Source organism: Thermobia domestica, chromosome 7 (assembly GCF_964235325.1).
Source record: "Thermobia domestica chromosome 7, izTheDome1.hap1.1, whole genome shotgun sequence".
Lineage (NCBI taxonomy): Eukaryota > Metazoa > Arthropoda > Insecta > Zygentoma > Lepismatidae > Thermobia > Thermobia domestica.
Window position 1 is genome coordinate 182,038,032 of NC_137460.1, and position 288,358 is coordinate 182,326,389.

The 288,358-nt window shown below is 36.2% G+C and overlaps 3 protein-coding genes and 1 pseudogene across 9 annotated transcripts; 3 read left to right on the forward strand and 1 right to left on the reverse strand.

The window, feature by feature from the left end:
• Nucleotides 1-65,908: 65,908 nt before the first annotated feature.
• LOC145690600 (uncharacterized) lies at nucleotides 65,909-224,716 on the reverse strand. Of its 7 annotated transcripts, XR_014132249.1 has the most exons (6): nucleotides 224,506-224,716; nucleotides 177,481-177,659; nucleotides 159,923-160,953; nucleotides 124,089-132,979; nucleotides 111,158-111,249; nucleotides 65,909-66,521 (listed from the first exon to the last, which is right to left on the reverse strand). XR_014132249.1 is itself a non-coding variant. In XM_081765651.1 (5 exons), exons 3-4 carry the CDS (start codon nucleotides 160,771-160,773, stop codon nucleotides 124,120-124,122), a joined length of 9,711 nt encoding a protein of 3,236 aa, XP_081621777.1. In that variant the 5' UTR covers nucleotides 160,774-160,953; nucleotides 177,481-177,659; nucleotides 224,506-224,716; the 3' UTR covers nucleotides 65,909-66,521; nucleotides 124,089-124,119. The 7 variants fall into 7 exon arrangements, 5 of the variants coding, with proteins under 5 accessions (XP_081621777.1, XP_081621780.1, XP_081621779.1 ...); XR_014132248.1 differs by lacking the exon at nucleotides 111,158-111,249 and having other exon boundaries at nucleotides 123,363-132,979; XM_081765651.1 differs by lacking the exon at nucleotides 111,158-111,249.
• On the forward strand, nucleotides 82,937-91,685 carry LOC145689433 (KRAB domain-containing protein 2 pseudogene; annotated as a pseudogene).
• On the forward strand, nucleotides 101,662-102,585 carry LOC145689435 (general transcription factor II-I repeat domain-containing protein 2A-like). The gene has a single exon (XM_081763591.1). It carries the CDS (start codon nucleotides 101,662-101,664, stop codon nucleotides 102,583-102,585), a length of 924 nt encoding a protein of 307 aa, XP_081619717.1.
• On the forward strand, nucleotides 102,739-103,173 carry LOC145689436 (general transcription factor II-I repeat domain-containing protein 2-like). Its single transcript, XM_081763592.1, has one exon. It carries the CDS (start codon nucleotides 102,739-102,741, stop codon nucleotides 103,171-103,173), a length of 435 nt encoding a protein of 144 aa, XP_081619718.1.
• Nucleotides 224,717-288,358: the final 63,642 nt, after the last annotated feature.

Genomic DNA, 288,358 nt, shown 5'->3' on the forward strand with positions numbered 1-288,358 from the left:
AGTGGATAGAGTGACGGACTAGTAATTCTTATACTGTTTTGACACCAGATCGAATCCCATCCGGTCCTGTTCAATTTTTTTCTTTACAAAACATTGTAGAAAGTGTATAATTTTTATGTTAATAAAACTGAAACAATACAATTAGGAAATAACTTTTTGTTTCCTCTGATGACGTATTTATTTAGAATTAGTGTACTATTAGTAATACCGATTGCTTTCAGTTTATGGTGTTGTATAGCTTCCTTTATCATCCTCTTTTCTTGAAAAAAATTGTCTCCAATAAAGTATGAAAAATATATAGTCAGAAACAGACATCTTAGTATCAAACGTGATTTATCGTGATGAAATAAACAAGTTTCCCGTTATTAAAAAAGAAAACTATAGAAAATCATTGAATTTGGTCTTAAGGTTTTTATTATGCTATATATATTCTTTATAAGACTATACTTTATAAGGCAAGATGAGCGATCATACCCTCAAATTTAGCTAGTGAGTGAAAGATGTTTTCGGCACAAATATTTTACAGGTTTAGGTGCATGAAACACCAATACGCCATGGTGTTGACCTTCGTTTATTTCACATTATTATCCGACATATCATAGCAGGTAAAAAGCAGCATCAATCGGCAAGAAGAACTGCAAGTTGTGGTCTTAGTCTGTTTTTGATGCTCCGGACTCGATCGCCTAGCACGCTCGTCTATACCTTGACTCATACGTCTATCATTCAGTACAGGCACATATCCAGCTTTTCTTTTCGGAAGGGACCCGACACGAATCCTCGTAAGCACGTAATTCTAATGTTTCAAAAATATCAATAATAATAATAATAATAATAATAATAATAATAATAATAATAATAATAATAATAATAATAATAATAATAATAATAATAATAATGCAACAGTTCTGTATTTCTCTTAAGCGTTTCTTACTTGTCATTTATGAACCGATCAAACTAATTCTAACTCACACGAAATCAAAAAATATTTTCTAGAGACATGTAAGGAAAACTATCTGCTACTTATATCACATAACAAAAATAGCAAATGGCAATGAGTGTATCGTTCTAATACAGTAATGTTATAAACAGACCGGAAACGAAATTGTAATCCCATTTAAAAGTGTTCTTTAATTCCACCTGGTATCAATGGCATTACGGTATATTCTTACAAGTAACACTTCCTAAGTGTAACACTCCGATTTTGATAAAATTTGACAGGCAGATACTACACATAAAATAAACGAATACATGTTTTCTATTTTCAGCGGAAAAACTGTTTTACGGGGGCAAAAGCACTCACCCAAAATTTTGAAAGTTGACGCCCGAAAGACAAAAACAAGTGGACCAAAGTGTACGAAATTGTGCACAGATATGGCAGACGTAAAATGAAGGAATACGTGTTCTGTATTTTCCTGGAAAAAACGGTTAGGTGGGACGCAGACCCCTCCAAACCTTTGATCATGAAATATCAAAAGTGCTAGTAACAATATGTCTGATGTGTGTAAAGGACGAAGAATTCCGATGACACTTTGTGTATGGACAATACGCAAAAACTAAACGAATGCCTGTTTTAGGGGACAAAATCCCTCATCCAAAATGATGAAAGTTGACGCCCGAAAGGCAAGAAGAATTGAACCGAAATGAATGAAATTGTGCACAGATATTGTAGACGAAAGATGAGGGAATATGGGTTCCGTATTTTCCTGAAAAAAAGAAAAACGTTTCGGTGGGACACAGACCCCTCCAAAACTTTGATCGTGAAATATCAAAACTGCTAATAACAGTATGTCAGAAGTGCTTAAAGGACATGAAGAATTGGAACGACACATTGTGTACGGACAATACGCAAACAAAATAATAAATAAATAAATAAAAAAAATACGGGTTTATTTTCTGCGAAAAATTGGTTTTAGGGGGCAGAATTCCCCATCCAAAATTTTGAAATCGTGCACAGATATTCTAGACGTAAATTGAGGTAATTGTGTTTCGTATTTTCCTGGAAAAAAGCGATTGAGTGGGGCACGGACCTTCTAAGCAAAAGTGCAAATAAGTATGTATACGTCAGAAGTTCCTAAAGAGTATGGAGAATTGCAACGAAACTTCGTATAGGGACAATTTGCAAAACAATAAATGAAATGCATTTTAATTTGTATGAAAAAACAGTGTTGGGGCCTAGAGCCCCTCCAAAAAAAAGTTAATATTACCGTAAAAGTGCAGGAAGGAGTGGACCGAAGCAAATGAAATTGTGTGTAGATATTGTATAGACTGTATGTAAAATAAGGACTTTCGTGTTTTAAAGATGTCCCTATCAATTTTGGCACATCAACAGCAATCAGGAAATTAATCGGCACGTGTTTTTGTTTATGCGGAAAAACATCGTAAGGGTTAAAGTTGCCTCGTGAAATACTACAAAATACGCTATACTGTTTGTGCTTGTTGTTGATCTGCCAAATTTGAAGAAATCTGATGGAGACACTTGTGAAACACGAGAGGCTTTATTTTTCATATCCAATATCTACAGACAATTTCATTCGCTTCGGTCCAATCCTTCCGACACTCAACGCCTCGGTCCACTCAAAAGGTTCTTTTTCTCTTTTCAGGAAAATAGGAAGCACGTATTTCCTCATCTTACCTCTACAACATTTGTGAACAATTTCATTCAGTTCGGTACATTTTTTCTTGCCTTTCTTGCGTCAAACTTCAAAATTCATGGGGGGGGGGACCTTTTGTCCTCTAAAACAGTTTTTTCGCAGGAAATAAAAAAGCCGAATTTGTTTATTTTTTGCTTATTGTCCTAACACAAAGTTTTGTTCTAGTTCTTCATGTAAATTTAGGCACTTCTGACATACTGTTATCAGCACTTTTGATATTTCATGATCAAAGGTTTGGAGCATCGGCGCAAATCTGTCTTCAACATTGGGGGGGACGGGTAAGACCGCTCCCATATATATATATATATATATATATATATATATATATATATATATATATATATATATATATATATATATATATATGTGTGTGTGTGTGTGAGTAGTAGGGGTCGACGTATGGCTCGCCGAGTCAGCAAAAATTTCTCGATTCTGATTGGCTGAGAGAGGTCACGTGACGTTAGGCCCCGCCCACGCGGGAAATTCAAATTTTCAGGTCACGTGGTATGATGACCCGCGGGGAAATCCCTCATTCTCTTTTATGACCGGGATTTTTGAAATTTGTTCCCTTTTACGGGTAAGATGTGTGATTCTGATTGGTTGATAGCTGTCACGTGATTTTAGACCCTGCGATATTTGAAATTCGTTCCCTTTTACGGGTAAGATGAGTGTTTATGATTGGCTGATAGAAGTCACGTGATCTTAGGCCCTGGGATTTTTAAAATTCGTTCCCTTTTATGGGTAAGATGAGTGGTTTGGTACCTTGAATTTGATTGGTTGATAGCGGTCACATGATCTTGGACCCTGGGTTTTGAAATTTGGGTATCCTCTTTGATGAGTGCTTTGGTACCTCGATTCTGATTGGCCGACAGAGGTTACATGATCTTAGACCCGCCACACGGTGAACAGGTCACATGGTATGACGTCATGTTTTACCCTTGCGGGGAAATCCATCACTAATTCGTTTCCTTTTACGGGTAAGATAAGTGCTTTGGTACCTTGATTCTGATTGGATGATAGAGATCACGTGATTTTAGGTCCTAGGATTTTTGAAATTAGGGTGTCCTTTCTGATGTATACTTTGGTACCTCGATTCTGATTGGCCGACAGAGGTCACATGATTTTAGACCCGCCACACAGTGAACAGGTTACATGGGAAAACCCCTTACTTATTTGTTTTATTTTATGTGTAAGATGCGTGTTTTGGTACCTCAATTTTGATTGGTGGATAGAAGTCACATGATCTTACCCCCCCCCACCCAGTTCATGAGGGAAATACAGAGCGATATGACAGCGATCCATCCTAGACCGGGATTTTTTTTTTTAATGGTTATGCGTAAAGTTCCCATGAAGGGTTCAACCTCCTCCTTAAATAACCCTTTTTTGGTATCATGATATTGTACTGAAGTTTACATTAAATATTATCGTTCTCTTTGACAGATAAGATGATTCTTACCTTGATGGAGATTCTGTCCTTGAATTAGTAGTCTATGTCTCTGGAAGTAACAATGGTGAAAGAGAGGTGTCGCTTGTAGATTTCTTATAACACATTGTTGTGAGTTTAAGCGATTTTTTAAACGCTCAGTAAGCGCTTCATTAATGGAAACAGTGTTGCCAGATTTGTCTTACCTAAACTGCTCCGATTCTTTTCGAAACGGTTCCGCAGAGTACAAGAAATTTTAAACTAAAAAATTTTTCGAACTAAAAAAATTTCAAAACTAAAAAAATTTTAAACAAAAATTTTCAAACAAAAAAAATTTTCGAACTAAAAAATTTGAAACAAAAATTTCAAAAAAATTCGAACTAAAAATTTTAAACTAAAAACTTTCGAACTAAATTTTCAAATCAAAAAATTTTCGAACAAAAAATTTTCGAACCCCAAAAAAAAATTAAATTTTTTTCGAAAAATATTTTAAACTAAAAACTTTCGAACTAAATTTTCAAATCAAAATTTTTCGAACTAAAAATTTTAAAAAAATTTCGAACCAATTTTAAAAACAAGTTTCGAACTAAAGATGTAAACCACATTTGAAAATTTTCAAATTAAAAATTTTTCGAACTAAATTAAAAATCAAATTTTGGACACTAAAAATTCTTTAATTATTTTTCGAACAAAATCGTGTAAACCAAATCTTGAATATATTTTTCACCTTAAATTTTCAAGATTACCATGATTTGAAAACAAGTGTTCAGGGTTTCAAGAAATAATAAAACATATTTTTTTCAACTTGTTGTATTTTAACGAAAGGTATGTGCTCTTCTCATACAATTTTATTAACATAATAAATACAGGATCTAGTTTAATGAATATGTTGGACGTGTCATCATCTTCGAATGTTGTAGACGTATCCTGTAAAGAAAAAGAAGAAACGACGGATTACTTTAAGAATTTCTTTTTTTTCTGAAACAATAAAAATGAGTCAATATTGATAAGAGAGAAATAAAACTTACTCGTAAATGATGGATCTGTTTAGGCTCATCTTCCTCCTCGGGTACAGGATCACTGCATTTTTTTCACCGATGGATGTTTATGAACTCTTCTGGGTACTGCATTTTTCTTGGTGTTGCTCCTTTATGGTCAAGGTTCCTCCTTCGGTACGAGATGACTGCATTTCTTCCACTGATGGTGTTGGTGGTGGTTTATAAACTCTTGTGGGTACTTCATTTTCTTCTTGGTGTTGCTGCTTTGTGGTTAAGGAAGGGAAAGAAGAAAAGGAAAAGGAAAAAAGAAATGGCGGCCTTATTGGGTATTTACAGTTTTTTCTTCTTCATCTTCTTTTTCCAGTTCCATCTTCTGTTTTTTAACGTACCCGTACGGAACCGTATCGTAGGAATTGAATTCTTTAAATCGACGTTTTGTGTACTGGATACTGTACATTTTTTCTTCTTTGCGTGTGACGATGGTATGGTCTTTGGTCCTGCATATCTTATGGGGGATAGTGATGGTGACTTGTCCACGGCATTGATTTGTAATCATTTCTTTTAGCGTGTTGAAATTTAATTGTTGTCCTGCATTGTAATTTAATGTAAATCCTCTAATTTTGCATATGTAACTGGTGACGTTGGTATCTGGATTGTATATTTCTAGGCTGTAATTTTTTGGTCCTCCACTGACAAATGTCTTGATGTATGCTCGTGGTCCGTAAGATTCCATCTCATTCGATAAGCATCCCAAGTACGTAGAAGGTTCAATGGTTGGCTCCCCGGGCTTCTCTGTAAATATTACAGAATCCGTGTCGAAATATAAAACACGTTCCTGCAACATTTCCAGGTACTTGTACAGTTCCAGACGTGCCTGACATGTTGTAAATGCACCTAACACGACATTGGTGTTTCGGTTTTGAACAGGCACATGTTCATTGTACTCCCAGAACGCATACAACATCGTATCATTGATGGGTACAATTTGATGGAGTTTAATGTCGGGGGAAGTGAGTTTTTCATAAAATTCTTCCGGCCGATCAATAATTGTGGTCTGGCTAAAGTTTGATCTTTGGCAAAGCTTTCCCCATAATGAGTTCACACAAAGCTTAGATAAACTTCTTCGTGCAGGATTATTTTCAATTTTGGACGGATCCAATGCAATACCTTCACGCTCCAGGACGGTTTGTATGAATTTTGATTTGTCTTCTTCGCTGACACAGGAACTGGGCCAGCCAGACGCTTCCATTTTTGATTTCAAAAATGTATTGATATATTCCGTGAACAAGCCACCTGTTTTCGTGATGGGATCATATTGTTCAATGTCATAATCCCAAATTTCAAAAATTTCCACTGGTTGATATCCTAATTCTACTGCTTTCTGGATTTCATATGATACCCATGTTCCAGTGAGGCATCGCTCCTGGTCATTGTGTGTACACGTTGCTGTAGGGTCTGGGTTCATTTCTTCGGCACACGCAGCACACAGTGGAAAGAGTAGTTTCTTGTTACATCGGTAAGGCAGGAGACCATGATAAAGATGGCGACTTGGTAATATCGACATTTTGATTAGACCATTGACTTTATTTATTGATGGTATGTTTTCATCACCCTGTAGATAAATTCGTGGATGGCCTACAGGGTATTTAGCACACTTATTTACATAAGGATAAAGCGAGACAATATCGAAATATTTTATTACTTCCCCCGCTTTTTCATCGACTTGGTGGTACAATTTCACGCAATTGGTCCTTCCTCCAAAAAAGCTATCTCTTGGATTTAATGGTCTGCGGTTCATGTACGGGTGATTCTTCAGATACGTCGCCATTGCAGGATTTTGTTTTAAGAACTGATTAAATTCGCACTCCCACATTTCATGTACAATGTAGCCCAATTCACGCAGTCTTGCATTTTTTCTTTGCGTTCGTTCATAACGGAATTCCATGGTGTCTTCTGGATTGCTGTAGATGGGCTGATTACGGCCTGTAGTAAAACATACTTTACACCCGTGGTAAAAGCAGCCGGCATGCTCGTAGACGTGCTCCTCTAACGTCTCAGGATCTTGGTAGTAACCATCAACATGGAATCCCGCAATAAACACTTCTTTTTGTCGGGCCGCATGTAAGATTTGTTTTTCTTCGGTTTTTTCAATGTAGGCCAGCCATTGCATTGCAGCGATCGATTGGGTACTTCTCCATTGATAGCCATGTGCGGGTAGAATTCCAATGGTGTTGGGTTTAAGGAAATTCCGGCGAAATACTAAATTGGAAGCACTGGCAATCGTGATCGTCTCCAAGAAGGGATTCACTTTGGTTTCTGTTTCAAATGACGTCATAAACGAAACGCATGCTTGTCGCAGTACATTGACATCTTGAATACAATACTTGAGAATTTCTTTCTGGAAATCAAACGTGTCATTACGATGATCGTTGTACCACTGCATGAACTTGTTTCTGTCTTCGACGGCCATTTCATCTGCACCATAATACTTTGTTTCTGGAAGTGGTCCAATATACGATTGATTCTCCTTGGTGTTGAAGAAATGCGGGAAGTAGCCTTTGGTTGCGGGTAAATTGAACGCTTTTGACAATTTACTTAATGCCATAGGTAGGAAGTTCAACGAGTCAATGAACGTCAGATTATTCAACGTTAAACTCAGTATCTTGGTCCCATTTAATATGACGTCAGGTCTCCATTGGCATTGTTCTACCATAGCCTTTAAAATAAAATGTCCATCGTATCCCTTAGCGTTGTGTGCGACACAGAAAATCCTATTTATATTGGGACGACGTTCCCGCAAGTACTGGAGAAAATTATAAACTGGATCCTCTCCTTGGAAAATATGCTGGCGCTGACCACACGTACTGCAAGACTGCTGGATATTATTGTTTTCAACACATGCATAACATACTTGTTGTGCAACCAATAAATTTGGAATGTGTACATACGTATTATCGCCAATATTCGTGTCCTGCATAGATTCTATATCGTAGAATATCAACAAGGCTTTCTTTGCGTGCATGAGTGAAGGAACACCAGGTTTCAAGCATTGGCGATCAGGAAGCATAAAACATTGATGGGATCCTGGAACAATCTTCTTACAAACATTGCAAAAGATCTCATTGCAATCATGAATGCGTTCTCCACTTCGTACAAAGGAATATACTCTGTAACATCTAGTACATTGCTGCACCATTTTGCATACAGGTTCCCCTTGATGATATACAATATTACGATGATTGTTAAAACATTCTTCGCCGTAAAATTGACGATTGCAGTCGTTGCACAGCACTAGCGTTTGATTCTTGTCGCATAGAGGTCTCTGTAGACATTTGGAGCATGTTACAGGACAATTTTTCACATGTCTGTTACGTTCACTGTATTTTTTATGGCACGCTTCACAGTAGAAATTGGTTGCAAAACAAGCAGTTAAAGATTGGATGATATCAAAATGTCCAGCCAAACAAATCAAATTTATGGGAGTGCGATTTTCGTCGTTGGGCCCCTCGTACATGATGTCATGACCTGTGAAACTGGTATACACTGTAATTTTATATTCTTTGAGGTATGCCTGGAATTGTCGAATTTCATTTACACTGGCACCATGATCCAAATTCACTCCTGCATTTGCACATAACGCATCCACTTCATCGTCCACAACACATTTTCTCTGATTTTTATACTGCTTATGTCGTTTCACATCTACATTCTTGTATTTTTTCAGGCCAATAGCAATAACAAGGGCGTACGCCAAGCACCTTGAATCTTGATTTCTTACACGTACAATCCCTCGCTTGCAACGTAACAATTCTTCGTTTTGAAGTACTCCTTGCCGCAAACCGCCATAGCCACGTGGAATATCCACACGATGAAAATGAACCGTGAATGGTTCGTGCAGGAGAAATGCATTGTTACTTTGTAACACTCTTTCAAAGGAGGCCCACATCGTTTCCAGTGTCAAGTTTCGTGCTTGGCGAAAACTCACCCAAAACGGTTTATTCGTGTTACGTGGCGATATTACTGATAAACCAACCATCGCCTCATCGTCGACATTGGCTAACAAATGGTCCAGCATTGCTTGGAAACTGTTATGTACATACTGTATGATATCGGTTCCTACGGGCGGTGCGTTGAATTGAACTTCGAGCATTCTGCCCTCAATGTTAAATCGTCTATAATGACGAGTGATTTCATTGCGAACAGTAAAACCCGATTCGGCCATGGTTAAAAATGAAAACAAACAAACAGGTACGGTAAAACAAATATGTAATGGAAAAAAGGAATTGAGCAGCGTGAATTTACTACAAAAGAAAAGAAGAAAGAAAAATCTTAATCACCTGATAAACAGGAAATCATAACGTTTATGATAAATTCTTAACTAAACAATTCATGTAAAGGTCCTGAGTTTGATTCCTGGCGGTGACGTTCAGAATCTCATTATGAAAGCACATGTACTAGAAATCAAAGTTTTTTTTAAAAAATAATTATGTTACTGAAATGAGTGTTTTATTGCTGTCAAACTCGAGAGCATTACATCAGCATTTAACTGACCTACCATTCTATAGTGATAAAAAGAATGCATGAATGAATGTTTCATCAGTACTGAGATGTGATAAAGTACGCGTAAGCATTTTTTCTACTCACAACGACCTTTAAATGATGCGTTTGCAAGTTGAAGAGACTCATCAAACATTAACGATACACATACGTAATTGTCGAAACAAAATCTGTATAGCGTATTTTTTTATTATTATTGTGACTAAGCGGTTAGCGTACATGGTTCGGACGTGGAAGGTCCTGGTTCAAGCCTCGGTGGGTTTGCTTTCCACGTCGGGGCATGTCAAGCCTTTTCTGTAATTTAATATTCTCACGCGTTATCATATATTCTTTTCAAAACTAAGCTAAATGGTTGACGTACATCTCATAATACATAAACGTACATAAATCGTCTATAATGACGAGTGATTTCATTACGAACAGTAAAACCCGATTCGGCCATGATTAAAAAATGAAAACAACAAACAGGTACGGTAAAACAAATATGTAATGGGAAAAAAGGAATTGAGCAGCGTGAATTTGAGTTGATTTTTTGATTTTTAGTTTAGCGTCCCTTTCAGCAGCGAGGTTATATGAGACGTGGACCTACTGATTAACGTGGAATCCGAACCACATGAGCTCCCCGCCGGGAATCGAACCCGGGTCTCCCACGCCAAAGGTACGTATGCTAACCGCTTAGCCCGGGAAATCATAACATTCATGATAAATTCTTAACTAAGCAATTCATGTAAAGGTCCTGAGTTTGATTCCCCTGGCGGTGACGTTCAGAATCTCCTTATGAAAGCACATGTACTAGAAATCAAAGTTTTTTAAAAAATAATTATGTTACTGAAATGTGTATTTTATTGCTGTCAAACTCGGAGACCATTACATCAGCATGTAACTGACCTACCATTCTATAGTGATAAAAAGAATGCATGAATGAATGAATGTTTCAACAGTACTGAGATGTGACAAAGTACGCGTAAGCATTTTTTTTTTCTACTCACAACGACCTTTAAATGATGCGTTTGCAAGTTGAAGAGATTCACCAACCATTAACGTAACACATACGTAATTGTCAAAACAAAATCTGTATAGCGTAAATCTTTTAACCAAATATTCATGCACTCTTTTTTATTTAAGCGGTTAGCGTACATGCTTCTAACGTTTAAGTCCCTGGTTCAATCCTCGGTGGGTTTGCTTTCCCACATCGGATCGCTGTCAAGTCTTTTTTGAAATTTAATATTCTCATGCGTTATCATACATTCTTTTCAAAACTAAGCTAAATGGTTGACGTACACGCCTCTGGCCTTGGTTCAATCCCAGGTGATTGCTCGAATATCACGTTAAGCTGAAGGGGCCGCTAATGCTTTCAAAGGGTATCGAACCATATTATTCTCAGGCATAGTTTCTGAAATTTTGTAATGTATTCTTTTCAAAACTAAGCGCACACATTTTTCTGGCCATGGCTCAATTCCCGACGGGTGCTCGCTGAAGGGACGCTAAACCATATCGTTTATCGTGCTTACTTCTAATGTGTGGGGGTTCCTGATTCGTACTTCCACTTTCCCATTCCACTAATTTCTTCATAGTCTAAATATTTCGTACTAAAAGTAAAACACTGTATTCGTGATCCACCCCCACAAATATAAAATAAAAATGATTTTCGAATCTTGTGTGAAAAATAAAATCTCACTGAACTTACCTCAAATTCAATGAACAAAAAGTCGGTGTAGTAAAGCTTCTTAAATAAAGACACTTTTCAAGAACAGACCTTCTCACACGATAGTTGAGAGCGATGTAGGATTTGAAAAATGAAATTTAGATTTTTATTTAGGTCGCTGTGAAAACGATGTCATCATCAACCAATCAGAAACGAGGAAATTTATAAAATGACATCACAACGAACCAATCAAAACGCTCGCTGCTTTTGTCATGAATCACGAACCAAAACGATGTGTAACAATCGATCGTGACGTCATTCACGTTTCTCAATAGTTACAACATCTAGTATCGCAATTCCGATGCCAATTCCCTTCTGCCAGGATCATGTCACTACTTGTCGTAACTGTGACGACATTTCATTTTCCTCATATTCCATACGAGAATGTCAATGTTTGCTTTTTTTCCATGAATCATGCTGACACGTTCGTAGTAAAACAAAAAGTAATGCGATCCGCTGACGTTTGCATTTTTTCAATCATATGTGCTTCTATGTCGTCACACAAAGAAGTCTATCAGCATTTTATTTTAATCCGCGTTACACTGTCAGATTTATTTTCTTAAAGTGTATGTGTATCCTTTTCAAGGACCATGGTTCGAAACCCACCAAGCATAATTAAATCCGAATTCATTCATAGCTAAGCGGTTAGGATACACATCTTTGGTTTGAAAGACCTGAGTTCGATTCCTGGAGAAACATTTCTTAGGATTTTTCTAAACTTGGTTTCAATTTCTAGTTCGAAAATTTTAAAAGTTTAGTTCGATAAAAAGTTTGATTTGAGAAGCGTTACACTGTCAGATTTATTTTCTTAAAGTATATGTGTATCCTTTTCAAGGACCATGGTTCGAAACCCACCAAGCATGATTAAATCCGAATTCATTCATAGCTAAGCGGTTAGGATACACATCTTTGGTTTGAAAGACCTGAGTTCGATTCCTGGAGAAACATTTCTTAGGATTTTTCTAAAACTTGGTTTCAATTTCTAGTTCGAAAATTTTAAAAGTTTAGTTCGATAAAAAGTTTGATTTGAGAAGCGTTACACTGTCAGATTTATTTTCTTAAAGTATATGTGTATCCTTTTCAAGGACCATGGTTCGAAACCCACCAAGATCGATTAAAACCGAATTCATTTAAGCGGTTAGCATACACATCTTTGGTTTGAAAGACCTGAGTTCGATTCCTGGAGAAACATTTCTTAGGATTTTTCTAAAACTTGGTTTCAATTTCTAGTTCGAAAATTTTAAAAGTTTAGTTCGATAAAAAGTTTGATTTGAGAAGCGTTACACTGTCAGATTTATTTTCTTAAAGTATATGTGTATCCTTTTCAAGGACCATGGTTCGAAACCCACCAAGATCGATTAAAACCGAATTCATTTAAGCGGTTAGCATACACATCTTTGGTTTGAAAGACCTGAGTTCGATTCCTGGAGAAACATTTCTTAGGATTTTTCTAAAACTTGGTTTAAATTTCTAGTTCGAAAATTTTAAAAGTTTAGTTCGATAAAAAGTTTGATTTGAAAATTTTTAGATGTGATTTACATCTTTAGTTCGAAACTTGTTTTTAAAATTGGTTCGAAATTTTTTTAAAATTTTTAGTTCGAAAAATTTTGATTTGAAAATTTAGTTCGAAAGTTTTTAGTTTAAAATATTTTTCGAAAAAAATTTAATTTTTTTTTTTTGGGTTCGAAAATTTTTTGTTCGAAAATTTTTTGATTTGAAAATTTAGTTCGAAAGTTTTTAGTTTAAATTTTTTAGTTCGAATTTTTTTGAAATTTTTGTTTCAAATTTTTTAGTTCGAAAATTTTTTTTGTTTGAAAATTTTTGTTTAAAATTTTTTTAGTTTTGAAATTTTTTTAGTTCGAAAAATTTTTTAGTTTAAAATTTCTTGTACTCTGCGGAACCGTTTCGAAAAGAATCGGAGCAGTTTAGGTAAGACAAATCTGGCAACACTGTTTCCATTAATGAAGCGCTTACTGAGCGTTTAAAAAATCGCTTAAACTCACAACAATGTGTTATAAGAAATCTACAAGCGACACCTCTCTTTCACCATTGTTACTTCCAGAGACATAGACTACTAATTCAAGGACAGAATCTCCATCAAGGTAAGAATCATCTTATCTGTCAAAGAGAACGATAATATTTAATGTAAACTTCAGTACAATATCATGATACCAAAAAAGGGTTATTTAAGGAGGAGGTTGAACCCTTCATGGGAACTTTACGCATAACCATTAAAAAAAAAAATCCCGGTCTAGGATGGATCGCTGTCATATCGCTCTGTATTTCCCTCATGAACTGGGTGGGGGGGTAAGATCATGTGACTTCTATCCACCAATCAAAATTGAGGTACCAAAACACGCATCTTACACATAAAATAAAACAAATAAGTAAGGGGTTTTCCCATGTAACCTGTTCACTGTGTGGCGGGTCTAAAATCATGTGACCTCTGTCGGCCAATCAGAATCGAGGTACCAAAGTATACATCAGAAAGGACACCCTAATTTCAAAAATCCTAGGACCTAAAATCACGTGATCTCTATCATCCAATCAGAATCAAGGTACCAAAGCACTTATCTTACCCGTAAAAGGAAACGAATTAGTGATGGATTTCCCCGCAAGGGTAAAACATGACGTCATACCATGTGACCTGTTCACCGTGTGGCGGGTCTAAGATCATGTAACCTCTGTCGGCCAATCAGAATCGAGGTACCAAAGCACTCATCAAAGAGGATACCCAAATTTCAAAACCCAGGGTCCAAGATCATGTGACCGCTATCAACCAATCAAATTCAAGGTACCAAACCACTCATCTTACCCATAAAAGGGAACGAATTTTAAAAATCCCAGGGCCTAAGATCACGTGACTTCTATCAGCCAATCATAAACACTCATCTTACCCGTAAAAGGGAACGAATTTCAAATATCGCAGGGTCTAAAATCACGTGACAGCTATCAACCAATCAGAATCACACATCTTACCCGTAAAAGGGAACAAATTTCAAAAATCCCGGTCATAAAAGAGAATGAGGGATTTCCCCGCGGGTCATCATACCACGTGACCTGAAAATTTGAATTTCCCGCGTGGGCGGGGCCTAACGTCACGTGACCTCTCTCAGCCAATCAGAATCGAGAAATTTTTGCTGACTCGGCGAGCCATACGTCGACCCCTACTACTGTGTGTGTGTAAGCGATGTTCAAAATATGTATGAAGTTGAAAAATAATGCTGTGAAGAATCAGGGGACAGAATTGTCTTCAATGGCGTATTTAGGAGGCTATCGGGCTCAAGCTTCCCCTGAAATAAATTTATTAGTTTTTCGCATTCCACGTACAACAATAATCCTTCTAACCATTTCTAAGAATGTCATTGACTTTCCATTTTCTTATGCTATTTGTTCAGAAATAATACTGTATTTGTCAAATTTCATTCCATGTAAGAATTGCGTCTTTATGTTCTTTCTTTCGTCCTTTCTACTTTTCTGTTTCTTTTTCTTGACGTTACTTTCTTTCATTTTGTCTATCATACTTTATCGACCATTGTCTGTTCTGATTCAAGTCGGCCGTCATCAGTAACACCAAAACTAAGAGGAGTTGATAAGCGAAACTGGTGTTCCACACCAACTTGCGCGGATATCGATCTTGCATCGTTTGGCCTAATCCACGTTTCGCCTAACCAATTATCTGACACTTTTATGACAGATAAAAGATAAGCTTTAAGTCCGCCATTTTAGGCGAAATAAAGATACTCGTTTGGCCTAATCCTTGTTTTGCCTAAAATGGTGGACTATAAAAAAATCGTGGAGATAAAACTGGAGGGAAATTTTTCGAGAAAAAAATCCCTTCTATGTGAAGAACTGAGAAATACAAATGAGTTTTCCCATAACTAATTTGTAATAGGACTATTTGCTTTCGGAAAAATGTTTCGACAATTGTACAGTTACTTTTCCGTTCCATTTTGAGAATATTAATGCCCCTACAGGGTGTATAGTGACTATATTTGAGATCGAAAGATCAAAATCGAAAGAAAACGATACTCCAAGCAGCGATGATCATAATTTTGTTATCAGACAACACTAAAATTGTCTAGAAAACGTACAAGACACATTAAAAACTGGAAACGAAATGTAGCCAAAAAGACAAGGTGAGTGGACTATCTATGGTTAAAAGTCGTTTGTTTTGTATTTCAGGGTAACTCTTTACTTTGAACAGAACATTGTTGGATTAGGTTCTTCTCTAAACAATCTCTTCAGCTTCAGCAGTACCTCTTTCTTAAAATGTCGTGTCAATTATCATTCAAAATGATATCATGCTTCTAGTGCAACATGTTAAAATAAATTTGCCACTTATTTACCATTTCTGATTCTCTTTCTGTCACTGTTTTGCTCAAACTCAACATTTGCACATTTTGTTTTGCTATATTTTAAATTCATATATTGGGATAATTAACAAATTAATATTCACCCTATGTTAGTCTATAAAAGGTTACAAACTCTTCTAAAATATAGTCATTCAGTTTAGAAATGTATATGGATAGGTATAATTAACTCCATTTGTAGTTACGAAGGGTTTGACGATTGAAAGCAGCTCAAAGTTCAAGTTTTACAAAGAGGTTTTTGAGAAATAGAAAACCGAGAAAATGGTGATGCACCAGAGGACGACGACGATATGGATTTCCATTTAGTAGATGATGATGGAGAGGAGGTTACATAACTCAATTTTTTGCACATTTGGATCCATTGTTTTCAATTTAGAACAAAATTAATGTAGCATTTATGTATCCATATTCATTTGTGCCAATCTTGTGCAATGTATAGATAATAATACACCCTTCTCCAAATATTTTAGTAGGCATAATACTGATTTCTGACTCTGACTCCCTTTCTTTTTGATAGGTTTTGTATCTTGAGCCTCAACAAAAATGGCCGCTCGTCCAGATGTAAAAGCTGTTATTTCCATTTACATACGCAAAACCTGTTAAATCCACACTATTTTCTTCAATAACGCAATTCACAGACTAATGTGATTATACAGCTTTCGACAGACCAGCACTCACAATATTCTTAATTTTTTAATGTTCTCTAGTTTCTAATGTTATTTTACAATTATAACGTGTTTAAAACACGATTTGTCACAAATTTTAAAATGTGAATTTAACGGGTTTTGCTATTCGCCTACTCATATACATTCGTATATATCCATGGTCCTAGTAAATACATAAAGGAGTTTTGGTAATTCTAACTCCTCGAAAATGGTTAATATAATATTAATCTATATATTTTTCAATTCTTAATTCTTTATATACTAGGGAATTTTCTCTTATATAATTTCCCTCTAGTTGAATTTCCACGTTTTTTTTAATTGTCCGCCATTTTAGGTGTAACGAGGATTAGGCCAAACGAGGATCCTTTTTTCGCCTAAAATGGCGGACACAAATCTTATCATTTATCTGTCATAAAAATGTCAGATAATTGGTTAGGCGAAACGAGGATTAGGCCAAACGTGGCGACACGGCGGATATCAACATGACAGGACTTTAGTTATTATAACAAAGGAAAATTATATCGTTTAGTTATTTTTAAAAGAAGGAAATGTTTGAATTTAAAAAAAAATCAAAACGGGGGAATAATTAGCCGGGAAATTTTGAAGGTCAAGAGGATGCTTCCTTTTTCTTGTATGAGTAGAATAAAGGGTTAGATTCACTCTTAAATTTTTGTATCATATCACATAGGATTTATCGGTCTGCAATTCTTGCCATTATAACTTCAATTTATGCATAAATTAAAATATATTTAATTCTCAAACTCAGGTGGGCAATTGCCCACTTCCTTCCTTGTGTTGGGCATAGCCCCTCGAAACAAAATCCTAAATACGTAATTGGTTGTCTTCAACATTGGGATGTGGGCACATTTGAGGCTTATTCTAGAGAAGGGAGATGAAACTCATATTACGGTTGTAACCATACGGTTCAGCTCAGTCAATTTTAAGAAGAAAATTTTAACTTTTTAAATGAACCTCGCATAAAAGTGCTCTCAAGAATTTTTCTCTCAGCCAACAAACGAATGTACATATATGTATGTGCGTCTCGACTGCGACGGAGATCGTAGACTTCCTCTCTCCTTCCCATATAAGGAGCTAAAATCCAGCACAATGGACAAACGTCGTCTCTAAAAATTCCAATGCATGGATTGTCATAGTTATTTTTAGCTTCTGACATCACCTAACTACGAAGCAAAGCGCACTATTGCCTAGCAACAAGACGAGACGAAAAGAAAGAGAAGTTAGTGTTACTGAGACACCCGAAGAAGCCACCACGAATGGATTAGCTGGTGCAAAAATACAGCAATAATGAAAAGTCTGACATTAGTGAAATTAGCATGAGAAACTAGAACGAATCATCGAAATGAACGAGCAACGTAAATAATATCTTTAACAAGTGTGAATAAAGTTGTTTTGACGGCATGGAGCTGGAGAACGGCATATCATTCAATTCACCGCAAGAAAGATGAGAGGAGAGCAACCCGCAACCTACAGGACATCACCCCTGAATATCCAATACAGTCCCCCTTCCAGTGTCAAAGTGAGTGAACAGTGCTAGTGAAAGTGTAATAATCAGCAATGTAACGAAACATAACCAATAATTCGTGGCAACCGCGTCCTCGATAATCAACGGGCCTAAATTAAATTAAATCAATATATATATATATATATATATATATATATATATATATATATATATATATATATATATATATATATATATATATATATATATATATATATAACACAGCGATCAGTTATCCATTTGAAGTGCTATAAAAGTGATGTATTATTTGTTCATAAAGTTTTAGTGTTGTGAATTAAAAGCAAAGATAGAAATCTGAGTATCCTTTCAACATAATAATTATGGTTTAAATTTACATATGTTTATTTTAAGAAATAACCTAATTCATTTTTCCTTACAGCACGAGTGATTAGCGCCTATGCAACTTAGTAATACGTACATTAATAAATTGCATTAGCGCTAAAGAATACAATTGGAGTTGGTTTTGTGCCGGTTTCCCGTAATGTTCTGACCGAACTCTGAACCTGTTGTCCAGCGGCTATATGGTCAGTTTTAATGGTCGATCCAACCCGCTAATAGATGCTAAAGAAGACATTCGAACGGTGGAGAATCGAACCTAGACCATGGTAAAAGCGCAAGCCCACTTTGGGACCGTAGGACACGAACCACATACAGTAATAAAAGGGTTTATCTCAATAGGGAGTGAGACGTACCTGGATCGAACCCAGTATTGTTATATATGGCTTTCTCTCACGGGAACGTACCAGGACTCGAACCCTAATACTGTAATAAATGGCTTTGCCAAACAGGAAAAGACGAGAATCGAATCCTTTACTGTAATAAATGGCCAAGCCCTTCACAGGAATAGAAACCCTACTAAAACTGTAATAAATGGCGCCCGAACAGGGACGTTCGGTAAAACCGCATAAAGGCGACGTTAATTGTATTTTCTTGATCAAGGTAAATTGTAGTGCCTCATTAGTACTATTTAATTTTGTTGTTCTGGCATTAGTAAATTAATCACCATGTCCGTAAATAGAGAAATATTTCCTGTCTTGCATAAAATGCGAAAAATATGGAAAGAAACAGAGTACTTAATAGTAGAAAGTCAGTTCAGATATAGAAAAGAACCTTTTACATTGTTAAAAGTCGAAAATGCCTTAAAGGTAGAACAGGAAGTTTGTGAAATTCGTAAAAGAGCTAAACAGGAAATTGCAAAACCTCTTTTGAAAAGGAACATAGAATATAGGGCCGAAATTGAAGATAAAATTGTTGCTAAAATGTGTGAATTACGCAAATCTGATTTTTATCGAAAGGTCAAAGATGAATGTATTCTTGAGTCAGAATTTATTTCCTTGTCAGACATTAAACATAAATTGAAAGTTCACTATGAAAATTCAGACATTGTACGTACTGCAAAAGAAAGGTTAGCTGAAAGGATATACAAAAGATATTCAAAGCAACACAATGTTAGTTGTAACAAGGATTTCAGTGGAAATCAGAAAATAAATTGTAAAGTTGTACCACCAAAACGGGTTAGGTTTGCTGATCCTCTTGAAACTGTAACTTTTGCGCACCCTTTTGTACAAGTTAATGAGTTAGAAAATTTTCAAAATCACGAGAATAGTAAAAGCAAAAGAGTACCATTAGAAATAAAATATGCTAAAAATAACTTAGAATTTGTTAAACGTGAGTTTGAAGGTATTTTGTGGGACATTGCCCCCGTAGCTCAGAAAGCGTACGCACGAACAGTGAAAAATGAATGTGCTGAACGTTGTACTATTATGCCATGTGTTAGGTCTCAGTCACCTCCTATCGTTGTAAATCAAGCCAATATTGAATTTCTTGGCAATTAATTTGAACAGGTTGAAGAAATATCTGAGAGTGAACTAAAGGTAGAAAATGAAAGCATTTCTGTTGTCAGTTACGTTAACATTGAGTTAGGCCACGCCAAAGAATTTGTTTTGTCTCTCTCGAATAGCAGTCTAGAAAGAAAAGAAACAGAGAGAAAAAAGAATAACAAGTTCAACCCAGCTGCTTCTTTGCAACTCCCACCAACCATCAAGTTGGTCACGTCCAGCGTAGTTCTGTGTGTGAATCAGCGGTCAGCTGTTCCAGATGTTGTTTGTTTGTTTTGTAAAGGAACAAAAGCCATTAATGGATGCAATGCGTGCGTCACTTCAGGAAGGTTTACTAAAGTGGTAATAAATTGCGTTGAGAATAAAGGCGAAAGCGGCCCGTTCACGCAGTCTTGTAGTGTATGTCTATTAGAGGAAAATTGCCTCTATGGCACCTTGCTAACCAGTAAATTAGAATGCGTTCCATTTCACAAAACTTGTTTATTTTTTGTGTCTGTTAGGGTTGTAAAGATTTGTCAAGAGAAGAGTAGTTCTTTAAGCTGTGAGTTGAAAGTTAAAAACATACAGATAGAACAAATGAATTATGTCATCTTTTGCATAGTCACTTGCACTCAAATTGTGTACTTAGAAAATTGTACAAACGGCTTTATGCCAGGTAGGCCTAATGGTAATGACCATAACTTAGTAACGTAGGAAGAGAAATTGAAAACCTGTCAAGATTATTTTAGTAGATTACGAAATGTTGTTTGTCAAAGGGCAAGAAAATATAGTTCACAGGTTCAATATGGCAAAAAGCACCGGCAATATAAAAAGAAAGTACGTAAAGTCAGACGGAAACTAAAAAGAGTTAAACGTATGCTGTATTGTTTTTCAAAATTTTCCAAGTATGTTCGTAAATGTTCTTTGAGAAATAAACATTACAGTCGCACCAATGCTCAGACAAGTAGCTGTAAATGTCAAATTGTGTTGTCGCACCAAGGTGATCAAAATCTTAAATCCAATCACACTAGTAACTTAGCGATCCATGACGTAGTAAAGGGGTCAGGTGCTGACCACTCATCACCTGCAGATAAAATTCACGAACCTTTTCAGGAAGAATGTGGTAATCAGGTGAATGTATTTTTTACGTCTAAGCGATTTGAAAGGAAACGTAATAGCAAAATTAAATGTCAATCGCCAATTGTTGTCAGTGATGTGCTATCAGCTGATTGTGACGTAATGACAAAGGTCAAGCATACAGGTAAATGGAAAAACCTAGTGAAAAGAAAAAAGCAATCTAGTGTTCAACCTAAATATAGTGAAATTGGTGCACAGCGAAAATTATCACGAAAGAAAAGTAATTGCAATTCAAGCAGTGATAAGTTAGTTAATTTCTTGTGCTATGCAACAGTCATACATGTTGAGAAACCGATGAAAATCTTGTATTAGTATATGCATTCACATTATTTGTTTATTGGCAAATGAAACCTTTAAAAATTGTTTTTGTGTTGAAAAACCTAGGGTAGGTGTAGGATAAACGAAACTTCGTTAAGCTGGAATGCTTGTACTGTATGAAACCGACACTTGCAAAGGTTTTGATATTTCAAAAAAAAAATCTTGATATTTCAAGCATACGTAATACGAAATTACTTGTAATAGTATATTTTTTTTCGTTAATGCTTCACCACGAAATTTAATTTTTTGAATCATAGAAAATATAGTATTTCTTTTCGAAGTGCAAGAGTGAATTTGCGCAATGAAAATTTTCAAATATAGTGAAAGAAATAAATTTAAATTGTGAAGATGTAGAAAATTTATATTGAATATTTCATCACAGTGTTGCAATTTTACCAAATTAAAATGTTTTGAATCACAAATTTAAATATTTTGGTGAGAGATCATTCGGTAATGAACCTAAATAAGCACATTTTAAATTTATGAATTAAATATTTCAATTTTTAAATAACAACTATGCGTCAATTAATAGTAATGTATATTTACAATGTGTTATGCCAATTTATTTGTTTTAACCAATCAGTATGCCTCTGGGATTACTAATCAGCTGAGGATACTTGAAGTTTGGTGTGGTAAGTTGTTGTAGTATGGTCGTTATCTGTACCCACCTTCATGGGGCGTTGTTTAGTTGAAAAGAATATACAACGAGACATTTTATTATAAATGAGTACCAAGTAAGTTGTGTACATGCTAATTGTCAGCAACTATTGTTGCATTCACTTTCTATTAATCTTTTCGTTGAGTACGAAAACATTTCAAGTCTTAACTTGAAAACATGGAAGCAAAGGTCCCTCCAATGTTATGGGTTATACATATTATGTAATGCCCGGAGTAGGCAATTTTCTTATTAGTCCCCTCTATATTATTTTTGAATTTTACCCAAATATCCTATCTTTTCACTTTGCTTCGGGGATGGAAATAAATGACATTTTAATGTGGGTAGGTATCTTCGAAATTTCGGAGGGCAGACACTTTGAAAAGTGTAATGGTTTGACAAACCATCCACTGCTCAGTCCATTCTTGGTTAATTTTTAACCGGAATGTAATAATTGTAAATATCATAATATTGAGTGTTATTGTAGATTTAGGTCATAATTTTCATATCGTAACCAATATTTTGAAAATATTTACGTGTGTTCATACTTGAATTTAATTTGTGTCTTATATGTTTGTTTCATAGTAGTAATGGTAATTGAAATAATACTACTAGTAATAATAACAATAAATGAAAACAGATATACAGTTATTGTGTTAGTTTTCAAGAATATTAGAAGGTGTTTTCAATGAAAGTAAATATTGAAAATGAATGCTTTTGATGTGAGCAAGAAAATTAATTCATGTCATATTTAAAAGTACAAGGCACTACATTAGTAAACATTTTAGGTTACAATTATTACTTAATATACTTGTAATATTTTTGTGTTCAATGGTAAACAATACTAGTAATTAGTTGTTCAATTATTAAATGTGATATTTTGAAAGAGGGTAACAATAACTTTGTTTATGTCTAGTTGTGTTTGAAATTGTGGCACTTAAGTGTTTTAAAACGACAAATATTAATATAATAAAAGACATTGATAAACTTTATTTGAATTATGGCCCAACCGTAATCCGAATTCGTTTCGTATGGCCCACGTGTGCGTTACCGTATTTCCGAATGAACTTTAAAAATTTTTCGTTATATCATCTCAAGAAGACTTAACTGATGTTAACCCTTTGAAGACCAGTGGAAGAAATTTGGTGACACTAGTGAAGTGATCAGTGTTGCAGGGTTCTATTTGTTTTTCTCTCTCCCTCAAAACAAATGTCCTGCCGAGCGCCAATGTAACCATACGGTTCAGCTCAGTCAATTTTAAGAAGAAAATTTTAACTTTTTAAATGAACCTCGCATAAAAGTGCTCTCAAGAATTTTTCTCTCAGCCAACAAACGAATGTACATATATGTATGTGCGTCTCGACTGCGACGGAGATCGTAGACTTCCTCTCTCCTTCTCATATAAGGAGCTAAAATCCAGCACAATGGACAAACGTCGTCTCTAAAAATTCCAATGCATGGATTGTCATAGTTATTTTTAGCTTCTGACATCACCTAACTACGAAGCAAAGCGCACTATTGCCTAGCAACAAGACGAGACGAAAAGAAAGAGAAGTTAGTGTTACTGAGACACCCGAAGAAGCCACCACGAATGGATTAGCTGGTGCAAAAATACAGCAATAATGAAAAGTCTGACATTAGTGAAATTAGCATGAGAAACTAGAACGAATCATCGAAATGAACGAGCAACGTAAATAATATCTTTAACAAGTGTGAATAAAGTTGTTTTGACGGCATGAAGCTGGAGAACGGCATACCATTCAATTCACCGCAAGAAAGATGAGAGGAGAGCAACCCGCAACCTACAGGACATCACCCCTGAATATCCAATACAGTCCCCCTTCCAGTGTCAAAGTGAGTGAACAGTGCTAGTGAAAGTGTAATAATCAGCAATGTAACGAAACATAACCAATAATTCGTGGCGACCGCGTCAACCGCGTCCTCGATAATCAACGGGCCTAAATTAAATTAAATCAATATATGTATATATATATATATATATATATATAACACAGCGATCAGTTATCCATTTGAAGTGCTATAAAAGTGAGGTATTATTTGTTCATAAAGTTTTAGTGTTGTGAATTAAAAGCAAAGATAGAAATCTGAGTATCCTTTCAACATAATAATCATGGTTTAAATTTACATATGTTTATTTTAAGAAATAACCTAATTCATTTTTCCTTACAGCACGAGTGATTAGCGCCTATGCAACTTAGTAATACGTACTACCATGAGCAAAATAAATGACGAGTCTCTTTATTTTGAAGTTTTTTGAAAATATCTCCGTTTTCTTTATATGTTCGAAATTTCGGAAGGTTTCCCCAGCAGGACAGGTTAATAACAAACCCGTTTTTAATATTTGTGTTAGATATTAGTTTAAAATAAAGAAATTAGAAGCAAAAAACATTAAATCGACAGAAATCTCGAGAATTACCAACTCTGCTAAAGTGGGAAATTTTCAAGAACACGAGGGAATTCTGCATTTCAACACGAAGCAGCGACATCTATGTCATTGAGAGAAATGTGGATTAAATCTACAAACTAAACTTTTAACGAATATTTCTAGTATGTCTTATTATATGCATTATCTGCAAACTCAAAATATATGAATATATGCTAAGTATTAACATAAAGATAGAGCAAATAGTGGAAATTATCCATGGAAAAGGACGAATTGGTATGACGATCGTAATGAAATATCGTCTTTACCGGAACAGGCTCAGTTCACGTAAAAAAACAAATAGCTCAGTTAGTTAAAGCAATGAGTCTGTATGCTGAAGGTAGCGGGTTCGATCCCACGGAAGTGCCGTTGTCATTTTTATCTCTACACTACGGTTATTTTATTTATTTTTTTATGTGGGAAAGAATTAAATTGTAACGTATGTGTAAAACTCATGACGATACCAAAAAAAGAAAAAAATGCCGTTGTCGCACTTGCATTAGCGTCCCTAATTTTGTTTGCAAACAGTTTCGTAATTATTTCCCCTGTGCTCACTGCTCACCATATGCTGGCTGGCGCATAACGAATGTTTCCCAGTAAATGTTAATTCTAATTTGGAGAATTTTATAAAGTTTCACAATATTTCTCACTAGATACTCTTCTATCTACGTGTTTGGATATTTTGATAACAGATGTCCCTATTAAATGTTTAATTTTCCCTAGATGTTTAATTACGGAAAAGTTTTACAATGTATTTGTATTGAATTGAAATTGTTTTGAATTTACTACATAAGGTAAGTAGACCGAAGGAGGAGAACTCAAGTAATTGATATTCTACGTAAAAGCAACCTATTGTAGAATGATGATGCTTCTTACCTTCAACACATAATCTTTACGTTAGAGAGTCAGACAGAGAAAAATCCTGGTTTTTCCTCCTCTATGACCACCCATCTTAAACCTCTACATATCACTGTTCGTCTCACAAAATTTCGGTGCTCCAAAAACATTCAAATAATAATAATAATAATAATAATAATAATAATAATAATAATAATAATAATAATAATAATAATAATAATAATCCTGAATATGCCATCCTTACATAATGTAAGGATATCTTAGTTTCCTAGTTTAAATCTTAAATATCTTAGTTTAAAATGATTTCTTTAGTACTTATTTGAGCAACCATGTAGGAGGGGGTACGACTTTTTATTTTGCCCCTCTCATTTCAGTACCCTTCCAACAGAAAGTAATTTTTGATAAGCAGGACAGACAAAATGAATAAGAAAGATATTTACAGCATCCTCTCCCCTTTCATGATTGGAATATCACGTAATATTTTTTATTCTACGAAAGATGGCCCTGTGCGGTTAGGGGTAGGTAACTAAAAAAATACCTAATATATAGCGCCCCTTGATTGTAATATTACCGCTTCTTTATTTGTACGAAGGAGCCCCTACACAATCAAGGGTGACAAAAAGAATAGGAAGAGTGTCTATTGATTCCAGTGGTGGATCCAGCACGAACTCCTGGGGGAGGGGAGTTGAAGTGAAACATTCTTTTGATGATGTGAAGCTGTCACAAATTACCACTTAACTAAACTAAACAATAGTGGGGGGAACCGGAACCCAGTCAGTTTAAATTGATGTAAAAGTTTAATTTTTGGCTTCATATTAAAAGTTATGGTTTCAAATGAGAATTTCAGTCCAAGTGGTCAATCATCAAATCTCGTGGGGCTCTTCAGTGTAGGCTAATACGGCCCCCTTATGAGAAAAGGCAAAATTATTAACATGTTTATAACTTTCGAATTTTTCGTCTATTTTAAAGAAATATTTTGCTTCGTATTAAAGTGTTGGTTTGAAATGACAAATTCAGTCCGAGTGGACAATGATCAAATCTCCGGGGAGGGGGCTCTTCAGTATAGGGGGCTACGGCTCCCTTATAAGAAAAGGCAAAAATATGAAAATGCTTATAACTTCCGAATTTTCCGTCTATTTTAAAGAAATTATTGGCTTCATATTAAAGCCTTGGCTTCAAATGACAATTTCAGTCCGTGTGGACAATGATCAAATCTCGGAGGGCTCTTCGGTGTAGGGGTTTCGGCTTCTTTATGGGACAAGATTCACGTAGTTGATATTGCAAAATTGTTTTGTATATATAAGTGGAAACTTGCACCATTTGGTTAATTTTACCTCGTATGTTTTGCAGATTCATATTCCAAGCAATAGTTACTTCGCAGAGCTAAAAGAAGGCACTTACTAGTTTCATTAAAATGAATTGTCTTTTATGAGAAGTTCTCATGGAGCCGACGAACGAATAGGCACCCAAACGTTGGTTAAGTCGAACGGTTGAAACCCGTTGAGCTCGCTACAATTATTATTATTATTATTATTATTATTATTATTATTATTATTATTATTATTATTATTATTATTAATAATAATAATAATAATAATAATAATAATAATAATAATAATAATAGAGCATTCACCTTTGGTGCATGGGGTCCGTGGCTCGATTCCACTTCGCGCCAAGTGAAATTTGAGGTGGACAAATACCGTGTGCATGGGTATGTGTTTTCTTGAGATTTTCCATTTTCCTCCCACTTTCTTCATTTCACCATTTCATTCATCATCATTCTCCCTTAGCGTAGGTGCATAATCGACCATCGTTAAACTAGATATTGCAATTTCAATAATAATAATAATAAAAATTAATTCAACTGAAAGGACTGTAATTTATGTGGACAGCAATTATCATAAATATGAAACCATTATAAAAACGATGCTTTGAGTAGAAAGATAATCCTTTCCAAGTGTTAACGAATGCGCACGAGATAAGACATGTCTCGAGAAAGAGACAAGACGCGCTTTGTGACATCCAAGATAATACGAGGCAAATGTTTTGGATACGAGATAGCTTGTAAAATGTCTCGTCTTGTCTGGAATGTCTCGAAAACAAAAGTCTAAGTTTTAATATTATCTTTCAAGATCTATTCTCTCAGAAGTAGTTCTCTGCCTTAAAATTAATAACAACATTTGTGATTTAAAAAAAGATAAACAATGCCTAAAGTTAATAGTTAACTTTTCGAAAAGAAGCTTCATTAAGGGTGAACCTGAAAGATGTCCACAAACTTCGGGAGGTGATTCGTGACATCAAAAGGAGACAAATGGTCCTCTTGCAGTTTTCGAATTCAGCTTCGTTGTCGAGATACAGGGTTGCCAACTGGTCGTGTTTGAGAAACTCACTGGGAATAAATTCAAGTCCAAGAATAAACTACTACTCATATATTTTTCAGGTCAATTGACTTATACCATGTTGTAAGGTCAAATATTTATTTATGAAGTGTGTACAAAATTCGCCAGGGTCTTTTCTGAGAAAATCGTCGAGAAAAAGTCACCTCCAAGAATAAACTACCCCTTGTAAATTTTTCTAAGAGAAATATCTGATACTGCAATATAGGGTTGTTAATTAAATATTGATTAATGAAAAATAAACAAAATTGTGAAAACCATTTTTGAGAAAATAGCGTTTTTAGATTTTCGGCTGTTTGTAAACCATACTTATTTTAGGTGGTAGGAAAAAATGGAAAAGCTCCTGTAAGAATACTAAGTAAACCCTACGTTTAAAATTTGGTGTAGATAAGTTGAACGGTATGGCCTCTAGGCGAGTGCATATAAAAGCGTGCCGAACGGACGGACCGGAAGGACGGGTGTCGAAAAGTCACATTTTCGGTATGTAGACGCCATGAAACATGTAAATCCGTTGAAATCTGAATTTGATATTATTTTCATAATCACTATATTTTCTTCTCTCTTTTGTCGCTCGAAAAAGAAATGCCTAAGTTTACCACAAAAAGCTAGGGAGTTTCTCAAAAAATATTCAATTACAGGGCCACCGCACTAAACTTTTTCAATTCAATTTCTTAACTGTGTTAGGCCGCAGTTGTTACTGAAGTGTGTATTTGGATAATACGAATAAAATTATCGTATTATTCAAATACATCGAATGTCAGATTATCGAATAAAAAACTTCGATTGAAGAAAATCCACACTACAAAACTAACTCACACTTTGAGCACATTTTCATTAGACATATAATAGACCAATTAATGCAATTATTGTTTATGAAATATGAAAAAAATCAAATGAGTCACTTTGGGAAAGTCGTTCAAAAAGAACACGTGAAGAGTAATCTACCTCTTGTGAATTGTTTCGAACAATGAGTTAAGATATACTTTTGGTAATTAATGAAATATTTATTTGCGAAATTTGAACAAAATCGCCTGTCGTTCGAGAAAATTGTCGGGGAAATAACCTTGACCCCAAAAATAAACTATCCGTTGTAATTGTTTTTCATAGAAATGACTTATACTAAAATATAGGGTTATTAATGAAATACTTATTTATGAATCATCAATAAAATTGTCCGAGTAATTTTTGAGAAAATCGTGAGGGAAAAATAACTCCCCGAATAAACTATCTCTTGAGGATTCTTTCAGGGTAAGCGAGTTATTCCATATTACTAGGTTTTTAATGAAATATTTATTTCTGAGTACGAACAAAATTGCTTGACTCATTTTTGAGAAAACCGTGGAGGAAAAACACCCCCAAGAGTAAACTACCCCTCGCATATTTTTTCAGGACAAACGAGTTTTGCCATATTCTTCGGTTATTAACGAAATATTTATTTTTGAAATATGAATAAACCCTTTTGAGTCGTTTTTGAGAAAATCGCCCAGACAACACTCCACCAAGAATAAACTACCCCTCGCATTTTTTTTAGGACAAACGAGTTATGCCATATTGATAAGTTATTAATGAAATCTTTATTTATGAAATATGAACGAAAACATTTGAGTCCATTTTGAGAAAATCACTGAGAAAAAACTCACCCCCTTAGTATAAACTACCCCTTGTAGATTTTTCTCAGATAAATGCCTTATACCACAAAATAGGGTTGCTAATTAAATATTGATTTATAAAAAAAGAAAGAAAACAAGATCGTTAGAGCCAGTTATGAGAAAATATCTTTTTTCTATTTTCATCGTACAGGAAACTACCCTTGTTTTGGGAGTAGGAGGGAAATAAAAAAAACTATAGGAAATACTATGAAAATCTTAAACTAAAATTTGGTGCAGATAAGTTGAACGGTATGGCCTCTAGGCGAGTGCACAGAAAAGTGTAGCGAACGGACGGACGAACAGATAGACATGTATCGAAAAATAACTTTTTCGGTGTTAGGGGCTATAATACGTATAAATTCGTTGAAATCTCAAATTTGATTTTTTTTCGAACACCATACTTTCTTCTCTCATTTGTCACTTCAAAGTAAAAGGAACTCAGAACTACAGATAAAAGACACCTACTTTTACACATAGACATTATTTCTTGATTTAAAACTGTTTTAGTTTGTGTCATTTCACTTCCAATTGAAAGGTTTTACAATGATTAACGGCATACCAATGACGAGACGGAAGTTTTCAGGAAGTAAATGCATTCAGAAGTCTAGATTGTATTACAGCTATCAGCCTGTTTTTATTTCTGCAATTGTTAACAGCTGTAATTTCGTCCAAACGCTGCATGAAATAATTTTTGGTTGACGTCATTGTGTTACTATTTTAGTATTGTTCTCTTCAGACTTGGTTGAAGTTTTGTCTTAACGGTTATACATTTTTTTCTTATTTCATCGTTACACATAAGAATAAAATGTTGTGGTGACTGGATAGATTCGAACCTACGAACATTGAGTTTTTATTCTTCAAACAATTTACCAATGGACCAAGCTTTGTCCTCACGTTAACGTACGGTTACAGGGTTTATTACGATTTAAATAAAATGGCTGGCTGTTAGAGTTTCCTGCCCAAATATTTCGATAAAAAATTTTCATTGCTTCGTACATTGTTTAGATACACATTTTAGGAGAGTGAATTTTGGTGTATATAATAATTTCATGCCAGATAAAAGCTGGATAAGTTTTAATAACATGTTTCATATGTAGTTCTCAATAATAGACTTGTTGTTCGGGATGACGTTCCAAGGTTTAGCATTGACTAGCAGTTTTTGCTATTAATATCCCTTCTAGCAATATTGGCAGTAGACAAAAGTTAGCCCGTGTTAAAGCTTTTTGCTCCTAATTTAGTTATTTTACTTTATTATTTAACGAATATATTGAAAATTGTCAGAGACACGTATGCAGTAATTTATTTCGGGAGGGGTCCGACTTCAATATTAGGATAAATTATAATAAAATTTTAAAAGATAATCCCCAAAATTAGGCTAAATTTACAGAAAAGTTGGGGTTTCAGAGGGGGTCCGGACCCCCTAGACCCACCCATAAATGCGTTCTTGTTTGTCAGTAACATTTCCTCATTTTGAAACCCTCAAAAACTTCGGATAGACTATATAAAGGAAAACGAGTTATTTTCGATGAAATATCACTTCAAGGAGACGCGTCAGTTTTATTGCACAGTGTGGTATCCCACGTTCACAATGGCAAGAGTTTCTTTCCTCTGATTCTCTGTCATTATGCTCTATCGAAAGGTTAGGTTTGTAACATATTACTCCTACGAACAAGCATGACTGGCAGATAGGAATAGTGAACACAACTCCAGAGAAATGCATGCTGGAACTTACGTTTATAGCTACGCTTTGGTGATTTGCCCTCAAGGTCAATCGAGTGGTAATTCAGTTCCGTCTCTGTTCTTAAGCCATGTTCGTATTACTTCGAACAGTTTTGATAATGAAAAGCATGCCTCTTAATATAACAGACTTCTCTCACGTAAGAAATCGAAACTCAGTTGGTCAGAGCAACTAGTCTGTACGAATTAGGTTGTTAGTTAGTTAGGAGCCCAGTACGAGTGAGGGTTTTTATTACTATTGTTTTTATCTTTTTTATGTGAGGAAAAATCAAATTGTGACATCGCGATATCAAATGTATTTGGTTAGGTAGCTTTGTCTTAGCTAAACTTTAAACATCAGTAACCGTCGAAATTATTTCACTAACCGATCACTTACTGAACATTTCAAACACGTCAAACCAGTGGCATAACATGAAGGTTAACCTCTCCTCCGCAGTCCTTAGTTATGCGTCCGTACTTTCAAGGGCGGACTAAGGGCCGGGCGACTGCCCGGGGTGCCAGAGAAAGAGGGGCACCAAAACGAGCCTCAAAAAGTAAATTTTACAATGTGCTTTCTACTGACGTTTTTGGTTTATATTCTTGTAAAGTAGTGGCAATTATATGATCTTTTTACATTTCACTATGGAAGAAGAGAGTTTCATAGTACTAAGGGGGCTGTATCGAAAAATTGAGAGATGGCATGTAGAATAAAGAGTGCCGGGAATTAAGTATTGTTTGTTTGTTTGCTTGAGTTTAGCGTTCCACGGTTATGCCTTAATGGGCAAGGGAGATGTGGATACTAATTATAGTGGAATCCGAACCACTTTTATCGTTCAACAGTAATCCACCGGGAATTGGACCCGGTACCACAGAGGGCAGGCGTGCTAGCCACTAGACCAGAGGGAGTGGAGTTGGTATTATTTATAGCGGGCCATATTCTTTGTGAAGTTTTCCTAGGTAATGGATTTCTTTTTGAAAATGGGTTTAAAACAGGGGCGTCATTTAGGGAGGGCAGGGAGGGGCATTTGCCCCCCCTGAGTTTGAGATGTATATAGATTTTATCATTAGAATAGTAGTAAATCAGTGAAAAACGCGAAATTTTACTTATATCAAGAGGTCTTGCCCCCCCCAAAGCAAAATCTGAAATGACGCTCCTGGTTTAAACTATTAAAAACACTATGATAAAATGTAAAATATAGGCTACTACTAGGGGAAGGGCGCCAAAAAGTCACTTTGCCCGTGTGAAAATTTGGCCTGCTCCGCCCCGGCGTACTTTCTGTATATTTTTTGGCCTTGCAGCTTGTGCGGTCCCCACGCCACATTGTTGCGGGGGCGCTATTTACGCCTACCTTTCGAACGTAATTCAATAACTGTTTAAGAAATTCTACCATCAGCGTGGAAACGGGAATATATTTTTCTAATAATCCCATAGAACTTTCACTCAGAACGCCAGATGCAATTTTTCAGAGAGCTCCTTCGTGGCTAAGCGGTTAGCATACGCGTCTTTGGCGTGGGAGACCCGGGTTCGATTCCCGGCGGGAGCTCATGTGGTTCGGATTCCACGTTAATCAGTAGGTCCACGTCTCATATAGCCTCGCTGCTGAAAGGGACGCTAAACTAAAATCAACAACAACAACAACAACAGCAATTTTTCAGAGTGGGCTCTGGCTCATATTCAGGAATAATAATAATAATAATAATAACAATAATAATAATAATAATAATAATAATGATAATGATAATAATAATAATAATAATAATAATAATAATAATAATAATAATAATAATAATAATATGAATGTCTTTGGAGAGCCGAAATTATGTGACACGAATCATTATAGATAGAGCTTTAAGATGAGTGGTCATAGGGGAGGAAAAACAGGATTTTTCTCTCTCTGACTCTCTAACGTTAAGATTATGTGCTGAAGGTAAGAACCATCATCATTCTACAATAGGTTGCTTTTACATAGAATATCAATTACTTGAGTTCTCCTCCTTCGGGCAAATTTCCTTATGTAGTCAATTCAAAACAATTTCAATTTAAGACAAATATTTATAGAGAAAATTAAACATTTAATAGGGAAATCTGTTATCAAAATATCCAAACTTTTTTTTTTTTTTTTGGTATCGTCATGAGTTTTACACATATGTTACATTTTGATTCTTTCCCAAATAAAAAATAAATAAAATAACCTTAGTGATAAAAATGACAACAGTACTTCCACGGGATTCGAACCGTCTACCTTCGGTATACAAACTCGTTGCTTTATCTAACTGAGCTATTTACATTGTTACGTAAGCTGAACCTGTTCTACAGTAAAGACGATTTTTCATTACGATTGGGCTAACAATTCGTCTTTTTCCATAGGTAATTTCCACTATTTGCACTATCTATACGTTAATACTTAGCATAGATTCATATATTTGGAGTTCGCTGATAATGCATATAATAAGACATACTAGAAATATTTCGTTAAAATTTTCGTTTGTAGATCTAATTCACGCTTCTCTCAATGACATAGATGTCGCTGCTTCGTGTTGAACTGCAGAATTCCCTCGCGTTCTTGAAAATTTCCCACTTTAGCAGAGTTGGTAATTCTCGAGATTTCTGTCGATTTAATGTTTTTTGCTTCTAATTTCTTTATTTTAAGCTAATATCTAACACAAATATTAAAAACGGGTTCGTTATTAACCTGTCCTGCTGGGGAAACCTTCCGAAATTTCGAACATATAAAGAAAACGGAGATATTTTCAAAAAACTTCAAAATAAAGAGACGCGTCATTTATTTTGCTCATAGTAGTACATTAATAAATTGCATTAGCGCTAAAGAATACAATTGGAGTTGGTTTTGTGCCGGTTTCCCGTAATGTTCTGACCGAACTCTGAACCTGTTGTCCAGCGGCTATATGGTCAGTTTTAATGGTCGATCCAACCCGCTAATAGATGCTAAAGAAGACATTCGAACGGTGGAGAATCGAACCTAGACCATGGTAAAAGCGCAAGCCCACTTTGGGACCGTAGGACACGAACCACATACAGTAATAAAAGGGTTTATCTCAATAGGGAGTGAGACGTACCTGGATCGAACCCAGTATTGTTATATATGGCTTTCTCTCACGGGAACATACCAGGACTCGAACCCTAATACTGTAATAAATGGCTTTGCCAAACAGGAAAAGACGAGAATCGAATCCTTTACTGTAATAAATGGCCAAGCCCTTCACAGGGATAGAAACCCTACTAAAACTGTAATACGGTAGATGAATCTGATAAACTGTTGTAGAGTATATTATATATTAGGCGATGTAGATGAAGTAGTAGTACATATCAGTATTACAAATCACTGCCGTGAACACATTCTGAAATCTGAATACATGCATATTTATAATTTGTATGTTTCTAATTAGGCATCCACAACGATCCACGTTAACATTGTTTTATAATAATGTAAATAATGACTTCCCCAAAACTATGAAGAAAGAATATCAATTATGTATGACGCAACAATACTCTTTGAGCAAAATGATGATAATCTCAATCAAGGACGCCGATTTCTCTGTAACTTTGGGGGGGGGGACATTCATAAAAAATGTGTAAAACAATACATATAACAAGAAAAAATACATATAAAAATGCATATTCATAAAAATACAGGGAATTCACGTGAGCTTTTGGGGGGCCTCCGACTTACCAGGATCGGCCCCCTTGATCTCAATAACATTAAAGGAATCGTTACAGAAATCTAACGCATATCATATACTCTTTAGTGATCAGATGTAACCTTAAGATTCTGGAGAAAAATATTCCAGTAATTGAATTCTTTTCTTTGCTTACGAAGCATCCTCTCTCAAAAGAAAAATTGGGACCTTCGGAAATACGTAGCAACAAATCATGGTTCGAACGAGCGGAAAAGAGAAAACAAGCAAAATTACGTTGGCTACAAAATCCGAATGAAATAACCACACAAAATTTCGTAGACATCAGGCGGGAAACTTCCAAAACTTTTAGAACAAAGAAACGCAATTTTTTTGAAAGCTAAAATTTAGGAACTTGAAGATAATAGTAAAAATAAAAACATTCTGGACATGTATAAAGGGATCAACGAATTTAAGAAAGGCTATCAACCTCGTGCTTATATTAAAGAAAGCTGATGGAACAGTTCTCACTGATACAGATAGCGTTTTAAAAAGATGGAAAGATTTCTTTAACGATTTGCTTAACACGCAGCAAAAACTAATGTGCGTGTAATATACGTACACCACAGAAACGTATATTCCAGAACCCAACCAAATTGAAGTAGAAATCGCTATAAAGAAATTAAAGAAACACAAATCTCCGGGTGTAAACGAAATTCCGGTTGAGTTAATTTTAGCTGGAGGAGAAAAATTCTGGAACAAGATACACAAACTCATTCTCCTTATCTACAACAAGGAAGAATTGCCACAAGAGTGGAAAGAATCAATCATTGTTCCAATCCACAAGAAATGCGACAAAACTGACTTATCGAGGCATCTCTCTTCTGTCAACCTCCTATAAAATCCTTTCAAACATTCTATTAGCAAGATTGACCCCATACGCAGGTGAAATGATTGGAGATTATCAGTGTGGATTTAGACGAAATCGATCAACTATCGACCAAATATTTACCATTCGCCAAATACTCGAAAAGAAGTGGGAATACAATACCCCGGTACATCAACTATTTATTGATTTTAGAAAGGCTTACTACTCGGTTAGGAGAGAAACATTGTGCAACGTTCTTACAGAATTTGGAATACCGAAAAAGCTAATTAGATCTATTAAGTCATGTTTAAATGAATCCCAAAGTAAAGTCCGGGTAGGAAAATTTTTGTCCACGAGCTTTCCCGTCGAGAATGGCCTGAAACAAGGAGATGCGTTGTCGCCATTATTATTTAATTTGTGCTGGAATACGCTATAAGGAAAATCAAAGATAGCAACCAGGGCCTAAAATTGAACGGTATTCACCAGGTAATGGCATATGCTGATGTTAATTTAATACAGGATGACAGGAGAATAATAGAAAGAAATGCACAGATCTTATTAAACGCTTGCAGGGGCAAATGCAGAGAAAACTAAATATATGGAAGTGCGTCGAGACCGTAATACGATAAATTATGGATGCGTTAAAATATTAAATAATTCTTTTGATAAAGTGGGTACTTTCAAATATCTAGGATCAATATTAACAGACGAAAATCATATTCACGAAGAAATTAAATGTCGACTAAAAACAAGGAATTCGTGTTACTATTCGGTTCAAATCTCATGTCGTCGCAAATTTTGTCGAGGAATTTGAAGCCTAAAATATATAAAACGATAATCATACCTGTTGTTCTGTATGGTTGCGAAACATGGTCGCTTACTCTAAAGGAATAACATAGACTGAAAGTATTTGAGAACAAGATCGTGAGACGAATATTCGGACCCAAGAGGAACGGGAATGGAGAATGGCGGAACTTTATAACGAGGAACTACATAATTTATACGGTTTACCAAACATTGTTAGGGGCATCAAGTCTAGGAGGCTTAGATGGGCAGGTCATGTAGCCAGGATGGAAGAAAGTAGGATCGCTTTCAAAGTGTTAGCGGTAAGACCAATCGGAAAACGACCATTAGGAAGACCTAGGCGCAGATGGAAAGACAATATTAAGATGGATCTCGCAAAAATAGGAATACAAAGTAAAAACTGGAACCAGTTGGCTAAGGATAGAAGTCAGTGAAGAGCTTTTTGAACGCGGCATTGAACCTCCGGGTTCCATAGGCTATAGAGTTAGTTAGCTTACGAAGCATGAGTAGATGCCTAGGCTGATACTGCAAATAGATTAAATTCCCATTTACTAAAAAGATGGGTTCTACTGACATTGGATAGTCTATATATTCTTCGCGTGCTAGGGCCTAGGGGAGAAAAGGAGAGAAGATTTCATATCAGGTTACGTCACGCACAGTCGCACGCCTTAATTTTTATTAAAAATGAAAAAGCCAAGAGAAACAAATTTCATCTAACTTTCCTTTGTGGCAATCGGACACAAATCATCACACTTTTCTGCAAAAAGCACTTTTCAAATCGGATTATTGGGAGAGCCTCCAGTTCCAATGTTGGGGGGGGGGGGACATGTATCCCCATTCCCCGGAATTTGTGCCCGTACCTACAGCTGAGATAATTTTTCAGCAGGAGGAGAGGGGTATATCCTCCTCTGGCATTACAATCGTGCGCAACGTGGGTGCCATGGGTGCCTTGGCACCCCCATTAGACAAACATTTTTTTATGTAGAATTATTACAAACTGAGAAGAGATTACGTGTTAATTATTTCCCGTCTGCATGTGTGTCGTGCGTCGCCGATGCAGCGTCGGATGCAATGATGCTATCTTTTCTTAGGGTAAAAAGGGGGGGGAGGACGACATTCTATATGGTGGTACTTTAGATCTGGCACCCACATTCCCAATGTCCTGCGCACGCTAGTGTCTGGCATTTATTGCAATTTGTGCTCAAGTAGTGGAAGTGGAATTAATACATATTGATGAAACAACTAAACGCACTACAGCACGAAGATCAGTTTGAAATACTACAGATTACGATTCTTTTTAACAAATAGAAAAGCCAAGAGAAATCAATTTCATCTTACATTCCTTTGTGGCAATCGGACACAAATCATCAAGCTATCCCAAAAGGCACTTATTAAGTCAGATTATTGGAGGGGACTGTCCCCCCCAGGTCTAACATTGGGGGGACATGTCCCCCTCGTCCCCCGGGATTTGCGCCAGTGGTTTGGAGGGATCTGTGCCCCACCTAACCGTTTTTTCCAGGAAAATACAAAACACGTATTCCCTAATTTTATGTCCGCAATATCTGTTCACAATTTCGTTCACTTTGGTCCACTTGTTTTTGCCTTTCGAGCGTCAACTTTCAAATTTTGGGTGAGGGCTTTGGCCCCTAAAACCGTTTTTCAGCAAAAAAAAAATAATAATAAAAAAATAAAAAAGCACTTATTTGTTTATTTTATGTATAGTATCTACCTGCCAAATTTTATCAAAATCGGAGTGTTACACTTGGGAAGTGTTACTTGTTAGAATTATAACAACAACGCATTGTCCACAGTTTGGACACGGACTCAAAGTAATCTGACATAAAAAAAAAAAACCTCAAAAGGGAAAAAGTAGGATTATTAAAAAGTGCTTGAGGTTTGGTAAGGGACAGCTTCCAGGACCTCACGCTGGATACGTCACTGAGTCAATGCATTATATTTGTTTCTTGCAAAGATGATAATTAGATGCGTAATGTGTAAAATTATATCATAGTTTGACTTTTTATAGGTCTTTCCTTAACACATCCATATTATCCGGCGTTCTGCCTGCCTGTTTTATGTCGGATAAGCGAAACTCTACTGTATTTTCAGATAGCATATACATAGGAGATGCTAGCTATGCTAGAGGTCTGCACGGGCCGGAATTTTTAGAACGGACCCGGCCCGTCTCCTTCAATTTATAATCTATAGGCATTAGCGGATTAAGGGCGGAGCCAATGGAGCCCAGGGCCCCCAGCTCAGGGGGCTCTTTAAAACCCCTCTGTTTAATACTTACGCTCGCGGTATCGCTAGATTTAAGTCTTTGCATCAGCATCATTTACCTGTTAATAATGAATGCAATTATTTAATTGTTAATAATGAATTTAACTAAACTAATTATTGTAAACTTGGAGCACATTAAAATATTACAGCATAGTTCTCGGTAGTTCCATAAGTAATTTCAGAGACCACGGTGTTTCAGTGGTAGAGCGTTCACTTTGGGTGCATGGAGTCCTTGGTTCGATCTATGCTCGCGCCAAGTGAACCTTGTGCTGGACAAACACTGTGTGCATGGGTTTTCTCGAGGTTCTCCCGTTTTATCCCACTTTTTTCATTCCACCATTTCATTCATTTCTTCTCATCACTGTCTCCTTTAGCCTATCCGGCATAATCGTGGGACGTAAAACTTAAAAATTTCATTTCAAATCATTTTAATCAAAAAACAGTTGCAGGTAGTATGTAATTTCGAATAAAACAAACTACTATATACAATTCTGAGTATATTATTCTTTTAAAAAATTCTCGCGAACCTCATTTCTAAATCGAAGGGTAAGAAGACTAAATGCATTCTCTTATTATTATAGATCCATTTCAATTGAAGCAGTTGGAATAGTTGGGAAAAAATATATAAAAAAAACATACCCTATATTCCAGTGTGCCACAATCGGTATAACGCGCCACACTGGTGTGTCCAGCAAAGTGAACAGTGTGACAAACTTTTTCCTATTATTTGCAAGCATATTTGTCGAGTTCCTGTTATTTATTTATTTATTTATTTATTTATTTATTTATTTATTTATTATTATTATTATTATTATTATTATTATTATTATTATTATTATTATTATTATTATTATTATTATTATTATTATTATTATTAACGATTTTTCCATGGATCAGCTGTCTGTATACGGTTAAGCAACCACAAGTATCACATTGAAGGAATGAGTGTAATTATTTACTTTAATAGTAATACAAAAGTCTATTTGCTTGTATATTCTACCGGTAATAACTGCATCCGTCTAGAAAGCTAGGACTAACAACAAAGGGATACCAAGTTGTGACCACACACCGCCCCAAATCGTGGGTGCCACAAGTTCTCTTCTACGCCTTAGAACAATAAGGGCTGTAGCGTTCAGGGAGAGAGAGAAACAACTTAATTCCATTGCAGTTATATGCTTATTAAATGTTAACTTATATTTATAAATTATGTAAGTGATCGTATCGTTTTCTGTTTATTATTATTATTATTATTATTATTATTATTATTATTATTATTATTATTATTATTATTATTATTATTATTATTATTATACATTTCTTAATACGTTGATTGCCATGTGTATGGAATAGCATACACACGGCTGTCCTGTACAGTAGAGCGTGATTATTTTCCATACGCAAATAATGTAGATATTCCAAGTTTGTTGTGTTCGTTCTATAGGTGTGTATGTAATTAGATACATATGGCGTAGAAATCAAAATTTAATGCCCATGCCACGTATATGCAAAACCATACACAAAGACATTTATGAACAAAGACATTGAGTTTGAGTTTAACGTCTCGTTCAGCAACGAAGCTATATGAGACGTCGGCCTACTGATTAACGTGGACTCCGAACCACGTGAGCTCTCGCCGGGAATCGAAGCCGGGTCTTCCACGCCAAAGGCGCGTACGCTAACCACTAAGGAGCTTATGAACAGAGACATTTATGAGCTAAAACAAAGGCGAAAACAAAGATGTGTGATGTGATTTTGAGTTTATCGTCCCTTTCAGCAGCGAGGCTATATGAGACGTGGACCTACTGATTAACGTGAAATCCGAACCACATGAGCTCCCGCCGGACGAAAACAAAGACCTTTGGAATTGACAATTGTTTGGACATTCCAGTCGAACCTACCTAATATTAACAACGTTTCTACGATAATTTCGTAACATTGTATTATTTCTTTTGTTCATTAGCTTAGTTAGGCTTATTTAAACACTTTTTTCTTTGCACCGACGTGTCACATCTCTTGGATGAAGATACACTAGCTCTCACTAGAAATCTAATCCAGAACCAATGCACTTGAACCATTTGACCACAACAAGGCACATTTAAAAAGAAGTTTCGATTTTGTTCGAAAAATTGTGATTAGGTGTAACATTTAAAAATATATTTAAGAAAGGTTACGGAGTAAACGCACTGTACTTTCTCGCTCGAATTTTTTACACTGACTTATGTTAGGCTGCAACTGTTATTGAAACATTTATTTGGGAAATTGCGAATAAAATAATGTTTTGGAAAAGTTTGCTAGAAGAAACTTCAGGCCCAAAAGTAAAGTACCCATTGGTCATATTTCCGTTAGAAATAACTTGATCCATATATTAGAATTATAAAGGATATAATTGTATGTGAACTATAAGCAAAAGCGTCTGAGTAATTTCTGAGAAAATTATGCAAAAAGTCACCCCCAAGAATAAATTATCCCTTGTGGATCTTTTCAGTACAAACGAGCTATGCTATATTGTTAGTGTTTTCATAAAACATTTATTTATGAAATACGAACACACCCAGATAGCAAAAATGACTTGCAACAAACTTGCAGCAGATTTGCAATTCAAGTCTGGCAAACTTGCAGCAGACTTGTAATGCAAGTCTGCAAGTTTGATGCAAGTTTAATGCAAACTTCCTAGTTGACACTCTTCGAACTTGCAGCACGCCTGCAGTGCAAGTGTATGGTAAGTTTGCAAAGCAAGGTTCTGCAAGGGGTTTACTTGCACGGCAAGCCTACTGCAAGTTTCCACTTGCACTGCAAGTGCACAGCAAGTCGGCAGCAAGTTAGTGCAGGTTTGACACAAATCTGTGCAAGGATACCACTTGCACTGCAAGTCTACAGCAAGTTTGTAGTAAGTCTTCTGCAAGTATATACTTGCATTGCAAGTCTATAGCAGATCTTCAGCAAGTGAGTGTAGTAAGTCTTCTGCAGGTATATACTTGCATTGCATTAAATGCCTTTTACAAACCGATCATTTACTGTATACGAACAATCGCACAGTATATTTTTCAACAACTTTGTCAAACAATATACGTTTAAAATATAAAATTTCTCTACATACTGGATACTTACGTAATTATCGTAATTATACACATGTTTTAATGCTTCACACACTTTTCACCTACTACAAATGGCGACCTAGCGGGGAGATTTCTAAGATTAGACTTTTGTGCCACCTGTTGGGAGAAATTAGAACTGACACACTTGCTACAAAGTTGCAGCAAGCCTCCGAGGCAAGTAAAATCTAGGAAGTGAAAATGAAATTACGACAGTTGTGGGTAACTCTTTCAAAACGCTTGCAGCAGGTGTACAGTGCACGGAAAGTCTAACAAGTTAAAATCAAATACAGTGAAAGACTTGCTGCAAACCAACATGCTATTAGGGCAATCGCCTGAGTCGTTCTTGAGAAAATCGCAGGGTAAAACTTACTGTCAAAAGTAATATACCATTTCTAGATTTTCCGGATGAGGGAATTATACCATATAGCTATGTTATTTATGTAACACGTATTTATAAAATATAAACAACAAACATCTCCTGAGTTGTTTTTAGGAAGGTCATCGGGAAAAGCTTACCCCCAAAGGTAAACTCTTCTATCTGTAATTTTGACAGTATATCGAGTAATTTTTAAGCAAATCGTCGGGAAAAATTTCACTGTCAAAGTAAACTATCTCTTTTGGATTTTTCTTTTCGGAACATGCGAGTTATACCATATTGTAAGATTATTACAGAAAATATTTTTACTGAAATTAGAACAAATTTGTCTCAGTTATTACTGAGACAATTGTCCAAAAAAAATCAACTCTTGAGAAAAACACTTCTTCTGTATGTTATCGGAATAAACTATTTATGCTCTATATTAGTTTATTAATGAAATATTTCTTTACGAAATATGAACAAAATTACCTGAGGCGTTAATGGGAAAACCATCGGGGGAAAGCTCACCCTAAGATTAAGGTACTCCTTCGAACGAGTTGTCATATTGTTAGGTAATTAATGATACGTTTATTTATGAAATGTGGTTGAGAAAATTGTGCAAAAAGAACGCATACCATACAGTAAATTACACCATATATATTTTTTCAGAAAAATTATTCATACGTGGTGGAGATTTGTTAATAAAATATATATTTATCAAAAGTAAATAAAATCGTCACAGCTTTTTTTTTTATTTGAGAAAATTGAATTATTTTAAATATTAATTCTTCAGTAAATTACCCTTGCTTTTAGGTGTCGAAGGACATAAAATTCGAAATATATTATGTTATTAAAACGTTATGTCTAGAATTCGGTGCAGATACGTTGAACAGTATGGCCTCTATTTGAGTGCGTGTAAAAGCGTGACGAACCGAGAGACAAATAGATGGACAGACATCGAAAAATAATTTTTTTCGACATGTAGGAGCCATATAGCTTGAATTTATTGAAATCTGGTATTCAGTTTTTGTAACTATCACCACACTTTCTTCTTTCGTCGCTCGAATGTGAAAACGAATAGGCCTACACCGACACGTAATGTGATAATTTGTAATCCCAACAATTTAATTTGTTATGTTTAATGTGTGGTTAGTCTAGAAAAAAAGCTTATGCATGTTACGTCATTTTATTATCAGTTTTTCATGCTACTGTATAATTCGGTACGATTATAGTTAATATTCATGGCATCTTTTGGAAGCATTCACGTTCCTCACAAAGAGAGCTGTAAAATTAATTTTGTTTAAAGAAAGCACTCTTGATTTTTTCACACAGACTTGCATTTGTTGCACTTGTGGATATGAAACAAAAGGAGAGAGAGAGAGAGTCAATACTTTAAAAAAACACACACACACAGAAACACTAGAACAGTTTTTTTTCCATGACAACGAGCTATCGCTGTGACTCTGTTCCTCACGCTGTGTGTAAAGCTGCAGGTTGCTCTTGTTTTGTTTTTTCCTGTTCCTGACTCACAGACACTCGCAGTGAGTTGAAGCTGTGTAAAAACGGAGAGGAACGGGTTAAGCATACCTTACCATAAACTAAAAACAATCGCTATTAGTAATAAATAGTAAGCTAATTCTGAATAAATACGTCATCAGAAAAACAAAAAGTTATTTCATTATTATATTATTTCGTTTCTTATTAACACTTTCCCTGGCGTCGGCGCGTCAACACGCCGGCGACATTCCAACCTTTCCGTGGCGTCGGCGTGTTTTCACGCTTTGAGATTGTGTTAGATTTAGTTGGGTCTGGCAAAATTGCAAAATAGCAGACGCCGGTTGTGCGTACATAATACACTTCGTAAATGTTGTTACTTACGTGTAAGCGTTAAGTGTCTTACTTTGTGTGTGTGTAGGCAGACCTATTCATTGTTGAAGTAATGTAATCAGTTGATTTGCAATGGCTGCTCGACGCAAGAAAGGGGTGATTCCAATTGATAAACTTTCAGAAGTAATAAATGAACTCTGTGTAGATGACACATGGCGACGAATCGATGATACCAGAACTGGAAGACAGCAGTGATGATGATGCATGAGAGGAGGAAATTGTGTGTGAAAATGATGAAAATATGACTGACAGTGATTCCGAAAGTAATTTGCGCACACAAATGCCAAATACTTCATCTTCATGGCAAAGAGTTGATAGAGTACCAACTATTGTTGATTTCAGTGGGGATTCCGGGATCAAAATGGACGTGTAAAACAAAAGCAGTCCTTTGTCGTATATGAAGGAGTTCTTCGTTGATAGTATGGTAAACTACATTACCATGGAGACAAATCGGTATGCTCATCAGTATCTGGATACTCATGATCTGTCTCCCCAGTCTCGCGACCGTAACTATTAAGATGTAACAGCTAAGGAAATGTGGAAGTATTTGGGAATAGTTGTTATGACTGGAATTGATCAACGACCGGTAATTGAAGACTATTGGTCAACCAGAGCATGCTTTTATACTCTCTAGTATGGTCAACAAATGTCATTACGTCGTTTCCAGCAAATATCAAAATTTTTACATTTTGCCGACAACCATGCTAAACCAAATGATTGTGAAGACAGATTATACAAAGTTCGATATATTCTAGAACATCTGGTGAATAAATTTAGGAATGCATATATTCCCACAAAGGAGATTTCTATTGATGATAGTATGATCGCATGGAAGGGTCGCCTAATCTTCAAGGTGTACATGCCGGACAAACCTTCTAAGTACGAAATAAAAGCATACATGTTCTGTGAATCTGCTACAGGGTACATTTGTTATCTAGAAATGTATACAGTAAAAGCAAGACCCATAAAAGAACTTGTTCTTGATCTCTTAGGATCGCAGTTGTTATATAAAGGTTACCATCTATATCAGGACAATTTATACAACAGCGTAGATCTGAGTGAGGTACTTCTGCAGAGAGATACATACGTTTGTGGTACATTTAGGATGAACAGAGGAGCCCCGAAAGAACTACAACTAGAGGCAAAGAAGCTAAAAAGGAGGGAGTCGACGTATATGCGAAGAGGACAAGTTCTTATTCATGTGTGGAAAGATAAGCTGGAAGTCAAACTGATTTCTACTATGCATACAACAAACATGGTTGATATAGAGAAACCACGACAGAAAGAAAAGAAAACAGTAAAACCAGAAATAGTGCGAGACTACAACAAATACATGAAAGGCGTAGAAAAAGCTGATCAGCTTCTAAAATACTATCCATGTTCGCGGAGGACAATCAAGTGGACCAAAAAAATTGTATTTGTAATTTTTCAAATGGCAATACTAAATAGCTTCATTCAATTCAAGAAATCCGCAACGTCTGCCAAATACAAGAATAGAAGGTATCAACTAAAGGACTTTATTCAGGATTTAGTGGAGGAAATGACATTCCAGATTGAAGAAATTAAAGCTGAGCAGAAGGACATGTGTGAGGAATCAGAAATGGCATCTACTTCAACAGTAACTTCAACCGACCTCGTACCAGAGAGGATAAGAAGACCACCAGCTAAGGATCCATCGAATCGTCTGCAGGGAGGTCTGAAAGTTCACAAAATGATCCACGTCCCACCAAGCAAGAAGAAAAAAGGAACTGCAATGCGATAGTGTCGTGTCTGTGCAAAACACGGTGTTCGCAAAGAAACTAGCGTTAAGTGTTCTACTTGCTGTGTAGCTTTGTGCAAAATTCCCTGTTTCCGTGCGTATCACACTAAGACAATATATTAAGTGGGAAGGGGAGAGGAGGAAAGGATTATGTAGAATAGAGGAGAGGTATGATTAATAATATGTGATGTTGTTCCTCAGCAAAATGTATGAGTCATATTCATTTATTTTTATGTATCTTGGTATAATACAATACGTGCACAGAGAGAAAAACCCAAAATTGTCTGCCAGGACACGGATGTTTCACGGTATGCGCATTGCCAGGGAAAGTGTTAACATAAAAATTATACACTTTCTACAATGTTTTGTAAAGAAAAAAAATTGAACAGGACCGGATGGGATTCGATCTGGTGTCAAAACAGTATAAGAATTACTAGTCCGTCACTCTATCCACTTGCCCACACAGCTTTTCTTTTGTTGCCTATCTTTTTCTTAAGAAATAAATGCTCATGGCTATAGAGCATGTCACTTCCAAACTTAAGACAACAGTTTTTCTCTTTGTTTATATATTTCCGTATAACATCCTGCTTACAGAAGCTAATTTATATTTGGCAGACAATTTACACCCTAGATTTAAGCCAATAAATGCAATATTTCACTCCAATTTCCAGTTCCTTGATTCAGCTCTTCTCCTACTAATCTTGTTATTCCCTCTGCAATCGTGCTGTGCTACTCCAAAAATTCCCTCGAAAACATTATTGCCAGTATACACAAAACCGAACATAATTTTGTTTTTTGCTTATATTTTTATTATTTTATTATATTTTTTGGAAATATCTCCTTAGATGGATTGCTTTCTATTATCTCCAAGTACTAATAACTGAATTTTACCCATAAACATATGGAAAATGGAATAATTGCGAAAAATTGTGAGTTACAGTATACGCGCAATATTTTTTGCGCACGGGAGTATATCAAGGAAGAGGAAAGAAAACGGTAAGCGATCATTATCATTCACAAACGCGTTTGCTATAAATTAATAGTATTTACCATGTTAAAGTAACATATATATCAAACCTAGTTACCTTGAAAATGAAATTACCACAAAATAGTTTTTAAAAAAGTAAATTGACTATATGTGAAAGGAGTGTTACATGATGAGAGATATGGTCCCGGAAGTCTGTCGTTCGATTCTTGTGGATGTCACATTTATTTTTTATTTTTTCAAGAAGATTTGAGCTCATGTAGCCTCAAGCTTCTTTGAAGCAATTTGTAATACTTTTTTTGGTTCATTAAACAAGATGCAATGGCAGAAGTCCTTTACCCTGCACATGTCTACACCTTATTCCTTGTCCTGCTTTTCCTCCCCTTACTTGCTACTTTTTCACATTTCACATCGTGTTATATCAGCTATATTTTGTTTTGTCACTTTGTTGAGTCAATATTCTGATATTGACTATCATGCCAGATAATGCTCTTTCTACTGAGTGAAGTGATTTATATCCGCAAACATAAACATTATTTTATTGTGGAAATACTTATTTTCTACGTTATCAGCTATATTGGTGGTTCACATTGGACGATGTCACCTCCTGTGAGGTTGATTGAGGGCAATGCTTGTGGTACTGAACCTTGGAGGTTTTGTCTTAAACATTTTAGAACTTTCGATTTTACGTCAAGACAACGTGATTGTGGGTGTTCCCGAACATTTGAAGTTTTGTTACCTTTTATGGACAGAAGAAGAAAAGGGGTTGGGTTTTGTAAAACCAGCCTTTGAATAAAGCCACGAACACCGAGTTTGTCGAGGAAGTGTGAATAAGATTTTGACGGAGAAAACATCGTTAGACGACAGGGCATGGAGCTACTTTGATACTTGAAGGTATTGTAATCAGCTGACATATTGAAGGAACTTTACATCACAAACCATTACAATTTTACAGACCTAACATTCTAGTTTACCTTCCCAAATTCTGTATAGTCTCTCACATGGTTCCACGTGGTGCAGTGAAGCCAGGCCCGTGCTGGCCCACCGGGACACCGGGACGTGTCCCGGTGCGCCCTCCGAAATGTCACAGTATAAATAATGATACAATTTTTTAGTGATAAATTATTACAGTTTTATTGGTAAAGAACCCGTGAAAGGTGCAGTGCGTCCTTTACATTAGGCGCCCTTCCGAGACCACATCAAAGATGAACGATTTTATTTACTCTTCTGTATAGCACACTTCTGTACAATAAATACACACAGTTACTGTTGGCGAAGAACCCGTGAAAGGTACAGTGCGCCCTTTACATAAGGCGCCCTATGAAACATCATATTATAGATAAGTGGTTTTAGTTATCCTGTATACCAGCTTTGTTTAATAAATTCAAATACTGACTGGTAGTACAGAACCTGTGAAGAATACAAGGCGCCCTTTACATAGGATGCCCTGTGAAATATTTTTTTTTTTAAATTTATTCTTCTGTATTTCAGTTTTGTATTATACTTGTAAATTCATACCGTTGCTATTGGCAGAGAACAGGTAAAGAGTATAATCAATTACAAAAATATTATAAAGTTATATAGCTATAAAACGAAACAATGTGATACATCAAGAATAGTTCGGATAGTCAAACGTACGATGCATTTATGTAATACTATACTGGCACTAGTCTCTAATTTACGATTTTTACGGCTTTCACAGTCTTAATATGCATCTATATATACGAGCATATTGATTGTTACTGTGTGTTTTAAAGCAGTGTTTGGATAATCAGTACCTGTTGTATTTCTGAAATATAGCTGTATTAATTTCCGTAAAATGTGGTCTTCCTGTCACCACAGCACGGAGCGTCCTGAGATTGTGGATCGAGGAGATGGCCTCTGGGATATAGAGGTTAGCTGCGAATATACTGAGTAAGCAGTCGCGGACAGACAAGGGGTGATAATCCAGCTTGAGAATTTGGTGTGAGGCTAACAACCTCATCCTGTAAAAAAAGGATTGTTCAGATAAGTTCGCAGAATCCTCGGATCAGAACTGGTAACTTGGCACGAATTTCGCAAAGTAAAATCGACATAAGATTTGGAACATGAAATGTAAGAAGTCTCATAGGTCAGGCGCGTTAAAACTTGTAAAAAAATGAGTTTAGAAAGAGAGGTTGGGCCTAGTGGGATATCAGGAAGTTAGGAGAAGGAAATAGAGGAGTCAAGTCGGGAAATTTTACTTTCTTTTACGGGGAACAAATTAAAAATTACCAACTAGAAACAGGGCTTTCCGTTCACAAACGAATACGTAATATCAGCAATTACATAAGTTGAATTTGTTAATGATATATTTTCTTTTACTTCTCTTAAGGGTCGGTGGTATAATATTATTTTAAATGCACATGTCCCAGCAGAAAATAAGGATGGCGATTTAAAAAAATACAGTTTTTTTGAAACAATAGAACGGGTATTTGATCATCTCCTACAATACCATATGAAAATTCTGTTAGGCGGTTTCAATGTGAAGGTAGAACCAGAGGGTATGTTCAAACCGATTATAGGGAATAAATGTTTGCATAAGGAATGTTGTGACAATGGCGTTAGACCCGTGAACTGTGCAATATCCAGAAACCTTATCGTGAAGATTACAAAATTCCAACATCGCGACATTCATAAATATACTTGGACTTCATCAGATGGAAAAACACATATTCAAACTGATCATGTTTTAGTAGACAGAAAAGAACAGTCTAGCACAACTGATATTCGGTCGTTCAGAGGAGTTGATTGTAAAAGTAAGAGAGAGACTATCCTTGAATAAAGGAAATATTGAATATCTGAAAACGAAGCAGTTGATTTTTTTTAAATGGAGGAGAGTCAGGTGAGAGGGGAGCCAGATTGAAGTGTTGAATAGATTCTCGGTTTTAGAAGGTTCGGAGTGCACTAGTGTTCACGGTACTTCACGCAGAAATACGTAGCACGCATTCATGGTTCAACCAGGAATGTACTAAAGTAGCAGAGAAGAGAAAACAGAAGAAACTGCTTTGGCTACAAAATACGAACGAAATAACTACATAAAATGTCATTGTCACCTGGCAGTGACTTGTAAAACTTCTAAAACTTTTAGAACAAAGAAACGCGACTTTTGAAAGTTAAAATTAATTAACTTGAAGATAATAGTGAAAAAAAAAAATATTCGGGACATGTATAAATGCATCAACGAACTTAAGAAAGGCTATCAACTTCGTGCTTATATATTAAAGAAACCTAAAGGAACAGTTCTCACTGATACAGACAGCATCTTAAATAGATGGAAAGATTTCTTTGACGATTTGCTTAATACATAGCCAAAAACTAATGCGCGTGAAGAAAGTGAAATGCATGCAGCATAACCGTATATTCCAGAAACTAACCAGATAGAAATAGAAATCGCTATTTTTAAAAAAAATAAACACACATCTTCGGGTGTAGACGAAATTCTGGTTGACTTAATTTTAGCTGGAGGAGAAAAATTGTAGAGCAAGATACAAACTCATTATCTGGAACAAGAAGGAATTACCACAAGATTGAAGAGAATCAATCATTGTTCGAGTTCAGAAGAACAAGTGACGAAACAGATTTAATAGTTATCGAGACATTTCTCTTGTGTCAACATCCAATAAATCCTGTTAAACATTGTACTAGCAAGATTGACTCCATTATTGGAGATTATCAGAACGGATTTAGGTAAAAGCGATCAAATATCGACCAGATATTTACCATTCGACTAATACTTGAAAAGAAATGAGAGAATACAACATCCTGGCAAATCAATTATTGACTTTAGACTCTGGTAGGAGAGAAACATTGTACAACATGCTTACAGAATTTGCAATACCGAAAAAGGTAGATTAATTAAGATATGTTTAAATGAATCCCAAAGTAAGGTTCGAGTTGAGAAATTCTTGTTCACGAGCTTTCACATTGAGAATGACCTGAAACAAGGTGATGCGTTGTCGTCATTATTATTTAACTTTGTTCTAGAGAACACGATAAGGAAAATCAAAGACAGCAATCAGGTCCTAGAGCTGAATTGTTTTTGCCAGGTTATGGTGTATGCTGATGATGTAAATTTAATTAGTAATGATAGAATAATAGAAAGGACTGCAGAAATCTTAATTAACGCTTGCAGGGATATAGGCTTAAAAGTAAATGCAGAGAAAACTGAATAAATTTAAATTTGTTGGGATCGTAATACTGCATTTTATTGATGCGTTAAAATACCAAATGATATTTTCTTTCGACAAAGTGGATACTTTCAAATATCTAGGATCACTATTAACAGACCAAAACCATAATCACTAAAAAATTTGATGTCAACTGAAAGCAGGGATTTCGTGCTATTATGCAGTTAAAAATCTTTTGTTGTCGCTAATTCTGTTGAGGAATTTGTAGCTCAAAATATAAAACGATAATCATGTCTGTTGTGCTGTATGGTTGCGAAACATCATAACTGACTGAGGGAAAATCGCAGACTGAAAGTATTTAAAAACAACATTCTTAAACCAATATTCGAACTCCAAAATGAACGGAAATGGGGAAAGGTGGAAACTTCATAAGGAGGAATTGCATAATTTTATGCCGTTTAAAAAACATAGTTAGGTCCACCAAGTCTAGGAGGCTCAAATGGTCATTTTATGTAGCCATAATGGAAGAAATTAGAAACGCTTTCGCAGTTGTAACTGGAAATCCAAATAGGAAAATGACCGTTAGGAAGACCGAGGCGCAGATGGGAGGACAATATTAAAATGGTTCTCGTAGAGATTGAAATATAAAATAGAAATTGGGTTCAGTTTTCTAAGGACAGAAATCAATGGACAGCTTTTGTAAACGCGGCAATAAGCGTCGTGCGTCCATAGGCGTGCTATATTAAGTTATTGATACATTTAGCTTCTTTTTATTTCACGGAAATGTTATTACAGGAACTAAAAAGTTTTTCTGTAGTAAAGAGGATCTCGATTCGAGGTTAGCTATTTACGTTAATACTAAAACAAATTTGGTGGTGATTTTGATATAAAATGGCACCCATACTTTCTTCCAAAGTCTCTCTCTCTCTCTCTCTCTCTCTCTCTCTCTCTCTCTCTCTCTATATATATATATATATATATATATATATATATATATATATATATATATATATATATATATATATATATATATATATATATATATATATATATATTTATTCCCGTTTGTATAGGCGCCCTTTTAGTAGACTTGTCCACCGCCCTCATTAGTATCCCAGCACGGCCCTGAGTGAAGCCATATCTAGCATATTGGTGCTAGATCTAGCATAATTCACATGCATTTAGCATCTAGCATCTTGGCCAAATCTAGCATAATTTCATTCTTCCCTCTGATGAACAAAAAAAGTACAAAGATTTAGATGGTTCAAGGACCGTCGGGAATTATTCTTCTTAGTTGAAGCGATAGTTGGAACAATGAGACCAGTCAGTATTTCCGCGGTGGTAATTGTTGAATTCAGAGAATGTTCACAAATAGCAAAACGTGACTCTACAAATTATATTTACTTACCCATAGTTTTATTGCTGTCAACTGAAACCTGAATGTTTGGTTATCTGGGATGTTTGTGTCCCTTTCAATTTACAACTTGAGAGGGGAGGGATATGAACGTCAGGGGACAGCTAGTAATACACTAAAAGAAATGCTTCAGGCCTCTGTCAGAAGCGGCATGTTGTGTATATATTTCTTAAAATGTTATCCATTCATAAAAAATAAATTCGACCTTCCTCCCCTATAAGGTGCCATTTACCTATTTATTTCATTATTATTTCTGACAGCGTCATATTAGCTTTGTACATGAATACAGTTGAAACACTTCATTGAAATAATGAAGATAAGTACGGGCGGGTCTTTAAAATTAATTAGGAAAGATAATTTGAAAATCTGGCATAATTTACAAAAATCTAGCATAATTCAGACCCGTATTTGGCATCATCGCGAGTCTCGAGTGTGGCAATCCTGACGTGGTGCTAAGTTAATAGGCACGTGTTCCTTTTTAAAAGGGGTTACGGGGAACACTTTGTCAGTTAATAAGATAGCTCTAGTTCGATTCCGGTTGGGATTGCATATTTTTTGTCATCCATTTAGAGTGGTTCCTACGTATACACATCCTCCACTTCTTGGACAGGATTTTTTCTTGCACACAAGGCTAATTTAGATCAGAATGAACTGACTTTAGAAGTTACAAGGTTCGGAAAGATTCCGCCATCAACGTTGCCAAATTCTCCTCATGTTAATTATGTTTCTCATGAATTTGCAACTTTAATCACACCAGTTTTTAAGGTTTTTTCTTCCGTACGGTTGCCACCCCGTACAAAAACATGTGTTCCAGTCACCAAATGTTTTGATTTGGTGGATTCTAGAAATTGGTTGCAACCTAGGAAGTTTTTGGCAAGTACTGTCAATTTGTTAGTGCAAGAGTCATATGTGGATAGTGTTAATTCACATATTTGGGTAACTAAGCCCACCAAGAAGCGATTTCTTTTATGGCGCAATAAGATCTTAGGTAATGCGGTAGAAGATAGGGAAGAATATTTGTGTACTAACCTTACGCTTGAAAATGGTCCTCAACCAACTAAAAGTGATCAGTTTGACTGTACTAGAGCAAATGTGAATCCTGAAATGTCAGATAGTGAAAAACAACGTTTTTATGATTTAATAACGGAATTCAAAGATGTTTTTAGTTGGTCCCCGGACGATTTCTCTCAAGCCCGTGACTATGAGCATGAACTTCGACTAAAAACTAACCAGCCAATAAACGTCCGTCAATACACAATTCCGTATCATTTACGTGAAGCTGTTAATGAACAAGTGCAGCAATTACTTAAACAAAAGGTTATTAAAAATGTAGTAGCCCTTATAACAGCCCAATTATTTTAGTTCGTAAGAAAAATGGATCTTATAGATTTATTGCTGATCTTAGACAGTTGAACTCGTATTGTACCCACCGTCTTCCCCGTGCCACCTATTCAAGATATTTTGGTACGTTCTAGTGGAAAAAAGTATATAAATATCAGCGATCTCTCGAGCGGTTTTTTCAAGTGAAATTGACTGAAAAAGTCAATTATATACAGCATTTTCGATTCCTGGTGACCAGCAGTATTGTTTTTGTTCGTTACCACAAGGGTGCATTACTTCCTCAGCTGCTTTGAACGATCTGGTGAAGTTAACGCTTGCTGGTTTGGAGAAATATTCTGTGTATTATTATCTCGATAACATCGTGTGGGGATCGGATACGATTGATGAAGTTCTTGAAACCACCCGAAAGTTATTCGAGAGATTGAGAAGTAGAGGACTAAAACTTTCTCCAGGAAAAACAAAGGACACTTTTCTTTAGAACTTCTTGGGCATACTATTTCTCGTCATGGTATGTCGATCTCTGATCGCATTACGGATTCCATTCGAAATTACAAGCGTCCGAAAACTCAGAAACAACTGAAGAGTTTTTAGGACTGTGTTCTTTTGTGCGAAATTAATAGACAAGTTTTCAACTTTAACTGAAGATTTGCAAAAACTGCTTAAAAAGAATGGGGGGATTTAGGGATTTAGATTTCTGGGCTTTCGGCATCTAAGGCCATTTAGCCCTTCTCGATTTGAGGGATGGCGTCCCTCGGCGAGCACACAATCCGGGGAAAGGGAAGGAAGAAAGGATTGGGGAAGGAAGGAAGCGGCCTGGGATCTATAAGTTAGGTACCACCCCGGCATTTGCCTGGTGTGAATGAGGAAAACCGAGGAAAACCTCATTCAGGGTAGCTGGCCTGAAAAAGCGTTACACTTTTTCGACCGAGTGACCCCACCGGGAATCGAACCCGGGACCGCTCGCACCGAGGGCGAGAGCGTTAGCGACTACGCTACGCGGGGCCACTGCTTAAAAAGAATGTTCCATTTAAGTGGACTGCTATCCAGCAGCAGGCATTTGAGCGGCTTAAGGATGCCATTTGTTCAGCCCCAACTCTTACGCAATTTCACCCGCATAGAGACGTATTTGTTATACAGATGCCAGTGTCCATGGTTTTTCTGGATGCATCCTACAACCTAAAAGTGACGAAAAAGATGCTCCATGGGTTCCTATTGCGTTTTGTACTCGTGCTATGGGTCCCCATGAAAAAAGATATCCTTTTGAACTCGAATTAGCTGCATTGATCTTTACTCTTCGAAGCTTTCGCTACTTTTTATTAGGTAGACATTTTTATTTACGAACAGACTGTAGGGCCTTAACGTACCTTCGTCAGACGAAAAATGTGGCTAAATTTGCACGGATTCTTGCTGAATTAGAGCAGTATAACTATACTATTTCTCACATTCCTGGCAAGTCGAACACTTTGGTAGACAGTTTGTCGAGAAATGTGTTAGCGCCTCGAGACATCGACGATGAAGAGAAAAATCTTGAAGATCCGCGAGTTTTCCACATCGAAATTCATGACACGTTGAAAGAAGAACAGCGAAAGGATCAATATTTCAAGGATATCATTTTGTTTTTAGAAGGGCAAAATCTACAGGATTACACCACGGAACGGCATGCGTTGCGTTATGAGATGAAAGATGAAATTCTTTACCGTAAACATCGTGGTCCGTCTGGCCCACAGTATCTTGCTGTCATTCCAGTTACTCTTCGTGAAAAAATGTTTTTTTTTTTTCCGCACGCACTTCAACGTTAGGATCGTCACATTCTGGTTTTTCCAAGACATACCAGTTGTTACTGAGAACTGTATATTTTCCTCATATGAAGAATTTTATTGCTGCCCGGTGCCGCCAGTGCGAAGTATTGTCAACGCCACAAGAAAGTCCCAGGATCGCCTCTAGGAACTCTTCAGATGATGGCATCGGTGGCTCCCTTCTATCGCCTAGGATTGGATATAAGCGTGCCTTACTCAGACGCTAATATTTTACGTCACAAATATTTAGCAATTGCAGTTGATCATAATACCAGATATATTGTTACTGCTACTATTGGTGACCAGACAGCAGCAACTTTAGCTGATTTTATTTATAATTACGTAATACTTCGATTTGGCCCTTGTAAAGAAATTGTGCTGGATAGATCAACGGCATTTACTGGTTCATTTCAGGAGTTATGCAATATTTTGGACATAAGGATGAATTTTATAAATCCATACTATCATCAAACGAATGGCATTACGGAAGTTATGGTCCGGAATTTGGAAGCGTTGTTAAAAAGGAAAGTGGACCCCATAAACCATGGAAGTTGGGTAGAGCATGTTTCTGCTGTGACCTTTTCTCAAAATGTGACCGTGAATCAATCCACGTCTTACAGTCCATTTGATCTTCTTCATGGATTTGAACCATACTTAGAACATCAGGCGATTATAAATGGACCTTGTTTTCATATTTCCAACGAAGAACGTTTAATAACTCTTCACGATATCAGAGAGAAGGCACAGGATAAATTTTTTCACAGGTTTCGGACATCACAAAAGTCATATGAGAAACATCATACAACAGTGACGTATAATGAGGGTCAACGTGTGTGGATTTATGATTCAACTAGACGTCGTGGCCACGCCAGAGCATTTTCAGGAGTTTTCTTTGGTCCAGCAATTGTTGTTCGAAATGACAACGCTAATTCTTATTTTGTTAAATATAAAACTTCGAAAGGCAGGGAAAAGATCGAATCGATAGCCATTACACGATTGAAGCCCTATTATCCAGATGTCACACCGAACGAAGAAGATGAAGAAGTGTTTCGTGCAAGTAATTGTGTTCCCGACTCAGAAGATCAAATACCCAATGAATCTCATCATGCTGCATTAACAATAGAATCTGAACTATTTACTGAAAATTTTGCTGTGGTCGGCGTGTTAAAGTTACCAACTATTACTCAAATGAAATATAAATTTCTGGTTAAAAAACCGTTGTATAATTATATTGAGGAAATTAACGACAAAATTAGTATTTATCATGGAAATATTGCCACACTGAAGTGTGATGCAGTCGTTAATGCTGCAAATGAAACTTTAACACCTCTTTCAGGAGTGGACGGTGGTTTGCATTTTGCAGCCGGGCCACAATTGCGAGAAGTTTGTGTAAAACTGGGTTCTTTGAAACCTGGTGAGGTTAAAATTTCTCCTGGTTTAAATTTGCAGCAGATATTGTTTTATTTACATGTGCGCCAAGGGATAACAATAAGCGTATTTTACGTCAATGTTATATTAACTGTTGTCAGCGAGCTATCGAAAACAATTATAGAACATTGAGTATCCCATGTTTAGGAACAGGCGCATTTCATTTTGACAAAACTGAAGCTGTGAAGATTCTTTGTCAACAGTATGCAATGTTTTGGAGAAAAATTTAGCTGATTTTGACCGAATTGTTTTCTGCGTTTTTGACAAAGACAACAAAGATCTCTATTATGGCAATATTTCCATCTATTTTCCTATGACTGAACATAAGTCTGCTTAGTTTATTCTAGATAAGACATATAAGGGGAAATTCTCCGTTACAAAAAAGAGTCATCTGCATCGTAGCTATTTTCTCTGAAAAGCAATGTCTAATATCTAAGAACATATTATTTTATTTAGACAGTTACCGCTTCCCCTTCTCGGCTTATTCCTACATCCTTGACTTTGATAGAATATTATTTTACCTAAAAAAGAGAGAATACCTTGATTAGACTATTTGTTTTTTTTCTCTCGCTGAGATAATTTACATCTAATCTCTGTTAGACGTTTCCCCTTCAATTATGGAATGGCCATCCATAACTGATTATTTGGGATGTTTTTCTTTCCATCTGCGCATATGAACTAATATTTGACATATTGATAGTATTATATTGGATAATATTTATTCCCTAATTTGACATATTTTGACTTAACGCCTAATTTGTGAATTGCTAACACCATCTGCAATAAATGGATTTGTATCTTCGATACTTTATTTACCTGAACTACTGTTATTTACTAAGAATACATTGTCTACATAGTTATGAGCTCATAAAATCCCTACTGTGATTTCTTTTTACTAATTTTGATTTTTCATGGACATGACAAATCCTAGGATTCTTAATATTGTCAACCCCCCTTTGTGTGCCTTTTAGAGCAATCGCGTAGCTCAAAACATAGGGAGATTGTCCTCTGAACATTTTCTATAATGTCCAGGAAACGTTAATAACTTAATTTCAAGAAAACAAACAACATGTCAAGTTTCATTTGTAAACATTTATATTTTCAGTAAAGAACTTCGTCATTAATGTGTACTGTGTATTGTGTTTAAAGAATGTGCAAAACCTTATCAGATCACAACTCGCGAAGTTTGATTATTTTCTCTATTTGACAACGATGATCAGATAGCAAACACATACCTCCTGAATTGATGTCGTTGGTGGTCCTCTGGAAGAAAGGTACAGCTTGGCAAACTCCAACAACTTGGAATGATAAAACTACCAAGATTTCAGAACTTCAAATAATTGTAGATACTATAATGGAGAACAGTCCACCATGACTAGTGACTATTCGCTGACTATTAACTCTCTCTTAATAACTCTCGTTGAATGATGATCCTTAGACTGCTCCTCTTAGAATGAATCCTTAGAAGGCTCTTCTTAGAATGATCTCTTAGAAGGCTCTCCTTAGAATGATCTTCCAATCTCGGTAGAGTATTTATTTGGAACACGTCAATTTCCAAACTGCCACCTTGATTCACGTCACTCCACGTGTTTGCTTATCTCATTGCCGAAATTCGCATTTCTGTAATGATCATCAAATAGACAAATTCTCCAGACGTCAATCTCCGTAATCTGACAGTTTTGTCACATCCTAAAATTGTGTTGATGTTAACAAATAATAAATATATTTTACAACGACTCTTACAATAGTTCTTACTCTGCAATTTACTTATTTGTTGTCCTTCGTCATCATAACATTACAAATTCACATGTCTGTGTTTACATCTTACATAAAACAAAAACAATAACTTGGACAACAGTACAATCTCATCATAATTTTGAAATGTATTTTCTTTTACTTAATTTTGCGTTTTGTAATTTCCTATCTTTAATTTTGTTACATCTTTTTGTCTTTATTTTAGCCAATTATTATAGATTTTTAAAATATAAATTTATTTAACTAATTCCTCAACAATATATTTTACCTGAATTATGACGTGATTTTATATTTTTTAAAATTATATTTTACATTGGATGCTTGTTGTTTGATACTGTTTAGTGTGACTTCGATACTTAATAATTACGTATTTGCTGTGAAGAGAGGGAATAATAATAATAATAATAAATTGATATATATATATATATATATATATATATATATATATTAGTTTATTAAAAAAACTTATTTTTCCAAGTTTTTTTCTAAACAGGTGTATTTTATTTCACTAACGAACTTGGATTTAGCTTATTTAAGAGAAAACATTGTAGATTTTTTTTTAAAATTATTATGCATCTATACTGTATTATTATTGTAATTTTAGGGGAATAGTTTTCTTTTGTTTTTATATTTTGTATGTTTCTTTGTATTATACTTTCAGATGATCCTGTGCTTCTTTGTAGCATATGTTTCATCAAACTTATATCGAGTGGATTCTATTTTAATGAACTGTATGGGCAAGTTCTTTATCAACACTCAGCCCCACTTTTTTTAAATGTAAGTTTTGAATTTCCGCAGGCTATTCCTGCTTCATCTATGTTTAAAGATTTATATTGTGCCGATAATTCCTCTTACCCGATACAGACATGTAGTCTAGCCTCATCTTTGGATGCCCTACATTCTCACCTAGCAAATAACTGTTGACTATCAACGAACCGTATAGGCATAAAGAAGGTTCTCGTTCTAAACGTGCTTTATTAGGATTTGTAGGAAATCTTTTTTCCTATTGTTGTGGTATAGCTACGCAAGGTCAACTATCATCCTATCAGAAAAAACAGGATAAATTGGAAGAGACTGTTTTACAGCTTCGTCAGCAATTACTACGTAATTCTATTTATATTCATAATGCTTCTGCGGAACTCTTAAAATTTCAATCAAAATTAAACCAGAATTTTCAAAAGATGGAACGCTACTTGACCAATCCAAAGTTTTAGCTAAATCATTGCAAAGCCTTTCTGATAGAAATCAACTTCAACTTTTTTCGCTTTTGGGCGAGAGAGAGGCATATTTTAAAGATGGTAGAATTACAAAAATATGAAACAGCTATTCAAAGTTGCCGCTTGGGAAAGTTAGTTCCCTACGATGTGTTGGTTGCGATACCGTCCTCTGATATTGATGTGTATTACTCTGTGAGATTATTATCCTGCACAATCACTGATACTTACATTTATGCTCAACTTCAAGTACTTCCTAGAGAACGTGACATTTTGTTTTTGTATTCTGTTAAAGCGATACCTTTCGGCTACCACAATCAGACTTGCTCTATTAACTTGCAACCAAGTTATGCTGTGTTTCAATCACAAGTTTTGGCCCTACCTTTAGTTGGATCAGATTGACTTTATTGTAAACTTGTGTAAAATTCCTTCTCATATAGCTATCCTCACAGTTAGCACGTTGTATATGTAATGGGCTTTTCGGAACTACAGTTCATGACATTATTTCTACGTGTTCATATGTATGCCTAGATAATACTCATTCTCAACTTTTGGAATTGAAACCCCACACGTGTGTTCTTATTCACTCACCTTCTACTGTGCAATTGATTATTGGTGATAATACAACTTTAATGGACATTTCAGAAAAAGCAAGATTTGGTTCTTTTTTGATTTTGCTACCTTGCAACATGCTTTTAAAAGTAAACGCCCACCTGTTTGCTAAAGCTGTATTCCCATGTTTTCAACCTAATGCTGTTTCTCCCAACAGTTCTTCATTTGTTCCCTGCATTTCTCGCTTCTAATAATTTTATTCATTTAAATCAACGATTTAAGTCTCATGAAGTTTTTAACTCCTCAAATTTATTGAACCTTAATTGGAGATTTTCTGTACCCCATTTAAACATTTCAAGTTATTCTGTGGCTTCTATTGTTCCTTATAAGCCTATATTTTATAGAGAAAATTTTATTCAAATTTTTCTCATGATATGGAATGTTATTTTGTCTGTCGCGGTAGCTTACTTATTACATCGTCAAGGATTTTTCTTATGTGCACTGTGCTTTCGAAGTGCAAGAGCTGAAAAGATTTCATTGGATCAAGACGTTTTATGGATTGTAGTCCACATTATTGAGATCACTTTACTTTTATTGGCCCCTTTCCTACTGTTTAAGCTGTACAAACGACGTGTTGTTGTTCGAAAAAACCCTCACCTTGTTCACGCTTCAAGCTTGCCATCCCCTCCTCCCTCTGCTACTTCTAACACCGAAAATGCACGATCATCTTCCAATATTCCTATGTCTGTGTCGTATTTGAATGATTATACTACGTATTATTAACTGGTTTCAACATTTTGCTCTTATTTATTACAGTTTAATCTATTTTATTGTTTTGTTGATTATTTTAATTCATTCTTATGCATATTTGGATTTTACTATGTATATTTATATTTTGTGGTGGATTTTAAGAAATAATATATATAAATGTACATATATGCATATATTTTATTTTATTTGCACTATATTTTCCGTTTAAAAAGAAAGAGGGAAGAATAACAAAAGTTAGTGAAAATTATAATGAAGTATTAAATTTAGTTATTTTTATGGCAATGACGACACTGTATTGTTTCGTTGACGGACAACTTTGGATTTTGTTCCGTGTATACTAGTTTCTTACCAGAAAAGTGAAGAAATACCTTAAGAATAATTCTACGTCTCATAGTATGGAACTAATACCTTTATTATAGTTAATGTGAAACTTATTATGGTGAATATATTTTACGACGAAGTTGTTAGTTAGTTGTGGTATTTACATGGACAATATTTACAACTGTGTTCTGTGTTAAGACTATGATATTTGCTACAAACAGTAAGTGAACGATTAATGATTCTACAGGACGATTACTAATTGAGTGAATCTACGGAAATATATACATATTTATATGTTTTTGGTGTATATTTTTTGGGGAACAAAATAACTAATTTATTTACGCACTGTTTATATGTGGATATAAAATTTGTGTTATACAACCTCACCCTTCTATTTGGATTTCGCCATCCTCGAGATAAATTCTACTACTTGGATAATGATATACTGGACATTATGTTTGGACTACTACGATATGTTTTCTTCGTTTTTGTGGAATTTGATGAACATTACGTTACCCTCTGTTAACAGTGATATTATGGATGCAGAATTTGAATTTGTTGCCAGCGTATTGTAGAAAAATGGACGTATTTTCTTATTTTACAGACAGTTTGCTGATTATTTTACGCTGGTATATCCTGGACTACAAGCTTATAAACTACAGTTATTATCTCATATTGCTACAGTTCTTCGAATTAGTCCGTGTTTAGTTAGATATAGCAGTGGTGATGGTCTTTCGTTCTACTCTCTCCACCCTCACAAGAGAGCCCAGGTCGGTATAAACCTGTATTCTTCCGTCACTTGAGACTTAAAACACCTCAAGTTTTTCTTTTTCGAGGATTGAGAGTTGAAATCCTTTCACAGTTTTTTTTATTCCCCTCCCCCATCTTCTATCTACTTAGCCCGTATAGCAAATTAGAGTGATTTTCTTCAATTAGAATTTTTTTAATGTGCTTTGCATATATTTTTAACATTCTCTTTGCACTATTTACTCCCTTTCATAATATAACATCACTCCCTCCCTACTGTTTAGTGCTAGGACCATTTGCACTTTTAAGGTTTACCTCTCCCGGTTGTTTACAGTTTACCTTGCTACTTGTTATTTTATTTGCCCTTTATTCTTTTTTTTTTCTTTCAGTGTATTTAAAAATATATATTTCAATTACAACTTATAATATAGAGTACGTTTGTTGTTTATCAAAGTGTGCTCAGTCATCTCTTGCACTTAAACTATTTTGTACAGGTTTTCAGTTAAGATTTAGGTTTTGACATTATTTCTATAATATATATATATATATTTGGTCTAGGAATTAATTCGTGCGGTTGGTACGCACACATTGAAGCTGTAGTACAAACACAAAATACATAAATACCTTAAGAAAAATATTGTCCATCGCTAGCCACCACTTTCGCCCATCTGTCAGGCAATGTACGGATTCCGTGGCGAAAGAAGTCCTCATCCTTGAAAGCGATCCAGTCAGAGACCCATGTTTCGATATCTTCTGAAGAAGTAAACCGCTGTCCAATCAAATCGTTGTTCATGCAATCGAACAAGTAGTAGTCCGAAGGAGCAACGTCTGGTGAATACGGCGGGTGGGGTAAAACTTCCCATCCGACATTTTCTAAATAGGTTTTGACCGGTTTTGCAACATGTGGGCGAGCGTTATCATGTTGAACAATAAGTTTATCATGTCTGTTCTCCCATTCTGGTCGTGTTCTGGCCAGAGCTTGCTTCAAACGCATTAATTGTCGTCGATAACGTTCTCCATTCATAGTTTCACCCGGTTGCAGCAGCTCATAGTACACCACACCTTTCATATCCCACCATATGCACAGTGAATATCTCGTTTTGGTTGTGATGGACCTGGTTCACCTGGTTTCACCCAGGCCTTTTTTCGTTTAGGGTTCTCGTAATGGATCCACTTCTCATCACCCGTAATAATTCGATGCAGAAACCCCTTTCTGCTTTTGTCATTGAAGCAGCAATTCGCAAATGTTTTTCGTCTTTCAACGTCTCTGTGTTTCAATTCATGTGGAACCCAATGTGACATCTTTTGAATCATTCCCATGGGTTTCAAGCGTTTGGAAACTGTTGTTTGATCAACGCCTAATGCTGCTGCAATTTGTTCCTGCGTTTGACACGAATCCTGCTCGAGCAATGCTGTCAATTCTTCGTCTTGAAATTTTTTTGGCTGTCCAGCTCGCTCTTGGTCTGCCAAGCCGAAATCACCACTTCTAAACCGTGCAAACCACTTCTGACACGTTCGCTCAGCTAGAGCATGGTCACCATACACTTCCACCAAAATACGATGACTTTCAGTCGCACTTTTCTGCATGTTAAAGTAATGCAGCAGGACACCCCGCAAAAACACTTTATCAGGCACAAATTGCGCCATGTTCACTTAACTACAAACTGGTGTTGTTGACGCTTTAATCCACTGCCCTATACTACGAACGATACGCGATGACAGGGGTTTGCAACACATGTGTGGATACACGGAACTGTGGGACGCTCCGTTCGTTGCGCCATCTCTTGTCCACCCGCACGAATTAATTCCTAGACCAAATATATATATATATATATAATTCTACTATTTTTTTACTTATCTTAATTTGTTGTTATTACTAATTAATTTATAACTTTAAAATATTTCTACTCACTATTATTTTTTCTTCCTTTTCTTCTGCTACGCTGATGCCAAGTTTACTCCCAGGGAGTCGTGAATCATCATGCGAGTCTTCGATTTGGTACTGATTAATACTAACCAGTTCCTTTGGGGTCGAAAGATTACATTCTTGAACGACCGATTCCTTCTACAAGATATCACCGCCGTTGTACACTTATTGTGATTACCTGTACTTAGATGCCATCTACAGGTTATTTTTGGTATTACGTTAATTTTCTATCCTCATCTTGTGTTTATTTTGGATATCAGTTATTTAAAAATTCGTTTAGTTGTTTTCAGATTTCATGTTTTTCGTCCAGACTCTGAGATTTTCTCGATTCATGGACTAAAAACATTATTTTGGGGGCGGCTATGTTACATGATGAGAGATATGGTCCCTTAAGTCTGTCGTTCGATTCTTGTGGATGTCACTTACATTTATTTTTTATTTTTTCAAGAAGATTTGAGCTCATGTAGCCTCAAGCTTCTTTGAAGCAATTTGTAATACTTTTTTTGGTTCATTAAACTAGATGCAATGGCAGAAGTCCTTTACCCTGCACATGTCTACACCTTATTCCTTGTCCTGCTTTTTCCCCCTTACTTGCTACTTTTTCACATTTCACATCGTGTTATATGTCAGCTATATTTTGTTTTGTCACTTTGTTGAGTCAATATTCTGATATTGACTAACATGCCAGATAATGCTCTTTCTACTGAGTGAAGTGATTTATATCCGCAAACATAAACATTATTTTATTGTGGAAATACTTATTTTCTACGTTATTAGCTATATTGGTAAGTTCACATTGGACGATGTCACCTCCTGTGAGGTTGATTGAGGGCAATGCTTGTGGTAGAGGTTTTGTCTTAAACCTAGAACTTTCGATTTTACATCAAGACAACGTGATTGTGGGTGTTCCCGAACATTTGAAGTTTTGTTACCTCTTATGGACAGAAGAAGAAAAGGGGTTGGGTTTTGTAAAACCAGCCTTTAAATAAAGCCACGAACACCGAGTTTGTCGAGGAAGTGTGAATAAGATTTTGACGGAGAAAACATAGACGACAGGTCATGGAGCTACTTCGATACTTGAAGGTATTGTAATCAGCTGACATATTGAAGGAACTTTACATCACAAACCATTACAATTTTACAGACCTAACATTCTAGTTTACCTACCCAAATTCTGCTGCATCTCTTGAAATATGTATTTTATGTATTTCATTTATTATTACAATATTAACCCTGTTAAAGCTACATCCTGAATTTAGTATGTTTTGCATTACATGAAAGAATTATACAATTCATTTATTCATGTTTCCAGCTTTTCATAAAAGCTGGTGGTGGAGACAACACCCCCAATCTGTTGGGCAACGATTTTCTTACTATATTAGGTTGCCTTCAGTGCAATGCCGACTCTATGTATGGTGATGCAACAGGAAGTAAAAAAATATATTCCTGAGTTTTATATAGAAAATTGTACGGCCCCCTTAAAGCAAATATCAATGGTCATGGCAGTGGAACGTTCATTTGAATAATCTCTGATGTCCTGATTGTCAACATTCTACCTGTTCCCAATATACCAAGTGTAGGAAAGACAGTTTGCAATTTCCGATCGAAATAACTTTTTTATACATGAACATAAAACAATCATTTTTTCTCGTTATGTTCCACATATTCCTGAGACAGTAGATAAAATTTCAATACTTTATCATCCACTGCGCACGTCCAGTCTGAGCATAAATTCGTTCTCCACCTTAGAGAAAATCATATTTCTCGGTTACAATCTAATAAAATACATCCATTTATTACGAATTAAAGTAATCAACAATTGTACCACAAAGCTTGTCGTTATAAATACACTCTAAATTACTGAAGTTTTAGCAAGCGAACTTAGGGGTTGATTAAAATAAAGAAACACCAAATCTAATACTTTTTACCATCTTTATCAAAGTTCTCAACTACATATTACAAAACAAACACTCTTGGACAATACATACAATATATATATTTATATTTGTGTTTATATATATATATATATATATATATATATATATATATATATATATATATATATATATATATTTAATGAATGTTCGTTTTAAAATTACACTTCTACACTCAAAGACACAATACCATCAAGTTTAATTATGTACGCTGTAGGTGCAGAACAAACCTCTTTTCCTAACGCCATTATCTCATTTTCTATGCCAAAAGTTACAAATACAAAAGATGTTGATTTTACACGAACTTTTTAATTTTTTTTTATTTCTACATATTTAAAGTCAAAACATACAGTTTGTGTATATCTTACAATATTTACAAGAACATTTTTCACAGTTCCATTTTTTTTTTAACAAATGTAAAAGAAAATGGGCAAAACAAGAGGTTTACTATCAAATGAACATTATAAATAGCTCTGTACAAAAATGATGGTGATATTTTCCAAGTAACATGAATCTTACTCATCAATACGAGACTCACCTTTCTCTTTCAAAAAAAAACTATCTTTAAGTTGTACATATTGTGATTAATGTAGGCACCTGAAAGGAAAAAAGGAAAGAAGCAAATTGATACAAAATTTAATATATATTAATATTATATATATTTTTAAACGTCATAGCAAGTGTACTTGCAACTGAAATGAGGATAACACAAAACTACAATTAACAACACAAAATAGTAAAAAACCGAACCTAAAATAGGAAACAAGATATAAAGATTCCTACTAACACTCCTCTATTCTAACACTAACGTACTAATTCAAGATATGATATAAGCTCGATCAATTTCGATGTGCAGGAATGTGAAGCTCATATTCAAATATTCTTCTTGATCACAAAGGAATTCATTGCAATATTTTACTCTACAGAAATACAGGAAGTCAGTTAACACTCCTATAGCACACAAACGGCTTGGCCTTCACACTTGGTTCATGGTATATGTTTTTCGGGTGGGTAATGGAACAGACCATATTGCACGACATGGTTGCCATGGCGGCAATCTTGGATTCAACTTTGGATTTTTAAATAGGAGGCGGCATGTGGGATATCAATTGACACGAGCTCGATCTCAAGGAAACAGTGGTACAGTCCATTTTCACCTACCATTCTTGGTTAAGAAGTTATTGCGTCACAAAGGGTTAACATTTGGCATTACAACATGTTTTTCTCTGTCTGTTGTTCTCGATGATGTAAGATGTCGCTAACAATCCCAGACCGAATCCAGATCATGGAGACGATCTGTCAAGGTGATTGTGGCTGAGTTTAATGCATCCCATCCAAAGAAGGAGAACATCTCACACGCTGCAGTGTTCAAGTTGTTGATGAAGTTACATGAGCTCGGTGCACGACAAGGATCGATCTGGACGCCCACGGACAGCTACTGCCGACGACAAGTCGACAGAAGCGTTGGCTACTGTTGTGAAAAGCCTAAAAGGCTTTTCTCGACCTGTGGCATCCATAACAGGAATCAGTCAGCGATCAGTGATACGAATCCAGCATGTGAACAAGTGGCACCCATACATACTCCAGCATCAGTTAATAGAGGATGATCCAGACAGGCGAGTGCAGTTTGCTAAATGGGCCACAGAGAGGTGTGAGGAGGATCCCATGTTCCCACAACGTGCTCTTTTCAGTGATTAGGCATTATTTTTTATTCACGAAGAGGCCAATAAACAAAATCACAGATACTGATACTGGAGTCACACAAACCCATATTGGCGCCAAGACAGCAAAGATGTGAGTGGGAAAAAGGTGATGGTGTGATGTGGAGTCTGAAGTACGCGCATTATTGGACTTCATCCACGGCACCTTGGCTGGTGAGTAATATAATTTGCTCAAGGATTATGTGTTCCCTGCTCTCGTAAACGAGGACGGTGATTTCCCATCCTTTTTCCAGCAAGACGGGGCTCCACCTCACTATGCGTTATGTTCACGCCAACGGCTCGATAGACACTTTCCGGGACATTGGATAGCGCGACGGGGACTAATAGAATGGCTACCACGATTCCCAGATCTTACACCGCTAGATTTCTTCCTTCTGGGGCTATTTGAAGAACCTGGTTTATCAAGAACGCACCAGTGATATCCACCATCTGGTGCAGCGAATTCTGCAATATTGTGAAACGGCCAACCCGGACATGCTGTTACGAGTCCACGTGGATTGGCAGAGGCGCCTTGCTGTAATGCCAATTTTTCACCCTTTGTGATGCAATACTTCTTAACCAAGAACGGTAGGTGAAAATGGTCTGCACAATTGTTTCCTTGAGATCGAGCTCGTGTCAAATGACACCCCACGTACTCCCTTCCCATTTACAAATCCAAAGTTAGATCCAACATGGCCGTCATGGCAACCATATCGTGCAATATGGTCTGGTCCATTAGAAACCCGAACAACATATACCATGAACCAAGTGTGAATACCAAGCCGTTCGTGTGCTATAAGGGTGTTAACTAACTTATGCCTCATTCTGTATTTTCTTCCAATTTGCAGAACAAATGGATCTTCAAAAAACGCACTAAAATAACATAAAAGTATACATTCCCTACCCAACAGCGGAACACATAAATTCAGATGCTGTTCCAAAGTATTACAGTGAATATCCAACATTGGTTACTATCATACTACACACGACATTAATAAATATGGATGAGGAACGAATGGCTGCTCACGATCAATTAAAAAAAATCATGTGCATACGAGGACTGCTGGAAAAGATTCTGCGAACTACTATTTACAGTGGCGACAGTGTTCAGATGCTATAAAACTCGGAAGAATATAACTTTCTATGTTTAAGTTATCTTCGATTGTTAGTTTAAAGCTACTCTTTTATTTCTGACAACAGTTTGAAGAAGTACTTCAGAAACCGCTGTTCAGCAGCTGGTTCAGGTTTCACAAATTACTTACCTCGAATCTTATTTTTTATGTGTTAGGTAATAAATCAGATGAATACGGACAATGAGTTATTAGTTCGACAGTTTTATTGTACAAAAAATAAAAGGTAATTGTGGTGAGTGGGAACTGGTTCTGATACGACGATTTAGGTTTGTTGTACTGAATTCACTGATGACCTCTGGCAAACAAATTGATGTTTATCGCTTACCATTTATAGTCCTTTGATTTTCTAAAGCTATGATGACACATGTTGGGTGAAACTGAAAAAACCAGCAATCATTTGCTTGGCAGTACTACTCGAACGAACAACTTTTGTTGGTTTCAGCTCATTCTAAAATCCAAACACTGGATCACTGTTTTAGTTTTGGGTTCTTGTGAATAGATCTGAGTTTCGTCCCCTGTAACGATGCAATACACCAAATTTGATTTACCTCGGTTGATTTTTTAAAAGCATTTCTTTATACCAATTGATACGATCCTGTTTGTGAGCTTCTATCACGTTGTGTGAAATCCGACGGCTTGAATGTTTTCGTGCAATCAGGTGACCATCAAAAATTTGAATGTATTGCTTTCAGTCAATATGCAAGGATGCTTGAATCTCATGGTACCTTACATACTATCTCAATCATTTCACGTATAACATCAACATTAGTAGTAACAACAGACGTAGATGGATGATCTTTACGAAATTCATTACTGAGAAATAAACAAACACACTGCAGTTAGGGAAACCAATTGTACATAGTCCTATTAGACGGTGCTTCATCTCTAAAAGCCAAATTAAATTTCTCGATGTATAGATGTTGTGTTAAACTACATTTGAGATCATATAAATCACCCACTGCATCAAATGTTCACGAGAAATTTCTATTTCTCACACAAAACTACTTCAAACTTGTGTGAAAAATAGAATAGGCCATAACAAACAATAAAAGATAAATTTAAGTATAGAAAAGACTATTCTTCCGAATTTTATAATATGGTAACACTAGCACCATTGTTAAGAGCAGTTTGTAGAAACTTTACCAGTAGCCCTCGTACAACTCACTGTTTGAATGAAAAGTACACTACTGAAGAGGAGAGGCTCCGAAGTTGTTAGTCTGCGATTTTGGTCAAAATTTGCACATAGCCCACCAAAAAGCAATAAATCTGAAACGGTTCACGATACCACCTAATAGAACTCGAGATACAGGGGTTTGCATCTGAAAAATAAACTAATAATGAAGCATGGTATCAATGAAGTCCATTGGCATCCCTAAGAATCTGAAACGGTGAAACATATATCAAAACCGGAAAACATGTGTTTCACCATTTCAAAAGGACCCCGTATTGAGGTAAAAACATTTGCCCCAGGGTCTCCCGGAGGTTCTACGCGGAGTCCAATTCAAAATTTGCAAATGGTAAGGGGAATCAAGTAGTATATCACATTAAAAGTATGCTAAAAGAAAGAAGATGGAAAGAGTCTCGAGTCTCTATGGTAAACTTGTCCAAAATGGCGAGCGTTCAAGATGGTAATAAATCTTTCATTGAAAACTCCGTGGCCACCCGTAGAAATCTGAAACCGATAGCAGAAGAGGTAAACACTTGTCTTATCATTGCAAAAGTACAATGCACCAAGAAAGAAAGAAAGAAAAAAATGCCCCATTGTAGGCTAAAGGACAGGGTGATTATGAATTATGAAATTAATGGTAGAATATAGAAATAGAAGGAATGCTGGGGCAAGATGAGTTTTATTTACCAGAAGAGACAATTCGGCATAATGACAATGTTCCTCAGTTTTTATTTGTTTGTTTTGTTTTTACCTTTTCAAAGTAATTGGCTTCTTAAGGACAAGTCTTAACATTTCAAGTTGGATACACGCCATTATTTGAATATTTTCCATGACTCTGCGCTCCTAGCAGGATTTCATCCTGCGTTCAAATAGTTGACAGTCGAGGGCATTAGACATCAGACTATGGAGTACTTCCGTAGGTGACAATCTGAGACTTTGCTAAAATTTTGCACATAGTACCCCACGAGAAAGCAATAAATCTGAAACGGTGTGCGGTACCATTTCATAGAACTCGAAATATAGGGTTTGTATCTGAAAAATAAGAAAGTAAATAGATAAATATGTAATACAAGAGATAATAGATTTGGCAGTGTGTAGTTAGCATACAGCCTACAGCAACCAGTAAATCTAAAACGGTTTACAGAGGTATTACCATCTACAATGCGGGTATTTTCCATAGAAGCTCGAGACTCTTTCTGTCTTCTTTCTTTTAGCAATATTTTAAAATGATATACTACTTGATCCAGTTGCTATTTGCAAAATTTTTGAGTTGGACCCTGCCTGGGACATATGTTTTTACCTTGATACGGTACTTTTGAAATAGAACACGCGTTTTCCGGTTTTAACATCTGTTTCACCGTTTCAGATTTTTAGGAGTGCTAACGGACTTTATGGATACCATGCTTCTCTATTTGCTTATTTTTTAGATACAAACCCCTATATCTCGAGTTTCATTAGGTGGTACTGTGAACCGTTTCAGATTTATTGCTTTCTGGTGAGTACTATCTACGCGCAAAATTTGAGCAAAATCGCAGACTGACACCTTCGGAGCCTCTCCTCTTAAATTTAAAATCCATCTTCAGGTATATAGTATTTTGCTGAGTAAAACTAAATAAAAATAGTATAATTTGAATGTTGCTACAAGACCAAAGCTATATCAGTGTTATATATACGGTTATTTTGACACGCACTTGTAACTTTTAAACTGATCGGCGGAAAACGCTGTAATTTTATACCATTGTCCATCAGTTTTAGAGTTACAAGGACGTATGAATATAAATGGATAATATATATAGTAAAATTACAAATGAAACCAACTTTTCTTATTGGTAACTGAACTAATCTTACAGTTAAATCCCATGATTATGCCCTTCAGGGTAAGGGGGATAGATGGTTAACGTAAGTGAATGATAATGAAAAAGTAGTTGGAATGACAATGTGGGAAGAAATGAGAGTATCCCGAAAAAACCTTCGGGTACGATGTACGTAATTTAAACAGCATTTATGGCCACGGACGTCCTTTGAATGAGTCCAATATTATCATTACAAAGATTTAATGATAATATTGGACTCATTACTAGTTACCATTTCTAGTTGACTGATTTAACCTTTCGGCAGCATGGACTTACATATGTGAAACGTAATCTACTATTTGAAATAGGACTCTAACCACTACTGGGATGCATCCAAGGCAAGCATTCGAAGTCAGGATCACATATTATCTTCCTGGTTTAAGACTGTTTAAGCCTTTTTTTGTTTCTTTGTAAGTTCCTTCGATTATTATTTACTGGTTAAAAACTGCATATCTATCCATTTACATTTCTTTTCTTGCGTTTTATTTTGCTACGGTTCTGCTCCTGTCATACAGCAATGATTTCCTCTATTTCTTAAATTATGTATGAGGCATTTGTTGGTTCCGATTTTAAAAAGCTACTTACTTCTTCACTTCTCATTTCGTTTCCAAAGTACAACGAATAATTTCCGAATATTTATTTCATTCGTAAAGGGTACGTAGATTCATAATCAATATACATATACAGAAACAGTCATATCTTTTCGTAAATTTTCCCCACAATACTGAATATTCTTCTGCTTTTCAACAGTGACCCTAATCATACAGCTGATCACATTATTAAACAAAATTCTGAAAACTGCTTTATAAATGATTGGGAGAAATCTGGGCAACCCTACAAAAAGATATGTATAGGTTAACCTTGAAGTGCTTCAAGGAAGATTTTTAAAAGACTGGGTTGAACAATATTTAAATTGGAAAGAATGCTGCAAGGCGTTTGACTGGATATACAAATTATATTATAAGTAGGTCGTATCAAGTTTCTTCTCCACACGAAAAAATTTATGTTGGTACTATTTAAAGGAACACTAGTATTACGTAACTTTGGCAGTATATAAAAAGGTTAATATTTCATTTTACAATTATCGTTGCACTTAAAATACAATAACTAGCGATGTTAAGGAAACTAATGTTATATACAAATCAATAACAACACGCAAAATATAATCCTGGAGTCTTCTATGTGAGTTGGCATGGTCGAGCGGACAACAGCAATACCTCTTAAGGCATAGGTGTTACATATGGCCTTTTATCATTCCTTTCATAATCATTCTTAGTCTACAGGGAAAACTGTGGAACGTATAAGTTAAATAAATATTTTCTTCCTACATAAAACTAACAACCTGCAGGTCATATTTGGACAAAGCGAAATCTGATAATTCTGGATTTCTATCATACAAAAATTGTTGAACAAATCTCTCATGATAACGCTGTTTTCGTGTATTAAGGTAACACGGCAATACCCCAAGATTATTTGGATGCAACCTCGGTGTAGTAACTCTCAAGTTTTAAGAGCTATTTACACACACAGAGTTATGTAATATTTTTACCAATAGCTTTACTTACAAATATCTCTTTTCGTTCTTCTACCTAGTCTAGCCACAAATACGAAAGATGTTCCAGAGGCTTCAACGTTGTTAGTTGAAAGAAGAATATATGAAAATGGCAGTGGGATGTGCAATGGCTCATTGACAGTGCTGCTATAGAGAGAGAGACACTTAATCCGTACAAGCAGAATGGAATAGGATGGTTACGAAAACTCTGTAGCATTGATAGCACTGTACAGATTTGGAAAACCTATGAGTAAAATTTTTAAAAACGCTTACAAAACTGAAAAACATGTTTGCGTGCCGCACAACTCAATAGTTTCTCAGTATTGGGTCCGTTCAGGATCGTCCGAGAGAAAGCCTTCCACGAAATGTAAGATCTCTAAGCAGACGCGGAGCATGATAGGAGAAATCCACTACGGAAACAGGCATTGATGTCCCGTGATAAGAACGTCCAGGCTCCTCAAGGACGATCTTGGTCTTCTAGCTTACCCGAGGTCAACGGGACACGTCTGAAAGAGCAAACAAGCGTGAATGTGAATGCTAGTTTCAGTGTACGCGAACAGCACAAACAGATTGTCTTTACCGACGATAAACTGTTCTTCATCAAGGAGAGTTTTAATCGCCAAAATGATGAGGTAAGCTTCATCATCTCGAGGAGCCAGGAAACAAGGTTCGAAAATTCAAAGAGGTCAACATCACGCGTGAGCCACTATGTGATGAGAGGTGGATTATGTTGGCTGTACTCGAGTGTACAATCCTGGTCATAGAAACTCAGACGGCCCGTAAAAAACTAACGCCAAAAGATAAACCTAGATTCTTATTGATTTCACTGATAATATTACTGAACGCATAATGTAATTTTCTTTCCTGTACATGTGGAACAAAAATATCTACCGTAAGGAAAATACGGTATTGTTAAGTTGCAAATTCAATATATGATTTATATTTTTAATCTAGAACTATTTAAAAGACCGACATAGAAGTAGGGGCAACATCATAATTACAAATAGACAACAATGATTAACCATCTGTTTCACTCGATTTTCTCTTGTTTCACTGGCAATTCAAGTTTCCCGAAAGCATGACCCTGTCAAGTCAGCTTCATGGAAGCCAAACTAAGGAGCAATTTATGAAAAATCTATCGAAATCAACTGAATAAAAGTAAGAATACTTTGAAAAGATTCTGCTCTTTCCTGGTAATATGTGATTCATTCTATCAAGAGACGTACGCAGGAATTTATTTAAGGGGGATCGAAAGCTTTTCCGGAGTCCAAATTTGATATGAGAACAAATTGTATTAAGCTTTGTCAAATCGCCCTTACAAGAAAATTTGCACAAAAAACGGGATTTCGGGGGGTTTGTACTTGAGGACCCACCCCCTGCGTACATCCCTGGCGAGTTACGGTTTTTCTTTTTAACAAGAGAACCACCGCGGGACCTACATGTCTACCATATGTTGCTACATTCGTAAAAGGCCGTCAGTCAATCTTGGTGAGGTTTCCCAATACAATAAACCGACAGGATACCGAGGAAAGGTTTTCTAAAACTGTTCCAGTAAATTTATTTACAACTGTAGTAATTTTCTTTTCATTTACGTCTCATACATAAAGTTTAATGTAAGTCCCATGAGATTACATGGCAATTAACTGTTTTAAAACTATTTTTGTATTACACTTATTAATGTAAAGCATTCTCCTGTATGAATTTTGTGTTATTAATAATTTCAAACGCTGTGCTCACAAATCATCGGAACATTTTAACATTCTTTCATGAATTCTTAAATATTCTTTTTTTCTCTCTCATAAGGCAAATATATACATTAGCTGCAGAATCTGAATGTTTCTATTTAAGCATGGATTTCCATACATATATAAAGCAAATAAGAAATGGACCCTGATTTTGACGAATTGCAACCTTTACTCTCAGTCTATCTATTTGATTTATTACCAGAACGATATTATCTATCGGAAAAGAAAATAGTTCAGCGCAAAAATACGTGGAAATATATATTCTGGAGTGAAATTACGCAATACGAAAAACATATACATGGTTTGTATACGTTTACTTATACTTTGCTTTCATTGTACTGTAATATATATATATATATATATATATATATATATCTGTTGTGTACCAGAATATTGTTACTGCTTACGACTCAATCCCTTGGAACTATTATCTATATTATAAAATTGAAAGTGACTATGTTTGTGACTCTTAATCACTTGAACCATCCGACCGATCTCGATCAAATTTTCAAGATTGATCAGGTTGAAGCCTGAGAATGTTTTTATCTATTCACTTTGATTATGTAAGTTGGGGGGGGGGGGGGGAGAGATAAAAAAAAATAAATAAAAATTTATAACTCTTGAACCAAACGACCAATCTCGATCAAATTTTCAACATACATAAGGTTCGTGCCTGGGATTTTTTTTGTTTTTTTTTATTTCACTTTGATGGAGCTATGTAGGGGAGGGAGAGATATACAAAATTTAATATATATAAAAATAAAAGTGACTGTGTTCGTGCGTTAATAAATCTTGAACTACCAGACCAATCTCAATTAAATTTTCAACATAGGTGGGGTTCAAGCCTAGAAAGTATTTTGTTACTTCTTCACTTTGGCGGTAGATCTTAACAGAGAGGAGGGGAGGAGGAGATATACAAAAATAAATAAAACTTAATAACTCTTGAACAACTCAAGCAATTTCGATCAAACTTCCAACATAGATAAGGTTCGGGCCTGGGATGGTTTTCATCATTTCACTTTGATAATGCAACGTAGGGGAGGGGGGAGAAAGAAATATAAAAGTAAATGTAAATGAAAGTGACTCTGACTTTATTACTCTTAAACCACCCGCCCGATCTCGATCAAATTTTCAACATAGATGTGGTTCAGGCCTGGCATGGTTTTTATCATACCACTTTGACGGTGCAGCTTAGGGGAGGGAGAGGAGCGGGAGATATTTATAAATGATCAAAAGTGACCGATATTACTGTCGAATCAATAGTTTTCGGGGTTGCTAAGAAGAACAGTGACACCTTCGATGCTGTTTAAATCCAAATTTAGTCCCGCACCTTGGGAAAGGGAGAGATACATAAAAATGATTGAAAATGACCAATATTAGTTTCGAATCCATAGTTCTCGGGGTCGCTGAGATGAAGAATGACACTTCCATTACCTTGCCCCCACCATCGGGGAGGGGGATCCCGACACTACAGGCTTCCCAACAGGACAGTGAAAAAATATGGGACAGTTTGGTTTATACAATAGAATATTATGCTCTGAAGCACAGAAAAAAAAGTATTTTAAGAAAAGGCCACCCTTCACCCCAATAGAAAACTATTTGTTACTGAAAATAGTAAAAACACTAAAAAATGCAGCTCCAATATCGTTACAATTCAGAACATATTCGCACTATCTCAAAAGAAAAAGAATAGTTAACTCTTATTTATAGGATTACCACGGCATTTAACAATTTTTACATGCCGTTATTAACATATAATTTGGATACATAAATTTAATTAATGCACGCAAAAATATTAAGTATTTCTCTACCTTCCTACTATCCTAATTCTTTTATTTACAGATGAACTTTGACATTATTTTTCATTACTTCATATCTTTCTAATGAAAAAATATTGATAACTTATTTCTCTGTAATAAAATACTTGAATCCAATTAAACATTGAATTATTTGATCAACGTATTTCCCTCTAAAATAAATAACAGCATTTCATTCATCATAACTCTGTAAATTATATATACACTTCTAACAACTGTTATATAACAAATTTTAGTGCATTTCCAGTTAATAAATAACTTCCAGGATTTTCATCATTTTCTGCTTTCCGTTTCCCTGAGTTTTCCAGATCATTTCCACGACACTTTTATTTCCAAGTTTTCCAAGACGCGTGGAAACTCTTGCATATTATGTACAGCAATATTGGAAGGCGTTGGGATATGTTGGTGAATACCAATACACCTCAATGCCTAGCCAATACTGCTGCACACCCTACTGAAAAAAAAAAGAAAAAAAATGCTAACACAGCTAGCATTATAAGAAACTGGAGCATGGCAAGGTTCCTCAGCTAAGCTTCGTTGGGGAAGAGTAAGCACATAGGAAAGAAAGAAAGAAAGAAAAAAAGAAAAAGAAAAAACTGGACATGGGAGGATAGGAAATTTAAAAAGATAATAGTGAGGATTAGTGACTGCCCCTCAGAAAATAAAATGCTAAGACACATTTAGCATATTGCTAATATGTAGCAATTTAAATCATCACGTATTTTTTAGTAATTCAAGCATTGAAAACATAGGAAATAAAGGACAAGATTAAAATATAGGACAAATATACACACATTTCCAAAATATACGAAAAGATAGGAAAATAGGACAGCTGGCAGCCCTGGATATATAAAATCATCGAAAATGACCGATATTACTGCCGAATCCATAGCTTTCGGGGTTGCTGAGATGAACAGTGACACTTCTGATGCCGTTTAAATCTAAATTCAGTCCTTTGACTTGGGAGAGGGGGATATATTATAAATGATCGTAAATGACTAATATCAGTGTTGAATCTATAGTTTTCCGGGTCGTTGAGATGAAAAGTGACACTTCCAATGCTATGCTTCGCAACATGGGAAGGTAGAGATTTATATACATAAATCATTGGAAATGAAAGATATTAGTGCCAAATCCGTAGTTTACGGGGTCGCTGTGATGAACAGTGATACTTCGGATGGCGCTTCAATCTAAATTCAGACATGTAATATGGAGGTGGAGGAGGGGAGAAATATAAAATGATCGGAAATGACCGATACCAGAGAGCACTTTAGTAACAGTAAAAAGTAACTGACTAACGGAGCACATTACTAATTTTTCTTAATTTAACACAGCGTAGCGGGTAATTGATGCTAGTATATTATAAAATTCAATGGAACTGAAACCATATAAAAGGACCTTTTTCATTTCCCATGTTATACTATATTATGAAATTTAATACACACTAGAACTTTGGAAATTCCTTCTGCATCAGCTTTTCGAGACAGAATTCCATCACGAGAAGCAGAAATATTCTTTGTTATACTGACTGAAAGGGTAATCCAAGATCAGGGTTGGAGCTAAGCACGTGAACTTTCTTTTAAGAGTTTCTCCGTATTCGCTATGACAGGAATTCCTTGCGCGCCGTCCATCCTGTATGGCTGGCTATGTATATATCGATAAGCTAAGGTTGTTAAAAATATTCCGAGAAAGAAGCAAGCTTCATAGCATCTCCTGTTAAGTTACACAATAATAATAAATGTTACATATGTTTAGATGTCACTTCGTTCCATTAACTTCTGAAAGAAAAGCGGCTTTTCGGTGCCAATTTTCCTGTTACTCGAAACTTTTCTTCTAAGCCTGGTCCTAACGCCAAGCAAAATAAGTTTGAGATCAGTCGAACAGCTTGAATAAAGAAATTAACTGTTCTTTACGATAATGAGCGGAGATCCCTTTGCTCCAAAACTTTTATCCTCCACTATACGAATATCGGTAAATAAATTTTTGCCCTAATAACATTTTACAGCTACTTAAAAGAAAGTTGAGTACAAAATTACCCAATGTCCTACGAGACTAATTATCAACTTTTACCATTGTAGGTTCAAAACAGCTGACGATATGGCGTCTGGAAGTAGTGGAAGTGTCGAACTGTCAAAATTGAAATATCGGGCAAAGTTTCTACATCTGAAGGGGGTAAAAGCCAAGATCTATGAAGAGATGAAAACTGTTTATGGTGACACCTGCTAGTCCTTGAGTACTATTAAAACATAGAGAAACAGCTGAAATGGACGTTTGAGTTTAGAGGACGAACCAAGAGGTAGCAAATTTGTTCAGCGATTACTAACATGATTCGGCAAGTGGAACGTCTGGTGCTGGACGATAGACACAACCATTAATGATACTGCGAATGAATTACAAACATCACGTAGCTCAGTCTCCACTACCTTGTATCAGCACCTACACCTATCCAAAATTTCCGCAGAGTAGGTTCCCAGGCTTCTCACTCCTTTCCACAAACAGTCGCTGATTGTGCACCCGAAGTGTTAGCTGTCTGTGAAACAAATGTGAATTTTTTTTTTATTCGACTGATAACTATGGACGAATGTTGGGTACATCACTTTGCTCCAGAAACTAAAGTGATGAGAAAACAGTGGAAGTATACTAAGTCCACACTGCTCAAAAGGGCCTGCATCCAAGCTTGTGCCAAGAATTATGCTTTCAGTTTTCTGGGGTTCCAAGGGCTTTATTTGTATTAATTATCAAACCTATGGGCATGGTATGACTGGTACATATTGCAGGGGTCTGCAAGAAAAACTTTGTAATGCCCTGAAGGTAAAGCGACGTCACATCAGGGTTGTTGGAATTTTCCCCAATCCAAAATTCCCCAGTGGGTTTTATTCGGTAAAACCCACAATAAAACCCAAAAAAGCCTACCTCAAAAAATACACTTCAAAACTTGGATTGAAATATTAATCGTAATATGATTATAATTACTTTCATTTAATCGTACTTCTTAGTGTATACCGAGATTCAAAATTGGCATAATATATGTATTTACGAACAGAACAGAACACCATTGAAAACAAAAACGGTTTGGGAATCATTCATAATGAATTTAATTTGCACTCGATCAAATTCGCTGTAATACTGTTCAACTGTAATCTATTACATAAAAATGAAAGAATTTTGTTTGTGCGTGCAAGACGGGAAAACGGTTAAACGGTTTGGAATGAATTTTTGGATGCAGCTATCACGTACTTCGAACTAGATGTTTAACCCTTTCCGTCCTAGAAGCGGATACATCCGCTCTGGTAGGTAGATAGCATTCTATCGAGTGACGGATATATCAACACTTACATGTAGCATTACTTTTTCCCTTGTATTGAAAGGTGAGGGACTAACTTTTCGTTTCATTCTGGTGTACTTCTCTTCTGCTTGGTTGGAAATACTGCTCACATGTGTTATCGACGATTTGTTTACAGTTTTACAAGAGCACATGGTACGTGTCCTTATGTACTAAAGCTTGGCAATGAAAGAAGAAATGAAGTCAGTATGTTTTGAGAGAATGTGATGACAGGTGTATATTTATGACTTTCTTATCAGAAATATGAGTTAGTCACGTCGCTGAAAGAGGTCCTTTGATTTTTCATGTCACATTAGGTCAGGGGCTTTCTAGGGTTGTCCAAAACAATTGAACTGATTGTGAAACGAGAGATATTTTGTTCTCAGTTCCGTTCTTGTGCAGCTGCTTGTTGCTACTTTTTCCTCGAGTTACAAGAAAATATTTTTTTAGCGAAGAAAAAAATATTTTATTGTCAGTTTTTCGTGCTTGTTTGCTAAAATGAGTAGCAGAAAAAGGAGGAAATCGATTATTGCTGACGAACAAGTCCAAGACTGTATTTATGGACGAAAGTAGTGACGAAGAAATATTGACAGAAGAGGAGGATAGAGCAGATACTGATGAAACAAGAACACTGAATGTTGAGGAAAGTGACAGTGCTAGTGATTCGGGGGGTGAGGGACCAAGTGGTTTACAACCTGTAGGGCGTGCAACGTGGGGCCCGCACGTTCCTGGACATAACCCAGAAGTACATTCCTTTACGGTTTCTGAAAGTGGATTAGACAAAAATACCGCTGTTAACATCAGAACAAATTCCTCACCACTATCAATCTTTTCTCTGTTCTTTGATGAACATTTGATAAGAGTTATTAGTAACGGAAACAAATCGATATTACGTTTAGTACCTTGCAAAACGAGGTGCTCACTTATTGAGAATGACATTACAATTTCAGAAATGTACGTTTTTCTGTCATTTATACTATTGATGGGACATAATGTTCGGGACACACTGCGCGACTACTGGTCAACAAAACAATATTATCATAATCCTTTCTTCGGGAAAACAACCACAAGGGACAGATTTCGGCACATATTAACATTTTTACATTTCACTGACAACGAGAAACAGGGAAGACAGAATTTGGAAAATACGCGGTTTTTGAAAGACTAAACTCATCTTTCAAAAAATACTATAAACGAAGAGAAAATCTGGTAATTGACGAAGTAATTATGTCTTGTAAAGGACGAGTTGTATTTCGACAATACATTCCTAAAAAACACAAGCGTTTTGGTGTCAAGTTATACAAGACAGTCGATAGTGCGGGCTACACTTTTCATATTTCTGTGTACACGGGTAAACAAAAAGAATTAGAAACTCCTAACGTTCCGGCAATAGAAGCATTAGTTAGGCAAATGGTGTATTGCGTGAGAAACAAGGGACATAAACTCTTTGTGGATAATTATTTTTCATCACCAAACTTGAAATGAAATGGAATCTTTGAGTTTTACGTCCCACGGTTATGCCGGTTAGGCTAAAGGAGACGGTGATGATGAATAATGAATGAAATGGTGGAATGAAGAAAGTGGGAGGAAACGGGAGAACCCCGAGAAAACCCACGCACACGGTGTTTGTCCACACAAAGTTCACTTGGCGGAGGCTGGGATCGAACCCGGGACCCCAAGCACCAGAGGTGAACGCTCTACCACTGAGCCACCGCGGCCCCCATCGCCAAACTTGTACGATGCGCTTCATTAAATGAAAATAAATTGATGCGGAACAGTTAGGCCAAATAAGCGTAAGATGCCACCCAATTTTACTAAAAAAGATCTGAAATTGAAGAAAGGGACATCAAATCTCGGGTCAAAGGTAATTTATGTGCAATTGCTTGGAAGGATAAAAGAGAAGTTCTGAGCAATATGCACGTTGTACCATTAGAAGGAAATTTTGTAGATGGGCATGGAAATGCAATAAAACCTGAAGCAATTTTACGCTATAACATAAACATTGGCCATGTTGATACTGCTGATCATATGGCTAACAGTTGCGCTATTGATAGAAAAACTCTAAAATGGACGAAGAAACTATTTTTCCACTTTTTGAATCTGGCAGTGTTGAATTCCTTTATACTAGACTGTTGGCTTTCAAAAATCGCATAAAGACTTCCTTGAAAGTCACACTGAAGGACTTTTTACAAGGGGCAAGTCTATCTGAAGCACAGATAACACGACTTAATGCTAGACATTCGAACCACTGGCCCAAAGAATCAAAAAGTGCTCGTTGCCGCGTATGTGCTCTCAAAGAAAGAAGGAAGGAATCATCTTATACGTGTAAGGAATGCAATGCATCGTTGTGTATTGATCCTTGCTTTGAAATATACTACACCAAAACAAACTTTTAGATATTATAGAGTTCCTAACAAGAGATCTCCTTTGAAGAAGTTCTAAATCTATATTATTTGGTGAGTACATTGAATATTTTCTTTGAAATTAAAATATATGTCATTGTCATACGTCATTTAATATGATGCCGGATATGCACAGATTCTTATATTAAAAGTTAGTTTCTGTTCCATCCAAATTCATTTCCGATTAGCTGAGTTACAGCTATTTAAACAAAACTATTCGTTCTGTGATTGCCAACTCGTTTTAAAATCCCGACAGAAAGGTGTTTACCGCTGAATTTAAATGCCGGACGGAAAGGATTAATCAGGTTACTTTGATCAAAATGGTATCTCTCGATTCTGTCAAGTTAGGAAGATTACATTTTTTATGTAAACTTTCCACTAAAAGTAAGTAGACCCGTGTCCCAGTACTTTTGAGACTTTCCATTTTAAGTGGAAAAGGGAAGCATTTTCTATAATTTGAAAGCGATTTTACCTGTTGTTTCTAACTGCATCACACGGGGAAACGGTTAAGCAGTTTGAAGTGAATTTTTGAACATAAAGAAGTAGTTAGTTCCTACTCTGAGCTGGGATTTTTATGTTACTTTGATTTAAGGGCGCATCCTAGAAGAAGGAGTAGAGGAAGTTCAAAATTCATGTTTAAAAAAAAAAAAAAAAAAAAAAAAAAAAAAAAAACAACAGTATGTCACGAGCTCGCCAAGTCAGGAAGATTAAACTCGGTATATAAACTTTTCATTAAAAATAAGCTGGCATGTGTTGTAGTGTTTCTGAAAATTTTCGTTTTAACGGGGAGGGGGTGATTTTCTATGATTCCTTTGTTCACATTGATGTTGTCTGTTGTTTGTTTTCGCGTCACGAGAAATGCTTGAACAGTTTGAAATGAGTTTTAGAAGATATTTAGTACCTACCTCAAGCTGGGATATTATTATGTAACTTTCCTTAAAAGGGCGTAAGGGAAGGGGAAGGTAACTTTCCTAAGGAAAAAAGGGATTAAAAATTCATGCCAGAAATAGAATGTCTTACTACACTTTCATTGATATGCGTATCCTAAGGGGCAGACGAGGCTCAAACATTTTCCTTGAACCCAATTCTCTCCGTACAAAGAACGGGCACTTCAGCTAGTATGGAATCAAAAGTAATGCAGCTATATTTCCTTTGTTTTTGTTATATACTTGGGTATTAATATAAAGAGATAAAATGTCTTTTTCCATGTGCCAGTTAATTAGAAAAAGAGAACGCTTCACTTGAAAAAGGAAATTACTAAAGATACACTGTGTTCTCAACACTAACGGCAATCAGATCGTATCACATATCCCATCAGATCGTATCGTATCACATACTCCATCTCATTCTTCTTGCGTGTCAGATGGAGTATGTGAAACACAGTACAATTATTGTATGCTACAAAACCCCTTTAATCATAAAATATATTGTAAGAAACCAAACTGGCAATTGAAAATGAGAAAAAAAAAATCAATTTCCAACATTTCAGTTCTTAAAAAAAATCTAGAAGAACAACATCCATTCAATAGTCATTTTTTATCTCTGGCTCCTGAACTTGAGGTACTATCCCAGTATTTGCCCCACGTGTTTTAATTGAAACTCACGACGGCTGGCTCAGGGATTTGAATCGTAAGTTTAAGAGAGGATTTTATTCCTATTCTGTATTACGTAAAACTATCGACCTCTTTGTTACTCTACAAAATTGTGTACTTCCTTCTTGCTAGAAATCGAAATATAAGCGAGTGTCAATGGTGCAAAGTGTGTCCCATGAAACGCGTATGGGACTTCACGGATTCATTGTGTATTATTATTATTATTATTATTTGTTATTTCTAAGCTTAGTTCAATGTCTCATGATTATGTACCACGGCTAAGGGAGACTGTGATTATATGGATAATAATGGTGGCATGACGAAGCCAGCCCGAGAAACCAATGCACACGATGTTTGTCCACCACAAAACGGACTTGGCGGGAGCTGGTATCGAACTAGGAACCCGCGCCAGACATGAGCTACCGCAGTCTCATAAGGGAATTTCATAGTTTCGTGTGTACAGTAGAACATATATGTTTAAATGGTATATTAAGTAGGAATATGGCTTTAAATATACGTACAAAAATTAATAAAACCCAATTTTGCCAAATAAAACCCAATTTTACCCAATAAAATCCACTGGGCTTTTTTCTTTAAACCTGGGGTTTTCACAACCCTGCGTCACATTCTCACTAAAGGTATTCGCCACTCAGTAGACAATGTTCCCGTGAATTAATACATGAAACCATGAAATTTGTGCAAAGCCTCGGATACCAATTACTACTCCATCCGTCGTATTTTCTTGACCTTGTGCCGTCAAACTTCTTGTTTCCCAAAACTATCTTCCAGTTTAACGTCCCATGATCATGCCTTTTAAGCTAAGGAAGACGGATGATGGGAAGAATTGGTGGCATGAGAATGTGGGAGGAAATGGAAGTGCCTGAGAAACCCACGGACACGATGTTTTTCACCTCAAACTTAATTGGCCGGGGATCAAAAGGGAAAATCAAACTAGGGATTCCATGCACCAAAGGTAAGCGCTCTACCACTGAGCCACCGTGACCCCTTTGTTTCCAAAGTACAGCACTCCTTGAAAGAAAGGCGTTTTTCTTCAGATGCGGGGGTCATTTACGAAGTGAAGTACTGGTTTTCTAGCCACATTGACACGTTCACTCAGAGCTGTGGAAGCTGAAAAACTGGTTGGAGTACGTTACCCTGCATGGTAGTGTTGTAAATAAAAAAAAAACCGTTCGTATTTTTTCAGAATGTACGGTTTTTTAAGAAAAAAACATTTCCTCTCTTTTTTTCTAAATTTCGTTTTTTTTTTTCAAATAGTCATTTGTAATACATCTTACGTCTATTTAAGTATGAAATATTTTTATGTAGGTGTAATCACCGTAAAATTCAACATGAATTAAACGCTAGATACTAATACGCTACAAATATTATACAATTTACATGAATACCATACCTATTAACAATTCGGGTTTCAGCAGTTTTCATCAATATCAACTAAGAAATAAAAGTAGAAATGAAATTTTGTTTTTTCGTGAAAGCAGGCCTTTAATATGTACGATGCTAAAATAATGTCACAAACAGTATAAAATTCAAATAACTTGTGTAAAGGTAAAAACTAATACTAATTTGCCTAACAGTATTTTTCTAAATATCATATATAAATAATTTCTCGACTAGATATATATGATATGCAGAGCCGGCTCTACCATACCTGTAACACGTGCATTTGCATGGAGCGCAAGTTTGGAGGGTTCGGTAAAATCTGTTATAAGTAGAGACGGCATGTTTAGGCATTAAAAACTTGAAAAATAGGCAGGCAAATAGGCACTTACAAATTTTAAAAAAATAAGCAGCAAAATAGGCACTAAAATGTAACTCGAAATAATGAAGATAAATACTCAATACAATTTAAAAAATAGATTAGTCATAAATAGTGTTCAAAGAATATAGCAACATACTTGTTTGTTAATGTCTTCTTTCATTCTATATGTAAAGAACGAAGCTTGATATGTACTTGATATATATATATATATATATATATATATATATATATATATATATAGGGAGAGAGAGAGAGATTGCAATGTGCCATGTGCTTGTGTTATTTACAGTATATAAATTATATATATTTTCCAATTAAATCTTATTTCAAAGAAAATGCATAGAATACGCAACATTAGGCACTAAAGCAATTATTTAGGCAGTGAAGGGCGAAATAGGCAAAATAAAGTTGGCTTAAAACGAAACTATAATCCCGATACAAACTTTAAAACGTTATTTTTGATCATATCTTTAGCATTAAAGAATAGGCATTTTGCCTAACATCCGGTCTCTAGTTATAAGTATATTATTTAAACTAAATATTTCTTGTTGGAAACAGACTTCATGATGATGGTAGTTACATTTACTAAGCTCACCTATTTGAATACTACATTCATAAATTATGTTTAGGTTGCATTAGTTTAAGGTCACATGGACAATGCTAAAGCAAATGGTCGAATCAATCCGAGCACAAATTGCTTGATTGTTTTCAAATGCAAGAATTCAATTCTCGAATAGTAGCGAATATCTGTTCCATTTAGTAAGTTATCACAGTTTTGATATGACAATTAGTCTTCTTTTTGTCAGAAACAAGTTCCTTATCATTGAAGATAGAAACAACTTTTTAAAATAATGTTAACAGATGTAGAAAAAAATCAAGAAATAAAGATGAAAGAACTAGTTGCATTGGAATTGCAAACCGATACATTGAGATTAAAGCTCGATATTGAATTTTATAAAAAGGATTACCACCTTTCTTCTGCAGGTGTGTTTGCTTTATCTTTCACTAATATAATAGGTTAATATTTAAAAAAAAAAATACAGACACAACGGGATTGCATTTTTAGTATTTAAGCCTTTCTGAGTGCGACTACACTTCCCCTCCCCTTCGTTGTTCATGCTGGAGTAGCATACTTAAAATCATGACTTTTAAAATTTGTTCTTTCTGGAGAAAGGGGCAGGCGGAAAATTATGCCAGTTAGTAGTTGATAATAATGGCACTTCTTGTATATGTATATACAAGACATGAATGTAGGATGACTGAATTTGAAGTAATGCAGGGTGTTTCAAAAATAATATTAGGGTTTTGAAACTTTGTAGTATCTATTACAATTAACTTACAATTATAAATATTATATCAAATGAAAGAGCAACTCAAACAGTTTTGTACGCACACATGTATATGCATTGTTTCTTCTGTCTGCCGTTAGAAAGAGCAAGTAGCAAAGATGAAGACTGGAGAGCAGAAAGCTTTTTGTGTTTTAATAAAGACTGAACCTGTACAATGCAAACGTCTGTGTGAAGAATAATGAGACGCTTGCAACTACGTCCTTATCGTTTGCAGTTGCTACAGGTCTAAAGCATACAGACTACGGTTTATGTGCCAATTTCGCAAGTGAAATATTGCTGCATAACAATGAAGATTTTCTGGATCGTGTCGTCTCCAGTGATAAATCGACATTTCACCTTTCACCTAAGAGCTAATGTGAACACTCATAATGTTTGCATCTGGCCGTCAGCAAATCCCCAGAAGATGGTACAGTTGAAACGAGACTCCCCTAAATTGAATGTGTTTTGTGCCATATGGCGGAAGGTTTATGGGCCTTTCTCGCCTATCGACTAGATGCGTACCATATGACGAATGAATCTCACATCGGACACTTGTAGCAAAGACTTTTTGAGATGCTCTTTTACTTGATGCATTGCTTATAATTGTACGTAAAATGTAATAAGTACTACGAAGACTTAAAACCCCGATATTCATTTTGAAACACCCTGCATTTCTCACCAACAGTGTTGGAATTAAGATGTAAAAAAGAGAGAAAAAATTCTTATAAAGTTATTGTTTACGACAACGATATTATTATCAGTCGAGACTATAACTACAACAACAACACGGGTTAGTAGTAAAAAAAAAAATGTAATCAAATGTACACTAGGTGGCCAAAGTGGCACACACGGGTGTGTCACTTTTTTAATCCGCTCCTGTGTGGACACTAATTAAGATATCGGGATATTATTCTTGCCAAATATGGTTGGACCATAGTTTATCATATTAATTTCTTTTTCTTCGGGTGTCCAATTTCCTTCTCAAATTTCACCCGTCAAAAATTCGAGAATTTTCTAATTTCGAATTTCCTTTACTCCAGCCCTGGCCACGGCGAGCAGATAGTGGAAACTCTCCTCGTGAGCGCTCACGAGCATTCTACGTGCAAATACCATTGTTCGTACTTCGTGCATCTTCGAGTTTCGTCCTTAGAGGAGCGGAAGTGTTGTCAATCTTGGCGGTAATCACTAGCTTACCAAATAAAAAAAAGTATGTATGGTAACTGATTGCCATTTAGTGTAAAGTGTTTTTTACGATGTGGTAACCGTTAACTATAGACAACACAAACTTGTAACAGCAATCAAATGATAAACTATTTGGTCTAGGAATTAATTCGTGCGGGTGGACAAGAGATGGCGCAACGAACGGAGCGTCCCACAGTTCCGTGTATCCACACATGTGTTGCAAACCCCTGTCATCGCGTATCGTTCGTAGTATAGGGCAGTGGATTAAAGCGTCAACAACACCAGTTTGTAGTTAAGTGAACATGGCGCAATTTGTGCCTGATAAAGTGTTTTTGCGGGGTGTCCTGCTGCATTACTTTAACATGCAGAAAAGTGCGACTGAAAGTCATCGTATTTTGGTGGAAGTGTATGGTGACCATGCTCTAGCTGAGCGAACGTGTCAGAAGTGGTTTGCACGGTTTAGAAGTGGTGATTTCGGCTTGGCAGACCAAGAGCGAGCTGGACAGCCAAAAAAATTTCAAGACGAAGAATTGACAGCATTGCTCGAGCAGGATTCGTGTCAAACGCAGGAACAACTTGCAGCAGCATTAGGCGTTGATCAAACAACAGTCTCCAAACGCTTGAAAGCCATGGGAATGATTCAAAAGATGTCACATTGGGTTCCACATGAATTGAAAGACAGAGACGTTGAAAGACGAAAAACCATTTGCGAATTGCTGCTTCAACGACAGAGCAGAAAGGGGTTTCTGCATCGAATTGTTACGGGTGATGAGAAGTGGATCCATTACAAGAACCCTAAACGAAAAAAGGCCTGGGTGAAACCAGGTGAACCAGGTCCATCACAACCAAAACGAGATATTCACTGTGCAAAGGTTATTCTGTGCATATGGTGGGATATGAAAGGTGTGGTGTACTATGAGCTGCTGCAACCGGGAGAAACTATGAATGGAGAACGTTATCGACAACAATTAATGCGTTTGAAGCAAGCTCTGGCCAGAACACGACCAGAATGGGAGAACAGACATGATAAACTTATTGTTCAACATGATAACGCTCGCCCACATGTCGCAAAACCGGTCAAAACCTATTTAGAAAATGTCGGATGGGAAGTTTTACCCCACCCGCCGTATTCACCAGACGTTGCTCCTTCGGACTACTACTTGTTCGATTGCATGAACAACGATTTGATTGGACAGCGGTTTACTTCTTCAGAAGATATCGAAACATGGGTCTCTGACTGATCGCTTCCAATGATGAGGACTTCTTTCGCCCCGGAATCCGTACATTGCCTGACAGATGGGCGAAAGTGGTGGCTAGCGATGGACAATATTTTTCTTAAGGTATTTATGTATTTTGTGTTTGTACTACAGCTTCAATGTGTGCGTACCAACCGCACGAATTAATTCCTAGACCAAATATGTACGTTCCTTTTCTTCTTTTTTCTTTCCTTTCGTTAAAGAAGGATGTGGTGGAACCAAACCATCGCTTACATTTATAAAAGTTTTCTAGTTTGCCCAATGGAAAACCAGTTTTCAATATATATATAAGTATGTTACCGCCAGAATCCGAAATTAGGTAAAACTAGAATTTCTTAGTTAAAACTAGTTTTCTCAAAGCCGTTTCGAAACAACTAGCATTAACTAGCCAATACTAGAATTTACTATGTTAGTTAGGTAATTCTGGAATTAACGAAAAAGACTATATAATGTGAATCATATACAGTTTTTACTAGTTAAAACTAGTTCTGACCAAAATGGATCAGTTAACAGTGTTTCTGCAAGTTCGGACTTGCTCCTACTGGGAAAGTATTGTTTTGTTTTCTCTCAGTCTGTTCGGAGCCTTTGTAAAGTGAGCAGGTGCGTCTCTCTTGTCGTGGCTACGCGTGTGTTAGTGTTTCGGAAAGTGTGAGGTGATTATTCGTTGTAATGAGTCAGTCCGATAAAGAAACAATTTTGAAGGAAAGATTCTTCAAAGAAATTATTCGTTTGGAAAATGAAAAAGACAGTCACTATAATGCAATGACATTTACAGTAAACTTTTAGCTGAAGTTGAAGAGGCAAAATCTGCTGCAAAGAAAACACCTTTACAGTACAGACGTTTGAAACGGTTTAATGTTTTGGAAATCGGTGAAACAAAAAAACTGGTGTCGAATAGTGAGCCTGTGAAGTACTACTTACCTGCCGAGGAGGTCTTTGATGTTATTGAAGCATCACATGTTGCTGTGGGACACGGAGGTCGAGATAGAATGAAAGCTGAAACTTCTAGGAAATATGCCAACGTTACGACTCAAATGATAAATATTTTTCTGTCAATGTGTGAAACATGTCAACGGAAGAAAAGTATGAAAAAGAAGGGCTTTGTTTCTAAGCCAATACTTCACACAGAAATGAACAGCCGATGTCAAGTGGACCTGATATACATGCAAGCACACCCTGATCGTAAGTTCAAGTTTATCATGGTATACCAGGATCATCTGACGAAGTTTGTCTTACTGCGAGCGCTGCAAACCAAAAGAGCTGAAGAAGTAGCCTACCAACTGACAGACATATTTTTGACATTTGGTGCCCCCTGCATTTTACATTCTGATAATGGCAGAGAGTTTGTTAATTCTGTTATCAAGGAACTAACGACACTCTGGCCTGAGTTTAAGTTAGTCAACGGAAAGCCCAGGCACAGCCAAAGCCAAGGGTCAGTAGAACGGGCAAATCAAGATACAGAAAATATGCTTGCCTCGTGGATGCATAATAATAAAACAACAAACTGGTCAAATGGTCTCCGCTTTGTTCAGTTTATGAAAAATCGAGCTTATCATTCCGGAATAAAACAGTCTCCATACCGTGCGATGTTCGGCATTGAGCCAAGAGTAGGACTTACGACTTCAGCACTGTCATCAGATGTTCTCCAAATCATAAACGATGAGGACGACCTCGTGAGTATTATTGAGGACATGAATGAGCGCCTTAGTGAACATGAAACATTTGATGAAGGAGAAAATGAGGCTGGTCCTAGTGCGGTTGATATCACATCATCCAGGAAAGAAGCACGTGAAAATTTGTCAAAGCAGGCCAAGAAAATGAAACGTATCTCTGATGCCACCCATCCACCTGTTGAAGTGGGAGATAATGTCATAATACCAATCCCGAATGTGGACAGAGCAAAGGCGGATTTTCGGAATGTCATTGTGTAATATACCATTACAGTCTAGTGATATTATGTTTTTAATAGGAGGGTGCCCGAAATTTTTTGCACCGACTGTACTTGATGTTTAACAAAAAATTTCTGGCTGTTCATATAATTCGTAATATTGTTCATTATTCTATTTCAAATTAACATGGAAAACTGTTAAAAAAAAAAAAAAAAAAAAATTATTGGGAATTATAGTTTTGGGAATCAATATCTTTATTTATATTTTAAATTAGTTATAAGTCTTGCATATGTATATGTAAATGGATTATTACAATTCTTACGGTGTCAGTGCTATCCGAAAATATAGATCCACTATTGGACGGAACTTTCCAGATCAAATAACCAATCTAAAATTCGACAGAATTTTTAGGACCACCCTTCACCTCTCTTTTAGATACCTAGGTCCTTCTAAAATCTAGTTTAATCCAGATTTCACCAAATTTTATTCGTTTCAAAGCCCCACCGCCAAAATGCTTAGTTTTGATTGGCTGATAAACCCACGCTATGATATTAGGGCGCAATTATTCCATTCCAAGCCGGAAAATCTCGCTGACAACAGCCAGATTCGGATCGTCTAGCAGCAAAAACGTTGAAAAGGAGTGAGAAAGCTGCAAACAAGGTAACATTTGGATTTCATTAACACCTAAAATCGTTGGAAGTCTTTAGGAGCCAAAAAACTATTAAATTTCATAGTCAAAACTGGACTAAAAAAAGCTGAAATAGTAAATGCAAGATAGTTACGCCATGTTTTCATCTGTGGATCGCTATGGACAGGATTCAACAGTAGTGTGATTTCCGTCTTTCTTTTCTTAAAACCGGGTCTGAAGATCAGTGTTTTCCCCTCATATTTTCACCTTCCAATTTTCTTGCTAATTGAGGGTTACAAGACCTGTCCATTATAGATTTGTTTATGTAGTTAGTGAGTGATTTTTTTTTTAATTACATACATGGCGGTATTTAATTTTGTGGTAGTCAGTCCAGTAATCACAATGCACGTGTAAATTTCAGTAAGGGCTCCTATCTGACTCCCAAATTGGGAGTGCGGCTTCCAGCGGGATGAGTTGAACATTCAGTTTGTTCCGGGTTCCTGCCCCTTCAGGGCAGGGGTCCTATTGTTAGCTAATACTCCGATATGTCCCCTCAGGGCATCGATTAAACAGGTTGATTTCAAGAATATGATTTAGTAAATATAAGGGCCAGTTGGCCCTGTTCATTTCTTTCCTTTCGTTACCTTTCATAGAGCCGATTTAACATGGTAAAATCTGAATGATTTCTGTGTATATTTATTAGTATAACATGTATTAATGTAGTGTGTAGTATGAATGTGGCATGATGTGTCTTGTAGTTCGAGTAGTATGTGTATATTTGTAATGTAGTATCAGTGATAGTGATAATTAAGTGATGAAAGAGTGTGTTGGACAGTGTAGTATTTACTATGCGATAAATTTTTATTACTCCGTCATTAAGTGAACGTAATATAGTATAATAATTCCGTGTACAAGGTCACATTCAGTTGTTCAAGGGTTCATTATATCGTCGCTAGCCCTAGTGTCAAAAGTCAGTACTAACCGCCATTCTTCTGTCGAGGTGCTTAGTGATTTAGTTTTCGTGAAATTGACCTTTCTTTTCAAAATAAAACCTGGAAGGTATAATTCACAGCCTATATGGATGTACAGTTAGGTCAAGTGACCCAAAATTAATATATTCTAAAAAATTTCAACATTCTGCCTAGTCTAGAAATCTAAATATTTAAATAAATAAACAATACGTAAACTTTTAACAGAAGTCGGGCGATATGATGCTAGTTCTTCGCTTTGAAATTATATTAGATGTTCATTTTTCTTCGTGGCTGCAGAAGCTTATTGTTGCTGCAGAATTTCATAAACATTAAACATTATCGCAGATAATTCTATTTTCAGTGAACATACATAGGATTTTTTTTCTCTTTCTTCTTAATAAAGCTACCAGGTATTACATAGTATTGTGTGTGGGATGAAAGAGTCTTGGGTTCGAGTGAGGTTGTCGTGCGGTGATCGGAGCGGGAAATGTTTGTAGTGATTATAGATTTTAAAGTATTATGATGAAATGTGTAAATAGGCTGGGCGTAGATAGAGGAAACAGGGTGTTTGTAGAATATAGCGTCGTGGCAAATGAATATTAATATGAATATGAATATTAATAAGTATATGAATATTGTAGTAAATGAATATAGAATATAGGACACCCATATAGTTAAATATATAGTAGCCCAGTGAATACTTCGCCGCGTGTTGATATATAGATATTGAATAGATACGTGTAACTACAAACATCTCAGGTTCTGACCCCTGCACCATAATATCACGCGGACCGGAGGGCGATATATAGTCGGACTACGGTAATACTTTGTAGTTTTATGTGTCATAATAATAATCAACCATAGTAATACCATCTGATAGAATGGGTAGCATCATATAATCGCTGACTAGACATATTGAATATTAAATTGTGAAAAGACAGTGGTAGTTATACAACAGGGCTGTAGTGAATTATATTTTCTGGTCGGTTTTTAAAATAGAATATCCTGCTCCGTGAGATTTTTTTTTTTCCCCACGTTACCTACTCGGGCTAGCTTACAATGTTCATGGAGGCGACAGCTCTGACTGGGTACAGAATCAAAACAATTAGTTATTGAAATTTATTTTCGCGTACCCGGATGTCGACCCCTAGTCCCTTTAAGTATTTTCATTTCTTTTCTTAGTTTAATTGGACGAGGGAAATTAACGACATCCCAGACTGTGGCGTGTCTGCGCAGGGTAGCTATCGGTGAAATTTGGCAATAGAAATCACCGATCCAAAATTCAGTTTATTTAATTTTTTTTTATTTCGGCAAATCATTAGTTAGGGATATCTTAGATAATACTTCTATTCTAGTTTCATTACTGTCCTCGAACCTTCTTAGTTTTTCTAAGGGGTCGAATATTTTTTTTACTTAGAGATTTCAAAATTGGGGACGCAGTTACCTGGTCCCTTTCCCCCTCTCCTTTTATCCTGCTGGTCTGGGCCGGATACGGGGATCGGATTTCAATCTTACAAGCCAACTCTTGTGGGATTGGGATCTGATGGACACAGAACTTGCATCCTTGGCAGCAGGGCGCCCCTTGAGTCTACGTATTTGAGTAGACCGCCCTTTTTGGCATATTAAGAATATTTTGGCTATGGATTTTGTTGAGAGCGAAATTCGACTTCTAACTTTGTAGCGTTAGTTATTTCTCACTTAAGTCTTTGGCGCCCCTATTCTTAGTCTTCCTTCTTCTCTATCTCTCTCTCTGTCTTCATTTCTTCAAGTTTTTTTTTAATTTTTTCAACCTTCCCCCCCCCCCCAAGATTTTAAACTTGTTACTTACGATTTATTTAACGTACAACTCTGATCTGAAATTACCAGCTGAGACGTTGCAAGACACGATTCATGAATGGAATAGATAATGATTGGGTCCTCCATCACATTTTGACCTATCGCTGAAATGAACAAAGACTTAGTATTTGACGACACTTCGATTACGTTCTTTCACCGTCGTTCCTCAAAAGTTTTTTTTTTGTAATCCGTTGGTCACTTTCCTTTCTGTTTTGGTTTTCGATTACTTTGTAGTTAACCTGGGCCCAGAAATTGTATTTTGATTTACCTAGTTATATCTTTAGAAATGCTCTGTGTTACGTGCCTGCCTTCCGAAGTTTTTTTCTCCTTCATGATTTAAACACGAATTGATTATATAAAAGTTAAAAATTTATAGACGCGCGGTATCAAATAAAAGTTAATTTGTTTCCAAATGTAATGTCGGAAGTCATTTGTTTTGGGACAATGTTTGCAACCTTGTAAAATTTTATTGTTGGGGATGATTAATTTAAATGTGTGCGCATTTATTATAAATATATATATATAGAGAGAGAAATAAATACTTCGAAATATATGTGTAATTAGTATGTGAATATGATGTTAAAGTAAAAGTATGATATTAAATGTATTATGAATATATGTAAGAGCGCTCGTGTCTGTCCCCCTAGACGTGTATTGGTTGCTATAGTTTACCAGAAGTCTTCCGATGAATTTAAGAATGTAGATTTTGTTAAGAATACCGCCGTGCACTTAGGTAATTTTCCTTTTCTTCTGAATCAATGTAAGTGATAACCTCTGTACTTATATAATGGCATGCATTGAAAAAATATCGGCAGGTCTAAACGTAACCCACATCATAACAAATATTATCCCTGAACAATTAACCTAAAACCATTGTGGAAAGTGCACCTTGAATCCTTCTCACCTACATGTGTATCCTATGACTTGACCAGTTTTTTTTTATCCTCAATTTGAACCATCATACTCCGTACACCTGTGGAAGATCATTTTTTTTTTTAATCCGAACCATGTATAAACATATACGAAAGTGATCCTAATGAAAGGTCTCGTGAAGTGTCCCAGTGTTGGATAAATAACTTGAAATTATTCGATTAATAAATTTGGAAATAGACCGTCTAAGAGGAGAAACTTCCTCTAGTGAAAGTGATTTCCTCGAAATCTCTAGATGGGTATAGGCGTAGCAGTGTGCGATTGCAGATATAAACTGTTACCAGTTACAAACCAAATATAGACGACGAATGGTTTTGTAAACCAATAGATATATATATATACATATAGAGATATATATAAATGACCACAAACTAAGTTAAATGGAGCGAAACGTTTTGGACACTACGACTAGTGCGTGAGTTGTGATTTGGACGCTCGAAATTATTAATATTTTAATATCTCGACGTGAGGTAGAGACTCATATAAGTTTTAATACACCAAAAGGTTTTTTTTCTTTCCTCTTTGTCAATTTTTTTTTAAAGTGAAATAAGTGTCTTATTTGCGTATGTCGCAAATCATAATTTGTTTTAGCATGCCTAAGATATGATACATGTAATTATTTTTTTTTTTATCTTCTTTTTCATTTGTCAATACGATTGAATATATAAAAAATTACTAAAATATAATACTATGTACTCTATTAATATATAACCAAGAACTTGTGCTTTTAATATTTTCTTCATAATTATATGTTTGTCTTTTTTTTCACTATGAATGTAATAAACTATTTGTACCTTTGTAGTTAGTTGGTTTCCTTTAAACATATATACACTGTCCTGAGTGAGTGAGCGTGTGAATGCATGATAGATTTAATATAAGTAATTTTAGTGATATCATTTGTCATATTAACATCTGTAATATATGTGTCATGTTTTAATATATGTGTTAAGGTAAATAACCTAGGTCATGAAGGACCGTCACTAATGGTTTAAATCGGCTCGAGGAGTGAAGCAAAAATAGCAAGAATAAGCCTAAATACGACATCTTTCTTCCAGGAAGTTGAGACTTCGATTGATACAACACATAAATTTATATTGAGTTTATAAGTTTGATTTTTTTTTTTCCTTGGCTAATTCATATGTGTGGTCGATCCTAGAGGACAGAGTTCAGATGCTGGATAGTTATCAGTCACCGGTCGGAATAACATTACAAAGAATTAAATTTCACTTTTCTCATTTCCAGGTCTAGGTCTGGGCAACCCCATGATCGTGGTGCCTGGAGCTAGGTCTGGGTGGTATGAGGGAACATGTGTCTATTCCGAAGCATTCCAAAATTGATTAGTTGTTAATAACATTTAGAATGATTCATCTTTCAACGACTTTCCCGACCTTTTACTATATTTCCGGAATTATCCAGTAATCTGTTTCTCATTAAAATACCCTATTTCTTTTCTTTCTTCTTTACCTACCTCCTTCTTTTACCCTTCTACTTTCTTCTCTTTCTTTCCTATTTCTAAATGAAAGAAAACGGAGTCATGATTGAGAGTAGTCGCTATTGGCACGGTCAATAAGTTGTTTCGATGAGTTTTCTTCGGGAGTCCGATATGGAATAATTAACAATAACAAAAGGTTTATTGGAAGTTACTCTATTGGAAAATAATCTGGATTTCAATCAGTAAGTGATCTTTCGTAATCGTCCTCGTTAAAGAAAATTAATTTTAGCGACTCCTCTCCAACTCTACATTAGCTCTTTTATCTTCGTTAAATTTTTGTTTTCTTTCAATATTGGCTAACCGTGACAGGATCTGTTGCCCTGGAAACGGTGGTTTCTATGGCAACGGACAAACGTTTTCTTTCAATTGGAGTAGTCCTAGAAAAAAATGAAGATCTGCACAAGATTGGAACCAAGGATGGAAAGCTGGATAAATTATATTGCAGGTAAGTTTTCTGTCTTTTATGTGCTCCTTATTGATAGAATTTGTATTAACGTCCTAAACAAGCTAAGGAGCTTCTAACGACGGGACCTACAGGTTAAAGTGGGATCCGAACCATTGCTCGGGTTTGTATTCGAGGCGGAGGGCTCCCAGCGGGATTTAGAGCCAGCGACCACGCCCGCAGAAGGCCTTAAGCATTTTCATTTAAGGCCTTTAAGCATCTCTGGTACACGCCGGGATGGGGTACGAGATAGCATATGGGAAGGAAGTTGGTTAAGGCCTAGTTTTATAGGTACTATCACATTCTTTGATTGGTATGAGGGGGATAAAAGCTGGAAATCCTCAGTCAGGATGGTAGGCCGCTAGACGCGAACTTGCGACCTTCCGAATGCGAAGCCAGCACTTTACCAACTGATCTATGGCCGCTCGGTAATTAAGAGCTATATTGTATATGTTAACGCTGTTGACTAAGCTCCCCACCACTTTCTTTTCTTTCTTTTTCTTAAGATTGTGGGAAGTTGTAGGTCACTATCACAATTTTGGATAGCAAGCAAGATAGAATTTAATAAGTCTGTGATCTGAAAGGATTATTCCTGTAAACAACTTATTTTTTTGTTTAGATTTTTGAGTAGTCAGCGTGTGACATCATTATTCATAGCTATTCAAATTTCTATACAGAAAGTAAATTGTTTACAGCGCTGATCCTTTTAGATCATAGAATTACTTAAATTCTGTCTTGCTTGCTTTCCAAAATGGTGATAGTGACCTACAACTTCTCACAATCTTCAAAAAACGGAGCTTGGTCAACACCCTTAACCATAGATGTTAGTGTTTTATACGTATCTGTAATACTACTATTAACCGAAATAATGATGGATTCTTCACATCATTTTATGTCAAAATAATTTTCTGTTATAATGTCCATTATGTTTTTCCGGAACCGATTTAATAATGTGTAATCCATCTGTTGTTGTCTGCTGTGTACTCACCAGTAGATTAATAACATGTCACGAACTTGATCCCGGTAAAAGACTGTTGTTTAGCTTGTGAAACCGGTACTCGTGAAATGTGCTTTAGTGCATAGGCGTTTTTGTAGGAAATACGCAGATTAACTACCGGTGTTTCTCTGAAATACTAATTATGACGAGTGTGGAAATTGTGCGTTAAAATACATTATTATTTTGTTTTGAAAAGTCATTATTATTTTTTATATAAGTGATTCAGGATTCCCACACCATGTGATTGAACAAAATGTGTCTGTTGTAGGTCTGAATTCGACATTTGCCACGAGCAGTTCCTGACACCAGTCGAAGTACCAGATACTGAAATTTCGTTGAGAACTTCAGCCAGGAAAGCAGCATTAACCCCACAAGGGTTCACACATTGTGTGTGCAAGAAAGCATGTATTTCGAAAAGATGCTTGTGCAAGAAGAAAGGTTTTCTCTGCAACTCAAAATGCCATGATAGTTTAGCTTGTGGTAACAAATAGAAACATTTCAGATGTTTTAGCAATAAAAACGTTTTTCTTTGTATTTCATAATAAATATACAATATTACGTCAGTAGATTGGCTTTGGCACCACCGAATTGAATAAGTAGTAGTGCAATAGTAGTGTGTATTTTACCTTGTGCTAACATACAAAAGCATTTCAGATATTTCTGCAAAACGGAAGTCTTTTCTGTGTATTTCTTAATAAATAAGTGTTTCTATAGAATTGTATTTGAACGACAAGGATTCACATGTTATGCATGCAAGAGGGCTTATATTTCGCAAGGTACTGCAAAAACAAAGGATTTCTATGATATTGTGAGTGCCATAATACTTTTTAGAAATATATAGAAACATTTATGATGTTTGTGCAAAAGAAAAGTTATTTCTAAGTGTCTTAATAAATACATTTCTTCAGGTTTCACTAGAAATATTGTATTTTAATGAAAATAAATAGTAAACTACGCATTCTTAATAAGCGTTGTCAATTTTACAATTCACTAGTTAATACTGAGTTAATACGAAAGGCTGACGAAACTAGTTTTAACTAGGGTATTCTGGTTTCAACAGATTTCGGGTTTTGACGGTAACACATTTCAGTTAATACTAGTTTTGACTAGTAATAACACGTTTTAACTAGAAGGAAAAATAGTAAAAACTAGAACTACCTAACATCGTAAATTCTAGTATTGACTAGTTAATACTAGTTCTTTCGAAGCGGCTTTGAGAAAACTAGTTTTAACTAGGAAATTCTAGTTTTACCTAATTTCGGGTTCCGACGGTAACATATATTATATATATATATATATATATATATATATATTATCAAGTTCTTAATCCGAGTGTGGGTTTGTTATATTATGTTGTTTCGCTTTTTAGGAAAAGAGATAATCTGTTGATACGAAAAAAAATACTGTAGCACTTGTTTGTAATTATCTACGTATTATCTCCAGAAAATTAGCTTATGCATGTATGTGTGTACGAATAGGCTTAGCAAGGGGTTGGTTGTGGAAATTAGAAGCCACTATTACACTATCAATAGGAAGAATAGTATTTCTTACTCCACTTTTAAAGTTACTTTGATCGCAAAGAATCAAACAAAATATTAAGAGAGCCAAAGAGATTTTCCATTTTTAAGAGTAACTATTAGTGACTTCCATTAGTTTTTTTTTTTTTTTTTTTTTTTTTTAACAAGGAGTGTCTTTTTAATAAGGAAAAATATATTGTCCCTGGCTGGTTGCTTGCCGGTGGCTTGTTAAAAGTGAAAAAGAATGTTAAATCATATCAACGACTGAAGCTACACGCTTGTCTTTCTTCGATAGTTGCTGACTGATTTTGAAAGTCACAATGTTGTAGGCCTACTGTAACAGCGTAAACTCGGAAGGAAACATTCCAACTGAATGATACGAACAATTATTCCCAATGTCTTGAACATGAAACGTGGGTTGCACGGATAACGCTTAAACTGGGCTGGACTGCACTGGAATTTCCTTCCGCCAAATTAGTGTTTGGTCTTAACTCAGTTCTTCTGTGTAATTGTCTCTTAACAACATTTGAACATTTCTTTTAGATAATAATAACTAACTCTATGGCCTATGGAACCCGAAGGTTCAATGCCGCGTTTACAAAATATTTCCACTAACTTCTGTCCTTAGCCAACTGGATCCAGTTTCTACTCTGTACTCTTATTTCTGCAAGATCCATCTTAATATTGCCTTCCCATCTACGCCTAGGTCTTCCTAGTGGTCTTCTTCCAATTGGGTTTTCAGTTAAAATTATGAAAGCGTTTCTAATTTCTTCCATTCTGGCTACATGGCCTGCCCTCCTGAACCTTCTACATTTAATGACCCTAACAATGATAGGTGAGCGGTATAAACTATGCGATTCCTCGTTATGAATTTCCTCCAATCCCCATTTTCATCCCTCTTTGGTCCGAATACTACTACTACTACTACTAATAATAATAATAATAAAAAAATACGCATTATTATTATTATTATTAGAAGTAGTAGTAACAAAAGTAAAGATTAAGTACATGACGAAACAGCTTTACTAGTGTATAGCAGACAGCGACTAGTGCCACTTATGCTCAGCCTACTATCATCCGTGCTTCCAGTTTTGGCACCTGCATACATAATACGGTAGTTATCTAGCCACTAACTCCCCCTGTGTACATCTGCTTATAGAGACCAGTATCGAGCACAGTCGTTGTAAAGAGTTGAAAGCGGTAAGATGGCGAAACAACGCTGCCCTACACCTACACTTAAGTTCAACACGCAGTGGGAGGAGGATTATCTCTTTGTCGAAGATGACGGTGTAGCCAAATGTTTAGTGTGCTTTAAAACATTACACGGATTTAAAAAGTTCAACCTTCAACGTCACTACAATACTTATCACGTGGAGCAATACGGGGAACTTGAAGGACATTTTCGCAAAGAAGAATTGAAGAAATTGATAGAGAATAAGGCCGCATCGGAAAAGGAAGACGGGGAGAGAACGCGTGAAGCCTCTGTGCGGGTGAGTTACAAAATTGCGTTGTATATTGCGAGATTGTTGCGCCCTTTCACAGACGGAGACCTAATAAAGGAATGTATAGTAATATCAGCAGAAGACTTTTGTCCATCTCGAATACAGCAGTTCGAATCGGTTCCACTTTCCCGACAGACTATTACGCGACGCATAGAACATCTTGCAGATGATGTTTTGAGCCAGCTATCGGAACTTTCGAAAAAGTTTATTGCATTTTCCCTGGCGCTCGACGAAAGTACGGATGTTACTGATACTGCGCAGCTTGCTATCTTTATTCGTGGTGTACATAGTGATCTGGAGATTCGAGAGGAACTGTTGCACATAGTACCTATGAAGGGCACCACAACGGGCGCTGACATTCTTGCGTGCGTTGAAGAAAGTGTCGAAAATACAGGCCTTGCGTGGAATGCACTGGTTTCTGTAGCGACCGATGGGGCACCTTCTATGGTTGGGAAGGAAGCAGGGTTCGTGGCGCAACTAGAACAAAAACTGCAAGAGCTTGGGGTGTCGCATGATATCAGAGGAATTCATTGTATGTTGCATCAGGAACAGTTGTGTGCAAAGAGTGTAACGATGAACGATGTCATGGACGTTGTAGTTCGTACCACCAGCTACCTCAGAAAATAGGGACTGAGACATCGCCAATTTAAATCCTTCCTCGAAGACCTAAACAGTGCATACGGAGACATACCTTATTATACTGAGGTGCGCTGGCTGAGCCGTGGGAACTTGTTAAACCAGTTCTTTCAGTTACTAAACGACATTGATATGTTTCTCGATATGAACGATCATTCCGTGCCAGAACTGAAAGACGACCAATGGAGATGCAACCTTGCGTTTTTGGCAGACATAACTACTCATCTTAATGCTCTTAACCTCTCATTGCAGGGTCAACATCTGCTAATTACAAATATGTGCGATCGCGTCGAAGCGTTCAAAATGAAGCTATCCTTTTGGGCGCAGCAATTTGAAAAGATTATTTTGGTTCACTTTCCCAGCTTAGGCACCTTACAAGAATCCGGTAAACTACTTGACTTGACTCATTACCGCAATTTGCTGCTTAGCCTTAAGGACGAGTTTGAAACCAGATTTCAGGACACAAAATGTTTGGAGATGAGCTTCAGGGTATTTGCCACCCCATTCTCTAGAAACATTGCAGACGCTCCTTTTGATGTTCAGTTGGAACTTATAGACAGTGTGCGACAGGGAATTTAAAGAGAAATTCCATCAGAAAAGCAATTTACAAGAGTTCTATAGGAATTTCCCTCGATGTCGATTTCCGCGACTGCATAGAAATGCTGCCAATATTATGTCAATGTTTGGTTCGACGTATGTGTGTGAGCAATTATTTTCAAAAATGCGACTGACGAAATCAAACCAGAGAAGTTGTTGTCCAACCATCACTTGGAAGGTTTGTTACGTCTAAACTGTGTGCAAACAATATCACCTCGTATAGAGACACTTACGAAGAATTGTGCGGTACATCTGCCTCAGAGAACAAGGCTTGAAGTAAAACACTTATCAGTTACTAGTGTTTATAGTGTATTTTTTTTCTGTTTCTAACTTTATACACATTCGGCCTCTTTGTGCGTTTTCGTGTTCTGTTGGTTTGAATTTTGATTTGCTGCTGTCAGACATTTGTCTCTTGTGGTGTTGAGTACGCTTCGGCAAATGTGATTGCATTTTTCGAACCTTTGGGAATGTGCAACAAGTGTTTTTCTTTTGGGATCTTTGTCTACGATCTCGGATTTCTGTGGTAAGTTATAAAAGCTATTACAATGTTTATATTTTCTAGCTACGGAAATCTAATAAGTATAGGTTATTTGAATGATTTCTAATTGAATAATATATTTTCGAATAAAATCTACTCAAATAATCTGATTCCTCATCTCTGTTTCTTTGCCTACATTAGCATCCAGTGGCAATTTACGGCAGAACTCAAGCAGGTATTATGCATATTTCGAACACGATCTTATTATTATTATTATTTTCAATCTCCCGTCGTTCTGCTATCAATCTAGCAACGAAAGGCGTTTAAAACTTAGCAAACGTGAAGCGAGTGACAAGTTACAGACCGAGTGCTAATGTAATACAACGTCACGAATTGTGTAAGCAAGCTAAAAAGGCCTGAAACAATTCGTTTTCGATTTTTGCAGTCGTTTTTACGTCTGTAAGCTGACATGTTTAATATTAGTTTCTCTTTCTTTCTTGTTCATTTGTTAGTTACTTCAACGCTAACTGTAACTTCTATCATGCGTCCTCCTCGATCAAAAAACGTACCAATTTTATTTCCTGCAGTGTTTTCGCGTCACTGCTTTCGAAATGGGGAGGGGGAGAGCACACCTGCACATTTCACGCTTGCGTCTGCTGAATGCTTCAACATCGTGCGAATTTCTGACCAGGCTTGGCCGTAGGTTTTTTGCCATCATATGTGGTTGGCAACACTTATCGGATGCAGTGGAAGGGGCGAAGCTACCAGCCACCTGTGCTCACCTGTTCTTATCTCCGCTCGTGCTCGCTCACGTTTCGGCTCCGGGAGCCAATTCATGGACAGGCCTGCTTTACTTCTTTTTTACAGGAAGCTTCCTTGGTTGTAGAAAGACCTCCTTAAGATTTATCAGATAGATACCTCGGATGGATACCTATAAGTGTAAACAGAACGCTGCAGCCTAGCTGTTGCGCACCTAATCCTACATTTCCCCACTCCCTTCTCCGCGACGATGATGTTTTGCAGTGTTGCAATCTGCAAGGAGAGGAATGGTCTGAGGATTTTCTACATTTGAAAAAATGAAATCTTTGAGTTTTACGTCTTACGGTTATGCCGGTAAGGCTAAAGGAGACGGTGATTATGAATAATGAATGAAATGGTGGAATGAAGAAAGTAGGAGGAAACGGGAGAACCCCAAGAAAACCCACGCACACGGTGTTTGTCCACCACAAAGTTCACTTGGCGGGGGCTGGGATCGAACCCGGGATCCTAAGCACCAGAGGTGAACGCTCTACCACTGAGCCACCGCGGCCCCCTCTACGACATTTGAGTGTAAATGCTGTATATTGACTGTGCCAGTTCGTACCAATGAAAAAATAATAACAAAAAGAGAAATTTTCCTTTCAGAAGGCGTGAAGGGATCGCCCCGTCGGAAAGCGTCACTGCTTACGGTGTATCCATGAGATAGTCTGCACGGGCCCGGCCCGTGAATTAATAATATGAGGCCCGACCCAAGTAAGAAATATGTTTTAGCATTTAGGCCCGACCCTATGTGTTAATCAAATGAGCCCGAATTACAAAAACTTAACAATTAAGGCAAAATTGTATTTTTTATTTGCAACAATTAGATGTTTAATTTTGCAGTTTAAAAGCTTTCATGATTCAGAGACAACAAGGAAATAAAGGTTATCCTTTACATTTAGTTAACTATGAATTCTCTCTCTATATATAAAAAAAGTCATTATATAAATTCTCATTTAATATAAACTGACATTGTTTTGAAGAAAAAAACAAGACACGTTGTTCCCAATGCTCTTGTTCCTTTAATTCAGTGTAAGAAGCAGTATTTTCACTCAGACAAGCTAAGCATATTTATTTCTGTTACTTTCAGTTTTTTTCTCTATTACACAGCTTTTCTCTCAATTGCAGTGATTTTAAGTGTGGGCGTCTTAAGTTACAAATTTAGGTGTGCGTTAAAAGTTCTCCAGAAAATACCGTTGTATTATGCCCGAAAAGGTCCCGAGAAATATGATTGTTTATTTAAAAATTTACGGCCCGGACCCGGCCCTAGGCCCGAGCTCGTGCAGACCTCTACCATGAGGTTGCTTACCTACTAAAAAAAGTAAGATTCGGACTTTAAACATTTTAGCAGGTGATATTTGTTGTAACATAAGTTTGTTGAGTTAGTATCACTGGAACTTTCAAAGCCAGACAAGTGGATGGAAGAGTAGTGGGGAGGATGGCGGAATACGAAGTGCTCCGCAGCGATCTGCGCATCTTGGTTTGAAACTTGTCGAGTTATAACTGTTGACATGAATTGGACGGGCCTGCGCGTAGTGTTGTCAATTAGGGAAATTAAAACTTCCCTAAATTTGGGCAAAAAATTCGAGATTTTTGTTTATAAATCTGTACCTATACGTCCGAGTGCAAGTAAACTTACGCCAATCGAACATTTGTCCTTTCTTAACAAACGCAAGTACAGATCGTTACAATGGGGTAATTAGGGGGCGCACGAAAAATTCGTATTTAGGTTCTAAACCTTGATTTTTCTAGTTTTTACCTCTTATGTTTACCGTAATATATTTTTGGTAATTAGAAGCTTTGTTCCTTAAAGGAGCAGTTCGAGTTAAAAACAAGTTTGGTGCAATAGAAAGAGAAACAAAAAATAAGAGACCCGTATTTTTTAATATCTTGATAGGCCGTCTCGTTCAGCTTCTACAGGCATTTGTTTTTGATGAATCGTAAATGGTGACGTCATTGGTGGGACGCGAGAAACTCAATGTGAGTCAGCAACCACTCCCTTGTACGCAGCTGATAATAGTGCATTGGATTTAATAGATTGTGTTTTGGATTTGTTAGCAGTTTTGCTCTGTGTTGATTTCTTGAGGGAATTTTTGTTAGTTGTTTTTCCTATAGCATTAGTGTAAAAAAGAGTAGAGAGAGAGCAGTAATTACGTTTGTTGTGCGAAACAGTGTTTCTTCCAGACATGTTTTTGGGTGGCACTGTCTCCCGGAGCTCTGAGAGATTCCCCCGGAGGAGACCAAAATAATACGTCTATAATGTAACAAATATAATAGTACTGTGTAAAAATAATGTGCCTCTCCGAATACTAAGTGCCCCCCCCCCCCGGAATTTTTTTTTCCTGAAAGAAACACTAGTGTGAAGTAGAAAACACATGTTAGTACAGCGCGTGCTGTATCTGTGAAGTGAAGTAGAAATGCCTAACACCTGCTGTTTTCGGTTGTAATTCTTGTGCAATTAAAGCTGAGGACGTAAAGTATCTTTTCTTACGTTTCTAAGTTGTGAGAAATCACCAGATCAATATAAATTATGGCCCAAGAAAATCAATGAAAAAAAAAAGAAAGAAACCAAATAAAATCACTCGTGTTTCAAACATCTTGAAGAGCTTGTCTTCGAGAAGTCAAGTTTACTGAAAGAAAAGTTAATGCCAGTGGCAGATCTAGGCTGGGGCCGGGGGCCTAGGCCCCCCAGTTTTTGAGTGACAAAATTGATTTAAGCTATTATTTAGATATTTTTGAAAGTTTTTAGTAAACGTGATGTACATATCATAGTCTGAGTTCTGACCCCCCCTGAGTTTTTAGCGTCTACATCCACTTCTGGCTAATGCCAAGATAATTATTTACACGCAAACTGAGAAAGAATGCTGTTCCAAGTATATTATTGAAAGGTTTAAAATCCGAGTCATTGAACAAGCACCGATCTATGTCCAGTTACCAACATCCAAATATCGTACAAGGCGCAATTGATGGTTGTAGTCAAGACGAAGCATTAGAGGGTAATAGAGACGATGTCACTCATGATTCTGAAGATATTGCTTTAGAAATAAGCTATACAATATGAATTAGGGAGTGAAATATACCGGCTTGTAGAAGGAATCAGTGACGATGACTGTTCCTCAAGACATTGATCCATCGTTTAATTTCTCTGTATCATGTGACAATGATGATGAAACGGGTGATGAGAGTTGTTCCGCGGACAGCTATGGGAATAAAAGGAATTTAACCGGTGAAGTATTTTTCGTATTCTGGCAAACTTTACAGATGTTATTTCATTTTTGCCTCATATGTTACGCGCCTGTACATACCTTGAAGCACAAAATTATAAGGTCAGCGTTAAAAATTGCAACAAAACGTGAAAATGAACATACTTATGTTTGGGAATCGGAAGAATGATTAAAGAAAAGGTACTTAGGTGTTGCAGCAATCTCGTCCGCCATCTATTTACATATTGGTTTCGATTTTTTTTTAACGCTGAACTCATGCTTTATAGGATACGTTTTATAATATAAAAACGTTTGTACAGCCCGCCATCAGATATCATTTTCTACATGCAGATGATATTTGTAAGTCTTTGCAATCAGTTTTGGAAAAGGAAACCGCACTTAGAACGTGCCACCGCACCTCTCACAAACGAAATGCTTGGCATTGTGTAGTATGTAAGCCTGCTCTCGCTCTTTGCCCACCTATGACGTCATCACAAAATCTTTCTTCCTCTGTTACTCGCTAACGACTGAACGTATCGCGATCAAACAAACACCATTCCTTTTAGAATTTTCAACTCTACAAATGGAAATGAATTGTAAAAAATGCATTTCTAAGTCGAACTGCTCCTTTAAATATCGCCATATATTAGTGGTGTACCAATGTTTAATTTAAGATAGTTTGTGTCTGTCTGGTAGCATTGTTGCCAGCTACAGAAAATTTTAATTCCAGATTTTAGGGGAAAATTATCTGTTTTGTCTCTATTATTTCCCTTTTGTTAGCTACATCGGACAAACGTACCAGTATCTGGAAGTCTCGTCTTTTTCCTACACAACGCACTATAGAAAGTTTCAATAGGATAATTAGGGGAAGTACAGTTGAGGTTTACAGTAGACCTTATTCTCTAATTGGAAAGATAACTGATTCTTTTAAGGTAGAATGAGGTATTTTTTATTGACATGCTTACTTTATTAGATATCGTCACAATACTTGCTGGATATATTAGGGGATACCAAAGCTTATTTTAAGATAGTTTGTGTGTGTCTGATAGCAGTGTTGCAAGCTACAGAAAATTTTAATTCCAGATTTTAGGGGCAAATTTTGGAAAAAATCCTTTTTGTTTCTATTATTTCCCTCTTGTTAGCTACACTTGAACAAACATACCAGTGTCTAAGAGCATCGTCCTTAGTCTACACAGCGCACCATAAAAAGTTTCACTAGAATAATTAGAAGAAGTACAGTTGAGATTTATAATAAACCACGTTCTGGAAATGGTAAGACAATGGTGAATTTCTGAGGTAGAATGATATATTTTTTTTTTTGTTTTAATTTCATGCTTACTTTGTTAGATATCGCCATGATACTTGTAGGATATATTCTTGGAGTACTAAGGTTTATTTTTAGATCATTTTCGTCTGTCTGATGGCAGTGTTTCCAGCCACAACAATTAATTCCCGATTTTAGGTGAGAAATTCGGAAAATCTCCCTTTTCCCCTCTATTATTGCCCTCTTGCTGGCTACATTGAAACAAACGTACCACTACCTGAAAGCTTTCTCTTTGCCCTACAGAACGCACCATAAAAAGTTTCAATAGGATAATTCGAGAAGCTGTAGCCCCGGCAAATTTGTTGATTTTTGTTTCTGAGGCGTAAAAAGTGTCAAAATTTCATGTGTATGATGACAGAGAATTTTTTCTTTCCCTCTTTGAATGGAAGCCAGCAACTTCAGAATTTCACTGTACCTTGTCAACACAGCAAAGAATTTGTTTAGGTGACTTGAACTCATATAACAGCAATGGTGCTAGATACCAAAAAATTCGGTTAGGGAATTTTTGTAAATTTTCACTCCTACATTTACCTCAATAATTTCCCACCCGTTGGGAACACTGCAATGCAACTTACACCAAAATATAGTCACATCCATTTTCTAAAAAACAAGGCCTTAACCATATCAATCGAATGAATGGTTTTTGAGCAATAAGTCACAAACTGAAAATGTAGGAAAACGCCAAAAATGACCTGGGTCCGAAAGAAATAATCACACAATTTTCCTCGTATAGGTACAAAGAAACAAACGATTTGTAGGTTACGAGGGCTTCGACTCAAGTTCTGTTGATTATTTCAATAATCTGCAACATAAATCAATAAATAATAGTTGCCAGAAAAAAATAGACATTTTAAAAAAAAACATGAAAAAGAACGGTTTTTTATTGAAAAAATTCACAGAAAAAAAAACGTTTTTTTTTTTTTACAACACTACTGCATGGTGACTACGTGAAAGAGCGTGAATTCCACTCTTCGGCAACATAATAAGGGCATAATCTTATTGAGCGACTCTCGTATTTCGTATATTTATATGCTGTAAACAATTTGTCAATACGCTTGTAAAGCACGATTAATTATATCTATGGTTCAGACCCAATTCTTTTCCTCCTCTCCCCCCCCCCTCTTTTTTTTTTTTTTTAAGTAACTGAACTACTTGTAACAAATGTTTTGTAACACATGTATACGAATTCGTTGAATTTTACTGATGAGCAAATTTTTGTGTACGATACAAAAATTAAAAAGAATCCTTTCTCGTCAAATCGTACCGTCGCAATCAACTTAATTTTGCGTATTCATAAACAAGCGTACCTTCTCACAACGATATTACGTAAAGATCATATATTGATACGGTCAACATTTTGAGAACTCTACTGACTTCCATGTAGTTAGAAAAATCGGGTATGTTTCTATTGTGAGACATTTGTGTGTGTCCTTCACAGTAACGTAAGATGTATGCTTAATTTGTTTCATTATTTACCTTGAAGATATTATGTTTTTTTGCCTATTGGCAAGTCCCGAGACTAATACATGGTGTCTACTGAATTTCATTCTCAAAATCCCAGTATATTCAGTATAACTATCAGCAAAATTCCTGCACCTACTATAATGATTTTTTTTTTAAAGTTCTTTAGGAATAGTCACACTCTTGATTTCTGTTTTGTGATTGTTTTACCATCAAAAGAGTATATTATTTTTAATAAATTTAGATAGACTTGATTTTTTGAAATACAATAATTTTTTACCATTTTTAAATGCCCTCCCAATTCAACTCACAGCCTTCCACTCTACCCATTGCTTTAAATGTCTAATTACAAAATTTATTCAACTTTTGCTTTGTAAAAATTTACAATCTCAATGGATACAAGACTATTAAAACAATTACAAAAAAGTATTGTTCACAAATTACCAGTTTCATGATTTTTCCAGTATGTGGATCATAATTCCAGTATATTTCCAGTATCAAAATTAAATTCCAGTATTTCCAGTATCAGTAGACACCCTGTAATAGGAGATCCCCCCTCCCCGAACTTAGGTAAGGGTCTGGAAATGTTTCCTCCATGTTTCTCGGCCTTGATCTTCCTCCTTTAAATCCCTTTAACTCTGAAAGATATAGTAAATTAAAATTATTTTTATTTAATGTTATAATTGTATCTCTAATACTTACAGGCAGTAGAGGAACGAAACTTCCCAGGAAGACGTAACTATCTATGTATTAATTATCATATTTTTGTGTGCTCTATTTGACTTACGTCACACCTATGGCAAAGGAGCATAATTTATTATTTTAAACTCTATCTTCTATAAATACGTTTTCACATACTGTTGGAAGTAATTATTTTGCATGTTGTGCCAAGTGTTCTTTAAACAAGCAATCTACAGGGAGTCCATAAGTCCTGCAGGAACTCTATAACTTGGAAACTACGTAATGTATTAAGTAATGTATTAACAAATACTTTTTGGTGTACTTACACAGGGTTACCACAAAATTTTTAATCATTTTCCATGACTTTCCAGCTGTTTTGTACTTATTTTCCATGACCGCTAGACGAAAAATTAAAATAATACATTTTTTTTTACGGCCTCTACCATCCCATAGCCGCCCAACGCACACCTTATTTACTTTCTTTCTTTTGTACACTTTACAAAATATATTTACATGCATATAACATTTGAATATAATACATTTTGTGTGAAAGAAAGAAAACGATCACTATGCAGTCTAAATGATTCGTTAAGTATGTGTTTTAACATGCGTTTTAAGAATAACAATGATTCATTTTTCCGGATACAATAAGTTTTGTGTGAGAGAAAGAAAAATTCTTGTCTTGAATGCTCACTATGAAGTCTCAATGATTTGTTATGTATTAACAAGTGATTTGTTATGAATACCGACGGTTCACTTTTTTCCTTCGTTCTCCAACCGTCGGATTTTCTCTGCAACTGCTTCCTCTTCTATCTGGGCTTTCAACCTAATGACCTTTCTCTCTTCTTGCAGTTTCTGTAGTTCCTTTGCAATCCTAAGTTTGTAATTTTTCTCTTTCTTCTCCTCTGTCTTCTGCTTTCGTGCCTCTTCCAAAAAACTTTCATACTTCTGTCTTGCTGCTCGAACAGATCCCAATATTTTATTTGTAATGGTTACATGTTCTCTGCCACCGTGAAACTGGATGGCCTCATAAACATTTCTCTGTGCTATGATACTAAAGTCACTCTGATTCTCAACCATGAAGTCTTTGTTGATCGAAAACCACACTCCACAGATGCATTACAATGCGAAACAATCAACACTAGCTTTACAACTTGCCACAGTTCAGCACACTTTTTATCCTGAAGAATACGTACATAGAAATCACCTAATCGCTGTGTTTTATTAGCATGTTCTTCGAATATGTTTTTCAAGGAACCGTTTGCTCAAAACAGTTGAAAATATTGATGCTTTGCCTTCTCTGCAACACTTCCACTTATTCCATTTAAACTGAAGAGTTTAAGAAGAACATTTGCTCTAGATTTCCTACATCAGGTTCGTTCATTATCATTGCTGGATCAAAATAAGACATTCCTCTCGCTTCAGGATACTGAAGGAGGCATCTCTCTTTCAACTTGTCCACCATTTTTATGAGAAATGTCCTACACTCATTCCGAAACTGTAAAACACTGACATCTTTTTCCCCTTTGACTTCTTTTAAAAACTTTTCACACTCGAATCCAATGTCTACTTTGGAGGCAAGAAGCAAGGCATCTGACTCTTTATCCATGTGTACAGCATACAGCTGCTTGACAGTAGTAGCTTCTTCCATTACTCTTCGTGTGACAATTCGAGCCATGAGGACCCTTAACAGATGCTAAAGCTCTCCATACAAATATGGAGACAGTGGATCCGAAGTCTGGAATCTTCTCAAAAAGCCTTGTCAATCACATGAGGTGGTCTTAAAGAAAACTCAATTTACATTTCAGAAAGAGGTCCGGCATGTGCTGAGTAAACCCTTTTGCATGGCTCAGAATTTAATAGTTTTGTTTCATGAATGTACATTTTTACATCCTCAACTATTTGCAATGCCCTTTCAGGGCATTTTTCATTTTCCAGCCATCTTGTTGCGCAATACTTCATAGGGAACATTGAACTACCTGTAACTGCTGTATATTCCCCACGTCTTGCTGGTGGGTTACTAAAAATATAGTACAAATCTTTCAGAAATAAGTTCATCTCCCAACCAACTCCTTGCATTCCAGTACCAATACACCCATGAACGACATGTAACCCACAAACGCCAATATCAAATAGTTCCTTTCCATGTGGATCTTCTATAAACATGTCCTCTTTCAGTTTCTTCAAGAAACTCAAGTTCACATTAGGTCCGTCCATGGATACTTGCAACAGCTTCTTCTTGGTAGATCTGCTATGCCACGGGTATAGGCTCCCAGAATATCACCTGCTGGGGTTCTATTCAAAAATATGCTGTTCCAAGTACTGTGAATACACAAGGTTCCTGTTAGTGTCGAAATACCTAATACACACGTCTAAACTGAGTCTTTTGGAAACATTATTCAAGGCTTCATCAAAACAAATCACGAAGTCCTCACAGCACCTCAATCTGTCTTTCAGTTCAGTATCAAAGTATGGAGCTAGGCCATGATTTATAACATATGAACACTTTGTTCTACCCAGCGGAAATTTGCTGGTAATTGCATTATCATGAAACATGGACCTGAAATCTCACTAATCTTTTCACAGGAGTGTCGAGACAATTTATCTTCCACTGCTTTCAAAACCCATCGGGTTTCCGCAGAAGTTATATCAGCACGCGCAACACTTGATAGAACGTTGTGCGAGTTTGTGTCACTGGTAGATGTCGAAGGATCCTGAACTGCACTTTGTTCAGCACTGATTTCACCACTGTTGCAGTCAGTCCTGGATTTGAAAAAAGTTCCTATGGTCAGCTGTGATGACTTGAGAAGAAGCATCTTTTGGTGACCCGATCCTTTTGCATGGGATGTGGTTACTGCTATTCCCATGTTAGATAAGAACACGTCCTTTTTGCACAGGCTGCAATAGGCATGATATATGTCCTCTGATTTCTTCAGTCATCCAACAAATGCAGATGACGGTTCCAGCCACTGGTTGCTGAATGTATTTTTTTTTTTTTTTTGTCCCATTGTGATGTTACTGAAAAATACAACGAATAAAACATTACGTAAATCATTCTGAAAAAAAAAAAGATATTCTGTAAAAAATAGCAAAATAATTAATATATATATATATATATGTATGTATTTAACTGTCAAAGCTAAAATTAAATAATAAATATTTATTATAGCAATAACGTTTCATATCATACCCATCTCTTTGTCAGAGTTTTATCTCTTCGTCGTGAACACCCCCTAACCTTTATATGCATTACAACATTAACCTTTAGCAAAGCAGTAAGTCATATTACTTCTTCTGTCATCACTGGGTTGTTCATATGTTGTAATTTCAAGAAGACTTATTATTATTATTATTGTCACACAAACAAAAACTATGTACTATTACCATTACTAAGATACCCACTTAGTCTGTGAAAAAGTATTAAAACACACATCTTCATACAACTTTCCATAACTTTCATTTCTTTTGACCTTGTTTCCATGACTTTCCCTGACCACTTTCAAATTCCATGACTTTCCCTGGCTTTCCAGGTCTGGCAACCCTGTTACAGAAAGTTTCAAAGTTTTGTTTCAGCTAGTTAAGGTTCATTGCTAAACCTCCAATTGTGCACCATTCACGTCCAAACACTCATGCAGTCTTTTTGGAAAACCAAGAATTGCGTGTTGGCGGTGCTAGTCTGGAATGTTCAAAATCACATCAGTTATTTTGTTCTTGAGATCATGCAGATTAGTTGGCTTCTGCGAATACACCTTGGCCTTCACGTATCCCTACAGCCAGTAATCATAAGGCGACAAATCTGGTGATCTTACAGGCCAAGGTGTGGGTCGTCTTCGGCCAATCCATCTCTCCTTAAATTCTTCGTTAAGAAAACTGTCGAACTTGAAGGGCATAGTGCGGTGGTGCCCCATCCTGTTGCATGTGGACCTCATTAAGGATGCCTAACCTAGTAAGTTCTGGCAAAAGGAATGTCTGTAGCATGTTCAGATAATTGTTACCATTTACTGTCTCTTCCTCGAAGAAAAAAGGGCTGATAATGTAGTCCATTGAAACAGCACACCACACATTGACTTTGGGACTACCCCGCTTGTGCTCCACGAATTCACGTGGATTTTCCACCCCCCAAATTCGGCAGTTGTGTCTGTTCACTTTTCCCGACAGGGAATGTGGCTTCATCTGAAAACAGAAATCGAGACAGAAGGTCACCATCTTCTTGTAAGCGGGTAAGCATTGACTCACAGAATTCCATTCTCATGTCACAGTCTTCATCTATCAGCTCGTGCACAAATTTTAACTTATAGGAGCGGACCTTCAAATTTTTGCGTACGATCTTGTGTAACGTTGACTTCGGTATTCCCAGTTCCAATGACCTACGTTTAAGCGACTTCATTGGACTCCTGGCTACGCTGTCCTGCAATGTATGAATCACATCGTTACTCGTTCCTGGCCTTCCACTGCGTGGTAAATCTGACACACTTCCCGTTTCTTTGAACTTCTCGTACCACCTCTTGATACTTGTTTCTGCTGGAGGTGTTTTCCCATATGTTGTTTGGAACTTTCTCCGCACTGAAACGCAAGATTTTTTAATTTCGCAAACCACAAAACACTTTGTGCCTTTTCTTTAATAGACGCCATCTTAAGTTACGTGATTACCAGCGCAAACGTCATCGAGCATTGTGGCCAGAACAAAACTTTAAACTTCCCTTCTTCCAACCCCAAAAATTTATACACTTAAACGTAACGGTTTCCAAGTTACAGAGTTTTACTTTCCTGCAAGACTTTATGGACTCCCTGTACATAAGTATTGTAAGACATTTTCAAATTAACAATCCATATTCGTTATTTATTTCGCCACTTTCCATATGTTAATCAAATCATGATGATTCTACCAAGAATGTGAATCAAGAACTTTAAAATTTCATTTGCGGAGAAAATTATGCTACGAATAAGCCAAGATTACATAATATAATAGACAAAATAAATAAATAAATAAAAGCAGAGCTGAAGGAATACTTTAGGTTTCGACAGCGAAATGGGTATAAGATATAACATTGATTTTCTTACAATAAATTGGAAGGTTTATCGAGAAATATTATATATTTATATAGTACTAGCAGCGTTCACCCCGCTTCGCTGCGGTCACCCCGGAACGCAATAAACTTTGTTACTTAGATAATTTTTACTTTTTCGCTTTCAAGTGATATGATAAAAACCATAGAAGATTGCAGTAAATGTTAACATTATATCGCCTGTCATTTATGTTAACCCGCCCCGCTTCGCTGCGGTCACCCCCGAACGCAATAAACTTTGTTACTTAGATAATTTTTACTTTTTCGCTTTCAAGTGATTTATAGCGCCTGTCAGTTATGTTAACCCGCCGAGTCACAGGGTCATGCGGGTTGCATATAAATACGTTTATTTTTATACCTATGATGAACTAATAACAAAGGATTTGTACGTATGGACACCTGAATGGTCAATTATCTCAAGACACTGGTAATTGAAAATTAAAGTGATATGATAAAAACCATCTAGGGTCCACATCCTAACAACCCCCCAAAAATGAAAGAAATCGGTTCAGCCGTATTAGCGTGATGAGCGGACAAAGGATTTTTTTTACGTATTGACACCTGATTGGTCAATTATCTCAAGACACTGGTAATTGAAAATTAAAGTGATATGATAAAAACCATCTAGGGTCCAAATCCTAACAACCCCCCAAAAATGAAAGAAATCGGTTCAGCCGTATTAGCGTGATGAGCGGACAAAGGATTTTGTGCGTTCTCTTTTATATATATAGATATGTTAACACAGAAAACTTTTGACCGCGACAAGGATGCTAAAGAAGATTAAACTGAAAGGAAAGATTCGGAAACTCAAATATAACAAACTTACATATACCAACTTTGTGAGTTAAAACAGGAAAAGAAGTAACGAAAGGAAATGATATTGAAAGCAAAGATGAAAGAGGTGTTGCTATTTAGCAACATTATTCTATAGTCATTTGAAGAAACAATACAGAGTTCTACACAGTAATGACTATTTTGATAGGAAATGAGTTACTTGTAATTGCTTTGCCGATGCTGTGACTTTACAAGCCATATCTAGAATGAAGAGAAGAGAGTTACATAATTTGAGGAATATGGAATGAAAGTACATGTTGTGACAAACGGAATGGTTACTGAAACTAAGGAAAACTGCGTTAAATATAAAAGCTCCAGATACGGATGTAGAACAGTTATCTAGGCTTAGGAACTTACGAAAATATCAACAAAAAAGAAGGCAGGAATAAGAGAAACGTACATTGGATCTTCAGCCAAAGTGGCCATTACAAAACCTCAATAGTACAACGGGAAACGTTCAAAATGAAGGTATGGAGAAGAATATAAAAAATGAGTTGGTTTGAACAAAAAATGAAGATCTGTTAACAAAAACTGAGGAGAAACAAATACAATAATGGAAGAATATAAAAGAGAACTGTTTTACTAAGGAAATGACAAGAGATGTTATAGAAATTAAAACAGGGAGGTGAAGACGACTATAATACAGCTTTCTCATTGCTCCCATCAAGATGACAGAAAAAAAAAGCGAAATTAAGCAATGAAACCCTGACATAGAACTTAACATAGGTGGTTCTATAGTTTCCTTCATTATGTTGCTCTGTTACCTTGATCCTAGTTCTAGAACATGTATCACAGACAAATATACGTATTCTAAGTGATATAAAACTGGTGGACAGTGCTGAGTGCGTACCTATAATACTTTTCGCAAACATGTAGATTGATGCTACCATACAAAGATCACTAGCGCTTGCAGTATTCCGATTAAATGACCCGGTCCAGACTTATGGCCTCATCACCCTGTATATTTTTCGATTTTGGTTACGCCGATCCTAAATTCCTTATCTCAAATCCTGAATAAAAAATAAGGAAGAACTCGAAGTCCGTTTGTAAATCAAATACTTGACAACAGAACCACAATGCTAATGACTAACGGACTGTTTCCTTATTATAAAGGTAACCAAAAAAGTTCTGTTGTTTTGTTTGGAGGTCTGTGCTCCATTGTTCGAATGAAGATGAGAAGGTCACTTGTTGGTGTGGGTATATCCAACATACTACCTGGTTGTGGCAGTTCAGTTACACCGTGAATTTGCATAAGGCAGTTCAGTTACACCGTGAATTTGCATAAGGCAGTTCAGTTACACCGTGAACTTGCCTAATGTTCAATTAGGATGGAGCGAAAAAATCAAATTTTCGAGTATCAAATTCTGAAAGAGCTCGAAAGTTGCGTATTTGCATGCTAATCAATGAGAAAATAACAAAAATATTCACCCTTTGGATCTTCAGTTCGCACAAATGGCCTGTTTGAGGGAAAAAAAAATAAAAATAACTTTACACAAGAAATATACAGATTAGTTTTTTTTCTCATTTCTAAGGCGGTTAAGTACTTTATTTTAGTTGTTAGAGATCATGCTTATTATTATTACTAGTTGAATATACCCATGCTTCGCACGGGGGCTGTATTTGGAAGTTAACGCCTGTGGGACTATCACTATTGATCTCAGCGACCGCGAAAACTATGGATTTGATACTAATATCGGTCATTTTGGGCTATTTTTTTTACATGTCTTGGTATCCCCCCCCCTCGCTGACTCCCAGCCCGCATTCAATTGTAACTAAATTTGCAAGTCATCGCTAATGGAAGTGTCACCATTGATCTCAGCAGCGACCGCGAAAACTATGGATTTGACACAAATATCGGTCATTTTGGATTACTTTTGTGTGTCTCGGTAACTCCCTCCCTCCCCCCGGTGACCCGACCCGGAACTGAATAGCGTGAATTTGGAAGTTAATGCGATCGGAGTTTCACCATTGATTTCAGCGACCGCGAAAACAATGAATTCGACACTAATATCGGTAATTTTCTACTACTTTTACATGTCCCGGTAAACGCCCCCCTGGTTCGAATTTTGACAAAAACGTTTGGTCTGGAGCCTGGACCAAGGTATTCGTGACTAAAATTTGGTAACTCTCAGTCAATTCGTCTGGTTCCCAAGCCGGTTCCGGTAAACTCCCCCTGGTTCGAAATTTGAAAAAAGAGCTTAGTCTTGATCTGGGGCATGGGCCAAGGTACCCCTGACCAAAATTTGGTAACTCGGTCCACTCGTCTGGTCCCCAGGCCGCAGACAGACAAACAAACACACAAACTCTTTGTTTTATTTATATTAGATTATTATTATTTTAATGAAATGGTTTAGAACTCACCACGAGGAGGTGGCTGCAATTCCAGTGCCACCCACACCCTATCCAACCGACAAGAAAACAGAAATGGTTACATTAGAGCAACTTTGCTCTCAAGATTCATAATGCCAAAATTTGATTTTAAAAAAAATCTGAATTTAAGACAACGTCCTTGACTAAATCAACATAATTTAGCACATCCTAGTTGATAAGGTGTGGGTGGAACTCAAGTTTCAGCCACGTCCTCGTGGTGAGTTCTGGGCCATTTCAAGAGAGAGAAAAAAGTTGAGAAATGGACGAAGTGCTGCAAAATCACTATAAAAATAAAATGTATAAAATCACTCACATAATGAATTATTAACAAACATGACCTCACGCAACGAAAATAAAGTACTTAGATGCTATAGAAATGAAAAAAAAAAAAAAAAGAATCTGTACATTTCTTGCGTAAGGGTAAATTTTAGTTTTTTTTTTTTTTCAAACTTTAAGCCGTTTGCGCGAACTGAAGATCCAAAGTGTGAATTTTTCCGTTATTTTCCCATTGATTGGCATGCGAATACGCAACTTTTGAGTCTTATTAGAATTCGATACTCGAAAATTTGATTTTTTCGCTCCACCCTAGTGACCACGGGACCTCCACAGAGGGTCATAAGGACGTGTATGCTGTACGAGTTCAAACTGAGTTCAAGCGCCGCTGCAGCGGGGCAGAAGATAACCAGGCCTTTTGTGAAGGTGTCGTGACTAGAGATGCAGGAGCTCGAAAAAAAAACCGGCTTTTTTGAAAAAAAAAACTCGGTTTTTTCTGCTTCGCTTTTTTGCTTGGGAAATTTTGGGCTTTTTTCAAAATTCTGCTTTAAATTGATAAAGCAGACTTTGTTTCGCTTTTCTATAACACAAAAAGTCATTTAATTAGTGGTTGATGCCGATAATAATATAAAACCTCGAAAATAAACCATGAATTTCGAAAAGATATTTCAAACAGTTTTTTCTTCAACATATTTACGTTATGAATTTCAAAGGATTAACCAATGTACATAATAAGAATTTTTTAACCTCCTATATACAAAAGTAAGCAGGGTTGGCAAGAATCATGGTTGTTTTTGAAAATGTCAAAAACCCGTTTTTGGGGTGAAGTTTAAACCAGTTTTTTTTTTTTTTTTGGTTTAAACCAGGTTTTTTTGATTTAGATATTTTGCTTTATGTATTTATATTACATATTCACAGAAATAAGTTTGTTTCGCCTTGGTGTTATTATGCAACAACGGGGTTATGCTGGAAGAGGTCCCATAAGCTTAAAGAAGTCCGGTCAGTAAATTTCTTAAATTGAGAAACTCCCGCCCTACCTATCGGGAAAATCTCATTATTACTTTAAATGTAAAACAATAACGGGAAAATCCTGTTATTGCTCTGCATGTAAAATTTAAAGGTCAACGTATCATAATCAATACGCTAAAACTGAGGTATTAAATTACAAATTTAGCATGTAGATATCATTGAAAGTCCAATCCAAGCTAATGTTGGAAGCTACGTAGGCAATCGATAAATTTTGCCCATTTCTATCAATATATTTAAGCAACCTTGGCTTCTTTATAAAACAGCAGGCATTCAGGCATGCAGAAATATGCAATTTGGTTTCGCTTCGTATGTTTAGGCTTAACATCCTTACGTAATACCGAGGTTATCAAGGAGAATACTTTCGCTTAAAGTGACATAAGGACAGCTACTTGGCTTACGCATGAAAGAACGGTTGTGGTTGGACCGAGAATTGAACATGGGACACCTTGATTAAAAGGTAAAAAGGAAAAAAAAAAAAAAAAAACTAATGCAGATGGTTTGATATGTGGAAACGTCACCATGAAGTTCACATGATTCGCATTTTTCGTTCTTTTTAATTTTTTGGTTTAAACCAATAAAAACTGGTGTAAACCAGCCAACCCTAAAAGTAAACACTTCTTTTAAAAAAATACACAAATAACTAGCAAAATTGTATGTTGTATTTTTTACTTCAAAATAATCCATACCCTCTTTTGAACCAAAATAAAATTAAAACATAAGAGAAATACTTAGATTTATATGATACACTTAAAGGCTGCGCATCTAGAGCTTTTGGTTCTGTATATTCTTGAAATTCTAGTTAAGTTTTATATAACCACCATCACGGTTTACCCAATCCTCAAGTTTTCTGAATTTTTAACAAGAGAGATTCAACGCATTATTACGGAACTCTCCACCCCTACAAAATACTACGGAATATATTTAAGCTAAATACTACTGCACAACAAACCTGACTGAGTGGTTAGCTTTTGCACTTCTATCAGGAAGTCCGGGATTCAACCCAGCATTCGACCATTTTGACAAAGCTTTTCTTCATTCCATCTGTGAATGTAGAAATAGTGCGTGTACTGTGAGTTGGCCGACTTCCTTTCTTATTGTTTTTAAATCGTTATTATTACTAATTACCTGCAGTGACGGTTTTACGACGGTTAGGGGGGCGGTCTTTCGGACTGAAGCCTGTTCCCCAGACTTACGGAATGTCTAAAACAAACGAAATATCTATTAGTTATGCCTTTACTCATGAACTTTAAAGCTCCCGACAAATAAAAATTACGAATGTTTACAAAAACTAAACATTAGTGAGAAAAAACCGTCCCAAAATACTTTTCTAAATCCGCCACTGATTCTCAGTATAAAATGATCTTCAAGGTTGTATCCGGAATATTATCGCTAAATATATAAACGAAACGAAATATTAGTTATGCCTGTACTCATAAACTTCAAGCACCTCCCAAATAAAATTAGAACATTTTAGAAAACGAAACAATCAAAGAAACCCCTCCCAAAATTACTTGTCTAAATCCGCTACTCATTATTTGTATAAATTAGTATTCAAGGTTGTATCCGGAAAATTATTGCTAAACCATTGCATAGCTACAGTATAACAGAAATGTGAAGTACGGTTTGACGGATATATTGAAAAGCGTACGCTTTGACGGATATATAGAAAAACGTAAGTTTAACTTTTGCGCTAGAAGGTGGAGTACGAAGCTCTTAGAAATGAAACATGGATGACAAACTAAAATAATCTAGAGAAGAAAAAAATGTCGATAACTCAAAAGTTAAAATAAAGTTAAATAGCCTCTAAAATTGCCCTCAAATACTACATTCTTCATGTTAGCTTTAATTCGTAAAACATGCGCTCCATCCATCTTGATGGTGAATTTCAGAGCGAAATATGGCACTTAGGTCATGGAATTCTTATCTAACTATAGAATATACTATAAGAAAGCTCTTTAGATAGAAAAATCATGAAAAAAGCCAAAATTTCCAAAATTCTCGCTTTTTCCCCCCCAAAAAGCCGGCTTTTTATGTGAAAAAAACCATCGATCCAAAAAAGCCGGCTTTTTTGCATCTCTAGTCGTGACTACGTGGACAGTGCAGCGGTTGTTTAACAAGTTTAAGAACGGTGACGAAACACTCGAAGACGACTGATTATTTTGTTCATTATCTACACTTGGTAATAGAAATAGTAGTGTTAAGAAGAAGAAAAAGTTAAAGAGTGTGCCGAGAGCAAGGTGTGTCTTAAACATAAGTGCATATTAGAAATTCTAATTTATTTTCATTAAATAAGAATAGCTTACTCTATGGCCTCAGGAACTGAAGGTTCATCGGTCAAACAACAGAATTTCGTAGTAGGGTACCATTGTACGCAAATCAATCCAACTCGGATTGTTACCAATCTACCTACGCGATCTAGCTTTAATATTATTTTGCGATTCTCTTGTTGAACTATTTTTTTCTTTGTAAATGTTTGCTAAGAAGTATCTATAAACACTGCTTATTTCCTATTTCCGCCCCTCTTGGACGTATCGATCTTATTACCCGCAGAACGTTCAAAGACATCCACCTGCAATTTTGTTCATTCACGCCTAACAAACAGATCAATCAATAGTTCTCCGTACTGACTGAAGATACGAAACACATTAGCTTACCTGACCTATTGGCTTGAAAATTTTAACTTCTCTCATAATTCCACAACTAGTGGCTTTAGTTTTTATGGTAATATCAAAACTCCTTCAGCAATCACAACAAATCTCATTGAATGATGTGACTATATAGGTGAATGTATAATACAAATGACGTAATTAAAATCTACTTATCAACGTTCCAGTAACTTAGGTATGGCTTATGTAACTAGCACAATCCAATGATTTCTTTCTTTCTTTCTCTTTCTCTCAATCATTTAAGCTTCTTACTTAACAACTGCCATATATATATATATATCTTTCCTTTAATGTTTCAATAGTAACCCAATATAATGACTAAACAGTCAGTAAGATTTTTCAGTCCAACTACATGAGGTAATTTACTACAAAATAATAATAAAATTGTGCAAATAAAATCTCTGCTAAACTTGCCTTAATTGTATTTTATGAGTTTATTCCTTTGGCTTTTCCATAATTGAATTGAGACCTTTCTATTCGAGCTTCTACATTTAATATATATATATATATATCGATAGATAGGTGTGGCCTACAATATATAGATTTCCGATACTTCCACGTATCTTGCCCATTTTCCTTTTCAACATGAAACTGCTCACTGATAATGGGGAGCGGAAAAGAAAAACACAACAGAATGAATAATTCACAAGGAATGCGAAAGATCGGAGGTAATACAACACTCTTATAATATAATAGTTTTCATAAGAATAATACCTTGATACAGGTAGCTGAACTACATCACTGACTACCCGCTTGGATTCTCAGCTGCTTCGGATACACCTGCACCATTGTCCTGTGCGTGATGTTCACGAAACTCAAGCAAAGGTCTGCCTTCATGCACAATCCACTGGTGTATTTTAAGCGTGGAACTCGTATCAAAGGAGTCCTGACACTGATCGCACTTGTATGGCTTGGCACCATGGGTAAGAACATGCCTTTTGAGTGCGGTATGACTCGCAAAACTTTTGTTACATAAATTACACTGATATGGTTTCACATCCATGTGTGTGTTTAAATGCTTTCGTAAATACTCAATTTTCTTGAATATCTTGTCACACTTGGGACATTTCGTATGCGTTGCCAAATGTTCCCTTAATATGAGACGCGTATCAAAAGATTCAGAACATATATCGCAAGTTGGTTTAACATTATGTTCTTGTCTTTCATGCTGCATCAGCTTCGCTCGATTTTCAAAACCTTTGTTACATACATTGCACTTAAGAATCGTATGCATCTTGCGAGATGTGACACTTAGGTGGGTATTCTGATGCTTTTTTAAGTCTTCAATGTTTTTAAAAGATTTATTACATTCTGAACAATTTGTGTGAGTTTTCCAGTGGTCCCGGAATTCTTCTCGACTATTGAAGGTTTTTTCACATGCGTAACACCGTAAAGATTTGGCCCACAGATGCCGCTGAAGATGTTCTTTTAAGTTGGACAAACAATCAAACATCATTGAACATTCAGGACACTGCAAGTGGATCTTAAAATGCTCGTTCAAGCTGTCCATACTCTCAAAGGATTCAGAGCATTCGGAGCATTGCATATGGCCTTCTGTATGATGCATGTCCAAAGATGAACAACTCATATCCTGATCTGTGAAGGTCTGACACTCCTTAGATTCACATTCATCGAAATCACACTGTACCTGAACTTCCCTCATTTCGGATGGGGTGCCATCGCACTGAACCTGGGTCTCTCTCCAACTTGAATTATCATTTTTATTTTCAAGTGTATCATTACTGTGTCGATAAGTCTGATTTCCCTCGACCTGATCTCTTGATGTTGATTGAATGGTACTGCATTGAACTGATGAACTCACAGAAGGCTGGCTCTGTGTACATGTCGAAATACTACTACTGCTTGGAAGTTCGGGTTTCACGTGGATATTCTTCGCAGCAGTACAACCATTTTTCGTATGTTCATCCAAACTTGCCACATCAGGAAACAAGTGTGAACAAGAGTTGCAGACATAAAACTGCCTTCTTGAAATCGTTAAGCCAGAACTTTGGTCAGATTGATTATCATAACTGAAACTTTCCTCTTGTTGATAAGACAACTCGTCGGCTTGTTGCTCAGTAGATGGCTCACATTCTTCTACTTTAACATGACCACTATACGAATTTTGATCCGATTCAAGGCAAGCCATTTTGGCACCACAAGAGCCTTTCATATGCTCATTCAAACTTTCCAAATCTTTAAATGCGTTGGAACACTGAGAGCAAATAATATTCTTTCCAGTAAATATAAGACTTGACGATGACACATTGGCTGAACTACAATCTTGTCTGTAATCAAATGGAATCTTAGGACTGCCCTCACGATTTTCTGATACTAACTTACTGTTTGGCACTATACGATCTGAAGGCTGTTCATGGATTTGTTTATGATCAGCTAAAGCCTCTTCACTTGTAAAAACTTCAGCGCAGGTTTCGCAAGAGAACAATTCACTTTTCACAACACAATCCGTTTTTAAATGGAGTTCTAAACTCTCTACATTGGGACATACTTTCATACATGTTGGGCACAAAAGAGCCTTTTTCCCAGTTATGAAAGTCTGGTTATCTGGAGCCGATATACTTTGACTACTACTAGTCTGCTGAGATTTTTGAATGTTTCTTAAATTACTCCTAACTGCATTACTATCAGTCGCAGAACTTGACTGTTGCATCGCATGTTGTCTTCTTTTATGTTCAATGAGAACAGTTTCGTTAGAGAATGAAATATTACACGTGTCACAGATAAATACACGACTTCCTGTGGAAGAACTCATACTTGGAAGATTCTGCGTTTCGTATTCTGTTTTCGACTGATGAAATTCTTCATGATGTCCGTCCAAATCGGCCTCACTGGGAAACAATTTCAAGCATATCGTGCAAAGAAATAATGTCTTCTCTTGAATACTTTGCGAAGCTGTACCATTGTTTGGATTGTTACCTGACTGACGCAACTGGTTCAGTTGAGCATGAAAACCGCCCGACTTTTCCGATTCTAAACACGCTTTTAGTACCATGCCCATATATCTGGTTCTCTGTTGCTCATCTTGTAGATTCTGGGTTCCAGTAGAGACTTGCTTACTACCAATATTTGTTCTTACGTTATCTCTATTCTGTTTTGGTAACATTACAGTTCTAGAGTTTTGACTTGATACAGTCCTTGTTGATTCACCTGCATTACTAGTTTTACATTCTGGAAAGTAACCTGCCTTATTATCTGAAGGATGTTTGACTCTCACGTGCTTCAGAAGATTTGCATGATCAATATATTTTCTAGGGCATTTGGTACATGCATAGCGCCTCTGAGGATTTCTGTTTTCTAATCCTTCTATGTTGGTATTTATATTCTGTCCAGCAACTTTATGATCATGAAAACCCACTGTATTTATAGACACTGAATCAGGTATCTTTTTTACTTGCTGTTGGAAACCAACACCAGACACTACTATTCGTTGGGCTGTACTAACACCTCTATATTCGTTACCACTAACCCTGTTTTGGTTGCTACTTAAGGTTGATGTACTTGTGGATAACCTTCTTACCTCAGCTAATTGCTGCTGTGGATTTAGTTGATGTATGGTGTTAGTATTACATGATTGAGGTAATGTGAAAGTCACATTAGAAGCACTAGATGGGCATGGATTAGTTACAGATGTACGAGACTGTAACTCCATTGATGAACTGATTTTCATTTCATTATTACTCCGTCCACAAACTGACAAGTTGTTGGCAGTGTTAGCAACAGTTTGATTTTCTATCTCCATAATACTCTTATGATTCAAACGATGTTTTCGCAAGTCAATGGCCTTTCGGAATCCTCGTTTGCATAGGAAACACTGGAAGGTATTCAGTCTTTTATGAAAGTGTTTGTGCCTTGTTAAAGCTGACATGCCACGGAATTTTCTGTAGCACATAGAACACTTAAAAGTAGTTAACGACTTCATCGAGATTAAAATATCCGCATGTGACACAATGTTATTCTTCTGCAAAATACCATAGGTCCGACCAGCACCTGGACTGCAACTCGCTACATTATTTGTAGGTACTTGACTAGGGTTTATCTTTACTTGTCCTTCCATAGGTTTTGTGAATCGAGTATCCTGATTTTGTGTTATAGTAGACATACAACCAATAGTAATTTGGTTTCTTCCAGCAGTATTTTTCAATACAGTTCCGATAATTGACCCTTTGGCTGAAGTAACAGTTTGTTGCTGAACGCTTATGTTTTGTTTCTGTATATTTACTGTGCCGGCTATTGACATAGCTGTTGTAGTGACACCGGAGGATATATCATTTCCATTTTTTGCAGCAAGTTGATTGTGTTCCATCCTATGCATATTCATGTGCATTTCTAAGACATTTTGTTTCGCAAAGGTTCCACCACAAATAGAGCATTTTAAATTTCCAAAATGGAACTTATTGTTGTGGTTTTTGAGTCCGCTTTTCGTTGTGAACGACTTGTTACAAAGTTCACATTTTGGCTGTTGTCCATAATGAACCAACATGTGCTCATCGAATGAAGATTTCGATTTAAGTACTCTGTCACACAATTTGCATGTAAGATTTTGATTCGGTTTGGTTGGGCTTCTTGGTTTACTTGGACTCCCACATCCTTTCATTTGCAATGATCCTGTTACTTCTTGTTTAACCAGCCCTTGCTGATTTTGTTGAATAGGCCCCTTCATGTTAGCTTGATTTTGCATCTGAACTACCACAGCACCACCCGCCGTGGACACTGCTGGTTTCATCTGTGTCTGAGCTGGTTGGATATTAACATTGTCTGGCTTTGTAGTACCTCCGCTTTGATTTTGTATCTTAACCATGACTGGTTTACCACTGGCATTACTTTGTACTGTTGATGTTGCTAAATTGTACAATACATAGCGATTTCCCATTTGGCCAGCCGGAGGAAGCTGAGTTACAAGTGGAATTTGTCTGACTTGATACTGCACATTTGATTGGCCTGCTCCTTTCTGCAGATTTGATGTAACAATTTGCGGGGTGGGTGCCAATATCGTAAGAGAACCTGGTGTTTGTGCTCTAACTGTCTGAATTTGCTGTGAATTTAAAACAGTCTGTAAGTTTGGTGACACACTTGGATTTACGGTAATTGAAGTATTAGGGAGGATACTTTTATTCAAGGAAGTCGTACTTATGGGTGTACGAACTATTTTTGCCTGAATATTAGGTGGTAATCCTGGAATGTTAAGAGCTGAACGATCAAGAACTTGCACTTGCTGTAATTGAGCTGCTACTTTTCCGGTGGTAGTTGTGGGATTAGTTAAAACATTTGATGCAATTATTTCTATATCTCCGTCGTCTGATTCTGTATTTGTACTGGCCTGAATATTTTTTTCCGATACGACATTACTTACAGTCTTTAAGCCTGACTGTTCATCATCTTTTAACAATTCTTGGCTATTTACATTTTCTGATGTGTCATCTGTACATTGCATAGTTTGGAAACCGGTAAGCTTCTGTGGTTCCTGATCTATATTCGAAATCTTATCATTCGAGCATTGAACTCCGGTAGCTTGTGATCCTGCACTATTTGGCTTATTTCCTCTCCCCTCGAGGTTTGTAAAATTATCCTTCATAGGTTGGTTCTGAGGTTCTTGACTACTAATACTTGTAGAAGGCTGTGGTATCTGAGATCCTTCATTTTCTCGTTGATTATCTAGGCCATGGTTAATTTCGTTACCTACAATGTGTGTGTGTTTATTCGGGTCATGTACATTGTTGGTTGCTTCGCTCTTTCCACCACAAATATCCTCTGCTGTTTCATTTTCCAGGTCACAATGAGGCATTTCCACATTTTGTTGGGTACTCTGTAAGTTTCGGGTTGTATTGCTCGATGGTTGGGATTCTCGCTGTGATTTTTCATAGTCAAATCCCACATTTTTCGGTGCTTCTTTTCCCATTTTAACTAAAGATTCAGATGCGGAAATTTCTCTACTCGATCGACGTTGTTGAACAGTGCCAGCCATTCCACTTTCATCATCGTCTGCATCGGTATTAGACTTTTTCATCTGATCAACGAGACTCGCTGATTGATTGGATGATGTTCCTGTTTTCTGTAAAAGGTTAGATTGAGCTTGTAGTTCGGTTTCAAGTCCTTGTTTCGATAGTGAATGTTGAGACACAGCATCTGCTGCCACAGATACATTTGGTTTTGATTCCTCGGTAACATGGTAGTCCACATCAAGTTTATCAATACATCGATCTCTTACATCTTTCTTCCACTTGTCTGAATTCAATACTGATGCTTCTACCTCTTCCGTCTCTAAGTCTATTACGTCTTGTATATCATCTGCACTTTCAGTTTCCTGCTTTGTAGTTTCTGATTTTTTTATATGTTCCTGACTGAGCGAAGAATTTATTTTTGATTCTGTTTGAGTCTGAAATTGTGCGTAAGATTGTGACAGTGTTTCAGACTTATGCTTTTTTAAGGGTGGCTGTAACTGTGGGCGAACAGCTTGAGTTGGTATCTTTTCCACACTCTGCATTGTTGACTGTACTGCACCAATTTGCTTATCAAGTCCTGATGTTTTCTTTGAGGCTGGCAATAATGTCGGTACTGAAGTAGCAGTCTGATGTGCCTTTAATTTCATGTCATCTTGCATTGGCCTCTTTATAGCTGCGCTGGGAACAAAACGGGGTTGTAATTGTGGTTTGTTTATTCGTACTACTTCCAGACCAGGAGGTAACTGTGCTTGAAATGAAGCAAGAGATTGCTTCTCCTGCATTGTATCCTCTGTAAAATCTTCTTCATCGAAGTCTTCTTCTGAAATATCAGATTCTTCCTCTTCGAAATCTTCCTCTGATAGATCATCCAGTTCGTCTTCTACGAAGTTCTCTGGATTGGAATCAAGTACTTCTGATACGAGTGCTTCATCATTTAGCATTCTTTTATCGCTGATTCCTTTGGTATGGTGCACAACCTGCTCCGGCTTTTTTAAAGGCGAATCTGAAGTCAAAAGTTTCGTATCTATGTTTACGTTTCTTGACATCTTTGTAATCTGACTTTTGGAAGGTTCCAATGTGTGTTGTTTCTTTTTATGTAATTCAAATGTACTAATATTATTAAACATCTTTCCACATATATTGCACTCATAACAAGACTGAGAAGATGAACTGGCAAGGTTGTCCCCGGAGTCTTTTGCTGATATTTTGGATTTATGAAATACCTGATTATGAGTTTCTAACAACTGGAAACAACCAAAAAATACACCACATATTTTACACTTTGGCTTCTCACCTTGAGAAGTTTGTTGGTGTTCTGTAATGCTTACATCATTTGGAAGTCTTTCATGGCAAAATCTACATAATGCTGTTCCTGATACTTCAGGTATCATCTGATGAACTTTGATTTTATGTAGAAATAGATCTTCCCGAGCTTCAAAGTTACGACGACATATATCACACATAAATGATTCCACGTTGGTAGACGACTGCTCCGCATTACTTTCATGTTGCATCTTGTGTTTGTCTAGTCCCTGTCGTGTGATAAATACTTTACTACATGAACCACAAGGAAATGTTGGATGTGTTCTTGCGGGACCACTCTCCTGTTCTTGTAGCACTATTCCGTGCACATTTTTATGATGGAGTATAAGAGTACTTTTCTGTTTAAATGCTATGTTACACACTTTACATGGAAAAGGATCGTCGACTTTCTTCACTTGATGTAATTTCTTGTGTTGTCTGAAAGCTTCCTCAGATACATATACTGAATTACATATGTCACAGATGAAAATATCTGGTCCATTTTCTTCAACTCCAGTTGTCTCTTTAGATATTACGTTTGGTCTTAAAGACTGCATTCCATGTTTATTCTTACAATGCAGCGTCAAATCACATTTTCTTTTGAATGTTTTATTACAGAGAGTGCATGGAAATAATATATTCACTTGCTCCTTCTCACCAAAATCACTTGAGTGCTTCTTAACTTTATGTGCATTTAAATTACTTATACGTTTAAATACTGCAGAACACATATCGCACTTATGTAGTGCGAAAGTTTCAAGTTCTTGATTAACTACCTTTTCATTAGTCTGTTCATTGGTATCAGAACGACGCAGTTTTGTTATACCATCACCATGCGTTTCAAGCGTATGGATTACAACTTTGTCAAATTCTTGGAACGAAATCTTACAGGTATCACAAGACCAAGTTTTTAAGATTTCACAACCTGAAGGTACAATATTTTGTGATGTAACCTCTCCTCGAACAGATGTAGGTTCAGTTACTATGTTTTTCTCGGCATCATTCGTGGTTTCATCTTGGGAAGTATCGGAAAATCTCGATGAACTCTGACTCGTACGGCAATGTACAGTTATGTTATGGCTAACTTTCATATGTATCTCACAGGCTTGTTGAGAATTTAAGCTTATGTTACATACTGGGCAAATACATGGTTCCCGCTGATCCATCTTTGCTTTGTTCCTGTTGGTACTTGGATCTCTCTGCCTCTCAATTCCATGATGTTTCTTGCGATGCAATGTGAGATCACATTTGCGCCTGAAACTTTGTTTGCACAAATCACAATCAAATACTAAAGATTCTGAAGTGAAATATTCATCCATCACTTTTGATTTCCTCATCCGCGCTTCTCGAAGTGGTCTAGTCACAAGAAGTTTATTCTTAGCAGTAGCCAGGGTTTCTTCAAGTGAATCACCTTCATCTATTGCACAAGACTCATCTATTATCCCGTGCTTTGCAATCTGGTGTGCAGTCAACTCCTGTTTATTGTCGAACATCAATTTGCATATCTGACAGCTGTAAACTGCGTTTTGAATCGCTTCTTTCCGTGAATACCTTTCATGCTCTTTGCGATGTTCCTCCAGAGATTTTCTTGTAAGGAATGAAGCTGAACAAATGTTGCATGAAATAGATCTTAATTTAACTTCACTTGGAAGTTGAACTGCATCAATATCATGTTCGTTTCTACAATGTATTACAAAGTCAGTTTTACGTGTGAAGGAAATATTACACAATTTACACGTTAAAGGACAAGATGTGTTATCTGCCTTCGAAACTTCGGACACACAGGACATTTTGTGATGATCGTAATCATCTTCTGTTTTAAATGCTGTACCACAGGCCAAACAAGTGGAATGATCGCTATACTTTTCATCATTATGTGTACCTGACAATGAAGTAACACTTCCGTATACAATACTCTTACTATTGTTGTCTGTTGTTTTAGGTTGGACAATAACATCGCTTGCATTATTCCTGAATATTCCTTCGCTAGTTTGAATTTCACTAGACGCCTTTGGCATTTGTGGGCTTTGTCGGTTGGAAGCATGTTCCTTGTCGCTGCCGTCTCCTATATGCGTATCACTTTCTAACGAACCCTCATTAGAATGACTCGCTAAGTGTTTCTTTAACAGAACATCAGTGCTAAATGCCACGTCGCATACGTTGCAAATTAATTTAGATCCTTCCGGATGAGAGTTCTTCATATGACGTCTTGCACTGTACGCACTACAAAAACACTTCTTGCAAAGTTCACACTGAAACTGTCCTGATCCACTAGGTTTTCTAGGTGGTCGAGAGTCAACACACGTCTGTAACATTTGATGGTGCTTCAACATCTCTTCTTCCCTACGAAAGAGAAAAATACAATTATGTTCCGTACACTCACGAAACAGGATAAAATCCATAGAATATTTGTCAAAGAGCTTTTATTCTACAAAAAATTACGAAACCGATAAATATACAGTTTGAATCCAATGTAAAGAAAATTAACATTAAATTTTATTTTATAATAACCAATATCTAAGTATCTGAAAAATCTCTACTCTCGGGATTACCCTCCATATAATATTACACAATTAAATGATAATTTTTATTTCTCTATTTTAAATCCTATAAAATCCTGCATAACATTACATTACCTACAGTTTGAAATTCAATGCTCTTAATCCAGAACCCAATCATCTCTATTAAGTTTTATCTACAGAAACAAAAACATATATATATATATCAGCGTTTTTTTAGATTTTGACTTTTGCGTAGCAAAATGCCAAACAAATTTAAATTTGCATCGCAATTTGTAAATTTTGTATCACACTCCGGCAGCCAAGAAAATTATTATTATTATTTCATACAGTGAAACAGTAAACATGTTTTATGCATCACAAACAAACATGATAATAAAAAGCAAAGTAAGGAAAAAGTACCTAGGTAATAGCAACTATATTTTTAAGAAGTTCTAGCTTTTGACATTCTACAGATTGTTTAAGCTGCTAGCTGTTTTAGATTGTATTCATATAAAGTTATTATTATTAAATTTTGAATCGTAACGACTTGAAGAAACGGATAATTGGAATCATGCATCACGAAGCCAAATCCATTTTTTGACATACAACGAAATTACTTACTTCACACACAGTCTAGTTTCTAATTGTAGCCAACTGCTACTCGAATCTAATTCGTTTTCCATATTTTAAACATTTTAAACCGAATAGCATTTTTCTCCGTAACGTCAATGTAAAATAAGCGAGCATAGCAAAAGACATATACAGGGTGTTTCAAACTCGACAGCGTTTGGGAGGTGATTCCTGACACCACGATATATACAATAATGTACTTTTTGGAGCAACGTGATTTTTTTCGTTAAAAAAATTTTGGAGAACGGAATCTGTTGTTGCTAGGCAAAGGGCCTAGCAGCAACAACCTACGCAACTTTGCCTCACCTTCTGCCCCAGACAGGAACATAATATGGTTGTTAGTGAATAAATTGCAAGAAACAGGATCGCTTCTGAGTGAGACAGGGAAGCATCGGACCCCGCTGGCGGATGTTGTGGAAGATTTCAGTTACCGACTCTTTACGTCACTGAAGAAATCTCTGTCGTTTGTAGCAAAAAACCGTCTATAGCTATTCAACATGTTATTTATGTGTTACCACTAACACTTAATTTGTGTTCTTCAATTTTGCTTCAAATATCCAATATCTTATTCGAACTGTAAGGTACACTGGCGAATATTTGCTGTTTTTCTCGCGGCCTGCTCGATATTACCCCGGTTGAATGTAAACCAGTAACCGCCCTTTCACATTATCCAAAGATTTGCCGGATCCGTTTCCGGCGAATTGCCGGACAAGGTAGGAAGACATTGCAAGCAATGAAGCTCTTCACATATGTGCGGCGGTCGCCGGACATTTATCCGGCGAGCAAAAACAGCCGGATCTCCCTGCTAGAATCCGGCGCGGCAGATCGCCGTGTATAGCCAAGCGGGACATTACAAGCAATGAAGCTCTTCACATATACGCGGCAAACTGCCCAACACCCGGACATTTTTATATGGGTGTTGGGGGAGGAAGCAAGTGTTGCCAGGAAAGAGTCGAGAGTGGCTGCGATAATATGAATGCGTGTGTTTTACGTATATACAGTATATGTGTGTGTGTGTGGAGTATGTTTGTGTATGTGGTTATGTTCTAGCCCAGTACACCTGGAGTAATTTTAACCAAACTTGTTACATACAATATATGGGAAAAGATGGCATGTGAAAATAATCGAAAACGACCGATACTACCGAAGTGTCGAATCCACAAGTCGTTGATTAAGGAGTCCAATTATAATTTTTTTTTCTATGTAATAGAAGGTTGGGAGAAATAAATGTCCGGGTAGCACTGGACAAATGAGCTTGTAATTCTATAAATTTGTGGTGACCCAAAATTGAAATATACACTATCTAATATTTCAGCAATATTATATATTTAGTAATAATACCTTTACGTACTTTCGCAAACCAAGAGAGAATTCATGATGTGATATTTGATAAATATACCGTACCTTAGATATTTTATAATTATCTTTAACATTTCTATGGTTGTAATTTATTGAATAGTCCTTTGAATACAGGGACTAGAGCAGTGCTTTAAAGAGACTTGAGTCAATAGTCGGAACACTTAAAGTGGATCACCACCGGAAGTCAGTACACATTTTTAGCTCATTGCCTTAACTACTGCGCAATGAAACGTTACATATTATAAATATTGTACTCTAAGATAGAGTAATGTTTCAGGTACAGCACAAGACACTGATTCATTTGAATGTCTCTCCTGATATCGAAAAATGTAACAAATAAAAGAAAATATTTGATTCGTTTTACAATGACCACACAAGATGGCACTTGCATTAAGATCTTACAAGAAGTGCTCAGTTTTACGAAATGTTTATTTGTATGTGTAAAGTATTTTAAAGTAATGATCTTGTTACGAAATAGATATATTGTTTGACCGTTTTTCGTGTTATATTTCATATTTTATTTAAATATTAATTTTCATTTAAAGAAATCGATTTTGAGACGAAACTTGCACAGAACGCCATAATGAGTTGTTGCCAAATTTGTACGTTTACTGTAGTAGTCACAATAAGAAAATTCCTGGATTCTAGCGTTGCAGTTATTATCTGGCATCAGTAAACACTCGACACTATCTGGCAACGCCACACTATTTAAGCAGCGTTTAGCATAGCATTGGGAACACCTAGTGATCTACCTTAAAATAAAAGAATAAACCCGAAATACTATAATAATAATAATTAATAATGCCTACAGATTAGCTTCAGACTCAGTGGTAGGGTTGACTTGGGATTCTGGTAGTGGCGGATCTAGCCCGGGGCAGGGGGCCTAGGCCCCACCAGTTTTCAGGGTGACGAAAATAATTTAAGCTATTATTTATATATTTTTGAAACTTTATAGTAAACTCATGATATACTTCTCATAGTCTGGGGTCTGGCAGCCTCCCAGTTTTTACCTTCTAGATCCGCCACTGGATTCTGGGATAGATCTCAACCACCGACTATCCTGAAAGGACTTTATCCTGATTTTCCTAGTCACAACAGGTGAATACCGGGATCGTATTTTAAATATCCAAAACCTGGCCGCTATTTTGTTCAAGTCTATCGATTGTGGAAACAGTATAGAAAAATCACCTTCAAGTTAAAACTTCTCTAAAATAGGGTAAACCCATATGTGTCTCTGACTTTTTTTCTATCTATCTTAACAAGGCGAATAGAAGACATTTTTATATCTGTCAATTGCAACCACCACCACAATACGACAAGAGTCACAAGGTTTTGTTTCTTCAGTTGCACAGCAACACTGCTCGGGTATTTTTCATCCAGGCAAAACGCCGGTTAATATGAAAGGGTACACTTTTCATTCGGCAAACTGCCGGAAACGGATCCGGGAAATCGCCAGATAATGTGAAAGAAGCCTAAATATAGTCCCATAAATCTCCCATCGTTCCTTGATCATTTGCAACAAACCGCATGAAAATCGGACTTCAGTTAGAAATTCTAGAGCCAAATGAAATCCGTGAGTTTTCAAAGAATCACTCTGTATATACACATGTAAGATGCAAAAAAATACTGATCAAAAAAGTCTTAATGGAACGGGCAATATAAAGCAGGATGGTTTTATCAGATAACAGTTGTACAAATAGTTGACTTCTTCTCCAATCAGACACTTCAGTTTGTTTGCCTTAAATTAAGGTAAACAAGTACTGCAATCCTATTGACTCCTTATTGACTTCTCCAATCAAGCGTAGATACTTTAGTTGAGGCATTTGTTTTTACACCTTTGAGTAACATAAATAAACTATGTCGTTTTTGAAGAAAAATGAAATGAAATCTTTAAGTTTTACGTCCCACGATTATGCCGGTTAGGCTAAAGGAGACGGTGATTATGAGAAATGAGTGAAACGGTGGAATGAAGAAAATGGGAGGAAACGGGAGAACCCGAGGAAAACCACGCACACGGTGTTTGTCCACCACAAAGTTCACTTGGCGGGGGCTGGGATCGAACCCGGGACCCTAAGCACCAGAGGTGAATGCTCTACCACTGAGCCACCGCGGCCCGTCGTTCTTGAAAACTTTAGATTTAAATATTTATTTATAAAATAGACATAACATCATTAGAACATTTTTGAGAAGTCTGCAATTTTGAACTTTACCCGTCCAGTGACCTACATTTATTTTTGGAAGTAGAAAATTCTAGGAGACACTCTCTAAAACAGCATAAAAACTTAAGTTTTAAATTAAATGTCCATTGGTAGCGATGGTCGCTTCGCTGTCACACGAACGGACATCGAAAAACAAATTTCTCGTCATGTAAGGGCCATGAAATGTTAAAATCCGTCGAAATCTAGAATTCAAATTATTTCAGGAACACATTTTTTTTTTTTAATTCCTTATAGTAGACAGCAAAAGTAAGTAGTTCTACACATAGTTTGAAATTAAAACTAATACGCTTCTTTATCTTCAAACTTAAGTTTCTAATAGGTTCTACGGTCTACTAGAACAAATCCTTCTTTACATCAATGCTATTCCCCACACCGAATTTTCTGTACACCAAATTTTCCATGCACCGAATTTTCTTACACCAAGTTTTCCTACACCGAATTTTCCTGCTCCCATATATATATATATCTTACGGAGAAGAAACTATTTCTGTGAAGATATCCGATTGTTTTATTTTGAATTATCAAATATTAAGGCACAGAAAGATTTATTCATTTAAATTTAAAATCAATCGATTCGTTCTTCAAACTTTTGATCGGTGTTATACTCAGTCAGACAAGTATATGTCAAATCATCCTGTAAATTATTGGAAATAAAATGGCACATTCAGTCCTTTTCTTCCGTTGCCGCATTCCTTTAAGACACACGTCAATTCTCCCCGGGTATGAATCTGTAAAGGCACCCGAACGATCGACGTCAATAGTAAGGGAGTTGGTTATCTAATTTTTGTTTTCCTGGTCCAGGGCCAATGACCTAGGGGTACACAAGACGATCCCGCTAAATTTTGTAAATTGCCAAAATTAAAAATTTGATATGGTAATATAGGGCCAGGTTATGTACCGTTGAAAGTTTGATTAGTCCATCTCAGTTTCTTTCATGGGTAAAAAAATTAAAAATTCAAATTTCAGAGGGTTTTGACCTATTTTATACTCTCTGATGAAGCTTCATTATATTATATGTTTATATATTTGAGTCTATTCCTTTTCAAACTTTGGGAGTAGATCAGATCACTCCCTTAATTTGGGAATTGTAAAAGAATTAAATTTGATAAATATTCTCTAGGGCTCAAATATATAACTCTGTAAAGGACCCCGTCCAGAGCTTATGGAAATCCAGTTTCCGTTAAATTGGCTGGCATTGCAGTATGTTGTGTATTTTGGTCCCCTAATAAAAAGTCTCAATGGGCAGGAAGCCCGAAAACCCCACGTTTTTGTAATATCCGCTGATTATTATCGTCACTTAGAAGTATTGATGTGAGTGCGGGAAAAAACCGGGAATTTTGGGAAGGGAAAATTGGTAGTGGGAAAATTGGACAAAATGGGAATAAACAACATAATCAAATCATTGAATCGAGTGACAGGAAATAGCGGATTATAAAGTGTTTAATTTTAATGAAACCTTATAAAAGCTTAATAAATTTCTTTATATAATGTAGGTATTTGATTATTGTCCAGTGTACCTCCAATAAAAACGTGAAATTTAGCAGATTCAATTCAAAAGTCCTCCCTTCGCACTACATGTAGGAAAGTCCAAATTCCACGTGAAATGTCACTGTGCATCTGCGCTGTGTTTCAGTTTTGTGAGAAAAATTGACAGTAAACGAGTTGCTGGTGCCTGTAATATTGCGATTGCCAGTACTGATAAGGTGTTACCAGTTTCCACGTTCCGTTTGTTTCCTCTTTAGTTGATTAGTAGTCTAGTAGCACTTTATAAACAGATATTAAATGTGCACCTATATGCATGAGTATTGTAATGACAAATGGAGTATTTTAAGACACAAAAAACCAAAGGCTCACACTCACTGAAGCTACGATGATGCCTTTTTATGTTATAATTAAAGTTTGAGTCCCTACATTTGTTTAAGATATTCAACATATTGGTGCAGAAATTAAAACATGTAAGTGACGTTTCAGAAAACGTAAACCTGAATACCGAAAATTCATTACTTAAACTACTATTGTGCCCAGGTGCAGAATTTCTGATCGAAATCGGTTGAGGTCACGCCTCTTTTAATGATTATATTAAAATTTCTCATAATTACGGTTAATATAATCTGGTGTGGAAAAAATTTAACCACCATTGTAATCAGCACGTCAAAACGGGTTAAAACGATATGGAACACGAGATTACCCCCTCGGAGGTAGTGATGCTATATTCTTTCGACAACAGGTGTATCTTCTGCTGGGAAAAGACCTTCGACTGCGAAATACCTTTTCAAAGGTTTGCAGCTTGATGTCCAATGCGAAACTTAGATTCAAGATTTTTGGGAGTTCAAAAAGTATGGAATGATGACAACGTATGCTTGAGCGGATATTTGCATATATTTTCTACACGTTTTGGAAAATAATGTTCAGTGTTGTATTTATTCTTAGTTTTAACTCTAGTCTTGTTTCTTGATAACTGTCACTTATTTTTTGTTCGAGAATCTGCATATGATATTTGCTACATATTGTAACTCGGCAGGTCTCATTAGATAGTTACACAATGCTAAAAGATGTAGGGGAAAACTTGTTAAAGGCCTGCTTGAAGTGCAAAAATTACGAACCATCTACTTTCATGATTTTCACAAATGTCCAATTATAATAGTAATTAGTAAAATAAATAGTAATTAGCGAAAATCATTAATTTACCAGATACATAATTTTCGCGTGTAATGCAGACCCTTAAATAAATATATTATCTGATTTTTTTTTTTTTTTTTGGTCACATCCAGATCCAACGGAACAGTGAAAAAATCTCTTCTGAATTCTAGGAAGCAAAAATGATCCGACCATAATCTTCAGTGGAAGCACTTTAATACTGAGCTTTGTGGAACCGGAAGTATTGCAGTTTGTCGGTATTGCAAAACTAAATACAACTTTACAAATGCAACGAAGATGGAAAAACACATATAGAAGTGTAAAAACAGTCCAAAAACTGCCAGAGATTATTATACGAAACAAAATTAAAGAAGTACTGAAAGTGATTATGAAGTATTGCCCGTAGATTTTCCACGTAAACCTCCTTCAAATAGTCTGTCAGATTCCCAGTTGTTAACCAAGTGACCATGCGATATTTCAGTCGAATCTACAAGCGGTTCCCAGGACAGCTCATCAAAGCCCATTCACCCTAAAAAGCGCAAGCGTATTTTGATACTATGTCTGATGATGAGAAAAATACAGTTGATGAAAGATTTGCTCCAGCTATACATGCAACGAATATCCCTCTTTCGTTATCAGAGAACTTCTATTGGAAGGAATTCATAAAGTCAATTTCACCAGCATACGAACCATCACAAAGATACGCTTTAAGCAATAGGTTACTTAATGTTAAATACGAACGAGTACATTAGTAGGCAAAAGATGATATTGATAAATCTATTTATGTGAAAATAATCACAGATGGTTGGAGCAATGTCAGAGGAGACAGTATTATTAATTACATCGTTGCTAACCCACTTCCACATTTTTACAAGACATTACAGCTCCGTGCGACAAAACATACAGGTGATTATATTGCAAGAGAAACGCTTAAAGTGATAGAAGAAACTGGAAGTGACAAAGTCATGGCAGTTGTAACAGACAATGCTGCCAACATGGAATGCAATCAAAAGTAAATATAATCATATCAACACGGTAGAATGTGCAGCATAGGTCTAAATCTATTGTGTAGTGATATTCTGAAATTGAAATCTGTTACTGATTTGTGCAACAAAGCTTAAAAAAATAATGAAATATGTTGAAGATTCACACATTGCTCACGCCGTATTTAGTGAGTAACAAAAATCGAAACAAGGATCAAGTACGTTTGCTCTTAAACTTCCATCCCCGACACGATGGAACAATACAATTTTCAAGCTAATAAGAATAGTGATTCTATAAATAAATAAATAAAGCGAATTTTGCAAGAGTTCGAAGCTCGTAGTAGCATCTGTTCTAAACAGGGTGTGTGAGAAAGTTGTAACCATATTTCCTTTCTTGTTTGGTGGAAAAGTTGGTTGAGCAATCAGCCACTTTCTGAAATTGCAGTACTACTCTTTAGTATTTGACCGTCCTCTGCAGCATCAGAAAGAATTTGGTCCGCTTTTGGGAATACTCAAACATCTCTGTGTAACAGATTAAGTAACGATAAAGTATCGAAGCTTGTGGCAATAAGATTTAACTTAAATTTATGAAGCAAAGAAAGTATGAAAATGGAAGATTTAGTCAGTGCAACTAGTGAAGAGGATAGCGACTAGCAAGTAGGAATTAAGCACAATAGAACACACACAACTGACGTCTTTATAGTTTAAATATGCTAAAGTTTGTATATACTACTATGTGTCTATGTGTATGTTTTACTAAGGACAAATATTATATGAAATAATCTGCTTTTGGAAAATGGATTACTGTTGTGTGGTTATCTCTGTGTTTGGCATTTTGCGTGCACTCTGTATACTTAATAATCTTTTAAATATGTCAATGAAGAGAAGTGTTGTTGTGTTCGCGTTGATATAAGCTAAAGAAATGGTAAGGCAAAAATAGAAGGTAATTCCATTGCCTAGATGAAACATATTGGCTACTTCTTTATGCAGGTACATATTCATATTTTATGTAACCTTACTTTGTGTGATATTTACTAACACATATCTTTTACTTTACTTTACATAGTTCACAGTATGCTGGTTGTTACTTCAATGTCAAGTTAGCATCTTTCATATATTCATCTATCACATTTTTAAGTTACACTTCAAAATATGTGTATGATTGCAATTTAACATTGTTGTACGTTGTTCATCTTTTCGAAATCATACTACTATGTACAATTGTTTCTTACTCTTTCGTAAATAGATATATAATAAATCAATTCCTATTCCGAACTATGCTGTAAGTTTTAGGTTTACAGTTACATCTTTTATATCTTAGGAGAGAAACAAAATTTCTGTGTATGGAAAAATAATCCTCTGTTGTCCAACTTCTCCTTAACCTGTTATAGTTTGATATTTAGGTACATATTTTCACTATATTCGGAATCGAATCGATTGTGTCCATGGTGTATTCAATAACATATGTATAGCAGCTTGTATTATAAAATCCAACTATATTGCAAAAACTGCCTTTTATATTACGAATATACGTCTAGAATGAACCACCATGAATACATTTGTTATTAATAACTGATTCGCTATTTTTCCAAAGGTATCTACAGAAAATATTTGTTACTCTTTAATCAGTTCAGATGAAAGTTTCTTACTCTACAGACAGCAAAAGAGTGATTTCCGATTTCGGTGTGTGTGTTCAGTGATCTCAGTGTTCAATGGAACGGGACGTGTTGGGTTCATAAATTCATAATGAATTTAAAACGAAGAAAGTTCAATGAATTCTGCGTAAAAAAGAAAATGGAAGTATATTGTTATGATTACTCTACATGTATTATTTAAAAGTAGCTGTCGTGACAATGCTTATTAAAATTTTACAATCAAAAAATAGTAGAAATCCTATTCTAAAAATACACCAATTACTCTTATTTCCTGTAAGATTGCCATTTTTCAATGGAACCGATGGTGGTCAACATAGACAGGTTTCACTGTAGTTACCGACTCATAGTCTAAGGTCACTAGTACTAAAAAATACAGGACCTGAAACCTAATAGGTAATTATTAAAACCCTCTGATATGTAATAATTTGAGTTTTAACTGTAGTCTCACCTCAGAGTCGAACAAGGTACATGCGCGAAGTATCCCCTCAGGATTCGTGTAAAATTGATTCAAATGCAAAGTTCTCCGCGGCTCATACCGGTAACTTGCATATTTATGGGCCTTCACATATATATCCGGAATTCAATCATACACTACTATAACGCTCAGACACAAAATTTCTTTTAGCTTTTTTTTTTCTTTTCTTTTTTTTCAGATGTAACTGGACGTGAATGTCGGTATATGCAAAACAAATTGGAGCAAGTACTGCTTCTCTGACACATGTTACTCACCCCGGCTGCTATCTTGGATTCAACTTTCGGTTTTTCAAATGGGAATAGGTGCAAGTGATACATCTCTCTTTTTCTTTTATGTTCTCTTTACGAAAATATTCAGAAGTAACCTTCGTATGATAAATACACTACACAGCTTATTCATTGATATTACACAATTTTCTTAATTTGTATTTAACATTCACGTAAAATATACCAACGTTCTGTCAACACCTACCACATCTCAAATGTTACATTTTAAACATAGTTAACTACTTACGTCCTGAAGATAATACGAATATACATATACAACTAATTTCTTTTAATACAATAATTATTCATGCATTGAGGAAAACAGAATTACATACCAAAATATTTTGATCCAAACGGGAATCGAACTCACGGCCTTATGATTTGAACGTCCGCGGTTCACTGCTGAGTTAACATGACCACTCTAGCTGAGTTTCTTCTAACGATATGTAACTGAATTTCCACGACAATGACATTGATATGCGTTTCAAATGCTGTTTTTCCCCTTTGTCTTTATTATTATTATTATTATTATTATTATTATTATTATTATTATTATTATTATTATTATTATTATTTTACTACCGCTACGAGAATTATATTCGCTATATTCCATTTTCTTGGAAATGTTCTTTTACGTGTGTAAATCGAAATGACAAAACGAGCATATGCTGATATGAATACATAGTTTCGAATAATAGTATCATTAAGTATTTCAATCAATGTTAATTCTTTTCCACACTTAATATTACTTCTTCAACATGTCTTATTATACTTAAAAAAAGAAAAAAATGCACAATTTTTCCCGACTGCGAAGGCTGGCTTGGAGGTTCGAATCTGGCACCTTTTGTTTATTGTTTTCCGAAGATATTCAAGTTGGACTTTGAAAATTCTTGCCTCAAAACAGCCATAATCAATGCGTTCAACATTTCTGGAACAAGATGTACAACTCTGAACTAAAAATTGTAAATACTGAATGTTAAATAGACTCAAGCTTTTTCCTCTAGAATATGAAATAATTAAGTCGTAGATTGTTAAAATTCTTGGCCCAATAACTATAATCTACAGATATATTTTATTTAAATTTGCATTATTAAGATCAGACCATCATACAGATTAAGATGAGAATTTGAGACTTACATTCGATTTGTGTTCCAGAATGGTCAGAAACATCGCATTTTATTTCTGTTTTAACCAAAATAATAATCGCGTTTAGAACAGACTTAAAAAAAACATTCAATTTAAATCAATCATGAGAGTACTGCATTTCTCGTATCAGAAAAACAAGGTCCCCTAAAAATCTATTTAGTCACCTCATAAAGATTAAGCTGATTCGTATATCTGTAAAAAAAATAACCTGAGTATGTAACGGCATCACGGTTGTATGGATAGAATCATATCCTTAATTGTTATTCTTTGTTCACAGTCTCCACAAAGGACAACTCAAAATGAGGGTGAAACAAAAGGAAAGGAAAATTTTCGCAGAAAATATTTCAACTCATGAAAAATGATAGAAAAAAACAACACAGGAACAGAGAAATCCCTTAACGCAACATTGACCAAATGCTGACCGTAAGAAAAATGTATTGTTTGTTCATTTCTTCTTAAATCCATGCGTAACAGAAAGAGTGTAACTGGCCATTATCATATACTTGAATCCATACTTGACTTTTAACTACCAGAATATTTTCCTTAGCCTTTTGGTTACCAAGAACATGCTGCAAGCTAAGCCGCAGATTTCTTTCTTTTCCTTTTTAACTAATTTTATATACAGTAGTTACTTCCAAATGTTTATACCCAGGTAGAGCTCCTTCGTGGTTTGACCGCTGTGGCATGTCTTAGTGGCCACAAGAAGGGGAAATAAGTTTGGATGAAGTTTAGAGAAGAAAATGTTGTATTTACGCAAAATTCCTGGAAACCCTGCCGACGCCCATGAATGGGGGTAAACTTTTTGAAAAAAAAAAAAAAAGAAAAAGAAATAGTTCTTTATTAATGAGATGGACCTTTAAACGATAATAATATTTTTTTAATCATTATTTGTGATTTGTTCTCTTTTTTAAAAAGAAAAGAAAAGAATGGAAAAATAATGAATATGTAGTTATATAAAAGAATTAGGTTTGAATGCAACTTGTAAGTTTTGTTTCAGAGCGAAAAACGAAGAGAAAGAAAAGAACAGTTGTATATATATTACGTCAGCACTTAATGGAGTATCCTTGCGCTTCTGCCTTGTGGCTGAAGGACGTTGCGTGAAGCTTCGGTTGCAAGCCAGAATTAACGCGGATAGTATGGGTGTCAAACTGAGCCTGTTAATGTATCCCGAATGTTAAAGTTCGTCAGTACTTATTGGACTTTGGTGTCCATGGCTTTAATTTTTCGGAGTTAAGAGAGAAAAGAAAAAGCTAACTTCGGTTCGTTATTATCATCTATAAGTGGTGGTTTAAAAGGACAGAGCTTATCTTTGCTGAGAATGTGTGGTTTGTTCTCGTTTTTGGCTGTTTGTCCATTCGAAGTACCCATTTGTTGAGTGTTATAATTGAAGCCAGAGAAAGGGGACCTTTGGGAGCAGTATATGGTAAGTGTAATTAAGTAAAACCTGTAGATAAATCCCTTGTCTTTTGTCTTATTTATGTATGTATGGTTGTCTATCTGAAGTTCCAATTTCGCCAGTTGATCAAAGGTGGAATTGTCCAGCTTTTCTTCTTTTTTCGGTTGGTTTTTCCGGAGAATTTAACGTCCCTCATTTGTGCATAGATGTTGAATTGCAAGATTCGATTACGCGGCTTGTAGATGATAATAATTAAGGAAAAATTAGTTGAATTTTGTCTCGGAATAATTAAATTAAATAAAACAAAAAAGACTTTAAGCCTTTTCCTGACGTGTGAATTGCTTAACGAGATTAAGTTTCAAATATTATTCCTTGTTTAATCATTGAAGACTGAGTTTTGGTTGAAATAAAATTGTAATATATATATATATATATATATATATATATACAGGGTGGGCCATTTTAATGAATCCACGGAAATATCTGAAAAATGATAAAACATAGAAGAAATTTTTGAAGTACACGTTATACATTGCTAAGGGGGAAAACCAATTCCGCCAAAAGTACCCATCCACGTCCCCCGTAAATGGGGGTAACGGGGGGTAATTTTGAAATGTCAAATGGGAACATGGGTCGAGTAATACCTCGTTCGAAAGGTCTTGAAAAACTAAGTAACGCTGTACCAAAAGATGTTTCATATTGTGCACCAGTTTCAAAATGGTCGCCATGATATGGTTCGGAAACTCCAGTACCCGTAGTACGAAAACCATGGAAGGTAAATGAATAGAACAAAATTGAAATACGTAAATATCATAGGGCATATCGAATGGTGTGGTCCCTGTGATCCAAGCGGCCTCCCTGAAGGGGTCTTGGGGGCTAACTTCAAAATTTCAATGTCCGACCGGACAACGGTTCGAGCGTACGCTTGACCTACCCAATGCTGTTTGGAAGGCAGACTTCATGGATAGAGAATCGGTGCACCAGAGTTAGTGCGGATGGCCATATTTACATTTTGATTAACTATTAGCACTCATGTCATACTGTGAGCTTGAGGGACGAAACGGTGTGTACGTATATCCCCGAAATGATTTCTGAATAACCAGCACGCATTGGATAAAAGTTTCTGTGGCGACGGAGATTAGCAAATTCACACGTTTGTAAGTTCCAGCAGCTGCATTATTCGACAACTTCTTTCGTATAACGTTCCTTCTGTTTTCGCATCAAATCATACTCAGCCATACAGATATGCGTTACCATTCAAATAAAATTTCACCTTTTTTTTTAATCACTACAGCGTCATCCTTACAAACAAATGTTTCAACCACTTCATACCTATTTGTAAGGTAGCCTTAATTTGCGAATTAAAGTAGAGTTCTCATTTGAACTTTCACTGTTACTTTCCACCCCACTCACATACAGAGCGCAGGGAGAGATTATTTTTCAGGACTTGGATTTCTCTATATACATTATGGCAATTTTACTCTAATATTTTTTATCTCTGTTGTATTATTCTCGAACATTGGAACGCCTCCGTGGTTTTCCTATTTAATTTTTGTTATTTTCATTTATGTCTAACCCTATTCATACTATGGGCACTAGACGTTTTCTTAGACACACTCACTATGTCTTGGCGATCATTTAGAAAACGGTGTCTCATGTCGAAAATATTCTCACAGAAGCTGTTTGATATTAATTTGTTTATGTAACGTGATGTTACTCGCTTCAATTTGCTATTTGAAATTTTCAAGTTAGCCCCGGATACCTTTCAGTTGGCCCTTGGAGTCACCCCGACAACACCTCTCGATGTGCCTTACATCAGTTAGCTACTCCAGTTTTTCTTCTGTTGATTTATCTCCAATCGCTTTCATACTACGGGTACTAAACCTTTTCTCTGACACGGATACTATGTTTCGGCGGCCTTTTGAGAACACTGCCATTTCACCTCAATCGTTTTTTCCTGCAAGATGTTTGATTTTACAAGATTTATCGAACGAGGTACCACTCAACTCGTGTTACTATTTGAAATTTTGAAGTTAGCCCCCAAGACCCCTTCAGGGAGGCCACTGGGATCACAAGGACCAAACCATTCGATATGCCCTATGATATTTACATATTTCAATTTTGTTCCATTCATTTACCTTCCATGGTTTTCATACTACGGGTACTGGAGTTTCCGAACCATATCATGGCGGCCATTTTAAAACTGGTGCACAATATGAAACATCTTTTGGTACAGCGTTACTTAGTTTTCCAAGACCTTTCGAACGAGGTATTACTCGACCCATGTTCCCATTTGACATTTCAAAGTTACCCCCGTTACCCCCACTTACGGGGGGCGGGGAGGGGTACTTTTGGCGGAATTGGTTTTCCCCCTTAGCAATATATAACGTGTACTTTAAAATTTTTTTCTATGTTTTATCATTTTTCAAATATTTCCGTGGATTGATTAAAATGGCCCACCCTGTATATATATATATATATAAATTGCTTTTAGTATTTTGTATAGGGTGAGCATAAATAATCGAAAAATTTTAACTAGTTGAGCTCTTTCTGTTAAAAGGAGATTCAAGTTACCGATAAAATTATGTTTTGGCCCGTTAATGAAATTCTGAATTGTTGTTATTGTTGAAATTCCATTTAAAGTTTTGTAAATAAAATTATAGAATTGTTTAAATGAGTTTAATATTTGAAATCTCAACATATATTCTGTTTATGTGCTTCACATGATACTTTTGAGTTAAAGAGGTTTTATTAGCGTCATCGTCAGGTGTGAAAGAAAATAGGTAAGAAAAATAACTAGTATTTCCTTGGGTATGTTTGAACCCTTCAGAAGCAGCCCGGTGTGTTGGGTCTACAATGCTTCCGTCTGATTTGTGCCATTATAGATTGGTCAGTAGTCGTTAAATTGCGGATTCCAAATAAGCGTGGTAGCGTTGCAACACCGTTAACGTACGTGCCTTTGCAGCGGGATACCCAAGCCTGACTCTTGGCGTGAACTTAAGTGTTCGGATCCCATGTTGAGGTCCACGTTCATGTCTCATACAGCTACGCTGCTGAAAGGGATATTAAACTCCAATCCATCCAATTAATATTTGTAGCTCAATCCTTAATTGTCGTACACACACAAAAAACAAGAAACAAGTTACGCAGAACAGAAAATGTGAGACTTCCGTACATTCAGCAAACCGCCCCTCAGGGAAAGAAACTGGAAAGTATCCTAAGTATGGCTCTTATTTAATTCTAGCTTGCACTGCGTTAAAAATTATCCATTACTGCCTTAACGAATCGAAAATTTTTTGTGATGACATAAAATCTAAACTTCAGTTGTCCTGATTTACAAAATCTCCACCTGAAATATAGATTACTAAGCAACATTCAGAAGACTCAACTTTGAATATTGACATAAAATATGAAGAGATTTACTATTACAATTATTATTATTATTTACTTGCTAGCTCTTGGTATCGGTAGCAAGTAAATAATCGATATCGGTACTTTTACACGGTATAGAATAAAAAAAGCCCAAACATTCTGGGAAATGGCAGTCTAATTTACAACCAATAAAAACGAGCACATTTAAAATGACGCATTATTCTTGCTACAACACGTACCTGACAACATCAGACAAGAATCTAAGTCGGTAATGAGGCATTATATGCCAACGTACAATTACTGAGATATACATAAAAGGTGCAAAAATAATAATATATAAGACTTCTATCAGACTGCTAGTTTTCTATGAACATTTTCGACATACATTAAAATAAATGCATATAATCTATAAATTAAGATGCATGGCTTGACTGAACATAAATAGGAAATGGAAAATAAACTGAAATGAATGAATAACTGTACTAAAAAATTAGGATATTGTTCGATTTGTGGAAATGGACAAAGTAAGAAGGCTAGGACATCTACAAAGACCAATCAAGAAGACTGACGGAAAAGTTATTCTTTACATATGGAAAGACGGAAATAAATAGTTACAAGATGTGACGGAAGAGTTACAATCAACATGAATGAAAAGAAAAGAAAGGCTGTGAGAAAAAAAAGAATAGGGGCGAATGTTAAAGGCAGTGGTATAAGCACACAACAGTCTACAGAACTGGATAATAAAGTATTCCATAAGAGTGATTTAGTGTAGTATTCTTACCGAAGACATTTTCGTATCAGTATTCAGCTATCAATACTAATGTTTTACTGATGAGCGAAATGACCAATATAAGGTTATTGTAACAAGTAACATCCCTCATCACTTTTTCTTATAACTCAAACGAAGAAATATGATTTGGGGAAACGGACGGGGAGGAGTGAAGACTGCACTCATACTAACAATGGTTTTAAAAAAAGAAACTGCAGGAAGGTTAGCCGTAACCTTGGGTAATGATGAATGGTTTCTGAAATGCGTCCATGAGAACCACAGAATACTATACTAGTTTAGGGACTAATTTGCGTATAAGTGATCAAAGTTATAATCTCAAAACGTACAGTACAATAATCGTGTTATCACTTTTTACCAGCTATCTATCATGTCCACCAAAAATACGCTGAGTCCTTGATGCAGGGTTAAAAATTTATTTTATTTCTTTCAGTATTTTTAAAAATACTGGAAAAAATAACAGACTTTCGTAAAATAAAATTTGCAGAAAAGACTGAATGAGTACAACAAGAAAACAGTGCTTTTCTATTCTTTACTCACATTTTTAAATTATGCATGCTTCTTCCCATCACCAAGCCTACGCAATGAACAAATTTAATAAGATTTTGTACTTGTCCGTTAGAAATCATCAAAAGAACATCTTATCTTTAATGTGTTCACCGAATGTTGTTCTGAGTTCCGAAGCTGACTTTAAAACTGGCTTCAATTTAATGATAAATGTATAAACGATTTCAAAAATTTTCTTAAAAATCATTACGTTATCGTAAGTTATACACATCAGCTCATTATGTGCAACTTCAAATATAATTACACTGATAACAAATCCTTCCTACGATGTTCATAAATAACACACTCATTTTGAAAATACTTATAAACTTCATTTGTATAACGTTTTATATATATATATATATATATATATATATATATATAGTGCTCATTTATTATGTAGCCAAAATCCACTGGTGAAATCCTCTCACGTAAACAAACAAACAAAAAAAAAAGCTCATATAAACATAGGGCGAAAACCGCGTTGTTTCAAAGATATGCGATGCCGAAAACAAGGAAAGTTTAACTTTGAGGCTGTCTAGCTCGAAAACTATAAGAGATATTAAAGACGCTTAAAGAAATATCAGAGGAACTAGTACACTCTCTACCTAAATATCCATGTTTCAGATTTAGGTCGTACCGGCGCAACAAATTTTATAGAGGGAGCTGGGGGTATCGGAACCCTGATTTAAGGATAGATACGAAAAAAGAAGATATGTTTCGATAAAAATGTCTAATTATCGATTTATTAAGCTGTTATGCCGTATACATGAGTATTATCATTTGTAAATTTCACATTATCACTAATTTTAATAGCTGCAATTATGTAACCACACATGACACATTCTAACATCAAAGAAAAGTGGTTGATAACACTTGCAAACAAGTTCCAACGTTAAATATCATTTGATAACGGTGATCTAAGCAAGTGTCATACAAACTAAAATAAACAAATAATTGCAGAGATACAGGAATCTGAAATTCTGTGAAAACGAACATCAGGGCTAAGGATTCGAAAAACTATATACCGAAGAGCAGGTGTAGCGTGATACCTTTACTGACATCTCTCTTTTTTTTTTATCCAACATTAGATACGGTAGATATTGCTAGTAAATGATAATGAAAGAAATGTTAGAATGAAAAGTTGGAGAAAACGGGAATCCATTAACACGATGTCGTCCACCACAAAATTTACGTACTACGACGTATTAATAGAGGATACATCCTTTGTGTTCTGCGTACTACGCTAAACAAGAATTTACAAAATAATAATAATAATAATAATAATAATAATAATAATAATAATAATAATAATAATAATAATAATAATAAGAAGAAGAAGAAGAAGAAGAGATGCTCGATGTGTCCTCCGTCAGCCTTAATACAATACTCTGCACGAGTTGACAGTGATACACGTACACGATTGAAACGCATAGGCGTATTACGAATCCTTGCAAATCTATTACGAATTTTTTGCTCCAATTCGTGTATTTCGTTTATTCGTGTTTTGTACAGTATACTTTTGAGGTGTCCCCAGAAATAAAAATCCTAAGAATTTAGGTCAAGGGAGCGAGGAGGCCACTGTATGGGTCTTCTTCACCCTATTCGTCTGTCTTGGAAGTGCTGATCAAGAAATACACTAACGTCTCGCAGAAAATGTGGTGGAGCACCATCGTACATAAACCAAAGTTGAGACTTGTTCGTGGAAGGAACATTTTTCAACCATTCCGGAAGATTTTGTTGGAGGAACTGCACGTATGTTTCACCTGTGAGACATTGTGGTAAAATTTATAGCACTAGAAGTTCGTCCCACAATATGTCTGTCCACACATTAATTGAGAATTGATGTTGGTGACAGGTAGGTAAACTTGCTTTAGGGTTTACTTCTGCGCATTGGTGTTCGTTGTGAATGCTGACAACACCGTCTCGCATGAACGTAACCTCATCAGTAAATACGATTAATGAAGGAAACAGAGGGTTTTCCCTCTCACCGATTAAGGTTGGTGTAAAGGGACAAGCTTTGCCTATAGATATCACTACAGTCTTCGTATCTCTCTCATGTATTTTTTACCTTTTACGAAAATTCACGATTTTCCTTACAAATTTCAACCTAGAGACTTCAAATTTTTAGAGAAGGAACTTTATAACCTATCGAAGGCAACAATCCGTGCCGATTTTTCATTTAGAATTTTCTTCATTGTTGAAATAGATATTCAAACCTTTAACAATATAACTGTTTCAATAATGAAGGAAATTCTAAATAAAAAATCGACACGGATTGTTCTCTTCGATAGGTTATGAAGTTCCATCTCTAAAAATTTGAAGTCTCTAGGTTGAAACTTGTAAGACAAATCGTGAATTTTCGTGAAAGGTAAAAACTACATAAGAGAGATACAAAGGCAGTAGTGACATCTATCGGCAAAGTTTGTCCCTTTACACCAACCTTAAGATACCACTCGCAAAAATGTCTTCGTGGAGAATAATTTCTTTCTTGTATTCCTTGCACATGTTGCAAGTGGTATGGGTATAATTTTATTCGCGAAACACTTTCCATACAGTTCCATGTGAAACACCTAGCATTGCTACCCTTTTTGCACTGGTACAAGGATCTTCTTTTATTATCTGAAGAATACTCTCTTCTCGATCAGGTGTCAAGACTGACCGAGGGCGTCCAACTGAATCATCCGTAGCACAGACGTGGTGTCGATATCAGCAAAAGTACTACGGTTGGGAAGAACTCGGTTTAAGTACACCTCGCAAAATATTGATGATATAGTCGTGCTTCATGATATAGGCGTAGTATTACTCAAATGGAATCAATGTAGGCGTACACATTTAATGAAATGGAAGATATGCATTTTATGTATGGTTGAGCTTAAGGGTTCCTATCTACCATTTCATTAAATGTGTACGCCTACATTGATTCCATTTGAGTACCGGTAATACCACACACGAGATGAACATACATCAAAAAATCTAACGCCACGCACTGCACCATGTGTTTTATTCAATTAAACTGGATACGAGAATTACAACAAAATCGAACACGCCTATTAGAGAGCGACACGAGGTGCGTTTATCCAAATAAATCAAGTGTAGGTGTGTGTCCCAAATACAAAAAATACCAGGTTTGTTTACTATGTTTATGATCTCTACATAAATTGCTTAATGTACTTTTTCCCTTGTTATTCAAAGTTCAGTAGGTTTCGGGATCCGCAAGTCATTTTTCTTTGAGCTTGAAAGAAATAGTGTACGAGACAACAGAATGATCTTAATGTGCTATAAAATGTATCTATCTAACGAAATGAAACGTTAGAAAACGAGACTTTCCTCTAAAGGTGTTAATTCGCATTCAAACCTAACCTTATCCTCAGAAAAGTACCAATATCTCGTCTTCACCTCATTTTACTTACTCCTTTTCCTCTTATTCTCCTATTTCACAGATGTTCTCATAATCATTCACTTTCAACATTCACTGAAGTCTTGAACCTTAACACTACAAACGGTGACACTAAATGTAAGCTTTAGATTCTTTCCATTTACACTGTTCTAGGTTGCAATTACATACTCAAATATATAGAAGCAACTATAATCTTAAATAGGCTATTTATCGTTTTCGTTCTTAATATTTTTTCCATGCTCATTTTGGCACGCACACAGTGAATACTTTATGAACATGAAAGCAGCATTCTTCTAAACTACAAAACCTACGCTCTTTGCTAAGTAGTTCTTTTGCTTAGATCACCGTTATCAAATGATATTTAACGTTGGAACTTGGTTTGCAAGTGTTATCAACCACTTTTCTTTGATGTTAGAATATGTTATATTTAGTTACATAATTGCAGATATTAAAATTAGTGATAATGTGAAATTTACAAATGATAATACTCATGTATAAGACATAACAGCTTAATAAATCGATAATTAGACATTTTTATCAAAACATATCTTCTTTTTTCGTATCTATCCTTAAATCAGGGTTCCGATACCCCAGCTCCCTCTATAAAATTTGTTGCGCCGGTACGACCTAAATCTGAAACATGGATATTTAGGTAGAGAGTGTACTAGTTCCTCTGATATTTCTTTAAGCGTCTTTAATATCTCTTATAGTTTTCGAGCTAGGCAGCCTCAAAGTTACACTTTCCTCGTTTTCGGCATCCCATAACTTTGAAACAACGCGGCTTCTCCCTATGTCCATATGTTTTTTTTTTAACTTGTTTAAGTGAGAGGATTTCACCAGTGGATTTTGGCTACATAATAAATGAACACCCTATATATATATATATATATATATATATATATATATATATATATATATATATATATATACAGACGTGTTCAAATTACACTCACACTCGAAAAATGCAGAGTTGATGTAGGAGTCTTAATTTCAGAGTTCTAGAACATTTAATTTAATGGTTAAACCACCAATATAGGATCCTTCATTTGTTTACTGTACAGTTGAAGTTGTGATATCACCGTTGAACAGCAGATGGTATTAGTGCGGAGGGAAATAGTGAAAGTGGTGTTTCAGTTGTAGACAGCTATTGTGGTTCCTATCAACAAGTTACAGTCTGAAGTGTTGTTGTTGCTGTTGTAAGAAGTTATAACATTCAAAGCGTTCAACAGTTCGAATGGGCCAGTTTAAAATGATTATAACGTGTTTCGTGAATCAATCTTTTATTCTATGTAATCACAGCATAATGGGAAACGCAAAAGAACCTTTCTCCGCGTAAAGTGAAAGTTAACAAAATACTTCTGGTGGAAGGAAGATATACACGGGGACACACTGCTAGTAGAGTTAGGATAGAACAAAACTCTGTGAGTACAATCTCTGTTGGAATGAACAAGAGCCAAAATAGGGTTGGGAAGTGTGAACGAAAACTAAAGCTATAGCTAAGAGGTATCAGAAAAGTAAAAAGATTGGCTCTGGGAAATTGAAGTGCATCTTTTAAGAGACTTAAGCATAAAAATGGCTAAGTATGGCGCAGACATTTGGCCTGAAAAGTGTTCGAAGGATTTTTTGTGCCGAGGGAATAAAAGCACGCGGTCAAGAAAGAAAACAGAAATTAGAGTCTACTCCAATCATGGCAAAGAAACGCCTCGAATGTTGGACTGCTGACGATTGGAGAATAGTGTGTTTTTCAGTGATGAATCATGTGTCTTCGTGTCTGATGAATGTTCACAATATGTGCGACGTCGACCTGGGAGGAATTCAAGTTAGAATGTAATAAACCATGAAGCATCCTATTTTAGTCATGGTCTGGGATGTGATCTGTCTTCGGATCTGGAAGACTGTAGACAATGAAGCATGACCAATACCTACAAGTTCTTCAAGAAGAACTTCTTTCTTAGACTGCAGGCTAGTTTGATAATGTACAATTCATCTTTATGCATTATGGAACCCCATGTCACCGTGCCAAAGCTGTGACAAAATTCTTCGAGGACACCGAAATTAGTGTTCTTCCGTGGCCGGACACTAGTTCTGATATCAACCGATTGAAAACCTTTGGAGCTTCATGAAGGAAAAGCATTACAACCAAACATCAATTGATCAAAGGGATCAACAATTTGTGATATCATGATGCTGAATTGAAGGCAAAATGTGCTAAACTCGTACATAGGATGCCACAAAAGCTAAAAGAATTAATAAAGAATGAGGGATTTCATACGAAATATTAATCTTTGTGTGAGAGAGAATTCTCTTGTAAATATTCCATTTCACTTTTTGTTTCCAATTTGGATATACATATTGTACAGTAATTACTGTATATTTGAATGTCATGTACGCATTTGTTTTATTTATATTTAAAAGTATATGCCACACCCACTAGAAATTAGGACAGAGTTACAAGGTAGTAATTTGAACTAAGTTCGAACGTATTTTCTCACGTAATATTGTAAGAACAGTAAAATATCCAGAAACTGAATGTTGAGTCTAATAATTTGAACACGTATATATATATATATAAATCCGAAGCGGGAGTAGGTAACTAATACTTATCAGAAAATGCTAAAAGCTATATCTCACTCACTCACTCTCTCTCTCTTTCTCTCACACATACATACACACACACAGAAATGAAGAGAAAAATGTAAAAATGAAAACAAGCAGATTCTATAGAACGGAAATAATACCTCTAATATTACCACTGAAAATAATAATTAAAGAAATTGGCAAAGATGAAAAATGCAGGGAAACGAAATGTAGTGAGAGTAGGTATTACGTAATAAAGAGATCACAATATTATTAAGAAAACTTCGCATAATCTTCCTGAAGATGTTTTATAACATCAAAGACAATTTTCGAATCTTCATTTTCACAAAGATAAGTGTTCAGTTCTTGTGATACAACGAAAATCCTGGTTTACTCTGTACTGAACTGGAATAAGTTTTATTTTGTTTCAACATCATTATTACCCTTTACCTTTTATAAAATCCTAAGTTATTTTCTTTATTCTGCTTTCAAGTCCTGTGATCTTCGATAATGACTGCCCGCATGATGCAGTCGAAATAACTGTAACAAATTATGTTTATTCATTCTACAAAATTGTAAACACTATATTTTTAACCTTATATAGAGATGATTATCAAAATAATGTAAACATATGAAGAAAATACAACTTCCTAATTAGTACCGTGTGTGACTATGTAGTTTGTAGAATAGTTCTGATTTGCCATGGGATGAAGGCACAAAGGCAGAATGTACCATTCCTCATATAGTGCAACACTCTTTCCATCAGCATAGATGGAAGTGGATACCTGCTCCGAAATGTCAGTTCCAGAAGTAACCACAGGTGTTCAATAAAGTTGAGATCAGGGGATTCCACGGGTTAGGGATGTGTTATAGTTCACTATAGTGTTCATAAAACCCGCCTAAACAACTCCAGCACCATAAATTGGCGCACTGCTATCTTTGAAAATTATGCCATTGGCTGAAAATATTTGGACCATATAATGCACGAGAGCAACTAAAATAGCCTGATGAGTTTCCATTATTTTGATAACCATCTGCATATATTTGTTATATATATATATATCAAGAATCCTGAAGCGCGTCATGAGAAAAAAAAAATGCTTAACAAGAATTAACTAGAAACGCACTAACAAAAGAAACATTTATATACTGACAGTTTAGAGAATTTAAGGGTCAGGCTGGACGGTAAAAGGGCAGGGAAAAATAATTAGTTCACAAACAAAAAAATGCTAATATTTTAAAAAATAAAAATTATATAGAAAACTAGTCTCTGGCTAGCTGGGGGCTCCGTCCCCAGACCCACGAGTCTGCTCGGCCTACGGTCTCGCATTTATTATCTATCGGTCTTTGCATCAACAGTGAATTTCGTAAACTTACTCTTCATATTTCCTGAATCTGCCTGTCCGGGGGCTTCGCACCCTCACATTGTCTTTGCTCGGCCTACGGCCTCGCACCTCTTGAACCCGCAATTCTATCGTTTCTTTTCCTATTTCAACTATCTAAAAGATAAGATTTTGTATCCTAAGAAAACGCCCATTTAAATAGCATGGGAATTTTTTCATCCCCTTTTATACTCCTAAAGAATTAAAAATATTCACTTTTTCAAAATTTTCCTGTCCGTTAGTCCTGGAAGGCTACAATCATGCCAAATTTCATCGTTCTAATCCTGCTGGAAGTGCCTAAACGTTTTGGGGAGTAAAAGGTGTTCCATATAAATAAGATGGGAAAGATTTTTTAGATCCCTATAAAACCATTCTAAAGTTGGATTTTTTATTTTTCTGATTTGCTTAGGTAGTGCTAACGAAAACGTACAAGCATACCGAATTTCAAGTTTGTATTCCAATTTTAAGTACCTAAAACATGAGATTATAGGTAAAAAAAAAAAAAAAAAAAAAAAAAAAAAAAAAAAAAAGCCCGTTTAAATAAAATGGGAAAATTCTTCACCCTCTCTTTAGGCTCCCTAATATTTAAAAATATTCACTTTTGGCAAGTTTCCTGTGGGTTAGTTCCGGAAAGCTACACTCATGCCAAATTTAATCATTGTAGCCCTACAGGAAGTGCTCAATAATTTATATCAGCTCATGTAGTTTTATATATGCTTAAGATAAGATTAAAAAAAAAATACTGTTTAATCTCATCGTGAATATTTAATCTCAAATAATGCTAAAAATAAGTACTGTATATGAGAAAACGTATGAAGTAAAGTGGGTTGTTACAGGATTAAGACCACTGGGACGGATCGCTGATAGGATAGTATTGTATCTTCCAATTTTTTTCTGAAAGGCATACACAAATATCCAAAATACTTAAGAAGTAAATGTAGCCAAACGTAGTGTAATGAGCTTTATGTTCTGGGCGTATATGGTAAATTTGAGCGTTGCCAGAATAGCTGTGATAGTTCACGCAAATCAAGAGTGGCATTACTTCGCCAACATCAAGAATGGATAGTGTGTACAATCAAGGATGCACATAAGGACCGAATTACTAAATGGTGGTGTGTGTGTGTGTGTTATTTATGTGGTAAAATCTTGAAAAATAAAGTTAGTGTCGAATTTGATCAAAGTTACTGCTGGGTTACTAGCATTTTCTCGGTGGAAATGAGGAGTATTTCAACAGGCCAATTCTCGTAATAATGGTGTGAAGGTGCGGAGTAACTTTCGTGTATGACTTTTGGATATGCTGACAAATTCTTTACTACGAGGGAAGAAGATGTCTTTTACACCTAGTTTTCTTCAAGCGTCTAATATATCTTAATACAAAAACCAAGACAAACGAGCTTTTTTTTTTTTTCCGGCTCCAAATGTAACTTCCCATTTCATGGTGCTGTTACAAGCTGCCAACAATCACATTTTCGTGACTGTCACCCCAGTCTCAGGGAGGTGTGTGAGAAAGAGGGACAGGGCTCTATAGCGAAGAAAACACGAGAGAAAAATACAAGTTGGAGGAGTATAGCCCGCAGACGATCACAACTGAGAAATCTGTGGGTGTAACAACTAAGTGGAGTAATGGACGATAAACTGGTTTAGAAGTTGCACTGAAAGTGGAATCGGCTTGAGTAAGAAATGTAGAAGAAAGTAAATAAATTAAATGGAAACAGCAAAAAGAAGAAATATTAATGAAGAATAAAAGTCTCCAGGTAATAATAAGTATTAAGACATTTTCTAATACATAAAATATAACATTATACTCGTGGAGATTAAAAAAAAATACACTTTACAAGATTATTTTAATACAGCGTGTGTTATGACAAATACTTCTACAAACCGTAAATAATTCATATTTACTAAATAAAATGTCATTTGCTGCTAATCTAGAATCAAAATAGTATTTTACTTACTTTTGCTGTTTCCCTTTTTTAACTATTTTCTTAGCACTCCTCGCTGGTGGGAGTTCATTTTCAGTCTCCTGAGCTTCAGTTCCTGCATACAAATTGGCATAATCATCTGGATTAATGTTCGTTTGGCTGTCCGCTGCTTCGTTCAAGATATTTTTAATCTCTTCGAAGTCGCTTGCATCACCTTCATGCATGAGATTCGCACCACTTAAGTCACCTACTGTAGCTGTAGATGATGACACATTTGACATCTGATTTGTATCTGCTGTATCTGTCTCTATTCTGTCATCTATTCCACAAGCAGAACTAAGTCGAGGTTTTTCAACGTCCACCGTTGAAGATACACTACTTGCTTCCATTTCCTGCAATTGATACTTTTTATCTGGATAGCTATTATCATCAAATCCTAAGCGTTCCTCGCCAGTTATCATCTGCAACTGTTCTTTAGGTACTTCCCCCTCTGCAACTGACGGAATAAAATCAGAATGTTCGTACTCGTTGTGAGGTGGTTGTATTTCAGGAACTGTCACAGCTTTGGCACTATCAACGGAATCATTAGGAACACCTGACGAAACACACTGAATATTATTAGATATGTCACCACCACTTCCCAAATCCGACGATGTATCAATTGATGACTCTTCAGATTTATTTGTCGGCAAGCTTGAATCCTCTATTGCTTTTGGCAAATTTTGCGATTCTTTTATATTTTCTGTCGATATACCAGCTACCTGAACTTCATTGCCGGAACCCTGATTCTTCACTACGTCCTGTCCTGTATCATCGGGCATGCTGTCATTGGCTTCGTTTGAGGATTTTATCGTAGATGAAATTTCTCCATCCTCTTCACTCATCTCTTTGTAAATAAATATTTGAAAATGGCTATTTAAAAGACTAAAGAATACTTGTCCTGCTGAATTCTACATCAGCAACTGCATCATTGGCGAAAAATGTGATATACTGGCCTCCATTCTTGTATCTCATGCAATCTGAAGAGGCTGAAATGAACACTAAGCACATCGTGAACGACCATCCTGAAACAGAAATATATATATATATGTACATATTACTGTTGAGAAAGAAATTATTACTTTTTACATAAACAGAGCATATTTGTAACTATTATTTAAGAGTATTTTCTCAATTAACTTCCGGTACCAGATCAAATTATTCTTTCTGCTTACAGTTCAAATCAAAATAAAGCAACTAACTTGTTTTCAACAACCTACGTCAATAATAATTCAGAATACGCAACTGACACAAGCTATTGAATTAAGAAAAAAAAGAACATGCCTCATTGCCATCGATTAGAACCGAGAGTTTAGATGCAAGCTTCCACCTTGTTAATAGGTAAATCTTCGTGTAAATACTATACACATCCCAGACATGAAGTATAAATTATGTACAGAATATTTGCACAAAGGTTCGCCCACTGAAGATGGAAGCGTCTAATGGAACTATTTCATACTAAACAAAGACAATGACGAACAATTTTTCTTGCGGCATACCTTCGGGGCTTCTCCTCCCTTCTCTCCCGGAGCTAAGAAAAATTAAATTGCTATTGTCAATATCAGACACGTACGCAGGAATTTATTTCGTGAGAAGGTGCAACATGAGGAAAAAAATATATTAAAATTTGTAAAATCACCTCTAAAATTACATCTAAATTTACAGAAAGTCGAGATTTCAGAGGAAGGGGATCCCGGACTCTTACAATATACTCCCTACGTACATTGCTGGCTAATATAACAAAATAATATCTCAGAGCAGCCTCCTAAAATTGTGATTTTGTCCCATCACTCGCCCTGGCCAAAATTTTCTAAAAGAAACCCTGATAAGGCAAAATAGGTAAATTCTTATTTTTCCTAATCTAGGTCAATTTTCAAGAGAAAGAAACATCAAAATCACTTGAATTATGTGTGAAGTACATGATTAGAAGTCTATAAACGTTCTTCTTTTAATTTACACTTATTTTTAAATATGTTGATTGCGTTTGGTGAGCGAGTTACTTTCATCAGTCGACGACGAAATGAAAGATAAGAGGAAGTTTTGTTAAGAAACTTGTTAAAAGAAAACTGCATGTGATACTTGAAAAAAATCTGAAAATTAAAAGAACTGAGAAGTCCCTTTTCCGTCGTCGATATCACTCCTATACTGTCAATATTGCCTGAACGTGAACTTACGTCTTTTTCTAATGTTTTTTAGTACTTGGATGAAGATGAATACCTAACATGTTAAACGTTTATTTCCGTTTATGATATTTATGTAGACACTAATATTATGCAAAATTTGTTAAGATTACTTTGATCCGAATTAAGAGGCTTGGGTGACCGGTATTGTCAATTTACAAGTAAACACTTTCCAAGTGTAACACTCCGATTTTGATAAAATTTGGCAAGTAGATACTACACATAAAATGAACGAACACGTGTTTTTTTTTTCTGCGGAAAAACGGTTTTAGGAGGGAAAAACCCCCACCAAAAATTTTGAAAGTTGCCCGAAAGGCAAGAAGAAGTGAACCGAAATGAATGAAATTGTGCACAGATATTGTAGACATAAAATGAGGGAATACGTGTTTGGTATCTTCCTGGAAAAAACGGTTGGGTAGGGCACGGCACGGACCCCTCCAAACCTTTGATCACGAAATATTAAAAATGCTAGTAACAGTATGTCGGATGTGTGTTAAGGACATGAAGAATTGCAACGAAACTTTTTGTGTATGGACAATATGCAAAAAAACAAACGAACACGGTTTTTTTATTTTCAGTGGAAAAACTGTTTTAGGGGCAAAAGCTCCCACCAAATATTTTGAAAGTTGACGCCCGAAAGCCAAGAAGAAGTGAACCACTGAATGAAATAGTGCACAGATATTGTAGACGAAAGATGAGGGAATACGGGTTTCGTATTGTCTTGGAAACAACGGTTGGGTGAGGCACGGACCTCTCCAAACCTTTGATCATGAAATATTAAAAGTGCTTAAATTTACATGAAGAATTGAAACAAACTTTGTGTAGGGACAATAAACAAAATACGTTTTTTTTATTTTCTGCGGAAAAACGGTTTTAGGGGGCAAAAGCCCTCACACAAAATTTTGGAATTTGACGCCCGAAAGGCAAGAAGTGGACCGAAGTAAATGAAATCGTGCACAAATATTGTAGAGGTAAGATGAAGGAATACGTGTTTCATATTTTTCTTAAAAAAAAAAAAAAAAAAAAAAAAAAAAAAAAAAAAAAAAAAAAAAAAAAAAAAACTTTTGAGTAGACCGAGGCGTTGAGTGGCGGAAGGAGTGGACCGAAGCGATTGAAATTGTATGTAGATATTGGATATGTAAAATAAGGCCTTTCGTGTTTCACAAGTGTCTCTATCCGATTTCTTCAAATTTGGCAGATCAACAACACAAACTGTATAGCGTATTTTATAGTATTTCAGGAGGCACCTTTAACCGTTACAATGTTTTTCCGCATAAACGAAAACACGTGTCGATTAATTTCCTGTTGGCTGTTGATGTGCCAAATTTGAAGCAAAACGGATAGGGACACTTGAGAAACACGAAAGTCCTTATTTTACATCGGGTCTATACAATATTTACACATAATTTCATTTGCTTCGGTCCACTCCTTCCTGCTCTATTACGGTAATATTTACTTTTTTCGAAGGGGGCCTAGGCCCCAACACTGTTTTTCTGCACAAATTAAAACACGTTTCATTTATTGTTTTGCAAATTGTCCCTATACGAAGTTTTATTGCAAATCTCCATACTCTTTAGGTCTGAGATACATTTATTTGCACTTTTGATATTTCGTAATCAACGGTTTAGAGGGTTCGTGTCCGCTTTTCTCCAGGATCCAATTATCTCAATTTATGTCTACAATATCTGTGAACAATTTCATTTAATTTTGTGCATTTCTTCTTGCCATTTGGGCCTCAAATTTCAAAATTTTGGTTGGGCTTTCCCACCGTTTTTTCGCAGAAAATAAACCCTATTCGTTTAATTTTTGCGTATTGCCCCTACACAATGGGCCGTTAGAATTCTTTATGTCCTTTAAGCACTTCTGACAAACTGCTATTAGCACTTTTGATATTTCACGATCAAAGTTTTGGAGGGCTCTGTATCTCACCCAAACGTTTTTCTTTTCTTCAAGAAAATAAGAAACGCGTATTCCCTAATTTTATGTCTACAATATCTGTGCACAATTTCATCCACTTCGGTTCACTTCTTCTGGCCTTTCGGGCGTCAAATTCCAATATTCTGGACTAGGGGCTTTTACCCCCTAAAACCGTTTTTCCACAGAAAAAAAAGTGTTAGTTTATTCTTTGCGTATTGTTCATACACAAAGGTTCGTTGCAATTCTTCATCTCCTTTACACACATCTGACATACTGTTACTAGCACTTTTGATATTTCATGATCAAAGGTTTGGAGGGGTCAGTACCCCACCCACCCGTTCTTTCCAGGAATATACGAAATACGTATTACGTCTGCAATATCTGTTCACAATTTAGTTCACTTCGATCCACTTGTTTTTGCCTTTCGAGCGTCAACTTTCAAAATTTTGGTTAGGGACTTTTGCCCCCCCCCCCCCCTTAAACATTTTCCCGCAGAAAATAAAAAACGTGTATTCGTTTCTTTTATGTGCAGTATCTACCTGCCAAACTTAATCAAAATCGGAGTGTTACACTTGGGAAGTGTTACTTGTTAGTATAAAGTTAATTTCTATTTTTAAATTACAGCTTATAGATATTTTGAATTTTCATGCGAAATAGAAACCTACAAAAGCATACTTATTAGTCAATGTTTAAACTAGGGTCGTCATAGTGTTAAGGACATTTGAAATATGGTACAATGAAGTAATTCTACAACAGGAAGTAAGAAAATGATCGAGAACTGAGAAACGTGCATGCAAGTACCGCCGAGTGGACGTTCTAAATATCATACCAAATTACAGATAATTAAGCTGTAATACACTAAAATTCTACAAAAGATCTATATCATGGAAAACTACCTCATAAGTACCGCATATTATTCAATAGAAGGTTGCTAAAAGATATAAACAGCATAACGTCGTTTACAAGAATTTTACATTTCAACTTCTTCCGAATAGATAAAATAGAGAGCTCACTGAACTGCGACTAAGTACCTAATACTTTTTTGATTCACCTTCTGCTCAAAAGACGGCCTAGACACAACGTGGTATGGATTCTAAAAGTGGCTGACAAATTTCCACGGGGATCTGACACCATATATTCCTGATGTTATTCCACAATGAGCCAACAGATGTCGGGCCAGGAGTCATGGCGTGAAGATCTTAATCCACAACATCCCACTGACGTTCTATAGGATTAAGATCCGGTATGTTAGGGAGCCAATTCATATGCTGGAGCTCCGTGGAATGTTCATCAAGCTAAGCAAGTACAGTTCTGGCTAGCTGGCACCGTGCATTGTCGTCTTGAAAAATGTCTCCGTGACTAGAAGTGTTGCATTGTAACGTGTATATAATCCGCTAACACCTGCGGATACACAACAGATGTCGCACTATGGTCTATGCACATCAACAATCCCAGCTCGTGCCAACATAGCATTTCCAAATCATACAGCCGCCCCACTTCCCTGTATAGTACGCACCATGCACGAGGGGTCCATAGCTTCGTGTTGTGGCCGCCACACACGCACGCTTCCGTTGGAGTGGTGTAGCACAAACCGTAATTAATCGGACCAACACAAACTTTTCCAATCATTCACGGTCCAATTAGCGTGCTCCTGTTCCGCCCAAACACTACAAAATCGGCGGCTAAGAGTCTTGAGGTGTACGTGACAAGTAGGCCGTCTGGTTTGAAACTTCATGCGTTCCAGTGTAGGGGGCAAAGTTGCGTGGGATTTGGGAGTTGTGCATTCACTACTGTATCGGTCACGTAATTTAGAGACACTGATGGTACGTTTGGCTGTCACGAGAGTTTGACGCGACGTTCGCACCCGATGTTACCCTGTAGTTCTGTCTCTTGGAAGCTGTTGCGCTATTTTCTTGCACTCCTCCATTACACTGGAACGGGTGCATCTGACAAATGTTACTGTCTACGTTATTAACGCACCTGTTGCTACGTTTGGCTGTCACGAGAGTTTGACGCGACGTTCGCACCGAATGTTACCCTGTAGTTCTGTCTCTTGGAAGCTGTAGCGCTATTTACTTGCACTCCTCCATTACACTGGAACGGGTGCATCTGACAAATGTTATTGTCTACGTTATTAACGCACCTGTTGCTTGGGCACCCGCAATCATGCCCTTTTGGAATGCGGAAAAATTCTGCCCACCTCCCATTGTAACAGTGTGCTGTCTGCCAACATGTAGCCTCGACTATGTTCTTTCCCTGCAATACTCCCAGTTGGGGTGGTCATGTCATCAGCTCGGCTGCTGGCCACGCCTTCTTGTCTGGAGGGGTGGTCCCACTTCAGTGAGCACTTAGTGTGTATGAATATAATATGCAATAGTTCTTCAATTATAGTTTTGCTCGAAATACTTAAAACAACGAAAGAAAACAAGCTGTAATACTATTCAATTTATTAAAATTAATGTCTAACGCACATGTAACCGTTTAAAGCTAATTAAAGTACTGCTGAAAATATGTACATATATTCCATACCTTCACAATAATTTTAAATTAAATGTGAACAGCAATATGATTCCTGTGTGGATACTTCATTGAAATGAGTTCAAAAAATGCAGAAAGCAGCATTTGCCTAAAGGTGGTTTAATTAGTTTCGCATTCAAAACAAATTCTGATATTCTTTTACAAAACAAACGACGAGGATTCTGTTAATCATTTCATGCTGAAGTTACACTTCAATCAAGCTGCACAAAGATGAATTGAAAGTTTTGTAATATTTCCGTCACGTTGGCTTTATGCGTCACATTACAACGAACGCTATCTAATTTTCAAAGTAGAGGCCAACGTGTTACATCGTTTGAGGCCACCTTTCCGATCCCACGCCGATGCCAGATTTTGTCCTTCTCGGCTAAGAAGTCCTGCACTGCACTTTCCATCTTCTCTTAGTTTGTAAATTATTCATTGCAGCTTTGGAAAATTCAAAATTGAAAATACAACCCCCAACTGACTCAGATAATGTGTCTGAGGAAGGCTATATTACATAGCCGAAACTGTAACACAAATATATAATCTTAATATATATAGGGTAATTCTTAAATTAGCGGCAAAATTGAGGAATAAAAGTGCTAAATATATATATTTTTTAATACCATTCATTTTCTTTCAGTAAGTTCAGATACAGCTTAGAAGTATGTTTTGATACTAAGCAGAGCTTAATCTGCATAACTTTAGTTTTAAAAAAATATTTCTTTTTACATGAAATATTAATCCATGCTAATGACATTTTTCCATGCTCATGACAAGGTACACACAATAGCCGTTAGAAAGTGGTGTGCTATATGATTTTGCAAATAGTAATAGTTAGAAATCTACTCTTTGGTTAATTATGGTCGTAGGTGTCAATTTGTGTTGTAACTTTTATTTTTCTTTGCTGAAGTTTAAATTAAAAATTACAGCAAAAATTCACACCCATGACCGAAACTAATTAGAAACTGTATTTCTTACTACGACTATTTGCAAAATCAGAAATAAAGTTTGATATTAAGGCGTAAAAAATATACGGGGAGATACTTGATCTAAAAATAAGGAAACAAACTTTGTCCAAAATCTCATAGTTTTGAAGTTAGAGGCTGCCTGAAGCGTGGGAAAATGTATCTCACAGACCTATGTTTTAAACACTATCAAACATACGGAGTGCTGATTAATAAATCTCTTAGGAAGCCATACCAATTCGATTTAAAAATGAATTTTCCAACTGTGCGATGTGTGCGCAAGGGATTCCCCAAAGGGATGATGAACCAACAGTATTTCATTATTGGTTATTGTTGCAGGAACCTCTTGTACACGCATCGAACACTTGAAACACGTATTTTTAAATATAACCTGTAGGACTTCCTAAGTGGTTTATTAAGACGCACTCACTATGTTGGATAGTTGTTTAATAAAGGGGGTCTCTAAAATTCATTTTTTCATGCTTTCGGCAGCCCAAATCTCCAAACTACGGGCTTTTGGCCAAAGTTCCAGAGACATTCTTCTTTTAGCATCGTATTTGCCCTTATTTTGTTTGTACACATTAATCTAATGTATTTTTAAACATATATCATCACTGTATTATCTATTAAAGTTTTATCAGAAAGTAGAAGATTAGTGTTAAAGGTTCTTCGATTAATGAAACTCGCAATAAACGTTCAAAATTTACATTGGCATTCATCAGAATTAATTTTTCGGAACACGCTCTTTTATACTTTTTGGTTTGTATTTCTCATTTTGGCTTTTAACTATGGCTTTTACTGTCCATTTTTTCAGGAGTCAAGTTGTCAAGTAGCGAAATTTCTTAGGAACAGTCATTGTATTGGTGATAATTTATTATTTTGTTTTTCTCACTGTCACTTCGGTAATTATTTCTTGCTGTCTGCAAGACAATGATATTCAATAAATGTACAAGTGTACTGTACACAAATGTATTTTTATAATTCTTTGGAAAACATATTCCCAGCACTTACGCATATATGATCTTCTAAAATCAAGATACCACCTCACATGCAAGTTTAAATTTATGCTACTAGCTATTACATAGATCTAGTATCATTTTCCCGATGATCTTGAACTAAGGGGATCAGTTTTATTTATTTCTGAAATTTGATCTAGAAAAGGAATTACTTCCAATTCACTCTACATAGATTTTAATAAAATGTGTTTAACATCTAGGGTTTGTATGAAATACATTAGAATATCAAATCAAAGTTCTAAGCCATTTTGAAAGAAACTTTCTGTGACGTACTTAAATGCTCCTTTGTACAGTACATAGTGTACAATTCACTGGCTACATGAACATTACACCTTAACCTTTAATTCTCTTTTAATACAACTTCAAACACAAAGCTAACAGACATCCTTTGTCATATGCTAATAGAAAAGAGCTTTTATAGAAAACAGATATAAGCCCAAAACACCTAAATGGTTTTATTTGGGTATAATCCCCAATGCCCATCTTGACTCCTCTCTCTTGATCCCGCTAGTTTTGAAAATTACAATTCATCGAATTAAAATTTAGTCAACATTTTCTATGTAATTTAAACTCCTACTATGAATTAGAATCCGCAGGTAAAGTTCTGGACCCTTCCCAAAAACAATTTCTGGGTACGTGCCTGTCAATCACTTGTGAATCACGTAACAAGGCAAATTTATTTTAAAAAAGCAAATAATACTCTCAGGAAAGCCATAATAAACCTCAAATTAAATAAATTACAAGAGAATATAAATTAACCTCAAAATTTCCATGCTAATGACGAAATTGCATTTAATCGAGCTTGTACAACAACCTCTTCCACAAATTATTAAATACATTACTTGAATACCTTAAGTTCCTAATGTATTAATTTACAAAAACAATATCGCACTGATTTAATAAATACTTTTATTTCCACAGTCTCCACACTATTGACAATCTATTTTGTCACCCTACCGGAAAATCATACAAATACTTATGTAATGTCTATCTTGGGCAAGTTTCCCTCCAACTACACTGACCAACAAATGACACACGAAAACCGTTCTAGTCGCACGGTTGTCAGGTTATATTTCTCTTTCCAGCGAACGGCGTATCAATTTAAAATGCGCCTTTGCTGACGACTGCAGAAATGGGAACAAAATTTTTGAAGTCTGTAAAATAAGAATACATTAAGACTTGAAGCTATGTTTGAAGCTCAGTAAAGTTGAACATCGCCTGAAAGTTGTCGCTTAATATCAAAGGAGTACGGATACAAACAGCTACTTTGTAAGAACAAAAAACCGTGAAAATGTAGTTGGTTACAGCCATGCTAATGACATTCTCCATTTACTTTTAAATTTCGTACCAAGCTATTTTCTACAAATAGTACATTTTGAGGAAGAAATGTACATGGCATTGTTGAAGGAACTGAATTACACATATATTTCAATTTTTGAGCAATTAGTGTCCTTGGTTAAAAAATATTAACTGGGGACAGCATTTCCCCCCCCTATTTTGAGAATTACCCGTATTACATATATATATATATATATATATATATATATATACTGCTTTAGTCAGTTGGCGTTTTATTTGTAATTCTCTTAGTTGCTGAAATATCGTGAGCGCAGGAAATAAGCGGTGGATCGCATCAAATAATAATATGAGGGTACCAGATCCGCACTATATGGGGGCTGTGACATTAGTTTTAATTCCACTAACGTTCCTGGAGTTTCTTCAAGGTTGTTCGAGAAGTACGAGGTTTTCTGTTATCTTTGCTGCAGAAAGACTCGCTTCCTGTTCAATGCGTGGTATATTTGCGACATAATAAAATACATTTGCTCCAATTGTTCGGAGTACACATTGGCACTGATGTTTCGACGCCTTGTACAAGCCTGTGGTAAATTTAAGGTAATCCTTATTTTTGTATATTTATTAATGGACAAAATTTGGGGCAGTTTTCAGAGAATTTTTAACTTCCTTTTACGTGAGACCTTTTACTCAGTTATCTAAGCTTCCTTACGAGAATCTCTGCTGTTATTTTCTCACGGTGTTCTTATCTAGATATCTCCCCTAGAAACTAATGTGTATGATAGTAGCCAATTGAACTAGCTTTTGTGCATTATTCATTTTTTTCTGCTTGGCTGTAACGTTAAACAGAGCATGCGCAAGAGACCAAACCTGCGTTCGTTCCATTGTCACCAACACTTTACAAGTACTCGGCGGGAAAACACTACGGAATATGTAACTAAACAAATTTGCTCCTTTACATTTTTAAACTCAGTATTTTTATGCTTGTGATCTGCTGAATAATACACATTACACAATACATGGTTACGTGTTACCCGAGGTGAGATTAGATATAAAAATAAAGATGTCTTAATTAAAGTCTATGTTGTAAGATTTTGATGTAATATTCGTAGATTTGTGAACTTGTTCTGAATTATTCCCATACATGTTTATTACGTATGCGTGCTTGAGACCTGTATATAGAATATTACATACACATACGTGTATGTATAGTAGCAAAATAATTTTATGATCTTTTAATGCTTGTGCTGAATGCAAGTTAATGCGTATTCCTAAGTAACCTTGAATTGTTTTAACTATTGTGCTTTTTGCACCTGGAAAGTGCAAGTGTATTCAGAAATTACTATAAAATAGTGTTGGAATGACTTTTAACTTCGTTAAAATTTAATGATCTTTTTTATTTTTATTTATTATTATTATTATTATTATTTTCTATTTCGTTTGTCACCGGTAGTGAAAAGAATCATCATTGGCGTCCGTATTTCTTTGGATTCAACAAAGTTACAATTCCTATTTTACCCTGTGTGAATTAGGAAATTAATTTATTCTAAATTAGTCTTTTAGTTTTTTTACAATAGCGAAACGAATCTATTAGAATGTCTTTTTAATTAGTGATGTGATTTTTGTGATTTTTTCTTACTGATAATCGTAGTAAACGAAGGATTTTTTTTTTTTTTTTGTATACAACGAGAAATGTCGCTAGCTTTGAAACAAATGATCTATTAAGTCGACAGTGTTACATGTGATTTGGGAAAAAATTAATAATAATATGTCCATTGAGGAAAATAAGTTTGATAATAAAAGTGAGAAGTTGTGCAGTTCAAACGAAGAATTCGAGGTTAATAATATCAAAGAAATGAAAGTTCAATCACATAGCAGCAATGAAGAATTGGAAATTACAATAAGTAGTGCAGCGAACGAATGCAGACGGTCAGTTTAGTAACTAAAATGTAAACAGAAGTGTTATCATCGGTCAATGTCAATATGTAATTATGATGTGTTGAATGACCAAAGTATTTTGCATTGAGAAGCCACTCAACCTGGAACAAGTACAAGGGTTGATCACGGTTGACCGGGATTTTCGTACGTAAATAATCGATGAATAGCCGGATCATGATGAAACTTGCGCGTGACATAATGTATTCCTTCTCGAGTAACTAGCGCCCAGCATGACGTATTTGGTGCATGGACAGCAGTTGCAGCGAACATGGCGGTAAGCAGTGTGTCTGTGGAGCAGCGGTGTGTAATCAAATTTCTTGTGAAGAAGAAAGTTAAACCAGCTGAGATTTTCAGAAGATTGCAAGCACAGTATGGTGAACAAACGATGTCATGGACAAGAGTGTACGAATGGTATGAACAGTCACCAATTTCGCAAAGGACAGGAGCTGGTGACAAATGAAGCGCATGGACACATTCGCCCGACTGCAGTCACACCATTGAATATCGCACGTGTTGAGCAAATGATTCTTGAGAATTGGCGAGTAACAGTGCGAGATATTGCTGCCGAGAAACTGTCCCGAGAAACTTCCTCGGCATATTACAGGATTTTCTTTTTCGGGGGGAGGGGATGGGATTGGATTGGAGTTTAACGTCCTGTTCAGCAGCAACGCTAAATGAGACGTAGATCTACTGCTTAACGTGGATTCGGACTACACGAGCTCCTGCCAGGAATCGAACCTGGGTTTCCCACATTAAAGACGCGCACCCTATCCACTTAGCAAGGAGGGAGCTGAGGCATACCAAAAGAACCAGAACATCCGGTCACCTTGAGTGATACAACCCAATTTCTTACAATCTCTCTCGTAATAAGAATTACATCAGCCAACAAAGTAAATTTTTCTTGTATTTAAGCTGTTTAGTTGGTTTTTCACAAATCACAGTTTTCAAAAGCTTTTTTTTTTCTTTCTTTTAACATACAGTAGATGTTTTCCCACATGTTTTAGAAGTACTGTTCTTGCAAGTGTGAATAAATAACAATCTGAACAAAGTACTAACTCGCATAATAATAACTTGTTACGGTTTCGACAGTTTATCAATACTTTTAAAACAGATGATATAACTGACAAAGGCAATGGTAAGCTTAGGAAAGTGCGAGGTAGTTTATTATTTATACATTAGCACTTTACTCAGATCGTTTATTATTCTCACTACAGGTAAGTCCAACGCTCTTGTAGTCTGTACACTTTGAAGGCTTTTACAAATCACATAATGTAAAGAATAATTCTTCCGTACATGCCCCCACAATTACTTTTGTTGTAATTTAACAATGAAAATGCGAAAAAAAAAAAAAGAAAAACAACTAAAAATTACACAAGTTTGCAACACAATTCTGATAGCTCGTACGAACTTCTATACATGCATACATGAAGACCATGTCATATTGGAAATGTCATATAAATTACATCTTGTTACTACAAGGTATGTGGGAGTTATGAATCTGTAAAACATAACTAAGTGATTTGAATCTAGAACAGTAACATAATGCACCAAGTAGTCGTTGTGGCGCACCTGGGAGCGCGTTGGATTGGTATTCGGGAGGTCGCCACGGGTTCACGTCTCTCAGCCGACTGTCCTGACTGATGTTTTCCACGGTTTTCCTGTCCTACTGGACAAATGCCGGGATGGTACTTAGCAGACAGGCCCTGACCAATACCTTCCGAAATCTTTCCCTTTGTTATATATTTAGTGTAAAATAGCGTCTGCTAACAAAGAAATAAAAAAATAAAAATAATGAAGTCGACAATTGACGAAGTGTATACACAAAACTGTAAATATTTGTAATTTACAGGGTGGGCCAAAAGTCAGGTGACAGTTCTGCAACAGAAAGGTCTGTTGGGCTAGAGGTCCACGTTGGTCATAGATGATGAGTAGGGGTGGAGGGCCTAAAAACACACGTGGCCATCATGACCGCCATCTTGAAGTACACCATTTTGAATATCACTATTTTTAAAAATTAGAAGGTAGGCATGCGACACATATTTTAAGACTGTTTTTCATTATCAGCAATGCAATACTGGTGTCCATTTTCTCATATCACTAACCGTTGATGAATTATGGCTGGTTTTATCGTTGCAGATTCCAATAACTGGACGGTAGTACTGGCGACCCAGGAACATATTGAGATCATCTTGATGTGTGGAAATCCCAGCTCGCGTGTGATAGCTGCATTTAATGCGATATACCCCGAAAGGAAGCCCATATCCCACAATGGTGTGGCCAAACTCAACAGCATATTTCTGGAGACAGGTTCTGTGGACGACAGGCGTCGTAGAGGTCGTCCGGAAACGTCTACAGATGAGGAAACCGCAGTCGCTCTCTTCGCATCCTTCAGTAAAAGCTACCAACGTAGCACACGGCGTTTACCCCGGAATGTGGAGTTAGTCGAACGTCCATTCGGAGGATATTTTCCACTAACAAGTGGCACTCATGCAAGATCTAGCTTCAGCAGCATCTTACAGAGGACGATCCAGACGGTCGGGTACAGTTTGCAGAATGGGCAACAGCACAACTTGCAACTAATCTAGATTTCGCCTTGACCGTGCTGTTCTCTGAAGAGGAGCCATTTTCGTTAATTGTATACGCCATCAAGATTCGGAATTTACAACATCTCGTGCAGCGGATTGAAGATGCATGTTCTTCTGTGCGTCCAGAGACATTGCTTGCTGTGCATGAGGAGTGGAAGAAGTGTGTGGCACATACCATTGTTATACAGGGTGACCATTTCGAGCATATGTTGTGATGGTATAAATAGGGATAAAACAGGCCATAATTCATCAACAGCTAGTGATATGACAAAATGGACAGTAGTAATGCATTCCTGATCAAAAGACAGTCTTGAAACATGTGCCGCATGCCTACCTTCTAATTAAAAAATTAAAGTGATATTCAAAATGGCGTACTTCAAGATGACGGGGGGTGGGCATGCGGCACATGTTTTTTGATGGCGTATAACATAAAAAGTCACCTTGTCGGAGAACAGCACCGGTCAAGGGGAAGTCTGGATTGGCTCCAGTTGTGCTGTTGTCCATTCTGCAAACTGCACCGAATGGATGGTCTGGATTGTCCTCTGTGAGTTGTTACTGAAGCTGGATCTTGTATGGGTGCCACTTGTTAGTGGAAAGTATCCTTCGAATGGACGTTCGACTAACTCCACATTCCTGGGATTAACGAAGTGTGATAGATTGGAGCTTTTACTGAAGGATCCGAGGACAGCATCTGTGGTTTCCTCATCTGTAGACGTTTCCGGACGACCTTTACAATATCTGTCGTCCACAGAACACGTCTCCCGGAATCTGCTGATGAGTTGGGCCACATTATTGTGGGATATGAGCTCCATTTCGGGGTATAGCGCATTAAAACTCCACAGCTACCACACGCAAGCTGCATTTTCCACAAATCAGGATGATCTCAATACGTTCCTGGGTTATTAGTACCATTGTTCAGTCACTGGAATCTGCAACGATAAAACCAGTCATAATTAATCAACGGTTAGTAATATGAGAAAATGGACACCAGTGTTGCATTGCTGGTAATGAAAAACAGTCTTAAAATATGTGTCGCATGCCTACATATATAACAAAGGGAAAGATTTCGGAAGGTATCGGTCAGGGCCTGTCTGCTAAGTACCATCCCGGCATTTGTCTAGTAGGACAGGAAAGCCGTGGAAAACATCAGTCAGGACAGTCGGCCGAGAGACATGAACCCGTGTCGACCTCCCGAATACCAATCCAACGAGCTCCCAGGTGCGCCACGACGACTACTTGGTGCATTATGTTACTGTTCTAGATTCAAATCACTTAGTTATGTTTTACAGATTCATAACTCCCACATACCTTGCAGTAACAAGATGTAATTTATATGATATTTCCAATATGACATGGTCTTCATGTATGCATGTATAGAAGTTCGTACGAGCTATTAGAATTGTGTTGCAAACTTGTGTAATTTTTCTTTTTTTCATTTTTATTGTTAAATTATAACAAAAGTGGCTTACAGTTTTGTTATTACCCTGTTTGAAAGTCGACAAGGTGGTGGGTGTATCCTAGGACTGGTAGAGATTCTCCCTACCAACTCTCTTATTACCACAAAAAAATGCTGAACTTTGTAACATTTTACTATTTTGTATTTTGGTTTCGCTTTGAAGTGAGTATATCAGCCAGAATTTTTGCTGGAAAATCATTCTGCTCTGTTAGTACAAACTTTGTGTTTAGTTCTGTAAATTCTGTAAATTTCACTTTGATGTCATTCATAATGAGGAAGTTGTGAGACACTGAAAGGTGCCACGGGCAACATTGCTCATTTCGGTAAATATTGGGCCTATGCACTGTGGTGCATATCTTATTATAACTTTGGATTTATTTACAGGAATGCTTTTAAACTTTGTATATTACCTGTTCATACTACCCTGCTTATGTGTACAACTATTCATGAAAATCCATGATGGTCACCGGGAAGACCTTTTAAAATTGGTCGTTCTGAGGTGGAATTACCCTATTCTAAATTTATTATCTTCGGAAAAACATTGTTGTTCTTGGAATTTTGAAGTCCTGAGTTTGCTTCTTCAACGAACAGTGAGTACGCAGCCTGCATAATAAGATTACAGGCGTACGTGTCAATCTTTATATTGTAAACATCGAAACTATAGTATTGCTAGATATTTTCAATACACAAGCACTCCCGTGTATTCAAACCGTGAAAGCTCTCTTAATTCCTAGCTTGTTTCTCTGCGAAGATACACAAGTTTCGGCTGTAGCTCAGCATCGCGACAAATTAAGAGGAGCTAACTTCGGCAGAGAGTGTCAAAAATATACAGAATATGGAAACATTAACATATATATAGAATATGCAGTTGACATTCCCATATAATTGGACCGTTGTCTCTACTGTTCCTTTTTCTTCTTTATTTATTTTTCTTCACGTTCTATTGGCAAGTTGTTGTAATTACGGAGTGTTATATATATATATATATATATATATATATATATATATATATATATATATATATATATCTTGTAAATTCTCTATTCTAACAATATACACATACAGGGTGTTCGGAAACAACACCAACACAATTCTTGGGGTGATTCCTGACTTTTTCAGGTGAGGGGTACTAGCAGAATGCCAATTCTTCGGTGCGGGAAGAAAAACATGGAAAATATCTTACACATATACACAAACTTCTTTTCTGGTTTTTAACATATTTGATCATGCAAATTTTCCTTCCTAGATTGCAAAATCCCTCAACCCAATCGTTTCCCCGGCTCCTCTTTAAAAGTGAAATTTTCGAATAGTTTTGAGGAGTTTTATCTTCCTAACTTAAAGAGTTTATGGAATACTCTATTTTTAGCAAATAATAATAATAATAATAATAAATTCATCGAACACATATTTCAATTAAAGTGAAGGAATAATACAGCTCTACGCCAAGTACTAACTATGTTCAAATATTAATTTTAAATGGTTCAACAGTTTCCTCGTGAAATAGTGACATACAGCATCATTTTCATTTGTATATACAGAGATTACAAATAGATATTCCAATAGGAATATCTGAGAACAGATATCTCAATTTTGTAAAATTCAACTCAAGACTGTCAAGAAATTTAGAATGTACGTAATTTTGCATTAACTAAGATAAACAACAATGACGAACTCTCACTTACCTTAAATGCTCTGTCTTCTATAGTTAAATGTGAAGAAAAGTAAAATTTTACTCTCAAGGGTCCATGTCATGTGAGTACCTCGTAACAATCTTGTAGTGTTGTAAAGGGGATTCCCCTTAGACAAATTTATTTCTCACTACAGTTGCTTCCTAAATTAATGGTTCAATTTGTACAGTTTCCTGCAAGAAAATAGTCTAATTTAAACACAAGAATTTTACTGTAATTTGTCAATTTATTCACAAATTATTAACGTAAGAAGAGAAACTCAGAAAACAAACGTTTGAACACGACTGTAACACTACACATGTTCCGAGTGAGCTTATCCAATACTGCTACCGGTTTTGACGCATCTTGCACGTAGCTATGAAGCTATAAACTCGTTGAAAACACACGTGATTTCCTACCTGCCAACGCTGTGATTTGTGGTAGTTTCGCATTCGATTTGAACGATGTCAAAATAAAATTATGCCTCATGGAAGTTATTTTGAGAAAATCTCATGAAGACTGTTACATGATTGCTCTTATTTCCTCCGATATATTGCTTTAAAACGTTTCTAATCAAGAGTTCACTGCGAGTTATATCAGCTACACGTGCAGGGCAGAAAGAAGAACAGGGCACAGTGTTAGGTAGTAGGGATAGCCACAGTTTTTCCAAAAATACGTTATAGAAAAATGAATTTTTCGAAAAACGGATTTTTTTTTTTCGTAAAACAAGAAACAAGATTAATTTTAGTTAATAAAATTAATAAAACTTCCAAAATATACTATGTAAAATATAGGAACTCTTAATTACGCAAACATAATTTGACCTAAATATTCCAATCTGTTTTCTATAGTTTTAGAAAAGTTACTGACATAGCTTGACACATTTCCATCACAAACAATGACAATCACAAAGCCTTATGCAAAAAATAACAAAATGAAATTAAAAAAAAAAAAAAAAAAAAAAAGTTTCGCAGGGGTAAGAGAGCTTGATTCCTTAACCAATCGAGATCTCTACACGTGCATACAACACAATCCTTACACTACAATTTTTTCATTCTGGTCTCCAGGTGGAGGATCCTGATCGGCTGTGGCCACGAGTTAGAAGAAGATTCCTTTGCCTGGAGATGGGTGTAAAAGTCAACAATAGGTGGATCACCTTTCGGGATCAATCGGTTGTTGCGTCTACAAAATTCAGCAAGTAAATAGCAGGGTGCCTACTAAAATTCCAAACTGAAATTTCGTGACCCTTTCTTTACAAAACCACAAAATTTCGTAACATTAAAAAATTAGTAACATCTTTATCCTATATCTACATTTACTGTATATTCAATATATTCACTGTATATAGTCTCTCTTACTTGGTACATAATCAACAGCACCCACAAATCCACTATCTTAAAATTAAATCTAAATCCACATGGCATATCTAAATACACATGATGTACATATATTCGCGAATTTGGGTGCGAATTAAGCTGAATTTTCAAGCATGTGATAGAAGCGTGCTTTGCTTGCGATTTGGTAGCGTCTAAAGCCAACCATTGACATTTTTGGCGGTGAATTTTCACGTTTCATAGAACGAAATTTTCCAATTCTACTTATATTTATACAGATTTAAAAAAAATCGTGTAAATTTCGTGACTTTTTCTTGACTTTCATAACCGTTTTTCTGGTTTCGTGACTTTTGTGACCGATAGACACCCTGAATAGTGCCAGCTAAGCCGTGAATCGAACCCGGGTCTCTGCTTATTATGCCGGTGCACTAACCACTACATTGCAGCTTCAGTCCCTGAACAGTCGCACATCCTCTTGAGGTCGACGCTCATACTTGCAGGCCATAACTCTTATTATGCTTGAACAACACAGACACTATACCTAAGATTTGCTGAGCTCCATATTATGTAAGAAAATGGGAGAAATCAGCCGAGTCTTGTTACACCATCATCCATCACTCATCCTACAGAAAGAAGTGAATTCAACGAAAATCCAAAAATGAAAGAAATACAGGACTGATCAAAAAATTGAATCAGGGTTTCTAGCTTCTCGTTCTCGTTTGCGCTAGATTCCCAGTTCAATCCTGTACTTTTTTTACTCTTAAATTTCACTCAATTTACACCTACATAATAATATAACGGAAATCGGATGACCGCTTCCATGTTCTTATGTAATTTTAGGTGTATTTTCAGTGATTCAACAGGCATAAAGTCAAATCTATAATATAATATTTCGATTTTACTTTAACATACACATGTATGGAAATATTTTTATCTCCCTTGGTAATATCTGAAGAGTAAAAATGTACATGTCTGGACCGGGAATTGAACCCAGTTTCCAGTTTATTGTACTGATACGTTAACTACATACATGTCTGTTCACTTATCACTCACGCATTTTTCACTTCAGAGCTTAGTCCACAGCTCTTTAGACTGAATGGTGATAATATACGTGGTGTGATCGGAAAGTTTTAAAGACAGTTGGCAACACTACTCAGGAGTAGTAGATATAATAGCCCGTTAGCATGGAAGCGGTAGCTTGGTGTGTCCTTGAGACATGTTGAAACATGCACCGAGATATCATTATTCAGTACGGCGTAGCAACCAGTGAGTGCGGGCGTGTGTGTGTCTTGGCGGATTTTTAAGCGCGCGAAATGGATTAGAAATGGGAACAACACATTTCACGAAATTGTTTTAAAACTGGGAAATCTGCTTCGGAGACTTACGCACTCTTAAAAACAGCTTTTGGAGACAAATGTCTGAGCCGGTCAAACGTGTTTATCTGGTTTCACAGATACAAATTAGCCGCAAGAAGCAGAGGATGACCCCCGGCCTGGCCGGTCTTCAACTTCAAAAACTAACGAAAACATTGCGAAAGCTGGCGATTTAGTGCGCTCGAACCGTAGACTTACAATTAAGGAGATTGCGAAGACCTGAATTTAAGTTCCTATGCGGTTCAGTCCATTTTAACTGATGATTTGAACATGAGTCGAGAGTCCGCGAAATTCATTCCAAAAGTGTTGTCACACGAGCAGAAATAACACAGAATTGAAGTGTCTCAAGAAATGTTTAATCGAGACAAAATGGACTCAGATTTCTTGAACAGGGTAATAACAGGTGATAAATCATGGGTTTATGGGTATGACCCAGAAACAAAGGTCCAATCTTCTCAGTGGAAGAGCCCAGATTCACCAACAAAGAAAGCGCGACAAAGTCGGTCGAATGTGAAGACAATGTTTTTTTATTATTATTATTCTAAGGGTATCGTGGATCATGAATTTGCCCCTAGGGGGCAGACGGTCAACCAGGAATATTACAAAAGTGTCCTTCAGCGTCTGTGCGAAAATGTGTGGCGGAAAATGCCTGCCCTCTGGAAAGAAAAGAATTGGATTCACCACCACGACAATGCATCAGCGTTGTGCGTTCTCGATCCAGGAATTTTTGGCCAAATTCAACATTCCTGTGCTTCCGCAACCCCCGTATTCCCCAGATTTGGCCCCGGTCAACTTGTATCTCTTTCCTAAATTAAAATTGTCATTGAAAGGGAAGGGATTTGACTCAATTGAGGACATTCAAGCAAATACGGAGAGAGTGCTTCACACCATCACGGAAAATAATTTTCAGAAATGCTTCCAGAAGTGGAAACACCGTTGGAATCAGTGTGTTTATTCAGCAGGGAACTACCTTGAAGGAGATGTAACACAATAGCCTGTAAGTACTCCCATTTTTAAATTACAGCGTGACAGGCCTAACTCTAGAAAGAGGTGAGGTAATTTGTCATTCTGTCAGGTCCTTCACTGACCAGAGTTTGAAGCTTCCATGCGCCACGGCCCCGTCTTTTTTAATTTGACGTTACAATATTCCTTCATCCACAATTACATTTCTCCTTCCTTCAACCGTATCATCCTAAACCTTCCTCAAAATATATTTTTCGTCAATGTCGTAACAAGCTCATCTACTAACAATTAACTCATGTCCTAACTAGCTCGTCTACTAACAATTGAAATAAATACTAACTGCTAGCGCATGCATTGACATTCAATTGCTGCAGAAACGGATATATTCTAGCCTTTGCAGAAAAGTGCCTTCTCACAAGAAGAAGCAAGTGACTCAAAAAGTACAGTGACCTACCAGAAGAGTGAGTTATACCAAAATAATACTCATCGAAAGCAGAAAGAAATCCTTAATTCATAGACACCATCGAAATTATGTTATAGCTATCTTATAACTGAACGTACACTTCTGTAGGGCATTCAACGTAACAGGTGTCTCGAATTTTATAATTTAAAAATCACGAAGCATTTAATAATTAGTTAAAATCATTTTTGAAACAGACTGTACCAGTCAACGCCTACAGTGACAGCAACGATGTTCAGTATTACATAGACTCATTACTTAGAAACGAGTCTCATTATTATAGTTTATATTATTATTAATAAAAAGTCGAACAAACGAGATGGGTCGGCTGTCAAAAAAGGTTGAGAATCACTGGGATATACAAACAGCAGCAATAGCTGGAACCAGCATACAGGGTGTCCGAGAAGTCCTTCCCTGATTACAGAAATTGATAACTCAGGCTAGAAATAAGATAGAAATATAAAACTGGTGTTGAATTGTTTACAAACTATAAAAGTTTTTGTCTGTGTTAGGTTTGTTCTGTTTTACCAAGTCTCAATTTTTTTGTTTTACGTTTGTCGTACGTAAGTAAGAAGCCCAAGAAGCCATGCCAACCAACCAGGAGAAGGCACAGTGTGTCCTGTGGTACCATGAGACACGATCACCAACCACGGTACAGAGACAGTTCCAGACAACATTTGGGAGGACTCCACCTGATGTCAAGAGCATTAAAGCCTGGTATGAGAAGTTCAAGAACACAGGGTCGGTAGCTGACCTTCCGAGGTCTGGTCGACCAAGAACCTCAGCAGACACGGTGGAGGCTGTGCGGCAGCCTTTTCTGAGAAGTCCTAAGAAATCGGTGCGCAGGGCCTCACGTGAATTACAGATGCCAAAAAGTTCTATCCATGACATTTTACACAAACGTTTATTGTTTCGTGCTTACAAAGTGCAACTCGTTCAGGCCTTGTTGCCCGACGACGGTACACGTCGATATGACTTTGATGTTGGCTAATGTGTGGATGGAAATTGAATATCGCCTAGATGTGCTACGTGCTACCAAGGGTGCTCATGTGGAAGTGTACTGATGTGACCAAAACTTTTATAGTTTGTAAACAATTCAACACCAGTTTCATATTTCTATCTTATTTCTAGCCTGAGTTATCAATTTCTGTAATCAGGGAAGGACTTCTCGGACACCCTGTATTATTTGTACACATACATGATGTCCTAGGAGGAAACCGCGTCCTTTTTGAAAGCTTTAGGGGAAGTCATTCTAAGCAAAAACGTTCCTCTGACCATGTGTCCGATTCTCAACTGTTTGAGAGGTTGTGAACCATTTTTTACATTATGCTGAATAGAGATGCAAGGGCTCGGAAAAAAACCGGCTTTTTTGGAAAAAAACTCGGTTTTTTCTGCTTTGCTTTTTTGCTTGGGAAATTTTGGGCTTTTTTCAAAATACTGCTTTAAATTGATAAAACAGACTTTGTATCGCTTCTCTATAACACAAAAAATCATTTGATTAGTGGTTGATGCTGATAATAATATAAAACATCGAAAATAAACTATGAATTTCGAAAAAATATTTCAAACAATTTTTCTTCAACATATTTACATTATGAATTCCACAGGATTAACCAATGTATATAATAAGAATTTTTTAACCTCCTGTATACAAAAGTAAGCAGAGTTGGCCAGAACCGTGGTTGTTTTTGAAAATGCCGAAAACCCGTTTTTTGGGGGATGTTTTAAACCAGGCTTTTTTGGTTTAAACTAGGCTTTTTTGACTTAGATTTTTTGCTTTATGTATTTATATTACATATTCACAGAAATACGTTTGTTTCGCCTTGATGTTATTATGCAACAGCGGGGTTATGCCGGAAGAACTCCCATAAGCTTAAAGAAGTGCGGTCAGTAAATTTCTTAAGTTGAGAATCTCCCGCCCTAGCCATTGGGAAAATCCCGTCATTACTTGAAATGTAAGACAATAACGGGAAAATCCTGTTATTGCTTTGCATGTAAAATTTAAAGGTCAACGTACCATAATCAGTACGCTAAAACTGAGGTATTAAATTACAAATTTAGTACCGGTACGTAGATATCATTGAAAGTCCAATCCAAGCTAATGTTGGAAGCTACGTTGGCAATCGATAAATTTTGCCAATTTCTATCAATATATTTAAGCAATATTGGCTTCTTTACAAAACAACACGCATTTAGGCATGCAGAAATATACAATTTGGTTCGTTTCGTATATTTAGGCTTAACATCCTTACGAAATACCGAGGTTATCAAGGAGAAGACTTTCGCTTAAACTGACATCCGAACCGCTACTTGGGTTACGCATGAAAGAAGGGTTGTGGTTCGACCGAGAATTGAACATGGGACACCTTGATTAAACGGTGAAAGGGAAATGAAACTATTGCAGGTAGTTTGATATCTGGAAACGTCACCATGAAGTTCACACGATTCGCATTTTTCATTCTTTTTATTTTTGTGGTTTAAACCAGTTATTAAAAAAAAGTTGGTGTTAACCAGCCAACCCTAAAAGTAAACACTTCTTTTTAAAGAATACACAAATAACTAGCAAAATAGTATGTAGTATTTTTACTTCAAAATATTCCATACCCTCTTTATGAAACAAAATAAAATTAAAATAAAACATAGGAGAAATACTTAGATTTATATGATACACTTAAAGGCTGAACATCTAGAGCTTTTGGTTCTGTATATTCTTGAAATTCTACAGTTAAGTTTTATAGAACCACCATCACAGTTTACCCAATCCTCAAGTTTTCTGAATTTTTAACAAGAGGGATTCAACATATCATTACGGAACTCCCCCCCCCCCCCAAAAAAAAAAGACTACGGAATATATTTAAGTTAAGCTAAATACAACTGCACAACAAACATGACTGAGTGATTAGCTTTTGAGCTTCTATCGGGAAGTCCGGGATTCAACCAGCATTCGACCATTCTGACAAAGCTTTTCTTCATTCCATCTGTGAATGTAGAAATAGTGCGTGTACTGTGAGTTGGGCGACTTCCTTTTTTATTGTTTTTAAATCGTTATTATTACTAATTACCAGCAGTGACGGTTTTGCGAAGGTTAGGGGGACGGTCTTTCGGACTGAAGCCCGTTCCCCAAAGTTACGGAATGTCTGCAACAAACGAAATATCTATTATTTATGCCTTTACTCATAAACTTTAAGCTCCCGTCAAATAAAAATTACGAATGTTTAAAAAAAACTAAACATTAGTAAGAAACCCTTCCCAAAATACTTTTCTAAATCCGCCACTGATTCTCAGTATAAAATGATTTTTAAAGTTGTATCCGGAAGATTATTGCTAAACATATAAACGAAGCGAAATATTAGTTATGCCTGTACTCATAAACTTCAAGCACTTCCCAAATAAAATTAGGACTTTTTAGGAAACGAAACAATCAGAAAAACCCCTCCTAAAGTACTTTTCTAAATCCGCTACTGATTATTTGTATAAATTGGTATTCAAGGTTGTGTCCGGAAAATTAATGCTAAATCACTTCACAGCTACAGTATAACAGAAATGTGGAAGTACGGTTTGACGGATATATTGAAAAACGTACGCTTTGACGGATAAATAGAAAAACGGGCAAGTTTAACTTTTGCGCTAGAAGCTAGAGTACTAAAAGCTCTTAGAAATGAAACACGGATGACAAACTAGAGAAGAAAAAAGATGTCGATAACTCAAAAGTTAAAATAAAGTTAAATAGCCTCTAAAATTACCCTCAAATACTACATTCTTCATGTTAGCTTTAATTCGTAAAACATGTGCTCCATCCATCTTGATGGTCAATTTCAGAGCGAAATATGACATTCAGGTCATGGAATTCTTATCTAACTATAGAATATACTATAAGAAAGCTATTTAGATAGAAAAATCATGAAGTTGAAAAAAGCCAAAATTTCCAAAATTCTCGTTTTTTTCCCAAAAAAGCCCGCTTTTTATGTGAAAAAAACCATCGATTCAAAAAAGTCGGCTTTTTTGCATCTCTAATGCTGAATGAAAGTATTTACTGCTCATTCTGTAGTTATTCTACAGAAGTAAGGCATATTGCATTTGAATGGGGATGGATTGGCCCTTCCGACGGCATGCAGCATCTGGCAGTGGTGTCTTTGGAAGGGAAATTTTTGAAAAAAAAATTAATGGTGTCTCTCAAAAACTTCCCTTTTCAAGATTATTTAAGGGAATTGAATGATAAAACTGTCGCCGAGGATTTTCTCAATAATTTCCCTTCCTGCAATAAAAATAATTCCCTTTCCTGCAGCACACATTCCTCTTTAAAATACCACATTAGCATTCATGTTCTACATTTGGAATGAAACTACAGAATTTCCCTAATGAACAAAGAAATCCATGAAGACCGTTCTTCGTTTCGTAGGATACATTTTGCATTTGGTACTCGCTTATATTTTGATTTCCACAAAGGAGGAAGTACAATTTTGCAGAGTAACAAAGAGATGTGTAATTCTATATAATATAGAATACGCATAAAATCCCGTATTGCCCTCAGGATTCAAAGCCCAGCCGTCCTGCCTGACTGAAGATTATTTTAACTACCTTCAAAATATGCCATGCAAATAGTAGGATAGTATCTCAAGTCAGGAATCAGAGATGGAAAAGAAAAAGCTGTATTAACCCTTTTGCACAAACCCTGAATCACGCACATATATAATCAACTAGGATATATTACCCGCTTCGATGGGTTGAAATGAAAATTTAAATGCACAACTCCGTATCTCATGTGTTTAGAACCCGTGAAATATGCTGTTTTCGTTTCTATTGTGCTGCCAAAATGTCTTGAGCCGTGGCAAAAATGCGAACTAAAGCTCACACCTTCACACACTCAAGCGTTGAGCCAATAAAGGTTCACCTGTTGCTAAGCGAGAGAACCTTAGCGAAAGGAAGTGGAATTCCTTCAGCCGATAGATGCGCCTGGAACGGAAGACTAGGTGTCAAGTCAGTGATGCCAACCTGTGGGAAAAATCCCATATCATGGGAGTTTTTGACCTTATTTTCTTGGAAAGGGATAAAAAGCGGCATGTATGGGATTGTTTTAAGAAGATCGAAATTTACAGCTTATTCATTTAGATATTGTAAAAAGTGACTAACACAGAGAAATTTAATTTTTAATATTATAGCATACTTTTAATTAGTATAACGTGAGAAATTCATACGTAAAATGGAATTTTTTTGATTTTCGACATGGGATTTCATAATGTTTCAGGTTGGCATCACTGTGTCAAGTCAATGTGTTAGGCCTATATTTTAGTAGTGTAATTACTAGTCGGAACTCATTTCCGTTATGTGCCTTTTAGTCGTTTACTCCTGGTTGTGCATTAATTACAGAACTTTTTACAATTGCATACACATCTACCATAATGAAACGTTACTGTTGCATCAAATAGGTGCTCTTTGATCTGGTGAAATTTTGTTAATTTTAACAAAATTACTTAAAAGAGTAAGCAGTAGGATAATTTCACTAATACTCATGCACTAAACATATAATTACTGTTGTTTAATATTCTAATAAACACTTTTATATAAACTTTATGTACAAAATTTTATGTAAACGAATACCTGTTTTCTAGTGCGACAAATTATTTATAAGATAAAATTGACTATATTTGTAACTTAACAACTCTTGAACCACCAGACTGATCTCGATAAAAAAATTTTCCACGTATATGAGGTTCGGGCCTGGGATGGATTTTACTATTTCACTTTGAAAGTGCAACTTGGAGGAAGGAAGTTCAGAGATATATATAGAAAATTATCGAACTCTCAGTTTTCGGAGTTACTGAAATGAACAGTGACATTTCCGATGAAGCTTAAATTCAAATTCAGCACTGCAACTTGGGGGAGGGGGAGGAGAGATACATAAAATGATCAAAAATGACCGATATTAGTGTCAAATCCATAGTTTTCGTGGTTGCTGAGATGAACAGTAACTCTTCCGATGCTGTTTAAATAAAAATCAGGAGAGGGAAGGGAGAAGGGGAGATATATATATATATAAATGATTGAAAATAGCCGATATCAGTATCGAATTCTTAGTTTTTGGGGTCGCTGAGGTGAACAGTGACACTTTCGATGCCGTTTAAATCCAAATTTATCTGGAAGAAGAGGGAGATATAGAAAAATGATGCAAAATGATCGATATTAGTGTGAATCCGTAGTTTTCATGGCCGCTGGGATGAACAGTGATATTTCCGATGCAGTTTAAATCCAAATTCAACGCCTAAACTTTAGCGAAGGGGAAGAGGATGATATATAAAAAAAATGATCAGAAATGACTGATATTAGTGTCGAATCCAAAGTTTTTGGGGTTGCTGTAATGAACAGCAACACTTTTGATGCTGTTTAAATCCAAATTCATCCACGCAACTTGGAGGCAGGAAGATATATAAATATGATCGAAAATGACCGATATTAGTGTCGAATCCATAGTTTTTGGGGTCGCTGAAGTGAATAGTAACACTTCCGATGCCGTTTAAATCAAAATTCATGCTCGTAACTTGGGGGCAGGAGAGACGGGAAATATATATAAAAATGATCGAAAACGACCGGTATTACTATCGAATCCATGTTTTTTGGGGTCCTGAGATGAACACTAACACTTTCGACACTGTTTAAATTCAAATTTAGCGCACAATTGGGGGGGGGGGGGAGAAGGGGTGGATATATAAAAATGATCGAAAATGACCGATATTACTGTCGAATCCATAGTTTTCGGGGTATCTGAGATGAACAGTGACACTTCCGATGCCATTTAAATCCAAATTCAGCCCCCATTAGTTACTCCTAAAGGGGAGAGTGACATGTAAAACTGACTGATACTAGTGTCGAATTCATAGTTTTTGGGGTCCCTAAGTTCATTGGTGACAGTTTTGGTGCCCTTTATACCCAAAATGAAATTTATTCTTCCCCTGCGAAGAACGAGTATTCTGCTAGTCTTTAATAAAAACGAACAGAAATTTCACATGTTAAATTCTTCAATATATTTGTCACTGTTCAAATTTACACACTTGTGCGGTGTATGTGCGTATATGTAAATAATAGTTTTTTTTTTTTAAATCAGAAATCAGAAAACTAAAAAGTAAAATTAAAAGCTGTTGCTTTAAGTATTTTTCCTGCTAGCGAAATACGTTGTATATATGCTGCAGACACGTTACAGCAAATAAGATTAGTATCAGGCGAAGAAATAGATTTTAAATTATATTTTCCGGCCTTTGTCAATATTTTCGAACAAAAGATTTTTTTTAATGGGTTCAAAATTTCCGGAAATTTTATACAGCACAAGGAGGATACGTATCTCCATAAAATATATATATTTGATTTTAATATAGTGGTATTAACTAAAATGATTCTGGCCCTGTTACTTTAACACTTCCTTGCTATAAAACGGTAACTTTATAAGATTACTTAAGATAATTTAAATGCGTCTATATTAATTAAGCTAACTAGGATTATATTTTTATATCTTTTGTAGCCATAACTCCATTCTATCACGGTGCTAACTTTAAAGGAGTGGTGCAAATTTATTTGTTGCCACAAAATTTCCCTATTCTAATACAAGAAACATAACTACTCAATGATATTAACTGTAAACTAGTAAATATAAAATAGTTTTTATTTTAGAGGCATAATGTAGTAAAATATTCGAAAATTTCAATTTTTCCGTTTTTTTTTCAAGCTCGGAAAAAAACGGTAAAAAACTGTTTTTTTTCCCCAGGCCTTTACAAAACTACTCCCAACAAAAATTTTTATAAACATAATTGACATCAGATGATAAGCGTTAATATAAAATTTCCGGTTCTATTATATTGTAATATGTTCTAAATATTAGAAAATATTACTGCTAGGATGTATCATTTGCTCCAGAAGTTTGTCAATTTCATTAGAGAAAATAACAGGAATATATATATATATATATATATATATATGTAGTTGAAACAAATTTTATGTTTGTTTATTATATTGTTGCCTGACAATTAACGTATAATTTGTTTACATGGTAATACTTACTTTAGAATAAAAGAAAAATAAGAAACAAGAAAAAGTTTCTAAAATACTAGAGAATTCATCAAGAGATATGTGCAGTGTTGAAAACATTAAACAAGTCTTGTGTAGATTCCTGTAAGTACAATAATATCTAGTTTCATATTATATTAACCCATATATGCCTACTGGATCGATAACGACCCACTTTTTTGATTAATATGGTTAAGAACAATTGCTCATTTCATACTTGACTTTAATTTTCTGATGCCTTTTTTACTTGCGTTTGTAGTTTTTGCATCTGACACTACATTTAGTTTCCTATATAATTATTTTTCTCCCGGAGCCTGTAATAGCTAGTTTTACTCACCCACCTTCATCCACAGAATATACCTTACGCGCTTTCTTTTCCCAAACTTTGCATAGCGTTATTAGCAAGACGAGAGAGCACTATAGTTATGTTATGAGCCAAATTGTATAACTTTGAGTAGTATGGACTTTAGAAGCTATAAAATTTCAAGTGAGTCGTTAACGACCCAATGGGCAGGTGGGTCATCATCAACCCAGTGGGTCTAATGTATTGAAGTCAATTGTTTGTATAGATACTTGACTTTTACATCATTTAGCAACAAAAGAATACATATTTTTGCACAGAAATAATTTTTTCGTAATTTTATCGTCATGGTTGCAAGCAATTTATACGAAGTAAGCCTATTTATTTTGGATTCAAAGCGTGCGCAGCTTGTAGTAGATTAGATTATTCCCTGGAGTTTGATTTGTATCAAGGAAGAAGCGTCGCTAAATGAACTACGCAAATTTAGATGAATATGTAGTTCTTGGATTGGTTGAAAAAAATTCACGCAATGTATAAGGGCCTTTGTTTCTCCTTATTTTTTGACAATACCTCTACATCATTAATGTTATTAGTGGAACTTTCAAAAAGAGTTTCTGTGGAACAGGAACCGTAGAAGAAAATCACGTTGAAAAATGTCCTTTACCTGCCACAAACATCTTCAAGAAAGAAAAACGTGGAACGTACGTTGCGAAAGTTGATTCTACAAACAACGTTATCGCAGTTAGTTGGAAGGGCAATAATGCTGTGGCAGTTCCCTCGACTGAATTTGACGTTCATCCTATGCAAAGTACCGAACGTTATTCCTCTTCAGAGAAGAGAAAAGTAACCATTCCCCAGCCAAATGTCATCAAAATGTACAGTAAATATATGGGCGAGGTGGATGGAATGGACCAAAATATAGAAGCTCACCGTATTACTATCAAAGGAAAAAAGTGGAACATACCCATTGCGTTTTGGATGTTCGATGTTGTGTTGAATAATTCTTAGCTTTTGGCAAGAACAAAAGACCTACCCAGTAAGAGTTTAGCATTTCGAAGAGACGTAGTGGGGCTCTATTGTAAAAGTATGGAACTGCTCCAAGTGTACCTGGACCAAGTACACCAAGAGATCCGAGACGTCATATATCGCCAGTAGCACGTTGTCACGCTGCAGAACATATGATTATTTTGAAGCAAAGGAGGTGTCGCTATGATATTTGCAATACTAAAACAACAAAAGGGTGTAAAAAATGTGGTGTAGTACTCCACGACGGATGCTTCTCTGAGTTTCTGATACAGTTGTGTTAAAAAAAAGCGTAACCAAAACGTGACGAACAATTACTTTTGTGCAATATATTTATATACAGGAAGTCTCAAAAGTAACCTGACATAGGATAACTCTGTTATTATCAGGGTTGCAACAAGATGTGAGAGGGAAAACCGTATACAAATGTGATGTTTTCAATCTAAAGTGAAGAATTTTTATTTTTATTTATTTATTTATTTTTTTTAATCAGACGAGCCGTTTGGGCTGTACTTATCATGCGCTTAATGTTGAATGGAAATGCAACGTTGCCCTTTACTGAGATGGATAAATTTTGTAAGAGTATGGCGAATGGGGGCATGTTTTAAATGGGGATGGCCATCGACACGTTAGCGTAAAAAACAGTAACTTCATTGACTTATGTTGTGGGTCCAGGTAAATGGCAACATTGCATTTTCATTTAACTTTGGACGCATAAAGAGTGTACAGCCCTAACGGCTCGGCCGATTTTAAAAATTCCTTCACTTTAGTTTGAAACCATCATATTTGGAGACGGTTTCCCCTTTTACATTTTGTTGTAACTTTGATAATAACAGTTACCTTTCTCAGAGGACTTTTGAGACATCTTGTATACAGCACTTTATAAGTACACAAAGAATTTTATTGTCTTCTTTGTTGATAAATGTTCTAAAACTCGAACTTGTGTACAACTAAATTAGTTACAAACTGTATGCCCACTGGGCCGTTAACAACCCACCTGCTCACTGGGTCGTTAATGACCCACAACGAAAATCCGGGAATATAAATGTTTTGGAGCAAATAAAGCATATTTCTTTTGTGTACGCCATATTTGAAATATTCACTCAAATTATGGACAAAATGGCGAACAAAAAATAATTCTGGGCATATATGGGTTAATGCCAAAAATATATTAGCATCGTTGGTTCTCGTAAACCAAGTACGTTCAAATTCGACTCTCCTTTTATGAACTCCATCTCATTGATTAAAATAGATATTCTTCTGAATAATTATTAGGTTCCTTATATAAGAAAGATCTCCTCTAATTCTTTACCAGTGGGTAATGCACTCAAAATAGCTGAAACGTTCCTACGTTGAACGGTAATATTGATCCGTTGAATAAGGAATGATTTAGATCGTTTATCTACCGATATAAGTGATATACGATGATCTATTTCATTGATAAAATAGCTCCTTCTTGACCCCAAGTACCACTTGACTCAGTGGCACTTGGAAGAAACCAATATTTATCAAGGAGATCAATATATTTATTCCTTTTGTCGGTCTCCTTACGAGCAGCTACGAGACAAGCAATATAAATAGAAGAATATAGGCGATAAACTTAGTCATTAGCGGTCAGTTCATTTTAGATGGTGCAGGCAGGCACCATAAATGAAATTAGAACTAAAATATAAAATGAAATTGGTAATACGAATAATGCTAAAGGAAAACATTAATGAAGATATAAAAGTGACGATATAAACACAATAAACGAGAAACAAATTAAATAGCATTTCATTTTGGTTCGTTACACAGTAAATCAAAATTATCATGCCTGCAAACATACAAAAGAATACAAAATCAACCAACTGTTTCGAGGGACTCTTTAGGTCTACTTCACCGCATCTAAAGAAACACTTGGTATTAAATATAAGACATGGTGTGTGAAATTATGTTTGTCTATACTCTAGAAAAAAAGCGTGGAGGTTTTCCCTGCTGACGTAGTAGCTACAGGCACACAAGCTTTGATGCACACAAGCTCGGGTTTCGAATTTGATTCCCGGTAGGAGAGCATTTGAACTCATTACGGTGTTCGGATTTCACCTTAAACTGTAGATTCTAGTCTCACATAGATTCGGTCCTAAAAAGAGATGACAAACTTCAATAAACAAACCAACAAAAAAGTGGAATAAAATTGTGCTTCGATAGTAAGATTCCCTCGTCTTCCTAAGTTATGGCAAAGAAAAGTCATTGTACGTATTTCTGCGTAAGATAACAAATGCGCCAAAGAAGAGATAAAGAGATAGCAGTTCGCTGTTTTTCTCTCTTTTTTTTTATGTTTTCATGTATGGAAGTATTTATTTACTATTAATATATGCACATCCCATATTATCGATCAATAATACCTGTAATACCTCTATCATTATGTTGTTGGATATTTTCTTTAATATTTCATCACTGTTTTCTGCGGGCACATTAAGAAAATCCAAACCAGTATATTCTGGCTACAAATATACCGTTGCCTTGTACTATCTACTCCTAATGCCATGAAAGCTCATATACTATTACAGAATTATCGCTTTTCCTAGACCTCACTGCAGAAACTGAAATGGAAACGGAATACAAATCAGGTTGGTTGGGGCACTGCATTGCCGAGGTTGCAATGAAAAATTACAAAAAGTAGTAACAATAAAATCACACAAGTTAGGTACTCTATAACGGTCTTATTCAACCTAGGGTACGCGATGACTTTTTAGGGCGTATGTAAAACAGCCATATTACAGTGAGAAACATTTGAGTCCATGATATAATAATTATTCCACACTACCTGTAACATAGCTTTATTACATTTATAGCATAACTCTGCTGCTTACAGAAAAACTGGAAAATAATAAATTCTATTATTTGATTTTGATACACTTATAATAATTTGAATTAAAGATAGCTTAAATTTGGGAGCACGCTCGAACGGAAAAGTATGGTTACGGCACACACGTAAGCAGGCACAGCAGTAAGTAAATTAAATACCACTGCTCTGTAAGACTAACTATCCTTCGCACAAGTATATGTTGGTACTATATTACCTAGAGGATGATTAAAATGTCTTCTTAGTCCTTCAATATGTATCTTAATATACCGCTAAGCAGGGTTGGCTGGTTTAAACCAAAAAACGAAAAATGTTCGTAAAAGTGTAACTATTCGTAAAATCTTGATGACCACACATTTGTGGGTTATCACGTCTCATTCCCATATATTATTCGTACTATATTCAGACCTAAATTCCCCTTCATTACTCAAAGAGATTATATTACAAAAGCAACCTTTTTTTATGTAACTTTATGGATATTTCTTTTGTTATTTTTTTTTTTTATAGTTTGTTATTATTGTTATGCAACCAAAGGAAAATTCTAAACATTGTTTCGTTTTAATAATGTTTACTATTGATAAAATACATCGAAATGCCGTACTTTTTTTTGGGAGGGGGTCATACAAACCCCACGAGAGGTAATTATTGAAATTACAAGAATCTTTGGTAACTATTTATGTATAAATGGGTCAGAGCCCAAGTAGACTCAAATAATTCGTATCTTTATTCATTTTTCTTATTGATGTGCAAAATAAGTCGTTATATTTCTTTAACTTGGACTAATAAAAGTCCTAGTGAACTGACTTGGACTAAATTAGTTCTTCTGTACTCTGTAGTACCTTGAAATTGTCCATATGTAATTCCGTATAATGGTTCCTCTTGTGCAACTGTTTATCTTTTTGTCCTTCTGAAATGACTGTTGACGATTATATTAACAAGTATGTAAAGATCAGTCCAACGTATTTTTTATCAGGAATCCTTCGTGAGTGAGTCGGCAGACGTATCGCATTTGTGGCCAATTTTTCCCGGTTTCGAGTTCAAATGGAGGACAATTTCTCTTGGATGTAAGCCGAGAAGCGGTTTGGATTTCGCTTTAAGCTTATGTGACCCCTTCCAGCATAACCCGGTTGTTGCATACTACCACCACGGCGAAACAAGCTTATTTCTGTCCATATGTGATGTAAATACATAGAGCGAATTATTTAAACAAACAAAACAAAAAAAAAAAAAAAAAAAACTGGTTTAAACGAAAAAAACTTTTTTTTTTTGTTTTTTTTTCAATAAAAACCACGTTTTTTGCCAACCCTGCCGCTAAGTACTTTTATACTCTTTAAAATCTTTCTGTAAAAGCTTCATCAGACCAGGAGGAGTAAAAAAATAGCTGTGAAGGATCTATTAATATTCTTTCAAGTTGTCTCCTAATGGAATAAAAAGCCCTTCATACTTGTATTAGCACTTTCACACTTTTACTAGATATGCCTACATTCTGGGATTGTTTTCGTGGATCTGAAGTAAGTAGCACACATGTTTAGGGCACTATTTGCAGTCGCTATCATTTATAGTTTGTTTCGAAGCTTACGGAGCATGCAATTGTTCGATAATTGCAATTTACACAATAATTTCCTTATATAGTAAAACTTATCTGTAGCGGAATCGGACGGAACTCGGAACGGTAAACGGAGGTAGATCTATGGAGAAAACAAGTGCATGCTAATAATAATGAACATACTGAGATTTTAAAAAATGCTGTGCTATCTTAGTCACTTTACAGCATTTCTTTCTACTATGAATTAATACACGTAAAATTTACAATGAAATGGAAAAGTATTGTACACACGTTAACATTACTGTTTGGCTGCTCGACTTCCATCAAACTTTACTCTGAAAATCCACACTATGCATATCAGTTTTACTTCAACATAAGGCAAATTGTTGAAGTTGTTTTAAAATTTTGACATCTTCGTACGTCTTTAGCCTACACTCTTCTTTTAATTCAATGCTATATTCGTCTTTTTTCCCCAGTTTCTCTTCTGCTTTCAGATTTTCTGTTTAGTTCTGAAGTAACGCATCAATTGTGTTTGCTTCGCTGACGACGTAATATATGGTATACTTAGGTATATACATATAACATATCATAGTGTGTCTAAAAACTTTCTGAACGCTGCGTTCCGAAATTACGTTCAAAGGCTTATTTTGATTTTCGTTTTCCACGTAACAGAGTTTCCGTTTAATGGAGGGAATTTAACAAATCTTTCGTAGACTGTGAAATATTTCCGTTTAAGACAAACTTTGGTTCCGTAAGGGTCCGTTGAAGGCAAATTTACTGTACTAGACAATTGTTTGTAGTAACACCAGTTGTTCCTTCCAAGCCTTCGGCTCATTTGCGAACTGCCTGCACACTAGCAACATCTCGTAGCGTTAGGTAGGAGGCCGCGCAGTAAGCTACAACTATTCGTTCACTGTAAACCATTAGGAATTAACATGACTCGCTTTGCTAATAAGGATTAACAATATCCATATATTTCCGCCTAAATGTTTATGCAATCCGTAGCTCTCTAACATTTTCGGTTCGGATATTAGTGTTACTCAGACTGAGAAGTCTTGCTATAATAACAAGAAATTACATCTTTCTTCTGTAATACTGTACTGCAATGTTATTCATACATTTCACACCTTATACATTTCTATGGCCTTGATTCTTCACCACATTTCCTTTCTATCCCGCCCATTGTCTCCATTCTTGTGCACACACACATTTCAAAGCGTCTGTCGTCCCTCAGCTACACATCATAAGTTCGGTATATGTCCCAACTAATATCATTCAATAGCATTAGCTTTCCTAGTTACACGCTATACACCACAAAAATGATTAAAACTTTACTACACATCCTTTGAGTAGGGATGTACCGATACCACTTTTTCACCGATACCTGATACCGATACTGGTTCTTTTGGACACATTTCTTATATATTATCAGGAACTTTCAGAATAATGAAATGATCAACATCGTAATAGGGTACATTAGATATAAGGCCAAAATTTGATATACAAAGATAAAATGCACAATTTCATATTAGGTTCCATACAAAAGACATATTTCCTCTAAATTTAATCCAGCTCACATAAAATGAACTAAAAAGCAGCAAATACTTATATAATGTTAATTTTATTCTAAGAGTCAGTGATTGATATTTACAGTGACAACGTACTTTGATAGTTATATTGTATTTACTAGTCTCTATTACATACATATAATACAGACGGATACTACCGTTACAAATTTTTACTGTTTACAAAATCATGCGTGCTGAACCAGGTGTTGCTGTATATACCATAAAAAATAAGAGAGTTATTTAAGCGAAGTCGAAAATGGTAAAACTATCTATTAACTTTAGAACTAATTGTTTTTAATCAGTAAGTAGGCTACGAGAAAATAATGACAAAGTGAGCGTCTTGTGGGTTTCTTCCATAGCATTTTCTTCTGAATCGAAATCTCTGCCTTGTTTGCGATTCAAATTACGGGTCTGCTATTCTGGCCATGGGTGCCCGAATGGGGAGGGCAAGTTGGACACCCCTGGCTCACGAGAATGTATACGTAATATAGCAAACCACGTATATTAAATACCACACGTAATATAGCCACCATGGAATGATTCCACCCTACAAAATTTTCTTTGGGCGCCCATGATCCTGACTGAGGACCTTTGGCTTTTCTGCACTACTATTTTTGCATCGAGGGACTAAACATATTGGTTGAGTACCAGCAGTGCAAATCAAAGGCATACACATGCATAAAGAAATCGATTGTACAATTGATGATAATTTAGAACAGTTTTAAGTCTAAAAGAAACCGGTAAAATATAAGTTTCACTGTTAATATTAAACAAATTGAAAATAGTTCGGAAAATGTATTGGTAAATATCGGTGTCCATTTGCCGATACCGATACTCCCAAAAGTGGTCGATATCACCAATAGCGATATATCGGTACATCCCTACCTTTGAATGTCTTTGATACAATAAACATTTCTGAACATGATTTTGTTTTAAGTAAACTGCTTGTTGCGTCAAGGGCTGCATAATATAGGTTAAAAGCTCTCATTGTTTATATTTAACGCTGTTCACAAATATTAAATACTCCAATCTAAACATGATTACGGCTTTTGTCTTACTAATGAACAGCGCAGCGCGTTTACCACTTATTTTCAAATAATTAAATTAAAACAATACAGTTGAACTATATTGATAAATGGAAGGAAGGAATGTATAGACTGTTCAGGGAGCGGTCTGAGTAGTACAGGGGTTAACGCATCGGCATGGCACACCGAAGATGTCAGGTTCGAGTCCCGATAGGGTTTTGTTCCGCAGAAGTGAGCCACAAGTATCCTAACTTAACTTACCCTACTCTAAGGTAACCTACAAACATCTGTGGGATATATCCCTCTTCGTCCAGCCGTCCATTTTTTTTTCATTCTTTGTGCGCCAATACTGTCGAAGTTGCATTAAATCGATGCACCATACTACTGCAGAAATATTAGTGCTCAAATCTAACTACCGCATGGTCTCTGTACTATTTTTAAATAATTAAATTGAAACAAAGAAATTTTTAAGATGCAATTAACTCATAACAAGTTTTAAATCTGCAAACTTCCTGCATGCTAGTGACATCTATTGGTGTCAGACAGCACTACCTAATAGACGCACGTTTATCTTTTATAAATAAGATAATTTTAAGATAATTCAATGATTCGACTTCCGAGAATTCACTAAAGACCTCATTATTAAAACACAATCAAAACTCATCTAATGCAATGTCACATAAATTCAAGCACATCTTATTTCAAGTCCTAACTAGTTTAATACTAAAAATCCTGCAATGAGTTGTATTTGCATTAATGACCACAGTATCAAATACTTGTCTAGTCTAAAATGAATACTAGTTGTTCAAAATAATTACTATACAGAATTGGCTACCTAATTGAAGCCTTACTAGTTTGGATTCCAATAATTTTTGGACGGAAATCTATAATTATAACAACATTCCATTTATGTTCTGTACGTTTCCGATTTTACTCATTACCTATAAACTTTGTTGACGCTACATAATCTGAAGACTCCACTTACATTATGACAAAAGTACAAAAATCGCAATCACACATCTCCACTAGCCACATACTAATCTATAAATACAATAGTTAAGATCTGTATTGAGGTGGACAATGGGCAAGTCTTTACTTCAGGTATTTCATTCATTATTGATTAGTTCATTCGTCTCTCAAAATATGGCATACGGAAATCAGCAGTTACAAATTTCGTTCTAGCGAAAATATATTAAAAGTTAAAGAAACACTGTACTCAGGCCCGTGCTGGCCCACCGGGACATGTTCCGGTGCGCCCTCCGGAAGATGACAGCATAAATAAAGTTATAACTTTTTAATAATATATTCTTCCAGTTTTATTCGTAAAGAACCCGTGGAAGGTGCACTGCGCAATTGCGAAACCACATCAAAGATGAACGATTTTATACACTCTTCTGTATATCACAGTTCTGTACCGTAAATACATATAGTTACTGTTGGTAAAGAACCCGTGAAGAGTGCAGTGCGCCCTTCGAAACGTCACATTATAGATAAGTGGTTTTAGTTGTTCTGTATAGCAGGTTTGTATAATAAATTCAAATAGTGGCTTTTAATAAGAAACATGTGAAGGGTACAAAGCGCCCTTTACATAAGGTGCCCTGCGCAATATCACATTATATCTATCTATCTATATATATATATATATATATATCTATATCTATCTATCTATCTATCTATCTATCTATCTATATATATATATGTGTGTGTGTGTGTGTCATTTTATTCTTCTGAATACCAGTTTTGTACAGTTGCTATTACCAGAGAACAGGTAGAGTACAATCAGTCAATCAGTTACAAAAATATTTATAAAGTTACGTATCTATTAAAGAAGACATTGGAAGAAATCAAGAACTGTTCCTACAGTCAAACGTATGATGCATTCATGAAATCTACACTGACACTAGGGTCTGTTTCTAATTTAGTATTTTCCAGCGTCGAAGGTTACACAGTTTTAATATGCATCCACATATCCGCGCATATTGATTATTCCTGTGTGTTTTAAAGTAGTGTTCGGATAATTAGTTACTACTGTATTTCTAAAATACAGTTATATTAATTTTCGTGAAATGTGGTCTTCCCTTCACCACGGCATGGTCCGTTCTGAGGTTGCGGATCGAGAAGAAGACTCTAGATATAGAGGTTAGCTGCGATCATACTGAATAAGCAGTCGCGGACAGACGACAAGGGGTGGTCGCCCAGCTTGGGGTTTTCGTGTGAGGTTAACAATCTCATTCTGTATTATTAATAATAAAAGAATGTTCAGATACATTTGCACAATCCTCGGACCAAGACTGATAACTTTGCACGAACTCAGCAAAGTAAAATGGTGATGAAATTTGGAACATGAAATGTAAGTCGTCGTTATAGGGCACACGCGTTAAAATCCGTAACAAGTGAGTTATAGAAATAGAGGTGGACCTACTAGGATATCAGGAAGTTAGATGGGAAGGAAATGGAGTAGTCAAGTCCGGAAATTTTACGTTCTTATACGGGGAAGGAGTTAACCCCCTTTCTGCATGATTTTTTTCTTTTAGCGAAAAAAAAATCAGTATTGGAAATCCTCATATGGGAACTTGAAAAATGAATTAACACTTGAATTATAGATTTTCACTTAATTCCGACGAGAAATAAGTAAGTGACATATATGGCATACTTACAACTCACAAAGAGCATGCCAGATGACACCAAAATCTCTATTCATACATGTCAATATCTCACACAGCAGACAAAACAGTCATTTGATGCCTTTGATAAATCACAAAAAAGCTAAAGTGAAAAAAGGGTATGTGCCATATATGGCACGGCATGCGGTAAGGAGTTAAAAATTACTAACCAGGAACAGGGTTTTTCGTTCACAAAGGAATAATATCAGCAATTACATAGGTTGAATTTGTTGATGATAGATTTCCTTTTACTTTTCTTAAGGGTCAGTGGTGTGATATTATTAATTCAAATGTACATGCCTCAACAGAAGATAAGGCCGATGATATAAAAGACAGCTTATACGAAGGAATAGAACGGTTTTAACCAACTCCCGTAATACCATATGAAAATTCTATTAGAGTATTTCAATGGGAAGGCAGGACGAGAGGGTATTTTCAAACCGATTATAAGGAAATAAAGTCTGCATAAGGAAAGTTATGACAATGGCGTTAGACTCGTGAACTTTGCAACATTCAAAAACTTAATCGTGAAGATTACAAAATTCCCACATCGCGATATTCATAAATATGCTTGGACTTCACAAGATGATAAAAGACATAATCAAATTGAACACGTTTTAGTAGACAGAAGAAAACAGTCTAGCACAATGATGTTCGGTTCTTCAGAAAAGCTGACTGTGATACTAATTACTACCTCGTAGCAGCGATAATGAGAGAGAAACCATCGTTGAATAAAGGAAATGATCAAGCAGAGGTTTAATTTTAAGAAATTAGAGGAAAGATAGGTGAGAGAAGAATACCAGACTGAAGTGTCGAATACATTCTCGGTTTTACAAGGTTCGGATTCCACCCTAGTGTTCAGGATATTTGAGTTGAAAATAAACGGGGGCCGCGGTGGCTCAATGGTAGAGCGTCTACCTCTGGTGTAGGGGTCCCTGGTTCGATCCCAGCTCAAGCCAAGTGAACTTTGTGGTGGACAAACATCGTGTGCGTGGGTTTCCTCGGGGGTACTCCCGTTTCCTGCCACTTTATTCATTCCACCATTTTATTGATTTCTCATCATCACCGTCTTCTTTAGCCTAATCAATAAACCGTGGGACGTAAAACTAAATATTTCATTTAATTTCATTTTGAAAATAAACATAGCGTTAAAATTTCAGCAAAAGAAACATTGAGGCATGCGGAAATGCGTAGGAACAAATACGGCCTACCGGCAATCCACTAAACTAGCAAAGAAGAGAAACAGAAAGAATCAATCATTGTTCCAATTCACGATAAAAGCAATAAAACTGACTGTAATAATTATCGAGGCATCTCTCTTCTGTCAACATCTTATAAATCCTCTTAAACATTCTATTAGTAAGATTGACTCCATACTCAGATGAAATTACTGGAGATTATAGGTGCAGATTTAATTGAAATCGATCAACTATTGACTAGATATTTAACATTCGACAAATACTCCAAAAAAAAATGGGAATACAATATCTTGGCACTAATTATTTATTTATTTTAGAAAGGCCTACGATTCGGTTAAAAGAAAAACATTGTACAACATTCTTACAGAATTTGGGATACCGAAAAAGTTAGTTAGATTAATGATATGGGATATGTGTAAATGAATCCCAAAGTAAGGTCTGAATAGGGAAATTCTTCACGAGCTTCCACGTTGAGAATGGCTTGAAACAAGCAGATACGTTGTCGCCATTATTATTCTACTCTGTTCTGGAGTATGCTATAAGGAAAATCAAAGACAGCAATCAGGTTCTAGAGCTGAATGATATTTACCAGGTTATGGCGTACGTTGATGATGTAAATATAATAGGGGATGATAGAACAATAGAAAAAATGCAGAAATCTTAATTAACGCTTGCAACGATATGGGCTTAGACGTAAATGGAGAAAAAACTATATACATGGAATTATTACTATATTGCGAGCGTTGATGATAATTAGATACAACGTAAGTAAAATGCTAATATTCACCGCAAGAAACAAACCACATCACTAGAAAGCAGGGTTGGCAAAAACCACGGTTTTTATTGAAAAAAACAAAGAAACGGTTTTTTTTTTTGGTTTAAATAATTTGTTTTATATATTCATATCATATATGAACAGATATAAGTTTGTTTCGCCTTGATGTTATTATGCAACAACCGGGTTATGCTGGAAGGGGTCACATAAGCTTAAAGCGAAATAAAAACCGCTTCTCGAGTTACATCCGAGAGAAATTGTCCTCCATTTGAACTCGGAACCAGGACTAATTGGCTACAAATGCGATACGTCTGCCGACTCACTCACAAAGGAATCCTGATAAAAATACGTTGTACTGATCTTTACATGCTTTTTAATATAACTGTCAAGAGTCATTTCAGAAGGACAAAAAGATAAACAGTTGCACAAGTGAAATCATTATACAGAATTACATATGGACAATTTCAAAGTACTACGGAGTACAGAAGAACTAATTTAGTTTACGTTAGTTAACAACGACTTTTATTGGTCCAAATTAAAGAAATACAACGACTTAATTTGCATATCAGTAAGAAAAGAGAATAAAGACATGAATTATTTGAGTCCACTTTGGCTCAGACTCATTTATACATAAATAGATACCAAAGATACTTCTCATTTCACTAAATGCCTCTCGTAGGGTCTATATGACCCCTCCCCCCACCCACAAAAAGTACGGAATTTCGATGTATTTTATCAATAGTAAACATTGAAACGAAACAGTATTTAGAATTTTTCTTTGATTGCAATTACATAACAATAATAACAACTACAAAAAAATCACAAAACAAACATTTATAAACTTCTAAAAACAAGTTGCTTTTGTAGTATAATCTTTTTGAGTAATGAATGGGGAATTTAGGTGTGAATATAATACGAATAATATACGGGAGTGAAACGTGATAACCCACAAATGTGTGTTCATCAAATTTTGCAAACACTTACACTTTTAGGAACATTTTTCGTTTTTTGGTTTACAGCAGTTTTTTTTTTTTTTTTTTTAAACAGCTGGTTTAAAAACCAGCCAGTCCTGCTAGAAAGTAGTTTCGAAGAATGTCGTCTTCATATTCAGCCTAGGCACACTTCGAAAAGGATTTAAACCATATGAAAGAAAGTATGGATAGGTAAAAATGCTTATAATAAACTTGTATCTTTTAATATCCCTATCAAATATACTGTTAAAAATTGATTAGAATTGAAAACATGTTTCAATTCGTTTCTCGCGGCTGATTTTATCCATATGCCATCCTTTGACGTAGTGGAGATGTATCCATCAAAATCAGTAGACCTGGTTTTACAGGCTAGACCTGGTTTTACAGGCAGTGGAACTTGCCCTGCTTAAGCTAAAAGTAAACCCATACGAAATTCAATTAGTCTCTCAACTAATAGCTTTTTGCCTTAGAAATAATGTTTTTCAATTTAAATATACCATCTTTCGTCAGGACAATGGATTGGTTGTGGGCAATACTCTTTCTCCAATACTCTGGAACCTGGTATTGGACATGTTCGAAACCAACATTCTTCCAAAATCTCCTCATATCAGGTATTTTTGATATGCTGACGATACTTTAATTCTGTATAAGGAATATCAGGATTTAAAGAAATTATTCATGAATTTAATCAGATACATCCTAGAATCAAATTCACGATAGAACTTAAAGAAAATGTAGCTCTTAACTTCCTTGATATTACCATCAAAAGACAAGCCAGTAAGTTTGTTACTTCAGTATATCGTAAATCTTCTGCTGGTACCAAGTATATACAGGGTGCGGCACGTAAAACCGGCCCGTAAAGTGAACACATAAAATGAAATGTAATGTATTGAATATGACTACTCACCTTCACAGCAGGTGCTGAAAGTGTCCTCCGCCCACTTCAACACATATGTGAGCACGATTGAGGAGATTCATATATACCCTTGTCAGTTCTTGTGTTGTAATGCTATTGGTGACATCCTGGATCCTAATCTTGAGTTCTTCAATTGTGTGTGGATTTGTTTCGTATACTCTTCCCTTTAACAGTCCCCATAAGTAAAAGTCACACGTGGACAAGTCTGGTGACCGAGGAGGCCACAAGCCTTTGCTGATTGTCCTCTCTGGTGTAAACATCTCATGCACAAGGGACAATGATGCAGCTGATGTGTGGCATGTTGCACCGTCCTGCTGAAAGTAACATAACTGACGCTCCTCTTCGGTCAAGTGTGTATAAAACTCCTCCAGGATTCCCATATACACGTCACTGTTCACTGTCGTCTCAAAGAATATGGGCCCAATAACGCGTGTGGCGGAAATGGCACACCAAACACCAATCTTCTCATCATGCAAGGGTACCTGGTGGATTGCGTGTGGATTTTCTGTCGACCAATACCGGTTGTTTTGGGAATTTACGTACCCAGACAGGTGGAACCACGCCTCGTCACTCATGATGAGCATTAGTGGATCCAAGAAACCACTGGCAACATTGCTCAACAGCCATGAACAGAAATGCACCCTCTTCTGCAGGTCAGGCTCCTTCAGTTCTTGCACAACACTTATCCGGTACGGTTTTAACTTCAGTCTTTTTAAAACACGTCTACAACTTCTCTCACTCGCATGAACCTGTTGACTCAATCTCCTGGCTGACTTTCGAGGACTTCTTGTCATTATCTCCTCCACCTGCATTTTTAATTCAGGTGTGCAGACAGATGGTCGTCTGTTCCTGGGAGCATTTTGAACCGATCCTGTACGCCGCCATTTTTCAATCAATTCTTGAATGGTGCTTTTTGCTGGCACAGAACGTCCTGGAAATTTCTCCCGAAACAAATTCTTTGTTTTCACAAAAGATCCAGTGAGAATGAACCCTTTAACAATGGCAACACGCTCGGGTATCGAATACGGCATTATCACACACTGACACTCACCCGGCTTAACACAACGAGGCCTTTTTCTCAACTGGTTTCGACAAGTTTCACTGGCTGCGGCTGCATGTGACTGCTGCAGGTCACGTAAGTCGACCCGACCTCGACACACCATCTCTTGGTAGGAAGGTAGATTATTTAAGTGTTGCCAAAAACACAATATACCAGAATATTACGACGGGCCGGTTTTACGTGCCGCACCCTGTACATTTTAAGCTATTCCATTCATGACTTCAGAAACTGAATATTTAGGAAAACTTATTCAGGAGAGCTCTTCTACTTTCTGATCTTCCTGGTGACAACCAAGAAATTAAATATTTAATTAAAATTGGACAACAAAACGGCTATCAAAAGTCTTTATTACTGAAGTGGTACAAACAGGTACAGCGGGAGATCGATGGCACCCACCATTGGCCAACAAATGCCGAAGAGGACAAATGGATTGGCGTCCCCCTAGTTAGTGTTGTAAATAGAAAAGAAACCGTTCGTATTTTTTCAGAAATGCACGTTTCTTTTAGAAAAAAAAACATTGCCTCTCGTTTTTTTCTAAATTTCGTTTTTTTTTTCAAATAGTCATTTGTAATGCATCTTACGTTTATTTAACTATGAAATATTTTTATGTAGGTGTAATCACCGTAAAATGCAACATAAATTAAACGCTAGATACTGATACGCTACAAATATTTTACAATTTACATGAATACCATACCTATTAACAATTCGGGTTTCAGCAGTTTTCATCAATATCAACTAAGAAATAAAAGTAGAAATGAAATTTTGTTTTTTCGTGAAATCAGGCCTTCAATAAGTACGAAAATAATGTCATGAACAGTATAAAATTCCAATAACTTGTCTAAAGGTAAAAACTAATACTAATTTGCCTAATAGTGTTTTTCTAAATGCCATATATGAATAATTTGTCGACTAGATATATGATATGCAGAGCCGGCTCTACCATATATGCAGTGGCGTATTTACGATTTTGTTTCGGGTGGGGCTTTGCCTGAAAATGAGAAAATTCTGCAAGATATTTCATATACTTTACTATAGTAAGTAAGATTTCGGAGGGGCTTAAGCCCGGAAGCCCCCCCTAAATACGCCACTGCATATATGCAACACGTCCATTGGTGTGGAACGGCAAGCTTGGATGGTCCGGCAAAATCTGTCATTAATATATTATTTAACTTAAAACAGACTTCATCATGATGGTAGTTACATTTACTAAGCTGACCTTCTATTTGAATACTACATTCATAAATTATGTTTAGGTTGCATTAGTTTAAGGCCACATGGACAATGCTAAAGCAAATGGTCGAATAAATCCGAGCACAAATTGCTTGATTTTTGTCAAATGCAAGAATTCAATTCTCGAATAGTAGTGAATATCTGTTCCATATAGTAAGTTAACACAGTTTTGATATGAAATTAGTCTTGTTTTTGTCAGAAATAAGTTCCTTATCATTGAAGATAGAAACATTTTTTTTTAATGTTAGATGATGTAGAAGAAAAATCAAGAAATAAAGATAAAAGAGCTAGTTGCACTGGAATTGCAAACTGATACATTGAGATTGAAGCTCAATAGTGAATTCTATAAAAAAGATTACCATCTTTCCTCTGCAGGTGTGTTTGCTTTATCTTTGACTAACATAATAGATTAATATTTAAAGAAAGAAAAACAGACACAACGGGATTGCATTTTTAGTAAGTATTTAAGCCTTTCTGAGTGCCACTGCACTTACCCTCATCTTTGTTGTTCATGTTGGAGTAGCATACTTAAAATCATGACTTTTAAGATTTGTTCTTTCTAGAGAAAGGGGGAGGCGGCAAATTATGCCATTGCACGAGGCGACAAATTGACTAGGACCGGCCCTGATGATATGTATATAAAAGACATGAATATAGGATGACTCAATTTGAAGTAATGCAGGGTCTTTCAAAATTAATATTAGGATTTTGAAACTTTGTAGTATCTATTACAATTAACTTACAATTATAAATATATCAAATGAAAGATCAACTCAAACAGTTTGTATGCACGCATGTAATGCATTGTTTCTTCTGTCTGCCGTTAGAAAGAGCAAGTAGCAAAGATGGAAACTAGAGAGCAGAAAACATTTTGTGTTTTAATAAAGACTGAATCTGTACAGTACAACCGTCTGTGTGAAGAATATTAAGGAGACGCTTGCAACCACGTCTTTATCGTTTGCAGTTACTACAGGTCTAAAGCCTACAGACTACGGTTTACGTGCCAATTTCGCAAGTGAAATATTGCTGCATAACAATGAAGATTTTCTAAATCGTGTCGTCTTCAGTGATAAATCGACATTTCACCTAAGAGCTAACGTGAACACTAGTAATGTTTGCATCTGGCCATCAGCAAATCCTCAGGAGATGGTAGAGTTGAAACCAGACTCCCCTAAATTGAATGTGTTTTGTGTCATATGGCGGAAAGTTTATGGGCCTTTCTCACCTATCGACTAGATGTGTACCGTGTGACGAATTAATCTCACATCGAACACTTGTTACAAAGACTGTTTGAGGTGCTCTTTTACTTGATGCATTGCTTATAATTGTACATAAAATGTAATAAGTACTACGAAGACTAAAAACCCCGATATTCATTTTGAAACACCCTGCATTTCTCACCAACAGTGTTGGAACTAAAATGTAAAAAGGAGAGAAAATTTTCCTTATAAAGTTATTGTTTACAACGATATTATTATTAGTCGAGACTATAACTACAACAACAACACGAGTTAGTAGTCAAAAAAAAATGTAATCAAATGTATACTCGGTGGCCCAGGTGGCCAAAATGGCACACACAGGTATGTCACTTATTTAATCCGCTCCTGTGTGGACACTAATTAAGATATCGGGATATTATTCTTGCAAAATATGATTGGACTATAGTTTATCATATTAATTCCTTTTCCTTCTGGTGTCGAATTTCCTTCTCAAATTTCACCCCAGTCAAAAATTCAAGAATTTTCTAATTTCGAATTTCCTTTACTTCTTTTTTTCCCTGTTGCTTCCTTCATTGTACAAAGACCTCATTAAGATTTGCCAGATAGATACCTCGGATGGATACCTAACTGTTGACATCAGTTGGACGTGCCTGCGCGTAGTGTTGCCAATTAGGGAAATTAAAACTTCCCTAACTTTGGGCAAAAAATTCGAGATTTTTGTTCATTAATGCGTACCTATACGTCCGAGTGCAAGTCAACTTACGCCAACCGAACATTTGTCCTTACTTAACAAACGAAAGTACAGATCGTTACAATGGGGTAATTAGGGGGCGCACGTAAAATTCGTATTTAGGTTCCAACACTTGATTTTTCTAGTTTTTCCTTACTTTTCTGTTTACCGTAATATATTTTTGGTAATTAGAAGCTTTGTTCCATAAATATCGCCATAATACTTGTAGGATATATTAGTGGTGTACCAATGTTTAATTTAAGATAGTTTGCGTCTGTCTGGTAGCAGTGTTGCCAGCTACAGAAAATTTTAATTACAGATTTTAGTGGGAAATTTTGGAAAAATTATATGTTTTGTCTCTATTATTTCCCTCTTGTTGGCTATATCCGAACAAACGTACCAGTATCTGGAAGTCTCGTCTTTGCTCTACACAACGTACTATAGAAAGTTTCAATAGGATAATTAGGGGAAGTACAGCTCAGGTTTACAGTGGACCTTGTTCTCTAATTGGAAAGATACTTGTAGGATATATTAGAGGGATACCAAAGCTTATTTTAAGATAGTTTGTGTGTGTCTGATAGTAGTGTTGCCAGCTACAGAAAGTTTTAATTCCAGATTTTAGGGGCAAATTTTGGGGAAAATTCCCTGTTTTATTTATATTATTTCCTTCTTGTTGGCTACATTCGAACAAATGTACCAGTGTCTAACAGCCTCATCCTTAGCCTACACAGCGTACCATAAGAAGTTTCACTAGAATAATTAGGGGAAGTACAGTTGAGGTTTATAATAAACCATGTTCTGGAAATAGTAAGAAAATGGTGAATTTCTTAGGTAGAATGAGATTTTTTTAAAATTTCATGCTTACTTTGTTATATATCGCCATAATACTTGCAGGATATATTCTTGGAGTAGTACGGTTTATTTTCAGATACTTTTCGTCTGTCTGATGGCAGCCTTTCCAGCCAAAACAATTAATTCCCGCTATTAGGTGAAAAATTTGGAAAATTTCCCTTTTCCCCTCTATTATTACCCTATTACTGGCTACATTGAAACAAACGTACCACTACCTGAAAGCTTCCTCTTTGCCCTACAGAACGCACCATAAAAAGTTTCAATAGGATAATTAGAGAAGCTTTACCCTGGCATATTTGATTTTTTCTTCTGAGGCGTAAAAAGTATCAAAATTTCATGTATATGACAGAGTTTTTTCTTTCCCTCTTTGAATGGAAGCCAGCGATTTAAGGATTTCACTGTACCTTGTCAACACACCAAAGATTTGTTTAGATGACTTGAACCCATATAGCAGCAGTGGTGCTAGATACAAAAAAAAATTGAAATTCGGTTAGGGATTTTTTTGTAAATTTTCACCCCTACATTTCCGTCAATAATTTCCCATCCGTTGGCAACACTGCAATGCAACTTACACCAAAAAATAGCCACATCCATTTTCTTAAAAACAAGGCCTTAACGATATCAATCGAATGAATAGTTTTTGAGCAATAAGTCACTAACTGAAAATGTAGGAAAACGCCAAAAATGACCTGGGGCCGAATGGAATAATCACACAATTTTGCTCGTATGGGTACAAAGAAACAAACGATTTGTAAGTTATGAAGATTTCGACTCAAGTTCTGTTGATTATTTCAATAATCTGCAACATAAGTCAATAAATAATAGTTGCCAGAAAAAAAAAAAACAGACTTTTGAAAAAAAACATGAAAAAGAACGATGTTTTTTATTGAAAAAAAACTTCACAGAAAAAAACCGTTTTTTTACAACACTACCCCTAGTCCCACATATTTCGTCAAAAATTAAGAAAGTATTGCATAAATATAACATCAAGGTCTCCGAAGTTCCTTCTAAATCTATAGACACATATTACAAATTTTATATAATTTTTTTACTGATCTCTAACAAAGTAGTGGCGTCTATCGAGTTAAATGTCAATGTGATCAAATATATGTAGGCCAAACAAAAAGGAACACTTGTACCAGAATCGCTGAGCATATTCGTACATCCAAATTTCGTAGCTTTCAACAATTATCTGGATTAGCATCACGTCTCAAAGAAAATAACTACGGAATTGCTGGAAGGGGTTTGTTTCCATGTTTGATCGAAAAAGAAAAACAGCAACAGAACGGAAAATTAAAGAAGCTTATTACATTCATAAGGAGAAACCGGCACTCAATTCACATAAAGGTGACATAAATGCCATTTGGAGCAGTGTCTTTACTACTCATTTCCACCGTCTGGAAGGTAATGAAAAAAGAAAAACAGTAAACAACCGTGAACAGTGACAAGTGAATTACTATTAACATATGTCTATTTCTAGTAACAAGAAGATTTTTGCTTCCCATATTTTAAAAATTCTCTTTAAACATTTTTACCTATCCATAATTTCTTTCATACGGTTTAAATCATTTTCGAAGTGTTCCTAAGCTGAAAATGAAGACGATGTTCTTCGAAAGTACTTTCTAGTGATGAGGTTTGTTTCTTGCGGTGACTATTAGCATTTAACTTAGGTTATTTCTATATGCATGGAAGTTCGTCGAAATCGTAATACAGCAAATTATGGATGCGTTAAAATACTAAATAATACTTTCAACAAAGTGGATACTTTCAAATATTACTATTAACAGACCAAAGCCATACTCATGAAGAAAATTGATGTTCGCTGAAAACAGAGATTTCGTATTATTATTCAGTTAAAAATCTTTTGTCGTCGCGTAATTCTGTCGAGAAATTTGAAGCTTAAAATATATAAAACAATAATCATGCCTGTTGTGCTATATGGTTGTAGAACATGGTCGCTTACTCTGAGGAAAAAAAGCAGACTGAAAGTATTTGAGAACGAGATCCTGAGACGAATATTTGGACCCCACGAGGAACAGGAATAATGGGGAAGGACGGAAACTTCATAACAAAGAAGCGTATAATTTATACTGTTTGCCAAACATTGTTAGGTTCATCAAATCTAGGAGGCTGAAATAGGCAGATCATGTAGCTAAATGGAAGAAATTCGGGACGCTTTCAGTTTAAATTGGAAACTCAAATTGGAATAAAACCATTAGGAAGACCGAGACGCAGACAGGAGGACAATATTAAGTTGGATCTTACAGAAATAGGAAATAAAGTAGAAATTGGATCTAGATCGCGGCATTGAATCTTCTGTGTCTACAGGCCATAGAGCTATATTAAGTAGTTGATATATTTAGCTTCATTTTGTTTGACAAAAATTCTATTATAGGAAAAAAAATCTCTAGCAAAGAGGATTTCGAGGTTTTTACAGTTTAGCTATTTACGTTACTAAAACAATTTTGGTTATTTTAATGTAAAATGGTATCCATAATATATATAGGGTGTTTCAAAACAAATCCAACAACGTTTGAGAGGTGATTGCTGACAGCAAGATAAAAAGTATAGACCAACCTGTGTGCACATGAAAAAATGAACTTTAAAGGTCCATAACTCCAAAACTATGGGACCTACTGTAGTCGGGTCAAGACTTCAATTAGGAACAATGTTCCCTATCCAAAAATACATGTTTCAGAATCATGCGGTCCTCACGCAATAATTTTTAAGAAGGGAGTTTGGCTATGAGCATATAATTTGAAGTACTCACTAACTACTTCTATAAAAATTGTTGCGGAAGTACCACAGGATTCTGAAACGTGGATATTTCGATAGGATATACTAGTTCTTAAGTGAAGTCTTGACCCGACTATGGTTGGTCCCATAGTTTTGGAATTATGGATCTTTTAAGTTCATTTTTTCATGTTTTCAGTAGTCTATAACTCCAAAAGGAAGCATTTGTGCACCCAGGTTGGTCTATACTTTTTGTCTTACCTTGGTGTCAGGCATCACCTCCCAAACGTAGTCGGTGTTGTTTTGAAACACGCTGTATATATATATATGTGTGTGTGTGTGTGTATGTATTCGTGTTTGTATCGGCGCCCTTTTAGTAGACTTGTCCACCGCCCTCGTTAGTATCCCAGCACGGACCTGACTGTACTCTATATCAAACGGGTTACAATATATCAGGGTTTGTTTCTTTTCGAAATATTTCAATGTCTTTGGGGTAAAAGTGTTAAAATGTAATTTATATTTCAAGATTGTCATTGTCGCAACTTGGAACAATTTTCTATTCATTACTGTTTTGAAACAAAATGGCCGCCATTTTGAAAATTTACATTGGATTGCCGAAAAACTATACAGCAAATTTAGAATGTCTCGTGCTTCTACTCTGAAAATTTCTATTTAAAATACCGAAATTTGCGCTTTGTAGCGTGAATACCCGCTATTTAAAAAAAAAAGGGGGGCCGCCATTTTGAAATTTTACGCGTTGGTATACTGCCAAAATCTATACCGGAAATTTACTGTGTCTCGTGTTTGTACCCTGAAAATTTAACTTAAAAGATCGAAAGGTGTGCCCTGTAATGTGTGTGTGGTATAGGCAAACAAACGAGCAAATGTAGATCGAGTCATCCTAGGAGCCTTAGTAACGTTTGCCAAATATGAATACCAAATATATATTCAATTAAAGCAAAGATATAATTCACGTATTATAAAATAAAGGTTTCAAAATGTCTTATATGGCAAATATTTTCCAGCGTAAAATAAATGGTTTTATTGTTGAAGTTTACTTCCGATACTTTGCGCGTTCAATTACGGGAATTTCCCTAGCACTAGCAAGACGATTCTTTCCCGAAAATGAATTTAAAACAATTAACAAAGAGATAATTCATATTTTATAAAGTAAATTTTTCAAAATGTCTTAAATTAAATTAAATATCTTCCAGCTTAAAATAAATAGTTTTATTGTTGAAGTATTCACTTCCGATGCTTTGTCCGTTCAATTGCGGGAATTTCCCGAGCACTTCCTTTACGACGGGTTTTCCTTGAAAACGCAGCTTTCTTTGCTGCACATCGACACTTCTATTAGTACGGAAACTTTATATTCAGTACTTGAAATTATAGCGTTACAAAGCCTTCGGAACTCCGAGTATTAAGCTTCTTAAATTTGATAAGAATTTTTACGCTATTGCTAGTGTTGATTCTATAGAATACTTATTTGAAGAGTAGCAACTAAACTACTGTTGTTGGGAAACCAAATTTTACTGAAGAATACTTGTGTTAGCATCAAATGTATGAAATAATACTAATAGTTTTACGAATGTATTTAAATATTTACTGGTGGTACAGGCATTTATGGCCTTAAACTCGTCAAACGTATGAGGGATAACTCCCCCGGCGTCGCTGAGCACACTATTTACGGAAAGTATTTTCTAAAATATAAAATTGCACATTTTACTTCAAATAGACTATAAACACAATCCATACATTAATTTATTCTATAATTATCTCAAGCTAAGGTAAGCCTTTTTTATTTATTCAGAGGATTGAAAACTTTATAAAGGCCTAACGTTGAATGTTGTTGTATACTTTAAGATCAAAGCATCTAATTCGCCCAAGGAAAGTCTAAAATCTGAAAAAATCACTTTCAATGTGATCACCTTAGTTGTACCAATAATATACTATTAAAAAGCTCAAAAACCCAAGTGAGTTTTATTATTATTATTATTATTTTTAGGTGGGTCCAACCCGAAAAAACCCAGTGGCTTTTTTTTTTCGGGCTGCGCCTACTTGGGCAAACCCTGAGATATATATATATATACCGGGTGCGTCAAAACACGTATGCACACTTTGAATCGTCATAGAAACCGTACTTCCCGTGCTACAAGCTTCAATTTCTGGGAGAAAGTAATGTTATCTTTCTTCAACAGGTGGCAGCAAACTGTCGCTCTAGCCACTCAACCCAGTTAGTGGCAAGGAAGTAACTGAAAGATAGCGGACGTACGTTTGAGCTTTGAAGCAGGCAGTAATGCTCTCCAGACCTTACGCTGCAGGATTTCTTCTTATGAGACACAGTAAAAGATGAATTGTACAAACATAAACCACGTAACCTAGACACATTTTGGAATGAGATTCAAGCGGTGTGCGCAGAAATCCCATTGGACACGTTGGTACGATGTACGGAGTCAGTGGTGTTTCAAATTGGACTTTAAGCTTTCCATTTCCAGCAATTGAACCTTGTAGAAAGGAACATAAACTTCCTATGACGGTTCAAAGTGTGTATACATTTTTTGACGCATATATATATGAGAGATTCCATTTCAAATCGTCCAGGGTAGTCAACACGACTGTCTCAGATTTAGTTTATTTTTAAAAAATAAGAAACTACATACAAAATTATTAGACCCATATTCTTTCTTTTTGCTGAAAAAAAATTTCTTCGATATACAGTCTTCCAAAATGGCTGCCCTCCTCTCGGATTGCTCGAAAAAAATGAAAAACATGTCAAATTAAAAATTTTATTGTAGAGAAATGAGTGTACATAATAACATAATCGCAATAGCAGGAAGAGTATAAAGTTGTATGTTTCGGTGGAGGGGCAAAATTCGTCGATTGGTCCAATAGGAATCGCGCGATTCACTCGTAATGTTGCCAACTTTGGTGACATTTTTTCTAACTTCAAACATGTTTTTTTTTCTGTCCTCACGAGCAATATCAACTATCTGCTTCTAGCATCGAAATCTACTCGATAAGGTCTCTTGAAAATGTAAAGTACTTACGTTTTTGATTATTACATCCCACGTTATAGCATCATCAAAAGCTGAAAATATCATTAAGACGCCATGTTTGGACGCCATTTTCTCAAAAACCCCACCTATTAAAAATCTGAATTTTTTACAAGTATTGCAGAAGTACCTAAGTATTTAATATCCGTTAACCGTTCATGCGGCTGCAGCCCCTAACTTTCGCAATTAATTATTGAAATTTCGATTTTGGTACTTGAAATGTAAATATTTCCTACGGGCATTTAGGTCCTATACACAAGGCGAATTGAAAGGGAGTATGAAAATTTTGAGAGACGAATCCTGACATCAAATCAAGTAGAAAAATTCCGATAAACATGAGTCGAATTCCACTTTGTTTTCGAGTTACAGGGTTTCCAACTCGGGACAAAATCGGCTCGCGACAATGGAAAATAAAATATATATATTTCGAGTTAAATCAGAAACTGTGTGTTAAAGTTATAATGAAGTTCAGAAAGTTGATTTGTATCAATATGATAATTTTTACGTGCGTTGCAAGTCGATTGCCAACTTGGTAGAACTTTTATTTGTTTCCAAATGACACTACGGGGATTTTAATTGATATTTATTATTCATTAATGATTGTAAACATCATATGAAGCACAATTTTCCCCACATCACCACAGTTTTCGAAACCTTACAAGTATTTCATTAGAAGGTTTTATCTCGTGCGTTATTCATAGTTTGCAGCATTGAGTGTGACTTTCACTTGATGTTTACCATCATTAGTAAGACCAAAATGTCGAATAAAAATTACGTCTGTGTAAGTTGTCATAATAATAAGAAGAACATTTTTTTTATTATTGCAGAACCTCTCGTAACTCTACGCATCAAGTTCGAACTTGTTCAAGAAGTTCTGCTGCAGCCACTAAACAGTTTGTTACGTGATACGGTGTCATGAACATTGTCCTAGTGTCTCTGGAAGCATGAAAATTGTTTTTACTGGTAACATGACCTTGTAGTGCACTAGTTACAGTGTTTGTGTGAATAACAATGGAGAAGTCCTATTATAGTAACGATCGTATTAAATGTGTTGATTATGCTAAAAGGCATAAGAGGATTGTGTGCAGAATGAATTACTGACAAAAATTTTATCTTGTGGTAAAATATATGGATTGCGTACAACGTGTCTGCCCAGGCGTGCTATTAGGGAAGGATTATCATTTGTGTCCTGTACACAAGGCGATTTGAGAGGCAGTATGAAAAAATTTTGTGAGGTGAATCCTTCTGTGTAGTCTAGGTTTCACCGATGACGGCTGTTTTTTAATGGCGACACATTCATGTTTGTATGTTAACTAACTAGTTAATGGTTTCCAAATCTACACTCAGAGGAACAAATTCTTCATCTTGCTGGTGTATAATTTCATACTTACGCTTTCTTCCGTGGTCACTAATATATCATATGCATTCACGTTGTTCACGGTAAATATTCAAACCACCCTTTACACAAATAATCATCCTCTCCTAATACTATGTTTTGGTAGATACGCTGTTGCAATACATATATCTTACCGCAAGATAATTTTTTGTCAAGAATTCTTTCTGTACACAATCCTCTTATGCCTTTTAGAATAATCAATACATTTAATACGGTCCTTACTGTAATAGGACTCCTCTATTGTTATTCACAAAAACACTGTAACTACTGCACTACAATGTCATGTTACCAGTAAAAACAATTTTCATGCTTCCAGAGAACACTAGGACAATGTTCATGACACCGAATCACGTAACAAACTGTTTAGTGGCTGCAGCAGAACTTCTTGAACAAGTTCGAACTTGATGCGTATTACGAGAGGTTCTGCAATAATAAAAAAATATTATTATTATTATTATTATTATTATTATTATTATTATTATTATTATTATGACAACTTACACAGACAGTTTTTATTCGACATTTTGGTTTTACTAATGATGGGAAACATCAAGTGAAAGTCACATTCAATGCTGCAAACTATTAATACCGCAGGAGATAAAACATTCTAATGAAATACTTGTAAGTTTTCGAAAACTGTGGTGATGAGGGGAAAATTGTGCTTTATATGATGTTTACAGTCATTAATGAATAATAAATATCAAATAAAATCCCCGTAGTGTCATTTGGAAAATAATAAAAATTGTACCAAGTTGGCAACACTGCTTCAGCTTTTCATCATGCTATAACGTGGGATGTAGTAATCAGAAACGTAAGTCCTTTACATTTTCAAGAGACCTTATCGAGTAGATTTCGATGTTGGAAGAAGATGGTTGATATTGCTCGTGAGGACAAAAAAGTTTGAAGTAGCAAAAATTTCACCAAAGTTGGCAACATTATGAGTGAATCGCGCGATTTCTATTGGACCAATCGACGAATTTTGCCCCTGCACCGAAACATACAACTTTATACTCTTCCTGATGTTCCGATTATGTTACTAAGTACACTCGTTTCTCTACAATAAAATTTTTAATTTGACATGTTTTTCATTTTTTCGAGCAATCTGAGAGGAGGGCAGCCATTTTGGATGGCTGTATATCGAAGGATTTTTTTTTCAGCAAAAAGAAAGAATATGGGTCTAATAATTTTGTATGTAGTTTCTTATTTTTTAAAAATAAACTAAATCTGAGACAGTCGTGTTGACTACCCTGGACGATTTGAAATGGAATCTCTCATATATATATGCGTCAAAAAATGTATACACACTTTGAACCGTCATAGGAAGTTTAGGGTCTAATAATACTGCACGTATATCTCATTAAAAAAAATTAAATCTGAGACTATGATGGGGACCAATTGTGGTTCGCCTGGGCGATTTGAAATGGAATCAGTCATATATATATGTGTGTGTGTATGAGAGAGCGAGAGAGAAACTTTTACACTATATTTGTTTGGCGTGTGACTGAAGGTGTGCTTCGTTTGTGTTGTTGATCACTTCTTGGGGTTAGTAACTTAGGGCCGTATGCATAGTTATTCTGCGGGTTACTTAGGAGCTACGTACGGGACACGTGATAATTTGCGTTGCAGAGTTCTCCCGCAGGGTCAAACAAGCCCGCAACCTCCCCGTAAGTCAAGGGGAAGGCTAGGGGTGCTTCAACGCACAATTTGCTAGCCCGTAGCAGTTTATGTTGTTGTATAAAATGCATATGCTACGTGCTGACAAAATATTTGAGTATGTTAATAAGTTTACCGAATTCGTTGAGCTGATTAAGGTATAATAAATGACATATTTTGATGACAACCAATTTAAAAATATATACCAATTCCTGAAAGAAGATTGCAGGATATTTTGCTTCTGCTAGTACAAGTATTGAATACAAGATCAAAGAATGGACTAACAACTTCTACCTGATATAAAATAAGCGAGTGATACTTGATGTTACAATATTGGTAGTAGATTGTAGATTAGCTTAAAAATTGATTTCAGGGGACCAGTGATGATTTTAGGGATCAACCGAGGGGGATTTCTCCCCGATAACCATAACATTCCCTCGGGACCACATAACCTATCGTGCTCAATGTTGATTCCCAGTATTTTCGTTAGTAATACATTTCATCCCCAGTATAATGAAATTCGCCACCACCATAAATAATAATAATAATATTTCTGGAATCATGCCTGATGGGGAAAATTGATTCAACAGTTATACATATTTCATTGTGAAAATGTTACTTTAATTCTTTTACATCCTTTTCCTTGTTGGTGTTTGCCTACATTTCCCAGTTAGTATAGGTAAAGTTGAGGAGCGCTACCATCCATTTTTTCCACTTATGATTCGTCTTCGTCTTCATTCTTGATTTCTTACCTTATCACCAGCTGCGTACACATTTATAATATGCTTGCAAACTTATATGTTATAAATAAATAAGTACGAAAACCATGCACGAATGTGTGCTAAGTGACCAACATAAGCTAAGTTTGCATTTATTCCGATTCCAAGCTGGGCACAATTTGAGTGTCACGGTGATTTTGTCTGCGGAAGCAGGCACATTAGCGAAGGTGGTGTGTGCATAAGGAAAGACAAGTGTGGAAATCATTAACCTCCTGTTTTGCTCTGTAATTGCTCAAAATACGCATCGGTTCACGTGTACTTGTAATTATGGAAACAGTGTTAAGAAGTATGGTTCATAAATATGCAATTATAATGCAAAACTAGGTTCTAGCGACCACCTGCATATTTTTTGTACTAATTTGAGCATTATTCGAGCAGACAATTATACCAAATTTTGAAACATTTCCTTCATTTTCAGGTTAGGTTAGAGCCTTATATTTCTTTTAGCAGAGCATGCATTAGACGAAAAGCTCCATTACTATTTGCAGATTGACTTCAGACAGGCTCAGTATAAATACAGTGTGAACATATAGCATAGAAACTACAGTACATAAGACACGAATCAACTTGTGCTGTATGGCCAAAATCACGAATGCTATCTAACTGAGTTAGGGTAGGTGTGCATCAGGGGGATCAGAGTGATAGCGAGCGGGAGCGTCCATAGGGAGCAGGCGCGTCAGCGATGGGGGTATACATATATACGAAGATAATGGAAAAGCACACTTACACATACAATACTTTCATTATCACTTAAAATTCATTTCAATATTCTGTCATTGATGGTAATTACTTATATTCACACTCTCATTCCTTCACGAAAAATGTAGGGCTTCACATCATATTTTACCTATAAATCTTCTATTTCGTAGAACCGTCTGCTGGAGTGAACCCGTAATTCGCTTACCCATCGCGTATTCGCCCGTCCCATACAGAGGCACCTCGAGTATAGCCCTCCAGCTTCAACTTGGCACAAACCGAACAGATGCAAAAAATCGCTTGTAATGATCAGCTTGCAAAGTTTGGTGCGTGGTTTTGAGACATATGGCTTTCATTATATGTACTAGCTACGTATGTACGTGTTATACATTTGTACGCAGTTGGTTGATAACACTCTAGGAATAAGTAGATAATAAGTTTCACGCTATTTGCAAGGAATTTTCCCAAAAAAAAACTGTAACTCAAAAATTGTTTAGAAAATACATTCTCGAAAATACTATGGGCTGATTTTGTCCAAAGAGAAAAAAGGTACAATGTATATGTAATTTATCTAGTAGGATCTCTATTGTAAAGCTACAACCTCACATGTTTTCTAGCTACATATCCTCTTATTTCTTTTTGCGAGTTAACAGACTTTACCTGAAAATTTTAAAAGAACTGTATTCCTAATCTACACCGTTATTTTTTCGCTTTTCTATATCCTCCTTATATCTTTTTGCGAGTTAACAGACTTTGAAAATTAGAAAAGAACTGTATTACTAATCTACACTGTTATTTTCCTGCCTTTGCAAGAACAAAGTTCAGAACATTTATTTCGTTTTTTTGATATAGCATACATTGTATCTATGCAGTTGCTGCTAACGATGTTAATGCTTTATCACAGTATAATTGAACTTCGGAGTTTTACCTTCAACTTTTTTTGTCAAAATTTTAGGCTCGCTCGAGGTGTGGCTAGACCAACCAGCCCTCAGTGTTAACCGTACCTGAGGGATCACTTTGGAAGCTTTATGCATTGCACAGTCAAGGGGAAGGTTGAGGTATCTCACAAGTACGATTCGTCTAGGGGACCCCTACGTGATCGACTATGCATATGGCCCTTAATGATTAACGGAGTGGAGTGGACTGTTGGAAAAGTTATTCTGCGTTACATCATGGCCAATGGGACCGTTTAATGTTAACCGTTGGTACAATCCTGATTACCCAACTACTGGAGCATAAACTCAAAACATTAAGAATTTATGGTGTAATTTGAAAAGTTCGTTTTACACATGGCTCGGAAGGCATGATGTTAGTTTGAGTATTATTTATGGAGAAAGAAATATTGTATCGAAGCTATCTTGAGCACAAATATAGCACACTGCTGAACTGTATTCTTCAAGTTAAAATTTCAGGTTTTTATTTCATTTTTCCTTCTTTCCTTTGATACATAGGAAATGTGCGTGGGAGGATCTCTCCAAATCAAGCATTGACTCTATAATTTAATGTGTTGTTATTGTTGGAGGGGTCTTACCCCCATTAATTTTATAAATATGTGGTTTCTAGTTTAAATTTGGTGTTCTTAATTGTGCATTTCTGTTCTCTGGGTTTCGTGCATAACCTCACTTGGCTATGCCTTCCCGCTTATCTAGTGGCTAGCACCTGGGATGCTTCCTAGGAACCTTGATGTAGGATGCAGTTTCCTGCAATCATTTTATACATCAATTTTTGGCTATGCTAAGGGAGAAAATTGGCCTAATGCAAAGTTTACTATGACTTAAAACAAGGAATGCGAAAAGGAAGAGGTCCTTCGGAAGAGTTAAGGAATCGTTGCGATGATGTAGTTCCTAAGGAATCGATTCACTGGTAATGTCAGGTTAACTGCCGCAGATGATGACCCGGAAATACAAAATTTGTGGGGAAATGAACAAAATCAGACAAAAAGTCAGCATGACAGCAAGTAAAAAGGTAATAATGGTCATGAGTGTAGGGCGATTAATTGAAAAGAAAAAATGGTTACTCTATTGATGGGATATTACGTAAACAGGCAATACAGCATAATATGCAATTGTATCCTAGGACATGTGTGCTATGTAGTGGAGGGAAATACAAAAATGTACAGCAGAAACTAATAAGTGGAGAGTTGTATCTAAACGAATGGTGAAGAGGGGCAAAATTTTTTAATGTTACCTCTCATTTTATGGAGGCATAGAAGTGTAAAATGAACGGAAGAATTATGTTACTTAATTTCACAATAGAATTGTGCAAGTAATCAATACATATCGGAATCTTACCTTTTACATGTATAATAGGGTAGAAATACGAAACAGAAAGTATGTAGTTTGTCACGTAGCGCTGATTAAAACATAATTTAGCGAAATGCTATGCAAAGACAGTGTCGTAAAAGTGTAGTAAAGCTTTGCCACATACAAGGATCCTCCTATCTTTTCTTTTCCCATACAAAGTGCTTCTGCACTATCCTGTTCATGCGTAAACTCACCGTCGCTTAGGTGCCTGCCTCCTACAGATACTCCACCTGTTATGTTACCGTGACTCGATTAGACAGCAGTCGTGTTTTTGAGTGACTCCCAGCACAAGTTGGTTTGTTTTCAAGTTAATCCGTCTCATGCACATAGTTTTTATGTTACATGTGCACACGTTAGTTACATACAACTAACTCTTGAGGTGAATCTATAACATTAGGCAACTCTATTCTTAAGAAACACTTTCTAGAGCAGCACGAGTTCTTATTTCATGAATATAAGTATCTCCTTATGGGCAACCTAGTACAGGAAAAGAGTATCCTCGAATGCATTTTGTATCTTTGATATCCTTGGGACATGTATTTAATAAGGGGTTTCGCCCCCAAGCCTCACCTAAAAGTTTATTTACATTAAGGTTGGAAACATAAGAAGCTAAGGATTCATTGTTTTCGTTATTTCTGAGGAGTGCGTACTTTGCAACACTTAAAATAGTTCGAAGGTATTAATTTTGCGTAGTAATACAATATAGATGGAAAAATGAAAAAAAAAACAATGAAATCTTTGAGTTTTACGTCCCACGTTTATGCCGGTTAGGCTAAAGGAGACGGTGATGATGAGAGATGAGTGAAATGGTGGAATGAAGAAAGTGGGAGGAAACGGGAGAACCCCGAGAAAACCCACGAGCACGGTGTTTGTCCACCACAAAGTTCACTTGGCGGGGGTTAGGATCGAACCCGGGACCCCAAGCACCAGAGGTGAACGCTCTGCCACTGAGCCACCGCGGCCCCTATAATATAGATGGATACGTAAAATAAGAAGTATTAGTAATCAAAGTTAAGAGTAAACGACACAATTGAACAAGAAGTAATTCTAGACAGCGTATACTAAAATAACAACAAAGAAATAGTAACACAACGTTGAAAACAGGTTCGTGCGGGTCTAATCCGGGGACGCTGTCTGCGGAAGATTAGCCGATGAAGTAAAGACTTATCCGGAATGACCCATTGTTTACATGAAGGAAATTTGTACCCTGAAGATCTAGATGCACACCCACATATATATTGATTTTGTTATTCGTATATTCAGTGTCACGTACGAATGCAAAGCAATGAGATAAATCTGAAGTTTTAAAGAAGTAAACTTCATTATATGATATACAAGTTTTGGGATAAGTTTTAGTTACAGGTGGACAGTTTTCCCACAACACATAGCTGAGCGAGCGAAGAGGGTTAGAAGCCCAGCAGGGCTCGTTGTATTCTACCTTTACAATTTCGAGAAAAACAAGATACTTGGGTCTGGAGCCATAAAACGGGTTGGGCGAGGTTCTAAATGCCATCCGTATTGTCCCCTCACAATTAAAATTATCCCCACTCTGAAAATCAAAACTAAATCAGTAACTAACTTACTTTATAATATTCCGCCACACATTATGGATTTTACCATCAACTGTAATATAATTTATTAATTAGCCTCGTCCTGTAATACTTAGTATTTACTGTGAGCGCTAAATGTTTCTTACAGATCAAGAAAGCGGGACAAATTGGTATACAATGAAACATATTTCTTTGCGGAAACTATTCTCATGTGGTCTACACTCTTCTTTCGTTGGTGCAAGCCTATAGCCCACTTGGAACACCTAAAGTTATGGGGCACCCATGTGTCACTGCAATTGTATCATATTTTGAATAAAGCGCCTAAACACGATAGTACTAATAAAAACATACCATACTAATTAGCATACGCTGTATAACGATACGCGGTATCGTTATGTGTATTTTAAACATGTTCTAGTATTTTCACAATTTAATAAGACTATAAATTTAATTCACTAGAATTTAAATACTAACCGTATTACACATAAATTTCATTTCAATAATGGCACCACTAGTACATTCACCCACTGATGTAGCATTTAAACACATATTCATATAGAACCTAGAATCACTTTTTCACTTACATTTTACGAATTGAAACACAAAATCTTTCGTACACATGTAGTGCAATACTCTGATCCGTAAAATGAACACATCACGCACTATCAAACACCAAATGTCAGGGTAAACAATATTCACTCACAAACTTAAACGCTACGTGATCAGAAACATTTCATAATGCATATTTAATTTCAGGAGGTTACTTACGCAGCGTACTTCAATCATGAAGCTTTAGAGTTAAAACTTTACTCCGCTATAAGTTATACTGAATAATGAAAACAAATAATATCATTATTTATGCTCCAATTTATCTAATCCTCTCTCACTATTACAACTTCTTTCTCGTTCTACTCTCAGTCAGCCATATTCTTTTCTACCGAGATCACAAACCCAGAGTTATTGTTCAGCAGCGAATCACAATGGAAGTTTCAAAGGGACCAATAACTTCGTATAAAAGACACGCACAGTTGATTCACTATTGAATTTTTTTTTTTTTAATATATTGTAGAAAAAATATTCCTCCAGGTAAACTGGGTACTATCTTTAAATATTCGTTTGACTACACACATATAGCTCGGCTTCGTACAGAAATACCCTCACCTACAACAATTTTGTAATACCTGGGGAAAAATGTATCGAAAGTCAATTTCTCTTTGCTCTTTCAATACTTACTACTACTTCAGCGGCGTACTCAAGGGAAGGTTTCACGGTTATAACCCTTATCCCACAGACAAAGGATATATTGGAAGTTTGCGGTCTGTATATCCTTTGTCTGTGCCTTATCCCATTCAGCAAGATAAGCAAAAGTTTACCATATAGCTAGGCCCTATTGAGATATGTAAAAAAAATGCTTGAATAAATTCCTTGAGAGGGGTTGTGGTGGCTTAGTGGTAGAGCATTCACCTCTGGTGCATGGTGTCCTTGGTTCGATCCCAGTTCGCGCCAAGTGAGCCTTCTGATGGACAAACCCCTGTAATTAGTTGGGTTTTCTCGGAGTTCTCCCATTTTCTTCATTCCACCTTTCATTCATTTCTCATCATCACTGTCTCCTTTAGCCTAGCCGGCATAAACATGGGACGTAAAACTTTAAGATTTCCTTTAATTTAACAAACACGTTGAACTTCTGCGCATGTCAGTGTACTACTTGCTCAGTTTTTGATTATATCCTGTGCTGGTTTGTTTCGTTCGGTGTTTGGTAAATAAAAGCGCTAAAAAATAGAAAACATGATTAAAGGGCATAAATCACAAAACAATTTGTAACTATAATCTATGAGAAAAAAGTTTAAACTTTATCATTATCCCAGTAGTTTACCTAAACTAAAGGTAGGGCTGCGGTGGCTCAGTAGTAAGAGCGTTCCCCTCTGGTGTATAGGGTCCTTGGTTCGATTCCAGCTCGAGTCACGTTAGTCTTGTGGTGCACAAACACCGTGTGCATGGGTTTTCTAGGGATTCTCCCATTTCTTCCTACTTTCTTCATTCCACCATTTCATTCATTTCTCATTATCACCGCCTCCTTTAGCCTAGCCGACATAATAGTGGGTCGTAAAACTTAGATTTCATTTTCATTTTTTCTAAGCTAAAGGTAGGTGACTACCTTCGTATAAAATTGGTCTTCTCACCTCATTACATATGTCGGACGTCGTAGGCTGGGCAGACTGGTAAGGCAGACTGGGCAGACTGGGCAGCAGCGAACTGCGTTGGAACTAACATCAAAGTTTAATGCTGAGCAAAGTACAAGTGTGTCTGAACTAGTGTTGTAAAATTTTTGGAAATTTTCAACCTGTTGGGGATAAAACGTTTCTTTTTTATTTCTTTCCGAAAAAATTGGAAAAATTGAAAAAATAAAAAAATGTTTGTATTAGGTTAATTTTACTAGTAATGATATTTTTTTCAAACGCGTGAAAAATATAAATTCAAAAATTCCAATATTGCGAATATTAAAAAATAGGACTCGAAAATCAAACTATTCCAGTTAATATCTATATATAAAAATACTAGATTTATGCGTATATGGTTGTCCCCATAGAAAAGTTTATATGTTTGTCTCCAGTTCTTTCGGTAATGAGATCTTGAACCCACAAGTGCTAGAAACGTTCCGTTTTCGTTGGTCGATTCCAAATTTTGTGTAAATTGTCCAGTTCTAATTAGTATTAAAAAAAGCATGGCCATTAGTTCTTTATTACATTTTTAGTGGTACACTGGAAGTACTGAAATTTTTGAAGAAGTAAAGCATCATACCCTACGAGTTATATATTCCAACATCACATAGTTGTATATCTCTCAGGTGTTTGTTTCATGGCCAAATGACAAGAAAACGAAAGATAACCATTTCTCCAGTCTAAGATGAATCTTCATTGTTTGGAGAGTTTATTTTATTTTATTTTATTTTATTTTTTTGACCAATGAACTCCGTATATCACTGACAAAATTAATTGTGTGTCTAACTTATTTACTTATTACATAATGGATACAAAAAGAAAGAAAACACTGGTCATATATGAATTAAAAATTCCAACCACAAGTGGGCTCAAATCTTGCGAACGGTGCGAGATGTTGAAAAAAGTCGAAAAAATCCCCTTTATGATACCCCTTGCCGATTTTTATGAAGACGTTCTTCACTTGTGTCTGTAAAGGTACATGTACAGATATGAGGAATGACAAGGAGATTCATGCTCATATATGAATGATGAGCTGTGTAGGGAGCGCAGGTTCAGCTAGTTGAAAATTAATAATCTGCGCTTATTTCTCTTATGTCGTTTATTCGTGGATGTGCATTAATTACAGAACTTTTACAGTTACACACAAGCCTACCAACATAAAGTGTTTCTATTGCATCAAATAGGTGTCTTGAATGAAACTGAGTTCTTAATATGCTCTTTGATCTGGTGAAGTTTTGTTAATTTTAACCAAATTACTTCTTAAGAGAAAGATCAGTAGGCAAATTTCATTAATACTCATGCACTAAAACATATTCGTATAATTGCTATTATTTAATATAGACACTTATATAAACTTTAGGTACAAAATCCTGTACGTAAACAAATACATGTTTTCTAGTGCGACAGATTATCTATTACAACTAAAATGAAAATGACTATGTTTCTAACTTAATAACTCTTGAATCATCAGACCGACCTCGATAAAATTCTAAACATAGATGAGGTTCGGGATGGGTGTTTTTTTATCATTTCACTTTCAAGGTGCAACTTGAGAGAAGGGGAGGGGGGAAATGACAGATATTAGTGTCGAATCCATAATTTTCGGGGTCACTGAATAGGTTAATTATAAATCATGATAAGTCGATTCTCTTACATTTTCATTTTCCAGGAAAACCGCGTATATCACCTAGAATAAAAATATCTTCTAACTTACTCCAATATTCTTGCATAACAAAGCTTTTAGGTGTAATCATAAGTGATGATCTTTCATGGTCTGCTCATATCTCCACTTTAAACAAGAAACTATGTAGCGTGTGTTTTGCCTTATACAAACTTCAAGGTACTGTATCGAGAGAAGCACTTCTTAGCTTTTACTACGCCAAGTTTAATTCATTAATTAACTTCGGTATAATACACTGGGGATCTGCTGAAAATAGTTTAAGCACTTTTCGATTGCAAAAGAAAGCGATTAGAATAATTTTTGGGTTACCCACAAAATCGACATGTAAAAAGGTTTTCAGAGAAGCAAAAATTTTAACACTCCCCAGCTTATACATCTATAAATCTATTCTCTTTACTGTGAAAAACAAGCATCTTTTTATCTTTAACAAAAATGTTCATAGCCATAATACAAGACAAGGTAGTGACATATTTGTGATGCATCAAAAATATGCTAATATAAGCAAAACCGTGTACATGAATTGTGTCAGATTGTATAATAAACTTCCTCTGTACTTGAAAAATATGACCAATTTTTCCATTCTTGGTAAAGACTTTATATAATCTACTCACTGAAAAGTGCTATTATACAATTAAAGAATATTTAAATGACTCATTAACTGAAGAGTTGGTAACAGATATTTACCCGTGAGTACATGTCTGGTGTGGTACAAACAGTTACCTAATTAGATGTAAATTGTCATGTTTTTATACTTAATATATCATATTTATGTGGTTTTGTATTTTAGAAAGATGTATGATGTATACCTCTGGTACTTGACAATATTGTATGTTTTTTTTCTTCTGTCAACTGTAATGCTTACATGAGAATTTCTCATGCTTTGTAAGCTAATGAGACAGGCAAATAAATGAATGAATGAATGAATAAATGAATGAACAATGACATTTCCGATGCCGTTTAAATCAAAATTCAGCCCCACAAATTGGAGGAGGGAGGAGATATATAAAAATTATTGAAAATGACCGATATTAGTGTCGAATCTATAGTTTTCTGGGTCGCTGAAATGAACAGTGACACTTCCGGCCGTTTAAATCCAAATTCAGTCCCATTAGTACTCTAAGGGGGGACGGTGACATGTAAAGATAATTGAAAATTACCGATATTAATGTCAAATTCATAGTTTTGGGGCTCCATAAGTCCGTTGATGACAGTTTTGGTGCCCTTTGTGTTCAAAATGAAACGTATTTTCCCCGTGCAAGTTATTCGGCTAGTCCGTAATAATAACAACGAACGGAAGTTTCACATACTTAACCCTTTAATGTATTTCTCGCTGCTTAAATTTACTCACTTGTGCGGTATATGTGTGTATGTGTAAATAAAATCATATCTCTTTTTGAGTTATTCGAAAAACAAACAAATAATAAAGAGGGAGGATTTTACCAGAAATCAGAAAACTAAAAAAAGTAAAATTAAAACCTGGTGCTTTAAGTATTTTTCCTGTTAGCAAAATACGTTGTATAATGCTGCAAACATGTTACAGGAAGTAAAATTACTAGCATCAGACGAAGAAATAGTTTTAAATTATAGTTTTTAAATTATATTTTCTGGTTTTTGCTAATATTTCAGAACAATTTTTTTTAAATAATGGGTTCAAAATTTTTGAAAATTTTACCGACCTCGATAAAATTTTCAACATACATGAGGTTCGGGATGGATTTTATCATTTCACTTTAAAGTGCAACTTGAGGGAAGGGGAGAGAAGAAAATGACATATATTAGTGTTGAATCCATAGTTTTCTGGGTCGCTGAAATGAACAGTGACACTTCCGGCCGTTTAAATCCAAATTCAGTCCCATTAGTGTTCTAAGGGGGGACGGTGACATGTAAAGATAATTGAAAATTACCGATATTAATGTCGAATTCATAGTTTTGGGGCTCCATAAGTCTGTTGGTGACAGTTTTGGTGCCCTTTGTGTTCAAAATGAAACCTATTCTCCCCGTGCGAAGAACGGATATTCTGCTACTCTGTAATAATAACGAACGGAAGTTTCACATACTCGACCCTTTAATATATTTCTTGCTGCTCAAATTTCTCACTTGTGCGGTATATGTGTTTATGTGTAAATAAGATCCTCTCTCTTTTTGAGTTGTTCGAAAAATATACAAAGAATAAAGAGGGATTTTTACCAGAAATCAGAAAACTAATAAGTAGAATTAAAACCTGTTGCTTTAAGTATCTTTCCGTTAGCGAAATACATTGAATATACAGTAGGACGTCGATAATCTGAACGTCAAAAATCCGAACGCGGTCCCTAGAAGCTTTCTTAACGCTAGCGATAAATAAACAATATTGTGTGCGTCAAAGTTGTGTGAAGTCAGTGTTTTTACAAAAGTATATTCATATGTAATTGTTTGTCATACATATATTTATTTTTATTTTCTCTTAGGCCTATAAGTTTTAAGTGTGACGTACAAGATCAGTGTAATTTAGTGTACGAGCAGGTTCTTCAGAAACATTAAATGTAAGTAGACTTACGTACGGTGGCATTTTCTTGGTCATTTTCGAAAATCCGAACAATTTGAAAATTCGAACTACCTGTGGTCCTAATTAGTTCGGATTTTTTTTAACTTCCTACTGCATTTGCTGCAGACATGTTACACCAAGTAAGGTTACTAGCATTAGGCCAAGAAATAGTTTTTAAACTATATTTTCTTGTTTTTGCCGATATTTCCGAACAAATTATTTTTCTAATGGATTCAAAATTTCCGGAAATTTTACATAGAACAAGGAAGATATCTTTATAAAATGTATGTTTGATTTAACATTTTAACTAAAATGATTCTGGCCCCCTTATTTTAACACTTCCCTGCCATCAAGGGGGAACTTCATAAGATTGCTCAAGATAATTTTAATACTAATACTAATTAAGCTAATATACTAATTAAGCTAACTAGGATTATATTTTAGTTTCTTTTATAGCCGTAACTCCATTCTATCACGGTGAAACTTTGAAGTGTTTGATTGAGTTGTGCACAACATTTCCCTATTCTAATACAAGAAACATAAGTAATCAATTATCTTAACTCTAAAGTAGTAAATACAAAATAGTTTTAATTTTGAAAACATAATATAATAAAATATTCGAAAATTTCAGTTTTACCCAAATTTTCCGTTTTTTCCAAGCTCGGGAAGACCGTAAAAATTAAAAAAAAAAAAAACAAAATTTCCGTTTTTTCCCAGGTCTTCACAACACTAATCTGAACACACAGTGCACCGAACACTCCTAAAAATGGGCCTCTGCAGCCGACGACCCATTCATGTTCAAATGTTAACACCATGACATAGGCAACTACGACTGAAATGAACACCTGACCATCGCCACTGGACCTTGGCACAGTGACAGAGCGTTGCATTGTCTGATGAATCACAATACCTTCTTCATCATGACGATGGGAGTGTGCGAATCCGTCGCATTCCAACGAAACAGCTCCTTGACACATGTACTGCGGGACGGAGACAAGCTGCTTGCGGCTTAATTATTATCTGGGGAACATTCACGTAAGCATCCATGTGTCTAGTGGAGCTCGAGCAAGGCACAATAACGGCCGAGGCGTATCGCACACTGCTTGCAGACTACGTACACCCCTTCATGACGACCATGTTTCCTACCGGTAGTGGCATTTTTCGACAAGATAATACACCATGTCACAAGGCCAGAAGTGTGATGGAGTGGTTCGAGAAACGCAGAAGCGAGTTCTAAGTGATGTGCTGGCCCCCCAACTCGCCGGATCTGAACCCAATCGAACACATCTGGGATGTGATTGAACGGGATGTGACGAACGGATGTGACGTCAGGGCGCATCGCCCCCTCCCCGAAGTTTACAAAAATTAGGTGACCTATGTGTGCATATGTGGTGTCAACTCTCTCCAGCGACCTACCAAGGATCATTGCGTCCATGCCAAGACGCGTCGCCGTTGTTATCCGTGCCAAAGGTCGACATACTGACAATTAGGTAGGTAATCATAATGGTCTGGCTGATGTGTGCGTATATTTTAACTCGTATATTTTGTCTCGACTCGAATTCGAGTCGAGTCGAGACAGAAACATATTTTCGAGTCGAGACACGAATCGAGACAACATTTTCTCGAGACGAGTCGAGACAGGCTTAAATCTCGACTCGACTCGACTCGTGCGCATCCCTAATTGTAGGAAAATTAAGCTTTTCAATAGATGTTATATTAAGTAATACGGCAGTATGACTAAAGACGGCGGCAGTCTTTCCACAATCCCAGCATATACACAAAATACAAACGTAACAGACTCTTCTTCAATCTTCTCCCAAACACACTTCCGCGACCTTGCTAGAGAATATCATTGCCGGATACATCTTTGGAATAGGAATGGATCAACAAACAAAAGGAAGTCAGCTGCACATGTTGCTTATGGATTGGGTGGCATTATCACCAGTGGTGCTATCCTAGTTTTTTAACAATCGGTTCTCTCTCGATATCTATCTATATCTATTTCTATCTATCTATCTATCTATCTATCTATCTATATATATATATATATATATATATATATATATATATATATATATATATATATATCGAGAGAGAGAGAGGTGTATACGAGGTGTATTCCGAGAAGTAAGGGCCGTCGACGTATAGTGAAACGGGGATAAGCCGGACACAATTTCACGCATACAGCGTCAACGACGGATTATTGACGAAGTTACTACAGTAGGTTACTGCAGTGTCTTGAGTCAGTAGGAGTTTGGCAGTTGTAGAAGGAAGATCGCAATGGCCGCAAGAATTTTTTTCTCCCGCTAGTCGTGAAGTGCGCGGTGTAATACGATTTTTGCTTGCAAAAGAAACTTCTGCTGCTGATAGCCATCGGGAATTGTGTCTAGTGTATGGACCTACAGTAATGAGTGCAAGAAAGGTTCGGAAATGGTGTTGCGAGTTTTAAAATGGTTGCACCAACGTGCATGATGAAGACCGGAGTGGCAGGCCTAGTATTCAGACGGATGACCTCATCGAGCAAGTGTACGAAAAACTGCCAATTGATAGGCAATTGACGATCAATGCTCTGGTTCATGACTTTACTTGCGTTGCACGAAAACCATCGACAGGATCGTCACAGAAACACTTGAATATCACAAGTTGAATGCAAGGTGGGCGCCGAAAATACTAACAGACCAACACAAAGAGCAACGAATGTGCAGTGCCTAACAACTTTTGGCTCGCTATCGAAAAAGTTTAAGCAATCGTCGCACTCGAGTTGCAAACTGATGGCTACCATATTTTGGGACGACAAGAACGTCCTGTTGGTTGATTTCTTTGAACGTGGGACAACAGTTACAGCCGACGTGTACTGCAACACGGTGACTAAACTGTGACGTGCGATTCAAAATCAACGCCACGCGAAACTGTCGTCCGGAATCATCCTCGTTCATGACAGCGTGCGTCCTCATACCGCTGCCGTCGTCGAGAAGAAGATTGAAGATTTTCGTTAAGGCCTGTTTGACCACCCTCCATACAGTCCCGACGTTACCCCCAATGATTACTTCCTCTTGCATTGGCTTGGTGGACAACGGTTTGAAAACGACGAGGATCTCAAGACTGCCGTTGTCAACTGGTTTCAATCCCGGGTGGCAAACTTCTATTCAGAGGGTTTACGGAAGATAGTGCAGCGTTACGAAAAGTGTTTGGTATGGCATGGTGATTATGTGGAAAAAAGTAGCTTCGTAGGCACCTATTTCTGGCAATAAATCCCGTTCCGCATGAGCGTCTGTATTTAATCATCAAGCGATATTGATGCACGCGAGACGAGACGAGACGAGAAGTTGAAAAGCCTCGTCTCGTCTCGCAGCCTCAAATGTTTTGTCTCGTCTCGTCTCGCAAATATAAAGTCTCGTTTTGCGTCTCGCATAAAATTTTGAGTCTCATCTCGGTTTCGCAGTCTCACATATATTCTGGGTCAAAATTTTGCAATGTGTTATTCTATGGCTGTTAATGAATGATGATGTGATATTCTGTCCGAAGGTAGGTATTTGACCTAAAAGTCCCTTGGCAAGGTGAATCCATGGTGGTTTGTCATTGCTTTCCATGGAATGAATGTTTATAACATCCTAAGGAGACGGAACATAGAGTTCAACATGGTATCCGAACTTGTGTCCCCTCCGCTCCAAATTAAAAGAAAAGTTGTGCTGGAATTTGATTGCTGGACCATTAATTTTCGTCAAATTAATAGCATAATTTACAGCAAAACCAGCATAAATTGTTGCTGGATCCAACATTGTTTTCTAGCTTAGAGGTCTCCAGCAATATTTGGCTCTTCTAAAATATCGTCGCCACTATCAACATTCACACGTTTTGGTCGTTTCCTTGAAGGGTGATATTCCATTATAAAGATGTTGTTATATCACCAAAAGCGCTTGTAGACAACAAAAGAACTCCTCGCAACACAATAAGACCCAAGTCTTTCAGTTCGTTCGCGCTTGTAGCAATGTTGCATTATCGCATTTTATCAACTTTCGCTTTCAACTTATATAGTGTTGCCAGATCTAGAAAATAAAATTACTGACAGATATAGGGCCATTCCTACCATCTCCCACCAAACCTATAGGACCATCCTACTAAACCAGTGTTTGAATTAAACTTCCGAACTAGAGGAGGATGTTTTTGATAAATATATAGAAAGAAAATTTTTATTCCATGTAAAAATATCATGTTATTTCTGCGAGCCGGGTCGGGGATAAACTTTGACGAGAGGGGATTTCCCCGCCATCCCCCAACACTAATCGCTAGTAGTAATGTGAAAAAGACAGAAACAACAGAAATATCACATTTCGCAGCAATAGGAAGTCTTATTCGCTTTTCAGACCAAAAACAGAAGTTCTTGTATTCGTGCGCGCCCGCGTGTATGTGTTTGTGTCGCAAAATAAAATCTTAAATCGATGCTGTAATAAATTTCCAATTTACAAAGATTTTCTTTCTTAATGATGTTTAGAAACTAAAGAAGGCTTCAATTCTGAAAATCAACCTTGAATAATAATAAATCTCATAAAATGTCTATTGCCCCAATCACTTTTCTGTTCCTGGAGGCATTAACGCTCAACTCAGAAAACTCAATAAATGTAAAATCACTAAATATACAATTAAATGTAATTCATAAATGTTGCGAGACTGCGAAAAGTTTCGCGAGACTTCTTGTGCGAGACTTAACCGAGTCTCGTCTCGCATGGTTTAGTCTCGTCTCGCGTCTCGCATAAAATTTTCATCCTCGTCTCGTGCGAGACGAGACGAGACTTCTCGCGTCTCGCGTGCATCCCTATCAAACGACCCTTACTTTTGGAATACTCCTCGTGTGTGTATATATATATAGGGTGTTCCACAAGGAAAGGTCCATGTTTTGAGCAATGAGAGTAGAGGTCATGACAAGCAATCGTTCGAGATATCGATGATAAAACCAATATTTCGTACACATTGCATCGACGACACATATCTCCGGAACTGATGAAGATATCGGAATCATACAAAAACAAATAGATAGCACATGTAATAGGCATTATATACGTATTACATTCATTGCACTCATATGTCCCGGTATTCCGGACGAAATGCCGAAATTCGTATTCAAAGTTCTGTCTGCCCATTAAATTGAAATAATTCAAAGTTTCTTGCTTTCACAACAATGCAAGCAAATGGGAAAATAAAGAGGTGTTTTCACAAATTTGTTTGCTTCTTTTTTTCACTCTTGGTTAGCTCATGCATGTGTTTGTGTTTGTGTGTGTGTGTGTGTGTATGTGTGTGTGTTTATGTCTGGGTATAGCACCACTGATTATCACAGTAGACAAAAGTCTTCAAGGTGATCCGCCCTGTTATAAACAGTGTCCCTACATAGTGCTTCGGTTTAGTGACCACTGTTAAGGGTTGAGAAAGTCAGCATAAATGAAATGCACATTATGGAAGTTCAAGCGACTAGGCTTTTGTTGTCCATTGGTCCAGGGAAGAGGCAATTACTAAGAAAAAACGAGCAGTGCAAATGGAATTTTTCAGTATTTTTGAGGGAAATTTTAACGGAAGTTCCTAATATCAATTGCTCACAATCGCTATTCTCCTTTAAATGCTCACTTTGTTAATGTCTATGAGTCCACTTGTCATTCATCAACATTTTCGTTTCTATCCTGAGTCATTTTGCTTTTGTCTTTTTATTAATTATGATGTGTGTTTTGACTTTTCAATAGTATTTTGTTTTCCATATAATAATAATGGCCGGCGATAAAGAATGGAGCATTTTATCGGAAAAGAAAGCTACGAAACTTGAAAGAAGATCAGTGGCAAGCGAAGGCTCTAAAAAAAATATCTTTCGATTTCTGGACAAAATTTCAAAATTGATGATCATACAAATGTTGAGGTGGGGGAGTTGTCAATACCAGTTACTGTTAAGAAGCAACTGCAAGTCGACAAACTTTTGAAACAGTAAGTTAATTTTACTTGATTAGTGTAATTTACTTGTTAAATTAAAAAGGAATGGATAGGAGATACCTAAACCAAAGTCTCCAGTCTAGGCTTTCATTCTTCCCGCTTAGCTTACTCGGAGCATTGGAGATAATAAAACCCATTCCACCTAGATTGCTTCGGAGCTCTGTGGGGATTCTCCCTAGACTGCACGAACCTTGGATTTTTACCTAGTATTATACAATTTACGTTATTTTACCATTTTGTAAAATACTGTTCATAGTGGATTTTATAATAAAAACTGGTATTGGAAAACGATTCCGGACTCTGATTTACTCTACCTATACTCTACCTATAAATGCACAAACAGGACTTTACAATATGTTTGTTCTATTATAACAGTATAACAATCATTATCACTCCATTCTCTCGTATTAAATTCAGATGGAGCGATATTTTTAAACATTTGGTAATAGGACTAATGAAGTAGAGATTTGATTATCAGTTATTTGTGTTCAGAGATGCATCGACAGAGGTAGTCCAAGAGTAAGTATCCCCAAGAACTTTTAATTTTTAAGGAAATTAGCACAATTTCATGGGGCAAATATACAAAATTATTTGCATTTTGTAGGCTACTCCAAAAATCTTCTGACGCAAAAGAGAAATCTTTGGTGCGCCACTGTTTCTGCTTACATTGTGTTACTCATAACTTAACTTCGAATGTCTATGTTGGAAAGAGACATGAAAAAGACTGAATTGTTTTATAGAATTAAGAGACCCTAAAAATAATTTTTGTAGGGGCGGGTTAAGAATTTTTTGTGGAGGGGCCTGATTTTAAAATGTTTCGCCTCTGGATCGAAGACAAATTAAATATCGATTAATACACATACTTTTGTCATTTGTTGTGTATTAAAAAAGTTCAGCTAAAATTAATAAAGAATTATTTGAGATCAACTATATCACAAGAACGATTAAATGGATTAGCTTTGATGGCCATTCAAAATGACATACTCAATGAAATGGATACGGATGCAATAATAGGGGATTTTGCCAAATTGAAAGCAAGAAAAGTGTCTTTATAACATGAACTTTTCAGTAAGAAAGAAAACGAGAAACTAAGCTAATTACCATCATCGTATCACTAGGAAATACTATGTAAATATGCTTTTAATGAAGCATAAGAACATAAGTCTTTGTCAAAATCAAACCTGTGTTAATGTTAAAATTGAATCTCATGTGGAACATTCTGTTTCGACTTTTATGTTCCAATTGTACTTGTCAAAATACATCTTAGCTATATATCTTTGTTTTGTCTTGTGCTTATTTAATAAAAATGCTATTAACTATTAAAATAGGAAATTCGTTCGGTATTCATCCACAATCAATTAATTGTAATTTCGCCATTTTTCGTTAATATTTACAGGGAGACTACAGACATTGAACAAATTTGCAATTGTAACAATTATTTGAAGATTTTTATCCATTACAACCAATTACAACTTTCTACTCTTTTCTTAGCATTTAGGTAGGGGCGCCGAGTAGGTCTCTAACCCTTGGAGCGTGCTGAGTTTCTCCCTATCTAAAAGCATGTAAAATTTGGTCATGATTATTTCAGGAACTAGTGTACGTAGAACATAGCAATTTTGGATAAGTGTTTCAATGACCAATCTGAAGAAAATTACTGAGCAGTTTTATAGATATCTCGTTTCATTTTGCAGTGGACATTGATCACTTAAATTTGACAAACGCGCGATAACACTGGCTGCTGCTCGCACAGAAAACGACAATCGAATTGTTTTTGTCTTTCCCCTTTCTCGCGTTATTCTGTCTCCCTACACGAAATGCTTACCAGAAGTTTCTTTTTCTTTACAGGTTATTGAAGTAGTATATTATCCAGTCATTTTCTCCTTTGAACCTGAAAATAGGTCGAGGCGCAGATAATGTAACTTTTCTTACAGCACAAGCATAACAGTCAACTGATTGGACAAAGAAGAAAACTGTTTCATTACTAGTTTTCACATTTCTTTTTAAAATTCAAACGTAAAATATTTTTTTAATATTCAGAATTATACTGAAATAAGATAGTAGTGAAGCAAACTACTTTTTAACAGTAAAAAAAAAAAGAAAAAGAAAAAAGAAAGAAAAAAGTATTCAAATTTGAGGCTAAGTCCGTTCACAGTAAAAGCAAATGAAGAATGTGTTCAATTTGAGCACAGTAAGATACAATATTATTGGATCTGAATTCATTTGTTCAATCACTAATTTCGTCTTGTATAGTCTGGTTCAAAAATGTCTGCTCACTTTCCTAATCTTTGACATCCATCAATTTTATTCATGATGGAGTGAGTAACACAATGAAAATATCTTCTGAACATATGAGATCTTTCTTCAAGCTGTAGCATCATTAATTTCATACATACGGTTGATTAAATATGGCTTTTGAATGACTAATGGGCAGCGGCGCAAATCTCTCTTCAACATTGGGGGAGGGGGACAAGTTTCCTTTTTTTTATTAAGCGATGCTCAAAATATTTGTGAAGTTCAAAAACAATCCTTTGGAGAATCAGGGAGCAGAGTTGTCTTCAATATTGGGAGGCGGGCAGAGTTGAGGCTTATTCTGGGGGAGACATCAATTTCATCTCATCTTTCTGTGTGGCAATCGGATACAAATCATCACACTTTTTTCTCCCCCCCCAAAAAAAAAACACATGTCAAATCAGATTATTGGGGGACAGTAGTGTTGTAAAAAAACGTTTTTTTTTCTGTGAAGTTTTTTTTTCAATAAAAAATATCGTTCTTTTTCATGTTTTTTTTTCAAATGTCTGTTTTTTTATCTGGCAACTATTATTTATTGATTTACGTTGTAGATTATTGAAATAATCAACAGAACTTGAGTCGAAGCCCTCGTAACTTACAAATCTTTTGTCTCTTTGTACCTATATACTAGCAAAATTGTGTGATTATCCTTTCGGCCGCAGGTCATTTTTGGCGTTTTCCTACATTCCTAGTTAGTGAGTTATTGCTCAAAAAACATTCATTCGATTGATATGGTTAAGACCTTGTTTTCTAGAAGATGGATGTTGCTATTTTTTGGTGTAAGTTGCATTGCAGTGTTGCCAATGGGTGGGAAATTATTGAGGGAAATGTAGGGGTGAAAATTTTAAAAAATTCCCGAACCGAATTTCAAAATTCTTTGTATCTAGTACCACTGCTGCTATATGGATTCAAATCACCTAAAAAGATCTTTGGTGTGTTGACAAGGTACAGTGAAATCCTGAAGTCGTTGGCTTCCATTCAAAGAGAGAAAAAAAAAATCTGTCATACACATGAAATTTTGACACTTTTTACGTCTCACAAGCAAAAATCAGATATGCCGGGGCTACAGCTTCTCTAATTATCCTATTGAAACTTTTTATGGTGCGTTCTATAGGGCAAAGAGGAAGCGTTCAGGCAGTGGTACGTTTGTTTCAATGTAGCCAGTAAGAGGGTAATAATAGAGGGGAAAAGGGAAATTTCAGATTTTTTTCATCTAAAAGCGGGAATTAATTGTTTTGGCTGGAAACACTGCCATCAGACAGACGAAAACTATCTGAAAATAAACCTTAGTACTCCAAGAATATATCCTACAAGTATCATGGCGATATGTAACAAAGTAAGCATGAAATTAAAAAAAAATATCTCATTCTACCTCAGAAATTCACCATTGTCTTACCATTTCCAGAACATGGTTTATTATAAACCTCAACTGTACTTTCCGTAATTATTCTAGTGAAACATTTTATGGTGCGCTGTGTAGGCTAAGGATGAGGCTGTTAGACACTGGTACGTTTGTTCGAATGTAGCCAACAGGAGGGAAATAATAGAGGCAAAACAGATAATTTTTCCAAAATTTCCCCCTAAAATCTGGAATTAAAATTTTCTGTAGCTGGTAACACTGCTACCAGACAGACGCAAACTGTCTTAAATTAAACATTGGTACACCACTAATATATCCTACAAGTATTATGACGATATTTAAGGAACAAAACTTCTAATTACCAAAAATATATTACGGTAAACAGAAAAATAGGAAAAAACTGGAAAAATCAAGGGTTAGAACCTAAATAAGAATTTTTCGTGCCTTCCCCAATTACCCCATTGTAACTATCTGTACTTGCGTTTGCTAAGTAAGGAAAAATGTTCGATTGGCTTAAGTTGACTTGCATTCGGACGTATAGGTACGGATTTATAAACAAAAATTTCTAATTGTTTGCCCAAATTTAGGAAAATTTTAATTTCCCTAATTGACAACACTACGCGCAGGCCCGTCCAATTGATGTCAACAGTTAGGTATCCATCCGAGGTATCTACCTGGCAAGTCTTAAGGAAGGTCTTTCTACAACGAAGGAAGCAACAGCGGAAAAAAAGTAAAGGAAATTCGAAATTAGAAAATTCTCGAATTTTTGACTGGGGTGAAATTTTAGAAGGAAATTCGACACCAGAAGAAAAAAAATAATATGATAAACTATAGTCCAACCATATTTTGCAAGAATAATATCCCGATATCTTAATTAGTGTCCACACAGGAGCGGATTAAACAAATGACACACCCGTGTGTGCCATTTTGGCCACCTGACCCACCGAGTATACATTTGATTACATTTTTTTGACTACTAACTCGTGTTGTTGTTGTAGTTATAGTCTCGACTAATAATAATATCGTTGTTGTAAACAATACCTTTATAAGGAAAATTTTCTCTCCTTTTTACATCTTAGTTCCAACACTGTTGGTGAGAAATGCAGGGTGTTTCAAAATGAATATCGGGGTTTTAAGTCTTCGTAGTACTTATTACATTTTACGTACAATTATAAGCAACGCATCAAGTAAAAGAGCACCTCAAACAGTCTTTGCTACAAGTGTTCAATGTGAGATTCATTCGTCACACTGCACACATCTAGTCGATAGGCGAGAAAGGCCCATAAACCTTCCGCCATATGACACAAAACAGATTCAATTTAGAGGAGTCTCGTTTCAAGTGTACCATCTCCTGAGTATTTGCTGACTGCCAGATACAAACATTATGAGTGTTCACATTAGCTCTTAGGTGAAATGTCGATTTATCACTGAAGACGACACAATCCAGAAAATCTTCATTGTTATGCAGCAATATTTCACTTGAGAAATTGGCACGTAAACCGTAGTCTGTAGGCTTTAGACCTGTAGCAATTCCAGACAATAAGGACGTAGTTGCAAGCGTCTCCTTAATATTCTTCACACAGACCGCTGCACTGTACAGATTCAGTCTTTATTAAAACACAAAAAGGTTTCTCCTCTCTAGTCTCCATCTTTGCTGCTTGCTCTTTCTAACGGTAGACAGAAGAAACAATTTATGTACATGCGTGCGTACAAAACTGTTTGAGTTGCTCTTTCATTTGATATAATATTTATAATTGTAAGTTAATTGTAATAGATACTACAAAGTTTCAAAACTCTAATATTAATTTTGAAACACCGTGCATTACTTCAAATTGTGTCATCCTATATTCATGTCTTTTATATACATATCATCAGGGCCTGTCCTAGTCAATTTGTCGCCCCATGCAATGGCATAATTTGCCGCCTCCCCCTTTCTCCAGAAAGAACAAATCTTAAAAGTCATGATTTTAAGTATGCTACTCCAGCATGAACAACAAATGTGAGGATAAGTGCAATTGCACTCAGAAAGGCTTAAATACTTACTAAAAATGCAATCGCGTTGTGTGTGTGTTTTTTTTAAAAATAGTAATCTATTATGTTAGTGAAAGATAAAGCAAACACACCTGCAGAGGAAAAATGGTAATCCTTTCAATAGAATTCACTATCGAGCTTCAATCTCAATGTATCAGTTTGCAATTCCAGTGCAACTAACTCTTTTATCTTTATTTCTTGATTTCTCTTCTGTATCTGTTAACATTTTTTAAAAAAAACTTGTTTCTATCTTCAATGATAAGGAATTTGTTTCTGACAAAAACAAGACTAGTTGTCATATCAAAACTGTGATAACTTACTAAATGGAACAGATATTCACTACTATTCGAGAACTGAATTCTTGCATTTGGCAACAATCAAGCAATTTATGCTCCGATTTATTCGACCATTTGCTTTAGCATTATTCATGTGGCCTTAAACTAATGCAACCTAAACATAATTTATGAATGTAGTATTCAAATAGAAGGTCAGCTTAGTAAATGTAACTACTATCATCATGAAGTCTGTTTCCAACTAAAATATTTAATTTAAATAATATACTTATGACAGATTTTGCCGGACCATCCAAACTCGCCGCTCCACGCAAATGCACGTGTTGCATATATGGTAGAGCCGGCTCTGCATATCATATACTGTATATCTAGTCGACAAATTATTTATATATATGACATTTAAAAAAAAATACTAATAGGCAAATTAGTATTAGATTTTAACTTTAGACAAGTTATTTGAATTTTATACTGTTCGTGACATTATTTTCGTACTTATTAAAAGCCTGCTTTCACGAAAAAACAAAATTTCATTCCTACTTTTATTTCTTAATTGATATTGATGAAAACTGCTGAAACCCGAATTGTTAATACATATGGTATTCATGTAAATTGTAAAATATTTGTAGGTATCAGTGTCTAGCGTTTAATTTATGTTGCATTTTACGGTGATTATACCTACATAAAAATATTTAATACTTAAATAGACGTAAGATGCATTACAAATGACTATTTGAAAAAAACGAAATTTAGAAAAAAACGAGAGGCAATGTTTTTTTTTAAAAAAACGTACATTTCTGAAAAAATACGAAAGGTTTTTTTTTTCTATTTACAACACTAGGGGACAGTCCCACAGTTCCAAGATTGCAAGGGACATGTCCCCTTCATCCACCTCGGGTGTGACAGTTGCTATTGCGACCCAATTAATTAGTAAATCATTTATTAGTATATTCTTTAATGCATATTTTGAGATATAATTTTTCTTTTAAAATGAAGAATATGTATTTCCTATTTTCTTCAAAACATGTATTTTTTTATTCGCTTTCCAACGGTATCCAGCCTTCAGCGGTAAATGAGACACCTGAGTAACGGAAGTCTTTAAAAGTCTTCATTCACCACGACCACCCACAGCCAGTGGACAAACTCAAGTTCTATTGTAAAGCTAGACAGTTTGTCTAGAAAGAGAATCTTCACAATAGCTCTCGTAGAAAAGAGGTATATTCGCAAGCACATGATAAAACCGAAGGAACCACACCGGCACGATATTGCAAGCTAGAAGTCCATTAGCACATTTTAACATTTTAGGAAGAAATAAAGGACAACGCACAAACAACAACCTATTTTGGCAATTTTAAAATTTTAAAACTGGAATGGGGAGAACATACGTTAGTTTTTCTTTTTTTTTTTTTTTAAGAAAGACGGTTGCAAGATACTCAAAGATAGGGCAGTTAAGTTTGAGAAGTGACACCGACAACACGTATACAGAACTCACACACAAACACACAATTTTATTCATTATTTTTTTTATCGTGTTGAGCAACCATACAATGAAGTGCTAAACACCTAACAGTGCCGCAACAAGTTCACTCATAAAAACACTGATAAAGTTAAATCAAATTCCGAACGTTCTCCCAACTATAATCTATTTTGCATTTATATCGACTTATAACAGAGTGCAACTGAAGTTTGATTTGTGACTATGACCAATTGTGGTAATTGAGACCAACATATATACGGATACATCATTTGTTATGTTAATGAGTTTATTAGTTGGATCCACCAATATTGGACTTCTATAATCACTTTGACCGAGACAACCTATGAAGAGACGCCGAGACGCCTAGATATGAGGAGGAACTTGGATGCTACAGTCCGATGATGACGTCCTAAACATCCAGAGAGAGCCACAGGCCTAAGGAGGAGAGAGAGAGATCGGCGGGTGACCATACACATCTCGGGAGTCGAACGGGATGCTGCAGTCACATGAACACAGGAAATTGAGTGTTGCAAGTGGTCGACCAGAGGTGAATAAAAGTGGTAGCTTCAACATGGGAATCTTCTGGAAGGTAGGACAAAACCTTTACATTAAATTTTCAATTTGGAATTTGTTGCCACATTAACGTGGGCGAGCGCATCCTCTTACGTTGGCCAAAATCATTAATATATCGAGACGAGAATTGAATCGTGGTAATCCGGCCTTGACGGACTGAACAGTTATCTTTTATTATTATTTTTTTTAAAAAGAAACTATAACTGAAAACGATATTTTAAAATTTATTTGTGATTAACTTTTGTCATTTTAACCATTTATATTCACACAGCTAATTAGAGTTAGATTCCGAGATATATTAGATTCCGAATTATATTCTAGATGTTAGTGCTGTTTGCTCATCTAAACATATTATATGTAGCAAATTTTGTGACAGTAAAAAAAAAGAAAAGTTAGGTTATTGCACGACGAGATTAATGTGTCAGAAAAGCATTACTATACAAATATTAATTGGGTGAACGATCTTTACGTTTTTATGTATTTCTAACAAAAGATTTTTTTTCGTTTACCAAGTACATACCCAGAAAGCTCGTAATTGTCAGTTAGAAGACGAGTGTAATCTGTTTGATAGATATAGGTATTTTCATTTGTATTGACAGGGTGTACCTAAATTGAAAGGCATAGAGTATAATTCTTGCCCTAAGCATGTAAATAGAGAAAAGTATCATTAGGACAAAATTAACTCGTAAAAAAGCATCTAAAAAAAAGAAAGAAAAGACATATGTCTGCGCAAACGTCGCACAGACAGATCTTCATAATTATGAAGTAAAATATTGCGCAAGGTAAAATAAACAAATATGAGGTACCGACATTTAAAAAGAAATATTGGCCAAGTTAAGTATAAACTCTGATATCTATATATGCGTTCTAGTAATCATTGTGTATATAACATGTGACTATCTAGTATATGTGTCCAAGTATATATGATTGTTTGTTTTTATATTACAAGATATTTTTCTTATTATTGGATATTATTATCATCTTACAAGGAGGGTGTCCGAAGTGTAAATCTCAGATTTCAAAAATGTTTGTGCAGATCGTTAGGGGGGCTCATAGAATAAAGATCAGCACAACAAATATCGGCAGAACCCTATATTTGGGTGGAGCAGTGCACCATTTGCGTTTTTCGACTTTCGTAGTAAAAATCGGCCATTTGACTTGAAAATCGAGTCATAGTTGTCGACAATCATTATCATTCGTCTTCATTTACATGAAGATACTTCGATGTGGGTCAGGGATCCCTATGGGTGTGTGGAGGGGGTCCACCTCACAAGTGTGATACATGCTCCTACTTCATTTTAACGAGCTGAATTCAAATATGTTATTAAAAGTTCTTTGTGGAGCACATGTGCGGCACAGGTCTCTACCTAGTTTCTGGGATGCTGAATCACAAGTTGAAAGAGAACTGAAGGGCTTGAAATAGAAGTTTGGCAGAATCAGTGCGTACTGTATGGATTGAAGCCAAAAGAGGTTTCATTCCTGTACATGACATAGATGTTTGGAAATGGCAATAGAAAAAGCAGAATAAATTAATCTTGAAAACTTTAAGGGTTCCAAAACTTCCTGCATCCGTTTTAAACGGAAACATAATATTGTGTAGCGAGAAATAACAAAATTCGTGTCGCGAGCAGACGTTGACATTTCACAACAAATAGAAACTTCAGCCATATCTTTCCAGCTAAAAGTCAGGGATATGTTACCGGAATTCGATATAGACAATACTTATAATTCCGATCACAGTGTTTTTGCAATGGAACTGCACTATAATCGTATGTTAGGCATACGAGGTGGGAAAGAAAGTGGAAGCTTCTGCACAATCCAAAAATGCATGTCTGCCACTGGAAATTAGTTGGGCCATTATAGATTGTATTCCCAGAACCGACAGGAAAATTTTTAGCAGAGGTCAAGAAAACTTTATTCCAGCCCCCAAATGTTAAGGTTTCTGCATCAAAATCTGGAAAGATGGGTAAGCTGCATTTGGAGGAGTGGATCTGTGACGTTTTGGTTCCTAACATAGGGGACAAAGTGTCTTCCTCGTAGGTTCATGGTTATCTTTTAACGAGAAGGAGACGCAGCAACACATTCCGAACGAAAAAAACGTTATGTTAACAGATTCCACCGGGAGCAACTTGGTCTGTACAACCACGAGATATTTGGGGCTTTAGAATATGGAAGAATTTTGTACCGAAAATAAGAAAATTCGTAATTTTACACCAAATTGATATACAACTTCACAACGTAACAACATTATAAAATTGCAATTGCTAGTTTATGAACAACTGTCATCGCCATGATGTATTCAAATATAGTTAGTATAAATCCGGATATGTAGATTCGAGGCCGCCAGAATTTAATCCAGTAAGTTTCTCATTTTCTTTAAACGACACTATCATATGTGATGAGTGCGAAGATATAACACTTCTGAAATGTAGTTGGTGCTGCAAAAGTCTTTGCGCGGAACACTTTTTCGAGCAGTTTCATTTCTGTAAAATATATAATACCAAAAGTAAGCACAATTCTGGCAAACTTTAGCCCTTCAGTTATATTTCAAGCCATTCAGTTGTCTTTCAACTTGTGATTCGGCATCCCAGAATCTAGGTAGAGACCTGTGCCGCACATGTGCTTCTCAAACAATCTTTTATTGACATATTTGAATTCACCTCTTCAAAATGAAGGGGCAATATGTATCACACTTGTGAGGGGGGCCCCAGTGGCGGATCTAGCCCGGGGCCGGGGTCATCTCCCGGTTTTTTTATTGACAAAAATAATTGAAGCTATTATTTATATATTCTTGAAAGTTTATTGTAAACTCATGATATAGTATCATAGCCTGGGGTCGGATTCCCCCAGTTTTTACCTTCTAGATCCGCCACTGGGAACCACAGCCCATCTGGGATATCGACCTACAATTGAAGTATCTATACGCAAATGAAGACGAATGATGACGATTGTCGACAAACAGTAAGTCAATTTTGAAATCAAAAGGCCGATTTTCACTACGAAAGCCGAAAATCGGAAATGGTTCACTGCGGCACCCAAATATGGGGTTCCGCCGAAATTTGTTGTGCCGATCTTTATTCCATGAGCCCCCCTAATGATCTGCACAAACATTTTTGAAATCTGAGATTCACACTTCGGACACCCTCCTTGTTAGATCTATACACATGTGTTGAGAATGTTCAATTGAAAGTAGACAGCTAAAGTGAAATCAAGAATTTTCACTATCTTTTCACCTTTAAATACTCTAAATAATTGTCATGTCTTGCTAGCATTCAAAATCATCGAATTTTCCCACCTTCCCCAATTATCTATTTCTCAAGCATATATATATATATATATATATATATATATATATATATATATATATATATATATATATATATATATATATATATATATATATATTTACTTTCTGCTTCTGTGGTTGATGAATAAAATATTGTCTTCTGGATTAAATAAATTACACACAAAGGGTTATATCAAAAAGATAAACAATACCATGTATACACGACTCCAAAAGTGCATTACCACCAGCTATTCTCCTTTTCCTGCAATAGCAGGCAACCCAGAAAGCTCGGCGGTCAGGTTGGTTGCGAATTCGAAAGGCGCTGGACCAAACCTCAATTTTGTAACAAATATAACAGTGTGGCAAAGTCCAAATAAGAGAATAAAAGAAATTGTTAAGAATGAGAATTTTATTATCGTGACGAAGTTGCATGACATCAAAAGTTACAAAATGATCTTACTTAAGCCGTTCAAACAAAATGAATGGCAACAAATAGATACCAGAGGAAAGCATTTCTCTTTCCCCCCAAAAAAATAATCACATAAAAAAGAAAAAAGTTACATAATGTAAAGTTTTAATATAAAACCCACACAAAAATTTAGAAAGTTGACACCCGAAAGGCAAGAACAACTGAAACGAAGTGAATGAAATAGTGCACAGATAATGGAAACATAAAATGAGGGAATTCGGGTTTAGTATTTTCTTGAAAAAAAAAAAAAAACGGTTGGGTGAGACACGGACCTCTCCAAACATTTAATCACGAAATATCGAAAGTACCAGTAACGGTATGTCAGATGTGTGTAAAGGACAGGAAGAATTGCAACGAAACTTTACGTATGGACAATATGCAGAAAATAAACGAATACGGGTTTTTTATTTTTCGCGAAAAAACGGTTTTACGGGGCAAAAGCCCCACCTACAGTTTTGAAAGTTGACGCCCGTAAGGCAAAACGAAGTGAACCCAAGTGAATGAAATTCTGCACAGATACTGTAGACGTAAAATGAGGGAATACGGGTTTCGGATTTTCCTGGAAAAAAGGGTTGGGTGGGGCACGGACCAATCCAAACATTTGATCATGAAATATCAAAAGTGGTAATAACAGTATGTCAGATGTGTGTAAAGGACAGGAAGAATTGCAACATAACTTGGTGTATGGACAATACGCAAAAAATAAACGAATAAGGGTTTTTATTTTTTCGGAAAATCGGTTTCAGGGGTTAAAAACACCAACCCAAAATTTTGAATTTTGACGCCCGAAAGGAATGAAGAGGAGAGCCGAAGTCAATGAAATAGTGCACAAATATTGCAGACGTAAAAGAAGGATACGGGTTTCATATTTTTCTGGAAAAAATGTTTGGGTTGGGCACCGACCCCTCCAAACCTTTGATCACGAAATATCAAAAGTGGTAGTAACAGTATGTCAGATGTGTGTAAAGGACATGAAGAATTGCAAGGAAACATTGTGTATGGATAATACGCAAGAAAGGTATACGGTTTGCTTTGTATTCTCCGGAAAATAGGTTTTAGGGGCAAAAGAATGCACTCCAAAATATTGAAATTTGACGCCCGAAAAGTAAGAAGAAGTGAACCAAAAGAAATGAAATTTTGAACAGATATTGTAGTCACAAAATGAGGGAAAGCGGGTTTCGTATTTTCTTGGAAAAGACGGTTAGGTGGGGCATGGACAACAGCAAACCTTTGATCACGATATATCAAAAGTGCTGGAACCAGTATGTCAGATGTGTGTCAAGGACATGACGAATTGCAAGCAAACTATGCGTATGGACAATGTGCAAAAAATGAAGGTATACATTTTAATTATTTTCTTTCGAAAAATGGTTTAAGGGAGCAAAGGAACCCACTCCAAAATTTTGAAAGTTGACGGCCGAAATGTAAGAAGAAGTGAACCAAAAAGAACGAAATTTGGCACCGATATTGTAAACATAAAATGAGGGTATACGGGTCTCGTATGTTCTGGAGAAAACTGTTAGATGGAGCACGGACCCCTCCAAACCTTTGATCACGGAACACCAAAAGTGCCAGTAACAGTATGTCAGATGTATTTAAAGGACAGGAAGAATTGCAACGCTACTTTGTGTATGGACAATACGCTAAAAATAAACGAATACGGTATTTTTATTTTCTGCGGGAAAACAGTTTTAAGGGCAAAAGCCCCCATAAAAAATTTCCGAAATTGACGCCCGAAAAGCAAAAAGAAGTGAACCGAAGTGAATGAAATTGTGCACAGATATTGTAGACATGAAATGAGGAAATATGGGTTTCATATTTTCCTGGAAAAAAATGGTTGAACGGGGCACGGACAACTACAGACCCTTGATCACGAAATATCAAAAGAGCTATTAACTGTATGTGAGATGTGTTTAAAGGACAATAAGAAATGCAATATAACTTGGTGTATGAACAATACGCAAAATATAAACGAATACGCGTTTTTTATGTTCTGCGGAAAAACGGTTTTAGTGGGCAAAAGCACCCACCCATAATTTTGAAAGTTGACGCAAAGGAGGCCAGAAGAGGGGAACGGAAGTGAATGAAATTGTGCACAGATACAGCAGACGTAAAAAGAGGATACGGGCGTCGTATTTTTCTGGATAAAACGGTTGGGTGCGGCACCGACCCCTCCATACCTTTGATCACGAAAACTCAAAAGTGCTAGTAACATTATGTCAGATGTGTGTAAAGGACATGAAGAATTGCAAGGAAACTTTGTGTATGGATAGTACGCAAAAATAAAGGAGTACGGTTTGTTTTATTTTCTGCGGAAAATGGGTTTCAGGCGCAAAAGAACGCCACCCGACATTTTGAAAGTTGACGCCCGAAAGGTAAGAAGTGAACCAAAATGAATGAAATTTTGTACAGGTATTGTAGACAGAAAATGAGGGAATACGGGGTTTCATATTTTCCTGGAAAAGACTGTGAGGGGGGGGGGGCACGGATCCTTCCAAACCTTTGATCACGAAATATAAAAAATGCTAGTAACTGTATGTCAGATGTGTGTAAAGGACATGACTAATTGCAAGGAAACTATGCACATGCACAATGTGCAAAAAATGAAGGTAAACATTTTGTTTATTTTCTTTCGAAAAATGGTTTAAGGGGGCAAAAGAACCCTCCCCAAAATTTTGAAAGTTGACGCCCGAAAGGTAAGAAGAAGTGAACCAAAAAGAAAGAAATTTGGCGCAGATATTGTAAACATTAAGTGAGGGTATACGGGCTTCGTATGGTCTGGAAAAAACGGTTAGATGGAGCACGGACCCCTCCAAACCTTTGATCACGGAATATCAAAAGTGCCAGTAACAGTATGTTAGATGTTTTTAAAGGACAGGAAGAATTGCAACGCTACTTTGTGTATGGACAATACGCTAAAAATAAACGAATACGGTATTTCTATTTTCTGCGGGAAAACGGTTTTAGGGGGCAAAAGCTGCCATCAAAAATTTCGGAAATTGACGCCCGAAAAGCAAAAACAAGTGAACCGAAGTGAATGGAATTGTACACTGATATTGTAGACATAAAATGGGGGAATACAGTTTCCTATATTCCTTGGAAAAAAAATTTGGTGGGGCACGGAACCCTCCAAACTTTTGATCACGAAATATCGAAAGTGCTAGTAACAGTATGTCAGATGTGTGTAAAGGACATGAAGAATTGCAACATTACTTGGTGTGTGGACAATACGCAAAATATAAACGAATACGGGGTTTTTATGTTCTGCGGAAAAACGGTTTTAGTGGGCAAAAGCACCCACCCATAATTTTGAAAGTTGACGAAAAGGAGGCCAGAAGAGGGGAACCGTAATGAATGAAATTGTGCACAGATACAGCAAACGTAAAAAGAGGATACGGGCGTCGTATTTTTCTGGATAAAACGGTTGGGTGCGGCACCGACCCCTCCATACCTTTGATCACGAAAACTCAAAAGTGCTAGTAACATTATGTCAGATGTGTGTAAAGGACATGAAGAATTGCAAGGAAACTTTGTGTATGGATAGTACGCAAAAATAAAGGAGTACGGTTTGTTTTATTTTCTGCGGAAAATGGGTTTCAGGCGCAAAAGAACGCCACCCAACATTTTGAAAGTTGACGCCCGAAAGGTAAGAAGTGAACCAAAATGAATGAAATTTTGTACAGGTATTGTAGACAGAAAATGATTGAATACGGGTTTCATATTTTCCTGGAAAAGACGGTGAGGGGGGGGCACGGATCCTTCCAAACCTTTGATCACGAAATATCAAAAGCGCTAGTAACTGTATGTCAGATGTGTGTAAGGGACATGACTAATTGCAAGGAAACTATGCACATGCACAATGTGCAAAAAATGAAGGTAAACATTTTGTTTATTTTCTTTCGAAAAATGGTTTAAGGGGGCAAAAGAACCCTCCCCAAAATTTTGAAAGTTGACGCCCGAAAGGTAAGAAGAAGTGAACCAAAAAGAAAGAAATTTGGCGCAGATATTGTAAACATTAAGTGAGGGTATACGGGCTTCGTATGGTCTGGAAAAAACGGTTAGATGGAGCACGGACCCCTCCAAACCTTTGATCACGGAATATCAAAAGTGCCAGTAACAGTATGTTAGATGTTTTTAAAGGACAGGAAGAATTGCAACGCTACTTTGTGTATGGACAATACGCTAAAAATAAACGAATACGGTATTTTTATTTTCTGCGGGAAAACTGTTTTAGGGGGCAAAAGCTGCCATCAAAAATTTCGGAAATTGACGCCCGAAAAGCAAAAACAAGTGAACCGAAGTGAATGGAATTGTACACTGATATTGTAGACATAAAATGGGGGAATATAGTTTCCTATATTCCTTGGAAAAAAAAATTTGGTGGGGCACGGAACCCTCCAAACTTTTGATCACGAAATATCGAAAGTGCTAGTAACAGTATGTCAGATGTGTGTAAAGGACATGAAGAATTGCCACATTACTTGGTGTGTGGACAATACGCAAAATATAAACGAATACGGGGTTTTTATGTTCTGCGGAAAAACGGTTTTAGTGGGCAAAAGCACCCACCCATAATTTTGAAAGTTGACGAAAAGGAGGCAAGAAGAGGGGAACCGAAATGAATGAAATTGTGCACAGATACAGCAAACGTAAAAAGAGGATACGGGCGTCGTATTTTTCTGGATAAAACGGTTGGGTGCGGCACCGACATCTCCATACCTTTGATCACGAAAACTCAAAGGTGCTAGTAACATTATGTCAGATGTGTGTAAAGGACATGAAGAATTGCAAGGAAACTTTGTGTATGGATAATACGCAAAAAATAAAGGAATACAGTTTGTTTTATTTTCTGCGGAAAATGGGTTTCATGGGCAAAAGAACGCCACCCAACATTTTGAAAGTTGACGCCCGAAAGGTAAGAAGTGAACCAAAATGAATGAAATTTTGAACAGATATTGTAGAAACAAAATGATTGAATACGGGTTTCATATTTTCCTGGAAAAGATGGTTAGGCGAGGTACCTAGTGGCTAGTGAGCCTGGTTGGTGGGGCTACCATTTTGGAACTGTTGTTGCGCCGGTGTTTGTGCATCTGCCGGCTGCTGCCACCTAGGAGACACGCGGCATACTATCGTAAACAGGCATCCCAAGTTACAGCTCACTGGGGCCATATACGGATTTTTATTTCTACTTTTATGGTTTTCAGTTGACTTACCCTCGTATTATTAGCACTTTGATATTTCTCGATCAAAGTTTTGGAGTGGTCTGAGTCCCACCTAAACTGCATTCTTTTTGTCAGGAAAAAAGGGAACTCTTTTTTCCTCATTTTATGTCATCAATATCTGTGCACAATTTCATTTACTTCGGTTCACTTAGTCTGGCCTTTAGGGCCTGAACTTTCAAAATTTTGGGTGAGGCTTTTGCCCCCTAACACCGTTTATCCGCAGAAAATAAAGAAATGTATTCGCTTATTTTAGCGTATTGTCTCTACACAATGTGTCGTTTCAGTTTTTCGTGTCCTTCAAGCACTTCTGACATACTGTTATTAGCACTTTTGACATTTCACCATCAGTTTTGGAGGGGTCTGTGTCCCACTTAAACGGTTTTCTTTTATTCAGGATTATAAGAAACCTGTATTCCCACCGGTGGCGACGAAGAAAAATTCGCCTGTAGAGGGCTGAGGTCTTTTTAATTTATCCAATCAGAGCACCGTTAATCATGTATATTCGACGATAACAGCTTCGGATCAGATAAAATACACTCGGCATGTAATGATTACAAAATGACGCATGCCTGCTTACTTTATTTCATAGTTCTCCCATATTAACTTTCTAATGATCGGCGACAGTTTTCACTTACGAGGACTGAATACTGCCGGAATTTTTGAAATCATCCCCATTGATTGAAATGGGAAACTATTCCGCTTTTTGAGCCGAGACGAGACGGAATTTCAAGATTATGATTGTGTTGATTCCTTCTGTGTAATTATTAGGTTGTCTGTATCTTAGTGAAAATTATTTTATTTGGTACGCAAATTTCTAAATTCAAAGTTCAGTACCTGTGTGGAAAAGAAATCATGCCACGAATAAGTAAAAAAAAAAGGTCGTTAGTTTTTATCAACGAAGAGAAAGAAGGGGATTGAACTAAAAATGTTGGAGAGAAGAACACAATATTGTAAGCGAAGTTCAACGTAAAATATACAATATAATTTTTGTCATTATAAAGAAACCTTGAATGTAGGTTGGTAGAATCACTCAGAAGTTTCAGTTCGTATTTGTTTCAGGCGGGCTCGCGTGTGGCGTTGCCAATTCTCCTGTACGTGTTCTGAGTGCGGCACAGACACTATTAGATCAGCTGAGGGGAAAAAAGAGAAAAACAGCTCGCACAATCAGTGAGTTATTATTTTCACTATATTTACGTTTTAGTTTCTTACTATATTATTGTTTATAATTAAGCCATGACCTTCTGTGCAGATTACAGTCATCTCCAATAATCAGTGCCAAGTCTAGGGGAAAGGGGCGAACGCTCCGAGCGGCAGTTTAGGGGACGACAAGCTGCAAAAGTAAAAAGTAAAAGCTCCTAACAAAGAAATACAATCACCTATTGAATTCAATTTGGCCTAAACGTCTTTCAAATTTCAATACCAGTATGCTCGTACATTTATAATGTTAATACTAGGGATGGGCAAAACCGGTTTTTATAAAAACAGAAACCCGGTTTCTATAAAAACCGAAACCCGAAAAACCGACATTTCGTTTTTCTCCAAAACCGGTTCGGTTTTCACCGAAACTGGTTTCGGTGAAAACTTTTCGAAAACACATAAAACTATTTCTGTGGGAATGGATTCGGTTTCCGGAGAAACACCATTCTGGTCAGAAATAGAACAAATTTTGGGAAAAAACCGGAATCGGTTTTGAAGAAAACCGAAACCGGATCAGGTGAAAAACCGAACTGGTTTTGGAGAAAACCGATTCGTGTTTGGAGAAAACCGATAGCCGTTTTGGATAAAACCGAACCGGTTTTGAAGAAAACCGAAACCGGTTTTTTGAAAATTTTCAATCCCCGGTTTCGGTTTTTCTAAAAACCGAAAACCGAAAAACTTGATTTTGTGCCTACCACTAGTTAATATATACAACCTACCTTCCTCTGCAATTCAAAATACGTAGGCAGGTCTCCATTAAAAATTTAAAAAAAAAATGGACCACATGATGCGAGACCATGGTGGCCGTCACGTCGGCTAGTCGTGTTGTGTAGCTAAAAAAAAATGACTCTTCTCTTCACTGCCCTGATCTGGCCCTTCAAACTTTTTTCGTTCTATCGAAGCCAGGACTGCCTATTTAGGAAAAGTCTAAATGTTGAGGATTGCTAGTGGTAAAAGAAATGCATCCGCCGTTCTGTTGGAAACGGCTGCGAAGCTGGTGGAAAGTGCCGTAAAATTTTACGTTGTCCCAATGGGAAATTATCTAGATTCGACACTACCAATCTATATATATATAAAATTGAAAATAACTATGTTTGTGAGTAAATCTCCTGAACCGCCCAACCGATTTCGATCAAATTTTTAACATGGATGAGTTTTACAGCTGGGCTGGTTTTAGGCTATTCACTTTGTTGGTAGAGCTGAGAGGAGGGGGTGTAAAAATAAATAAAACTTTATAACTCCTGAACCACTCGACCGATCTTGATCAAATTTTAACATAGATGAGGTTCAATCCTGGGACCGTTTTTATGATTTAAATTTGACGGAGCCCCGTGAGGGAGGAGAAGGAGGGGGAGATATATAAAAATCAATTTATATAAGACTGAAAGTGGCTATTTTTGTAACTTAATAACTCTTGAACTATCTGACCGATCTCAATCAAATTTTCATGATATATGAGGTTTAAATATAGAAACAGTTTTGTAATTTCACTTTAACGGTACATTCTAGGGGAGGGGGACGTATAAATAAAAACTAATAAAACCTAATAACTTTTGAACCATCCAACCAATCTCGATCAAATTTTCAACATGTATGAGGGTTGGGCTTTGGGTGTTTTTTATCGCTTCACTTAGGAGAGGGGAAGGGGAAAATATATGTAAAAAATTAAAATAAAAAAGACTCCCTTTGTGACTTCATCATTTTTGAACCACCTGTCCGATCTCAATCAAATTTCCAACATACATGAGTTTAGGGACAGGGATTGCTTTAGGCTATTCACTTTGACGATGCAAAGTAGGGAAGGGGAGGGGGAGAAAAATTTTAAAATGATCAAAAATTACCGAGATTAGTGTTGAATTCATAGTTTTCGGGGTCGATGAGAGAAACAATGTCACTTCTGATGCTGTTTCAATCCAAGTTCAGCCCTGATGGTTGAGGAGCGGGAGGGTACAAAGTAGGGGAGGGGGATACACATTTAAAAGTCATCGAATATGACTAATATTAGTGTCGAATGCATAGTTTTAGGAATAGCTGATATTAAGAGTGACAATTCTGATGCCGTGTGCCGCAGCACGGAGGAGGGGGAGGGGAGCTATATATAATAATAATAATAATCGAAAATGACCAATATTGGTGTCTAATCCATAATTTTCGGGATCGTTCTGATGAACTGTGACATTTTCGATTCGGTTTAAATGCACAATCAGCTTCGCCACTTGCGGGAAGGGGAGAAAGAGATATATAAAAATGGTCGATAATGGCCACTATCAATGTCGTTTATAGTTTTCTGGATCGCTTATATGAACAGTGGTACTTTCTATCCCGTTTCAATTCAAATTCAATCACACAACTTGGGGGAGGTGGAGAAAGAGATATTGAAAAATGATCGAAAATGACCGATATTAGTGCTGAACCCACATTTTTGGGGGTCTTTGAGATGAACAGTGACACTTTCGATGCCTAGGCCCGCAACATGGGGGAGGGGGAAGTATACATATAAATGACCGAAAATGACTAATAGTAATGTCGAATCCATGATTTTTGGGATCTTCGAAATAATCAATGATCTTTCCAATGCTGTTTCAATCGATACCATTCAAAACAAAAACAGCGTATTTCACGGAATAAGGAGTAGTGCATTTTAATTTTAATTTCAACCCAGCGAAGCGGGTAATATATGCTAGTAATACTAATAAAGATCGGGTACTGTCCTTTCTCTATTTCAAAACCAGCTACAAATCTCTTTCCTATAATATCTCTTACTGCAGCTATCAGTATATTTTTGTTTTTCGCTTTTATACAACATCAAGGTTATAAAGGATGGTCTATTTAATGTGAGTTCGGAGCTTGAATCTGATAGACCGTTTCCAACCATACTATCACGCCTCCAAGAAAACTGGATTACAGGGCAGAGTCTAAAGCAAGAAATTTATATTTCTTTTGCTAAAAAGCTTTTAGTTTTCATACTAGTCACAGCACATGTTTAGAGTTTTTTCAACGAATCCTAATGGCTGACTACTTTAATGCTCATATTTCATTCTCATGTAAAAATTTAGGGTGAGTCTGGCCCCCTAGACTCCCGTGGATACTGGCCTGTGTGACCCCCACCCTCGAACGCAGTTTTCTGGGAGAAAGCCTCTATTCTTCCTTTTGTCTGTCTAGGTGGGTACCGTTGATGACTTTGTGAGGTTTTCCAAGGACAAAATTCTCTTCGGAGTTATATCTCCTATGGTGCTCAATAAGAGTTGAGTTGATTTTATCGTCCCTTTGAGCAGCGAAGCTATATGAGACGGGACCTACTGATTAATCGTGAAATCCAAACCACATGAGCTCTCGCCTTGAATCGAACCCGGGTCTCTCACGTCAAAGGCGCGCACGGTAATCACTTACATACGAAGAAGCTCGGTGCTCATATTAGTAAAGAAGAAAGCACATTATGGGAATTTCAGTGCTGATAACTAAGTACGACGACTGTTAAATGAATATTTTTCATCTTGAATATATTGCGATAATTTTCAATCTTATTTGATAATGTCATTTTTTTAAAAATATCATTCTCTTTTCTGTAACTCACTACAGTATACAAGTTAAATTTCAGACAGTGTGCAAAAGAGGGGAAGTAAGTGACCATAACGCACGATGGTCTTTCTTGTAAACCGATGAACAAAATCTTTCTTGTAAAATTCAGCGTTGCAAAGAACCTGTGTGATTCACTGATAGCTACACATAAATTGACAAAATGAAAGTCTTAATGTTAGTACTGAAACTGCCTCAGGCTAAAAGCAAGCTGCCTGCAGGCGTTATTTTGTGCCTTGTAACGTTGTGTTAAAGAAAAAAGCACACACACATAGACACAAGATCAGTTGTGTTGCTTAGTTCTTTGAAAACAACTGAAGGCTAGTTTTCTGTTATACAAATTATATTTCCCAATTTGTTGTTTCAAGCCTCTTTATTTCTTATAAAAAAAAACAATATTTCCAGATTCACACAGGAATTGTACTAGACAGTTGAAAAAATATATTTATCATTCAGATCCTTTATTATTATTATTATTATTATTATTATTATTATTATTATTACCACATAATATTTCTGGTTAGTCCTCACAGCAATAAATACTTAGCAGCAGGGGTAAAAGTGGGTGGGAATGCGGGGGAACCCGGGCCCCCACCTCCAAAAAATGTATACGGCGTCCCACCAGTTCCAAAGAAATTACCATGGGCAAAGATAGGCATGGGGGACGTCGTGACGTCATGCCACTACCTACCATCCCAATACCTTTTCAGATGATTCCATCCCATCTCGCCTAATCCTACCTCGCCTAACGATTTATCAGCCACTTATATCTCTAAGATAAAAATGTCCGCCATTTTAGGTGAGATGGGAATTTCCATCTTGCCTAATCCCATCTCGCCTAATATGGCGGTAGGACGCAAGGAGGGTATTTCTGTACTAAAGAGGGGATTCCACTACTAGCATTTTAACATATATTTCAATCAACATTTTCAATCTCTGTCAACTACTATATAAACATATAATAATTACTATAAAAGAAGAAAGCATAGGGGAAGGAGATTTAGTTAATTTAGTTCACGTTTGTTTTGTTTTGTGTATACTGGAAATTGATTGGCAAACAGGAGCTAATCAGAAATAGGATAGAAATATACAGGGTGTTTCAAAACAACACCGACAACGTTTGGGAGCTGATTCCTGACACCAAGATAAGACAACCTGGGTGCGCAAATGCTTCCTTTTGGCGCTATTACCAGCCAAAAACCTGTCGGAAAAATGCCCAAAACAGCCGTAACTCGAGAACAAAATGGCGGATCGAAGTCGAGGGAAAGGAAATGTATATTATTTTTAGACATAGCTTCCATTAATGCACAACTCGATATGGCACACACTTGTTCACAAAAAGCTGGAAACTCGTTCAGAAACTAAGTCCGAAAAAGTGAACCTAGATCCGTCACAATTCCCGCAAATCTATACACAGGGAATTGCATTTTCTCTCCGTTTTTTTATAGACACTAGCTGCAAACCGTACTGTCATCCGAGCGATGTGAAAATGTAAAAACAAAATCAAACTACTTATTTCTGAGATTAATATTGATTGCACACTTCATGCACAGTTCCAATATGCAAAAACAATCAGTATCTTAAGTAGAAATTACTGAAAAAGACCGAAAATGACTATTTAAAACTTCAAGTGTCAACCTGCGCTTGGAGCGATATAATTATCAATATTATAACGCATTTCCTATCAAGTGCTTCCGTAGCCAAGCGGGTTTAGTAATGATGATTGAAATTTCTGAAGCGAGGGCCACGGTTCGAGCCTCCGTGCGGAAAGTTCATTTTTATTTCTTCCTTTTTCTTAAGTATATGGGAACTTTGTTATAAATATAAATTTCTACTTTGAAGTGCTTGGAGAAACAAACAGACAAACTGTCACTTTTCAAATCACTGTTACATTTACTAGCCCGCCATTTCCATAATTTATGTATGAAAACGTTAAGACAGACGTCAAAAATGTAGATTATTCATGTTCCTGATATATATATATATATATATATATATATATATATATATATATATATATATATATGTGTGTGTGTGTGTGTGTGTGTTGTGTGTCACACAACTCTGTAACACTTTTTTTCGTGAAAAATGCTGAACTACGAAAACATGACATATGCCTTGTCGCTGCAGACGAGTTTCTCCACTTAAGCCTACGAGTAACGAAATCACCTACAGCCAAACAGCTGCAATTGATTAATTAGTCATGGCTCATTGTGGTCAGAATGTTCGCGAGCAGCTTACTGCTCTTGTTGAATACGGTGGTATAAGTGTGAGACAAGCTAGCGAACGTCTTGGTGTTCCCTGTTCTACAGCATATACTTGGTGGAAGAAATACTCAGAAACAGGTAACGTGTCTAGAAAACCCGGCACTGGCCTTCAAAGGGTTCCAAACCCACAAGAAGATCGGGCCCTAGTTGATGTAAGCCTTCGCAATTCTCTCATGTCATCCTGGCAGTTAGTGATAGCGTCTCGTTTTTCTGGCTCCTTCACCGCTCGGCGACGCCTTAAAGATGCAGGGCTTCACGCATATCGAGCCGCGTGTAAAGAGCAATTGACGGATAGTCATAAAGTTGATCGACTACCATTTGCTGAGGCAAATATTTGTCGTAATTGGGATCATGTAATCTCACAGACGAAAAGATATTCTCTTCACCAAATGATGGTCCTCGACTTCTGTATAGCCCCAGAGGAAGACGTTACGATCCACACTAAATGCACAGAACGCATCAAATGGGGCGTGTTACTATTCACTGCTGGGGATGGCTGTGTAAGGATACAGTTGGTGAATTACACCGTATAGAAGGCCGATTGAACAGCCAGAAGCATCTGGATATTGTGCAATATGGCTTGCTCCCCGCTGCGAGAAACTTATTTAAAGACGGCATTGTAGAAGTTCAACAAGATCATAGCTCAATACATGATTCTAATCTAATTCAAGCCTGGTTTCAAGAGGAACCCAATGTTGAGCTAGTCGACTGGGTTCCAACAGGATCTGACTTGAACCCATTGGAAAATTTATGGGCGGAAGTTACAAAAACTCTACACGAAAATTGGGGAAAGAATCCCCCACCAAGGACAGCTGACGCAGTTTGGGAGCTAGTTTCTGACACGTGTGAAGAAATAGCACAGAGACATCAATATGTCGCTAGCTTGGTTAACTCATCACCAAGAAGATTAAGATGCGTCATCGAAGCTAACGGCGATTATACGATATATTAATACCTGAATAAAGATTTGTCTTCATACCCAGGTGACCTTCGAGCTCTTTCAAGAGCTCACTAAGTTTTTCCATTTTTCCTTTAATATTGCTTTCATTGGGACGTTTGCGTTTCGTCGGAATGTGCAATATATATTTATTTCTGCTCATTTGTTTACTCTACACAGATAGTCCAGTGGTTAGCACGTGTGCCTTTGGTGTACGGGGTACCGGGTTCTATTCCCACTGGAAGAGGATTGTGTTTTTTTACCTATCTGTGATAATTCTGTGTTCGTGCCCCTGTTGTTAAAGAGGTACTGCTAAAACTATAAAACCGAGTAAAACAATTAAAAATAAAAAAAAAAACAGTTACTGAGGAACGTTCGGTAAGTCAGTTTTGTTTTAATATCTAATGACTAGCGCGTTCGTTGTTGGGTCTTATAGTCGCGGGTTCAATTCCCGTTAAAGGTCCATTAAAATTTTACTTGAACTAGAATGTATTTGCATGAATCACCCGTCTTCTTTAGCCTAAGAACTTAAACGTTGAGAAAAGTGTATGGCAAAAATTAAATAAATAATAAGACAGTAATAATGCTATTAATCTGTATCTATCTACATAAGATATAAATGAAAAAGACGTCGTCTATCAGAACAAAAAATGGCTTAACCGTTTGAAATGTTTTTTATTAGTTAACACTTTCAGCTACCTCTGACTCATGGACACCCGAAGGGGCCAGGGTGGGCCGCCCTCTGACTCACGAAATGTATACAAACAGAAATACCAAACATAAAATATAGCATCCATGAAGATAGCCCCTCCTAGAACATTTTAGGGTGCCATGCGCGGACTGGCTTGTTGTCACGCCATTTTTATTAAAAATGCGTATCCTAACATAGGAAAGGAGTTAAAATTTATGCCAAAAATAGAATATCTCACATTTGTGAGATGAAACTTGACCCCATGTCGTTAAAGTCGCCAATATCTAGTGGCCTACTTGCCGGTAAATGTCGATCGTCCATATAGCGACGCATCGAAAGACTGCCGCTAGTGTGTTCCTGGCGGCAAGATTTCGTCGAATCGAAACAGTCATCTAGAGTAGGGGTGTTACAGTTACCACCACGTAGCGGCAATGACTTCTTTTCGGTCCGTCTTTCGATTCGTCCTGGAGAATCGGCGAAGGGTCCGAAACGACTTATCGCCAGTCATGTGCATACCTTTATTCTGACGAATGTTCCTAAAGTGAGCTCCGGGGTCAAGAGTAACCCGTGCTTCTACATCACAAGGTTGCTGTTTCGCGCCATTCCGGGAGAACTTTATATATATTTTGTAAGTGCTTTTTAGACTCATCTCAATGTAAATGAATCATGCATATAGGCTATTTAACATATTTTGGTGGAGTAATTTTGTAATTCATTGGCATTTCGTCGCGTTTCTGCCAGCGGTGGCCCTCTGCTGGTATAATTTTCAAAACGGAAGTGGGACCGCCGCGGATCGTTGCAGTGGGGCCATCAATTTTTGGCGCAGGTCGCTAGTTACCCATCGATGGTCCACCTACGCTTACGGCACGGGGTAACTCTAGATTACATTTAATTAGGAAATCATTATAGTTGCTATAAGAACTTGTTTTTGAACTTGGACTGTGTAATACTGGTCTTTTGGGGCAAACATTTCCTAAGTTCAACTTCGAGTATCTTCGGGAAACAGTAAACCAAAGATGATAGGTTCGAACCCACAATCCAACGTTCACAATCGAAAATATTCTGTAAATCTGTATTTTCCTCTTTTAAGTGTAATAGGATATGTCGATCTGTTATTAACTGTACTGTAGAAACAATTCATCATTGTAATACTTAAGGATAAAGTATTTCGAAATTATGTATACATGGGAGCACATGGTAGTTGCCTCAATCAAGCTATCATCAATGCCCTCAATTTCCTTCGTGCAGTTCAAACCAATTTTCCTGCAACCTGTTACACAACGAAAATTAGTGTAGTTGTCTACTTGTCGAACTGCTGAGCCAAAGGACGAGGGATCGAATTTCGGAGATGAACATGAAAATTGTGGTTAGTTGCAGAATTATACATTTCACCAATAATAAATTGAGCATTAAAACAGTTTGTGTTTCCGTGGAAAAGTAAGAATTTATTTCAAGTTGAAATTGTGAGCAGTGAAGCAAAACGAAGTGGGCTCATGGTTGTCCGAATACCTGACGATTTGAATAAGTCATACAACACGCCTTTAGTATGGAGTTAAAGAACCCTCTCATACGTATAAAGAAATCTCACTGACCTAAAATCCATTACGAAATAGGACCTACCAGAAGCTTTAACACGACGTCTGCGTCACTTCGGTGAACGCTGTATCGAAACTTCCTATATAAATTTCACTCACTTGACGTCTAGTCAGTCGACCGTACTTGGTTTGTTAGCTAAGTATATTAAGGGGTATAGACAAAAAATATGCAAAATCCATTTTTTGATTTTGTCAGGAAACGAAGAAAATGTGACGCCCTCATGTTTCAGAATTGTTGAACGTATTTTTTTGGAGGGGGGGGGCGGATTTCACTCATCTGCTGTAAGTAGTGACTACTGCTGTTTACCATTGCTTTCTTTCAATTTTCATTTACATATCCTATTATCTTTCAAGTTCGGTTCCACATGCCATTCCATTTAGTTTCATATATTCTGTTCGATTAAATACACATTTCTCAATCTCTTATAATATGTCCAAATTAACAAAACGGTTCGCTTGCTTTCTTTCTAATAATGATGATTTAGATTTCAAGAGAGTCAATTTTAAATAAACTTGCAACCAATTTGTTAATTACTACGAGCATTGAGTTCTTCCTCATTATGTGTTCATATATATTCTTCAGTGTTTACATTCTAAGAATAATAAATATTTATGCCAAAATTAGATATAATTGAAGTATAAAAGATTAAGTGGGCAATAAAGCAGTTCAAGCCAACATCTTACTTCAATCTGTATCGTAGATTACAATTACCGTTAAAAGAAATTGATTATTCGCATTAAAATTGATTTTATCTAGGTAGGGTGGATAGGGATGCGCAAGAGACAAGATTTGAGGCCGTCTCGTCTCAACAATATGCTGTAAAAGTGATGTCTCGACTCGACAAATGTATATTTTTCTATTGCAAGAGCTGTGTCTCGACTCGAATTGTGTCAGGAAAATTCTGTCTCGACTCGACTCTGCGCATCGCTAGGATGGACAGTTTGAAGAGCCCAGTATTCCAAAATGGCGGTGTAAACAATTACACCATTACGCAACCTCCATTTCGGATACAACCATTATTATGCATTTCATTTTCACAAGCTTCTTCCTATAATAACTATATCGATTTCCTACTTAAATTCAATTATAAATAATTGTTAATTATGTAGCAGCTAAAATCCATACTATACAGTATAAAACAAGTACACATTCAATGTAAATAAATAAAAATGTAAGATATTACAGATTACTGGCATTGCGATTTAATCCGATTTTAAGCAGTACATCTATATATATAAAAGAGAACGTACAAATCCTTTGTCCGCTCATCACGCTAATACGGCTGAACCAATTTCTTTTATTTTTGGGGGGTTATTAGGATTTGGACCCTAGATGGTTTTTATCATATCACTTTAATTTTCAATTACCAGTGTCTTGAGATAATTGACCATTCAGGTGTCCATTACGTACAAATCCTTTGTTAGTTCATCATAGGTATAAAAATAAACGTATTTATATGCAACCCGCATGACCGTGTCACTCGGCGGGTTAACATAAATGACAGGCGTTATAATGGTTTTTATCATATCACTTGAAAGCGAAAAAGTAAAAATTATCTAAGTAACAAAGTTTATTGCGTTCGGGGGTGACCGCAGCGAAGCGGGGCGGGTTAACATAAATGACAGGCGATATAATGTTAACATTTACTGCAATCTTCTATGGTTTTTATCATATCACTTGAAAGCGAAAAAGTAAAAATTATCTAAGTAACAAAGTTTATTGCGTTCCGGGGTGACCGCAGCGAAGCGGGGTGAACGCTGCTAGTATTTTCTAAATAATTGTTCAAATTGCTTTATAAGAATCCAGATTATGAGGTATCCTAAGTTTTTGTAATGCAAAATAATACAAGCATATATATATATATATATATATATATATATATATATGTGTGTGTGTGTGTGTGTTAGTTAGGGGACTTCCGGGCTTGATCCCCCCTTCGAAATTTTATGTTTATTCAAATAAAATATTGTAAAGTGAATGAATTATCTTGTAGAATGTTCACATTTCCAAGAATGAAGTTAGCAAAGCCCCGCGATATATATATATGAATAATTTTCATTTTGGACGTGTGGTTTTAGGTATTCAACTGTGTTCACATTTCTCATTTTAGCGTTTTCGTATATGAATTATGGACATGGCGGGCTAGAAAATGTGACAGGGATTTGAAAAGTGGCAGTTCGTCGGATAATGTGTTTCCAATCACTTCATAGTAGAAATTTATATTTATAAAATTTCTGATATATTTAAAAAAAAGGAAGAAAAACTTTAACTTTCCGCATGGAGGCTCGAACCGTCGCCCTTCGTTTCAGAAATGTCAGTAGCGGTACTAAACCCGCTTGACCACAGACGCAAATTACAAGAGTTTTTGTTATAATATTGATAATAGAATCGCTCCAAGCACAGGTTCCTACTTGGAGGTTTATATATCCATTTTCTGTCGTTTTCAGCAATTTCTACTTAAGATAATGGTTGATTTTGCATATTGGAACTGTGCATGAGGTGTGCAATCAATATTAATCTCAGAAATAAGTAGTTTGTTTTTGTTTTTACATTTTCACATCGCTCGGATGACAGTACGGTTTGCAGCTAGATCCTGTGAATAGATCTGCGAGAATTGTAACGGATCTAGGCTCACTTTTTCGGACTTAGCTTCTGAACGAGTTTCCAGCTTTTTGTGAACCGGTGTGTAAAGGGACAGCACAAAGATCACCTCAAAGAAATTTAAAAAATATTGGGATATTTTATGAAATGTTCACTGAGGCAAGTTAACTACAATTAAATACGATATTTCAACTAACAGGAATCTTGTTAGTAGTACGATGGTATCCACTACAAACTTTTATAGTCTGGGATCGAACGAGGTCCATCCCGCACCAGAAGTAAGCACTCTAACACTAAGTCACACTGTCCCTATTTTGGAGGAAACACTATGATTCTGACAGATGTATCGATATGCTAAATATTGTGTGTGATAAACCAACATACAAGAAGGTCAAACGATCAGAATGTGGGATTCGTGGAGTTTCCTTCGTGCGAAAATGGTAAGTACGTTTTTCTATGTCAGTTATTCTTAACTGGATGCCCGCGTCTCTTAGGGATTGGGGGAGGACACGGTGACTCAGTGGTAAACACTTGCCTCTGGTACGTGGGGCCTCTGGTTCGATCCTCAGCCAAGAAACTTTGTGGTGGACACCATCGAATCATATGTGGGTTTTCTCGGGATACTCCAATTTCCTTCCACATTCTCATTCCATCATATCTTCCATCAACATTCATTTGCCTTAGCCTAAAGAGCATAATCGTGGCTCGTTAAAATGAAACACTCCATTTCATTTTACAGGGGTTGCTTGCAGTTTGTTGGTGGGTTACCGTTAAGATTATTGATACTATTATTTGTATAGTTTTTAATAGATAGTATTATTGACACTATTATTTGTATGGTAGAAGGAGTCTATGAAGCTTATCATTTTCGAAAGGCTAAGAACTACAATTGTATGTTGATTGTAAGAAATGATTAAGGTAGGAACTAAATTCGATCTGTGAGTCTTTTAGCATTATTAGTCGTATTGTGGACAAGAAATAGCTCACATATCTACAAAGAAAACTACAAAGGGTGTTCAAAACAGGTTTGCACAGTGGTCTGTATTTCTTTTATTTGTTGCAGGAGGAGAACGAATTTTTTTGTGATCATACTTGGAACATTTAGCTATACACTGAGCCTACTCAAGTTAGTCTCCATCAACTGTGACGCATCTGGTCCAAAGTTCTTTCCATGATGTAAATGCACTTTGGTAAAATTCTGGGGATTGACTTTTACAGCATCGCTTGACACAGGAAATAAGGTCTTTCTCACTCTCAAATGTTTTAAAGCGCAGGTGGGTCTTCAGACGTGTTTTGCTTTCACGTTCGGGCAAAAACAACCATGTTTCATCCTGGGTAATGTTTCCGGCAAAAACACTTTTTCCACTCTTCAGTAATGGTAGTCATGAGACCCTCGCACACATCCTTCTTCATCTTTTTCATTTCTCTTGTCAATAATCTAGGGACCCAACGTGCACAGATTTTTCTGTACCCTAGTGACAGTACCACTGATACCACACTACCTAATGACAAACCAGTTATTTCAGCAAGCTGTCGTGTCGTCACACGTCTGTCATTTTGGATGATTTGATTAATGATCTTCTTATTCACATCACTAACTACCGTGAATGGTCTACCGCATCGTGGATTGTCCAGTAGAGAGAAATCACCTTCTTTAAACCTCTGCAATCACCCCTGGATACTGCTGCGATCCAATGTGTCCTCCCCATAAACAGGGAACAACTTCCTGTGAATCCATGTGGTAGAGTCATCGCCGGTGTTAAAGAGGAACTCCATCATTGGCCGTTGTCGCTATCTGACATCTACTTCACGGTCCATTATGTCTCACCTGTAAATAAAAGAAAACTTTTATATATTAACTTATAGCTAAATGTTCCAAGTATGTTCAGAAAAAATCATTCTCTTCCTGCAACAAATAAAAAAATTTGAGACCACTGTGCAAAGCTTTTTGAACACCCTTTGTAACAGTGAAATTTGATATTCGACAGTGGAATGTAATAATCATCATTTCATGTAATGAAATGTAATAATCATAATGATCTTGGATATCAAATTTCGCGGTTAGTTTTCTTGGCTTTGGATATGTCCAACTTACATGTATTTTCGTGATAATTCAAACTTTTAACATACGAGTATCAGTCTCCTAGATTTTCGTAAATAACTATGAAGATTATCCTAAATCTTCCAAATAAGTACGTGATCTACTCTGCCTATTCTTTTTTTGTCAATATGTAAAACTACCACCGTTTGCATTGTCTATCTTTCACTATTTTCACGATTCAATAGTTTATTTGATGTATTTCAATAACATAGTATAGTCCTTCTCCCATCAATTTTGACCCCCCCGTTTCTTAAGACGTTCAGCACTTATAACTTTGCACATATACATATTTCCATATCCTCTATCAGTCGCTTTACGTCTCATCCCGCAACTCGATTAATCCATTTGGACCGCTTACTTGTCAGCCATTTTCTTATTGATGGAGGGACAGGGGAAATAAGTTTACAATGACTGACAAGTAACACTTCCCAAGTGTAACACTCCAATTTTGATAAAATTTGCCAGGTTGATACTACACATAAAATAAACGAATACTTGTTTTTTATTTTCTACGGAAAAAACTGTCTTAGGGGGCAAAAGTCCCCACCACAAATTCCGAAAGTTGACGCCCGAAAGGCAAAAACAAGTGAACCGAAATGAACGAAATTGTGCACAGATATTGTAGACATAAAATGAGGGAATACGGGTTTCTTATTTTCCTGAAAAAAAGGAAACCTTTTAGGTGGGACACAGACCCCCCAAGACTGATCGTGAAATGTCAAAAGTATTAGTATGTCAGAAGTGCTTGAAAGACATGAAGAATTAGAACGACAAATTGTGTAAGAACAATACGCAAAAAAATAAACGAATACATTTTCTTTACTTTCTACGGAGAAACGGTTTTAAAGGGGAAAAGTCCCCATCCAAAATTTTGAAATTTAAGGCCCAAATGGCAAGAAAAAGTGCACCGAATTGAACGACATTGTGCACAGATATTGTAGACGTAAATGAGATAATTCGGTTTCGTATTTTTCTGAAAAAAGCGGTTGAGTGAGGCACGGACCTTTTAAACCGTTGATTAAAAATTATAAAAAGTGCAATTAAGCATACGTCAGAACTTCGCAAAGAATATGGAGAATTGCAACACAACTTCGTATAGGAACAATTTGAAAAACAATAAATTAAACGTGTTTTACTATTTGCGGAAAAACAATGTTGGGGCCTAGACCCCATCCGAAAAGAGGTAAATAATACCGTAATAGCGCAGGAAGCGCAGGACCGATGCAAATCAAATTGTGTGTAGATATTATATAGACTCTAAGTAAAGTAAGATCTCAAGTGTCACAGATCAACAGCAAACTAGAAATAAATCAACATATATTTTTGTTTATGCGCAAAAACACTGTAAGGGTTAAAGGTGCCTCCTGAAATACTATAAAAAACACTATATTCTTTGTGCATGTAGTTGATATGCCAAATTTCAAGAAATCGGATGGAGACAAGACACTTGTGAAACACGAAAGGCCTTATTTTACAAATCAAATATCTATATACAATTTCCTTCGTTTCGGTCCACTCTTTCTGCCACTCATCTCCTCGGTCCACTCAACAGTTTTTTTCCTTTAGGAAAACACGAAACACGTATTCCTTCATCTTATCTCTACAATATTTGTGGACATTTAATTCACTTCGGTCCTCTTCGTTTAGCCTCTCGGGCGTCAACTTTCAAAATTTTGGATGGAAGCTTTTGCCTCACAAATCCGTTTTTCCGCAAGAAAATAAAAAAACCGGTATTCGTTTATTTTTTGCGTATTGTCCATACACAGCTTCGTTGCAATTCTTTATATCGTTTTCACATATCTTACATACTGTTACTTGAACTTTTGATATTCCGTGATCAAAGATTTGGAGGGTGCGGGCCCCACCCAAACGTTTTTTTCAGACAATACGAAAGCCGTATTCCCTCATTTTACGTCTAAAATATCTGCAACATTTCATTCAGGTCGGTTGACTTCTTTTTACCTTTCGGGCGTCAAGTTTCACAATTTTCGGGTGGGTTCTTTTGCCCCCTTCAACCGTTTCTTCACAGGAAATAAAAACCACATTCCTTAATTTTTTTGTGTATTGTCCATACACAAAGTTTCGATGCATTTCTTCATGTCATGTACACATCTGACATACTCCTACTAGCGCTTTTAGCATTTCGTGATCGAATGTTTGGAGGGGTCCGTGCCTCACCCAACCGATTTTTCCAGGAAAATTCGAACACCGTATTCCCTCATTTTATGTGTACAATTTCATTAACTTCGGTTCATTTATTATTACCTTTCTGTCATCAACTTTCAAAATTATGGGTCTGATCTTTTGCCCCTTAAAACCGTTCCCTCGCAGAAAATAAAAACGCTTATTCATTTAGTTTTTTGGGGTTTGTCTTTGCGCAAATTTTCGTTGCAATTCATCATGTCCTGTGCACACATCTGACATACTGTTACTACCATTTTTAATATTTCATTATCAAATGTTTCGAGGGTTCCTTGTCCCAACCTACCCTTTTTTCAGCAAAATATGAAACCCGTATTTCCTCATTTTGTCTGCCATATCTGTGTACAATTTAACTCATTTCGGTTTACTTCTTTTTGCCTTTCGGGCATCACCGTTCAAAGCTTTAGGTGGGGGCTTTTGCTCCCTAAAACCGTTTCTTCGCAGAAAATAAAAAACAGTATTCGTTTATTTTTTGCGTATTGTCCATACACAAAGCTTAGTTGGGATTCTTCATATCCTTTACACACATCTGACATACTGTTACTAGCTCTTTTGATATTTCGTGATCAAAGGTTTGTAGGGGTCCGTGCTCCATCTAATCGTTTTTTCCAGACCATACGAAGCCCGTATACCCTCATTTAATGTTTACAATATCTGTGCACAATTTCATTCACTTTGGTACACTCCTTTATGCTTTTCGGACGTCAAATTCCGAAATTTTGGATGGGGGCTTTTGCTCCCTAAAACCGCTTTTTTAGAAAATAAAAAAACGCATTCGTTTGTTTTTTGCGCATTGTCGATACACAAAGTTTCGTGGCAATTCTTCCTGTCTTTTAAACACATTTGACTTACTGTAACTGGCACTTTTGATATTTTGTGGTCAAAGGTTTGGAGGGGTCCGTGCCCCACCTAACCGTCTTTTCCACGAAAATATGAAACCCGTATTCCTTCATTTTGTGTCTACAATATCTGTACAAAATTTCATTCATTTTGGTTCACTTCTTACCTTTCGGGCGTCAACTTTCAAAATTTTGGATGGCGTTCTTTTGCCCATGAAACCCATTTTCCCCAGAATATAAAACAAACCTTTTCCTTTATTTTTGCGTATTGTCCATGCACAAAGTTTCCTTGCTATTCTTCATGTCCTTTACACACATCTGACATAATGTTACTAGCATTTTTGATTTTTCGTGATCAAAAGTATGGACGGGTCTGTGCCCCACGCAACTGTTTTATCCAGAAAAATACGACACCCGTATCCTCATTTTACGTCTGCAATATCTGTGCACAATTTCATTTAATTCGCTTCCCCTCTTCTGGCCTCCTTAGCGTCAACTTTCAAAATTTTGGGTGAGTGCTTTTGCCCCCTGAAACCGTTTTTTCGAAGAACATAAAAAAACCCGTATTCGTTTATATTTTGCGTATTGTCATTACACAAAGTTATGTTGCAATTCTTCATGTCCTTTACACACATCTGACATACTGTTACTAGCACTTTTGATATTTCGTGATCAAATGTTTTCAGGGTTCCGTGCCCCTCAGCCCTTTTTTCAAAGAAAATACGAAACCGTATTCCCTCATTTTACGTTTCCAATATCTGTGCCCAATTTCGTTCACTTCGGTTCAGTTGTTCTTGCCTTTCTGGTGTCAACTTTCTAAATTTTTGTGTTGGTTTTATATTAAAACTTTACATTATGTAACTTTTTCTTTTTTATGAGATAATTTTTTTTGGGGGGAAAGAGAAATGCTTTCCTCTGGTATCTTTGTTGCCATTCATTTTTTGTAACTGCTTAAGTAGGATCATTTTGTAACTTTGATGTCATCCAACTCCGTCACAATTATAAATTTGTCATTTTTTAGAATTTGTTTTATTCTCTCATTTGCAGTTTGCCACACTGATATATTTGTTACAAAATTGAAGTTTGTTCCAACGCCTTTCGAATTCGCAACCAACCCAACCGCCGAGCTTTTTGGGTTGCCTGCTATTGCAGGAAAAGAAGAATAGCAGGTGGTAATGCACTTTTGGAGTCGTGTATACATTTAATTTTTTTTGTAATATCTAGAATATTCATCTTAAAAAGTGGAAAATAGAAAATATTGTTTGTAATTTATATAATAAGCAATTACTAAAAAAAAGGTAAACTTCTCACTAAATTCAAATCTTTGTCATTTGAAAGTATTGTCTAAGATTTATTTTTAAACTACAAAAAAAAAAAAAAAAAAAAGAGTCCTTCAGATTCTCCAGACAACGTGTCCCATATTTTCTTTTTTTTAATTTTAGAGACATTTGTCTCACAATTCATTTCAACTTATAATGATTGTCATTTGATTTTTTTATTGTTGTTCAATTTAAATTTTACTACAAGTTTGGATAATTAAAAATTTATTACTGTTACCTAAATTTTGTTAAATTGTCATTACTAAAACGATTCAATTTCCCAACCTATTCTAGGCCAATTAGAGAATTTTCTTATATTATTTCAAAACAATTGGGAACCTAGCTGAGCTGACCCTCACAGATACAGTTAATAGTATTTATAGTAAATTTTCTGTTCTACATTTACATAAATTATTTGTCACATAACTAAATTAACTCATGCAATAATTTTAATTGCTTAGCGAAGTGACGGCCAGTACAGCTGTTTCCCAATAAAACTACAATAGTAATTTTATTTCAGCTATGCAGCACGGGACTATCTTTTGAAATATGTTCTAATTAACTACGCACTATTTTCCTAGCACTCTGGAGTACCGTATGGGGAAAATAGGATTATAAAAATCGAGCCTCGTGCTGTGTAAATCAGGCTTTCATGGATCAACGCACGCACATTCAGCTTTCTGCTTATTAGGCATGTTATAACTTGCCAGGGCGGCGAGTAAATAGGCAAAACCAATTTGCATATTCATAAATAGTATTTGGCGAACCCGAACATAATTTTTATAAAATTATTCAAATAATTTTCAGAACTAAGACTGGAAATCAAATTTATCTTGTCATAAATTTGATTCTCCCAGCATAACAAATTCCGCCCCCGAACTAGGACTCGAACACCGTTACAAACAAAGGGTGTACATCGAGTAGGGACCCGAAGGCTAGTTAATTAGTTCCGAACAATTAACTAATAAATTAATAGAAATCACGATTCAATATCCGTTATTAATTTTGGTAATCGTTATTCTTCAAAAAAAAAAAAAAAAAAAAAAAAAAGATGAAGAAGAAGAAAAAGAAATAAACATAGCGACCCAATATAGAACGAGACATGTTCTATTCACCCTCTCCAATTTACTTCCTTTTTCAGGGTGTACGATAGAAAGATTACATCTATAGTAGCGTAGCAGGGAAGGATGTTACAAAGCGTAGAATAGAGTAAATATTCCGCGAGGATATGGCAAAATAATTGATTTAAACATATTCGGCGACGATAAATGTCACCTAAAAAAAGAAAAAAAAATTGAAAAGTGAAACAGTTCAAGTTAAAGCGCTTCACTATTCAGAAACTTTCCTGAGAAATTAGTGACTGTATAAAAAAAAAAAAATAAAAAAAAGAAACCGAAAAGAAAGGAAGACAATTTAATTCTTTTAGCTTTTCAGTCAATTCATAACCAGGACAAATAAAATTTGGTACGTTTTCTTTTTTTTTAAAAAAAGAAAGAAAATTTCAATGGTTCATTTGTTTATTGTGTGAAATGAAATTGAGAAGAGCAGATGGCGATTAAATCACAGGTAAGAACAGTAAAGCCAATAAGGTAAATTAGATAAAGTAGATATTTTTCTGGTACACTCATATATGTATATTGCATTTTTTTTTTGTTTTAGCAAAATGATATTCAATCTTAGTTAATAGGAAGTTAATATTTTAATTCGTAATTATATTCAGTGATTTATGTGAATTGGTATTAAGCAGATTAATGCAAATAAGTGCGTTATACATATATCTATACATGTTTATAATTGTTATTATTAGTATTAATATAGTGAGCATAAGGAACGAGATTGAATTGGATTAGTGTTTGATTGAGTGACTCCGAGCTAGGCACTATATTTTTAATGAAAGAATAAATAAACAAATAAGTGTGTGTGTGAGTTTCAAAGTTGTCTTGTGGATCAAAGTAATTTTATGCATGTTAGCGTAATAGACTGTGTTAGAATTAGAATCGGATGCTTTATGTTCATTTCTTTTCCAATTGAAAGGGATATAATCTATCGCAATAGCTGACTTTTTAAGTTTCAGATGCCGAAACTGCGCTCGGCATCGAAAGAAGAGCGAAGAAAACTGATGCTAGGAGAACAGCATTGTTCTGAATGTCAGCGTGATTTGTGGGAAGAGGATTCAGAGGTCACTGAACAAAGTTTTGAGTGCGTTATTTGTGGCGATATAAGAAAACGACGAAGTCAAAGAAAATCGCCAACAGAAGAAAATTCGGCATCTCTGGTCGGAGATCAAAGAAGGAACGCAATGGATACAGGGAATATGTCGGAAGAAGGCGTCGCGGCAACCAACAGGGTAGACAACAGCACGGAACCGTCAATATGGTTCCGAATGTACGTAGAGCGGCAAGAGAAAAAGGAAGAAGAGCAGCAGAAAATGGAAGAAGAACGGGAACAGCGAAAGAAAGAACGTGAGGAGCAGCAGAAAAAGGAAGAAGAAGAACGAGAGCAGCGAAAGAAAGAACGTGAGGAGCAGCAGAAAAAGGAAGAAGAAGAACGACAACAGCGAAAGAAAGAACGTGAGGAGCAGCAGAAGGAATTACAGAGACTGTTAAAAGAACAATAAAAAGAACAAAATGAAATATTGGAAAAGAAGCTACAAGAGCTAGAGGATGGGCTGACCAAGAAAGCTAGAGAAATGGAAGAAAGTGTAGTGCAGCAAATTGAAAGAAAACAAGAACAGTTACTGCAAGGTGTACGGCAGATCTGTGCGAACCTAGAAGCGCAGTCCAAGACTGACAAATTAGAACTACCGACTCGAATGGAGAACTTAGAGGAGCCTATGCGACAGGGACAGGAGGAAATAACAGGACAAGTAACCGCTCAATTGAACAGAATAGAAAACTTTGAAGACTCCGTGCGGCAATCGCATGAACAACTTGTGGAACAAATGACCTCACAATCAAACCTAATTGATGCACTGAGATTACGTCAGCAAGAAGATCGGGAGAAAACTGAGGCCATTCAAGATCAAGTGGATCAGTTGGCTACTTTCCTGACAACACGATTAAGTCAGTTAGTGGAACAGAGAATGACAGATACAGAGAGAGCAGTGCCTTTCACTTTTCAAGTAGCAACCGAGCCTCCACACAGAACGCCAACGCCTCCTCCATCCAACCCATCCTTGCAGGGTTTACGTCAGGAGAACAAAACGTCAAATAGATCTGCTGACTCGAGTGTCAGTATGAGAAGTTTCTTGCGAGCCCCTAAGATCGAAGAGTTACCTACGTTCGACCCTGACAGCGACATGGGTCTACCGTCCACATTTCTAGATAGACTGTCAGATGACTGTCGACTATATGGGATTGCACAGGAAGAACTTCTACCAATTCTGCCGCGCATCTTGTGAGGCGCAGCCAAGATGTGGGTAGATAATCACATGAATCAATTCAGATCGTTTGATGATTTCAGAAACGCGTTCCTAAGAAATTTCCAGAGTGAGGCTATAGTCCAGAGAAAACTCACTCGATTGAGGAACACCAGGTATAGGGCAGACTCCAAGAAAACGCTTCGAGAATTCTTCTGGGAGCAGGTGAAGTCGTTCCGTGAACTGAGTCCCAGCATGTCAGAGACGGAAATCCTGTCGAACGCCAAAAACATGTTACCTATCAGAGTACAAAGGCAGCTGATAGAAGTTCATCTAGAGGACACGGAACAGCTCTCTATGATCCTTTGGGATAATGAAGAGCTGGACCGTAGTGAAGTGCAGCAGAGGGACCGGAACGCCCAAAGAAATCAGAGAGGAGGAGCTACCCAGAGCCAAAGGATTGTGCAACAAGTACAAGGACAGCTCCCCAGGGGCCAGGACTTTGCAAACCACCGAGAGAGACGACATAGAAATCATCCTTACAGAAGAGAATGGAGTGAACGCACTACACGACAACAGTCGGCAAGTAGTGACGAGGGTGATGGTGGTTTGAGGAGACAAGGAACCCTTCCCTCAAGAGGCGAACTGTCGCGACGGTACCAGGGAAGTCCACGAAACAGAGGTAGACGATGTGAGACACAGACGAGACGAGTTATCCAAGTGAATAATCAGGAAGGGGCTACTCGAAATCAGAGAGGAAATTCGAGACCGCACCGCCGTGGCACACGAGGCAGGCAAAATATGAATAATGATAATATGAATGGTTCCGACAGTGCGACCCAGCCAACTGGTCAGCAGTCGGAAAACTAGAAGTGGACCGCCAACGTCACGGGTTTCGGGTTGACGGTCAGTCTCAGTCTGCTAGAAAGGAAACCAATAAAGTAGTTGACACCGATGTGGAAGGAAATGAAACAGCAGTGAAGGTAAGAATTAATGCAGAAGGCAGATGTTGCACAGAGACTAATCAAAGAAACATTGTCGTATTCACCGGCAGAACTATTTTTAGGTACGATCAGGAGAAATCCGCTACTGGAACATTTTGAAATACCGCAAGAGGAACGTGAATCTTGGGAAGACAAACTTTTTTGTGCATCTCGTCGAAACATCACTCTCAAGCGAAAAAGGAATGAAAAGAGGAGCAAAAGGGGACCGCTTGTGCAGCCTGGGGAGTTGGTGTTTCTGAAGGCGCACAGACTAAGTGCTGCTGCTGATAAGACGGTACGGAAATTCTTCGATCTATATCAAGGTCCGTACTACGTGAAGAGTAAAATAGGAGCTAACACTTACAGTATCATTGAATGTAGCACAGGAAAAGAATTAGTCCCTCAACACGTGGAGAACTTACGAATGTGGAGTTGTTCAGCAGACAGGAAACAAAAATGGATACAATTAATGAACAAACGCCTCACACCGGAAGCATCCACTAGCCAAAATTCAAGTTAGTATTTTCATGTATTTTTGTGAACTTCAAAATTTTTATTCAGGGTTAGAATTTTTATGTAATGTTATTTTTGTACTTAGAATTTGTAACACAATGCGCAACGTCACTTACATACTTTCTCTTAGGATGGACATCTGCTTCGACAACGTTGCATCATCTGCTCCATCTTAGGAGGGGGTAATTGTGACAGTTTCTATTGCGACCCAATTAATTAGTAAATCATTTATTAGTATATTCTTTAATGCATATTTTGAGATATAATTTTTCTTTTAAATGAAGAATATGTATTTCCTATTTTCTTCAAAACATGTATTTTTTATTCGCTTTCCAACGGTATCCAGCCTTCAGCGGTAAATCAGACACCTGAGTAACGGAAGTCTTTAAAAGTCTTTATTCACCACGACCACCCACAGCCAGTGGACACACTCAAGTTCTATTGTAAAGCTAGACAGTTTGTCTAGAAAGAGAGTTTTTACAATAGCTCTCGTAGAAAAGAGGTATATTCGCAAGCACATGATAAAACCGAAGGAACCACACCGGCACGATATTGCAAGCTAGAAATCCATTAGCACATTTTAACATTTTAGGAAGAAATAAAGGACAACGCACAAACAACAACCTATTTTGGCAATTTTAAAATTTTAAAACTGGAATGGGGAGAACATACGTTATTTTTTTTAAGAAAGACGGTTGCAAGATACTCAAAGAAAGGGCAGTTAAGTTTGAGAAGTGACACCAACAACACTATAGAGAACTCACACACACACACACACACACTCACACAATTTTATTCATTATTTTTTTTATCGTGTTGAGCAACCATATACAATGAAGTGCTAAACACGTAACAGTGCCGCAACGAGTTCACTCATAAAAACACTGATAAAATTAAATCAAATTCCGAACGTTCTCCCAACTATAATCTATTTTGCATTTATATCGACTTATAACAGAGTGGAACTAAAGTTTGATTTGTGACTGTGACCAATTGTGGTAATTGAGACCAACATATATACGGATACATCATTTTTATGTTAATGAGTTTATTAGTTGGATCCACCAATATTGGACTTCTATAATCACTTTGACCGAGACAACCTATGAAGCGATGACGAGACGCCTAGATATGATTAGGAACTTGGATTCTACAGTCCGATGATGACGTCCTAAACATCCAGAGAGAGCCAAAGGCCTAAGGAGGAGAGAGATAGAGATCGGCGGTGACCATACACATCTCGGGAGTCGAACGGGATGCTGCAGTCACATGAACACAGGAAATTGAGTGTTGCAAGTGGTCGACCAGAGGTGAATAAAAGTAGTAGCTTCAACATGGGAATCTTCTGGAAGGTAGGACAAAACCTTTACATTAAATTTTCAATTTGGAATTTGTTGCCACATTACCGTGGGCGAGCGCATCCTCTTACGTTGGCCAAGATCATCAATATATCGAGACGAGAATTGAATCGTGGTAATCTGGCCTTGACGGACTGAACAGTTATCTTTTATTATTATTTTTTTTAAAAAAGAAACTATAACTGAAAACGATATTTTAAAATTTATTTGTGATTAACTTTTGTCATTTTAACCATTTATATTCACACAGCTAATTAGAGTTAATTTCCGAGATATATTAGATTCAGAATTATATTCTAGATGTTAGTGCTGTTTGCTCATCTAAAGATATTATAGGTAGCAAATTTTGTGACAGTAAAAAAGAAAAGTTAAGTTATTCCACGACGAGATTAATGTGTCAGAAAAGCATTACTATACAAATATTAATTGGGTGAATGATCTTTACGTTTTTATGTATTTCTAACAAAAGATTTTTTTTTCGTTTACCAAGTACATACCCAGAAAGCTCGTAATTGTCAGTTAGGCCTACCGCTCACTGGCGACAAAACAGTTGCGCAACTATCTCGTCGCTCTCGCCTGCAGTGAGCAACTTTACGGAGACAAAACAGTTTTGTTGTCATACCCTCGCTCACTGGCGACGGCAACAGAAAAGTTGCCGAGCATTTGGTATCACAATTTACATAATCGGCAACTGGAACAGTTCATATAATCGCTGGTTTCGGGCATTTAAAAAAACTACAGCCCATTAGAATGGTTAAATAAACAAATTTAAATAAATGAAATAAGACCTGCTTGGATAAATTTCAAAATCTTCCTTTTCTAATAATTCAAGACGTTCAATTCAATAGAACTATATTCTTAACATGTCCCTCTCTGGGGTCTCGAGAAAAATAATCTCAAAATTGGGTGGGTTGAGCGTCCTTAAATTAGTACGAAAGGTCTATTAGACATGTATCCTATCGTGGGCACCCTTACCTTTACATGAGTTTTTTTTTCTAATCAATTCACACTCGGAATTAGCGTGTACAGGTTTTCGGGCGTGTTAAAGGTGTATAAGTTCAAAAAAGTCATGAGTAGAACTAACAATGCGGAACTAAATAATTTGAAAAAATTAGCAATGAGGACGGGAGATGGACTCAGACGACATAACATTATTATAACAAGATCTTCTAAAATGTTCTTGCAATTTTTAGAAGTAAGGGGCCATGGCTCTCCAGCAAATTGTCCTAATTACACCAATGCTATCAAATTTTGGAAGGTAGCGTCAACAGGGGCGTCATTTCAAACTTCGCTTGAGGGGGGCAAGAGTACTACCGACATAAGACTTTCACGTTTTGTACTAGTATATTAATAGACAATAGATTAGAGTGTATATATATATATATATATATATATATATATATATATATATATATATATATATATATATATATATATATATACTCTAATATATTGGGGGAAATTGCCCCCTCCTCCCCCCCTAAATGACGTCCCTGAGTGTCAATGAGTGACAAAAATAACAGCATTATGTAAGCTAATACGAACGGGAACAATTATTCGAATCAAAAGATAATAATAATAACGAAAATATAAAACGACTGGAAATAACTAACAGAACGAAACTAACAAAAGCGGCAATCCGACAACACTGTACCGTAACTGAACTCTCAGATGTTCTACGTATAGCCATAAAATAAAAATTTACTTTCTTTGTTCTTCCCGCGTATTCTTCACGTTTTAAAACCGTCCATTTTTATACTGTACAGTTTTTTTCATTTTTATATTTGAAATGGAAAGAAAATTGAGAATGATAATTTTAACTTTATTTCTTGTAGGTGTGGGAAATTAACGGAAGTAGTAGTGTGTAATGATAATGACAGCGATATATCATTATCAAATAATGTACACTCATGTCGAAAATGATTGTCGCATATCTATAACTGTCTTCTTGTAAGAATATAATTTGATAATGATTTTTCAGGGTACTTTTAATACTGATACTACGTGTATAATCGAGAAATGTATATTTGTGGTAAATTTCATAGGAAAGAAATAATAAATAGGAAAATTAGAATGAGTAAAACAAAATGCTGCTAAATGGACAAGAAAGTTTTATTTTCGTTTTATTGTTCTCACTCTTTTCACATGAAATTTTGCACATATATGTCTTTGCTGATTATACACATACTAACATTATAAGAAATACCGGGCGAATTCGTTATCAAATTATATTCCTACAAAAAACATATTTATAGACATGCGACAATAACTTTTGGACATGAGTGTACCTACCTGTGTTGTTTTTTCTTGGCTGGAAAGGTCATTCTAGTATCTCACAACAGTAAAACACACTTCCATCAACAATTTCTTCTTTATATATATATTTCTTCTTTAACGCTGGGCGTTTCTCTATTTCCTCAATTAATTTTTCATAGTCTTTATCACTAATTAAAGACATGCTAGTTACTAATCAAAGAATGTGTTAGTTTCCTTTGCGAACACTTCTTTTTCACGCGCTACACACAGAACGAACTGTTACGTGAAAAAACTTGTAGAAAACATTTATTTTTTTTACCTTTCTACTTGACGGTACCTCGGCAACTTTTCTGTCGCCGTCGCCTCAGTGAGCGGACTCCCATAAGACTCAATGCATTTTTAGATGTTGCGCATCTGTTCCGTCGCCCAGCAGTTGCCCTGCTGTCGCCCTGCTTGGCGACACCTCGGCAACTTTTCTGTCGCTGTCAGTGAGCGGACTTCCATAAGACTCAATGCATTTAGCCACAGCAACAAGATAGTTGCCCGACAAAATGTTGCCAGTGAGCGGTAGGCCTTAGAAGACGAGTGTAATCTGTTTGATAGATATAGGTATTTTCATTTGTATTGACAGGGTGTACCTAAATTGAAAGGCATAGAGTATAATTTTTTGCCCTAAGCATGTAAATAGAGAAAAGTATCATTAGGACAAAATTAACTCGTAAAAAAGCATCTAAAAAAAGAAAGAAAAGACATATGTCTGCGCAAACGTCGCACAGACAGATCTTCATAATTATGAAGTAAAATATTGCGCAAGGTAAAATAAACAAATATGAGGTACCAACATTTAGAAAGAAATATTGGCCAAGTTAAGTATAAACTCTGATATCTATATATGTATTCTAGTAATCATTGTGTATATAACATGTGACTACCTAGTATATGTGTCCAAGTATATATGATTGTTTGTTTTTATATTACAAGGTATTTTTCTTATTATTGGATACTAGCAGCGTTCACCCCGCTTCGCTGCGGTCACCCCGGAACGCAATAAACTTTGTTACTTAGATAATTTTTACTTTTTCGCTTTCAAGTGATATGATAAAAACCATAGAAGATTGCAGTAAATGTTAACATTATATCGCCTGTCATTTATGTTAACCCGCCCCGCTTCGCTGCGGTCACCCCGGAACGCAATAAACTTTGTTACTTAGATAATTTTTACTTTTTCGCTTTCAAGTGATATGATAAAAACCATAGAAGATTGCATTAATGTTAACATTATAGCGCCTGTCATTTATGTTAACCCGCCGAGTGACATGGTCATGCGGGTTGCATATAAATACGTTTATTTTTATACCTATGATGAACTAACAAAGGATTTGTACGTTATGGACACTTGAATGGTCAATTATCTCAAGACACTGGTAATTAAAAATTAAAGTGATATGATAAAAACCATCTAGGGTCCAAATCCTAATAACCCCCCAAAAATGAAAGAAATTGGTTCAGCCGTATTAGCGTGATGAGCTAACAAAGGATTTGTGCGTTCTCTTTTATATAATAGATTATTATCATCTTAGATCTATACACATGTGTTGAGAATGTCCAATTGAAAGTAGACAGTTAAAGTCAAATCAAGAATTTTCACTATCTTTTCACCTTTAATTACTCTAAATAATAATCATGTCTTGCTAGCATTCAAAATCATCGAATTTTCCCACCTTCGCCAATTATCTATTTCTCAAGCATATATATATATTTACTTTCTCCTTCTGTGGTTGATGAATAAAATATTGTCTTCTGGATTAAATAAATTACACACAAAGGGTTATATCAAAAAGATAAACAATGATACCATGTACATTTAATTTTTTTGTAATATCTAAAATATTCATCTGTAAAAAGTGGAAAATAGAAAGTATTGTTTGTAATTTATATAATAAGCAATTACTATAAAAAAAGGTAAACTTCTCACTAAATTCAAATCTTTGTCATTTGAAAGTATTGTCTAAGATTTATTTTTAAACTACAAAAAAAAAAAAAAAAAAAAAAAAAGAGTCCTTCAGATTCTCCAGACAACGTGTCCCATATTTTCTTTTTTTTTAATTTTAGAGACATTTGTCTCACAATTCATTTCAACTTATAATGATTGTCATTTGATTTTTTTATTGTTGTTCAATTTAAATTTTACTACAAGTTTGGATAATTAAAAATTTATTATTGTTACCTAAATTTTGTTAAATTGTCATTACTAAAACGATTCAATTTCCCAACCTATTCTAGGCCAATTAGAGAATTTTCTTATATTATTTCAAAACAATTGGGAACCTAGCTGAGCTGGCCCTCACAGATACAGTTAATAGTATTTATAGTAAATTTTCTGTTCTACATTTACATAAATTATTTGTCTCATAACTAAATTAACTCATGCAATAATTTTAATTGCTTAGCGAAGTGACGGCCAGTACAGCTGTTTCCCAATAAAACTACAATAGTAATTTTATTTCAGCTATGCAGCACGGGACTATCTTTTGAAATATGTTCTAATTAACTACGCACCTATTTTCCTAGCACTCTGGAGTACCGTATGGGGAAAATAGGATTATAAAAATCGAGCCTCGTGCGGTGTAAATCAGGCTTTCATGGATCAACGCACGTACATTCAGCTTTCTGCTTATTAGGCATGTTATAACTTGCCAGGGCGGCGAGTAAATAGGCAAAACCAATTTGCATATTCATAAATAGTATTTGGCGAACCCGAACATAATTTTTATAAAATTATTCAAATACTTTTCAGAACTAAGACTGGAAATCAAATTTATCTTGTCATAAATTTGATTCTCCCAGCATAAAAATTCCGCCCCGAACTAGGACTCGAACACCGTTACACGGGATTTGCGCCAGTTTTAGTGGGTTTCCAGTCTTTTCAAGTGACAATACCCTAAGAAAATCCATTATCCAGACAGCGGTATATTGTACAAATATACGGAATCCATATGGCTACTACGGAAATGGGACGAATCATGTTCTACCATGTTCAAAGGGAACGAATCTAAATCTATGATATGTTCAATTAGGGGTGGCTCCCTGCTATGTTTTATCTGCTATGGTAAAATAAGGGTTGAAAAATGAGACCCGCTCTGCTGTGTGTTCGTAATTAAAATAGGGGTTGGAAAATAAGTCATACTATTTTACTAGTTCTGCTATGTTAAAATAAGGGTTGAAAAATATGCTCATAAAAGGGAACGAGTACACCCCTATTCTCTGCTATGTTCGTTATGTTAAAATAAGGGATGGAAACGATTTCACCCTTTAATCTTCACTATGTTTCGTAGTCTCTGTGTAATGTGCTATGTTCAAATATGGGTGGAATCCGCTCTGCTGTGTGTTACGTAGTCTGATGTTAAAATAGGAGTTGAAATATGCTCATAAAAGGGAACGAGTTCACCCCTAAAAAGTGCTCATAAAAGAGAACGAATAAACCCCCTAAAAAGTGCTCATAAAAGGGAATAAATTCACCCCTAAAATCAGGGCCTAAAATTGAGTGGAGTACTCCACACTTTGTGGAACTGTAGGAAACGAGTGTGGAACTATAATTCTTAAAGAGTGGAGTGGTATTAATGTGAGTACTTTACTTCTCTCGGATTATGCATTTAAACGCGTTTAGTGTATCAAACTAAGTCTTACTGATTCAATACATTCATTGTGCAATGAATTACTCAATTCCATGTAACTACCAGTATATGACATTAAGCCAGAATTAATACCTATAGGTGTCTCCTAGATGAGAGGGAAAACCATTGCCAATTTTGAGGTGAAGAAACGTTTTAACTATATGTAGTTTTCAAACGTTTTCGGTTGCATTCATATAGTATTAAAATATGCAACTAACTACACGTTTATCTGTTGTTTCAATATGACATTACACTTTTCCGATATAATGAAATGTGTTGTTTCGCAGATAAAAATTACAGGATCCTTTGAATCCGTTATAGAAATATGTACTACCAGAGATAACATACATCAATAACCGCCAAAAATTTAGCCGAAGCAAGGTAGACTCTAAACAACCAATCATAATCCAGGAAATATTATCCGTTCGTAAGTTTCATGGGAAAAAAATCTCGCTAGCCGGCCCGGGTTAATTCTTTTTCTATAGATTAGTGTTCACTGTTTGGTGACGATGCTGCATTGTTGTCTGTGGTAAAGTAATTTCATTACTTTAGAAACTATAACGAAAATGGGACAGAGGAAGGAAATAAAGAAACAAAAGGTAAGCCAATGTTCCTTTAGTTCGTCTTTATGCCTGCAGACACTACACCTGACACATGGTTTTCGTCTAGTTGATTTACCGGTACCTACAAGCAGCATAGGGTATTCAATTTTCCATGTTGCTGGGCGTTGGATATTAGGTCTATTTATTTTTATATGGAACATTGGAATTCAAAGCCTCAGGAAAATTATACAGGGATCCCTCCAGGAATTTCTTAGTGTGGGCACCCACTACTGACTAAATATTACCCGGTTTTGAGAAATCGCCCTCACAGTCAGCAGTATGAACAGGTACAGTAGCCAGCAGCCTATAACGCAGTAAATTTGGGCCAAGTTGGGAATGTTGGGTAAAAGAGTACATGGTCTAGTCAGTAGAGAAGTACTTCACCAACTCGGAGTATTTTTATTCTTTTCACGTATTAACGCAATTTGATGCGTATCCGCATCGCATCCACAATTTGATTTGCTGCCCATCGCATTAATTTAGCATGGAAAGATGTCACCAAGAATGTCCAAGAAGTTTCATCTCTCATACAAGCAGCATCTGGACTGTGTGCTCTCTATCACTCTTTAGGGCAGCGAACGAAAAGTTTAACGATGGTAGCTTCAGAAAATAACTTAGAAGTTTTGCACTACCCATAATATTTTGACGTCAGGTGGACAGAATTTTCATTCAGTATGCTCACTACTCTCCTAAAAAATTGGTATCCAAGCTGCCTTTATTTGCAAACGGAAAGCCATGGATGTAATGAAGCCAATGGTCATCTACGTAAATGGATAGAAGTAGATCGCCTTCATCTTCTGTGTCTTGTGACAGACGCTCTACATGTTTTCAAGAACTGCTAGCAGAAGTTTGAGAGTGATGAAATGTTTCTTTTGAACACAATAACAAATAAAAATAGAACTGTAGCACAATTGGAGAGTATGAAAGAGAAACCTCTGTTAGGCGGGTGGGAAGAACGTTTTTAAACGAACGTGTGCAAGAGAACGTCAACGGAGAAATACAGTACTCATTACATGATATTCAACTTCATCGTAACACACGTCGCAATAAATCCCATAACAAATATGTCAGGTGGAAAAGAGATTTTACTGTAGTACGCTACGAAGTCCTGGATTCCATAATTAACTTTGTTAGTCAGCGTTTGCTGTATGAAGACAGTATTGTTGCTTTGGAGCTTTTGCGCGTTTTGCAAGATGATGTAACTGATGATGCCCTAAGAGAATACCACAAAGTTATTCGTCCTGATACAGATCTTTTGCAGTTCGCATTGCAATATAGAGATGCATCATCGTGCAGTATGTTGAAAGGTCTGGACGCTAAAAGCCTTCTCATAAAAATCTGTGGAAATCAGTCATTTCATGCTCTGTCAACAAGTCTAGCCCGAGTTGTTGCTTCGAAACCATCTTCTTTCGATGTTGAAAGACTTATAAGGGACTACAACATATTGAAAACAGATAACAGACTCTCTTTGGCTCCCACTACTGTGAAAAATTACCTTCACGTTAATATAAATATTGGTCCGTTGGAAGATTTTAGCCCAACCGCTGCTGTTATGAAATGGCTGGCCAGAAAGGAAAGGCGTTTTGAAGTTGGTAGCAAGTCAAAGGAACAGATCTGGTATAACGGTGTTAATTTATTTATTTATATATTTATTTGCCTGTTTTGCATACAAATGAGAGTATTCTCGAGCACGCATACAGTTGTCAAAATTACAAAATAATTACATATATGCTATAAAAAACTTACAATTAAAGTAATACATACATAACTATGACTTTTATAAGCTTATACATTCATAATATAATTAACAAAAAAAAAAAAAATAAAACATTTATACATTGTCTTCAAAAACTCATTTACCGAGTAGTAACATTTATCTACTAAGAACTCGTGAAGATCCGATTTAAACATAGAATATGATTTGTTTTGCTTTAGAAAGTCAGGTAACTTATTGAAAATTTTTGTACAGTTAATATATACGCTTTTTTGAAAAAAGGAGAAATTTTGGGGGATATCATGCAAATTATTAACGAATCGAGTATTGTATTTATGGACGTTACTATTTTCAATAAATAAGTGTTTGTTACGGTAAACAAGATAATTTTATATAGATACACACAAGGCAATGGTAATATTTTTTGTCCTCGAAAGATGGGCTTACAAGAAGACTTTGGGGACAATCTAAACACAACCCTTAGTGCTTTCTTTTGTAAGCGAAACGTGCTAATACATTCAGTAGAATAACCCCAAAAGATAATACCATAAGTTATTAAAGAATGGAATTTTGCATAGTATATCGGAACTAAGGCCTCTGTTGTGACATTACCTCTTAGTCTACGGAGACCGAAACAAATATTACTTAATTTTTTGCTGAGTTGAGAAATATGCTCATTCCAAGTTAGTTTCGAACTTATGGTGACACCAAGAAATTTAGTTGAAATAGAAAAGTCGACTTTTTTGTTATTTACCATTACGTAAGGAATAAATTTATTTTGAAGAGGATAATAAAAATTTAGCAGGGAAGTTTTATCATTGTTTTGAACTAATTTATTGTTACTTAACCAGTTACTTAATCTTGAAAACGCAGTGTTTAGATTATATTCAATATCATGTCGTGAGTTACCTGTAATAATAACATTGGTGTCATAAGCAAATAAAACACTTTTATTAGGCAGCATTTCATGTGTCAAATCATTGATGTAAATAAGAAGGAGCAATGGACCAAGCACTGATCCTTGAGGTACACCAGTTAGTATTGTACCTTTATAACTACTAAACTTATACATTTCGCCATTATTTTCGTTCGTAATTTGAACTATCTGATACCTATCCTTCAAGTAAGACTCGATCCATTTATTGCCAGTTCCTCTTATACCATAAAAGCTTAATTTTTTGAGTAAGAGATCATGATTTACAGTGTCAAATGCTTTAGTAAGATCAACAAAGAGTCCAATTGACCATTTTTTATTATTTATTGCATGCATAACAGTACTAAGAAAATCGAAAATTGCATAATCAGTAGATTTGCCAGTTAAAAACCAATGTTGTGATAATGATATTAGATTATTGGAATGTAAGTAATTCCTTATCCTATTTGACATTACCATCTCAAAAATTTTTGAAAATACAGATAAAACTGAGATAGGGCGATAATTCTTAA

Excerpts from the sequence above, each read along its gene's own strand:
- LOC145689435 (XM_081763591.1), top strand. The coding sequence starts at position 101,662 with ATGGCGAAACAACGCTGCCCTACACCTACACTTAAGTTCAACACGCAG.
- LOC145689436 (XM_081763592.1), top strand. The coding sequence starts at position 102,739 with ATGAACGATCATTCCGTGCCAGAACTGAAAGACGACCAATGGAGATGC.
- LOC145690600 (XM_081765651.1), bottom strand. The coding sequence starts at position 160,773 with ATGAGTGAAGAGGATGGAGAAATTTCATCTACGATAAAATCCTCAAAC. Across the intron at positions 132,980-159,922 it reads AAAAAAGGGAAACAGCAAAA|GGAAGAAGAGATGTTGAAGC; the intron begins GTAAGTAAAATA and ends TCTCTTTCGTAG.